At 49.5% G+C, this 214,663-nt stretch overlaps 4 protein-coding genes and 1 non-coding gene across 8 annotated transcripts; 3 read left to right on the top strand and 2 right to left on the bottom strand.

The window, feature by feature from the left end:
• Positions 6,997–64,147, top strand: ADAMTS7 (ADAM metallopeptidase with thrombospondin type 1 motif 7). The gene is made up of 24 exons (XM_018066125.1): positions 6,997–7,350; positions 17,017–17,372; positions 19,449–19,614; positions 20,741–20,925; positions 26,372–26,455; positions 26,796–26,920; positions 28,257–28,406; positions 29,527–29,670; positions 47,438–47,582; positions 48,329–48,421; positions 48,811–48,956; positions 50,297–50,466; positions 50,702–50,835; positions 51,759–51,879; positions 53,231–53,475; positions 53,708–53,849; positions 55,889–56,015; positions 56,429–56,642; positions 56,926–58,323; positions 59,270–59,422; positions 59,878–60,051; positions 60,137–60,283; positions 61,290–61,452; positions 63,757–64,147. Exons 1-24 carry the CDS (start codon positions 7,251–7,253, stop codon positions 63,906–63,908), a joined length of 5,034 nt encoding a protein of 1,677 aa, XP_017921614.1. The 5' UTR covers positions 6,997–7,250; the 3' UTR covers positions 63,909–64,147.
• Positions 65,691–155,335, bottom strand: TBC1D2B (TBC1 domain family member 2B). Its single transcript, XM_005695084.3, has 13 exons — positions 154,979–155,335; positions 134,051–134,204; positions 122,258–122,423; positions 97,470–97,633; positions 93,840–94,072; positions 92,761–93,156; positions 87,821–87,931; positions 86,301–86,494; positions 82,857–83,351; positions 80,232–80,349; positions 74,310–74,495; positions 72,333–72,454; positions 65,691–68,876 (listed from the first exon to the last, which is right to left on the bottom strand). Exons 1-13 carry the CDS (start codon positions 155,333–155,335, stop codon positions 68,681–68,683), a joined length of 2,892 nt encoding a protein of 963 aa, XP_005695141.3. The 3' UTR covers positions 65,691–68,680.
• Positions 72,782–72,853, top strand: TRNAS-CGA. Its single transcript has one exon. It is a non-coding gene; the product is annotated as a tRNA-Ser (tRNA).
• Positions 169,713–180,239, top strand: SH2D7 (SH2 domain containing 7). The gene is made up of 6 exons (XM_005695184.2): positions 169,713–169,899; positions 171,298–171,387; positions 174,663–174,828; positions 175,106–175,291; positions 176,883–177,620; positions 179,045–180,239. The coding sequence occupies exons 1-6, from the start codon at positions 169,724–169,726 to the stop codon at positions 179,093–179,095; spliced, it is 1,407 nt and encodes a 468-aa protein (XP_005695241.2). The 5' UTR covers positions 169,713–169,723; the 3' UTR covers positions 179,096–180,239.
• Positions 180,315–205,689, bottom strand: CIB2 (calcium and integrin binding family member 2). Of its 4 annotated transcripts, none has more exons than XM_018066400.1 (7): positions 205,522–205,589; positions 204,659–204,827; positions 198,753–198,787; positions 187,131–187,242; positions 184,028–184,175; positions 181,327–181,522; positions 180,315–180,922 (listed from the first exon to the last, which is right to left on the bottom strand). In XM_018066400.1, the coding sequence occupies exons 2-7, from the start codon at positions 204,677–204,679 to the stop codon at positions 180,901–180,903; spliced, it is 534 nt and encodes a 177-aa protein (XP_017921889.1). In that variant the 5' UTR covers positions 204,680–204,827; positions 205,522–205,589; the 3' UTR covers positions 180,315–180,900. The 4 variants fall into 4 exon arrangements, with proteins under 4 accessions (XP_017921889.1, XP_017921890.1, XP_005695142.1 ...); XM_018066401.1 differs by lacking the exon at positions 204,659–204,827 and adding an exon at positions 195,164–195,236 and having other exon boundaries at positions 205,522–205,586; XM_005695085.3 differs by lacking the exon at positions 204,659–204,827 and having other exon boundaries at positions 205,522–205,689.

The raw sequence follows: 214,663 nt of genomic DNA on the forward strand, positions 1-214,663 counted from the left end.
AGTTCTATGTTGGAAACTACTTTCCAGAATTTTGAAGGCATTGCTCTGTTGACTTCTGGCTAATAGGGCTGCTGGAGAGAATTCTGGCGCCATTCTGTTACAGAGTCTTTGTGACCATTTTCTTCCCACCTCTGGGAATAATTTTCTCTAGTACCTACAAGTTCTGGTACATCAAGATGTTGTGTCTTGGAAGTGAAAGTGTTAGCTGCTCAGTCGTGTCCAACTCTGTGTCCTCATGGACTGTAGCCTGCCAGGCTCCTCTGTCCATGGGATTCTCCAGGCAAGAGATACTGGAGTGGGTTGTCATTTCCTTCTCTCCACTGAATCTTCCCAACTCAGGGATCAAACCAAGGTCTCTCGCAGTGCAGGCAGATTCTTTACCATCTGAACCACCAAGAAACCTGTGTGACTTGGTAGGGGTCTTTTCTTATGTGTTGTACTGGATGCCAGTAAACTCTTTCAGTCTAGAAATGCATGTGCTTCACTCCTGAGAAAGATTCTTCTATCATTTATTTGATAATTTTCTATTTCTTCTGATCTCTCTAGGTCTCTTCTGATCTCTTAATTTTTGATACTGGATTTAAGGACTTTTAAAATATGGAGAAATGTTTGCTTTATGAAAAGCATTAGATGTAGGCACATCTATTAACTTCTTTCCCTGCCTATTTTGCTATTGACTTCATCTTAAAAATATGCTTCTAACCCCCAAATTATATAACTAACTTCATTTTTAAAATTGGCAATAGCAATTTCAGAATAAGGATCATGCTGTTTTTATTCATTTAAGCTCCACTGCAAGCAGCACAAGTGAGTATCTGTTGGATAAATAAAGTAGTGAAATGATTTTTTGATTAAAAAAGAAAAATAAAAATGACCCATGTCATTTATTTTATCCAGGATCTTATTACCAGCAAAGGTTCTGATTTTTAGATGTTGGAACAAGTATTTTCTTTACAAAAACTAATAAAATACATGAAATAATGTTATAGGATAAATAACAGAAAGAGCTTCCAAAAACTCAATAAATATAATAGAAAAGCATAAAAAGTTTTCAAATTATTTCCAGACACAAGGATTTGGAACACCCCTTGCTGAAACAATAGCAAGAAGAAACAATAGCAAGAAGAAGAAAAAAAAATTATAAAGAAGAAAACAGCCAAGGCTGCAGTGTGGGGCAGTAAGAGATCTAAGGTTTGTGTGAACGTCAGGCTGGGGACACAGCCTCCCACATAACAGTCTTCTGGGATCTGCTAGTCTTCAGTCCAGTTGACAGGGCCCTGGCCGTCTGGGAGTTCATGGGCTAGATGTGACGATAAGATTTGACTGCAGGAAATAATCTGATGGCCATTCCTAAGGGTCCCTTTGGAAATCAGCATGGCTCCTGACCCTTGACAGTTGGGAGGTGTTCCTAAATGCAAGCCTCAGTGACTCTCTAGTGAAGGGGAAGTGGCCTGTTCCACACATCTAGCCATCTGGCAGACTTAGAAACAACTCCCAAAGGTGGAGCCAGGAAGAAGCAGGTCCTTTGATGCATAGAAGCTCAAACTGGCAATCCAAGAGGCAGAGGTACTCAGGGACTTGGGTGCTGGGACGTTCAGCAAACCACCTGACCTCTTCGTGCTTCAGCTTCTCCATCTGTAAAATGAAGATATAATAGTGTCCACTCCCAGAGTTGGGAGGAGGAGGATGTGAGACCTTGCATGTAAAAGCAGAGTGCCAACACGGGATTCAGCACTCATCCACTGCCACAATTCGCCTCTGTCTAGTCATCCTTCTCACTGCCCAGATGGCTGCTGGCGAGAGTGGAAGCTGTTCTTGGACCTTTGTCCCCTGAGCTGACTGACAGTTTTGAAATTTCCATGTGGATAATGTCCATGACTCCTGGGATGCTGTCCCTCATGGCGGTGTGGGGTCAGGCCCCCCTCCTAAGCTGGGTAGTTGGCAGGCAAAGGCCCCAGTGCTTTGAACTATGGGACTATATTCAGAACACCCATGTCTCCAGGGCTTCCAGAACAATGGCTAATCAGTCCCATGGCAGCTACTCAGCATCCCCTTTCCAAGTCAGTCAACTTGTGAGTTTTCAAAGCCAGTTCTTACTCAGCCCAGTTGCTGTCCCATGGAAGGGAGCGCTTTTTTAGGCATCCCTGTTTAGCAATCTGTACCCTAAATTAGCATTTAGAATTGTGCCCTTAATTTGGCAATTCTTATCTATCACAGTTACAAACTCACATGCCCTTGACAGTAGCCCCAGTTCTAGGACTTTGTCCAACAGTTGTACTCACCTATATGCACAGAGGATAGTCACAGCAAGAGATGAGAAATAATCTAAATACCCCCCAGTCGGAGATGGGTGACATATACACATGATGGAATGTCAACCATCCAACATTTATTTGGATAACTGAAAATAGCTACTGAATGTGTGTCGTAGGTCAGCTGCTGTTCTAAGAGCCTATTAGTGAGCAAGACAGAGGTTTCCTGCCCCCATGAAGCTTACATTCTGGTTTACGTGCCACATGCTAAGAAGCTATTAAAATAAGGCTGCTGCAGGTCCATGAGAAAGGATGCTGGCCCATCTCCCATCTCTGATCTGTGTGGGTAAATGAAAAAAGCAAGGTGTAGAGTGACTGGGCCACCAGGTGTGCTCAATGGAACTTTGTGTTTGCCTAAAATTTTTCTAAAAGGGTTCAGGAGAAACTGAAATAATAATGGCCCATGGGAAGGAGCACCGAGGGACTAGGGGTCAGTTTTGGGAGGGAGGAGTTACTCTTCACTGTTTGTAAAAGTGTGAATGTTTATCCTGTGCTTGCCTTACCAAAAAAATGCAAAATAAAACAAAATACAAAAGACCTTTTACTCTTCCGGGTGCCTTCAAATTATTTAATCATCTAGACCAGAGTTTCTCAACCTTGGCACTTTGACATTTGGGCTGGATAATTCTTTGTTGGCGGTGGGGGGCTGACCTGTCCATTGTAAGATGTTAGCAGCATCCCTGGTTTCTACCTGTCACATGCCAGGAGTACCTTCCCCTAGTTGTGACAATAAAAACAAAACAAACAAACAAAAAACACCTCCAGACATTGCAAAATTCCATGGAACCAAAATCACCCCCAGCTGAGAATCACTGCTCAAAAAACTTTGAAATACAGTAGCAATCACTATCTCCGTTAGACAGATAAGTACAGGCCCAAAGAGGTTTTATAGTATTTTTTAAAATCATACGCTTCATTTTAAAATTGATATCTATTCATTTATGATTTTAAATACACGTGCTCTCCTGGCTAATTTTTAAGCAATCTATTAATATATATGTGAATAAATAGAAGTAGAATGAGTCTAGTTTCTTATTTCACTTGATCCGTTTCTAGTAGTGTTTTAGCTCAGTTAAATCTTACTGGAGATGTTGGGCTACATAGATAACAATCATTTAAAAAATAAATTAATTCAATCAAGATTTGGCAGGGGTGGCGGGGGTGGACTCTAATCGGATACCTGACATTTTGAACAATTACATGTTGAAATATCAAATCTCTTGCTTTGTTCAAAATGTAAACTTTACGCCCCAGAGTTGGAGTTGGCTGGCCTTATTTTTCTGGTTGGATTGTTATTTGTGTCATGAGGGCAGGACTAAACTTCACAATCCTTTTGTATCCTGTGGTGTCCAGGATAGTTCCCAAGGAGGCTTAAAATGAAGGCAGCCCAGCAGGCTGCGGACAGAGTAAAGGCCAGGACCTGGGACACAGATGGCAACAGGTGAGGACTGTTGTCAGCTTGTGTTTTTAAACCACAAGCTCCTAGGCTGCCTTTCAGAAAAGCCTCTAATCTGTGTTTGGCCTTGGCAGCTTCCCAGAGGAGTGAGGACAGCAGATTGTGGTACTGGCCAGGGAGGACTGTGTGTCCTGCCCACCCCCAGATCCTTTCCCTCTCTGGGGCTTCCTGTGCTGGAGGCTGAGATCACAAAACAAAGTAGGCACGGCCTGAGCATCTCACAGTGTGGTGGGCTTGGCAGACATAACAGACAAGAGCAATGCAGTGTGATTCGAGCCATGATGGGGGTTGCAAAGATGCTTGGGGACCTTGAGAAGGGAGTGGGGGAAGACTTGCTGAGAGGTGATGTATAAGCTGAGCCCGAAAAGACAGGTCTCACTCAGATGTACCAAGTGTGCGTCCATCTCTTCCCTTTCACCCTCACATGACTGGTGAATATCACCTCCTCGGGAGGCCCTTCTCGACTGACCCCTTGGAAAGTAGACCCTCTAAACTCCTGGTTTTATTTTCTTCATAGCCCCTCTTAGCAGCTGGTCTTGTTTACATGTTTGCCTACTAGCCTGTGGCCCTCCTCCAGAAAGAGTTTCAGAGACTGTGACCCTCTTGTTCCCTGTGAATACCCAATACCTGTGAGAAGGCGGTCTACCAGGTGGATGAGGGTGGAGTTAAGAAGTAGAGGGGAAGGACATCTCTAGAATGCACTGGGCAGGTCAAGATGAGGACTTGAAGGGTCCTGTGGCTCTGGCACCAGGGTGGAAGATGGTGGAGGGGGTGAGCCTGAGATGCAAACGGGAGGAGGCAAAATTTAGATAACTGTCTGGAGAGGTTAGATTGAGAAAGAGCAGAAATGTGGGGTGGGAACTAGAGAGCGACCACTCATTTATGGAGGGGTATAATCCATATCTTTACTTGGAAGGAGACCAGAATTTTTTTAAACTAAGGGTCAGGAGCCAGTGATGGTTGGATGGCATCACTGACTCAATGGACATGAGTTTGAGCAAGCTCTGGGAATTGGTGATGGACAGGGAAGCCTGGCATGCTGCAGTCCATGGGGTCACAAAGAGTCAGATGCAACTGAGTGAATGAACAGAAGCCAGTGGAGACCAAGGAAAGAGGGAAACACCTAGAGCAAGGTCCTTGGAGCGGCCTGGCAGAAGCTTTTGTCTCTGACCACTGGAAGGTGCCTGCTCCATTGTGTCCAGAGGATGGGAAAATGCATGGGTGCCAGTCATAGATGCTTGGTGCACAGCCTGGGGGTGTGGGGGGCAGGATGTGGTGTGAACTGTCCCTGCAGCAAGGTCGATGGCTGTTAGGAGCAGGGGAGAAATGGAAAGTGGCTGGCTAAGGGCCAGAAGTCAAGCAATGATAGCAGCAGCAGTAGCAAGGGCCAGAAGTCAAGCAATGAGTATAGCTAGAGAGGGAAGTGAGTGGAGCTAGGAGGGGATGGTTGTGGTGGGGTGGGGGGGTGGCGGTGGGCATAGGCAGCTGACAAGAGACTGGAGGAAGAAAATTCAGTTCAGTTCAGTTCAGTTCAGTCGCTCAGTTGTGTCCGACTCTCTGTGACCCCATGAATCGCAGCACGCCAGGCCTCCCTGTCCATCAGTATCTCCCGGAGTTCACTCAGACTCACGTCCATCGAGTCAGTGATGCCATCCAGCCATCTCATCCTCGAGTCGTCCCCTTCTCTTCCTGCCCCCAATCCCTCCCAGCATCAGAGTCTTTTCCAATGAGTCAACTCTTCGCATGAGGTGGCCAAAGTACTGCAGCTTCAGCTTTAGCATCTTTCCTTCCAAAGAAATCCCAGGGCTGATCTACTTCAGAATGAACCGGTTGGATCTCCTTGCATTCCAAGGGACTCTCAAGAGTCTTCTCCAACACCACAGTTCAAAAGCATCAATTCTTTGGCGCTCAGTCTTCTTCACAGTCCAACTCTCACTTCCATACATGACCACAGGAAAAACCATAGCCTTGACTAGACGGACCTTAGTCGGCAAAGTAATGTCTCTGCTTTTGAATATACTATCTAGGTTGGTTATAACTTTTCTTCCAAGGAGGAAGAAAAGCACATATTATTACTGTGACTATTTAGGGAGGATGGGAAAGGCATCAGGATGTGCTCTGAGAGTGGGGCATCTGATTGGGAGACTTCAGAGTGGGCTGTCGGGGGTGACAGAACCTAGGCTGTGGCAGTGGAGGGAGGAGGGAGCCCAGGAGTGCTGGTGGCTAAGGTGGAGGGACAGGTCATTAGAGATGAGGAGGTCAAGCAACTGTGTAGCCATGTGCTGCATTTGTCCCTGAGGACAGCAGGGCTTGGGGTGAAGGAGCCAGATGGGAACTTCCAGAATGAGTGCATATGAGATGGAACAGGGAGGAGGTATGTGGGCGGCAGGAGGCTACACAAAGGCTGGTCAGGGGAAGAAAGCAGGCCACCACTGTCCTGAGGAACAAGAGGTGAAGGTCCTCAGGGTAGGGCCAGGTTTAGTGAAGCAGAAGGTGAAGGGTGGGAGTGTTCTTTGACATGGGGAACGGCTTCTGGGAGCATCGAGGGAGGGAGCAGGAAGCTAGAATCAGGGCTGGGGCCACAGGACAGATGGTGGGTGTTTGAGGCTGAGGATGCGAGGCTGGGATTGGCAGGCTTCCAAGCTCCCAGGAGGCCCCTGCTGAGTCTGTGGGCTCCAGCCCATGGGCCAAATGCTGTGCTTCCCTTCAGGCAGACACACTTGCAGGGAGGAATTGAGGGACCCTGCCCCAAGTAGGAAACAGATGCTCCCTTGCGAAGAGTCTGGGCCTCTCTCCCCAGCTAGCTTTGGAGACCCTGGACCCTCCCGGGGCGTCTATGTCCCTCTTCTTTAGAAGGGCAGCCCCGGGAGTGCACCGAAGGGCGCCACCGCGAGCACAGTTTAGGGACAAGGCAGAAATTCCAGAAATTCCAGATTCTCTGAGGGGCGCCGGCGGGCTATGGTCAGGAGGGCCCTTCTTGGCTCCACCGCCAGACGGCGCCCTCGGCCCGGTGGGCGGCCGACCGGCCGCCGGGGGGCGCTGCGCGCGCCCTGCCCAGAGCTCCGCCCCTGAGCGGTGGGCAGTCGGCCCCGGCCCGGAGTGGCCCGAGAGGGTGGGGCGAGGGCGGGGCGAGGCCGCGCCTGGGCGGGAGGGGCGGGCCGGGGGCGGGGGAAGGAGCCCGAGGGGCGGGGCGGGGGCCCGCGGCGTTTCTCCCTCCCTCCCTCCCTCCCTCCCTTTCTTTCTCCTCTTCTCACTCTCCAGTCTTTTCTTTGCCTCCGCAGCCGGCGGAGGGGGCGGGCCCTGCAGCCTTTGTTGCTCGCAGCCGAGCGCAGCCGCCCGCCGGGCGGCAGTCCGGGCCCAGGACTCCGGGAGCTGCACGCGGGTCGGGCATGTCCTGAGCCGGACCCGGGACCGGGCAGCGAACGGACGGGACGGACGAGAGCGTGTGCGAGGGGTCGCTCGGCGGCCGCCTGGCCCCGGCCATGCCCAGCGGCCCGAGTCCCCGAAGCCCCGCGCCGCTGCTGCGCCCCCTGCTCCTGTTCCTCTCGGTCCTGGCGCCGGGCGCCCACGGATCTGCACCAGGTGGGTGGCTGCCCCGCCCCGGCCGGCCGGCCCTGCCACCCCTCCCGGCTTCTCCAGCCTAGGTTCAGCCTCTTCTCACCTCTGCAGATTCCGCTCCCTCCAGGCTCTGCCGGGAGGGGTCGCCCCCCACTCTCCTGGTGTTAGGGACAGGGGTGGGCTTAGGGCAGCGAAACCGCGCCTTCAGGGTGCCTTCCGCAGCCCTCGACTCCGCTACGCACCCTGCCCATAGCCGGAATAAGCCTCTTACACGCTCTTCGAGCTCCCGTTTCCCCACCTCGGGTGCAGCAGATCGCGTCTGTCTCTCCCGGGGAATCTCTTCGTCTGAGCAACTGGACGGAGCGCGGCTTGCTCACGATGTATTCAGTTTCTCGCCCTCCTCAGTGTGCCTCCTCTGGAAAGCAGGCTGGCCAGGGCGCTGCGGGCGGAGTCGCGGGGTCGCAGGTCTACGCGGTTCCCCGCCGAGCCCCGGCCCCGAGCCCCGGTCCCCAGCCTCTAGGCAGCCTGCCCGGCCCTCAGGCTCCCTGGGCCGGGTCTTGCGCTGTCCTTGCACTTCCTGCCTCCCCCTCCCCCAAGTGTGAAGGAGCTGGGAGTGCAGCGCGGAGAAGGAGCTTCTTTCCCCGGCCCTGGGCTTGGCTCTCCCCGCCCAGCCCCGCCCGGCTGGCCTCCGACGAGCCTCTGGCCCGGGTCCAGAATCATGCTCCGTCCCGGTTCGCCGGGCCGCGGAGCTCCTGGAGCGTCCGGCCTGGGAATTTAGGATCGAAGAGTGTAGAGGACCCCCTGGCCTTGCGCTCTGGGAGCTCCCGGTCTCATGGGCGCGGGTAGAATAGTGGGAAGCGCTGTAGAGGCGAGGGAGTCGAGAAGGCTTTGTAGGAGAGGGGCCCGAGCTTGGAGGGACTGAAAGGATGGATGAACTTTAGATGGGCTGGAAGGGGTGTGTGTGTGTGTGTGGTGTGTGTGTGTGTGTGTGTGTGATGGATGAACTTTAGATGGGCTGGAAGGGTGTGTGTGTGTGTGTGTGTGTGTGTGTGTGTGTGATGGATGAACTTTAGATGGGCTGGAAGGGTGTGTGTGTGTGTGTGTGTGTGTGTGTGTGTGTGTGTGATGGATGAACTTTAGATGGGCTGGAAGGGGGTGTGTGTGTGTGTGTGTGTGTGATGGATGAACTTTAGATGGGCTGGAAGGGTGTGTGTGTGTGTGTGTGTGTGTGTGTGATGGATGAACTTTAGATGGGCTGGAAGGGGGTGTGTGTGTGTGTGTGTGATGGATGAACTTTAGATGGGCTGGAAGGGTGTGTGTGTGTGTGTGTGTGTGTGATGGATGAACTTTAGATGGGCTGGAAGGGTGTGTGTGTGTGAGATGAACTTTAGATGGGCTGGAAGGGGGTGTGGGGAAGTGGAGGGACGTGTGGGTGTGGGTGGGTGGGTGCAGCCCAACAGGGCTTGGTGGAGCAGATGGGGATGGGGTGGCTAGGTTAGGCCTTTGAGCTGGGTTTTGGGAAGACCTCCCTCCCCAGCAGAGGGATTGTGGTTGTGAGGCTGGAAAAGCATATAGGCCGGAATGTAGGGAGCATTTAAGCCTGATCTTAGAGGTTCGCGGAACCGTTGAGGGGTGCAGCTGATGAAAGCCTTTGAGGGGAGCAGTGTTTTAGGGAGGAAGCTCCCCGTCTAGCACCAATGTGTAGGGGACAGAGCAAATATTTAATGAGACCTACCATGTGCCAGCATCCCTACTTCTTATTTCTCATCAGCTCCACAACAGCCCTGCAAGGTGTGTGATGGAAAGTTCTTTTATAAATGAGAGGACAGATTCAGAGAGGAGAGTGACCTGCTAGGTTAGACTCCTGGGCTACCTGGGTGAAGCCTGTGTTTTCCCACTGCCCCAAAGCTGGGGATCAATGAGGGTGAACCAGGTGATGGGAGCAGGAAAGTAGTTGCCCGGAGGAAGTGCCCCTGAAGCCTGAACTTGGGTCCAGGCTCCCTGGCAGCTGTGGGAGAAAGGTTATGTGTGTGTCAGGGGGCGGAGGGGAGTGTCCGTGGTCAGGGTCCCCTTCTACTGCAAGCCAGACACATGTATGAGCTTGCCCATGTTGTTAAACTGGGATAATGGTATCTATCTCCAAGGGTTGTTATGAGAATTCAGTGAGATGCTGAATGTGTTTGCTTCGCACAGAGCAGAGAGACTGCCATGCGGTGGCTGTGGTTTTTATGGTTTTAATCTTATTGGAGACCCAATAAGATTAGGGAGTCCTTGATGTGTCCTGAAACTTGGACCTGCTACTTGGGGTGGAGGAAAGGCAAGCGCCCCTCCTATCTAATCTGGGTCACCCTTCAGGTGAGTGTCTGTCTCCAGTGTCCCTATAGATACGTTGCATGAGGTCCTCCCCAGTTTCTCCCACTTGGGATCCCTGACATGGAGGCTGCTGAGTCTTTGTCATTTTCTTTAGATCTGCCTGGGGGACCTAGACCAGGTGCTCTGCCCACTGAATGCGACCCTGTTAGAGGCCAAAGAAAACATCTTGGGCTCACTTTTAGAAAAATGTAACAAACCAAGGGACTTGTTGGGATTGCTGGGACTGGCTCAGGGGCCCACCGAAACACTGTTTCACACATGTGAGCTCCGTGTGCGTGTGCATGCACACGCGTGCATGCAGACAAGTGCAGACGGACTGGGGCGGGAGGGCGTGTGTCACACACCCCCTGGTTATTTTTTCTCTTTGTCATGAGCTATGGGTCATTTGAAGAGCTGGACTGTAACTCAGGTACTCGATAAGGAGGTGAGGGTAAACACCATGTTGGCATTTCTCTGGAAGAAGTTCCAGGGTGACAGTTCTGTCACCTAGCAGTGATATTCAAAGTATTCAACACCCGTTGTGGCAGGAACGCACTCCAATCACAACCGAATAACCTTCCTGGCGGGACAGACTCAGCCATGAACCACTGGCAGTCCCTGCTCCCATCTGCAGTAGCTTTAGCACTGCTGGCTCAGCTCTGAAGGACAGTTACCCTTTGCTGGCACTGGGTGGTGGTACTTTCAGCCACCATGATCTCTACCAGCCATCAGCTATCAGAGACACTGAAAGAGTTGTTTATTTTTTAACTTACTCTGTCCTCATTTTAAAATATTTTAATAGTAAAACAATACAAATTGACTATTGAAAATGAATGCAGAATAAAGCAAGAAAATGAAAATTATTGCAGTAAAAGTGGTAACATCCTGTAAGTAATTTTACATTTCTTATTAAGATATTAAGTCATTAGGCAAAAGAAGTTTTTAAAGAAATAGCTAAGTATACTTGAGAACTTCTCTTGCTAATTTTCAGTCATAACTTGGTCACGTTTGCTTTGTGTTACTGTCTATTGAACTAAGCGCTTATGTATTGACGCACTGAATTCTCACAACCTAAGGTATGAATATTATCATGCCCGTATTACAGATGGAGGAACTGAGACTGTGTGCTTAATTTACCCGTGGCCTCACAGCTTTTGATGGCAAAGTTGTGATGCAGGACCAGGCGCTCTGACTATAGAGCACATTACTTCTAATGCTTTTTGCCTGCAGCATATTTCTACTTACATTTTTGAACTTAAGAGGATGCTTCTTTATAACTCTCTTGAATTTCTGTCTTGCAATAATTTCCCAAGGTCTAGAGCAGGGGTTCTGAACGGGACTGCATACCCCCAAGTTCGTGGATCCCTCCCCAGGGACACTGTTGAGCTCGGGGCCATCTCTCCCCAGGGGATCTGATTCCCCAGCCTTACACATCATGCCGTCTCCCACCCACATACAGTTGAGGACACTGCCGTTGCCTAGAAGTGTGCCATGTAGCTTCCGTTTTTCTGGTACACTGAGCACTTCTGGGCTAATTGGCATCAGCACCCCACACCTTCAGCTTGTCTTTAGCAGCCTTGACGTGATGGTTCATGCCCAGGGAACTGCTTTTAATATTCATTTAAAATAAAACCTTGGAGTGTAACTGTTTTCTTATTCTCCATCTATTTGTTCCATGACCCTCCTTAAATTTTCTGACTTGGATACTCTGAGCAGATGAGGAAACTGAGGCCCAGCAAGATGAAGTGACTGTCCAGGCTACACAACTATTAAGTAGCCAAGTTGGCACCTGAACCCAGGTCTAGCTGTGTTCAATGCTCACACTTTTACATTGTTTTGTAACTCCATTGTCTCTCATTCCACAAAACACGTGCCTGGGTCAAGCTTCTTATTGCTTGTTCCCCTCACCTGACTTTTTCCTATTTCTCTGGTGGTCTATCACATGATGCCCACCGCGAAGCTGTCCTCATCCTCATGCTTAAATATGTACCCATATGTCAAGGGGACATGTCACATGCGCCCCTTTGACAAAGCTCTTCTTCATCCCCATACATCTCTGGGCTGTCCCCTCCCCTCTCTTGGACTTTCCCAGCTCTGTGCCAGGGGTATGGATCATGAGTGCCCTGCACCCATTTCTTCTCAGGGCTAGGATGGTGTCTTATACATTTTCCTGGACATTAGGGCACTTAACTCTCCCTCACAACACCGAATGTCGTGGACCAGGCAGGTAACATAACAAAGCTGATGGGAAGACACTTTTCTTGAATCATAGGGCCTCTTGGCCCAGCCCTTGTTTTCCCATTGTTGTTAGAGATTCAGTTCTTTACTGAATGAAAGACAGCGCAAGTGTGAAGCTGGGGGCAACCTATATTTAGCGACAGTGCTGAGAACACATAGGAAGTGGTGGAGACTGAGGCAGATGGAAAAGCACAGGCCCTCTCTAACGGGCCACCTCTGACAAGTGTGAATTTAGGCCTGACATGGATGGACGATAAGACTTTAAGCTGAAAATTGAGACTTTTGTACAAAATCATGTGATTTTTTCTTTTTTTAAAAAACACTGGCCACTGATTAAATACTGTTCAACATTTTTGCCAGTCCAACAAACCACTACCTGCCCCTAATCAATACACTGACAAACAAACAAAAAAAAAAACAAGTCTGCAAGCTGTGGTTGTGGAGTTGCCCTCCCAAATGCCCTTATGAGGATGAGAGAGCAAGAAGTCTTCAACTCTCCAGCCCAGTGGCTTCCAGATGCCAGCCTTGAAATGGTTCCATCAGAATCCCCAGAACGTTTAGAAAAATACAGATTCTGGGGCCTCAGAGCTCTGGATCTATGGAATCAGAATCTCTGGGCTGGGTCCTGGGCAGCTACAGTTTTTCAGAGCTCTCCAGGTACTGCTGATGTGCAGCCAGGTTTATGTCCAGTAAGGAATTTCTTAACTTCCCTGATGACTACAATCCCTTGAGGCTTTTGGTAAAAACACAGCTTCCCAGTCCCATTTCCTGGAGATGCTGATTCAGTGGGTCTGGGACAGGGCCTGAGAATTTGTTTTTAACAAATTCTCATCCGAGAAGTCTGGAAAAATCCTTGCACTTGTGCCCTCCTGAAACTCAGAGACAAGGACAATTTGCCTAAAGCACTGAACAAGTCACTCCAGCCCACCCTGTGTCCTGCCTCTCAGAGAATGCTCTTAGAGGACTGCCCTGATAGCTGGCCCACTGGGGCAGTTGTGGGCAGTGGGGGGTGTCCTCAGCGGGGGTGCAGGGGGCCACACCACACAGCGCACTCTTCAAGTGGTTTGGCAGGAGACAGATTGGAGAGTGAGCTGAGTTTCTGCAGCCTGGCCTGGAGGGAGCTTCAGGCTGGACTTGGCTTCCTTTCCCACCCCAGCAGCAGCCACACAGAGAGCCCTGTAGGACAGCTGCAGGGCACTCAGGCATTCTTGTGGCCTTGAGGGGTCTTTGTCATGAGCAGCCAGGATCCCACAAGCTGGGCATAAAGCCAGGACAAGCCCCAGAGCTAGGCAGGACCAGAGGCTGGGACAAACCTCAGATGGGCCAGTTTCCTACCTGCACCTTAGGGCCTGGGAACTGTGGAGAAGGAAAAGAGAGAACGAGAGCGTGAGCCCTGGGGTTCCTGCCCACTCCCAGCAGTGCTGCTCTTCTTTGTGTGTGTCCACGTGAGATTTCTTTTGAAGACTAGGTCTAGTGGTCAAAATAGTTGGAAAAGTTTGATCGAGTCCAGCTCATGTTCACTTGGTCATGTCTGACTCTTTGTGACCCCATGGACTGCAGCACGCCAGGCTTCCCTGTCCATCACCAACTCCTGGAGCTTGTTCAAACTCATGTCCATCAAGTCGATGATGCCATCCAACCATCTCATCCTCTGTTGCCCCCTTCTCCTCCTGCCTTCAATCTTTCCCAGCATCAGGGTCTTTTCCAATGGGTCAACTCTTCACATCAGGTGGCCAAAGTATTGGAGCTTCAGCTTCAGCATCAGTCCTTTCAATTAATATTCAGGACTGATTTCCTTTAGGATTGACTTGTTTGATCTCCTTGCAGTCCAAGGGACTCTCAAGTCTTCTCCAACACCACAGTTCAAAAACATCAATTCTTCAGTGCTCAGCTTTCTTTATAGTCCAACTCTGACATCCATACATGACCACTGGAAAAACCATAGCTTTAACTAGATGGACCTTTGCTGGCAAAGTAATGTCTCTGCTTTTTAACATGCTGTCTAGGTTGGTCATAGCTTTGATGTTAGCAGTGGAGAAACTGAGACCCAGCAAGAGACAGACCTCTGAGAATGAAGAAGGATGTTACCGGGAGGTTGAAACCATTTGGGAGACTTTATTACTCTTTCTGTGTGCTTTAGGCTAGTCTCTGCACCTTTCTGAATGTCTCTCTGCTTTCTCCAGGAGCAGTCTGGAGACTCTCCTGCAGGTGTCCTAACTTGGAATCCATAGCCACAGGGACCTGGGTAGAATTCAGAGGATCCATGAACTTGGATGGGACTATATTACATCTTTAATTTTTCTAACCTTGAAGTGAAATTCAGTATTTCCTTCCATTACAAATATTAGCAACAAATCACTAGTATTAGCAGTATCTCTGATTTAGCTACCAATTATTGTTCAGTTGCTAAGTCATGTCCAACTCTTTGTGACCCCATGGACTATAGCATGCCAGTCTTCCCTGTCCTTCACTATCTCCTGGAGTTTGCTCAAATTCATGGTCATTGAGTCGGTGACGATACCTGACTATCTCATTCTCTGCCTCCCCCTTCTGCTTTTGCCCTTAATCTTTCTTAGCATCAGAGTCTTTTCAGTGAGTTGGCACTTCACAGCAAGTGGCCAAAGTATTGGAGCTTCAGCTTCAGCATCAGTCCTTCTAGTGAATATTCAGGGTTGATTTCCTTTAGGATTGATTGGTTTGATCTCTTTGCTGTCCAAGGGACTCTCAAGTCTTCTCCAGCACCACAATTTGGAAGTATCAATTCTTCAACGCTTAGCCTACTTTAGGATCCAACTCTTATATCTGTACAAGACTACTGAAAAACCATAGCTATAACCAAATGGACAAAGTGATGTCTCTGCTTTTTAATACACTATCTAGGTTTGTCATGGCTTTTCTTCCAAGGAGCAAGCATCCTTTAATTTCAGGACTGCTGTCACCATCTACAGTCCACAGTGATTTTGGAGCCCAAGAAGAGAAAATCTGTCACTGTTTCCACTTTTTTGCCATCTATTTGCCATAACGTGATGGGCCCAGATGCCATGATCTTAGTTTTTGAGTGTTGAGTTTCAAGCCAGCTCTTTCACTCTCCTCTTCACCCTCATCAAGAGGCTCTTTAGTTCCACTTTCTGCCATTAGAGTAGTAACATCTGTGTGTCTGAGGTTGTTGTTTCTCCCAACAGTCTTGATTCCAGCTTGTGATTCAGCCAGCCCAGCATTTTGCATGATGTACTCTGCATAGACAAATAAATAGAGTAACAATATACAGTGTTGATATACTCCTTTCTCAAGTTTGAACCACATCTGGTTCTAACTGTTGCTTTTTGACCTGCATACAGGTTTCTCAGGAGACAGGTAAGCTACCAATAGGGACAAGAAAAAAATTTTTTTTCTTTGTTTTTAATCTCAATACAATTGCAGGTATCTTGAAATAAGGCTGATGCTCTTCACTACTTTGAAATCATCATAGTTATTAAACTTGCCTTTGGATCTTGTTTAATGCATTAGGAAAGGAACACATGATTTCACATCTACTTTTTAAATTATTTTGACAGTTTTAAGTCAATATAATGAATTTCCTTGGTATTCCTATACATTTAATCGTACACACTTAAAAACATTTTTTTGAGGAGTCCATGGCAGAAAAAGGTTAAGAATCAAGACTTATTGGGAAATCAAGCAGACAGAATGACTAGGAGAGGATTCTGCAAATTTTTCCAGCCCTGGAATCTTTTCATTTGAACTCTCAAATGTGAAAGAAATAAACTAGAGCTGCTTGGTTGAAGTGGTAGTGATGAGGGACCAGGGAGCCCTACCTGGGTGGTCCTTCTCTGACTCCCCATCTCAGGAGGCCTGGACATGTGTGCAGAAGAACCATCAAGCACTTTAAAAAATCCATCAGGCTAATAATAATCTAATAATCATAACTGCCATCGTATTCAGTCGTATTCATCGTATTCAGTGGGCCAGGCACTGCTATATGTGGAGTAGTTCAGTTCATTTAATCTTCAGCCCCCAAAGTGTAAGTTATGATCCCCTTTCTACAGATTTTACACAAATACTTACTGAGAAACTACTAGTTTCCAGACATTCTTGAACACTTAAAATCTTCAGCAAAGACTCTAAAGATTCTTGCCCTCCTAGAGTTCACACTGGGAGGAGATAGAGAAAGAAAAATAGAAAAAAGAATGCAGATGTTAAGTGATACAGTATGTGAGACGTGCTGTGGGGAAAAATAAAGCAGGGAAGGGGGGATAGGGAGAGGCGGGGAGTTGCAATTTTAAAAAGAAGTGAGTAAGCTTTGGGGAAGGACCTGAAGGAAGTCAGTGCTTTATAGTCCTGTGGGAAACTGAGGGAAGCCTGTTCCTGGTGGAGGGAACAAGAAAGCAAAATCTTGAGCAGGAGCAGCAAGGAGGCCAGTGGCCGAATACAGGGAATTCGGGAGGTGTAGCTGAGATGAGGGAGAAGGCAATGGCACCCCACTCCAGCACTCTTGCCTGGAAAATCCCATGGATGAAGGAGTCTGGTAGGCTGCAGTCCATGGGGTCGCTGGGAGTCGGACACAACTGAGCAACTTCCCTTTCACTTTTCACTTTCATGCATTGGAGAAGGAAATGGCAACCCACTCCAGTGTTCTTGCCTGGAGAATCCCAGGGACGGGGGAGCCTTGTGGGCTGCCATCTATGGGGTCGCATAGAGTCAGACGCGACTGAAGCGACTTAGCAGGAGCAGCTGAGATGAGATCGGAGGTATCCTTGCCTAGGACGTCCCTGGCCATCGCTAGAACAGTTTTCTGCTGTGTGTGAGCTGGGAGCCACTGCAGGGTTTTGAGCAGAGAAAGGTTATGATCTGACAGCTCTGGAACGAGTCCCTGTGACTACTACGTGGAAAGCTAATCAGACTGGAGGAGAGGGACCCGAAGCGGTCACTAACGGAAGCAGGGAGACTTGTGAAGAGGTTATTGCGATCACCTGGGTGGAGCTCGCGAGGCACGGAGCGGTGAAACAGCACAGGTGGTGGATGTTTGAATCCCGGCACTTGGACCTCAGCGCCCCCTTGGGCTTCTCGGCTCCCACTCCGTCTCGGCTCTTCTTCCTGCAGGGCACGCCGCCGAGGGCCGGGCGGCGCTGGACATTGTGCACCCGGTCCGTGTGGATTCGGGGGGCTCCTTCCTGTCCTACGAGCTGTGGCCCCGCGCGCTGCGCAAGAGGGACTTGTCCGCGCGCCCTAGCGCACCCACCTTCTACGAGCTGCAGTACCGCGGCCGCGAGCTGCGTTTCAACTTGACCACCAACCCACACCTGCTGGCCCCCGGCTTCGTGAGCGAGACGCGGCGGCGGGGCGGCCTGGGCCGAGCGCACATCCGGGCCCATGCCCCCGCCTGCCACCTGCTAGGTGAGGTGCAGGACCCCGAGCTCGAGGGCGGCCTGGCGGCCATCAGCGCCTGCGACGGCCTGGTGAGTGCGCGGGGTGAGCTGGAGGGCGTGGGGGCCACCCCCTGCCTGGCCACGGACTTGTCTGCTGGTTTTGGCCCGTTGGAGTTCCCCCTTCCAGCCTCAGTTATTAGCACCTGTAAAATGGGGTGGCATTTTACAGGCATGCTCAGGCATATTTATTCTCTAGGGCAGCGGTTCTCAAACTTTAAAGCGAGACAGTCATCGAGGCCTAGCGGAAAACCTGGTGTCCCATAGGGTAGATGGGGAGAGGGGGTGGGGAACGTGCATTTCTGGCAATTTCTCAGATAATGTTGAAGCTGTCAGTCCAGACTTTGAAAACCGCTTTTTGTTTGTGCTGTGTGTGGACTGAGTAACTCAGAAAGCAATTGAGGCCCTCATCTTCAAGGGGTATCAGTTATGACTTTGACCGCGCAACCCCTGCCCCCACCCCGCTTCCCAGGAGAGCCAGCTTCAGCCTCCAGGTTTTTCTGAGTTGAGGTAATGCTGGCAGCCACGTGCAGCCCTAATCCTCTGCTTGAGAGCAAGGCCTCTCCAGGCAGCATAGGGCCCCTTTTGCTCCCACTCTGGAGGGTGGGCTGTGGGAGGAGTGGGGGTGGGTGGGGGCACCTTCCCAGCCATCCACTACTCCCTGCAGGGAGCCTCAGCTCAGATTGCTCAGGAAAAGCCACAGCTGTGGCAGGGGGCTGGCTCATGACATATAGCCCACCTCACAGGCTCTAGGGCCATTGGTCCCCAATCTTTTTGGCACCAGGGAAGAGTTTCGTGGAAGACAGTTTTTCACAGACTGGGGGTAGGGGGTAGTTTCAGGATGAGTCAAGCACATTACATTTATTGTGCACTTTACTTCTATTATTATTATTACATCAGCTCCACCTCAGATCATCAGGCATAAGATCCTGGAGGGTGGGGACCCCTGCTCTGGGGTATCTGGGCCTTTGAGAGCCCAGCTGCCTGGGAAAGTCTCGTTTACAGGAGCCTGTACTTCTCCCTGTTCATATAGTTAAATTAATCTTGTTGCACCTGAGCAACAGGTACGCATATGGGCATTGTTCCCATTTTATAGATGAGGGAACAGGCTCCGAGAGGAACCTGCCCAAGGTCACTCAGTTATCCAGTGGTGGAGTCAACCCAGGCCTCCAGCCCCTACAGCTAATGATTCACTATCCAGCACTCAGGTTCTCTGCCCTGAGTGACCCAACTGGCTGACTTGGAGCCAATGAGGAGGGGTCTGAGGGAGGGAAAACCTTCTTCCATGTTGGAGTCCTGAGCTTCCCTAGTAGGTGGTGGGTTGCTCAAAGATACTTCCCAAGGCCCCTCCTTCCTCTGGCCTCTCTGAATGCCAGCGAACATCCCCGAGACACCCCTTTCAATTTCCCTTCTCTGGAAGATCCTGGACCAAGGAAGAGGGTGTCCTGGTGGGAGTGGGTATCTCCATGGCCATCTTGTTAGATTTGGAAGGAAACCCATTTCTTCCTTCTTTTTTTTTTTTCCTTTTGGTAATCAAATTTCTTTTTATTGAGATATTATAAAAATATTAGTTTCAGACAATTTGACACCTATTTATTAATATATTGTAAAATGATCACAATAAGTCTAGTTACAAATTTATGTATAGTTTTTTTTCTTGTGATGAGAACTTTTAATCTTTCTTAGCAACTTTCAAGAACACAAAACAGTGTTATTAACTATAGTCACCGTGCTGTACATTACTAACCCAAAGCTTTTTTTCCCCTTGGTGTTAAGCTTTTCAATTGTAATTCTTGCTAATCTTTGGAATGTGGGGATGCAGACCTATTTTGTACTTCTTATGGGCCAAGGGGTGGGGTGGGTGTATGGAGCAGCTTCCTGGGCTGAGGGCTTCTGCGCTCAGTCTAGAAGCCTTTGGCTGGGTAAGGCGGTAAGGTGGGACATTCCAGCCAGAGGGTACAAAGCGAGCAAAGGTCTAAAGGGAGGAAAGCACAGTGTGTCTGGGGGCAGCTGGTGTGGTGGCTCTGCTGGGCAGGACAGGCCTCTGGGGGTGGCGGAGGGCAGCTGAGTGCTGGTCCTCCCTGTGTGACCTTGGTGCTTCTTTCCCAGAAAGGTGTGTTCCAGCTCTCCAACGAGGACTACTTCATTGAGCCCCTGGATGGCGTCCCCGCCCGGCCTGGCCACGCCCAGCCCCACGTGGTATACAAGCGCCAAGCCCCCGAGAAGTGGGCAGAGCCGGGGGACTCCAGGGCTCCAGGCACCTGTGGGGTGAAAGGTGTGTTTCTCTGCTACCAGCTCTGGGGTAGGGGATGAGTCTTGGACCATGGAGGGGCCTTTCTAGAAACCCCTGTTAGCACCCCCATGCCCAGCTCTTCTTGGACTGAAGGGACACAGACAAACCAACAGCCACATCATCATAGCCTGTGCCCTCCATGTGTGATGGGCCTGAGGCCTCTGCCTGTCGGGCCTGCCCCAGCTCATCCCCTGGACTGACCCCACTCACCACCAGCTCATCTACCTCCCCACCTCAGGGCTCAGTCTCTCCGTGTCCCCTCCCTGCTCCCTGCCTGTGACACCTCTAGCTGTGGCAGCCATTCTTCCCTGAGTGTCCAGGCAAGGCTGGGCCATACGCAACCTCTGCAGGACAACTAGGTAGGAACCTCCCTCTCCTCCCCACTCTGGTCTCACCCCAGAAAAACTGACCTCTGTTATTGGGGGCCTAGAGTGTGGGACCCAGCACCTCTTCTGCAGAGTGGCCAGTCCATGCTGGGCCAGTCCAGGTAAGGAGCTGCCTGCTAAAGGCTGCTGGGGTCTATGGAATGCTCCAGCTTCACAAGCTGCCCACGGCTAGGGGCAGATACATCCTGGGACAGATATTCACCGAGGCTTGCTTCTTGCCCTCGGTTTCCCCAGCTTCATAGATGTGCTTCCTCCTCTGATCTGGGGGGCAGCCTGGGGCAGTGGGGCAGGTCTCCAGGGAGGTCAGCTGGCTGGGCTCTTGGCCAGCCTCCCCAGGCTGGGGGTTAGGTTGAGAGGTCTGTGTGTGCTGGGAGGTACTTACCCCCAGCGCGGGTGGATCAGCATAGGGAGACACGGGCCCAGGAGCTCGCCTCACAGGCTCAGTGCTTCACCGTGTTCATAGCCCCATCAAAGTCATCCTCTGAGGCTGCTAGGCTTATCTATTTATTGTCAGGCAGCCCCAGGGTCAGACAAGGGAAGTGACTAGATCAGGGCCACACAGCACAGGTCGGGCAGAGTCACACTGGGAGTGTAGGTCCCTTGTCTCTGATCCCAGCACTGTTCCCACTGACCCAGAGAGAGCTCACTGGGGAGAGGTCCTTGAGACGTGTGTCCTGGGCCAGCCTCCTGGCAGCTAGCCCCCGCCCCTTCTGGGCCCACAGAGTTTCCAGAGCTGGAGCCCCAGCGGGAGCATTGGGAACAGCGGCGGCAGCGGCTGAGGCGTCGATACCAGCGCTCGGTCAGCAAAGAGAAGTGGGTGGAGACCCTGGTGGTAGCCGACACCAAAATGGTGGAGTACCACGGGCAGCCGAATGTCGAGAGCTACGTGCTGACCATCATGAATATGGTGAGGCTGCCGCAGGGGGCGTGTGGTGGGGGAGGGGTGGTGAGGGCTGCCAGGAGGTGGTGTTGGGGAATCCCAAAGGGTACATACCCCAGGCTCCATGCTGGGTACAGGCTTCCAGCTCCTGAGTCACTGGGAGAGAACCTGGGCAGATGTGAGACACCACTGGAGGTCATGGCACCCCACTGGCTCAGCAGCCTCTGCCCACTGCTAGGACCAGAGTGAGGGGAAGAGGGGATGAAGCAACCTCGACCTTGTACCTGCCTGGAGGAGCCTGTAGACTGGTTGGCCCATCCACACCACTCTAAACAAGCACCTCCCTCCCTGTGCTGGGACCTGGGCTGGTCGCTGGGGACATGGAAATGCCCAATCAGATGAGCCCCTGCCTGAGCTGTCAGCAGGCATTAGAGTTAGAAGGACCTGTGACCTTGGGCAAGCCATATTACCTGTCTTAGCTTTCTCAGCTGTGAACTGGGGATGACAGTAGTACTTGGGTGGTATAATAGGGTTGGCATACTTCTCTTGATCCCATAGGACAGTCGAAATAACTGGACCCCGTGAGGGTGACTGACTTTCCCAGGTCACAAGGCTAGGCCAGGACAGAGCCAGACAGGAGCCCCGATCTCCCAAGTCCTACCTGGGGCACTGTGGCAGGCCGAAGCTGGTGATTCCCACTCCTTTAGTACGAGCCAGTCCCTCCCAGCTGCTGCCCCATGTTGTGCAGGTGGGAGGCCTCAGGCAGCCGAGCTGCCTCCTGTGCCCCCGGGAAGAAGAGATCTCTGCCCTTGGCATTCTTAGCAGGCTACCCACTGAACAGCATGGTTTTCCATCTGGGCTGGGTGACTGAGAGCAGGCCCGGTATGTGCGCCCTGCAGCTGGTGTGGCCAGTGTCATGTGTTGTGACCTCCCCCATATCAGCCTTTCACCCCTAAAACACTCAAGGAAGTGCATGCTCTGGGTCATCTAAGGTCTGGCCACTTCTTTTATAGCCATGAAGCCAAGGGTCAGAGAAAGGAAGGAGCTCTGTCTGTGGCCATCATGCCCCCACTGCTCGAGTCTGCATTGGCAAGCTCAGCTCTGGGCCAGTCCCTGCCCGACTTGGCCACCCATGTTGGCTCCCTCCTCCTAATGGAATAAAGGCCATAGCCTTCTGCCTGGCACCTGAGGTCTCTAAAGCCCAGCCAAGCCTCCACTTAGCCTTGTCTGCCCAGGGAGACAAGCCACTAACCGCCAGAGTTCCAGAGGGATTGTTGCTGGACAGCAGGGCCCTGCTCCTTGGCTGGGGTAGGGTGGGGTAGAGGGGCAAGACCAGGTTTGCAGGCCACGAGAATCCTCCCCTCGCAGGCTCAGCCTGAAAGAGACCTAGGAGCTTGGCTGGAGCCACAAAGGCTGGGTTCATCAGCCTCACTTTTACTGAGTGTTCCATGTGGGATGGTATTGAGCCCTCCAGGCTCCCCTGTGACATCCCCTGTGTGCCAGGGGTCAAGGATTTGACCCCAGAGAATCTAGGCCCACAGGACACAGGCATTTACCTTATGAGCCCCACCCTGGAGGAGGGAGGGTCTGGCTTTCACAGTCACATGCTCTGGACAGTGACATAATCTTCGTGAGCTGGCAAGTCCAGCATTGGTCTGGACAGAATGGAGGCACCTATGAGGCTAACAGTGACAGATACCCGACAGGGAGACTCCAGGAAATGATAGGGGCATGGGTGGCTGGCAGCCAGCCTCCAAGGGGGCTGGACTGGGTGTTAGGGCTGAGGCTTCTGAACACCTGCTACTTGGCCAGTGTTCCACACCCAGTGCCTCATCTAAGCCTCAGCCCCATTGTGTAGTTGGAGGAACAATGGATCAGGGAGTCCAAGGAACTTCTCAAGGTCGCAGAACTAGTGAGTGGCAGAGCTGGGACTGGAGCTCAGATTTATCTGCTTCCAAAGCCCCACTTAGTCCTCTCTGCCTCTTAGCCTGCCCCAGAGAGGGACAGCTGGGTAGCTGTGGTGGCCAGGGTGTGCTAGAGGGATGAGGGAACAGGTTGGTGGGAGTGAGGAGAACCTACCCCCTTTATCCCCTGGAGCAGATGTTTGTTCATGTAAGGCTGACATGAGTGCTGAGTGTCAGCTCTGTACCAAGGACATGGTGATGTATGCTTAAGAATAAGATCCCAGGCTTGGGAAGCTCTGCCTTGTAGCATTTCTCAAAGAATATTCTGGGGAGTACTTGTTCCAACAGATGCTAATGTTCTGTGAAGAAAGATAGCGCTTTTGAAAGTTTGGCAACACAGGGTTAACCTGCCTGACTTCAGGCTCTACTACAAAGCCACAGTCATCAAGACAGTATGGTACTGGCACAAAGACAGGAATATAGATCAATGGAACAAAATAGAAAGCCCAGAGATAAATCCACGCACCTATGGACACCTTATCTTTGACAAAGGAGGCAAGAATATACAATGGAGAAAAGACAATCTCTTTAACAAGTGGTGCTGGGAAAACTGGTCAACCACTTATAAAAGAATGAAACTAGAACACTTTCTAACACCATACAAACTCAAAATGGATTAAAGATCTAAACGTAAGACCAGTAACTATAAAAATCCTCGAGGAAAACATAGGCAAAACACTCTCCGACATAAATCACAGCAGGATCCTCTATGACCCACCTCCTAGAATACTGGAAATAAAAGCAAAAATAAACAAATGGGACCTAATTAAAAGTAAAAGCTTTTGCACAACAAAGGAAACTATAAACAAGGTGAAAAGACAGCCTTCAGAATGGGAGAAAATAATAGCAAATGAAGCAACTGACAAACAACTAATCTCAAAAATATACAAGCAACTCCTGCAGCTCAATTCCAGAAAAATAAACAACCCAATCAAAAAATGGGCCAAAGAACTAAAAAGTAACAAACTTTACTGCAGTACTCCTCAGAGCCTCCAAAGCTGTACACGTTTAGAATCCATCCGTCAGAGAGGAGGCAGGCAGCGCTTTCCAAACTTGAGAGCAGAAACTTTGATGTAATCAGATCTGGGTCTCTGATCCCATATTCAGCCTCTCTTGGAGCCTCAGTTGTTCCATCTGTAAGATGGTGATACTTACGCCTGCCTGAGAGGTGTGAAAATTAAGTGAGCTAAGGCACGTGACGCTCCTGGTGTGAGGACCAGGTGTGTTAGGCTTGGTCTGTGTTAGCTGCTGTTGTGGCTACTGAATATCTGCTCTTCAGCCCCACAGTCACCTTCAGGACAGCCTCACCCTCTTTACAAGGGCTTCCTACAGGTTACCAGTTGGTTGGTGTGCCAGACCCAGGTCTGAGTCCAGTAGCTCAGGTAGGTCTATTCCGAGCATAACAAGAGAGGTCCCCCCATTTTCGCACCCCCAATTCTGTTCATGTGCTCTGAGGTCAAGGGCCCTTTTTGAGTGGCTCTTGTCATACTGTTAGCTCATTGGGAGCTTGTAGTCACTGGTAACCCCCAGATCTTACTTTCATGAACACTGCCTACCCCAGCTTGCTCTCTGGGCCTGCACCAGAATAGGGCTTGTCTTTCCTGGGTATAGTTTATCTAGTTGAGATAACCACCCTGACCTCAGGCCGTAAACAGACACTCACTGGTTGATTTAGTCAACAATTGACGACCCTGCCTTCCTCTAGTACCTCCCAGCATGTTTCACCTCTGTACTTCTTGGGGGACAGTGAAAAGTGTTCTAGACAATGAGGGGACTTTTTGGTGGCAGGAAGCTGTCCCAGCCCTGACTCAGGACATAAGGTGGGCTAGTTGCTAGGACAGGTCCTAGCAGACCTTCAGGGGCTTCTCTTCCTTTGGAGCCTCTTTGTTGGGGTCTGCTGCCAAGCTCACTTGCATGTTGTCTAGGAAAACTTTTCTTTTGATTTTCTCCAGGGGACTCTGCATTTTTACTTTTTTTTTTTTTTTTTTGAATGAGATAATGCATTGGAAAAAACAAGCGCTCGAGCTTCATTCGTTCATTCAGCAACTGTTTCTTGAGTCCATAATGTGCTAGGAACCTGGACAGATCAGAGGGAGCCCATGGAGCTTACGGTCTGGAAGGGGAGAGAGATGTGAATGAAACTGATAAATGTGAAAGTGTGATGGAGGGGGTCCTAGAGAAGACAGGTTCATGGTGGCTTGGGAGTGTTGGGTAGAATAAAAGCTCTCAGAAGACATGGTGGAGGGGCGAGAGCTGGAGAAAGGGTAAAAGATAATTTGGGAAGGTGTTCTAGGCTGAGGGCACAGCATCTGCTAAGGCCCTGTGTAGGAAGGATCCTGGGATTTTGAGAGAAAGCCAGACAGAGTGGTTAGAGCCAGGGAGTGAGGGAGTTTGAGGTGAAGAGTGAGGCCATAGCGGTGGACAGGGACTGACCACACAGGCCTGTGTACCAGGCTTAGGACATTTGTCTTTACCTGTGGACAGTGAAGACCCACTGGTTTTAAGCAAAGACATAATGTGATTGGGTTTGCATTCAGAGACAAATGGCTGGGCTGCAGGGCTGCAGATGGGCTAGAGGACAAAATTTTGAAGGCAGAATTGGTTGACATGGGGGAGGCAGGCAGTGCAGAGGGGCCCCCAGGACCCAGCATGTGTGTGGAGGTGAGGGAGGCACATTATTGCATCACCATTCCCGACCTTGAGCTCTGAAAGTATGATTCATCCCCTTATCAGGGGCTTTTGTGCCCTCTTAACAGTACATGTTTTCTCCATTCCTATTTGAATATATTTTTCCTGATGGAATTGCTAGAAGCCAACTCAAAACTGATGTGTCCTGACATCTTTGTCCTGACATCTCTGACCCCCATCTCCACTCATGGGCTGGCTTCTTCCTTGTCCTGAGGGAACTTTAAGAGAAGACAGCTTTACCTGCCATTTCCCTGCACCTTGGCACACTGTTCATCTTTGGGGATGGCCTTCTGCCTTGGGGCTGAGTGGGGTTAGCTCTGGGGGCCTCTGAGGGGGCTGCACACCTGCCCTCTTGGCCCTATGGCTGTCAGCCCCAGGGAAGATGGGCCTTGCCTGCCTCTATCCCTCCCCTAGGCTGTGCCCAGTTCCTGCCTCATGAGAGGGCTCACTCATAGGATGCTGGTCCCAGCCTCCCCAGGGCAAGAGGGGGCAGCAGGGCCATCCCAGCCCAGGACAGAGGAGGGCCCTGAGATGGGCCAACCAGCCAGCATCTGGAGGTGCAAGCTGGGGAATAGGATTCCAAACAGGTGCTCGGGAGCCCAGAGCCTGGGAGGCCCTCTCGTCCCCTCCAGGTTCTGCCGATGCTGGGCTGGGGAAGTATGTGTTCAGGTGTGAGTACTTTCATGTATGGGGTGCGTGTACTGTGTGAGCTCCCCTGTGTATGAACGTGGGTGTGCATCCCTCCAGGTGGGTTGGAGGTGAGCAGAGGCTGCCTGTGTCATATATCTGAGGTGACAGCCTGACCCTTATTTCTTGGGTAGGTGGCCGGTCTGTTTCATGACCCTAGCATCGGGAACCCCATCCACATCACCATCGTGCGCCTGATCCTGCTGGAAGATGAGGAGGTGAGAAGTCATGTGACCTTACACTGCCCCTGGGATGGGCATCGCCTGCCAGAGCCCTTCTGCCACTCACCCGAGCCACCTTGTGTGGAAGGGCACAGCCAGAGCCTTCTTGGCCCAAGCAGTGTCATCTGTCACCCCCACCCCTGGCTGACTCTCTCTTAGGTCCCCTCTGGCAGATGCCTGTGGGAGGGGTGGTCAGACCAGAGACTGGCCTGGGGCCCACAGGTCTGCCCGCTGCCACCCCTGGGCCTCTGTCCCCCGCCTTCCTGTGGAGGAGAATTTGGCCTGACCCTTCAGAGCTCTGGGGGAGGGCTTCAGTGTCTGTGCTCTCTGCCCGCAGGAGGACCTGAAGATCTCTCACCACGCAGACAACACTCTGAGGAGCTTCTGCAAGTGGCAGAAAAGCATCAACATGAAGGGGGATGCCCACCCGCTGCACCACGACACGGCCATTCTGCTCACTAGGTACTGGCAGCTGGGAGGGGAGGGGCCCAGGGTGCAGCTGGGAGAGCCTGCATGGGAGGGAGGTGCCACCTGACCCTCGGGGAGAAGCCCCAGGAGGGGGGCAGACATGGCCCTGCTCTCAGGAGCCTCATCTGGAGGAGGGTTTCCACACCTTTGATCCAAGACAGGATTTCAGTAGCACTTGGGGAGAGCTTTTTACTGTAAATGTTCATTGTGAGCTGTTCATTGTGAATTCTCATGCAGTTGTCAGAAATACTACAGGGAGGTACCGTCTATACTTCATCCAGTTTCCCACAGTGGTAACATCTGGTGTGAACGTGAAAGTGTTAGTCCCTCAGTTGTGTCCAGCTCTTTGTGACTCCATGGACTGTAGCCTGTCAAGCGCCTCTGTCTGTGGAATTCTCTAGGCAAGAATACTGGAATGGATAGCCATTCTCTTCTCCATGGGACCTTCCTGACTCAGGGGTTGAACCTGGCTCTCCCCTGGTGGCTTAGGTGGTAAAGAATCTGCCTGCAGTGTGGGAGACCCAGGTTCGATCCCTGGGTTGGGATGATCCCCTGGAGAAGGAAATGGCAACCCACTCCAGTATTCTTGCCTGGAGAATTCCGTGGACAGAGGAGCCTGGCAGGCTACAGTCCATGGGATCACAAAGAGTTGGACATGACTGAGGGACTAACACTTTCACTCCTGCATTGCAGGCAGATTCTTTACCATCTGAGCCACCAAGAAAGCCCCCAACATCTGGCATAACTGTAGTTATATCCCAAGCAGAAAACTGATGCTGATATGATCCACAGACCATACTCGGGTTTCACTGATTTTACATACACTTATTTGTGTGTATATTTAGTCTTCTGCAATGTTATCACACGTGTAATTTCTGTATCCATTGCCCAGTCTATATATGGAATGGTTCCATTAGAAGGATCTCTTGTGCTGCTCTTTTATAACCAGAAAATCTTACTCCCATACTTCCCCACTCCAACATGACCCCAACTTCTGACAACTCCTAATCAGTTCAAGGCAGTATTTTTGAACTAGAGGTGGAGTTATTAATATCTCCCTTTGCTGAGCTCCAGCAGCTTCTCACTGGGGTAGTAACCCAAACTGTCTTTGCATGGGTCTGCTCCCCAGGCCCAGAGAGGTATCTTGTGTGAATAAGGGTCACTGCTTCCCGAAGGCTCCTGGGCTGGTCTGAGAGCGGTGGGAGAAGCATCCTTCTTGCTCCCACCCTCCCTCAGAGTCAGCAGGGGTCCTTCTCTGGCCCCCTCAGCTTGGGAGGGCCTGGCTCCGGGCCAGGTCAGTCTGAGGGCCCCCTTCTCTCTGCATGTGCAGGAAGGACCTGTGTGCGGCCATGAACCAGCCCTGTGAGACCCTGGGCCTGTCCCACGTGGCGGGCATGTGCCAGCCACACCGCAGCTGCAACATCAACGAGGACACAGGCCTGCCCTTGGCCTTCACCGTGGCCCACGAGCTCGGGCACAGGTACCCTGCCACCCCCACTGCCACACTAAGAACCCGACCTCACCTCCCAACCTGGAGGCACCAGCCAGCCAGGCTGATGGCCCCTGCAATCCCAGGGAAGGGAGTCCTGTCTTGAGGAATGAGCCCAACCTAGCCACATTCTGTCCTTGCACTGTCCCCACCCCACAGCCAGGCTGCTTCCCTGTTACACAGGAGAGGACTAAGTCTTAAGTGGGATTGAGATGGGCCTGAAAGTCACCACAGGTCTTTGTCCCTCCCTGTTGCCCTCAGTGCTTGCATTTTTGACTCTTGGTCCCTGCACCTCCCACCCCATTCCTAATTACTCTGGGACCCTAGGCAAGTTCCCTGCCGTCTCTGGGACTCTGTGTGCTCCTTGTTGGTTGAGGGAGTTGGATTCAGGGATGTGAAAGGCTCCCTCTATTGGACACCTCCGTGTAAGGCTGTCATGCCTAAGCATGGCCCCTGCCCTCAGCCATCTGTGCCTGGACTGTTTAGCTAGAGTATGGCAGCATCTTAGATGGTCTGGGAGCCCACGAGGGCAGGCTCCCAGAGAGTGCTGTTGGTTAGAGGGGTTGGCTCATCACTGAGGACTGAGTGAGATAGTGTTTCTGAAAAGAGCTTAGTCTGATGCCTGGCACATAGGAAGTGCTCAGCACACATGATTGTGTTTGTGTCTTTCCAAGGATGGTCTCCGAGACCTTTCCTGTGGTGTGGGACTCCCTAACTCCACTGCACAGCCTTGGATAGGACCTGGAGTGGGGAGGAACCCTGTCAGACTGTTCTTGGTGCCAGTGAGGCTGCGGGGGCCACCGTGGGCCCCCTGGGTGCCACCTGGCGGGCTGTTGTTGGCCAGCTCAGCTCAGGCGCTGGGCTGCTGTGTGGTCCCTGGTGGGCTGGTCTGTGGTTCGGTTCAGGATCAGCTGCTGGAGGGCCCCGGGGATACTGGTTGTCACACCCACGTTTTACCTTAAGGAAACGGAGGCTCAGAGGTGGAGTGTGACTTTCCCCTGGCCACGTGGTTCGGTGGCAGAACCGGCACCTCGCAGACCCCTGAGGGAGGGAGTGGGCTGGCGGGCTTCCCGCCGGCTCACCCGCCCCTGGGGCCTGTGCTCTCACGCAGTTTTGGCATTCAGCATGACGGAAGCGGCAATGACTGTGAGCCCGTTGGGAAACGGCCTTTCATCATGTCTCCACAGCTCCTGTACGACGCTGCGCCTCTCACCTGGTCCCGCTGCAGCCGCGAGTACATCACCAGGTTCCTCGAGTAAGTCCCTCCCAGCCCCGGGCCTCCTCCGAGCAGCTCGGGTTGAGGTCTGCCAGGGCAGCACCTTGAAGGATGCGCGGGAGTTCACAGAAGTATAGCGGGGAGAGGAGTGGGGATGCGAGGAGCCCTGCAGGATATTAAGTGGGGCTACGGGAGCCAAAGCAGGACAGGAAGGGAAGGTGGAGGAGGTGCAGAGCTGGCCATGTGGCCGGCGGGGGCGTGAAAAGCGGGAAAGAAAGGGCCCTTGAAGGCGCTGAAATACATGGCTTTACCTTTCTTTTGTGTTCTCTTAATTTGCTGTGGTATTTTAAATTTTACTATTTAATGTTTTAAGTAAAGACAAAACATTTAAATGATTAGTGCAAGTTTTTTTTAAATTGAGATATAGTTGATGTGCCATATTATATGTTTCAGATATACAACAGTGAGTCACAGTTTTTAAAGGTTATATTCCATTTATAGTTATAAAATGTTGGCTGTATTTCCTATGCTGTACAATATATCCTGGAGGACATGGCAGCCCACTCCAGTATTCTTGCCTGGAGACTCCCATAGACTGAGGAGCCTGATGGGCTACAGTCCAAAGGGTCACAAAGAGTTGGACACCACTGAAAGCACCTTAGCATGCACACACACAATATATCCTTGTAATTTTATGCATCGTAGCTTGTACTTCTTAATCCCCTGTTCCTAACTTGCCCTTCCTCCCTTCCCTCTTCTCACTGGTAACCACTAGTTTATTCTCTCATCTGATTCTTTTTTGTTGTAGTCATTATTTGTTTTTTCTATTCCATATGTGAGTGATGTCATACAGTATTTGTCTTTCTCAGTCTGACATTTCTCTAAGCATAAAATCCCTGAGTCCGTCCATGTCGTTGCAAATGGCAGAATTTCATGCCTTTTGTGGCTGAGCAGTATTCCCTTATCTACTACGTATTCTTTATCTATTCATCTGTTCATGGACACTTAGTTTGTTTCCATATCTTGGCTGTTAGAAACAGGGCTGCTATGAACACGGATATGCATGCATCTTTTCAAATTAGTGTTTTCATTTTTTTCCCCGTATATACCCAGAGTAGAATTGCTGGGTCACGTGGTAGTTCTGTTTTTCGCTTTTTGAGCCATACTGTTTTCCACAGTGGCTGCCCCAATTTACAGTCCTGCCAACAGTGCACAAGGGTTCTCTTTTCTCCACATCTTTGCCAATATTTGTTATTTGTGTTCTCTCTGATGATAGATATTCTGAGGTGTGAGGTGATGCCTTGTTTCGATTTTAATCTCTCTGATGATTAATGATGTTAAACATCTCTTCATGTGTCTTCTTTGGAAAAATGTCTCTTCGGGTCTTCTGAACATATTTTTAATCTGGTGGTTTTTTTGACATTGAGTTGTGTAAACTGTTCATATATTTTCAGTATTAACTCCTTGTCAGCCATGTCTTACAAATATTTTCTCCCATCTAAAGGTTGTCTTTTCATTTTGTTGATAGTTTCTTTCACTGAGTGAAAGCTTTTAAGTTTAATTAGGTCTCGTTTGTTTATTTTTATTTATTTTGCTTTAGGAGACAGATCAAAAAAAAATATTACTGCGATCTATGTCAAAGGGTGTTCTGCTTATGTTTTCTTATGGGAGTTTTATGGTTTCTGGTACTACAGTTTAGGTCCTTAATCCATGTTGAGTTAATTTTTGTACATGGTTTGAGACAGATGTTCTAATTTCATTCTTTTACATGTAGCTGTCCAGTTTTCCCAGTACCACTTACTGAAGTGACTGTCTTTTCTATTGTATATTCTTGATTCCTTTATTGAAGATTAATTGACCATAAGTGTATGGGTTTATTTCTGGGCTCTCTGTTCTATTGATCTGTATGTCTGTTTTTGTGCCAGTATCATACTGTTTTTTAAAAAATTTTATTTAAGTATAATTGATTTATGTGTTTAATTTCTGATGTATAGCACAGTGATTCAGTTATACATATATATATATGTTCTTTTTCATATTCTCTTCCATTATAGCTTATCAGAGGGTATTGAATATAGTTCCTTGGCCTATGCAGTGGGACCTTGTTGTGCATCCATCCCGTATATATGATGGTTTGTATCTGCCTATCTCAAACTCCCAGTCTTCCCTCCCCATGTCCCCTCCCCTTCAACCATAAATCTGTTATCTAGGTCTGTGGGTCTGTTTCTGTAGATACGTTCATTTGTGTTGTATTTTAGATTCCACATACAAGTGGTATCATATGGTCTTTCTCTGTCTCTTTCTGAATTACTAGTGTAATAATCTGTAGGTATATCTATGTTGCTGCAAATGGCATTATTTTATTCATTTGTTTAATATTTTGTTTCCGTTGCTTTGGAGACTGACATAAGAAGACATTGGTATGGCTTTGCCTGTGTTCTCTTCTAGGAGTTTAATGGTGTCATCTCTTGTATTTCCGTCTTTAAGCTATTTTGAGTTTATTTTTGTGTATGGTGAGAGGGTGTGTTCTCACATCATTGATTTGTGTGTGACTGTCCAACTTTCCCATCAGCACTTGCTGTCGAGACTATCTTTCCTCTGTTGTATATTCTTGCCTCCTTTGTCAGAGATCAATTGGCCATGGGTGTGTGGCTTTATTTCTGGGCTCTCTGTTCTGTTCTGTTGATCCATATGCTATTCTGCCCATACCATGCTGTTTTGATTACTGTAGCTTTGTAGTAGTATTCAAAGCCTGGGAAGGTTATACCTCCAGCTTTGTTCTTTTTACTCAGATTGCTTTTGTAATTGCTTTTGTAATTGAGTCTTTTATGGTTCCATATAAATTTTAGGATTTTTTGTTCTAGTTCTGTGAGGAATGTCATGAGTAATCTATAGATTGCTTTGGGTAGTAGAGCGGCCATTTTAATGGTGTGCTTCCAATGCAAGAGCTTGGGCCATCTTTCCATTTATTTGAATCATCTTCAATTTCCTTTACTAATGTTTTTTAGCTTTCAGCATGTAAGTCTTTCACATTCTTGGTGAGATTTATTCCTAAGTATTGATTTTTAAAAATATGATTTTAAAAGAAATGTTAAAATTCTGATATTTCATTGTTAGTGTAAAGAAGTGCAAACAATTTCCATGTTACTTTTGTATCCTGCTACCTTGCCAAATTTATCAATTCTCATAATTTTTGTGTGGATTTTCTGTATATACTATCATGTCATCTGCAGATGATAACAATTTTACCTCTTCCCTCTGAATTTGAATACCTTTTATTTCTTTGTCTTATCTGATTTCTGCAGCTGGATTTCCAATACTATATTGAATGGAAGTGATAAGATTGGGTATACTTGCCTTGTTTCAGATTTTCATGGGAAGACTTTCAGCTTTTCACTGTTGAATATTATATTGGCTGTGGGTTTGTCATAAATATTAATAGCTTTCATTATGTTGAGATATATTCCCTCTATACCCACTTTTGTAAGGACTTGTGTCATGAGTGGATTTTATAAAGTGCTTTTTTTGCATCTATTGTGGTGATCATGTGGTTTTTGCCCTCTGTTGATGTGTGTGTCATATTGACCTGCATGTGCTGAACTATCCTTGTGACCCTGGGATGAATCCTCCTTGACCATGGTGCATGATGTTTTTTTTATGTGTTGTTGGTTTTGGTTTGCTAATATTTTCTTGAGAATTTTTGCATCTAATATTCACCAAAAGTGTTGACCTGTAATTTTCTTTTTTGGTATTGTCTTTGGTTTTGGTATTGGGTTGATGGTGGCTTCATAGAATGTCTTTGGGAGTTTTCCATCCTCTTCAGTCTTTTGGAAGGGTTTGAGAAGGATTGGTATAAGTTTTTCTTTGTATGTTTGGTAGAATTCACCTGTGAAGCCATCTGGTCCTGGGCTCTTGTTTGTAGGGAGTTGTTGTTTTTATCGATTACGAGTGCTATTTTACTTCTACTGACTAGTCTATCCTGTTTCTTTTTGATTCAGCTTTGGTGGGCTGTATTCTTCTAGAAAGTTGTCTGTTTCTTCTAAGCTGTAGACTTTGTTGGCATATAATTGCTCATATTTCTGCAGTATTGATTGTGATTTCTCCCCTTTCATTTCTTATTTTGTTTTTGTCTTCTGTCTTCTTGGTGAGCATGGCCAGAGGTTTGTTAATTTTGTTTACCCTTTCAAAGAACCAGCTCTTGGTTTCATTTATTTTTTTCCCCCTACTTTTAAAACAATTTTTATTTTCTCTCTGACCTTTATTAATTCCTTCCTTCTGCTGGCTTTAGGTTTTGTTTGCTCTTTTTCTAATTCTTCTAGACAATGGGTTAGGTTGTTTATTTGGGATTTGTCTTGTTTCTTTAAGAAGGCCTTTATCACTATGACCTTCCCTCTAAGAATTGTTTTTTTGCTGCATCTCATATAGATTTATTATGGTGTTTTCATTGTCATTTCCCTCAAGGTTTTAAATTTCCTTTTGATTTCATTGTTGACTTGCTGGTTTTTTAGTAACATATTGTTTATTCACGTAATTGGTTTTTTCTTATTTGTTTTTCTGTGGTTGATTTCTGTGTCACTGTGGGCAGAAAAGATGCTTGAAATGATTTCTATGCTTTTAGTTGAGGTTTATTTTGTGCCCTAGCATGTGGTCAGTCCTAGAGAATGTTCCATATGCACTTGAAAATTATGTATATTTTCCCTTTTTTGGATGTAATATCTTGAAAATATCAAGTGTAACTGTTATGTTTTATCTTTTAGTATCTCTTGCCTTATTGATATTTCTGTCTCAAAGATCTGTTGATGTAACCATTGTTAAAGTCTTTTACTATTCTTGTATTCCCATCAGTTTTTCCTTTTATGTCTGTTAGTGTTTCGTGTATTTGAGTGCTCCTATATTGGGTACATGTATGTTGAAAAGTGTAATATCCTCTCCTTATAGTGATCCTTTTATCATTATGTAGTATATTTCTTTATAACCTTTGTTTTTGTTTTTAATTGATTTATTTTTAATTTATTTTTAATTGATGTATAGTTGATTTACAATGTGTTAGCTTCACGTGTACAGCAAAGTGATTCAGTTTTATATATACATATACACACACACATATATATATGAATATATATATTCTTTTTCAGATTTTTTTTTCCTGTATGTTATTATCAATATTGAATATAGGTTCTTGTGCTATACAGTAGGTCCTTGTTGTTTATCTATTTTATATATAGTAATGTATGTGTGTTACTCCCAAATTCCTAATTTATCCTTCCCTGCCAAACCTTTTCCTTTGGTAACTATATGTTTGTTTTCTATGTCTGTGAGTCTGTATCTGTTATATAAATAAATTCATTTGTATCACTTTTTTATATTCCACACATAATATTGTATGATATTTGTCTTTCTCTGACTTCACTTGGTATGATAATCTCCAGCTCCTTCATGTTGCTGCAAATGGCATTCTTGCGCTCCTTTTTCTGGAGGAATAGTATTTCATTTTGTTTGTGTGTGTATACGACACATACATATATATAAACACACATCTGATCTTAATCCATTCATCTGTCAGTGTTCACTTAGATTGCTTCTATGTCTTATTTGTTTATAACCTTTGTTTTAAAGTCTGTTTTTTCTGATATGAGTGTTGTGACCTGTGTTGCTTGTCATTTCTTTTTGCATGAAATCTCTGTCCATTCCCTCACTTTTGCTCTGTGTTGCCTTTGCCCTAATGTAAATCTCTTGCAGGCAGCATATTGTAGTCCCTTGTTTTCTTGTTTTTTTTATTTTTAAATCAGTCTCCTACTCTGTGTATTTTGATTGGAGCATTTAGCCTGTTGATGTTTGTGGTAATTATTTACAGATATGTTTTACTGCCATTTTAAACCTTGTTTCCCCATTGACTTTATATTTCTTCTTTGACCCTTTCATTCTTCCGTTTTGTTTTTCCTTTTGTTCCTTCCTTTTTGTTTGATAATTTTCTCTAGTATTATGCTGCTTTTTGGTCTTTGCTTTTTGTGACTATGTTTTTGATTTGTGGTCACCCTGTTTTTCAAGTATGTTAACCACTTCCCGTATCTACTTGCTTTAGACTGATAGTCATATAGTCTCAAACAGATTCTAGGAAAAAAAAAAATCTACATTTTCTTACTCTCATCTCCAACGTTTTAGGATTTTGATGTCCTCTTTTACATCTTCATTTCATCCTTTTATTGTTAATTGTGGTTATCATCTCTTTCACAGAAATTTTTTGATTTTTTTTTTTTTTAGATCTATGTACTGGCTTATTTAAGTGATTTACTTTCTAATTGTGATTTTCCTTACAGAGTCTTCTATTTAGAGAAGACCTTTCAATATTTACTTTATTATACATTTAGTATTGCTGTATTCTTTTAGTTTTTACTTGTCTGGGAAATTCTTTCTTTCCTTCTATTCTAAATGATAATTTTGCTGTGTAGAGTATCCTAGGTTGCAGATTTTTCTCTTTCAGGACTTTGAATATATCTTGCCATTCTCATCTGGCCTGCCACATTTCTGTAGACAAATCAGTTCACATCCTCATGGGGGTTCTTTTGTAATTTAACTCTTTTTCTCTTGATGCCTTTAGAATTCTCTCTTGAACTTTTACTGTTTTAATTGAAATATGTCTTGGTTGTAGGTCTGTTTGGATTCATTTTGTTTGGAACCCTCTGTGCTTCCTGAACCTGGATATCTGTCTCCTTCAGGTTTGGAAAGTTTTCAACCATAATTTCTTCAAATACCATTTTCAGTCCTCTTTGCTCTTTCTTCTCCTTCTGGGAGCCCTGTTATGTGTAAATTGGCACACTCTGTGTTATCCCATAGACTCTTATTATATTGCTTTCATTTTTTTGGTTTGGCTTTCTGTCCGCTGTTCTGATTGGGTGATTTACATTATTTTATCTTCCAGATCACATATTTGTTCTGCATTATTCATTCTGCTACTCACTGCCTTTAGCTTAGCTTTCATCTTGGCAAATGAGTTCTCTATTTTTTTCTTGATTCCTTTTTATAATTTCTAATTCATTTTTTACTGTACCTTGCATTTCTATCAATAATCCTTCTTAATTCCTTCAATATTCTCAGTATCTTCTTTTTAAACTCAGTGTCTATTAGACTGAAGAAATCTGTTTCATTGTTTTTCTCGGGAGAATTATCTTAATCTTTTAATTTGGCATGGTCCCTCTGCTTCTTCATTTTACCTGTATTTCTCTTGCTGTATGGGTTTAGGAGAAACCATAATCTGTTGTAGTCTCAGAAGGCTGTTTTTGTGTGGGAGGCTGTGTAGCCTGAGTGGGTTTAATATTTTTGGTGCAAGGACTGTTTTTAGTATGGATGCCTACCACCTCTTTCCTTAGTGTGTGCTGGCCATTATCCCCTTGAATAGGAGGTGTGACTGGTGTTGTCTTCAGAGCCTGCATTGGGTGTTGAGCAGAGCCTCCTCAGCTCTGTGTTTGTCACTGCCCTGTTCAACTGCTCCCTAATTATTGGAGTAGAAGCCCCCATATCCATTTCTGAGTTGTGTTTCTGAGCTTCAGTGCAAGGTAGGTGAATTTGGAGCACTCCCGCTGGCGGAGGAGCCACTGAGTTTTGCTCTGCCAGAACTGTCCACTGGTGAGCATGCTCTATTACGTCACCCATTGTGGGGGATCAAAAGTCCACTGTTGGCACTGCCCTTGGCCCCGCCTCAACCATGGGAATGCCAACAGTCAACCCTGGTGTTTCTCAGGTGTTGTTTTCACAAGGCCTCCAGCACAGATCTGAGAAGTCAGGTCCCATGACTGCAGTAATCATGTACATGGACTTGCTGAGGGAGCTATGGAGGCAGCTCAGATCCCGGCCCAGCCCAGCCCCACAGCATGTGCCCACAAAACCCACAACTCCTAAGGCCAGACCTCCCAGCCACAGGAGCACCCACTGTCTGCTTGAATGTCCTGCAGGTGCTGAATTTGCCAAGCTGGCAGCAGAGGTGTAAATCTTCAGCTCACACAGCCAGGGAGAGATTTCAGCCCTGCTTTATAAGTTATGTGGTCCCTAGGACTTACCTATGATTTCAGCCCCACCTCTGTGCATGGGAACCTCACTGGCACCTGGTGCATGGGAGCCCACTGAGGTGATGGCTAGGGTGTGATAGCCTGCCCAGGTGGTGGCTGGAGCATCGGAGCCAGCCAAGGCAGTGTTTGGGTTATGTGGACTCACCCATGCTGGAGCCCACCCAGGTGGCAGCTGGGGAGTGGAGAAAGAAGCTGCAAGGGCAGCCCTGCCCCTCCCTTCACATGCCACTTAATTGTGGCACATTGCTTCTATGGTGGGCCCAGGCTTTTTCTGCAGACAACCTGGTTGTATCTGTACCACATTCCAGCCACTTCAGGCTACTTCCACACAGCCAACACCAGTCCTTCTTCCAGATCTGTCCTCTAAACCCCAAGTTTCAGCACCAGCCCCTGCCCATACCGTAGGATGCTTGTCTCAGGCTGGAGCATGCAGGCTGGTGGCATTGTCTATGTAGGTCTCTGTTCTGCCTGCCACAAACCAGGTGTTATACTCTCCTCTGAGCCTGCATAGCTCCCTTTCTGTCCCCGTTGATCTTCCTGAAGGTGAGGGGGCTTCCCAGGGTGCAGGACCCTGTCCTCTTTTACTGTTCCCTCCCAGGGGTGCAGGTTGCATTCTGCTTCCTTTTCTCCTCCTCCCCCGATCATCTTACCCAGTTATGTGGAGATCTTTCCTGTCCCTTCAGGTGTTTGAGGTCTTCTGCTAGTGTTCGGTGGGGCTTCCCAGGTGTCACTAGTGGTATAGAACCTGCCTGCCAATGCAGGAGACATAAGAGAGCTGGGTTCAATCGCTGGGTCAGGAAGATACCCTAGAGGAGGGCATGGCAACCCACTCTAGTATTCTTGCCTGGAGATTCCCAAGGACAGAGGAGCCTGGAGGGCTATGGTCCATAGGGTTGCAAAGAGTCGGACATGACTGAAGCAACTTAGCACAGCATAGCTAGTGTTCAGTAGGTATTCTGTGAGAATTATTTCATATGTAGATATATTTTTGATGTATTTGAGGCAGAAGCTGAGTTCCACGTCCTTCTACTCTACCATCTTAATTCCTGTCCCAGTACCATACTGTTTTGATTACTGTAGTTTTGTAGTATAGTCTGCAGTCAATGAGTGTGATATCTCCAGCTCTGTTCTTTCTCAAGATTATTTTGGCTATTTGAGGCCTTTTGTGTTTCCATACAAAGTCTAAAATTATTCTAGTTCTGTGATAAATGCCATTGGTATTTTGACAGAGATTGCACTGGATCTGTAGATTGCCTTTGATAGTATGATCATTTTAACAATACTGATTCTGACCTATGAACATGATGTATCTCTCCATCTGTTTGTGCCATCTTCAATTTCTTTCATTAGTGTCTTATTTTCTGGGTACAAGTTTTTTACCTCCTTAAGTAGGTTTATTCCTAGATATTTTATCCTTTTTGATGTGATGGTAAATTGCTTTCCTTAATTTTTTTGTGATAATTTATTGTTACTGTATAGAAATGCAACAGATTTCTTTATATTAACTTTGTATCTTGCAGCTTTACCAAATTCATTGATGAGCTCTAGTAGTTTTTTTGGTGGCATCTTAAAGATTTTTCTGTGTATAGTGTCTTCCCATCTGCAAACAGTGCCTGTTTTCTTTTTTTCAATTTGAATTCCTTTTATTCCTTTTTCTTGTCTGATTTCTGTGGCTGAGACTTCCAGTACTATGTTGAATAAATGTGGAGAGAGTGGGCATCCTTGTCTTGTTCCTGATCTTAGAGGGAATACATTCAGCTTTTCACCATTGAGTATGATGTTAGCAATGGATTTGTTGTTTATGGTCTTCATTATGTTGAGTTGTACCACCAACTCAATGGACATGACAGCAAGTTCCGGGCATTGGTGATAGAGAAGCCTGGCATGCTGCAGCCAATGGGGTCACAAAGAGTTGGACACGACTGAGCAACTGAACTGATATTCTCTCTATTCCCACTTTTTGGAGGGTTTTTTTCAAAAATCATAAATGTTCGAATTTTGTAAAAAGGTTTTTCTGCATCTATAGAGGTGATCATATGGCTTTTATTCTTCAGTTAATATGGTGTATCACCTTGATTGATTTGCAGACATTGAATCATCCTTTCATTTCTGAGATAAATCTCACTTGATCAGAGTGTGTGATCCTTTTAATGATTGTTAGGCTCTGATTGATAATATTTTGTTGAGAATTTTTGCTTCTGTGTTCATCAGTGGTATTAGTTTGTAATTTTCTTTTCTTTTTGATGTCTTTGTCTGGTTTTGATGTTAGGGTGATGCCTTGTGGAATGAGTTCAGAAGTGTTCTTTCCTCTGAAATTTTTTGGAATAGTTTGAGAAGAAAAGGTGTTAACTCTTCTCTAACTATTTGCGGAATTCTCCTGTGAAGCCATCTTGTCCTGGACTTTTGTTTGTTGGGAGTTTTTTGTTTTTATTTCCTGATTCAATTTCATTACTGGTAATTTGTCTGTTCATGTTTTCTGTTTCTTCCTGGTTCAGTCCTAGGAGGTTATATATTTCTATATAGGAATTTGTCTATTTCTTCTAGATTGTTCATTTTATTGGCATATAGTTGTTTGTAGTAGTTTCTTATGATCCTTTGTATTTCTCTGGTATCACTTGTAATTTCTTTTTCATTTCTGATTTTGGCCCTCTCTCTTTTTTTTCTTAATGAGTCTGGCTAAAGGTTTATCAATTTTGTTTGTCTTTTCAAAGAACCAGATCTTTGTTTTGTTGATCTTTTCTATTGTTTTTCTTTTCTTTCTTTTTTCAGTCTCTATTTTTAAATGATTAGCCTAAGTTTTACCACTCATCTTTACTTTATGCAGTGCCAATTTTTAAATGCAGACATAGGCACATCAAACTCATATGTGGAGTCACCAAAATGACACAATTCATATTTCATACCTCATATTTATTAGAACTCTTGATACAGTGCACAAGACTAATTTGACTGGTTTTATTTCACTTGGTAATATGTGCACATTTTCCCAGCACTCTCTGCCTTGGCTGACTGATGTTTGAGGAAGAACTGAGAGGAAATGGATCCATCTTTACATTTCCTTCTAGCCCATCATTTTCAATGCAGTAATTGGATGATACAAGGAAGCAACTCAAATAGCAAAGATGATGGAGTTCCTTGGTCATTTGTGTTTCCTAAGATATCATACCTTCTTTCTGCATTTGAAGGAAGTTCTGGTTCAAGTGCCAAGTGTGGCCTCTGGGGCTGTCTTAGACATAATACACTTTTCTTGCATTTTCTTAGAGTCTCAATGAATTCTCTGCATTGTGGATCCACTGGGACTCTGCTCATGAGGTGGCAAGGAACAGTGGACACAGATATCACGTATCTCCTCACGCAAATGCCTCTTGTCCCATTAGAACCTCCTTAACAAATCACAAGTTCCAAAACACTGAGTTCAAGATGGCGATAGGAGAGCTTTATATCACCGGCTGCATGCTTCCCCCCCTATGTTCTTCGGGCAGCAGCTTTCAACTTTTCATTCTTTTTCACTTTTCTTACCTTATTTACTTTCATATTTCCGGAAAGTCTTCCTAGAGTGCTGTTTCTTGGTTTTTCAGTTTAGATATCACCTGATGACTTGTACAACGGAAGGTTGGAATTTAGCCCCTTGTGTCACTTCCTGCCCACATTTGCTCCCCGACCCCTGCCACCACATCCCAATATCATGCTAGCATATCTTGATTAAATCCATGTCTACTGTTTTCTTTATTGTTGTTGTATAGATAATGCCAAACCTAGTGTTGTAACAAAATGATTTTCTTTTTAAGAACCACTGTATTTGCCTAGTTCCCTTTGCTTCTCTAAGTCTTCCATATCCTGCAACAATTCTGCAAAATGTCTCTGAATCCAGTTTTGCCAAAGGCAGTCCCTCCCGTGTCCTCTCACAGTTCACTTCTTTCCTGGACATACCCCTCGACATCCCTCTGTCCTCCTGCTCTCTTCTGCTCTCGTCTAACCCAGATGATTTCCACTCCTCAAGATTATCATGCAAGATCTTCCTGTTTCCTGGGTCTCATGCTACCTTCTTTAGAGGGATTTACTTCTTTGTTTTGGTGGAGCATATCCTCAGGTAGCCTTCTGAGAAGAGATGCATAGATTTGCTTGTCTTAAATTGTTTGCTTTTCTTTGTTCTTTCCTCATACCTGATTGATCTTTTGATAGCAACTTCCAAGTTAAATTTCTCCCTCAGAACTTCAAAGGTGTTTTTCCTTTGTCTTCTAGCTTCCAACACTGCTGTTGACAAGTCTCATACCAGTCTGATTCCCAAACCTTTGCATGTGACCTTTTAAAAAAGTCTGGAAACTTTTAGGATTTTCTTTATCTCTCTCTTAATATGCAGAATACTCTGTCTCTCTTTTTTTCTCTTGGTCTGTGTCTCTGTCTTTTCCTCTTGGTGATCTGAACTTTTGCAATTATGTGCCTTGATTTACCGTGGGGTGGTGATGGGGGGGGCACTTGCTAGGCCCTTTTAGTCTAAAAACTCAAGTCCTTCAGTTCTTGGAAATATTCTTATTTATTTGATAATCATCTCTCATTTTCTCCTTCTGGAACCCTTAATATTCAGCTGTTCTCTCCCTTTCTTTTTTTTTTTTTTACACTTTTAAACTTTTTTCTGACTCATTCTGTTTTCTGAAAGACATCCTTATCTTTGCCTTACAAGCTTTCTATTACATTAAAAATTTTTTTCCTATTGTACTTTTAACTTCGTGAAATTTCTTATTTGCTAAATATTCCTTTTTATTATCCTGTTCTAGTTTTGTGGGTACAGCATCTTACCTTGTTGAAGTTATTATTTGTTTTTTCTTTTACTCCCTGAGATATCTTTCTTTTCTTTGCATTATTTTTTAGGCCCTGTCTTTCACGTGAGGGGTTTTCTCGAGATGGCATGGCTGTACTGCCTCCGTGGAAGGAGGCGCTGGGCTGCCCATCGGGAGGGCTGTGGGCTAGGCAGCACTATTTAAGTCCCCGCTGAGGGGCTGGTTGGGATGGAGCTGTTTCTTTGGGGTGTCTTCAAATGTCAGTATCTAGGGTCATTTTTCTGAGTGATTTCGCTCCAGAGAGGCATTCTCTAGTCTTTTCCTGGAAGGTGGAAGTCTGACTGCAGCATTCTGGCACCCGGATGGGGAATGAGCTTGGTGGTTGTCTCCGCTTTCCTTGTGCAGACTCTCACTTGTCCTTTTCTCTATGGGCCCCTCTGCCTCGGGTCTGCCTGGTGTTCCTGGGCCAGATCTCCTGGACCACCCTCTCCAGAGAGTGAGCCCAGTCCTCTGACAGGCAGGGAGGTGGTCATGGCCCTGCTCCAGACAGTTGGGAAGGGGATCTGGGCTCTGATGACGTCTTACAGACTTTGTGCTAGGCTCTTGTCCTCAGTCTTCCTGGCACTCAGGCCTCCAGGGGTCCCTCAGGTTTCCTGAGCATTTCCAGTGTCCCTCTTCTGGGTGGTTTCTCTCTGCATGACTGGCTCTCAGCATTCAGTGCTGCAGTAAGTCAGCTGCTACTTGATCATCTGCTTTCCAGCTTCTAGAATTTTGCTGACATTTTTCATCTGCCATCATCACCTCTCCCTTGCCCCTTGTCTTTGTGGATTTATGCCTTGTTTATTTCTTTCCTGTCATCTTAGTGGGGTTCTGGAAGGGAGTGGAAATAACTCTGTATCTGCTCAATGGGCCATGTTTTTCTAGAAGTCCATTCACAGGGCTTTAAGCAGGGACATGACCAGGTTCATTGTGGACATGAGAGCGAGGATCCTGGCTTCTGATAGAAGAGGGATTATTGGGTGGAGAGGGGGACTAGAAGCAGGGAAGAGTTGACTTTGATGTTTAATACCCTGGACTCTGGCCCAGGCATCTACCCATGTTGGCAGACAAGTTACACTAACCCTTAAGCCTCAAAGACCGGGGATAATGATGGGACCGTGTCCCGGGTTGCTCTGAGAATTAAATGAGGAGGCATGTGACGTGTGTAGCACAGCGCTGGCCACATGGTTTGCGTTCAGTGCCTGGTGACTGTTAGCGCTGCTACAAGCGATGTGATAAGGAGCTGAAGCAGGGAAGTGGCCCGGCAGGGAGAGCCTGGTAGAAAATGATCCCAAGGGTCTGTCACCTCCCGACTTGGGGGCTGAAAATGAGAGAAGGGCTGGGAAATCAGAAGAGCAGCCGCCCCTGCAGCACCCTGAGGGCTTTTTCCAGCTGGCCCCGCCCATGGTGCTGCCCAGCACGCTGCTTCAGGACAGACAGACACATGCATCTCTGTCTTCATTTGGCTGCTGGAATGCATAAGGGACTTGCCTTGGGGCCTGGGGCGAGGGTGGGAGGAGAAGGCCAGAGGCTGAGCCAGCCAGGGCCTCCCAGAACCTTGGCACCAAGAAGAGCTGGACAGAATGCTGGCAGAGAGAGAGACACGTGGCCAATGAAGGGAGCTGGGGAGGGAGGGGAAGTTCCTCTTCCCAAGGGTGGCCGCACTCTCCCCTCTCCATCCCAGAGGGCCAGGCAGGAGCGGGTGCTGGGATGGAGGGTGTCATACCAACCTGTGCCCCAGCCCTTCTGCCCTTAGTCTCCTTGCTGGAGGTGGACGGAAGACAGGACAGGCCCCACCTAGACAGGATGGGGGCCGGAAGGGCAAGATTCACAGAAGGAAGGCACCAAGCAGGGTCTGGCGGTGTTTCCAGGATTTGATGGCATCTCAGAGGCACTCAGACCACTCCCCATTCCCCACTGGACACGACACTCCTTTGCTTCCTGCAAATAGATGCTCATCAGGCCGCACAGACCCAGATGTTAGCGAATCCCACTTGATCTCAAACTGTGCTGAAGGGAAAGTGGTAGGGGAGGCAGTGCCCCTGTCTTCAAGCCCCTCACCCCATGAGGAGGGCAGCCCTGTGGGGTTCTGTGGGAATCTGGAGAGAGGCAAGACATCCTCTCTGAGAAGGAGCCCCAGAGCTGCTCTCTAGGACTAAGGGAACATCATGAGGAAGAAGGATGCTCTAGGTGGGTGCATGGCGTGGTCCAGGGCTGGCAATGGGGAAACGTGGGTGGGATGGAGAATCTTCAGGAGGTGGTAGTCAGATTAGAGGAAAGTTTCGACAAGACTGTTCAGTGCCCAGTACAAGAGGTCAACCTGAAGAACCCGAAGAGCCTTTCTGGGCTGAGCGTCGATTTAAGGGACCCTGCTGTTTCATAAGGGACTTCTCTTTTCATGAGCTACTACTTAGACCTGGGGCCAGGCAGGGAAGGCCCTGCTCGCTCATGTCTTTGCAGCTGGGATTTCCGCAGGGAGAGAGGCAGGCCTGATCAAATATCAGGCCCTTATCCCCAGCATCCGGCAACTCCACCACCAGCCCCCAGCGGTGGGGAGGGGAGGGGGCACACAGGTCTCTCCCAGGTGATGGGTAGCTCCTTGCCGTCCTTGAGGTTGGAGCCATTCACTGTCTGCTCTGACCCCATGTGGGGCTCCCCAGCCCTGCTATAATTAGAGGGGAAGGGCTGTTGTGTATCGGGAGCCTGGCGGTGAGCCAACCAGAGGAAGGAAGGGCCGGCTGTCGGCCACCCGCCCGTGTAACTTTTCCCAAGTAGATGCTGCTATTTATACCTCTGTTGCTTGGGATCACATAAGCTGCCTCAGCCTCTTGTAGATGAGGATGTGAAGGCTCAGAGAGGGTGAGGGATGGCCCAAGGCCACACAGCATCTGAAAGTGGGCAGAGTAGAACTTGGGTTTCTGACTCCCTGGTCAGCATCTGGGCCAGAATGTGGCTCTGATTCTGGTGTGGGTCCTACAAAGACACCCCACCCCCCACGGGAACCCCCCAGCCTCACACACATATAAGATGGTCCTGAGAGACTGTTGCTGCCTGGCTTTCCAGCAGCAGGCTCACAGGAGCTGGATACCCGGCATGTCAGCACTCTGGGTCCTGGCTGGAAAACTGAAGGGCTGGGTGTGCCCCAGGACCTACTAGTGTGCGGCTGAGGCATGTTGGACCCCAGTCAGAGGAGCCCCCTGGCTGGGTCTGAATCAGCGGCGTGGGTAAACCCCCCAGTCACATCTTAAATTGTGTCCTACCAGACGAAAAGGAGCCCCAGGGCCAGGTTGACCCTACACAGACACACACAGACACACACACACACCCCTACCCCTACACCCCTCAGCTGATGTTCAGCCCCAGGTTGCAGGACCAGGGAGCCCAGGATGAGGCTAGCAATCAGAAACCTCCTTGCTCCCTGCCAGACCTCAGCTGCCGTGGTTTAGAACTTCTATTTGAAGTGAAGTGTTTGAGGCAGGCTCATGATCGGATGGGAGGAGCTTTTCACTTAGGGCAGCCCAGCAAGAGGACACGCAGGCTGGCAGCCTGGCTGGCATCACATCCTGACCATCGCTGCCCCCCTACATGACCCAGGGCACATGACGCACTGCCATGGACCCTGGATGTATTAGGAAACAGTGGTAATAGAGTTTTCTGCTTGGGGGTTGTAAGGAGCAGATGAGAGTTCCCGTTCAGCACCCAGAGCCAGCCTGGCCTGCAGTCATCTAGGGCAGAAGACTGGGTCCCACACCTGCTCATATGCCCCATGCCCATCTTAAAGGGTCTGTTTCCAGCTGACACAAAGGGTCCAGGTGATTCTAGGTGGAGAGGGGCGCCCAGGGTCCTCAGCAGGAGTCTAGTGACTGAGGCTCTGGGTGGAGCCCGGGCCCTGCCACAACCCAGCGGCCTTGGGAGACCACACGGACCACCCTCCCTGGCCAGGGAATGCGGCTCCTCTGAAATCTGGATTCCCGGATCCCAGGAACTGACTGCCCCCCCGCCTCTCCCCATTCGGGCCTGCACGTTGGCCTATTTCTCGACCCCTCCACATTCTGCAACCCCTCCGTGGCCCATTGTGTCTCTTCCTTCCCACCTGGCGAGACCCCAGCATCCATCAGCTCTGCCCTTCTTCCCCCTGCCTCCCTTCATCCTAACCTGGACCCTCTGCTCATCCTGGCTCCCTGATCCGGCACCAGCCACCCTCCAGCCTCCCAGCCTGGAAGACCAGGGGGTTTCTGCCTCCCCCAAGCTGTTTAGCCTGGGACCTCAAGTCCCACAGATTCTGCTTTCCTCCTGTTGCTGCCAGGAGGGGCACAGGAGGAAATAAGGGAGCAACAGAAGCTGGCAGGCAGGGCTGGCCCTGGGCTGTCTCCCAGGTGGGCGGCCAGGCAGGGGCCGCCTGCAGGCCTTGGTCCTCACACAGATCCCCTCGGTCCCAGCCTGAGGTGGAGGGCTGTCATATCAGCTGTGATGTGATGCTCTGCAGATCCTGGACTGAGCAGGGGAGGCTACAGGCACTCTGAGCAGGGTCACATGTGGGCTTAGTGGTCCAGAAGGCTTCAGAGGGAAGGACCTCTGAGCTGGATCTTGGGGGGGAGGCCCCACAGTGGAGGAGTGGGGAGACTGTTGGGAGAAGAAGGGATGGTTTGTGGAGAGGCCTAGCCCTGGGGGGTGGGATGAGTTATTTAAACAGCTGGAGTGCCCTGGAAATAGATGGGAAAGACTGGGAGCCTTTCATGCTAGGTTATGTCAAAAAACAGGCTGGGTGAGTAAGGAGGCTGGAGTTTTCCTATTCAGTTTAAAGCTTTAAGCCCCTTCCCACTCCTGGACTGGTGAGGCCTCCTTGATGGGTCTCTCAGGCTGCCCCCTTTAGAGCCCCAGGGGACAGGCAGCCCCTTACCCCACGTTTTTGTCCCATCTCTGCAGCCGTGGGTGGGGCCTGTGCCTGGATGACTCTCCCGCCAAGGATGTCATCGACTTCCCTTCCATACCGCCTGGCGTCCTCTACGATGTGGGCCACCAGTGCCGCCTCCAGTACGGGGCCTACTCTGCCTTCTGCGATGACATGGACGTGAGTGGGGTCGGGGGCAGCCCTCAGCAGCGTGCAGAACCCTCCCAGCCAGGCTCGGTCCACACATATGCCCATGAGACATAGTGGCCTGTGGGCGAGGCCTCGGGTTGGGCGGCCCTAGACCCAGGTCTGCATTCTGGGTGGGCCATTCACCAACGGTGGGACTTCAGGCAAGCCCCTTACCTACTGGGATTTTCTTGTGGCTCAGTTGGTAAAGAATCTGCCTACAATGCAGGAAACCCAGGTTCGACCCCTGGGTGGGGAAGATCCCCTGGAGAAGGGAACGGCAACCCGCTCCAGTATTCTTGCCTGGAGAATTCCAGGGAGAGAGGAGCCTGGTGGGCTATTGTCAACAGGGTCGCAAAGAGTCAGACATGACTGAGCGACTAATACTCACCTACTGGAGCTGGATTGTACGAGGTAAAATAAAACCTCTACTGTCAGGTCCTGGGGAAGATCGCCCAAAGTGGTGGCCACGGGCAAGTCAGAGACCCTGCAGCTTCTAATCAGGGTGTCTCCAGATGGGGGGCTGGAGCTGGAGAGGTGTGGGTGAGCTGGGGACTGCGCTGAGCCACAAATCCGATGGTCTGGGGAAAGATAAAGAGGGACCTCTGGGGCTTCCACCTACAGAATGTGCCAGCCCCGAGGAGGGATTCCCAGGGGACTCGAGGAGGCAGCGAGGGGGTAGGGCAGGTGGAGGCATAGGGGAGGAGGTGAGGGTGTGGCCTTTGCGCTCCTCCTTGCAGAACGTCTGCCACACACTCTGGTGCTCCGTGGGGACCACCTGTCACTCCAAGCTGGATGCAGCTGTGGATGGTACCAGCTGTGGGGAGAGCAAGGTAGGAGAGCCCCAGTCCAGCTGCAGAGCAGGTGAGTCACCTGCTGCCTCCATGCTCTGGGCTCGGCCTTGGTTCACAGACTCACCTGTGCTCTCTGCCGACCCCCAGCCCTCTCTGGCCCGAGTCCCCATCTGCAGAATGGAGGCTTTGGGACAGAGCTTGACTGAGCAGTTCTCCAAGGTGCCTCCACCTCGGAGAGTCAGCATGTGGGCTCTGTTTTATTCTTTGTTCAAGTCCACTGTGGGGCCTGTGTCTTGGTGACTGGAAGGGGGCCTCCCCCAGCCCTTGGGGTCCTCCCCTCTGGGCCCTTCCAGGCCTTCCACCCACCTTGTTCTCACTAGGGTGAGGAGCTTGGAGTGGGCTTGCTCTGCATTTGTCTGTCTTGGTAGTGGTGTCTGAATGGGGAGTGTGTTCCCGTGGGCTTCCAGCCCGAGGCTGTGGACGGTGGCTGGTCTGGCTGGAGCGCCTGGTCCCTCTGCTCGCGGAGCTGTGGCATGGGCGTGCAGAGCGCCGAGCGGCAGTGCACGCAGCCTGCGTGAGTGCGGGGCACCTGGGGCAGGTGGGGTGGGGTGCCCTGAGCAGAGTCAGCGATTCAGTCTGTCCCAGTCTCCCATTCTCAGAAGTATCCCCATGGAGGCCAAGCCCAGAGTGTCCAGAGCCACTTCGGGTCACTTCTGGGAGTGCCCTGGTGGCTAGTTGAGTCACCACTGCTGACCCTATTGCAGTGAGGGGAACACCAAGGCCTGGAGAGTGGAGTGACTCGTTAGAGGCCGCACCACAAAGCAGCAGCTGATGGGAGGGAGGCAGGGAAGGCAGTGGCTCACAGCTTAGACCCTGAACCTTGGATGGATAGAGTTCAAATCCCTTCCCCTCTCCTCATGCAGCAGCTCTCTCCACTCCTTCTCAGGGCCTCAGTTTCCAGAGAACGTATATGATGGGCAACAGCAGTGCCCATCCAGTAGAGTTGTCATCAGGGATGAGTGCGCTAAAGCTCTGCAGCTAATCTGTAGTAATTGCTCAGTAAATAGAGCCACGTCGTGACATTCGAGGTGCACGTGGGTCCAAGATGAGACTGGGGACAGCTGGGAGAATTGGTCAGCCTGGGAGGGGTGCTGTGTGACCTGGGGTGAGTGGCTTCGTCTCTCTGGGCCTCGTTTCCCCGTCTCAGAGGGGTGAGGTGAAGCTATGGGGAGATGCAGAGGTCTGCCCTTCTGTGGACCTTCGCTAGGCTGCCGCGGGAGGGGATCGTGGGATTCAGAGCTAGGGCCTTCTAGGGCTCCATGCTTATACCCCACCCTGCCTCCCTGTCTCTAGATCTGAGCAGGGTAGAAGCAGGTGGGGTGGAGTTGGGGTTCAGGCTCTGGGCTGGGCCAGGGCCGAGGGGGCTTCCTTTTGACCCGGATGGGGTGCTGCCACCAAAATCATGTCTGCTGACATGTGGGCTGTTAAGGACACTGGGTCTCACAGGCTGGAGATTTGGAGTAGCCCCTCCAGCTAGTGCCAGTCAAGTCTGTAGCTTAGCCCAGCCTCTCAGTAACCCTCTGCAGAGGCAACCCCAGTCCCATTTTAGAGATGAGGAAACTGAGGCCTGGAGGGGTCTGGAGACTTCACCAAGGGCACATAGCAGGTTGGGGGTAGAGCCCAGGCCTCGTGCTACCACCTTCCCTGAGATCCTTTCAAACAGGGAGACCAAGTCTGGGCCGAGGTAGGGGTGAGGGGGGCTGGTGGGCAGAGCAGTAGAAGCGGAGGCGGGAGCTGGGAGTCTCCGGGTCTCGGGGTGCGGGAGGAGCTGCTCGCCCCAAGGGCCCGCGTCTGGATTCAGGTGTGCGGTGGGCTCCACTGTCAGTGCTCACTCACCCCCACCCCGCCCCACAGGCCCAAATACAAGGGCAAATACTGCGTGGGTGAGCGGAAGCGCTTCCGCCTGTGCAGCCTGCAGGCCTGCCCCACCGGCCGCCCCTCCTTCCGCCAAGTCCAGTGCAGCCACTTTGACGCCATGCTCTACAAGGGCCAGCTGCACACGTGGGTTCCTGTGGTCAATGACGGTGAGTCCGGCCGTCTGCGGGGACACTGACGTCTGGAGGGCGGAAGTCCGAGGGCCCAAGGTTTGCCCAGTGACACGGGTGCTGTCTGCGGGGCTGCCGCTCACTCCCTCCTGGCTCCTGGGGACAGCCTTGCAGACACTACGAGCCCAGTGGAGCCCCCTGCCCGCCACTGACGCTCTTCCGGGTGTGAGTCCTGCCCTGCCTGTCCCTCATGGCTCCTCTGCTTGGGCCCCAGTGAACCCCTGTGAGCTGCACTGCCGGCCCTCGAACGAGTACTTTGCTGAGAAGCTGCGGGACGCTGTGGTGGATGGCACCCCCTGCTACCAGGGCCAGGGCAGCCGTGACCTCTGCATCAATGGGATCTGCAAGGTGTGCCCAGCGAGGAAGAGGACCCCCTCTGCCTTCCTCCTGCTTCCCTCTGGCCACCCTCCCCAGGCTAGGCCACTGGGCTTCCCAGCTCTACCAGTGAAGCCCTTTGAGGGTCTCCCATTACCTCTCAGCAAAGCGCCCCCCAATCCTCCTGGGACTGGACCCCTCTCACACCATCGGCCTCAGCCTCTGCAACTGCACCCCGGCCTGCCTGCCGTGGCTTCCGAGATCTGGCCTGGGCTGGCCCAGCCCCAGCCCGGAAACCAGAGCTCAGGCGGAGGCTCAACCTCCCGCTGGTTGAATGACCCCAGGCAAACGTTTCCTCTGCGATAAGGGGACTGTCCGTCCAAGAATCCACGTCACAGGGTTAAATGGGGTCACTTATCAGGGATTGCCGTGCAGGGGCCCAGCCTGGCCGAGAAAGCTTCGGTGTTTGCTGACAATACTTAAAGACATTTCCAGCAGCAGCAGCGGCGGCGGCTGCTTCCCCTGCCCGAGTCCTCAGCACTTTCTTTCCCCTGCTCCTGACAAGGGAAGCTCCTGGGCACAGAGGCCAGGGCTCAGGACCAGCAGAGAACATTGATTCATATGTCGGGAAAATTGCTGTCCCTGCTGGTCAGGGTCCCCTGTATGCCTACTGCCCCGCCTGCTGGGGCCGTTTACACAGCTTTTCCTCTCTCTTGGCTTGTTCGATCTCACAGCACATCATGGTGTGGGTGGCTCCCCCTGTTTCACATCTGAGGAAACTGAGGCTCAGAGAGGTCGAGGGATTTACTCGGGACTGGAGGCCACAAAGGTGGTGGGCCCCTACTCCATGCCCTGAGCACTCTCCTCCCCACCCTGGCAGACCCCCAAGGCGGGGGCCAGAGAGGGCTTGCGGCCAGTGGCCCAGCACCAGGGGCCTCCCCTCCTGTGCGTTACAGAACGTGGGCTGTGACTTCGAGATCGACTCGGGTGCCGTCGAGGACCGCTGCGGGGTGTGCCACGGCAACGGCTCCACCTGTCACACCGTGAGCGGGACCTTCGAGGAGGCTGAGGGCCTGGGTATGGAGAGGGACCACTGGCGGGGGGCAGGGGGTGCTCTTGGCCTGGTAGCCCTTCTTTGTCTCCCTTTAGCCCCTGCCTGCGTCCTCCTTGGTCCCCACTGAGGCTAGCGGTGGGAAGCAGGCACATTGCCTTGCTGGGTCCAGGATCCAGGCAGGAGTCAGGGCCCCAGGGCTAGATGCAGAGACCTGCCCTCCCAGGGAGTCCTCTTGCCCCAGGGACTCCAGGCTGGGCTACTGGGCGGCCTTGTGAAGCTTCAGAGAACCCACCCCCACAGCTCTACTCCCACACCCCAGGATCTGTTTTGCCTACACTGTTTAAGTGCTGACTGTATGCTGGGTGAGGCAGACACGGAGGTGAAGAGCTTACAGTCTCATCTTGCAGTGGAGGGGAGACCCCGAGCGGCTGTGAGAGCCCTGAGGAAGAAGGTCCCAACCTGGGGAGGTCAGGGAAGACTTCCTGTGGGGAGTAAAGTCGAGCTGAATCCTGAGTGAGTCAGCAGAGATGAGGAAAAACATTACAACGTGCAGGAAAGAGCTTGTGCCCAGAGGAGCCCGGAGGCAAGGAGGAGTGTGCTGTCTGGGGACCTGACTGCACAGAAGGCAGGGCTGCCGTGGGGCTTTGAATGCGCGGCCAAGAAGCTTAGATTTATCCCCAGAGATGCAGCCCAGCATGGTGGTTAAAGCTCAGACCTCAGAGCTTGATTCACATCCCAGCAGAGCCCTGGGGCAAGTTATGTAAGGTCTCTGTGCCTTGGTGTCCTCGTCTGTAAAATGGGGATAGCAGTAGTGCCTGGGGGTACATAGGGCTGCTACACATGTAGGGTTCTCGGGATAATGCCAGCCACGGGTGCTGTGTGCTGTGCTTAGTCGACCAGTCATGTTTGACTCTGCGACCCTGTGAACTGTAGCCCTCCAGGCTCCTCATCCATGAGGATTCTCCAGGCAAGAACTGGAGTGGATTGCCATTCCCTTCTCCAGACATGATGGGTACTACTTAGCGAAAGAACAAAAACAGGCTTTATAGGCATGAGGAGGATGTTTATCAGGAGAAAGGCCCAGTCAATTGGGTTTTTTAGAAAGGTCATGCTGGCCCCAGGTATAGGGGTTAAGACCCAGCCCATTTTTGATAGACTGACTGAGGTTTCCCAGAGAGGGGCCATCGGGCATGGTGGCAGGATTGCAGGAGCCCTTCTGAGGCTGTGGTGACCTAGGACAGATCTAAGTAGGGAAGTCAGAATCTTAATGATGAACCTTGGCATCGGCAGGCGGGGCAAGTGGAAAGAAAGGTGAGGCCAGAATGAAGCTAACCCTCTTCTTTTCACAACCTGTGCTCAACCCCTGGCCGACAGGGTATGTGGATGTGGGGTTGATCCCGGTGGGCGCCCGCGAGATCCGCATCGTGGAGGTGGCAGAGGCCGCCAACTTCCTGGCCCTGCGCAGTGAGGACCCGGATAAGTACTTCCTCAATGGCGGGTGGACCATACAGTGGAACGGGGACTACGAGGTGGCGGGCACCACCTTCACGTACGCCCGCACAGGCAACTGGGAGAACCTCACATCCCCTGGCCCCACCGAAGAGCCTGTCTGGATCCAGGTGACTGCCTTCTGGGGCCAGGCTGGGACGGGGCAGAGGCGGAGTGCGTGGGACCCAGCCCGGAGGCAGGAGTGAGCCCTGGGGCAGTTGGGGAGCCTGGCTCTGAAACGGCCCCATGGGGTAGCCCCAGGTCCCGGAGGTAGCTGAGGTTGGCTTCTTTAGGATGGGTGTCAGGTCTGGGGTGCGGGAGAGGCCACCTCGTGCTCACAGGGCCCCCGCCTGCCTGCCCCAGCTCCTGTTCCAGGAGAGCAACCCTGGGGTGCGCTACGAGTACATCATCCACAGGGAGGCAGACGGCCACGACCACATTCAGCCGCCCGAGTTCTCCTGGCGCTATGGACCCTGGTCCAAATGCACAGTCACCTGTGGCACAGGTGAGGAGAGGGGTGGGCATGGCCGCTGCCCAGCGGGGCCTTTGTCTCTGGGCAGTGAGGCCCGGCTTCAGCCTCTGGCTCATTGCTTGTTTGCGGGGCCTCTCTGAGCTCGGAATGCTGCTTCTGGGCCTCAGTTTACTCATCTGTATAATGGGGCTAGCAGTGGTCCTGTCTCACGGGTCCACTGGGAGAGTAACCAAGGTGAGGCAGGCCCGGCACATGGCACTTGGCCAGCTCGTATGTTTCCCCCAGAGAGGCACCAGCCGCCCCTCCCTCTTCTCGCTGCTCAGCTCTGACAGGTCCTGTGCCAGCACTTCTCCCCCACACCTGGGACTTGACCACTTCATCCTCCTGGAGCCTTACCTGCATCCCCATCAGGGTTGGCTCCTCCCCTCCTCCAGCTTCCCCAGGGACCCCCTCCTCCATGGGGCGCTCCTGTCTGTCCTGGGAGCCTGGAGCCTAACTTGTCTAGGCTGCTGCCCCTCCCCATGAGGAGGGAGGGGGAGGAGGGAAAGAAAGGAGATGGGAGGGGGAGAATGGAATCAGACAGGAACAGGGAGCCAGGATGCAGCAAGGATCTCCCCACCCCACTCTGAGCCTCTTAGCCCAATGGCCCCATTATTCACCACATTTACTTATTTCTTTAAACTCTTTCTAAAAGGTGTAACAACTCTCCCCGTGGTTCCTTCCATATCCCTGCCCATCCCCCCACCCTCAGTGTACAGGGGTCTCCGTATCAGGAATCTGGGACAGAGAGAGAGGCGTTTGGACATTCTTTGAAATGCCATTATGATTATAAAGTGAACAGTGATGCACTGAAGCTGGACAGAAACCTTCAGAAGCTGTCAGAATCATCCTTTCTCATATAAGTGTTAAATTTACAAATGCGAAAACAAATACCTTTGATGAGTCAGACACGGGGGAACTGGTTTCCAGCAAATTGGTGGCTCCCCACATGAACAGAATGGAATGTGTTGAGCAGCAAGTGGCAGGATCCTGACGAGGGGTGGCTGGAGCAGTAAGGGTTTACTTGTCTCCACAGTAAGAAGCCCAGGGTGCACAGTCTAGGCTGGCGGCATGGCCTGCCGTGTTTTTAGGGACCCCTCTCAGCCCCATCTTCCCCTTGTGTGTATCACAAGATGGCATCCTTGGTCCAGACTTCTTGCCAGCTCTAGATGGAAGGGAGAAGGGGCAAAGGGAAGGACTTTGTCTTTTTCTCTCTGGCACGACTGTCCCAGACCCCCTAGCTGCAAGGGAACCGCAGTGGGGAGTGTTTGGCATGTGACCTTTAACAAACCCAGGGTTCTGTCAGGCAGGAAGGAGAGGGTGGGGTCGGGCAGGGAGACTAGAGGCTCAGGGAAGGAGTGAGTCCCTCTTCTGTGCTATAGGGGGACAGGGTGAAGGCAGACCCTTCTGGAGCTGGTCCTGTCATTGGGTCTCACAGGTGTATTGGCGGGAGGAGCACAGCGGTGCAAAGGCCCAGAGGCAGGCAGTGCAGAGGGAGTGAAGGCCAGGAACCGTGACAAAGCTAACAGGGGGCCGTGGGGCCATAGGGGAGTGCCTGGCCGCGTGAACTGATGGATTTCTTCTTTATTGTTTCTGAGCACTGACCCTGCTGGGGGGTGGGGTGTAGACACTGAGGGTTGCAGTAGGCTGTGGTTGGATTTAGCGCGAGTTGTGTTCTCACCAAGGCGGGTGTTATTGTTACTCCCATTTACAGATGAAGACACTGAGGTTCAGAGAGGCCAAGTGAGCTGCCCAAGGCTTCCCAGTTAGGAAGCTGCAGGGCTAGACCGCCCCCCGCCCCCCGCCACTGACCCTGCACACTCTGCTGCCTCCGCAGGGGTGGGGGGGTGAAGGCCAGGAGGGCAGTGAGCAGGGGGCAATAGGGGCCTGCCTTCATCCTGATGGAGGCAGTGAGGCCCAGTTCTGGAAGGGTTCTGAGCAGAGTGGGTGCAGCTGTGTCTCTGGGTGCAGGGTGGTTCGGGCAGGGGGCACCCTGGGTGCCAGGCCCAGGCTGAGCCCCCGTGGCCTCGCAGGCATGCAGAGGCAGGGCGTGCACTGCACGGAGCGGCAGGCGGGGCCTGTAGACGAGAGGCACTGTGACCCCCTGGACCGGCCGGATGACCGTCAGAGGAAGTGCAGCGAGGAGCCCTGCCCTGCCCGGTGAGCGCGCCGGGCGCCTGACCCCAGGTGCCCCTCACCAGAGGCCCTGGAAGAGCAGAGGGAGCTGGGCTCTGGGCCCCACTTCCCAAGGCTGGACCTAGCCTCTGGCTGCCCCTGACCTCAGCCTGGGCTCCTCCTCAATAACCGACACTAACCAGGGACATCCCTGGTCATTCGTGCTTGGGTCCCTGGATGTGGACACAGGCCTTGGGTCTTGCCCAGGTCTCCCAGGGGTGAAGGCGGCAGGAGCAAAAGGGACTGTGCCCTGTTGCTGGGCTTTGGGCACCAGAGTGCCATCTCAGGCTTGGAGCTCCGGGGACCCCTCCCCTGGGCTTAGGCCTGACCCTCCCTGAGTCCTGAGTGCCTGAGAATGCCTGGCGGCCCCACGCTCATCTGCCCTTGTGCGCCCCCAGGTGGTGGGCAGGTGAGTGGCAGCTGTGCTCCAGCTCCTGTGGGCCTGGAGGGCTCTCCCGCCGAGCTGTGCTCTGCATCCGCAGCGTGGGGCTGGATGAGCAGCGCGCCCTGGAGCCGCCTGCCTGCGAGCACCTGCCCCGGCCCCCTGCCGAAACGCCCTGCAACCGCGATGTGCCCTGTCCAGCCACCTGGGCTGTGGGGAACTGGTCCGAGGTGAGTGTCAGCACAGGTGGGGTTAACTCTGCTATTGGTCTTGGGTTACAGGGAGGCAGAGACGGTGTTCAGAGAACCCCTACTGCTGGGCGCCGTAGTGGGAGGGGGACTGGGACATTCCAGGTCTGGCTCCATCCCCAAAGCCTCAGAGGCTGGGATGTCCTGGCAAGTCACAGTCACGCTCTCCAGCGGGCAGGGCTATACGCTGACACTGAGCAGCTGGCCAGGTACCTTGCAAAGCCCTGGCTCCCGGCCTGAGTCCCTCACCCGGCCTTCCCTTTAGTGCTCAGTGACGTGCGGGCCAGGCACTCAGCGCCGGAGCATCCTCTGTATCAACGACACCGGGGTCCCCTGCGACGAGGCCCAACAGCCAGCACGCGAGGCCCCCTGCCTCCTGCCACCCTGCCCCCAGGGCCTGGACACGCTGGGCCCCGAAGGCTCAGGCAGCGGCTCCTTCAGCCCTGAGCTCTTCAATGAGGTGGACTTCATTCCTGGCCACCTGGCCCCGCGCCCTCCGCCGCCCTCATCACCCGAGCCAGCTGGCATGGGCAATGCCATTGAGGAGGAGGGCCGTGAGCTGGGCCTGCCAGGGCCCGTGTTCGTCGACGACTTCTACTACGACTACAATTTCATTAACTTCCATGAGGACCTGTCCTATGGGCCTGTCGAAGACCCTGACTCAGACCTGGTGGACACAGGGGATTGGAGACCCCCACCCCCGAGCACTGCTGCTGAGCCCCCCACGGGGACCCCCATTCCTCTCACAGAGCCTCCTGGGACTCAGGATGAGGGGGCACTGGGAGATGGGTCCCCTACCCCTTCGCCCAGTCAGGCTGGCCGATCCCCACCCCCACCCTCGGAGCAGACCCCTGGGAACTCCCTGGTCAATTTCCTACCTGAGGAAGATGCCCCCATTGGCACCCCAAACCTTGGGCTCCCCAGCTTGCCTTGGCCCCCCACTTCCGTCAGCATGGAGGCGCCTGCTGCCCCTGGGAGCCAGAACCAGTTCCTGGGAGCGGAGGACAGCCAGAACCTGCCGCCCGCTCCCCGGTGGGAGAGGACCAATGAGGTTTCTGATGATGAGGAAGCCTTAGGCCACGGAGACCCTCACCCACCCCAAAGGCCCAGCCCCACGTCACCCTCTCCGTCCTCTGCTGGCACTACTCACTCCTCCTCTAGTCCCCGCACAGTAGAGCTGTGGACAAGTGGGATGGTGGCCTGGGAGCCAGCTCTTGAGGGTGGCCTGGGGCCTCTGGACAGTGAGCTATGGCCCACCATGAGAGGTGCCCTTCCACTTCCTCCTCCCACTGCCACCCTGCCAGACACTCAGGGTACGGACAGCCCCCTGGAGCTGGGAACTGCCACCCTCTCAACCCCGGGACCGGCTCTGCAGGACCTGCAGACCTTGGCAATGCCAGGAACCTTCCTTCTCATGGCCCCCACTGGCCTGGGGCACATGCCTTGGGTGACTCCCCAGAGACTGGGGCCCTTGGGCCAGCCTGATCCCCCCAGCTCCAAGATGTCCCCGAGCCCTGGGCTGCTGTCCACACCAGCTCAGGACAGTCCAGCCAACAGCAGCAGAGCCCCTGGGCCTCTGGACGCCAGCCCGGTCGAGGAAGGGTTCCCCGTGAACCTGCTGCCTGCCAGGAATGCCAGCTGGGAAGTGGGGAACTGGAGCCAGGCAAGTGCTGCTGCGGTCGGGATGGGCTGGTGTTGGGGGGTGGGGGCGGTGTCCTCACTGACAGTGGGCAGAGCCGTGTCTGTCCTGCCTTCTGGGGAGTGAGGACTCCGGAACTGACAGCTGTGGTGGGTGGAGCCTCTGGGTGGGAGGATCATTGCCCTGGCTCAGTCACACACCCCTGGGGCCAGTCTGCCCCACTGGGCCTCAGTTTCCCTTCTGAGCAATAGAGTGAGCTGAGGGGGCCAGAGGCCCCTAGAGGCTCATTCCTGAGCAGCACAGAGGTTGCTGGGAGGGCAGGGCCAGGCACAAGTAAGGGGCAGCCAGGGGGGGCAGCTCTCTCATACTCTGGCTTGCATGCGTCCAGGGACAAGGAGCTCACCCCGAATGGTGGTCGGTGGGGAAGCTTCCTCCCACACTCCCCAGGCCCAGAGCTGCCCACCACAGCTTGCTGAGGCTCCGCTGGCCCCGCCAGGAGCAGCTCGGTTCCTAGCCACCTGGCTATCCCCTCAGTGGCTGCCCGTGCTTTGTCAGGGGCCTGCGAGGGTCTCGGCTGCATGGGAAGAAGCTGGCCTGTGTGTGCCGCCCCATTCCACCCTCCCCAGATTATCACTGGAGGGGAAGTGGCCTGCTGCTCACATCCCTAGTTTTGGTATGGGAGGGATGGGCTGAGGCAGAGGCTGAAGCGCCCAAACTTCCTTCTCCAAGTGACTTAGGGTAGCAGCGAGCCTTAGCAGGGCAGCTGGGCCACCCCGCATGTGTGAGCAGGAACAGTTGGCTGCCAGGGGATCTGGCTTTTCATCTTCTTGGCCCCCTTGGGAGGTGGGTGGAGGAGCCCGTCTTTCAGATGAGGAAACTGAGGCAGTGTCTGGTCCCTCTCGCCTGGCTGGGGAGCTGGCAGGCATGGGGATCCACCCACCCTCATGGCCACTGGGTCCCCTGCCCCCAGTGCTCCACCACCTGCGGCCTGGGGGCTGTCTGGAGACTCGTGCGCTGCAGCTCTGGCCGGGAGGAGGACTGCGCCCCTGCTGGCCGACCCCAGCCCGCCCGCCGCTGCCACCTGCGGCCCTGTGCTGCCTGGCACATGGGCAACTGGAGTAAGGTACGTGAGGGAGGCGGCTGGCAGCCTCAGGGCACAGGGCGGAGCCCTAGGGCCCATGGCCTGTGTTTGGGATCAGCCGCAGCCATCACCGATCGGCGGGCCAGGGTCCATGCGCACAGCTTTGCACTATAATTTCTAGTCTCCTGGATGCCCCATCTGTGTTGGGGTCAGCCTGCCCCAGGTCCCTTCTCTTACTGCCTGTATCCTTTTCTCTGTACTTTCTATAACCCTCGGGATTTCATTTTCTCCTCTGTTCCTCTCTTTCTCCACCTGTCCCGTCCTGGGGCAGCCCCTGGCCATACCACCCTCTGCCCGAAGCTGGTCAGCCATAGCCTCTCCCTGGGGCTCTTAAGGGACCTGCCCTGGCAGTGGGGGTGGTGTGGGAGGGGAGTCCAATGCTCGCCCCCACCTCCGCTGGGTTGTGTGTGTGCACACACGGGACCCTCGGTCTCCAGTGCTCCCGCAGCTGCGGCGGGGGCTCCTCCACACGGGACGTGCAGTGTGTGGACACACGGGACCTCCAGCCACTGCGGCCCTTCCACTGCCAACCGGGGCCCACCAAGCCACCCGCCCGCCGACCCTGCGGGGCCCAACCCTGCCTCAGCTGGTACACCTCTTCCTGGAGGGAGGTGAGGCCCGGAGATCTGGGGATGGGAGTGAGTGGGGGTGTCCTCGGATGCTGGCAGCCCACAGACCCTTCCCCTGCCCTCCCAGTGCTCCGAGGCCTGCGGCGGTGGTGAGCAGCAGCGTCTTGTGACCTGCCCGGAGCCAGGCCTCTGCGAGGAGGCGCTGAGACCCAACAGCACACGGTCCTGCAACACCCACCCCTGCACGCAGTGGGTGGTGGGGCCCTGGAGCCAGGTGAGCAAGTGTGGGGGTTCGGGGCAGGGAGAGGGCCTGTGGACAGCAGGCCCTGTGTCAGCAGGCGTCCATCACACCTTTTTCACCTAAAGAGTTGTTGAGTGCGTCCTGCATGCCAGGGTCCCTGTGGTCTCTGCAGATGCAGTGGTAGCCTGACAAGGTCCATGCCCCACTGAAACTCACAACCCACCAGGGAGACAGACCAGAACCAAACAGACGTGCATTGTGATGTTAGGCAAGGCCTTCTGAGAAGCGGATCTTAGAGTGAGACCAGCAGGGTCTGTGCCGGCGAGCGGGAGCACACAGCGAGCAGCACACGCCAAGTCCTGGGGCAGGAGTGACGGGCGTGGGGGCTGCTTAGGAGACCAGGCAAAGGCCGGACGGGCGGAGGGGGCATGGGAATGGCCAGTGAGGCCTCAGCTGGGCAGGACCCTTGCTGCCAGGCCTGTTTGGAGCTCGCAGGTTTGGGAATCTCAGTCCTTGTCCCACTGGGGGACCTGTCGAGGGACCCTGGGAAGCTTGCTTCACCTTGCTGGGCCTCTGTCATCTGTAAAAGGGGGTTGTAAGGATTAGATGGAGTCACAAAGCGAGGCACCTAGCACAGGGCCTGGCACAACCTTGGCACAGATTTAATTCTAGGGCCTTTTAAAAGTGTCAGACCCCGACTGACAGGAACAGAGCCTGACCGGGGGTGATGGACCCTCCTGAGAAGCTTTGTCTCCCTCCCTTCCACTGCCCATGCAGTTCCCCCAGCTCCAGGGCATGTACCATCCCATGTGAGGGGCCGACAGCTTCTCCCCCCACCACTCCCCTGCCCCATTCCTGCAAGTGAACACTGGTGGCCTCTGGGGACAGACCAGACCCTCTGAGGAGGCCGGAGTGTTGGGGCTGGGAACCAGGAGCCAGGCTTCCTGGCAAAGGCAGCCACTGCCGTGGGGATGGCCTGGGATGCCCCCCTGCAGGGCTGGCCTAGGGGATGCTCACCCCCCGCCCCTGCTCCCCGCAGTGCTCAGCCCCCTGTGGCGGCGGTGTTCAGCGGCGCCTGGTCAAGTGCGTCAACACCCAGACTGGGCTGCCCGAGGAAGACAGCGATCTGTGCGGCCACGAGGCCTGGCCTGAGAGCTCACGGCCGTGCGGCACCCAGGACTGTGAGCTCACCGAGCCGCCACGTGAGTGCCCCACCTGGCTCTCTGGTGGGGCTGGGGGTGAGGTGGACGGTGGGGACATGGGACTCATGGAATTGTCCCCCCATAGCACAGGCTGATGGAGGGGGTGCCATGCAGAGGCTGGGGCAGTGCTGGGGTCAGAGCAAGGGGCGTCCCGCCCTGCAGGCAGCTCAGGGAGGAGTGGAAGCAGCAGCCTGGCCCCCCGGCGAGCTCCTTTCCTCTCTGGGTCTCAGTTACCCCCTCTTCCTGGAGTGAGGCTAGGGATGTCCCCGAGATTGGGGCCCAGGCCTGGGGGAACCCCTCTCCCCAGTTCTGGCCAGAGGAAGACTGTCCAGAGCAAGCTGTGTGACCCTGGGAAAGGACCTCCCTCCTAGGGTCCTGCTCCCAGCAGCTGGTGGCTTCCTGGCCAGCTGGGTCCTCCTGGAGAAAGAGCCTGAGCCAGAGACACACACATATACACACTTGCGCACACACACACACACTTCCTTCCTGCAGCTCAGCCGCCCCCCTGCAGTGCTGAGCACAGGAAACGGTGGCCCTGTGGTCACACCTGGCCTCCGCTCACCAGCTGTGTAGCCTGGAACTCCCTTCCCTGTCTTATGCACGAAGGGACAGACAACCCCCCTCCTCCAAATGATGTCTTGGGCTGAAGAGCCCAGGCGGTGCCCAGGGAAGGCTGGCTTCTTCTTCTCCCTCGTGGACACTGTCATCCCCACCATGAGGTCTGCAGGAGCGCCTGGGACTGCCTCTGTTGGGAACCCAGCAGCTCCTCTGCCGTCAACTGTCTGGCCCCTGCCCAGGGGACAGAGACCCCTCCCCAGGACAGACATGGCCCTCAGCTGGCTTCCAGGGCCTCCAGGGTACCTGCCCCAAGCTGCCTTCTGTACCAGCAACTGGCTCCTTGGCAGCCCTTGGGCAGGCCCAGCCTAGCCAGTGCCATGCCTTGCTGCCCCTGCCACTGGCAGGGAAGGCCTTGCTGCCCCATTACCTCGAGGCCCAGCAGAAATCCCACCCGCCCCGAGTGCCCTGCCCTGCGCATTCATCCAGCAGGCACCGCCACACGGCCTGCACATTGCCCTAAGGTAGCTGTTGGTGCCCAAGTGAGCCGCTTAAGGGGGGAGGCCAAAGAAGTGACCAGGACGCTGTGCCCCTGGAGTCCCCAGGATGTTTTGATGACTTGTTGGCAGGACGTCTGAAAAGTCTGGAAACTCCAGGGTGTGCAGTCATCACTGTGAGGCAGCTGACATAGCAAGGCCACATCCGTTTGCCTGTGGAGGTGGGGATTACTGGCAGCGGAGGGGACTAGGGCCCCCTGAGAAGTTCAGAAACTTGCCTGAGGTCTCAACAGTGGGAACAGGACGCAGGTTGGCGGATGTGTAGGTTAGAGCCGCTGCCCAGAGCCGGGGTGGGGGATCCGGCCTGCTTCCTCGTGCCCTCAGCTGGGCCCCGGGGATGTCCCAGGACCAGGGCTGCCAGTTGCCTTCTTGCTTCTCCTCCCACGGGATGTCTGCTGAAGTGAGCAGGGCCAGGCGGCAGCTGGAGGCTGTCACCGGCAGCGGGAGCGAGGCCAGGAGGCTGGAAGCAAGCCACTTCCCAAAATAGCTCTGATAAGCATGGGGCAGGAGGGCCGGCCAAACCTCAGCCTCGGACAGGCGGCCTCCGTTTGTCCCTCCTCAGGAGGTCTGGGCTCTGCTGACGGGCTGATGGCCCAGGTCACACCTCCTCTCCTGGGGCCTCAGTGACTGGCCTGGCTGACGGGACTCTGCCGGGGTGCGCGACCTGGAGGCTGAGGCTGGGTACAGCCCAGGGGGCAGGGAGGTCTGGCAGGACAGGTGCCTTTGGCTAGAGGGTAGGGGTAGGGGGCAGAGGCCACTGTAGGCTGGCAGGAGGCCCCTGGGACTTCAGTTGTGTGCCAGGCCCTTGGGGTCACTCAGGGTCCACAGAGACGGAAAGGGTGGCACGCTCCTTGGCTTCTCACAAGCCCCTGAGGAGTCAGGGCTGGGGTCTCAGGGTCTTCCTCTGGACACCCGAGCCCAGCAGGCCCAGTTCCCCAGTCCTAGGGTGTGGGTCCAGGCCAAGGGCAGGAGGGACAGGGAGCAGCTGGAGATCTACTCCTCAGGTCAAGGGGAGACCTTCCAGAAACAGCAGGCTGACGCTTTGGGGGTGGCTGCAGGTCTTCTTAAGGTCTTTGGGGGACAGGGAGATGGCCGAGGTAAAATCTCAGAGAAGCTCCTCCCCCGTGGCGTGGGCAGGGGGGTGTTCGGGGTGCCCAGCCTGTGGGTCCTGACCCGCCCTCTGCTCCCCTAGGCTGCGAGCGCGATCGCCTGTCCTTCGGTTTCTGTGAGACGCTGCGCCTGCTGGGCCGCTGCCAGCTGCCCACCGTCCGCGCCCAGTGCTGCCGCTCCTGTCCCCCGCCCGGTGTCCCCTCCCGCGGCCACCAGAGGGTCGCCCGCCGCTGACCCGCGCCCCGGCCCCCAGCGGCCAGGACGCACAGACAGACTGACGCACGGACCTCAGCGCCCAGCATGGGCTGTGGCGGAGCCCCGCCCCTCACGCCCTAATGGTGCTAACCAGGGATCCCACCAGTGGCAGGCTGGGGATCCCTTCCTCTCAGAAAAGGTATTTTTTTATTCTAACAGTTTGAATAACATTTATTATTATTATTGTCGTAATAAACAGGCATCTACTGTTTCCAAGTGCAGCCTGGCTTCCTCTTGGCGTGGGGGAGCTCCTCCTTGCCATGGTTAGAGAGCATCTTTTCAGTCCGCTCCTCTGGGAGGTCTGCAGGGAGAGAGGGGCCCGTGGGGACAGGAAGGGTGGAGGGAGTCAAAGCAGACGCAGGCTTCTAGAGGAGGTGTGTGCTGGTAACAGGTGGTGGGAAGGTTTTTTGGGCACAGATACAGCCTGGCAGAGGCCCAGGGGGTGCTGGTCCCAACCCTTACTTCATGGCCCCTGCTCAGCCCCCCACCCGGCCCTTTCCAGACCCCTGCATTTCACAGGGATTGAGCCACACCCCCTTGAGAAGCAAGGCCCATCTTGTCACCAGCAGGGTCTACCCCTGGAGTGAACCCCATGGACACATCCCTGGCCCCGGCTTCACCTGTCAAGTCTGTCTGTACCAGGAGGGGGGAGGAGCAGACAGGTCAGACCCACCGTTGTTGGCCCTTTTATCTCTGTGCTCAGGGACAGGGCTGGGCTGGCTCCTTCCTCACTGGCAGTCCCAGGTGCTGGCTCTTGCTCTGTTGACACGTGGTCCTGCCACCCAGCAGCTGCCACACCAGCCCCTCCCTGCCTGCCACACCTTGTTCCACGGAGCCAGACTGTGGTGAATACACAGGGAGCAGATGGGCACGAGGTGTTTTGAAGTGTGTCCTGGGCCCTGGTGAGGGGTGCAGAGGCTGAAGGCCAGGAAGTGACCTGAACAGGCTCTGGCCCTCACCTCTGGCTGTGAACCTTGGGCTTGACCGTTTTATAGTCTGCTCACGAGTGCTGCTTCTGGAAGGGGCTTGTCCCCCTTCTCCACTCACATTCTGTTCTGTGGCCCCGGGGACCCCTGCTCTGAGGAATGGCTTCCCAGGGCCTTCCACTACGGCAAGCCCTTACAAGGAATGGGGAGCAGGGGCTAGCGCTGGTCCCAGTCCCAGTTGGCCCACTGCTGTTGTGCTCTGTGACCCCAGGAGCACCAAGCCTCGCTGAATCCGGGTCTCGGGAAGAGGTAAACTCCCCAGCTCCTCGCCTGCTCTGTCTGGGAATCTCTACTGGAGCTCCCTCACGCCGTCACACTGTGGCAAGATATTTGGTCTTAATCATTCTCGTGTGTTTTTCCGATGATGGGGGGTGAGGGAGTGGCATCCCCAGCGGCAGCTGGGCCTGAGCTGTCAGCCTAGGCAGGAGGCAAACAACCCGTGACTCAGGCAGGGCACGTCACTGCTGGTGGAAGGAGGGGTGCCTGCTGTCCGATGGTTTAGGGGCTGCTCTGGACACAGGGAACTCCGGCTCCTGGCTCCTGACCCCTGACCCACCCTGTGTGCCCAGCCCTCAACTGCAGCTTGGCCATGGCTTCAGGGCCTTCCAGGGCTGAAGGCATTCTGTCCCACCTGCTCAGAGCAAACCAAAGGCAGGGATGCAGAAATACACAGTGGAAGGTCGAGAGCCACCCCCCAACCCCACTTAAGCCCTGTCCCACCTTTCAAGCCTTTGGGGCTGAGTCCCTTCACAAGTGAATGTAACTGCATTTCAAGTCAGAATGTTATACAAATTAGTTTATTTTGCCTTTTAGTAGGACAATTCCAAAATTTAACTGGAAGATAAGCACAGAAGCTGCTGGGACATGGAAGGAAAAGAGTCACTTGGCAATACCCCGAGTCCGCCACTGCTGGCATCCAGCCTCCCAGGACACAGGCAGGAAGGCAACGGCATGCAAAGTGAGGAGTGGGATTTGTGCAGTAATACAAACATTTAGTTAACAACAGCGGACTGGCTATTTGCCTAGAGTGCTTCCTATATTGATATAACAGAAGCCAGAGCCGTTCCCAGCAATCAACAGTCCTGGCTGGTGTGGGACAGCTGTCAGCATGACTGCAAGTAGCCCCAAGGCTACCTGGGGTAAGAAGTGGGCCCACGTGTACACAGGGGAAGTCAGTGATGGTCAAGACTGGAAGTCAGAGAGGGTACAGACATGAACAGTGGTTCTGGAGGCTCAGGTTTACATACACACGAGAGACCATGTTATACAAAATAGATGTACATAATCTAGAAAACCTTGATAAAAATAGCCTATAAAAATATAAACTGTAGTGAAAATATACAAAAATATAAACAAATGTTCAACCCATAAAAAAAGAACTCACCAACATGAAAGCTGGCAGTTCCCACCTGGTGTGATAAGGGCGGCTCCCCTGGCCGTGGTGTGCGCGTCTGGGAAGCTGGCTGAAGGCTGCCCCGCCCCAGGCTGGGATGGAGGCAGCGCCTGTCAGAAGGGGAGGATACGGAGCTACTCTTTCCTCCGCAGCACAAGAAGGGAAGCGCTGGCTCGAAGTAGTGGGGACAGCCCCGACAGCTGTGGAGAAGGAGTTGGCCCCATCCTGTCCCCAGTCTGCAATCGGGTCAGGCAATGCCTCTCCCACCTCTGCACAAGCAAGTGTTCCTGGCCCATTCCCTCCATGACCTCTCTCTGCTGTCCCACACCCACTGCCTGGCCACTGACGGTGACAGCCTGGAAATACTAACACCCCACTGACCGCTCAGGGAACGGCCGACACCAGGGGCTTCAGCCACACACGGCAGGTGCCCGGGCCCAATTCAGGTGCTTGTAAGATAAGTCTTTTCAAGGCAGGGAGGACAAAACAAGCCTATTGCTGAAGTCAGCATGTTAGTCCCCAGGATGTGACAGTTCCAGGGGAAATCACCTTAGGGGAAACTAAAATCTCAAGGAAGCTGGCGCTGTCCAGCCCCATTCCTCCTGCCATCCCCAGAGGCTGCCGGCCCCTAGGCTGGCGGCAGAGGCGGGAGGCGGTCTCCACCAGCCCCAGTGGTCCTGTGGGGGTCTGTGCAGAGCGAGGCTGCAGCCTCGCTTCAGAGTGAACCCACTCACAAGACGACTTCCCGGAGACGTCTGGCCTCAATTCCTGAAGACCAAAATAATAACAACATACATTTTGATACCTACATATGGAGGCCAGCTCCCTGGACACAGTGAAAAATCAAACCAACCAGCTTAACCAAAGACAGAAAAATGGAACTTGGTCTAATCTGCTGAAACGCTGTCCAGGCTACGAGACTGCTAGAACCCTGACAGCCAGAAAGGAAAAACTATGCTCATGAAAAAAAAGCACTTCTTCAAGTTACAGTGCTTCAATAATCTGAGTGTGTTTAATGTCCACCAGGGGTTAGTTCCAATTTTTTCCAGGTAGTGAAAAAAAAAAAATCCACTAAAAACTTTTTCTTTCCTATTTGACTAATATTGTCCAGGAAAACAGCCTCACATCAGTACATCAGGGATGGTCCACAGAATGATTATGCAAAACTAATCTTCCTTGCACAGAGCCTCTTTCCGGGCCTTCAGAAGGGTCCTGCTCTAAGTATCCCAGAACTGCCTGGGCAGCCTGACACACTGGGGATGGTAGTGACCCCACAGGGGAGGACGGCTGCTGAGTACAGGATTTCTCAACGTGGCAGTGGGGACGGGACGCCCCTGGGAGGGCTCACCAAAGTTCTGACCTCAAGTGAAGGTACCTCAGGCCCTGGCAGCTGGCCTCCCACCACCCCAGCCCAGCACACTGGCTGTTCCCAAGGAAGCCATGGCTTCCAGCTGCCTGACAGCAATCACTCTGCAGCTGCACCGCCACCCTGAAAGCACTCCCGGAACAGCTCCCTGCATCCCCTCCACCAAGGCCGGCCCAGGGGTGGGCCTGCTCTGTAGGACCATGATCCGCGGTTTCCTTAGAATCCCATCCACATGTGTAGAATGAGCCCAGGGTCAACTCTAAGATGGAAAGAAAGGTTCTGCACAGATCCATCTGGAGCAGTGTAGGCAGAGGAGCAAGTGTGGGGTGTCTGGAGAGCCCGGCCTTCCACCAGCAGGTTGGGAGTTACTGTCTGAAAGGCTGTGCATTGAAGGGCAGAAGCTATTCCAGAAGTGGGGCAGGGCCAGCTCCTTGAAGCCATCAGCATGAGGTCTGTGGGCTTTCCATAGGCCATTTCTGAACAAGGGATGTGCTTGCTTTCCTAAGAAAATCCCTTCTTTCACACGAGCCTTATGTTACCCAAAGCAGTCAGACCCTGGCCCAGGAGTGTGTGAGGCGTGGTGGGCGTCCTCCATGGCTACCGTTCAAAACAGTGCCTATGAGCACCCACTATGTACAGGAGCGACCACAGGGCAGACGGCCCATGGAAGGTTTCCTAAGGGCAGAGACATCAACACAGCTGACAGATACTGTAAACAGGCTCTAGAAACGAGCTAGCTCTAAGCCCGGTGAGGTACCAATCAGGCGGAAAGCATGATGGGACAGGAGCAGCATCTGCCATGGCATGCAGACGGCTGTAAACAGAGGAGACCCGAGTGGAAACGAGAAAGTGCAGTGTGGCTTTGGACGTCTGCCCAGCAGACTTCCAGAGACCCCGGATGTTACATTCTGGATGTGGAACGAGGGCAGGCGTCTCTGCAGTTCACCCTTTGGCACACTTTGGTTGCAAGGAGAGCAGCGTCCTGGGCGGGGGTGTGGGGCAGCACTCAGGTGTCCTCTTCCTCGTCACTGACCAGCTCGCCTTTGTCCGGGCTGGTGTCCCGTTCGCGCAGGAAGTCCTCCCGGATGGCCTCCAGCTCCGTCAGCTCCAGCCGGACCTTCTCCAAGTGGTAGGCCCGCCGGTTCCGGATCTGCCGCAGGGGGAATGGGTTCAGGTCCCCAAAGGAGATCCCAATCAGCTTCCTAGTGGAACACAGCAGAGACAGAGCATCGGGGGGGTCAGGCGAGAGTTCAGCCTGGCCTGGGTGCCCAGGGGCATGGGGAGACGGACCCCAGACACCGTGCAGAGGGCCTGACGTGGGTGTGTCATTCAGAGGCCAGTGCACACACAGAGGCCGCAGGGCACACCCCAGATGACGGCCTGGAACCAGTTCCACCACACACTCCCTGCATGACACGGAACATGGGAAGCTCCCCCTTTTCAGCCCCCATTCCATCTGTACACTGAGGTGACAGCAGTGCCACCTCCCACATGGGTTTACTCGAGTCGCCGCTGAGGGCCATCAAGACTTGCTCAGCGGTGGTGGGCCTCTGCGGCCTCAGAACCGGCATGAGGCCTGGTGCGGGGCGCCCTCAGGAAAGCGCAGCTGGACCGACTGACGGGGTGAACCGATGCACAGATGCCCCAGCGAACCTGGGGACAACTGTCAGGCCAAGTCAGTGGTGTGACAGGTATTAAGATGAAGCGTACGGAGAAGTGTGCAGTTCATAGGTTTCATACTATGCCCAGGTCTAGGCACCCACCACAGTAAATATTTAAAAATCATGGGTTTTGCCCCTTACCACTGGCCAGCAGTTTAGTAAAAATGGAACTAGAACGTGCCCAAGGCCTGGCTATGGACCTCTGACACTAACCATGCCACGTCTCTGCAGTTGTCACAGAGCCGGTTCCTCCACCCCTCAGCCCCTGCCCCGCTCCTGCAGGCCCCAGCAGCAGGGACCAAAGGCCTGACACTCTTACCCCAGGAGAAGCTGTGATGAAACAGAAATGTCACTGGACTTCCCCCCAGCTTCCTCCCCGTTTACTCCTGCTACTCCTCAGTCACGTGGGCCATTTTACTATAAGGTGTACACAGGTGAGAAGACACACGCCCTTAGCATCCCTCCCTCTGATATTTTTAAACACCCACTTCTTAGACATGCCTCACACCAAGCCAGATGACGCTCCTGCCAGAAGGTAAAGGGTCAGAAAGCCTGGCTCTCAGAGCTGAGCTCCCCAGAGCGTGTTCCAGAGCCAGTGAGCAGGACTGGCCTGAGCACAGCCACAGCTCAGTGCGGCTCTCGGTGAGACAAGACGCTGGCCAGGAACGGGGAACCAGACCTGCAGGGCCAGCCCCTTTCCTCTGACAGCTGTCAGTCATGGGTTCCATACACCTGGCATCGAGGTGTCCAGGCCCTTCCTTGCTACAGAAAAACCAAATTAGGCTGATACTGTCCGCTGCCTCCACCAGGCCGTCACTACTGCCCATTAACGCAGCCTGCGGCAGCGTGGAAACCACACCCCACTCTGCCTGGGGCCTGGAAGGTCTAATCGAGAGGTGAGAAATGCCCTGTGTCAGCTAAGTTCAGAAGACGATACTTTGCACGTGAGAGGTCCCCAAGAGTCCTGACTCAGACTTGTTTTACCCACCTCTCCCGACCACATCTGACTGGGAATTCCTGCCTCCTAGTCTGTGGAACCAGTGTCCTGCACAGTTGCTGTTCCTTGGAACCACTGATCTGGGGAGCTTATTGAGCACTGGGGCCCTGCTACAGAGGTGGGGCCCCACCACCGCAGGCATCTGCAGTCCTGCAACACCCCCGGGAGAGTCCTGCGGCAGCCAGGACTCTGGGTCCAGGGGACCTTGACTTCCTGCAGTCACTCACCAGGTGGCGCTGCAGGAGCACGCACGACCAACCATGGCCCAGTTCTGCCTGTGTCTCTGCCACCCTGCAGGGCATCACCCACAACCCACACCAAACTGTCCCGGGCTGGAGCAGGATGCCCTCCACAGGCATTAGCTCTCGGAGTGAAGTTCACCTCACACCATTCTCGTTGTCTTGACCGGGGATTAACGAATACTCCCAAGGTTCACCCCAGGACAGGCGTTCTCGGATATCCTATTGTTGATACGGCAATAAGCCTGAAAAAATTCTGAAAACCCACTTCCCAGGCGAAAGATCCTAACAGTAGTGGTGACATGTAAGGATGCCAGGTATGGCCCCAGCCAGTATCTTCTCCCAACATCCACCTCCCTGGTCCCCTTGCCTCACTCAAGAGAACCACAGGGGAGAATGGTCCTCAGGCCCCTCTCTCTGGCTACACACAGCCCCTGTCCCAGGACCCCTCAGTGCTGGTGCCCTGCAGCTCCTCCTGGCTGATGCTGCCCAACCACTTCTCATGACACTGGCCAAGAAGAGAAGCCGCCTTCTCTTCTTATGAGCATCAGGAGGGGCAACTGGTGGTTGTCAAGGAGGTGGTCACCCATCAGTGGATCAGAGTCAGTTTAGTGAGTCATGACGAGCATTTTAAATATGTGATACACAGTGTAATTAGAAAATAGCAGAGGGCACAGCACAGGTCTGCATCGAGCACTGGGACTATTTCAACAAATTCTCCTGTTCCAGTAGCAGACTCTTCAGTATATGCGTCCCAGGTTGTGAGATAAAACGTTCTTCTTATGGGTGGCAGTCAACAGAGCTTGAAGAACATTAATACGCTCCAAATGTTGGTCAGTGAAAGGACTCCTGTGGTTCCCATGAGGCCACGAGTCTGCTACAGGGATCCACCCCGATACAGGGATGCAGTGAGCATTAACGGGGACTCAGTGGTTCACAGGACGTGCACCCCACTTGCCTAACCAACAGCAGGTCCACAGAAACCCTCTGGCAAACACGCCTGGGCTGCCAGGGCCAGAGCAGCTGTGAACTGTGGTTCAGGGGACAACGAGGGTGGCCCAGACAGGCCCCCTATGTTTGTGGAGCAATGGGGATGCCTGACCACTCGCTGCCCAGGCCAAAAAGCCAGGGCCCTTCCAAGTTCAAATTCCCTCTCCACTCCTTTCAAGCTGCCCACTCTGCTCTGCCCCTGGGGGCACCTCGCTCCAGGCTACCATTTCTCTCACCTGGAGCCTGGGCCTCCTGCAGCCAGTGCTGCTCCAACCAGATATGCCTTGCTCATGTCCAACCTGCAGGGACTTCCCAACACTCAGGATGAAGCAGCCTCCTGGGAAGAGTCTACAAAAGCCTTAACCACCCCGCTCTGCTCAGGCCTGGCCTCGATCCTGCCGTGCCAGCCCCACCCTGGCCGAGCCTCTGGGGCAGCTCCCTAAACATGCTGTGCCGTCACGCCCTGCACACAGGTCCTGGGTGCCCTCTGCCCAGCGGGCCCAGGCCCTGCCCCAACCAAGCCCAGTTACCCGGGTTCCCTTCACCACAACTATGAGAAAACCCTGCTGGAACAGCCTCACGAGCTCTCCGAGGACAGGACCTGCTCCTCACCCACCACCCTCTGTGCCTAGCAGAGGGCTTGCTACGTGGCAGATACTCAGTAAGTGCTCGTGAGACAAGGAAGGATGTGCTTTGGTTGCTTATTGGATCAAGGATAAAAGCTCAAGGGCCCTGCTCTCCCGGATGTCTGGGGGTCCCCCGAGGACTCACCTAGCATCCAGGATAGTGCGTGTGAAGTAACGGAGGTACTTGAATATGGACATTGAATCCTGAAGTTTCAGGATCTCCTCTTCCTTGTATTTAAAAAGTGCCAGGGCAAAGCGGAAGATAACCTGCGGAAGGACAGGGAATCCGTGAGGAGAGACGCACCAAGCTCCAGGCGCTAGCTCCAGGGTGGGAGGCCTGCCGGGGCCCTGGGAGCATGGCCTGCACGGGGGCCCTGGGGCAGACACGACCTCAGGTGCCTTTCTCAACAGAAAACCGCTTTCAACTCTCTGGTGGCGTGCAGCAACACTTCAGCCCAAACCAAGAATTTCCTTAAGGAGTAGAATGTTTGTGGACTCCTCCATATTCAGCTCACAGTTCTAGTCCATAAGCTATACAGGACTAGAGATACATGTTGAATTAATCAAAACCAGGGTCCTCTGATTCTCAGGGCTTCCCTGGTGGCTCAGAGGTTAAAGCATCTGCCTCGAATGCAGGAAACCCAGGTTCGATCCCTGGGTAGGGAAGATCCCCTGGAGAAGGAAATGGCAACCCACTCTAGTACTGTTGCCTGGAGAATCCCATGGACAGAGGAGCTTGGTAGGCTACAGTCCACGGGGTCACAAAGAGTCGGACATGACTGAGTAACTTCACTTTCACTTTCACTCTGATTCTCAAACTCTTAGAAAGCTCCGCCTCCAGAGGTAGTTTTTATTTTACCTACTAAAATTAGGATCTGAATTACTGACTTCTGACTATGGGGAAAGAAAATTAAAAAAAAATTTTTTTTTTCTGATTTGACTCTGAGTCACTGTGTTGAGGCCAGAGAAATGGACTCTGGGTGCTCCTGCAAGTTCTAGCAGCTCTGGAACAAATTACCTCACCCACATCTAAGGGTGCTGGCTGGTCTGCAACAATGTGAATTTTCTCTGATTCAGAAAACAATACTTACAGAGTTTAAATAGTGATCCTTCTCTTAGCATCCCTACCTGTGGCCCAGTGGGAAACACTGTTTAAGCCCTGGTTGAGAACTCTTAATACTGACTGAATTTAAAAGGTGATGATGTACTATGCTGGACACAGTATGGGATTAATATACACACTCAGACTTTGCTGGTGGGAGCAGAAATTGGCAAGGCCCTTCTGCAGGCAATTTGGCATTCTCGATGAAAACTACAGGGTCTTTTGATTCTGTATTTACCCTGGACCCAGCACATCCCCTTCCAGAACTAACCCTGTGGATGCACTTGTACCTATAGAGAGACGGTTAGACAGAGTCACTGTAGCGCAGTCTGAAACAGCAGGAGACTGGAAACAAGGTGAATGTCCATTATCAAGGGACTATTTGATAAATTTCTGGTTTATCTGGAGAAGGGGATACTATGCAGAGTTAAAAAAAAAGAGCCAGATCTATATACCCTGATATGGAACTATCTCCAATAAATAATAAGTTGAAAAATCATGTTTTAGATATATATCAAATACCTTGAAAAAGAGACACAGCACATTGAGAAGAACATTTAGGAGACTGGGAATCTCCTTTCTGCTGCACAATCTGAGTTATATGAGTTGAGTTTAACATGTATTAGTTATTCACAAACTGATTTTGTTTTTAAAGCATACACAGACTGGGTGGGAGGCCTGTGAGCAGGAGGGCTCTGAAGCTGGCCCCCTGAGTCTGCCCTGATCATCTGCTCACTCTGGGCCTCTACCTCCTCATCCATACAATGGGATAATACTGCCAGCTGTTTGATAGAGGCTGAGGCTCAGATTGCAAACCATCGAAGCCCCTGTGCCTGGCACAGGGTTTGGCACAGACTCGTTTCTGATGAACAAGCAACTGACTGCAGTCTCCTGCAACCCCTCCGGTGGCCCCCAGTGCTGGATCACTCTGCCCCTTGGTAACCGTCGCATGTCCCAGCTAAGCCAACCACTCTGCTGCCTCTGCCACTGCCCATGGAATCATCCAGTGAGCAGACCCACCTTTGGTCCCTCATAAAGGAAAGAGTCCCATATTTTAAAGAGAATGTCGCTGACGACGCTATCCACAAACACCACCAGGAACCAGTTGAATGTGATTAGGGTGTAGTCGACTTTGTACTGTTCAAAGTGGGCATGCAGTCGAGGCAGCTTCTCGCTCATGAGGTCTCTGAACACCCGCTGGTCCACCTGGAGAGGGAGCAAAGGGGAGAAGTGTATGGGGGCTGCCATAGCACAGAGTGGGACATCCAGGGCCCCGGCGGGCTGCAGGCCCATCACAACGCACAGCGGAGTGGCCGTTCCAAATGTGTGGAAGGCTCACCCCAGAGCGGAGGGCTCTGTGCCCCAGAAGCAGCTGACCGCACACGGAGGGCGCTCACCAAGCACCCACTGACTGTCATCCTTTCTCCAGGGCAGGGGGCTGGGTGCAATGGCCTGAAGCCACTCGTACACTCAAAATGCCCCATGAAAACGGCTGCTGCAGAGCCGGTGGAGCAGTCAGCCTTGCTAATCTGTATGCAAGTACAGAGGGTGTGGCTACACAGGGCCACAAACCTGAGTCCCTGGCCCAAGAGGAAGTGTGGCATCACCACATCCATTCACCAAGAATTTACTAGCTGGGTAGGGCAGTGAGGGAGTCAGGACTCCAGAGTCAGCAGCACCTGAGCTTGGCTCTCAGCTCTACTATTGACTCCAGGGTGGCCTTTGGCACACTGTTCTGGAGAGCTCTGTTTCTCATCTGGAAAACAGTAGGTCTCTTTCTCCCAGGGCTTCTGTGAAGACTATAAGAGACTCGGGTAAATACCTATCAACATAGGTGGCTGCTATCTCTCTATGCTCTGTGTCAAGCAGGGGCCAGTGCTGGGCAGAGGCTTGAATCGGGTTCAGCCCTGACCTCTAGGAGCTAAAAGATGAGTGAGGAAGGAGACGTATAGGCTGTTATACCAGCCGTGGCAGGCTTGGTAAAGATGTGTTTGCAGAGCATTACGGAGCCCCTTCAGGTCCCAGCCAAGTCTTGGGAGAGCAGCCCCACAGCGGGGAGCACAGGACTATGGGCAGAGTGGTGTGAGGGAGGCAGCCCGGCCTGGCAGAGGCACCATGCCCCTGAGGGTCAGACTTCATCTACAGGCCAGGGGCTTTTCCAGCCTTTGACTCACAAGAAAACATACGTCAACATCGCCCAGTCTGCATCGAACAGAAACAAATCTTTCACAAGCATTACTTAACTTCACACAGTAGGACACCCCTTGATGCCTCAATTCTAGTCTCTTCAACTTAATGTGATGAAAAATGCTACTGCCGAACCCCTATACTGATTTCTCTACCCATGTTTGAAAACTGCAGCAGGCAATGAAGGAAGAAGCATCAAGAGACTTTGGGCAGGAGAGTGATGGGGCTGGATTTGTGCTTTAGGTCTGTCTCTCCACCTGCAACAGGGGCCGAGCTAAAGGGGAGACCCATGGAGGCCCCCGGCACCCAGAGCAGAGGGGATGAAAATCTGAGCCAAGGAGAGGTGGTAGGAGGAGAGGAGCATCTAGATCGGAACTACATGGAGGTAATGTCTGTAAACCATGCAGACCCTCTGCCATCAGAGGTGAGGAGGAGGGGTGCTCGGAATACACAGGCCTCCAGAGGGGCGTGGAGAGGGCAGAGTGTGGTCCCCTGAGGCCGGATCACAGGAATGAGGGCTGGGAGACTGAGACATACTGGTGCCCGGGGGGCATCTCGAGCAGGACAACTGCAGCTCAACAGAGACCTGGGCCGAGGCTCCAGGGCCTGGGTCCAGTGAGGTCACCACTCCTCCAGCGAGCAGTGAAGCATCAAAGAAGAAAGAGCCCCGCGCAAGAGAGCGAGCCGCCGTGCACAGCGGGCCACAGCCAGGCTGCCCAGGAGCAGCGCAGCCGCGCAGGAAACGTCGGCCTCGTCAGCGTGCCCTGAGCGGCACACTGAGATGGGAGCGGGAACTGGAGCGACTGCCTGGGAGAGCAGTCCAGCAACGCCCAGGAGACAGGAAGACAGCCTGCAGCAAGTCTGCTCCCAGGAACGGATCCCGGAAAGCCTGCCAGGCTTTCACCCACATTATCGGTCAAGCTACGGTAGAAGGTGTGTGAATTCTTGGGATGACTGAGATGCTAAAACAACTAGCAACAATCTAGATAAATGTTGAAATGACATTTTAAAATATCCTTCCTTTTTTAAGGAGAATCTAAAACTTTGAAAAACTCAATTGTTTACCCTTATGGGAAGGGTTTTTTTTTTTTTTCTTTTTAAATATAGAAGTCATTATAGTAAAAAAAAAAAATTTTTTTACAGAATGTTACACAGGTTAAGTATCACTGGTTGAAATGTAAAAATTTAAAAGGCAAAGTAACTTATAAAACATTATCTTCTACAGAAATGATTCTAAAGCATTGTAAAGTCACCTTAGGGTGCACAAAGGATAAAATGCAGGAATCATGGTTGGAAACATACATTTTTGTCCAGTTTGCTTTCTGGCTAGAAGAGACAAAATTTCAAAGACCTAAATTAGCTGAAATAAATTATAAGTAATCTTTCTTAGAAGACTTAAACAAAAACACATAAGAAGTTATAAAACCATCTCACGGTATGCAAAAAGTATCACCCTCTCACCTCCTCACCTCTATCTATTCTCCACTGCTGTAAGATTCTGACAGGTGGACCAGCTACTGAAAGGCAAGTCGTCAAAACATCTTACGGGAGCATGCGCGAGAGCCACGGCAAGCCATACCTGGGCATCCTTCCTCTTGGGTCAGTTTCTGTGGAAGCCCAGACCCTCCCACAGGGAAGGTCAGCATCACTCACTAGTGCTGGTACTATTCCGCCCCTCAGCATATGAACAGCCACCACCCATGTGCACGCACCTCACACTTGGCGCTGGCCCACCACCCATGTGCACGCACCTCACACTTAGCGCTGGCCCACCACCCATGTGCACGCACCTCACACTTGGCGCTGGCCCACCACCCATGTGCACGCACCTCACACTTGGCGCTGGCCAGCGCTGGGGACGAGAAACAACAGGAGCAGGTGCTGCCTCCGCATGCATACTAAGTCGCTCAGCTGTGTCTGACTCTGTGACCCCATGGACTGTAGCCTGCCAGGCTCCTCTGTCCTTGGGATTCTCCAGGCAAGAATACGGAGTGGGCTGCAGTGCCCCCTCCAGGGGAGCTTCCTGACCCAGGGGTCACACCTGCGTCTCTTACATCTCTGGCACTGGCAGGTGGGTTCTTTACCACCAGCGCCATTAGCATGCAAGCACTCTGCCTTTAGAGGCTGTAAACAGCCAAGGAAGACAACAGCTGACTATTGGGCCAAGTGATGGTGATGTGATGCCTCTGCCTAGAAGGACTGGGCTGAAAGTGCCTGAGAGGAAGGGACCAGTCAGCTGGCCTTGAAATGGGAGAAGACCCAGGCACACGCCTTTCCTGCCAGGTAGGTGGCAGATGGTGCCCTGTTCTTGAGGCTGCCTGGGGCTTGGCGGAGGGCTGGTGTGGGGAAGGCTGCCAGGGGACGCCTGCTCAGGCCTCTGTTCAGCTCTCTGAGCTCAAGAGGACGTGGAATGACTATATTCATCTCTGTGTCCCCAGAGTCTAGTGAGGTCCTGGGGTACAATGTACACTCAGCCAAGGGGACAGATGGAGAAGCTGCTGAGTGTCTGGACCGCAGTGCAGTGTGAAGGGGCTCAGCGTTCAGCTCTGGCAGGAGGCAGCTGACGGTGAGCTGCAAGGCACGGCACTGGGGCTGACCACACACACAAGGCTATCCCCATTTGAAGAGTGGCCTTATACAACATCCGTTACAGAAAAATGGTTCAGCACCTCATGTCCAATCAACTGATGGAATATTACCAAATATGACACTGAAAACTAGATAACATTATGAGAAAATGCTCAGGCTATCATGTGAATGTGAACCAGCCAGGATAATCAGCTCTCAATCTGGATACTTCAATGTATTGGGGAAAAGTCAAAAGGAAATACATCAAAATGCTAACTGTGGTTCTCAAGTTGGTAGGGTAACAGGTGACTTTTCATTTCCCTCTTAATATGCATTTCTGTATTACCTAACTTCAGTGAGCACTATTGGGCTTCCCTGATGGCTCAGATGGTAAACAGTCTGAGGAAGGTTGGGAGAGGCCTGGACCCAGTGCAGGGAGGTCGTGGCTGAATCTGTGAGTGAGACGGATGGAAGGATGGGTGGGTAAAGGCAGGAAGGGAGGAGAAGAGCACCTGCAATGATGCAGGAGAGGGGACGGTGACCTAACAGTGGTGAGAGGACAAGGGAACTGATCTGAGCCACCTGGCGGGTGGCAGTGATCAGAAACAGCAACTCCAGGGGCACAGACGGACAGGAAGCGGGAGTGTGGGCTGACCCAATTCCCGGCCTGGGGTCTATGGGTAAGAGGGCAGTGCAGGTGCTAACAGAAGGCAACAAGGGGGATCCCTCCAAAGACAGAAATGCAAATAGAAAGTAAAACACGGGGACCTCCCAGGCCAACAGAAACCTCACGAAACATCTACAACAGGGGTTTTCCCGGGCAGTGGTCACACTGGTGACAGAGAGGCTGAGAAGCCAAACAGTCGATGGTGAGGCAGCCCAGAGGCCAGGGCAGGAAGCCACCCCTAGGGTGAAGCATGGGGGCCCCCGGTGGCACAGACAGGAGCTGGTGCCACGGAGGAGACAGAGTCACCGGCAGGAAGTGCCCGAGACAGAGAGGGGAGAAGGGCCCTCAGCTCCCTGCCCTCCTCCAGGCTCCCACGTGCCTCTGCTGGGCACGCAGGGGCTGGGAGACGGCCCGGGCCTGCAGACCCAGCTGTAGGGAACAGAGAAGTGCAGGGAAGGGCAGGGAGCAGCCGTGAGCAGGCAGACCAACTACCGGCACAAGCCTGGAGGCAAGGATGCGGCAGCCCATGGACACAGGCCTGGCCGTGGTCAGGAGATGCAGAGCTCTCGGGGAGGAGGAATGGACACAGGTCAGACACAGGAGGAGGAGGGCTGCCAGTTGGGGAGCAGGAAAAGTCCATCCAGAAGCCAACAACAGCAGAAGCCCCAGTCCAGCACGGCAAGAGATGCCCTGGGCTGCAAGGGCCACGGGTCTGGTCCTGAAGTGGGATGTCACAAGTGGGACCAGAACCCCTGGCCCTCCCAGTCCACATCATCCTACCGGCCCCTGGCTTCAGACTCCAGGAGCGGTGGGCGGGAACTGTGCTGTTCAGACCTCCTGCTGCGGGCTGTGCATGGCCCCAGCACTGTCCCTCTGGATCCATCACGACATTGTTCACAGGAGCCGTGTCGTCCCTGCTGCTTCCTGCCCGTGAGCGAGCAGGGCAGGGGCACGGCTGCGGGTGGGTCTCGTGTGCACTTTAACAGGTGACCTTGGCTCGAGGACTCCACACTGGCCTGACCAAAACTTTCTGAGAACTGCACAGCAGGCTGGGGCCTTCCCCACCACCCAAACCCCCTCCTTTCGTTGGTCTGGGGGTTCTCCTGCCTTCCCCAGTCCCTCCCCTTGATCCTTCATGGGTTTTCCCCTCAGTAGTCTCTGGCACGTCTGCTTCTGCCTCAGCCTTGGCCTCTTGAAGAGCCAGAGCTAACATACCCAGGCTCCCCAGGCACCCCTGAACTGTGGCTTAGCCAGCCAGGCAGAGTCCAGGGGAGGCAGTGCTGAGCAGTGACCACAGAGCAGGTCTGCTGGCTTCCAGGGCACCAAGCGAGCCCGACGGGGCACTCACTGGCTTGTGAGCAGCCCGGCCCAGGCTGGGGGAGGCGGGGGCGGGCAGAGGGGGCGGCCTCCATGTGTACCTTGCCATGCCCACGGAGCCTCCCCGATCAACGCTTAATTCAGGTCACATTTCAGCTCTAATTCTACAAGTTGCTGACTGAAGCACAATATTTTTAGAGTACCTGGGATCCTAAAAGAGTCTTTGTGTAATAGTCTCGAGGCATGAAGACTTCCACTATGGTGACTAGACACCAGAAGGCGTCTTCTTGTTCCAGGTACAGGAGGGCCACGGCCACCAACCTACAAGCAAGCAGAGAACAAGGTGAGCGCCAGCCCCCGGCCCAGACCCAGGCAGCACAGCCCACCTGCACAGAGGCCTGCATGGCATTGTGCGCTCTCACACACCAAAGCGACTTCTATTCTCCAAGAAGTGGCACTAAGGTAAGTATTTTGTGGCAAGGGAAGCATCTCCTAGTTTGAAAAGCAAAGCTACATCCACCTTCCCTTTCGTTTGGTTTTTGTTTAAAGATGATGAAATTATTTCCCAACGCTGTCGGCCTCATTTTTTAAAATGTTTTTCATGATAAGATTTTGCTAATGCAGCTAATTCTTTGAGTTTTTTGTTTAAGTTCCAACGAATCCTTTTACGCACAAAATATTGAGGGGTGAATATAAAAGAGAAAGAACATACGATGGTTTAAAAACAACTTGCTTGATACCAATCTACTTGAAATGGGGCTTCACGCAAATGAACCATCATGGGGGCTTTCTCAAAACACGGCATCCACGGCACGCACGTGGGGTGGGAAAGGGGGCTGTGTGTGTCAGCTGTTCGGTCACTGACAATGGAAACCTGGGTCCGGCTATGTTTGACACTGTCACCACTGAGAGGTTACTCACCCAGTAACTTCATCAGGTCTGGCTCTGAGCGGGCATTCGGGACAGAAGGAAGGGAAGGAAAAGGCAATGGAAAAGCCCCTCTCTACACACCCCAGAACTTCTGCTTGTGCATCACTTATGGGAAAGACCGAAGTCATTTCTTAGAATTTATTTTTGTTTTCTTCCTTGGATAAAAATTATAATGAAATCTCAAATTGAGAGGTTAAAAAAAACAAACTGGGAAGGGGACGCCTTGAGTCAGCATGAATGGGATGGAGAGTAGAAAGGTTACAACAAGTAGAGATGGCTAAGGAGGGAGAAACAGGATGAGGGCAGCACCCGAGGACGCCACAAGAAGGGGCAGAGAGACTGAGATCCGCAGAGCCTTCGAAGACATCACTTTAAGCTAACTGATGTCCACGATGATAGGCGAGAATCACTGAGAAAAGGCTAGAGGTCTTTTTGCTCAGGTTCTGGGTTCTCAGAATGTGTGTACAAAATAATGTGGATGGAAAAAAAAAGGAAGTAAAATGGTTAAAGTTTAGAGGTCCCAATGGTGATGGTGCAGAGAAAGTCTAAATTAAAGCTGGAAGGTATCCTAATGTGGGGAAGAGCTGATTCTATACCAATGTCAGATAAATGGGGTGCTATTGCACTCCTAACAGGCATGGGCAAGTCCTCACCAAAATCCCTTAAGTTTCACAAAGTTTTAGCTTTCAGGAAGTTTTAGACTGAGTATGCAGTATGAACTGTCCATTTAAGCAAAACAAGGCTGCTTTGTTAGGCAATGTCTTATTTACAGCCTTTTTTTTTTTTTTTTTAAGGGGACCACTGAGGAGCAGTCAAAGTCCCTCTTACTTTCAGGGCACAGAGAGGGGACCCTAGCCTGACCACCATAGAGACAATGACTTCCTGGAAACCACTGGTTTCAGGTTTTAAGCAACTAACATTCCAGCTTAAAAGCTCTTCTTCCTGCAATGCTCTCATTTCAAATGCAAAAGACAGTCTGTATCCAGAGGTCGGTATCCAGCATGGATGTGGATTAAAAAAGGCCCAAGAGCTGCTAGAGTAAATGTCAGCATTCAAAACACAATGCATGCACTTGACTTACAGGAGAACTGCTAGAGATCACACATGGAGCTTCTTCATTCTGTGAACATAATACGAACATAATCCACGATAATCTAGTGGATTATCTACTTTGGGAGGGATATAAATGGACTCTACTACCAGCAGCAAGTAGAAGCAGCAGGAGTGCACCAGCTAGGTAAGAGACAGACAGAGGCAAAAAGCAGCCACTAGCGCTCCAAGTCCAATGACGCAGCTTCTCAGAGAACAGACCTCGGTGCCTCCCGTGGCCTCATGCCAGTGCAGCTCAGTTCGGAATGAGGAGCCTGGATGGTTCAGAGAAGGCGAGAGGCTTTTCAGTGTCCTTTGCCTATGGAAGCAGGGAAGCATGCCAGACCTGCAGAAGATTCTAGGCCAAAATAAAACATGTTTGGGCTCTTTAAGGGCTAGGTTTTGACCAGCTGCAAAATTATTTGGGGCAACCTCATGACTGATGAAGATCCTGTATAAACAGGGAGTGACCTTGTTGTCACATCATGCATTTTATATGAACGAACGCAAACCGCAGATCAAAACCTGAGTGTGAGGACAGCAGCAAGGAAGTCTAAATGAGAAACCCAGCTGTTTCAAACAGTTTACTGTTCTTAAGGCTTCTCGAAAGCATGCTTGTTTCTCTCAGTTATTCTAGAATTGGGGATGGGGCATAATTAAAATTACCTTACTGCAGCTATTAATACTTCTTTCCCTTAAAAGACTGGCTTTTCTTGGCTCCCAGGAAGGGAAGGGGGCTATCAGGCAGTCTGTGGAGCTACAAGTTATCTTAAGAACAAAGAGGAGCCCTCCGTGAGCTGGGGACCCACCTGTTGAGACCCTGGCAATAGCCGATGTCTGGATTCCGCCAGGAGAAGGCAAGCAGGACGTTGCGCAGCTTCTGTATGCCCTCCGAGGTGGGGCACGAGTAATGCTTGTTGTTGGGCAGAGTCCGCAGCAGGTCCAGCTCGATCTGCTTGGAGGCCGGGTTCTGTTTCTCCAGCGCCTTCTGAAGCAAAGTCTGGAAGTAACCGGGCTGAGTGCTGTCCTTGAACTTCTTGATGTGACGGTCCACACACCACTTCCACACCTTGGAACGGTGCTCGTGTGGGATGCCCGCACGGACCAGGTTCTTTAATTCTGGGGAACACGTCATCTCCCTGTTCACTGTGCTTGCAAAGTAGTTTTCCCACTTGACCCCAGTGGAGACCTCCTGGTTTTCTGTGAGGTAGAGGGTCTTCAGGTCCAATGCCCGGACTTTGGCAACCAACTTCTCTTCCTCATCATCCTCTGGGACAGTCTTAAACCCATAAATGTCATATTCACTGTTGAGAAAAAAAAAAAAACGAAAAGTTAAATGATGCAATCTGGCAAAAAGGTCAATGAAACATGAAAAGAACCTAGAAATCTACTCATACGTAAATGGCACTGTGATATATGATCAGGCATTTCAGTTCAGTGAGAAAATAATTAACTTCTCAATAAACAGGGTGAGAATAACTGGCTATCTGTATAGAAAAAACTGCTTTAGATCCCTTCTGGATACTACATGGGAAAAAAAAAAATTCAGTTCTAGATGGCCGAAGCGCTCAATGTAAAAAGCACAGAAAATACAAGCAAGACTGCAAACACAAGGCTGATAAATTTGGCTACATTAATATATTAATACATGAGCATGTATGTTTATATAGCATACATATACACACGCATAACACTTATGCTCAAAAAATACCGTTTTAAAAAGTAAAAAGACAAAGGAGAAAACATTACATTAGTAAGATACTAGGCATGAAAAAGAATTAAGGCTGTGCTAGGCAGAATGCTGCTGCTGCTGCTAAGTCGCTTCAGTCGTATCCAACTGTGCGACCCCATAGACGGCAGCCCATCAGGCTCCCCCGTCCCTGGGATTCTCCAGGCAAGAACACTAGAGTGGTTGCCATTTCCTTCTCCAGTGCTCGGCAGAATAATGACCCCCAAAGACGTCCCTGGAATCTGTGAATATGTCATGTCATGTGGCAAGAGGTACACCGTGTGCGGAATTAGCTATGGCACTTAAGACAGGAAGGTTATCCTGGGCGTCCCAGGTGGGACCACAGAAATCACAGGAGCCCTGCAGGTGGAAGAGGAAGGCAGGAGAGTGGACCAGAGAGGTGCGACAATGGACAGAGGCAGGGGGACGTGATGTGGGAGAGGGCTTGGACCCACGGTTGCTGGCTGTGAAGATGAAAGAAGGCGGCCACAGCCAAGGAAAACAGGTGGCCTCGAGGAGCTGGAAATGGCCACACTTGATGACCAGCAAGGAAACAGAGACCTAGCCCCACAACCAGAAGGAACTGTATCCTCCCAACAGCTTGAGTAAGCAAGGACACAAACTGTCTCCTCGAACCTTTAGGAAGGAATGCGGCTCTGCTGATACCCTGATTCCATCCAGCAAGACCATGCTCGACTGCTGACCTACAGAACCGTTAGACAATAATATGTATCACAAACTTAGCAACGTAAAACAATGATGGTGACGGCAGGCACGGGAAACCAGAAGGAGGCCTCTCACACACTGCTGCTGAGTCTGTGACCCTGTAGGAGCACGCTGAAAATCGGATCCAGCAGAGGGGAAGATAAGCATATCCAACGCTGGAGAAACTCTCACGCCAACACACGGACACACAGATACACAAACCACGATGTCTACGGTATCACAGTTCGTAAAAAGAAAAAATGGAACTACTCTAAGTGTCTACCATGAGACGAAGGAATAAAAAAGTGATATACAATGAAGCTGTGTAAGGCAGATAAAAAAACTGCTCAGGAGCTACATAAATCCATCTGTATAATTTCAGAAAACAATGTTGAAAGAAATAAGTCGCAAAAAGGTATGAATATGGTAGGATTCGCATATTAAAAAGCGTCTTCAATTACAGGCACATATTGAAGTGCTGAAAGTGGAAATGACATGTCTGGTACTTGCTTTAAAATATATCAGAAAAAAAATTTCGGAGGGGATGGATAAGAAGAAACAAGATTGGCAAAATGTTAATAATTGTCAAATTACTGGGTAACAGTTACATATGGGGGTGTCATATGATGCTACTACTTTGAATAACGAAAAGTTAAAAGTAACTCAACATACACAGTTATTGTTCTACTTAAACATAAAGTTTGAAAACATACAACGTAAACAGTAAAGTCTAAAATGCGTGAAGGAAGATGACATGGTGCCCGGGGGCAGACAGCCGGGCTCCACCCCGCTCCCGGAACACAGCAGGAGTGCACACGTGGGGAACCCGGCTGCCAGACTGGGGTCCTGTCCTAGCCACTCCCTGGCCGTGTGACCTGGGCACGTTACATCACCTCCCTGACCCCGGCGTCTGCATTTGCTGAGGATATAACATTCCTCCTTGAGTGTTAAACATGAGCAGTGGCACAGCTCCTGGCACACAGACCTCAGTAGAAGTTTTGTGACGATGGCACTGGTTGCATTTCTATAGCGTATTTTTTACCTGTCATCTGAGTAGCATGGACAAGGCAGGCCAGTGCTGTAGGCACAGAGAAGGGAAAGGGCGGGTCAGGCTGAGGCAGGGCTTCCCCTGGGACCAGGGCGGGGCAGGAGAAGCCAAGCATAGTAGGGCTGGAAACAGGAGGAGACTGGACTGAGCGCATTCACAGACTTCTCCTCCTGCCAATATTTCATGAATCTCATTTTTTAGAAACTAGGATATGAAGGTTCTTAATTCAAGATACTTTACAGGCTGCCAGACTCCATGATTTTCTGAAAAACATATGCAATTTTGTGTGTATGTCCAACCACATTTTGGGGCCAAGTGTGTCCATGGCTTGCATCAGAGCCTCAGTGAGTTCTGAACCACTGGATCAGGTTACCCAAGTATGCTTCCCTTACAGAGATGGCCTAGTTACCCACTTAGGGGCTCCTTTGTTTTCAAAGTCCCCATGAGCGCAGCTGTACCCATGGGTCTCTGGAGAAGATTCTACTCCTCGGAGGACTGGCTCCTCTTACAGCAAGACTGGCTAGCATCCTCGGTAGCATGGTACATGCAAGAAAAGTCTTGAAATCAAAAGACCGGGGCTGAATCCCAGCTCTGTTACTTGATTATGACAGCAAGATTGATGAGATGACATTTCTAATGACTGACAGTCCTTGTCATGAGCATCGAAGCAGACATGGAGAACCGTGTAAAGTTCTTGGTGAGTGGCTACTGTGGTTAAAGGGGGGCTTGAGAAATGGGTCCCCCACTCCCAGCAGTTGCGAGCTCCTTTACCTGACAAGATGAGGTTTAATGAATGCTTGCTCCGGATGCTCTGGACTCTCAACCTGCAGAGCGTCCTCCAGCAGCTGGGCTATGACATCCCGAGCAGGCCCCTGTTCTTCTGAGCAAACTGGGGTCTTCATTTCTTGGAGCAGTATTAAGTATTTGCTTTCTATCTGGCAGAGCTTGGCTTCCAGGCTAGAATACTGCAGAGAATGTGATAGTTACCTCCGTCCGGACACACAAGAGCAATCCTCAAGTACCTCAAGCAATCAACAAATGACAAGCCCAGAACCACTAGGAAGTGAGCCAGAGAGAGACTATATCCCAGGCAAGAGATGAATTTATGCCACAGGCCACCTGTCTTCTCTAAACGGTCCCTCTGCCCTCTGCGGGAAGTACTGGTAATAAAGTAATAAGCACAGAAGTACCGGTAATAAGGCTTCTGTATGTCAACACATGAGTTCTGGACAGCGCTGAGGTGAACAGCAGAAACCAGGCCACACACTCATTACTGAGGTCCAGCTGAGCATGACTTGGCACACAGGCCCCAGGCAGCCACCTTATGGTATTTCAATACTTTCCTAGGATGCTGTGACCCAGCACCAGCTCCCATCTGCTACCTTATCAGACAAATCAACACATCCCTCGCATGCAGGAACAAGGCCTCGGAAGATGCTCTGAGGACTGTTCAAAAGGTATATGAGGCATTTAATAGCTGTTGACACAGTGTCACTGAATTTCATTTGATTATCACTGGAATATCTGTGATGTCTGTACACTTCGCAAAGCCCTCTTTGAAAGTGAAGTGAAAGTGAAAGTCGCTCAGTTGTGTCCGACTCTTTGCGACCCCATGGCCTATACAGTGCACGGAATTCTCCAGGCCAGAATACTGCAGTGGGTAGCCTTTCCCTTCTCCAGGGGATCTTCCCAACCCAGGCATCAAACCCGGGTTTGCATCAAACCCGCATTGCAGGCAGATTCTTTACCAGCTGAGCCACAAGGGAAGCCCAAGAATATTGGAGTGGGTAGCCTATCCCTTCTCCAGCAGATCTTCCTGACCCAGGAATTGAACTGGGGTCTCCTGCATTGCAGGCGGATTCTTTACCAACTGAGTTATCAGCATAGTCACATCTGACTCTTTCACCAACCCTATCAGATTTAGAGAAGGCATCGTGTTCATCACCCCCATTTACAGATACAGAACTGACTCACACAACTCAACAGCATAAACCAAAAAATCCAAACAATCTTAATTTGGGGGACCTTAGAACTGTGTCTAATTTTTTTTTTCTGTAAACTTCATTACACCTGTGAATAAAACCCACATCTCAGGGCGTTTCTATTGTCTTCATCACAAAGTGAAATTAAACAGCGCTATCACTATCTACATTTTAAATAAATTTTGTTATCAGTAACCACATCCCTTCAAGCATGGGGGTTGAACTGATTTGAAAGCATGTCCATTTTTGAATGGTTTCTGAATCACATCACCTCCCACCTGAGGACAGAATGTACCCACCCTGACCCACCTTTGCCATCAGATCCCTCTCTCTTCTTTCTGCATTTCTCCGTAGAGCTGCAAGTTCCAAGATTTCCTTATTTAGAAATTTATTTTGGGTTTTGTACCCTTGTAGATTATCCTGTTGGAAAAAAAAAAAGTTCATCAACTCACATTGGTTGAATGTTGACTATCCTTTATAATTAATATTTTGCTCCCTTACCAATCAAATAGCCCTTTCTGAAAGTAAAAGTTGCTCAGTCGTGTCTGATTCTTTGCAACCCCATGTATTCTCCAGGCCAGAATATTGGAGTGGGTAGCCATTCCCTTCTTCAGGGGATCTTCCCAACCCAGGAATCGAATCAGGGTCTCCTACATTGCAGGTGGATTCTTTACTAGCTGAGCTACCAGGGAAGCCCGAAGGGGACGCAGTGGCTAGCCCTTTCTAAGTTAGAGCAAGTTCTAAGGAACTGAAAATGATTATTAGGCACTTTCTGATTAAGCTTTATGTCCACCCTTGGCAGGGGAAGGAAAATAAGGACCACTGCATAATCAAGGAGATGGGGAAATAAATTTACTTGATGGTGGTGATTTTTCTCAACTGACCTTAGGAGAAGTAAGTAGGACTTATGTCCTAAATCTATGCAAATATTTTATCTACCCACATTCACTGAGGTGGTACAAAAGGTAATGCCTTGTAGTCATCTTGTTTTTTAACTAGAGAACCTGAACAAATTTTCTGTCCATTCTCATTTTTACTTATCCAGTTTATGTAGAAAAGGCTATACATATATACAATGTCCTTAACTAAAGAATTACACTTAATAATGAATACCTATAGCCTACAATGTATAAGGCACTTAAAGAGATTATGTTCCTCAATTTTTTTTTACATTAAAAAATTTCAAACTTATGGAAAAGTTGGAAGAAAAGTACAATAAACACAATATACCCTTCACCTAAATTTGCCAGTGGTTAACTCTTGACACGTTTGCTTTATGTTTTAAGAGAACATCATAAGGACTTTCCTGGTGGTCCAGTGGTTAAGAATCTGCCTGCCAAAACAGGGGACGCGGGTTCAATCCCTGGTCCGGGAAGATTCCACAGGCCACAGAGCACCTAAGCCTGTGGGCCACACCTACTGAGCCTGCGTGCTCCAGGGCCCATGCGCCACAACAGAAGCCGCCACAACGAGAAGCCCGCTCTCCACAACCAGAGAAGGCCCACGTGCAGCAACGAAGACCCAGCACAGTCAAAAACAAAGAAATAAGGAAGAAAAAGGAGCGAACATCACAAGCTAGTCACAAGTTCACCAGGTCCAACTAAAAGTTCAGGTCTGGCAGAAGCAGATGCTGTGTGTTACCTTTAGCCCTTCAAACTCTGAGCAAAGGAAGGGAAAGGTAATCTTTGAGACAATTAGGGCAGTGATTTCTAAATGCGCCCTACCAAATCCAGTCTTTTACAAATGTGTTTGTCCCCTACTCTGTGTGAAGTTCCCGAGGAATCTCTGATTCCTCAACCTCAGGAGGAACTATTCACAGTATCTCCAAGGGTGGTCAACGGAGCACCTTGGTCCAAGGCCAAGGCAGTCAAGAAAGCCCCTGACCTCTTTGCTGTCCCAGGACAGAGACCACAGCCCCTCCCCAGGGATGTGTCCAGAGATGCCTGCATCTCCAAACTGGGAACCACTGTGGCGGCATACAATCTCCCTTGAAAACACAGAAGAACTGAAAATGTTCCCACAGTCCCTGTAATCGCTAACACTTACAGAGCAGCTAAGCCTGGAAGAGACCCTCAATCTCACTTAAACCTCACAACTCTACTCTTTGGCAACTGCTCATCATCTCCGTTTCCTAAATGAAGAGCTGAGTTACAGGGAGGCCGTGCGATGACTAAGTGTGGGTCTGGGAGCCAGGCCTGCTGGGCCTTTGGCCCGGGTGCTTGGCCCCAACTCCCATCTGAGCTCTGATCCGCATCACACATTCTCAGTCTCAGCAAGAACACATATCATGACAAGGACTGGAGACAGCCGCTGTCAGACCCTGAAGGAGGCCCACAGATTTCCTTTTCTAATCTAAAACATGACATTCTCCTTTCTTCTGGTGTCTGGAAGCTCTCGTATTTGCAAACAATGAACAAACATCACCAAAAGGCAGGCTGACTGAAGGAAGGTGAGCTAGAGGGCAACTGAAGAATACACTGGACCGTGCTGGGCAGAGACTGGGCAGTACAAGGTGGGTCGGGGGAGCAGGACACATGTCTTTGAGTTAAACTTCGTGCTTGAGTCTAAGGAAGTCCTGACAGTGCACCTCAAGGACTCCTTCCCTAGAATGACGATCGTAGCCCTAACTTAGACTCTAGCAGGGGACTTCCCTGGTGGTCCAGTGGTTAGGAATCTGCCTTCCAATCCAGAGGATGAGGGTTCCACCCCTGTCAACGAACTAAGATCCCACATGCCGAGGAGCAACTAAGCCCGCACACCACAGCCACTGAGCCCACGCTCTGGAGCCACGAGCTCCAACTACTGAGCACACACACTGCAATGAGAGATCCTGCACGCTGCAATTAAGACCTGATGCAGCCAAAGAAATAATGAGTAAAACAAAACTCTATGGGATACCAGGTGTTCTGTGAAGGCTTTACATGGACTACCTCTTTAAACCCTTATAAGACTCTACAAGGTGAGTGCCATTTCGCAGATGAACACTGAGGCAGAGAGGTGAACCAGCCTGCCTCAGGTCAGAGTTAGTGGTAAGCCTGGGTTGGAAGCTCAGTCTAAACCATCTCACCATACTGGGCCACATCCCCTTCCTCACTGGTGTTTATTACAGTTGTGACTCTGCTTTTTTAATTTTTGTGCTTTCTAAACTAAACTCTGAGCTCCAGGAGGACAGAGACTGTCTACTTTGTGCAGAGTGCAAAGCCCACCACATCACTGGCTAGCTGGCTGGCTGAATGAATGAAAGAGCACTAAGCAGGAAAAGCTGTATGTAGGAAGATATTCATGGAACAGCAAATCACAGGAAAGAAGAGAAAGGGTGATAAATAATGGTGACAGAATCACAAGGCAAACAATCTGGAATCCCCCCCACATGCCCCCACACACCGCGGTTCCACTCCCTGGTGAAACGGGCTCCCCTGCAGAGCACCACTCACTGCAGCCTGGAAAGCAAACACCCTGGTGCTTCTCTCTAAATCCTACAAAAACAGATATGCTTGCAAAGCATAAAATTCAGGTGAGGGACTTCCCTGGTGGTCCAGTGACTAAGACCCTGCCCTCCCAATGCAGAGGGCCTGGGTTCAATCCCTGGTCAGGGAACCAGGTCCCACATGCTGCAATTCAGAGTTCACAGCAGGCGACTAAAACCCCATGTGCTGCAATGAAGGTTGAAGATCCCATGTGCTGCAACTAAGACCTGGTACACCCAAATAAATAATAAAAAAATTCAGTTGACCTTAAATAACAGACTGTAAAAAGGGATGTAAAAAAAAGAATATAAAAAGGGACTCTTAAAAAAAAAAACAGTAAAAAAGAAATGTATATTTAAGGTTGGGTACACTCTAGCTTGCATGTACACACAAAACCAACTTTTACTGGCAACACTACCCAAGACCTTTTTTTTTTTTTTTTTAACACAGCTATTTTTGTAGCAGTTATAATTATAAAGTATAGAGATTGAGGGCTTTGATGCTGCTGTTGCCCTTTTGGTTTTTCTCACCAATAAATCCTTCTGGCCTCACATTTCTACTGGGGGCTGTCCCTAAGAAGTGGTCACCATGGGAGACCACAAACATATTCCAACAAAGTCGTCTATTATTCCAGAGTTTTACTTTCCACCTAAGAATTATCTTTAAGGTCCAGGCATGACTATTAGTCAACCAGTCGACTGACACTGCATGACAGGGACTGCTAGGCATGAAGCAGGCTCAGTAACAATCTCAAAGTAGCAAACCTTTGCCCTTCAAGGATAAACCACATTTGGGGGACAAAATACCCTCAGTGCCACATTAACTGCAGCCAGGTGAGGAAGACTTTGGTGAGACTGATAGTTGCAGACCTGTGTGGGGACAGCTGAGGTCTGGGTTATACCAAATGCCTCTATCCTAGGGGACACTTCTCCACCTGAAACTTCTCCGAATCGAGAGCTGATGGCAGAAAAACTTCTGGGACCCTCTCGGTGGCCTGGCTGAGGTGGCCCAAGGCTTCTCGGCTCTCCCCTGGGGCCAGGTGGGTTTCTCCACAGGACACTTGCCTGCCCCCTGCTTCCCAGCGTCTTCTGTGCTCCTCCTGCCTCATCCGCTGGTCACCGCCCCAGGTGTGACAGGGAGAGTCACCTCTGGTCAAGAACCCGCCTCCCATCCCCAGGGGCAGCCCAGAGAAGCACAATGGGAGGAGACTCTGCCCTCCCTCCTGGGCGTCAGGATGCTCCTGCCTTAGGCGTGGGGGCAACTGACTCTGCGCAGGCCCTTCTCCCAAGTACGCTGGGAGCCAGGGTCCGCTTCTCTACCTGAGCCCACACCAGCTGTCAGGAACAGTGCTCCCTCACCTGGCCTCCACTGTGTGCCAAGGCAGCTGTGCCACTGATGCTCCATGCATGAAAGAAGGCAAGAAACAGCTGCAGGAGGTTACGTGGAATAATGAAGTTCTAAGGGTGTATAAATAGAGAAGTCACAGCTGCAAGGGAGGGGAAAGATCTGAAACTGTTCTGAGCTATGGCGACATCGACGGACGCAGACTTTCATTTTCCAAGGAAGCTTCTTAGGAAACTAGCAGCTCTCTGACTAGAAGTCTTATGACACTTGTGTTTTTTTTTTTGTTTGTTTTTAAAAAGAAGGGCACAGCTGCTCTGCTGTCCCACCGAACTAGCTCACCAAGGCCAGGTGCTCTAGAGTGCCTGCCATCAACGGACAGACTGTTAGCGGATTGTGGGTTTCTTGTTCCCATAACCGGAGCCCAGGCCCTGCTCTTACTTTCAGCCAGTCCAGTTCCAGCTGGTCCCTGCCCGTGGGGGCGGCCGCGGGAGAGCCGGGCACGCAGGTGGGCGAGGACGCGCTGCCCTCGCACTCGCTGAGCTGCCGGGAGAGCTTCATGATCACCTCGTCCTTGGCCTGGATGGTCTCCATCAGCATCCCCAGCCGCTCGCTGAGCTCACCCACTTTGCTCTTTAGCATCCTCACTTCCTGCTGAAGACTGTCTTTCTCCTGGTTGAACCTCTCCAGCTGGTTGGTGAGGCCCAGAATCTGGTCGTCCTTCTGGTGCAGAAGCTCCAGTGTGTCCTGTGGGACCCCATCGCAGAGGCGACTGCTTGTGAAGTACTTGTCATACTGGGAGGACCTCACCGTCTGCTGCAGCAGCCGCACGAGCTCCTGGGAGCCAGGGAAGATGGATCAGGGAGCAGGGATGGGAGGAAAAGCAGGGATCATGACAAGTCTACACGGAGCAACCATTAGCATCTGAGCAAATGCAGAAATTTAATGGAAATACCTTAACACCCAACTTCTTCTTGAAGGATCTCAAAAATTAGAGAAGGAAAAATATTTGTTCCATTAAGGCTGTCTGCAGAGAACAATGATAGGAAGCAGGAAATGGTGGACAGGCAGACTGCAATTAGCAATGGTTCCCAGTGAACATTCATCCATATTAAAACATCTGAGCTCTAAGTTCACTGATCTGCTGGGGAATTAAGTATAATTAGGTGTGATCAGCTCAAAAAAAAGCTGCTGTTTAACAGGATGTGGAAACTCTTACAAACTGTTCACAGGGCTTGGGCTGGAATTATGCTCAAAGAGAGTGGGTGAGGTGCAGACAACACCCTCCCCAGTTCACTCTGAGGGTCTTCACTCTCCTCAGAATTTCAAGTATCTATGAATAAACGATCAAGCAGAGCAGCAGTGCCTACGTCAGTGGCCATGGCAACACGTAACTCTTAGGGGAAAAGCACCTTCTGGGAAATAACAGAGCCAGAGAAACAAGAAAGCCGGGTTTTTCTCCTCCGGTCCCTGGCCTGCTGATGTGAGATAAGATACAAACGCTGAGGAAGGAGAATTACCTTCTGACTGGCTAAGTCTTTTCTTAACCTTTCTAGCTCTTCCTGCTGGTTCTGGACAAGCAGCTGCATCTCAGAGGCCGGCTTGCTGGCGCTGCCACTGCCCGATGGCACCTCGGGTGAAGGGTCACCAAGACTGTGGCGATTTTTGTATGATCCAATCATTTCTTTCAAAGGGCGCCTTCCTTTATAGGGAATACGTCCAAAATCAAAGGGAAATCCTGAGCCAGTTATTCCTACATTAAAAAAAAAAAAAAAAAAGCTTGTTTTAAGTTCAACCCCGATCTTCCTTCCGGAAATTCCAGTAAAATACATTAAAATACATTAATATCATCGTCTAAGGAGTTCTGCGTGCGTCACTGTGCTCCTACCTCGTTCCTGATAACAACCAAACTTAGAACCAAAGACGATCTTTCACATGAACACTTTTAAGGAAAACTCTCTCTATTTGATGGCTCAATTTTTGCACTGAAAGAGAAAGTGTTAGTCACTCAGTTGTGTCTGACTCTTTGTGACCCCATGGACTATAGCCCACCAGGCTCCTCTGTCCACGGAATTCTCCAGGCAAGAATACTGGAGTGCGGGTTGCCATTTCCTTCTCTAGGGGATCTTCCCTACCCAGGGATCGAACCTGCGTTTCCCGCAATGCAGACAGACTCTTTACCAGCTGAGCCAGCAGGGAAGCCAAGAAAGTTTTCCCTGACTAGGAACTGAACCTGGGCCGCGGTGGTGAAAGTGCTGCACTCTAGCCGCTAGACCACAGGGTAAGTTTAATGTTTAATGCTCAATTTTTGCATTAAGACAGGTGAAAAAATGTTAGACTGTACATCAGTACTAATGAGGAATCTATGACAAAACTGTACTATACCTCTCTTAAGATTCTTTTGTAATAGTCAGTTTGTTTCTCAGAAGATCCGTTCTAAGCCTATATGTTCACATCACCATTTTCCAATTTCAGGTGCTTTGAGGACCAAAGAGAGCGGGAACACAGACCAGGAAAAAGCCCGGTTGCTCCAAGTTCCTACAGCATCAGCACCCTGGGCACACAGTATCCCTTCCCCGGGTGCCTCAGTGAGGACAGGGCCAACATCTACAAGGCTAGCAGGCAGGACTTAGAGATACACTACGGATCCTGGCTGCTTGCTTTCTGCTCATCTGTATTTACTAAAAAAGAAAAAAACCCACAAAAACCCCAAGTTTATGTTTTCTTAATTGTAAATCCATTTTATTCTCTTTCTTAAAAATACTGAGATAGTCAAATAAATTTTAGTGTAGATGGATTTGAATATACATTAAAAATGTAAAGAGGAGACACAGGAGTGCATGCTATACAGATTCCATTTATATAAATTTAGAAAGCAGGCAAAACAAAATCTACGATGTTAGGAGTCAGGATGGTGGTGGGGTGGAGGGGGTGGGAGGTGATGCAGTGACTCAAAGTGGTCTGGGGACGGGGGCTAGCCGCTGGCACTGTCCTGTTTCTTCAAGTAAGTGCTGGCTACATGGATATGTTCACTTTGTGAAAATCCATCAAGCCAAACATTTCTGATTAGAGGGCTTTTCTGCATGTACAAAGATTAGCTTGCTGCTGCTACTGTTGTCCAGTCATTAAGTTGTTTCCGACTCTTTGGGAACCACTGACTGTAGCCCGTCAGGCTCCTTTGTCCTTGGGATTTCACAGGCAAGAATACTGGAGTGGGTTGTGATTTCCTTCACCAGGAGATCTTCCTGACCCAGGGATCAAACCCGTATCTCCTGCACTATAGGCAGGCAGATTCTTCACCTCTGAGCCACCGGGGAAGCCCATGGAGATTAGCTTACTTCCCATGAGTAACAGGGACAAGAAGCTGGTGGGCTGACTCCTGACTCACAGGAAATATCCATGAATCAACAAGATAAAAATCAGAGACACCTTTGTCTCCCTGCGTCTTTCACATGGGCTGCCTCCCAAAGGGCCAGGGGCTGAGCAGAGACTAAGAAGGCACTGCCCTCCAGCAGTGCTGGCAGTTCGTGCCTTGATCGAGTCACTAGGCCTCACTGGTTCTTCCCTTCCAGTCTTGCTACTGTGCACCCCTCCAGTTCATCCCTAGAGTCTCTAGGGAAAATCAGAACCAACAGTATTTACCTTCAACAATCCAAATCCCCAGCCCCAATCCCTGTTCCTCCAGAAGGCTTTCCCAGTTCACAAGGAGCCCCTCCACGGGGTGCCCCTCTAGCTGTGCCACGCGCTGGGTCACAAGGCATGCTCAGCTTGGCCATATCTTCACCACGTCACACTGGACCATAGGCTTCCATGTGACCATCCTGCAGATCACAAGGGAACTCCCCACCAAAGCAAGTCCTGGTGGTCCTTTCCCACGGGACAGAAAAATATTGCCTTTAGTGAACATATGCTCTCAGTAAGATTTCCTAAAACTCTGCCTCCTATTCCTGTTAGCCTGTGCCAGAAGCGAGCACAAGGAAGAATTTCAAAATTATTTATTGCTATTTTACATTTAAAACATTGATATTCCCTCAATGGATCCATGGCTGTGGAACCATGAAAGGCTGCTTAACAAAATGCTGATGGAGAAATGTATGAGTCAGGCTGACACCTTAAATCCTGATGGACCTTAGTATCACAGAAAGAGGGAAAACCAGATATTACATCTTCCAGATGTGATTCAAAAGAAATAAACAACATCCCCAGCCCCTACTCCACCCCAAAATATACTCTAGTCATAATTAAAAGTCAACCCTGAATCTGTGCAGGCCTCTGCTCTACCGACCAGTGTATACGGGAAACACCGCGTACAGTGTATACGGGAAACACCGCGTACAGTGTAAACAGCGTATGAGCAAATACAGGAATGGAGGAGCCTGTCACGTGACCTTACAGAAATACAATCAGCAAAACCCAGAATGTGGGCAATTCCTCAGCATGAAGACTCTGGTTCTTCAACAAGCAGAGCGAGGTAAATGAAAGACAAAAAGAAAACAGAGAGCTGTTCAGCCTGAAAGAGACCTAAAAAGACACACAACTAAACACACCTAGGGGCCCTGTTAGCACCTCACTTGCTCAGGCCAACTGCCAGAATTACAGAACAACTGGGGAAGAAGACAAGCAGGACTTACCATAGCTGCATTTAGGTTTAATGGTGAAGCCATGGTTCTTTTAAAGAATCATCTCTTAGATATACATACTAAAATGTTTACACATGCAATGGATTAATATCTAGAATTTAATTTAAAATAACCCAGCTGGTGGTAGATGCCAGGAGGGGCAGGAGCTCAGAGAAGAAAGAAGCCAAAGCTGTGGAATAAGACACCACATTTTCTACTTTTGTGTGCATTAACACATTTCTGTAAATAGAAAGTTTTCCTTTTTTTTTTAATCAGTATTTCCGTTAAGAGCACCATGACTTCTGGATTTCCCATTTCCTGAAAAAGTCTCAGAACCACAGGACAGGACATTTATTTATTTCCTGTGACATCTCATTTTTAAGCTTTTATATTTTGTTTCCCACAGAGAGAACACAGCTCCCACTGGGTCTCATGCTCCTAGTGGTACCTGTGACCAAAGGGCCTCCCACCGCATGGGGGGCTGACAGATGGCAGAGGCGAGAGCGACGACGACAGGGCCCACGTCCATACCTTTGTTTCCTTCAGGCGTCTGCTTCTTCCTCTCCTCCTGCACCATGGACTCCTCCAGTTCCTTAGGGCTTGGGTCTAGAAGCTCCCACTCTTCACTGGTGTAAAACACACTCCTTCGACTATCATTATGCCCTCTCCCAGGACGGAAAGAAGACATTGAGTTTCTATTGGGAAAAACAAAATGTTCACCTTTTTAAAAAATGGCAAGACAAAATGTGATGTCACATACGGACATGAATTTGAACAAACTCCGGGAGATACTGAAGGACAGGGAAGGCTGACATGCTACAGTCCACGGGGTAGCAAAGAGTCGGACGCCACTTAGTGACTGAACAACAGCAGCAACAAATATCACATATATACGACAGGCAAAAACTAAAATATGATCATAGCAAATGTTGGTGAGGATATGGAGAAATGAGAACTCTCATACACTGCTGGCGGCACGTATAAATTGGAACTATTACCAGGGAGAACAATTCAGCAACATACAGATAAATTGAAGAGGTTTTTACCCTAAGGTCCAACAACTCAGCAAGAAACTCTTCAACATGTACGCAAGGAGACACAAGCAAGAACACCCACTGCATCACTGTTCATATTAGCAAAACCCCAAACACCTACACATCTACTGACAAGAGGATAAACTGCAGCATATTCATAGAACCAAATACTATACATCAAGAAGCGAATTTGTTCATTCAACAAATATTAATTAAGGGCCTACTATGTGCCAGGCTCTACGTTTGGGATTTGCTAGTGAACAAACAGTGTCAGACTTTATTTTGGGGGGCTCCAAAATCACTCCAAATGGTGATTGCAGCCATGAAGTTAAAAGACACTTACTACTTGGAAGGAAAGTTATGACCAACCTAGACAGCATATTCAAAAGCAGAGACATTACTTTGCCAACAAAGGTCTATCTAGTAAAGGCTATGGTTTTTCCAGTGGTCATGTATGGAAGTGAGAGTTGGACTGTGAAGAGAGCTGAGCGTCGAAGAATTGATACTTTTGAACTGTGGTGTTGGAGAAGACTCTTGAGAGTCCCTTGGACTGCAAGGAGATCCAATCAGTCCATTCTGAAGGAGACCAGTCCTGGGTGTTCACTGGAAGGACTGATGCTAAAGCTGAAACTCCAATACTTTGGCCACCTCATGCAAAGAGTTGACTCATTGGAAAAGACTCTGATGCTGGGAGGGATTGGGGGCAGGAGGAGCAGGGGACGACAGAGGATGAGATGGCTGGATGGCATCACTGACTCGATGGACATGAGTCTGAGTGAACTCCAGGAATTGGTGATGGACACGGAGGCCTGGCGTGCTGCGATTCATGGGGTGTCGGAAAGAGTTGGACACGACTGAGCCACTGAACTGAACTGAACAGAAATATTCTGGTCCTTGTGGAATGTACATTCTTTTTAAGATTACATGAAGCACACGGACAAATATTCTTTACATGCTGAACGAGAAAAGAAGGAAAACAGAAGCACGACATGATTCATGTTATTCAAGATAATACTAATAGACATCATTATACATACATATATAGCAAAACTTTAAAAGTCCGCATAAGAATGATAATTATCAAATACAGAATACTGCTTACTTCCATGAAAGGCAAGAGAAGAATGAGATTGTGGAGAAAAGAGAGGATTTGAACTGTTTCTGTAAAGTTTTAATTTGTGCTTTTAAAACTGCAGCAGAAATATGACAATGTTACATAGTTTGGTAGTGGTTACCCAGGTAGTCAACTCACTACAATCTACACTTGCCTGTGTGCTAAAATTATTTCATTAAAACTTTTAAAAACTAGGTTGGGATTTCTACTTCCAGTAAAGATGGACTAAGAGGAACTAGATTTACACAGTCATCTGAAACAACTGACAAACTGAACAAAGCAGAGGAAACAATGATTTTCAGACACTGGATATCAGGCTGCACAGGGCAGTGGCCCCTGAGCGGTGGAACACAAACAAGGCAAGCCCTTCCCCTGTCCAAGGATGGCGCCTAGAGACTTCCAGGCCACAGGGCTGACAGGGGGAATGCAGGGGTAGCTCTGCCATGAACTGATAAGACAGAGATGGTACTCCCAAGACAGGTAGAGTTCAGAGGGCATAGTATTGGAGAGAAGGCTGTACAGAGGGCTACAGAAATGTCAGAGGGTTCCTAGGTCTCCAGCTGAGTAGTGTCAGGCTTATGTGTAAAAAAGTTACTTGAGAATGAGGAAAGAACTCCCTACAGGAGCAGAGGGAACTGTCCCTGAGGCTCACACAGAGCCAGGAATACCATGAAGCCCCACCAGCCAGGGTGGAATCTCCTGCAGCATCAGGGAGAGTACTCAGAAGGCTGCTGGTGTTATCCCTGGACTAAAGGCCATTCTTATATTACCTGAAAAGCCTAAACATGACCTTCAGAAGTTTTAAACTGTTTCTGAATAATTAAGCTACATTCCAGAACAAAGCTTAAGAATATACGCAGGACTTCCCTGGTGGTCCAGTGGTTAGGAATCCACCTGCCAAGGCAGGGGACATGGGTGCGATCCCTGGTCTGGGAAGATCCCACACGCCAAGGGGCAACAAAGCCTGTGCGGCACAACTACTGAGCCCGAGAGCCTCGAGCGTGTGCTCTGCAGCAACAGAAGCCACCACGAGGAGCCTGCGCACCCCAGCGAGAGAGGAGCCCCCACTCGCTGCAACCAGAGAAAGCCCACACACAGCAACGAAGACCCAGCACAGCCAAAACTAGATGAATAAACAAAAGATACGGGTATGTACGAACACTACACCGAAAAAATCTAGCACTCGGGTAAAACTCGTAATACTGACATGCAATAAAAAAAAATTATCAGCCCTGCAAAGAAGTAGGAAAACAGAATTCATTTTAAGGACAAAAACCAACAAACAGACTCAGAAATGACAAGTAATGAAATTATTAGAAAAGAATTTCAAAAGTTATTAAAAGTGTTTCCCCATGTTTGAGAAGCTAGAAGAAAAGCTGAATATGTTAAATAGAGATATGAAAGATGTTTAAAAAATTCAAATCAAAACTTCTGGAGATAGAGGAAAACATAAGCAGAATACTGTGACATAAATTGCAGCAATGTTTTTTTAGGTCTAGAGTAATGGTAACAAAAGCAAAAATAAACAAATGGAACATAATTAAGCTTAAAAGGCTTTGCACAGCAAAGGAAACCATACACAAAATGAAAAGACAACTTACAGAATGGGAGAAAATATTTGCAAAGAATGAAACTGACAAGAGATTAATTTCCAAAATACACAAACAGCTTACAGTTCAAACAGCTCAGTATTTTTAAAAACAACAACACAAACAGAAAAATGGGCAGAAGACCTAAATAAGGCATTTCTCCAAAGAAGGCATACAGATGAAAAGATGCTCAACAACTGCTAATTATCAGAGAAATGCAAATCAAAACCACGATGAGGTATCACCTCACACCAGTCAGAATGGCCATCAACAAACAGTCTATAGATAACAAATGCTGGAAAGGGTACAGAGAAAAAGGAACCCTCCTTCACTGGTTGACAGGAACGTAAATTGGTGCAGCCACTATGGGAAACAGTATACAAGTTCCTTCAAACACTGAAACTAGAGTGACCATATGATCCAGCAATCCCATTCCTGGGCATATATCCAGAAAACATGAAAACTCTAATTCAAAAGATACATGACCCCAGTGCTCACTGCAGCACTGTTAACAGTAGCCAAGACATGGAAGCAACCCACTAAATGCCTTTCAATAGATGAATGGATAATGAAGATGTGGTGTGTAAATACACATATACACACACACACACACACACATACACGGGGCTTCCCCACTGGCTCAGTGGGAGAGAATCCACCTGCAATGCAGGAGCCGCAGGAGATGTGGGTTTGATCCCTGGGTCAGGAAGATCCCCTGCAGGAGAGCATGGCAACCCACTCCAGTATTCTCACCTGGAGAATCCCATGGACAGAGGACCTGGTGGGCTACAGTCGATAGGGTTGCAAACAGTCAGACACAACTGAAGCCACTTAGCACACACATACACATACATACACACACACACAATGGAATATTACTCAACCTCCAAAAAAAACACTGTCACTTGCAGCAACATGTTTGGACTTATAGATTATCATACTAAGTGAAGTCAGACAGAGAAAGACAAATATCATATGATATCACTTATATGTGGAATCAAAGAAACTAACACAAATGAATTTATCTATGAAACAGAAACAGACCCTACAGGCACAGAACGCAAATTTACAGTTATCAAAGGGGGAAGGAGGTGGGGAGGGATAAATTAGAAGTTTGGGATTAGCATACACACACTCCTGTATATAGAATAAACAACAAGGACTGACTGTATAGCACAAAGAACTATATTCAATATCTTGTAATAACCTATAATAGAAAAGAAACTCAAAAGAGAATACATAACTGAAACACTTTGCTATACACCCGAAACACAACATCATGAATCAATTACACTTCAATTTTTTAAAAATCTAGAGATTTTCTATGATGTCTATGGTGAAAATTTCCTTGACAGGATTCATAGCAGATGAGACACCACAGAAGAAAAGGTTAGTGACTATGATGACAGTGGAACAGAAACCATCCAAATAAAACAGAGAAGAAAGATAAAAGGGAAGAAAGGAAGAAAATCAACAAGCACGGTACAATGTTAAGCAAGTAATAATGTCAACTGATGTTCAACAAGGATGTGAAGAAATTCAATGGAGTAAAGACAGTCTTTTCAAAAAGTGGTACTACAACTGGTTATTTGTATGGGGAAAAAATGAACTTCAACCCTTACCTCACATAACACATAGAAATTAACTTAAAATACATAAATGAGTAAGAATTAAAACCATTAAAATTCTAGAAGAAAAGAGGCAGGAAAATATTTGTGACACTGGGTTATGCAAAGATTTCCTATACAGAACACAAAAAACACAATCTGTAAAAGATTAAAATGACAAAATGAACTTTATCAAGATTAAAAATATTTCCTTCTTTGAAAAATATTTGCAAAACCTATATCTGACAAGAGACTTGTATTCAGAAAATACAAAGAACTCTTACAACTCAACAATAAAAGAACAAACAACTCAATTAAAAACTGGATGAAGGACCTGAACAGTCATTTCTCCAAAGATACACAGATGGCCAACAAGCCCAGGAAAAGATACTCAACATTATTAATCAACAGGGAAATGCAACTTAAAACTGACGTAAACCACACCCACCACAATGGCTAAAGGTAAAAACACTGGTAATGCCAAGTGTTGGCAGGGAAGTGCAACCACTGCAAAGGTCATGTACTGCTAATGGGAACAGAGAACGGAGCAGCCACTGGAGGACAACAGGACAGTATCTTAGCAAGTTGAATACACACTCAACTAAAGAGCTCAACAATCCCAATCCCCCATATTTACCCAAAAGAAATGAAAATATGCCTACACATGGATGTATAACTGCAGCCACGAAATTAGAAGGTGATTGCTTCTTGGCGGGAGAGCTATAACAAACCTAGACAGTGTGTTAAAAAGCAAAGATACCACTTTGCTCACCAAGGTTCATATAGTCAAGGCTGTGGTCTTTCCAATAGTCATGTACACAAGTGAGAGCTGGACCATTAAGAAGACAGAGTGCCAAACAATTGATGCTTTCAAACTGTGGTGCTGGAGAAGACTCTTGAGAGTCCCTTGGACAGCAAGGAGATCAAACCAGTCAATCTTAGAGGAAATCAACCCTGAATACTCATTGGAAGGACTAATGATGAACCTGAAGCTCCAATACTTTGGCCACCTGATGCAAAGAGCCGACTCACTAGAAAAGACCCTGATGCTGGGAAAGATTGAAGTCAGGAGGAGAAGAGGGCAACAAAGGATGAAATGGTTGGATGACATCACTGATTCAATGGACATGAACTTGGGCAAACTCTGTGAGATGGTGAGGGACAGGGAAGCCTGGCATGTTATAGTTCATGAGGTCACAGAAAGTCAGACATAATTTGGTGGCTGAACAACTACACATAGGACTTGGATGTGAATACTCAGAGCAAGCATTATTTATAATAGCCACAAACTGGATATAAACCAAAAGTCTATGAACTGGTGAATGCAATGAAAAAAGAAAGAGCTATAAAAACACTCAACAATACAGATGAGTCTCAAAAAGATGATGCTCGTGAAAGACAAATACAAAAGACTACACATGGCATGACACCATATACACAAAATCCTTAAAAATTCATATAAAGGGGCATGAGAGAACTTTATAGGGTTGTGGAAATGCTCTATATTTTGATTATAGATGTGTTTACATGACTATGTATAATTCCTAAACTCCATCAGCCTGTACACCTAACATAGGTAAATTATACTTCAATAAGGTTATTAAAATAAAGAAGAGGAAGAAATGTGCATCTTTCAGAGTTTTCTGAGGCAGATTAAAGGTAAGGGGCGGAGGTAGCTTCATCTCTAGTGTGAAACAGATGATGTTCTCATGTAAAACAGTCATTTTTTCAATGTTGTACATTTCTCAAAGCATGATTTTTTTGCCTTGTTTGAATTTCATATCGAAGCACTTTAAGAATTTAGAAGAAATGTAGAGAAATTACTTAATACACTTATGTTTCCCTCACTCTACTGAAATTCACAGACAACTGCATAGAGGAATTCCCCAAGAAATTCCCCACCATAACCCAATATGCAATGTTGTGGTAAAGTCCGATTTTATAAAAATTATATCACTGGGGAGAAAGCTATTTCAAAATAGTTGCTCAGAAGAAAAAGAAACTCTCACAAAAGCTTCATGTAATTTTTCTCATTCCTTTGATACAGCTGCTGGTAGAGGCATCCCTGGACCCTTTACACTGTTAAGTCTCCCTGGCCCTGAGAGCGCCAAGGTCTCACAGCAGCTTTCACTCACATGCCACATGTTACTTCCGTCATCATCTATTTGAAGAGTTAAGTTCTTCTTGCCATTTGCCTGAGCCTTAGAACTATGCTACTCAGCTTGGACTTGAAGAGCAGGAAAGAACTGAACTTGTCTGGGGAGAGAGAAGAGCAATTTACATGACTTAGGACTTCCCCAGCTTGGCCTTGTCATTCCTACCCTGTCTCGGGGCCCACACATGCAAACACCATGCTCTCCTCACCTGCGGCCAAGGGACTGAGCCTTGGTTGGGGGAGGTACCACCTGCCAAGTCTTAGGTGATGAAGAAACAAGATTAGGCTCAAAGCAAAAGCCTCTTTAAGCTGAAACACTAATTGCTGCTTTTTGATCTTACGTGGTGAGAGCCAGTTCTGTGACTGTGCCTCATGGGGGTCAGTAGAGTACACGCTTCTCAGGCCACTCGTCCTGTCCTCTCCAGTCAGCAGGGGCCTCTGCACCAGTCAGCATCCTGCCAGCGCGCTACTTGCGAGTTCACAACCAGTTTAACAGGGTTCTGGTGGCTGATGTTCAAGGCCATTCTCGTTCAATGCTTGTTCTTCAAAGAACCCAAGGTCATTTGACAAACCTTTGAGCAGAACTCCTGCGTCCTTCCAGGCACTGTACTAGGTGCCTGCTGTTTCGTTCAATAAACACTCAGCTACTCTGATCTGAAAGGTAAAGTCAGGGACCATGGGACAGCCAAATGTCACCTTGATGGCTGCAGTGTTCAGGCTGAACTTCTACAAATGAACACCAGCAACAACACTGCAAATCAACTGAACTCCAGTGAAAGTTAAAAAACAAACAAAAAACCCAAACACCAGCAACTATATAATTAATAAGGAAACCTCTGTTTCTAGGTTCACATATTTTAATTCAGTTTTTCTACATACAGTTTAAAAGGTTTATCTAAAACAGTAATAATTTCAATATTCATTTCAACTCTGATAATCAGCTAGAATCTTATAGGCTGACACAATGGCTGGAAAAATACCTCATCAAATCTTTCAAGAGCTCAAAACTCCACAAACACCCTGCACAACCACGCTTGGGGCTCTATCTCCACCTTGTCTACGGCAGGAAGACAGCTGCAAAAGGAGGGCAGGCTACCTCCGGAGTGAATCAGCTCTATCCCTCCTGACTACAAGCCCCATCAAGAGAAACAAAAAGTAGGGGTGGCGGGGCTCTGCCTGGCAGCAGCTATCCAAGGCTGCAGTGTCTCCTCTTGTACACGTCAATTATTCAGAGAGATTCTCACAAGGATATGGAGACGTGTACAAGGACACCAGGACAATGTTATTTGAAATGATTTATTTTTTAAAAAAAGGCATAAATAACCAAAAGGGACTTACAGACGTGACCGGGATCTCGAGATGAGGAGGCTACGCTGGACGATCTGACATAGCCCTGAATGTTATGATCATAAGTGTCCTTATAAGAGGGAGGCTCAGGAAGATACTACTATAAGAGGAGGAGCTGGCTAAGGGACCAGGGAGGAAGAGTAGAGCAATGTGCCCATGGGCCGAGGAATGCTGGCAGCTTCTAGGAGTTGGCAGAGGCCAGGGATGCATTCTCTCCTGGAGCCTCCAGAAGGAACCAGCCCGCTGACACCTTGACTTTAGTCCAGTGAGACTGATTTGGACTTCTGGCCTCCAGAACTCTAAGAGAATGAATTCATGTTGTTAACAACCCATCGAGTTTATGGTAATTGTTAACAGCAGCCAGAGCAAACAAATACAGCTGGTCTCCAACAAGCTGCTACTACTGCCAAGTCACTTCAGTCGTGTCCAGCTCTGTGCAGCCCCATAGACGGCAACCCACCAGGCTCACCCGTCCCTGGGATTCTCCAGGCAAGAACACTCCAGGCAAGGAGTGGGTTGCCATTTCCTTCTCCAATGCAGGAAAGTGAAAAGTGAAAGTGAAGTCGCTCAGTCGTGTCCGACTCTTAGCGACCCCATGGACTGCAGCCTACCATGGACTGCAGGCTCTTCCGCCCATGGGATTTTCCAGGCAAGAGTACTGGAGTGGGGTGCCATTGCCTTCTCTGGCCAACAAGCTACTGCCCTTAGAATCATAGGCTTTGCAAGACTACTTTTTGTTACAGTTCATATTTCAACAGGCATTGATGTTTGGAGCATTATGTCTAAAGTTAAAATATATTTACTGCTGATATAATGACTTGGGAAAGAAGTGTCACCAGAATGGCCCTTTCCAAATCATCCTATACATTTAATGTGGATAATGAGTTCACCAATTCTAAAGTCATCAGAACAAACATCTAATAAAATGTGCACTGGACTATATGATGATCTTTTACTTTGTTCTAGTTTGTTTCACTTTTTCTATTTCATATTCAGTGCTCCCATTTCATTGAGTTTATGTTTTCCAATTTCTCCATCTCTTCCTTTTTTTTCTTGATGTTCTTTCTCAAGCCTTTACCAAGCTCAGTAGAAAAGCTTTTGTATACATATATATATATAATATGCATAATATATACCCTACAAAACTTATGGATTTTTGCCTAACTAAAAAAATTATGACATTTTGATTCCACATTTGACTTAGTGTGAATAGAATGCTAGATTTCTAATAAAAAAATAGATATGCAACAGTTTACTGTATAGCACAGGGAACTATAGTCAATATCTCATAATAACTTAAAACAGAAAATAATTTCAAAAGTAATATATGTGTAATGTGTAACTGAATCACCACGCTATGCACCTGAAACACTGTAAGTCAACTACACCTGAATAAAACACATAAAGAGAAAAAGAAAAATATATAAATTGGGGTTTCCTATGGGAAAGATTGAAGGCAGAAGGAGAAGGGGACGACAGAGGATGAGATGGCTGCATGGCGTCACCGACTTGATGGACATGAGTTTGAGCAAGCTCCGGGAGTTGGTGATGGACAGGGAGGCCTGGCGCGCTGCAGTCCACGGGGCTGCAAAGAGTTGGACACGACTGAGCGACTGAACTGAACTGATGGGGGGAGGAAAATGTGCACTGCCTCCAAAAAAAAGAGAAAGTGAAAGTAATCTCATCGTAGAGTTTCTAGGCAGGTGCAGCTCTACTGGCTCCCTGGCGCCCACAGGACAGACACTCCCCCATCACTTCACCAGGGGCCTCCTGGCCTCTTCAGCAACTCTTCAGTCATCACCTCCACTCAGCACTTTCTGCTCCCAGGGCAGGAGCTGGTGAACTCATGAGACCCTGCTCTGTCTTCCACAGCTTTGCAAAGGTGTCTCTGCACTTGCCCTTTCCTTTGGCAGGTCCCACCTGACACTTCAAGTCCCCAAGTTAAAACTCATCCTCCACGGCACATCCTTGCCCTCCCAAACCTCTCACCCGCCACCCACGCAGTGCACGTAGGGAGGGTGACATGCTAGGTTCAGCCTTCAGTTGCACCCTACAGTGCCTGTGACAGGACTCCTTACCTGCCCGCCTGTCTCCCCGGAGGACTGTAAGTACCTCAAAGGCAGGGAGGGACCACCTCTTATCCAAGGGAGCACGCCTGCCACACAGGAAGGGGATAGAAGACACGAAGATGACTGGAGAGTGGGGGTACCCAGCCAGGGCCAGCCTTCAGAGCAGTGTTTCTCACACTGTGGGCGGCAACCCATTAGCAGGTCAGGAGACTGAATTAAGGAGCCACAAAGTCGATTTTGAGGGTCTGATGAGAACTGTTTTAATACACTGGAAGAAAAAACAGTACTTAGCCTTACTAGACCGAGAAGGCAGTGGCACCCCACTCCAGTACTCTTGCCTGGAAAATCCTATGGACGGAGGAGCCTGGTAGGCTGCAGTCCATGGGGTTGCGAAGAGTTGGACACGACTGAGCAACTTCACTTTCACTTTTCACTTTCATGCATTGGAGAAGGAAATAGCAACCCACTCCAGCGTTCTTGCCTGGAGAATCCTAGGGACTGGGGAACCTGCTGGGCTGCCGTCTATGGGGTCGCACCGAGTCGGACAAAACTGAAGCGACTTAGCAGCAGCAGCAGCAGCAGCAGCCTTACTAGATGTTAATAGTTAAAATTTTATGAAATGTCTGTTTTGTGTACTTACAAACACTATGCAGTTATGTATGAACAGATATTATTTGCTGTGGATTCCCAGTCAAAAAGGTAAACAGTGCTTCCTTAGAGAGAAAGCCTTTCCCAGGAGGCCAAACAGAAAATACAGCACCCAAGGAACTGCAGTCCCCGGCAGGAGGGTATGGACAGTGCCACCCACACATGTATTCAGGGCTGAGGGCAGAAAAACCCTGAGGAGCAGGGACAGAGAATGTTTCTGGGCCAGGAAGGGTACGGAGCCTTTCATTCACCATTCCTTCCTCTAGCGGGCTGCAGACACCCGCCACACACAAGGACCCACGTGCAGAGCTGGGGATACACACGGCCAGGACAGACGGGGTCCCTGCCCCTGGAGCTCCCAGCCCCGACCTGGGAGGTGGGCCACAGACAAGAACGCAGAGAAACAGAATAATTCTAAGCGGAAGTAAGGCTGTGAACAAGCACAGGGGTGAGCAGAGCGAGGCTCCTATGAAGGGTGACCAGGAGTCACCAGGAGAAGGGAGTCCTCCCAGCAAAAAGTCAGCCTGAGGCAGGGCCTGTAGGGAAGACAGCGTGTTTCCAGAACTGAGAGAGGCCAAGCAGGCCTGAGACTGGGGAGGGATGAGGGGTGGGCGGGTAGGAGGCAGAAGGGGGCGATGAGCCCTCTGGCCCTCAAGGCCAAGTTCAGCAGTACGGCCTGCAGCCTAAGGCGAGGAGACTCTTCCTGCAAAGCTTGAACTAGTGGTGAGAACTGACTGAGGTCACTGAGAGTAGGGCTCCTGCCACACGTGGGCCCAGGCCCTGCAGAGGGTAACAGGTGCTGGCAGCTTCCCCTTCCCAGCCCCCAATTTTAAATACCATGGCAGACATGGGCCAATCTTGTCCTCCCTTGGTGGCTCTGAACAAGGCACCTAAGTTCTCTGCTTCCCGTGTCAAGGAGGATGACCACACATCCCAGCCAGGGTTATATGCCACAGCCATCACTCCTATCACAACTGCAGCGATTTTCAGAGTGGTGTCACACAACCATGCCCCTTCTGACGCGTGGGTTCCTGGAGGTGCGTGGCCAGTGGAAGTGGCCAGGACAGCTGGGACAGAGGTGCTGAGCGTGAACCTCACTCCCAGGAGACGTCAGCAAGGACTGGGCGCTGATGTAGCAGGGTGCAGAAAGCCTGGCCAGCTTGTGCAATCACTGAAATTTCACCGGCCAGGAAGTTGGTCACCCTCCTCCACACTTACCTCTCTGGGAGGCCAGGCTTTAAATCATCAGTGTGCAACACCAGTATGGTGACTAAATTCTTTCTTGGTATTAACACAGCTCAGCTTTATAGGGAAAACCACAGATGAATACCACGTTACAGCTACTGGGCACGAATGACTTCCCCAAATTCACCGATCATCCCCCTGCTTTAGGCCAGGCCCTCTGCTACAGACAGGCTGAGCCACCAGCCATGGTCCTAGGCAGCCAAACCAGAACAGTCTCCTGAGAGCACCAGCCATTCACAGGAATAACTGTATCTACCTGACCTGAGGGCTCAAGAGAGGAGCAAACACCAAAGGGTCAGAGCAGGGCTAGCGGCAGGGCCAGCGGAAGACCCATCAGAGGCAAGACTGGAAGGATAAGGACACTTTCTTGGCCAACTCAGTCTCCACACCCATCCTCCAGATAGACACCCTCTCCACTGATGGATAATAAAGACCCACTTCACTTACTGGCTCAGCAGAGGCAGGGTAATGACAGCGGCAGCAGTACCAGCAGCACTGGATCGGGTAAGCACTCTCTACTGAGCACCTACACTGAGTCAGACACTCAGCCAGGCAGTTTTTATTAATAACCTTCACCTTCACACCCAACCAATAGGGAAGGGTATTCACACACACACACACACACACACACACACACACACACACACACACACATGCCAATTCACTAATGGAGAATATAAAGCTCAGGGAAGTTAAGAAACTGGCTCAACATCACACAGCTAATGAGTAGCAGAGCTGTGATTCCAAAACCCAGGCTGATTACAAAGAGCACGAGCCGCAGCAAGACCCCACTCCCGCCGCTCACTCGTGTGTCAGGCACGGCTGAGCGCCTGGACGGACGCAGAGTCCAGACCCACAGAACCACAGGGCCGTGCTCACCGTCATCACATAACCTGTAGCATGGCTGCAGCCCGAGCACCTCCCACGCATACCCACTTTGCTCGAATTCTGCACAGCTCCAGGGCACACAGTCACACTCCCACTGCCGAGCATGCACACTCACACAAGGATCAGCCAGAACTGCACACAAGAGCCAATTCTTTTAAATGAAGTGATCTGGACCGTTAGTAGATTAATGCAAACACTGGTTAAAGCAGGAAACCATTTAACAGTAACTTAGACACACGGACCAGTGAAGGCACACGTAAGCGTGCACTGGTGTGCCAGCCCCCTGAGGCAGGCCAGCCAGGGCTTCCTCCTGAGTCTGGGGCTACTGACCATGGCTCCCTGGCATCTTTCTTGGATAAATCACACCCATGAGACGTTATCTGACTTTTCTAAATGTGTTTCGCTTCTTTTTAAAAAGTAGATTAGGGACTTACAGTTGAGAAACAATCTAAGCATAGAATCTTTACAGGTTTTGAACAATTTTTTTTCTCCTATCTTTCACAACTGTGTCACCCACATCCTGGCAATTTTTTAGTGACTCACCTTTATCAAATTTCCCCCAAGCATTTAACTTGCTTTTTCACAGAAAAAGCAACTGATTTTAATACGTTATGGGTTTACTAAGTATTTCACTCAATTATATAATTACAACAACATGTACAACTAGTTAGCATTAACTAGTTAGGAACAAAGTCAGCCGACTCTTGGTAAGTTTGCAGTTGGCTGGTGGGAGTAGGGGCACAGGGTGCCCAGCAGTAGCCCTTAATCTCCTGCAGTCATTGAGGACCACGGCTCTATAGAGACAATTTAAAATACCAGGTAAACAGGGCAGCTGGTGGAAGCTGGTTAGGAGAGTTTCAACTGTATTGATAAACAGAATAAAAACATAGCAGACAAGCTTTCAATTATCCCTTAAGCCCTGATGACATTCTGAAATACCATTTAAATTTATATAAAATGTATATAATCTTTTATAATACAGAAATTTGTTTTAGTATTTCTATGGTCATTAAGGGCTTCCCTGGTGGCTCAGAGGTTAAAGCGTCTGCCTGCAATGCAGGAGACCTGGGTTTCGATCCCTGAGTCGGAAGATTCCCCTGGAGAAGGAAATGGCAACCCACTCCAGTATTCTTGCCTGGAGAATCCCATGGACAGAGGAGCCTGGTGGGCAACGGTCCACGGGGTCACAAAGAGTCGGACACAACTGAGCAACTTCACTTTCACTTTATGGTCATTAAAACCTCAAAACACACAAAAAAATCTCTGTGCATCTAAAGCATTTTACTGAATATTTAAACCCTTTTAAAGCACGCTGCAAACAAAAAAAGAAAACAAAAACCATAAACATCTAAGATCCATATGCCAATCAACAAACATCAGGGTTTTTACAGAAAGTGGCCCCCTGGACCACCATGGAGAATGGTTTTGCCGTGGGCTGTGTCTCCCCCAACAAAGGCAGCAACTAACCCTCATCTAGTACTTAGTGAGGGTCAGGCGCTGCTCAAAGTAGTTTATACGCATTAAATTATCATCACCATCATGTTGATCTCCCAGAGTATGTGTGATTATTACCCCCATCTTACAAATGAAAGTTAAGTAATCTGCCCAAGTTATGCAGCTTTAAGTCATAGAGCTGGGAACTGAACTTGGCTGGCTGGTTCTTAATCACTGGGCTATGGTGGGAAGGCACAGCTAATAGAAGATAACTCCTAGTGTGACCTTCAACCCTGAATGTGAACTGTCATTGTTAAAGCTAAGGTGACACGTGCTCACTTTCTTAGGGGCAACACACTCCATAATCAGAAAGCCCCCAATGTTACGGGTCTGTCTCCCCCATTCCATTATCTAACTTTGAGAGCAGATGGAACTAGTCAGGCATGAAAATCCGGCAAATCAATCATTTCCTAAATATGTTCTTACAACAAGAGGTGAAAGGAACACTGGGCTCCAGTCAAGGCACCAGGGTGCCTTTCAGATCTTCCACATACTTGCTATGTGTCTTGAGCAAGTCACCTTACTGATAGGGACAAAGAAAAGGGATACAGCAGGTGATTAAATAGTTAATTCCAATAAGGGACAGTAATTAAAGAAAAAAGTATGGGAGATCCCTGTAAGTTAATGATCACTCAAGAAAACAGGTCTGCCTAGCAACAAAACCATGGAACAGAAGCCTAAGACATGCCCCTAAACAATAAGTCAATGGTGGGATGAGATCCACATCCTACCCAGTGATGTCAGTAAGCTAATGACCCTTAGATATGCTCTCTGCACACATAAAACACAATAATTTGGGTAAGGTGACATTTCAAAGTGAAAGACCCTCATTAAACTGAGATTTGAAATCATTTTTCCATAGCACCATGACAGTCCTGGATGGGCCATCCAGGGTCAAAAACTCCCCCACCCAACATGCTGGGAGAGTTAAAGACTCAAAGCATGAGGAAGAAGGTGGTCTTATTCTCCTCCCCTCTTTTTCTTTCATTATACAACTGCAGCCCACTAAGTCCTTGGGGTGGCACCCTCTTGCCTGCCCGCTTGTAAATCTCATGAGCATCCTATTCTAATAAATCACTTCTCTATCACTTTGCCTCTCAATGAATTATTTCTGTCCTGAGACATAAAGAACCGAGCTCCTCAGAGCCCCTGAGACACTTTTCTGAGGATTCATTACCTCTCTTAAGTGTCAACCTTTTAACATGTAAAATAAAGGGGTCATCTCTTGGTGGCTTGCTAACATTTTCAGGAGCACAGAACCCTTTCTTTGGTCCAACAGGTTGAAATCAGTGAACGCAGTGCTGCTCCAGTTGCGAGTGTCCAGGGAGAGAGCCCCACCTTGCCTCCTCCCTCCCACCTTCCCTTCACTGCTGGCAGGCGAGGGACTGAATCAGATGCGATGGGGCATGCCAGGCAGAAGGACACACCCTGAGTGACAGTCCTGGGTGAAGAGCAAAGTACAGAATGGCCAGAAAATAGCAGTTCAAGGAGCGAGAACTTGGCGAAACAGCGACTGAAGGAACAAGCCACTTCTTGGACCCACAAGTGAGGGGAGGACACAGGGCATGCTGCTATCCCCAATACTGGAGAGACAGGCCAATACAGGGAGTCACCGCTTCCTGGAGCAGAGACTCAGCTAGGGAACCAGTGCCAGGGGAGGAAAACTCACTGTAACTGCTGGCTTGCTGGAGGCTCAGTACAGACACCTCTGTGAGTTAAAAACTCCAGGGGACCCAGTCACACGGGAGCTCACAGTATTGTGAGACTTAACCTCCAGGGCTAAACAAGGTTCCCACAGTGAATACCAGAGAAAATTCCCCTCTGGTTTCTGGTAGGGAGAGGGGAAAAGGAATAATTTTTAAATATTCCAGAGCTCTCTGCTCTTAACAAGGCCTGCCTTCCAGGAAAACTATTAACCAGCGCCTAACCTGGGTATTACTGGAGCCCAAATGACCTGTGGGAAGGGAAATACCCAACTCCAGCCCATTCTAGCCATCCTGCCCCACCTAAGGGGGAATAAAAATACTGAGAAACACTTGTGAAGTTCACACTACAGAGGTACAGGGTCACTAAGAGCCTGAACCCTAATCACAGGACTATACAACACTTCCTCACCTCCCACACCTCATCACCATATTACTAAAAGCCTATTTACAGCACTTCCTTCAACCCAGAACACTATGTTCAGCTACAAGGCAAAACTGCAAAGCATATCAAAAGGCAAAAAAAACTCCACAGTTTGAAGAGATAAACAAGCATCAGAACTAGACATAGCTGGGATGTTGAGGAATATCAGACTGGGGATTTACAGCTATAATTAATATGCTCAGGGCTCTGATGGATAAGACAGCATGTAAGAACAGACAGCCAGGGCTTCCCTGGTGGTCCAGCGGTTAAGAATCTGACTTGCAATGCAGGGACACCAGTGTGATCCCTGATCTGGGAAAACTCCCACATGTCATGGGGCAACTAAGCCCATGCCCCACAACTACTGAGCTTGGAAGTCACAAGTACCATGCCCGAGTGTCACCACTACTGAAGCCTGCACACCCTACAGCCTACGCTCTGCAACAAGAGAAGCCACTGAAATGAGAAGCCTGAGGACCACAACAAACAGCACCCACTCACCACAACTAGATAAAGCCCGCACACAGCAACAAAGACCCACCACAGCCAAAACTCAAAACAAATAAAAAAGAACAGATAGCGTAAGTAAAGATGGAAATTCTTAAAAAAGAACAAAAAATAAAGTCTAGAGGTTAAAAACACTGCAAAAAAACGAAGAATGTCTTTGATGGGCTTATGAATAAACCAGACACAGTTAAGGAAAGAAACTGAGTATACAGATATCCCGATAGAATCCCCCCAAACTAAAACGCAAAGAGAACAAAGGCTGGGAAGGAAAAGAAAAAGGAAGAGAGCATCTGAGGACCATGGGACAACCACAAAGGGTATAATATACACATAATGGGCATACCAGAAGTAGAAGAGAGAGAGGAAAACAAGAAATACTTGGCACGATAAACGCCCAAAAGCCCATATCATGGCATACCATTTTCAAATTACAGAAAATCAAAGATAAAAAATTCTGAAAGAAGCCAGAGGAAAGTAACTTCCTCACCTACAGAGGAACAAAGACAACTACATGTGACCTCTCCTCAGAAACTCTGCAAATAAAAACAAACTGAAGTATTTAAAGTGTTGGGAGAAAAAAAATTATCCTACCAATCGAGAACTCTGTAAAGTGTGAAATTATCCTTCAAAAGTGAAGAAGAATTTTTTAAAAAGTAAAGACTTTCTCAGGCAAAAAAGAAAAAATATTTTGAGGGACTCTGTTGCTAGTAGATTTGCCTTACAAGAAATACTAAGTTCTTTAGAAAGAAGAAAAATAATATAGGTGAGAAACTCAGATTCAACATAAAGGAAGAATACTGAAGAAGGAATAAATAAAAACATTTTCCTTATTCTAACTGATCTAACAGATAACAGTCTATTCAAAATAATAATACCAGGAATGTACACTTATGTGTATCTGTTATGCGTATGTTCAGTCCAGTTGCTCAGTCGTGTCTGACTCTTTGAAACCCCATTGACTGCAACATGCCAGGCTTCTGTGTCCATCACCACTTCCCAGAGCTTCCTCAAACTCATGTCCATCGAGTTGGTGATGCCATCCAACCATCTCATCCTCTGTTGTCCTCTTCTCCTCCCACCTTCAATGTTTCCCAGCATCAGGGTCTTTTCAAATGAGTCAGTTCTTCACATCAGGTGGCCAAGTATTGGAGTTTCAGCTTCAGCATCAGTCCTTCCAATGAACATTCAGGACTGACTTCCTTTAGAATGGACTGGTTGGATCTCCTTGCAGTCCAAGGGACTCTCAAGAGTCTTCTCCAACACCACAGTTCAAAAGCATCAATTCTTTGGTGCTCAGATTTCTTTATAGTCCAACTCTCACATCTGTTCATGACTACTAGAAAAACCATAGCTTTGACTACATGGACCTTTGTTGGCAAAGTAATGTCTCTGCTTTTTAATTTGCTGTCTAAGCTGCTCATAGCTTTTCTTCCAAGGAGCAAGCACTTTTAATTTCATGGCTGAAGTCAGCATCTACAGTGATTTTGGAGCCCAAGAAAATAAAGTCTGTCACTGTTTCCATTGTTTCCCCATCTATTTGCCATGTATATGTTATGCTGATATATGTTTTACATATGTATAAACTTATATTATGCATATATTGTGGATGCTTATGTATATATATTTTGTATATATGTGCTATTTATGCTTTATATATAAGTGAAATGAATAATAGCAATGATATAAGGAACTAGAGTAGATAATTAGGATTAGTTTGTTGTTATAACATACTCACACAACCTGTAAAGTGGAATAGTGTTATTTCAACGTGGACTTGGATTCATTGTAAACATATATTGGAAACCCTAGGGCAAACACTAAAAAGGTTAAAAAAAAAAAAAGTAGTATAACTGATGTGCCAAGAAAGGAAAGAAAACGGAACCATTAAAAATGCACAATTAAAATACAAAAGGCAGTAAGGAAGCAGAAGATAAAAATAGCAACAAAGAACAAGGATAACAAATGTTAACAGAAAACACAGTAATGAATGCAGTATACATTAATCCAACTAAATCAACAACCACTTTGAATGTCAATGGTGTAAATGTATCAATTAAAGACTCAAATTGTCAGAACTGATCAAAAATCAGCTCACAACTATATGTTATCTGCAAGAAATCCACTTTAAAATAAAGACACAAAGAGATTAAAGTAAACAGAGAAAAATATCTTGTGCTAACATTAATCAAAAGAAAGCAAGAGAGACGTATTAAATTCAGAGAGAGTGAACTTCAAAGTAAGGGACGTTATCAGGGATAAAGATGGCCAGCACATAATGATAAAGGGGTCAATTATTCAAGAAGACATAACAATTCTTAACGTGTATGCACCTAACAATGGAGCATTTAAAGTACATGAGGCAAAAACTGATGGCCCTGAAAGGAGAAATAGATGAGTCCACCAGCACAGACGGAGTCTTAAGTACCCCTCTATCTGACACAGACAATCCAGCAAGGACTCAGGTGAACTCAACAACACCATTAATCAACTTGATATAAATGACATCTACAAATCACTTCATCTAGCAAGAGCAGAAAATACATTTTCCTCATATGGAACACTCATCAAGACAGATTATATTATGCCCCATAAAATACCCATTAACAAATTTAAAGAACAGAAATCATATAATGTCTGCTTTTAGACCACCGTAGAATTAAACCAGAAATCAGTAACAGAAAGGTATTAACAACAAGAAAATCTTCAAGTATGTGGAGATTAAACAACACATATCCAACTGACATGTGAGTCAAAGAAGACATCTCAAAACAAGTTTTAAAATATTTTTAACTAAATGAACACATCAATTATCAAAGGCTGCGGGACGCAGCAAAGCCAGTGCTCAGAGGGAAATTCATAGCACTGGACGCATATGATAGGAAAGATGGAAGATGTAAACTCAATACTCAAAGTTTCTACTGGATGTATATAATAGAAAAGATGAAAGATCTAAACTCAACCATCTACATTTCTACCTTAGGACACTAGAAAAAGGAGAAAATTAAATCCAAAGTAAGCAGAAGAAAATAAATAATAAGAATTAGAGCAGAAATCAATAAAATTGAAAACAGGAAATCAATACAGAAAAAAATGAAAACAAAGCTGGTTCTTTGAAGAGATCAACTGGTGTGATAAGTCTCTAGCTGGGCTAACTAAGGAAAAAAGAGATGATGCTAATTACTAATATCAGAGATTAAAGAGGGAAAATAACCATGGATTCTTTGGAAATTAAAAGAATACTCAAGAAATACAATAAAAAACTCAATTCCCATAAATTTGATAACTTAGATGAAAGAGACCAATTCCTTGACAGGCACAATCTGCCAAAACTCACACAAGAAGAAATAAATGATCTGAACATGATATACATGCTTTTTAAATGGAATCAATAATCTTCCAAAACAGAAAGCACAGGTGCAGATGGGTTCACTGGTGAATTCTACTAAACATTTAAGAAAGAAATTATATTAATTATCCACAGTCTCTTTCAGAGGATAGAAGCAGAAAGAACACTTCCTAACTTATTCTATGAGGCCAGTATTCCCCTACCAAAGACAATACAAGAAAAGAAACTACAGACCAATGTCACTCATGAACACAGATATAAAAATCCTCAACACAATATTAGCAAATCAAATTCAACAATGTATAAAAAGAACTATACTTCACAACGAACTAAGATTTATCCCAGGTAAGCAAGACTCATTCAACACTCAAAACCAACTAACATAATTCATCATATCACAGACTAGAAAAGGAAAACCACATAATCAATTCATGCAGAAAATCCGTCTGACAAAATCCAACACCCATTCATGATAAAAACTCTCAATAAACTAGGAATAGAGGGAACTTTCTCAACTTGATAAAGACTATCTACAAAAAATCCTGAAACTAATATCCTGTTTAATGGCAAGAAACCTGAAGCATTTTCACTAAGACCAGGCTAAGCCTGAGTGAGTGTGTGCCAAGCTGTGTCCAACTCTTTGTGACACCATGGACTGTAGCCCACCAGGCTCCTCTGTCCATGGGATGCTCCATGCAGGATTACTGGAGTGGGTTGCCATTTCTTCCTCCAGGGGATCTTCCCGACCTGGGTATTGAACCTGGGTCTCCTGTGTTACTTGCACTATAGGCAGATTCTTTACCACTTGAGCCACTGGGGAAGCCCCCACTAAGACCATGAACCAGGCAAAGATGCCTCCTCCCACCACTCCTTTTCAGCTCTGTACTGGAAATCTTGCTAATGCAATAAAGCAAAGAAAAGAAAGTAAAGATATTGGTAAGGAAGACATAAAACTGTTCACAGATGACACAACCATCTACATACAAAACCTGAAGAGATTAACCAAAAAATTATTGGGACTAGTAAGTGATTATAGGAAGGTTGCACAATATGAGATTAACATACGAAATTCAATTGTTTTCCTACATACCAACAATGAACAAGTGGAATCTGAAATTAACAATACAGTATCATTTACATTAGCACCAAGAAAGCAAAATACTTAGGTATATAAATCTAACAAAATGTACATATAAGATCTATATATAAGGAAAACCACAAAACTCTGATGAATGAAATCAAAGAAGAACAAAATAAATGGAGAAATATGCCACACTCATGGTGAGAAAGCCTCAGTATTGTCAGTTCTTCCCAATTTTATCTACAGACTCGATGTGTGCCTGTGTGCTAAGTCACTTCAGTCGTGTCTGACTCTTTGCGACCCTGTGGGTCAGAGCCCACCAGGCTCTTCTGTCCTTGGGACTCTCCAGGCAAGAATACTGCAGTGGGTCACAGGGCCCTCTTACAGGGGATCTTCTCACGCAGGGTATTGAACCCGTGCTTCTTCCATCTCCTGCACTGGCATGTGGGTTCTTTACCTCTAGCACCACCTGGGAAGCAATGCAATCCCAATCAAAATCCTGGCAAGTTATTTTGTGATTATCAACAAAATGATTCTAATGTTTATATGGAGAGGGAAAAGACTTAGACTATCCAACACAATAACTGAAGGAGAATAAAGCTGGAAGACTGACGCTATTCTACTTTGAGACCTACTATAAAGTATGGTAATCAAGACAGTGTGGTACTGGCAAAAGAATAGACAAATACATTAATAGAACATAAGAGGGAGAAATATTAATAACCTCAGATATGCAGATGACACCAGCCTTATGGCAGAAAGCCTCTTGATGAAAGTGAAAGAGGAGAGCGAAAAAGTTGGCTTAAAGCTCAACATTCAGAAAACGAAGATCATGGCATCCGGTCCCATCACTTCATGGGAAATAGATGGGGAAACAGTGGAAACAGTGTCAGACTTTGTTTTTGGGGGCTCCAAAATCACTGCAGATGGTGACTGCAGCCATGGAATTAAAAGACACTTACTCCTTGGAAGAAAAGTTATGACCAACTGAGATAGTATATTCAAAAGCAGAGACATTACTTTGCCGACTAAGGTCCGTCTAGTCAAGGCTATGGTTTTTCCAGTGGTCATGTATGGATGTGAGAGTTGGACTGTAAAGAAGGCTGAGCACCAAAGAATTGATGCTTTTGAACTGTGGTGTTGGAGAAGACTCCTGAGGGTCCCTTGGACTGCAAGGAGATCCAAGCAGTCCATTCTGAAGGAGATCAGCCCTGGGATTTCTTTGGAAGGAATGATGCTAAAGCTGAAGCTCCAATACTCTGGACACCTCATGCAAAGAGTTGACTCATTGGAAAAGACTCTGATGCTGGGAGAGATTGGGGGCAGAAGGAGAAGGGGACGACAGAGGATGAGATGGCTGGATGGCATCACGGACTCGATGGACGTGAGTCTGAGTGAACTCCGAGAGATGGTGATGGACAGGGAGGCCTGGCGTGCTGTGATTCATGGGGTCGGAAAGAGTCGGACACGACTGAGCAACTGAACTGAACTGAATTAAAGAGAGAATCCAGAAATAGAACCACATAAGTACAATCAACTGATCACTGGCAAAGAAGCAAAGACTATCCAATGGAGCAAAGATTACCTCCTCAACAAATGGTGCTGGAGCAGCTAGACTCTCACGTGCAAAATAAGGAACCAGACACAGAGACCATATATGCTTTGAGTCAAAAAACTGACTCAAAATGGATCACAGATGTTAAACTCAAAACTATAGAACTATAAGTTAACATTAACAGAGAAGGAAACCTACACAACCTTGGGTACGGAGAAGCCTTTTTAGATACAATAACAAAGACATGATCTTGAAAGAAATAATTGATAAGCTGGACTTGATTAAAATTTAAAACTTCTGCTCTGTGAAAGACAATACTGAGAGAATTAGATGGCAGTCACAGGCTGGGAAAATATATTTACAAAAGACAAATCTGATAAAGGACTGCAATTCAAAATACACAGAGTCCTTAAAATGCAACAATAAGAAAACAACCCAATCTTAAAAATGGCTAAAGACCTTAACAGACACTCGACCAAAGGAGATAAACAAGTGGCAAATATGCATATTAAAAATGGTCCACCTCATATGTCATCAAGGAAATGAAAATCAAAACAACAAACTACCACTAAACAACTACTGACACAGCTAAAACCTGGAACACTGATGACATGAAACACTGGCAAGGATGTGGAGCGACAGGAAGGCTCATTTATCGTTGGCAGAAATGAAGGCAAAGTGGTACGTTTCAGAAGACCACCTGGCAGTCTCTTACAAAACTCAGCACACTCTTACCATATGATCCATCATGTTCCTTGATATTTACTCAAAGAAGTTGAAAAATCATGTCTTCATACAACCTTCACACAGATGTTTACAGCAACTGTACTCATAGTAGCCCAAAAGCGGAAAGAATCCAAACGCCCATTAACTGAAGGACGAATAAACAAAATGTGGTATACCCACATAGCGGAGTATTATTCCACAGTAAAGAGAAATGAAATATTAATGAAGTCCTGATACATGCTACAACTCGGATGAAAACCTTAAAAACGTTTCGCTCAGTGAAAGAAGCAAGACGAGGTACTGTAGGATGTCACTCCTAGGAAATATGCAGAATCAGCAAATCCACTGAGACAAAAAAGTAGGTAAGGACAGGATAGGAAGAAGGTGTTTGGGGGAAACAGGAGGGGACTGCTAATGGGTCCTGGGGTTTCTTTTTGGGGCAGTGAAAATTATTCTGAAACTGACTGCGGTGATGCTCATTCAACTGCAGCCTGAGAGCCTTGTGACCATAGACAAGGACTCCTCCTGAGCCAATTGTTGTCTCCATAAAATGTCAACCACACGACCATATGTCAATCACCAAGTTTGGTAATACTCAAACAATTAAACCCTGAGTGTGAAAGCATCAGGCACTTAACAGGAGTCCCATACAAGCTAAAGTATGCGAAAGTACCTTATGACCAATACCTTCACAAATGCCAGGTGATTTTATAATTTCACATATAAAACTATACATTATCAGAAATAATCCATTTTCAGTTTCACATAATGCTTTCCAAAGACTCACCTGAGCTCTGTGCCCCACTGTTTAAAAGAGAAGTTAATAGAATTTGGAGGCCCTGGGGCGGGCTGATTTGCAGCTCGCTCTCCTACCAGCTCTCCAGGGGCAGCTTCCACAGCTAGGACATTTCTGGCTTTTTCTGCGGAAGCATTTGAGTGCAGGTTAATTAAATCTGAAAGAAAGGCAAACAAGTGCCAGTTAGTCAACAATTCCACAGGGAACTTGATATCCGACATAATACACTCTCTTGATAAACTATATAAAGTTTTACACAACATGTATTACAGTATTCTTAAGTGTTTGCTTTTGGTTGTGCTGGGTCTTCGTTGCTGCACGCAGGCTTTCTCTAGTTGGGGTGAGCGGAGGCTACTCTTCGCGGCAGTGCAGGGGCTTCTCATTGCGGTGGCTTCTCTTGTTGCAGAGCACAGGCTCTCAGGCGCACGGGCTTCAGGAGTGTGGCGCACGGGCTTAGCTGCTACAAGGCTCGTGGGATCTTCCCAGACCCCGGATTGAACCTGTGCCCCCTGCACTGGCAAGCGGACTCATACACCGTACCACCAGGGAAGCCCAATATTACAGTATATTTTTAATGTGTACTACATAAAAGTACAATCTGTAGATGGCTAGGGTGTTCTGTAAACATTTTCATCTAAATCTGATCCATGTTCCTCAGAGGAAGGTTGTACGTGCTTCAAACCACCAAGTGTTAAGGGCAACAGCACAGGGGAAACAGCTAGAGCTCATCTCTGCTGTCTGATCAGTAAACACAGGATACAGCTGTGATCATGGTCCACTTACCTATACCGATAAGGAACAATTTCCAGGATAAACTGTTCGGTTCAAAAAAAAACTGCAGACCAGATTACACTAGTGCCCTTTTCTGTAAGAGGGGAATAGAATATATACATACTTGCTAATTGCAAATAGTGACACTGAAAAAATAAGTTTGCACACAAAGGCCAGCAGTTCAGTAAATTCACAGGCAAATGCACTGATGCTAAAGCCTCATCAAATCCAAGACTGTATCTTAAAAATGTAAGCATTTTAAATATTTGAGGTTGCAATGATATGCTGCCCAGAATTTGCTTCAAGATAACAATATTTTATTATTTCACAAATAAATGATATCCCAAACAACATGTTATTTGCTTCCAAATAATAAAATTAAGTGGGTAAGTATATCAATGAAACAAAATGGGCCATGAAATACTAATTGTCGCAACTACCTAATAAACATGTGGGTAATATTATATTATTCTCTCTTTGCATATGCTTAAAATTTCCCATAATAAAAACTTACTTTTCTAAAGTTCTGATAAAATGTATCCAATAATAAATATTTTGTATTCTTCCCAACTGTATAATCTCTCTGAGAATATACATGTTTGTAAACAGAATTTAACACTGTTTCATGATCATCAATTTGATCCATCAGTTTAGTTCAGTCGCTCAGTCGTGTCTGACTCTTTGCGACCCCATGAATCGCAGCACGCCAGGCCTCTCTGTCCATCACCAACTCCTGGAGTTCACTCAAACTCACGTCCATCGAGTCGGTGATGCCATCCAGCCATCTCATCCTCTGTCATTCCCTCCTCCTCCTGTCCCCAATCCCTCCCAGAATCAGAGTCTTTTCCAATGTGTCAACTCTTCACATGAGGTGGCCAAAGTATTGGAGTTTCACCTTTAGCATCATTCCTTCCAAAGAAATCCCAGGGCTGATCTCCTTTAGAATGGACTGGTTGGATCACCTTGCAGTCCAAGGGACTCTCAAGAGTCTTGTCCAACACCACAGTTCAATTTGATCCATACTTCCCTGGAATAAAGCACCCCTAGATTGGGAATGTCAATCATCGCTTTCAGTGGAAACAATCAGAATGGAATGCTGGACACTGACATCCAAGGGAAATTTACTTTCTAATCAGATGAGCACACAACCTGAGCTCACTCAGGACAAGTCCCTGTGAAGGCCACTGAGCACAGGAAGACAGACAAGGCAGAGCACGGGGAGCACTGGAGTCAGGCCCTTGCAGCTGGTGCTCCAAATGAGAACGCCCATCAACGGGCTCACACGTCGCTGGCAGCTCGCCCACTCGACCGCAGTCAGTGTGGGAAGGGCTCTGGAAACACACTGGGAAAAGTACGCTGGGTGTGACACGGAGTGACTGCTGTGTGCCCATCAGGGGAACTGGGGCCTGGCCAGGAGAGTCAACACCTGGCTCATAGTAGGGTTCCGAGTAGGAAGAGCAAGAATTTGTGTTGGGAGTCAGAAGAACTACGGGCTTGGCAGTAGATTACCAGGCTCCTCCATCCATGGGATTTTCCAGGCAAGAGTACTGGAGTGGGATGCCATTGCCTTCTCCGAACAGATTACAAGATTAAGTCAAAAAGGCCAGAAATTACAAACCACCTGATCCCTGATTCAAATCACGACTGAGTAGGAAGCATTAGGTGCTCAGGGTACAACAAACGATCAGACAGAGTTCTTGCCCTAAAGGAGAACACATCTAGGAGAAAGACATAAAATAATAAAACGTTAAGCTCCAAGTCACCACTGAAGGCATCCAGTCCCTGGTATCCAGACCTTCCTCTGAGTCTTAGGGTCCAGGAGACGCCTTGGGGATTTTCCATGGGACAGAAGGAAGGGGTTCTGCCCTCAGCTTCAACCACAGTGGTTCCTCTTTTCACTCTTTATATCCTGGAGTTCCCCTTGAAATTTCATTTGGGGAAAGAAAAAAAGAGTTCCAAAAAACAAACAAAAAAAAGCCAAGTTCAAACACCACTAATGGGGTCCAGTCTCCTCCATCTACTTCATCTGTCAGGATGTGGAAGGCCAGAGTCTCTGCAGCAACAACTGCATGGTGGTACAACGACTGTACCGGGTAGAGGCGGGCACCCGACATCTGTGAGCATATGTCAGTCAGTGGGCACACAGGCACACCTCTTCTTTAGACAAAGGTAAAGTCAACACCCAGGCTTTCCAGGAGCTGGTCTTTCACAGACCCCTCGGAGGCGAAGCATCACAGCTCTAAGCCAAGCCAGGAAATAAGCACCACGCACTGCACCTGTTTCCGTCTCGAGCCGAGTCCAGCCCCTTCTTCCTGTGTGGGTCGGCAGCAAGGTGACACACGGCCCCTCTGCGGGTGAGGCTGTCAAGGGCGCTAGCACAGCCCAGCGCCCATGACCAGGACGCCTAGCCCTTGCAACAGCCCTGGGCTCACGCTGGAAATGCTTCCTGAGGAACTCGGGCCCTGGGGGTGGGGTGCAGAAACAGGACTGGAGCCAGGGAGGATGTTGGCAAAACAGACCATTTCTAAAAGTCATTATCTGATGTGAAAAAGAAGTCATTTCCCAGTTTCAGCTATTATTGTTTTGTCTGGTTTGGGGTTTTTAAAAGACCACGTGGAGGTTTCCTTAATTAAAAGCGGAGCTGCTGGCTTCTCCTCAGTACACGTACCAACATTAGCATTCAGGGGACCGCTTCAAGGAGGACACAAACTAGGACAGGACCGTATTTCCTTGCAGCCTCAAGAGGATGGACTGGGTTCACAAACATGTGCTTTACCATGCAGCTGCCGCGAAGGAAGAGTCTGTGCTTGAAGAGTTTGGGTGCTTAGATCTTTGTTATTTTTGAAAATTTTCAAATGGTTAAATGATACTCCTGAGCAAGTTTTGGACTACAAATTTTACATTCCTGGGTTCTGATTCCAGCAGAGCCTCTACGTCCCAGTGTGGCCATTCCCAGATCTCCAGAAGTTTTTCCCATTAGACACAGTCTAACGCCAGGGGCCCCAGGGGCCCCACACAGGGGAGGCTCCTGCTCACATCTGGTCACCTCCGTGAATCTTCCCCTCCATTCCTGCTCCTAGACCCCCCGCCAGCAACCCTGAAGAGGGCAGAACAGAGCCAAGACGCAGCATCATCCAAGAAATGAGCAAAGAGCTCTGGGGAAAAGCCATTCCCGTGTATGCCAAAGTTACTGCAAAAGAGAGTCTGTGGGTCCCCACTGGGAGCTGGAGGAGGTCACTCAGAGTGGGGTTAACCTGAAAAAGCTTTCTTTCCCCTTTATCAAAGTGAGTTTAACCCAGCTTGTGAAGGAGTGGTCGGAAGCACCATAGTTACCTTCCAAGTGAGGGTACAGTGTGCGTCTACCCCAAAAGGAAGTAGAGACAGCAAGCCACCGGGTCTCAGAGGCCCTGGGGTAGACCAGCCCGCGTGTCTAGTTAATGACTTGTCCATCCGCTCTCTCCCAAGCCTCACCAAGGATGTAAACCTTGTGAAAATCGGACCCCTGTCTGACGTGCTGATGGCCACATACCCCACAGCAGACGTGGACTGGGGACTCGATAACAACACTGGTAAACGGCTGAAGGAAGGAATGGAGGACAATGGTTGTGGTGCGGAGGAAGGGCCTGCTGTGGGCTGAGGACAGGAGGCAGTGGACCCTGCCGTTCTCTAAGAATCTGTGCTCACCATCCCTCCTGACTCCCTGACTCCTGCCACCTCACCCCTGAGAGACCCCTGAGTGACGGGGGAGCAGCACACCCCATCCAGGGCTTCTCTCTCTTGCCTTCTCACGCCTCTGTGCACTCCTGCGTCATGCCCAGTGCCCCCATCCACCCTCCACACTCACTGACCCCATCCCACCCAAAGCTGGGCTCAGCCCGTCTCCACGGTCCAGCCCACCATGGACAGTCTCCTGCGGATCTCCTTCAGGAGCCTTCCATGGGCTCCCCCAGAGATACAGCTGGAATCTAACCCTGCTCATCGTCTCCCTCCCAGTCACAGCCTGACGTCAGGAATCACAGAAACTTCAGTCCAGAAGGAACCTCAGGGAGCATCTTGTTCCCAGGCCGGGAAGCGGTGTGTGCCTGAGGTTCCACACTCTTTCTGCACTAGATCAGGCTGCCTCTCAGCTCGAGGTTGATAACCACCATGACTTACGTGTCACAGCACCACATGGCCTTCTGTAGAATTTTACAAACAGGATTACATAAAAGCACAGCTTCTTTGATGACTTTGGGGAACAGGGACAGCAAATGAGTTGGTGGAATTCCTGCAGCTTTGCCAGGGTGGGGTCTGCATCCCACCCTGCGGTTTCCCTCCCCCCAGTCCCAGCACGTGCACAGAGCGCCCAGCACACGCTGGGGGAGGACTGGACCCAGCGGCCACTTCCCTTCCCCTCCCCCGCTCCCACACAAGCCGCCAGCACCACAGCAGTTACTCTCGCAGCTGTTTCGGAGGAGGAAATGTGCGGTCATCCCTCAAACCGTCTTCACCGTATCATTTTCTGCGAGAAATACCCCTGAACTCAAACAGGCACTTGGGCACTGAAGCCTCCTGTGGTCGTAAGGGCTTCTGTATTCCGGAACTCTCAAGAAGTCTTAAAACACAAAGCCCTGCTTTCCCTCGCTTGTTCGCCTATTCGCTTAGACGGGAAATGGAGTACACAGAAAGCGCAGCCCGTACATCTTGTAATTGGGCTCTGGCTACCTCTTTCCCAACAGCTCTCAAGGTCAGCAGATTCTTGATTTTATCTTTGCAAATTATTCCTTTGTGTTGAAACTAGGTCTTTATCTATCCAAACATGGAAGACATACAGGACGCATCTGAGGCGTGGCATACTTTCAGAGGCCGGGCTGCAGATGAAAGGTGGACAGACCCGATAGAACGGTGACAAAGTCATCCCGCTTTCTAATATCTGTCTGACTAATATACGGCTGCAAATTCCAATCACATAGATGAACAGACTCTTCCTCTGGAAACATGAATCCTAGAAAACAAATTTAATGTGGGCAATTATGTGACAGTGCCAACTGCCTATCCAAACTCTGTTCCAGCTCTTCCTCACAGACCCTGGTTTTGACGGCGGCCACATGCTCAGCTAAAACACTTGCCTCCTCAAACTCCATTCCAGCTAGGGCTGGTCCTGTGACAGTTATAGCTAATGAGGCATAAAGCGGTAGAGTTTCTAGGAAAGCTTTCTCCTATTTGATATGGTGTCACTTCCAAAGGAGGACAGAATGGGTCCCTCAGTGGCACTGGTGGTGGGGAGCTTTGCCAGCTGGAACTGGCATCGTGAGACACAAATCTCTACTTGTAAGTCCCTACTAAGTTTTCCATTAATTGCAGCTGAACGGGACCCTAAGGGATTAAAATGATAATGTCATATATATATGTATTGTTGGTGGTAGTTTGTTGCTCAGTTGTGTCTGACTCTTTGTGATCCCATGGACTGTAGCCCACGTGGCTCCTCTGTCCATGGGATTTCCCAGGTAAGAATACTGGAGTGGGTTGCCATTTTTTTCCTCCAGGGATTTCTTCCTGACCCAGGGATCAAACTCACATCTCCCGCACTGCAATCAGATGCTTTGCCGCTGGGCCACCAGGGAAGCCCGTACACATGTATGTGTCCACGTGTGTACGTTGTTGTTCAGTTGCTCAGGCGTGTCCGACTCTTTGTGACCCTATTAACTGCAGCACGCCAGGCTTCCCTGTCCTTCACTATCTCCCGGAGCTTGCTCAAACTCATGTCCATTGAGTCAATGATGCCATCTAAGCATCTCATCCTCTGTCAATCTCTTCTCCTCCTGCCCTCAATCTTTCCTGCATCAGGGTCTTTTCCAATGAGTCAACACTTCACATCCAGTGGCCAAAGTTTTGAAGCTTCAGCTTCAAACTTCAGCATCAGTCCTTCCAATGAATATTCAAGGCTGACTTCCTTTAGGATTAATTAGTTTGATCTCCTTGCTGTCCAAGGAACTCTCAAGAGTCTTCTCCAGCACCACAGTTCAAAAGCATCAGTTCTTTGGTGCTCAGCATCCTTTGACTTCCCTGGTGGTTCAGACGGTAAAGCGTCTGCCTACAACGTGGGAGACCCAGGTTCGATCCCTGGGTCAGGAAGATCCTCTGGAGAAGGAAATGGCGACCCACTCCAGTATTCTTGCCTGGAAAATCCCATGGACAGAGGAGCCTGGTAGACTACAGTCCATGGGGTTGCAAAGAGTCAGACACGACTGAGCGACTAAACTTTCAGCCTCCTTTGTGGTCCAACCTTCACATCCGTACATGACTACTGGAAAAACCATAGCTTTAACTAGAGGGACCTTTTCAGGCAAAGTAATGTCTCTGCTTTAGGTTTGTCATAGCTTTTCTCCAAAGAGCAAGCATCTTCGAATTTTGTGGCTATAGTCACTGTCCACAGTGATTTTGGAGCCCAAGAAAATAAAGTTTCAATTTTTTCCCCATCTATTTGCCATGAAGTGATGGGACTGGATGCCATGATCTGTTTTCTGAATGTTGAGTTTTAAACCAGCTTTTTCACTCTCTTCTCTCACCTTCATCAAGAGGTTCTTTAGTTCCTCTTTGCTTTCTGCCATTGCTGCTGCTGCTAAGTCGCTTCAGTCATGTCCAGCTCTGTCCGACCCCATAGACGGCAGCCCACCAGGCTCCCCCGTCCCTGGGATTCTCCAGGCAAGAACACTGGAGTAGGTTGCCATTTCCTTCTCCAATGCATGAAAGTGAAAAGTGGAAGTGAAGTCGCTCAGTTGTGTCCGACTCTTCGCGATCCCATGGACTGCAGCCCACCAGGCTCCTCCATCCATGGGATTTTCCAGACAAGAGTACTGGAGTGGGGTGCCATTGCCTTAGGGTGGTGTTATCTGCATTTCTGAAGTTATTGATATTTCTCCCAGCAATCTTGATTCTAGCTTGTGATTAATCCAGCCCAGCATTTCGCATGATGTACTCTGCATAAAAGTTAAATAAGTAGGATGACAATATATAGTCTTGATGTACTCCTTTCCCAGTTTTGAACCAGTCCCTTGTTCCATGCCCAGTTCTAACTGTTGCTTCTTGACCTGCATACAGGTTTCTTAGGAGGCAGGTTAGGTGGTCTGATATTCCCATCTCTGTAAGAATTTTCCACAGTTTGTTGTGATCCACACAGTCAAAGGCTTTAGTGTAGTCAATGAAGCAGATGTTTTTTCTGGAATTCTCTTGCTTTTTCTATGATCCACCGGATGTTGGCAATTTGATCGCTGGTTTCTCTGCCTTTTCTAAATCCAGCTTATGTATCTGGAAGTTCATGGTTCACATACTGTTGAAGCCTAGAGCTTGAAGGATTGTGAGCATTACCTTGCTAGCATGTGAAATGAGTGCAACTGTGTGGTAGTATGAAAATTCTTTGGCATTGCCCTTCTTTGAGACTGGAATATAATGTATATCTTAACACTTAACAATTCAGTTTCCCACCTGATCCACATAAGAGAACTATGGGGGGTGGGGACAGGTGGGGGACAAGGCTATCATGAGTATTCCTCCCAATCCCATCCAGCCAACTGCCTGGGCCTGGGGCCTGGACAGCACCCTCTGCCCTCTTGCTCCCAGAAAGCTGATCCCACCTTTAATCCTCCAATTCTCTCACTACACAATCTCCAACTCTGCACACTTTTTTCCATCTTTTCTGTTGCTACCCACTACTGTGATTTCTAGGCTGGACCAGCCTTCCAACTGGTCTCCCTTCCTCTCCTCTTGCCGAGGAATCCATTCTTTCCCTCTTAACCATGGTTAATCACCTCGAATGCACATCCAACCCAATCACTGGCCATGCTGTTGCTTATCTTACAAGCCCCTCCAGGTTTGGTCCCTGATCATCCATCCAGCTTTCTCTTTGTCACTCCTCCCCACCCTCTCTACATGTGCATCAGGCCCTGATCTCCAAGGTCTCCAGGCCTTTCCACTCCCTGCTTCACAAGGCTGGCCCTTACCTGACTTCAGGACTCAGTTCAGTCATCTCCTAGTCCAGGAAGCCTTCGCAGACACCACCAACATCCTACCCTCCAAAACGCAAGTGTAGGTAAGCTTCCTGCGCCCACCTCTGGCCCCTATGCTTACCAGACTGCATTGTGCAGGCCTCTTTACCTGTCTGGGTCCCTCACTAGACCACATACTCTTCAAGAACATGGCCCACAACTTATCTGTCTTTACATCCCAGGCAGTGGCACAATGCCTACAGTTGATGAAACTAAGGCTCAAAGAGAGGGGGACGCTCAAGACATTACAGGAGGGGTCAGAGAAAAACTTCCTCTTAAAGGGCCAGATAGTAGTAGATATTTTAGACTGGTGAGCCAAATGGCCTTGTGACAACTATTCAATTCTATTTGTGGTGTGCAAAAGCAGCCACAGCCAATACAAAATAAATGAGTGGTGCTTTGTTCCAATAAAACTTCATTTCCACAGACTGCAGTCTGCTACTCTTTACTAGAAAGAAAAGGACTCACACTCAAGAGTCTGACAAACAGTAAACATCAGAGATAAGCCTCAAACCCAGGCCCACAGGGATTCCTCCACTAGACAGAGCTGCCTGTCCAGGAAACATGAATTTCGTGTATCTTCCCCCATGTTGACTTTAGGTGCTAGGCAAGTACTGATGGGTGACAATATTAGCAACAAATGAAGACGTTACCAAAAATTGGGTATCATGGAGAAGACAGTAGGAAAAGTTTCATTTTTTTAATGCAAATCAGAGTAATAAAAACATGTCTTCAATCTTAGCTAGAGTTAGCATGATTTAGGCTGAGCAGATGACTACTAGCACGGCTTCCAAAACATCACAGGGCACCATGATATACCTTAACACATTTTATCTTTTAACCAATTTTATCTAAAATGATGATTAAAATGGGGGAACGGGTAAAATCTAGCCTTTTCTTCTCGACTTCCTCTTTTAGCCTTCCTGTCTTCCTGAATAACTACAGTCTTACAAATCACCTGGTCATCCAAAGTTTAACTATTTATTCTCAGAAGTTATCTACAAAATTGGCAGAAGTTCAAAATTAGTCATTTCTACACATAAAATCTTCAGAGGCATCCCACTGCTCTTAGGAGAGTCCAGAAGCCCAAGCCCACAGTCCAGCCCTCCCTACCCTGGCCCTGGATGTGCCCCCCAGCTTGGCTCCCTGCCCACTGCCTTCCTCCTCGAGCCTCACCTCCTTCTAGTCCTGGAGGGCACTGCGCTGCTCTTACCTGATCATCCTCAGGTCTCAGAGAGGGTCCCCACCCACCCTAAAGCTGTGCTTAAGCCATTCATGACCCTTGGTACCCTGTTCCTTCCCTCTCACGTGATCTCACTTTTTCTTCCCTCTGCTGGACTAGAAACTCTGTGAGGGGGATCCAGGCCTGTCATGGGCATTTGCTTCTTGAATGAGTAAACACCAGAGGATGCCAACTCTAAATTCTCACACTACAGTCCCCAAACCAAATGCAGAGAGCCAAGGGGGGCTGCAGGTGTTTTCTCCAGCTCCCCGGCCTCAGCACCTTGGCTTAAAAGAAGGAAGGTTGTATTATGAAGGGATTGCAGGGCTACGTGCCATTCCTGTGGCTCTCCTCTCGGTCTAATGCCTGAGTCTCCCTTAGATGGAAACATTGGTGTCCTCAGAAGAAAGGAACCAAGGCAAAGCCAGGCTCGCCTGTGCCAAACACCACTGCCTTGAATACTGCTGGCTTCCCGGCAGGGTTTCCAAACATTCCCAGTGACTGATCCTGAGCTATGGAGATTCTTTTGATCCAAAGCTCTATAATAGTAGCTTTTTAAAAAACTCAGTCATCAATGAGCAGACGTGTGAGCTTAAACATAGAGGGGCTTTGGCTTGAAAAGGAAGGCATCCCTTCAGCTCCTGCTACTGTTGGTGTTAAGTCATCCATGAAAATGACCTAAGAACTCTCGCTGCATAGCATTTTAACAGGTGTGAAGTGTACAGTAATTTCTCGCTGACCAGAGGGTTAACCTGCTGATTGGTTAAAAATGAGGCAGGCAAGTAAAACAGGAATTTGGAGGAAAAATAATTTTAAAAGTCCAAGAAGCCTTTCATTTCTAAAACTAGTCAGTTGCACACATTGCCAGGTCACCGGTAATTCTCCTGAGGGAATGTCTCGAAGGTGTTAAAAAGTTCACGCCATACCTCTTTACAGGCCTGAGAACCACCCATACCAGCTAAATTCCAAAGTGCACTCCTTAAGAATTGCTGGTGTGATTGCCTGGCCTCCTCACACCTTACTTCAGGGCCCCGGGGCCGGCTATTTCTGGGCCTGCTCTGCTCCCTCTATGAAGAGAGAGCCACAGGTACAGCACCACCTATCTGTACTTCCACAGTCCATGCAGGAGCCAGGTTGGACAGTGGGCTTTGAATAACTATCCTCCTACTCTTCTAATATGGTAATCTCAACCAAACAGTTGTGAGAAGATCATGGGGCTTTAATGCTTTTGATATTCAAATATAAAACCATTTTATCTCCACACTGCAACTGGCCAGGGCTTAGCATGAATTGTGAAAATGCCACAGGTCCAAGATAAAACAGAACCAGAGTTTTATCATCTGGTTTAATGTCTTCCCAAGAAGCGTCAGTGAATCACAGTGAGAGCTCTGAGAACATCTTTCCAGCGGGCATACGCATCTGTGCACAGGACTGTGGGTGTTGGTGCTTCACCTTCAGAGGGAGTAGAGAGGAGGCTGGCCCTGGGGTCAGACTGGACTTCAGCACGACAGCTCACTACCCACTGCCCTCAGCAGTACCATCTCTTTAAGGTGCTAGGCACCATCTTTGCCTGACTCCTGAGGTTGTTGCTGGGCTTGAATATAGTCTGTACATGAAAGCAGAGGCCCTCAGTAACTATGGGATGCTGCCCCTTCCTAAGGGATCATCATCATTATTTTCATTCTCAGTTCTTCTGCTAAGTTGACTTAATATATCAAATGTCAATACAAAAAGCACTGACACGGGAGCCCTCCGTCTCTCACCTACCTGTGTTATCTCTGGCCACGAGACCCTGAGAAAAATCTCCAGGAGTCGGGGAGGTCCTGCTGTCCCACTTTACCATGTCAAGGCTGTTGCAATATTCCCATCTCTTCTGCTGAAGTTCTTGTAACCAGTAAGTCATGAGTTGACGATTAGGGGCCTACAAGAGGGAGTGGGAAAAAGTGATATGGTCACCAAAAGCATAAACAGCGTAAAAAAAAAAATTATGTTTTGTGAGGACAGACTGGACACCTTGACACATGGCAGGGAGAGTTAAGAACAACTCAAAGAGGGGCTTCCCTGGGGGCTCAGTGGTAAAGAATCTGCCTGTCAATGCAGGGGGACACACGTTCATCCCTGGTCTGGGAAGATCCCACAAGACTCGGAGCAACTAAGCCCATGCGCCACACTACTCAAGCTCAAATGCCCTAAGCCCATGCTCCACAACAAGAGAAGCCACTGCAATGAAAAGCCTCCAGCAGCAGCTCAAGAAAACCCCCCGCTTGCTGCAATTAGAGCAAAGCCCACACAGCGACGAAGACCCAGCACAGCCAAAAATAAACAAACATACAAAATTATTTTTAAAAAGAACAACTCAAAGAAATGTCAAGATTAGTAACTTTCGTTCACTACAAATGGTCAAGAAAAAAGCAACTTTTACATAAAGAATTGAATCCTAATAATAAGAAATCTTTTTAAATTCTGAAATTACAGAACGATACAATTTACTGTCTTCCTCAAAAGGTTTTTGGAAGGCTTGATATTCCCAGTGCCCTTTCGTTCTGAGCACCTATGAATTCTATGTGAGGAATCACATCTCACATAGGTATGGATGACATCCCTGCCAAATCAAATCTAATAACGGTATTTAAATCCTGTCAGTATCTAAGAAAGTGAGCAAAGGAAACTGCAGACTAAAAACTAGACGGTGGGCTTCCCAGGTGGTCCGGTGGTTAAGAATCCGCATGCCAATACAGGGAACATAGGTTCCACTCCTGAGCCTGAGCTCTAGACCCTGTGTTCCAGCAAGAGAAACCATCTCAGTGAGAAGCCTGCGCACTGCAATGAGAGAGCAGCCCTCCCTCGCCGCAACTAGAGAAAGCCCACACACAGCAATGAAGACCTAGTGCAGCCAAGAATAAACATAATTAAAAAGAAAAAAAACAGATGGCACATCTATGACAACGGCCATATTTTTAAACAGCAGACAATACCAATGGCTGGAAAGGGCACAGAGCAACTAGAACTCTCCTTCCTTGCTGGTGGGGATGTACAATAGAGCAGCTTTCTGGAGAACGGGGTGGCAGTTCCTTATAAACACACACTTACCAAATGGCCTGGCAACCCCACTCCCAGGTGTTCACCCAAGAGGAATACAAAATACATATTCACACAAACCCTGCATGCAAATGCTCAGGGGCTTTGTTCATGATCGCCAAAGACTGAAAACAAGCCAAATGTCCTTTATCCAGTGAACGGATAAACAAACCGGAACGTTCACACCATGGAATACTATTCAGCAGTAAAAAGGAGCAAAGCACTGATTTATACAACATGGATGAACATTACACGCAAATGTGAAAGAAGCCAGCCCCCAAAGGCCACATACTGAATGATCCCGTCTACCTGACATTCTGCTAAAGGCAAAATTATAGGGACAGACGACAAGCCTGTGGTTGCCAGGGCTTGGGAGAAAGGGCTGGCTGACTGCAAAGGGGCAGCACGAGAGGATCTGAGGGGGCTGACCTGCTCTGCATCATGACTGTGGGCGCAGATACCCGACTCTACGCATCTGCCGTCTCGAAGAACTATATACCACAGTGACCTTCACTATGTACATTAAAAAAAAAAAATCAACCAAGATATAGAGGGACCTCAAAATGATGAACCTAGCTATTAACTAACAAACTAGATGTCAAGTGTGGGTCACAGGTCTTCAGGCTGCCCCCACAAAGGAGTCCCAAGGAGAAGGATGCATGGCACAACTATGGTGGCAACCACTGGCATCCAGTAAGGGGTACAGACATCAGACACCATGGTTTTAGAACCTATAAATTCTACCTCAGGGTCAGAGGCAATCTGGACAACTGCTCTGTAGGCCTAAAGCAAGTGACAAGTTAGAGATCAAACCTCTACTGTCCACAAGCAAAGGACGACCTCCAAGTGCTCTGGCTACAACCTGGATTCTTTTTAGTGACACTTCAGGCGTGGCCCTGATAAGGAAAACCACTCAGTACATGATTGCTGGGTATCCTACAGAAAATCCCTCCAACTATCAGCCACGTCATCATTTCATCCATATATTCAACCAACATTTACTCTTAACATCTATCAGGAACCTGGAATCAGGGCTTGTGAGAAAGATAAGAAAAATAAATCAGTGATTTCAAGAGTGTTTTAAGTGCTATGACAGAGGTCAGAGTGGGTAAGGTGAGGCTGGTGTGACTGGAGATGCTGAGGGAAGATAATTAATCAAGCAGAGGAAATGGGACAAGGGTCAGGTACTGCAAGTTTAAGAAAACTGCTACCTATAGATTCAAAAAGTTCCTATTGTTGCCTTGATGTCTTTCTTGTCCAATAAACTCTGAGATGTCTCCACTTCTCTAGCATCAAGCTCAGTGCCAGGCACATTTTTGTTGAATAAATAAGTGAGGAAATGAATGCACAAACAGTCATGACGCGATGCAGGAGCTTGGTCTTAAAGGGGAAGCAGGTGGTGGCCAGAAGGACAAGACAGACAGAAGCAGCTCCAGACAGAGAGAAGAGTGTGTGCAAAGGCCGAGGAGAGAGCACAGAGGGGAGGCTGGCAGGGGCATGGAGGGAGGGGGAGGCTGGGATAAGCAGAGGGTGGGGCCAGGGTTCAGGTAGGGGAGGAGATTGGCTCAGGTCCTGGAGCCCTAAGGCGCAGCTGGAGTCTGACTGGCAATCTGGTTGCAGGGTGGACAGCAGGGGCTCAGCCTGGCTCTGAAGCAAGACAAAGAGAACGCAGCACTCCCAGAGAAGAGGACAGAGTGACTGGAAGAGTAAGGGGCTGGGACAAAGCCCAGTCAGAGCCCAAAGCCCACCCAGTCCCTGCCCCTCCCTCCTTTCACAGAGTCTGTACTGAGCCCCTAGTCTCCCAACCTCCAGCTTAGGGGCAAGTGTGTGTGTTTTGACAGCGTGTGCATGTATGTGTTCTGGTCCTCACACCAGTTCCCCTGCCTGGCCCCCAATCCTGCCCCAGGGAGAAGTCAGATTAAGCACTGACCTCTCTAGCTGTTTCCTGAAAGGCAGGCACCACGAGAAATATACCTGTTATAAGAAAGCTTTTTCCCAGACTTCCCTGATGGCACAGTGAATAGGAATCCACCTGCCGATGCAATAGCCACAGGTTCGGTCTTGCAGAACACCTAAGCCCATGAGCCACAACTACTGACCCTGTGTGCGCCAACTATGGAAGCCGGCGCTCTGCAACGAGAGAGACCACCGCGATGAAAAGCACGCCCACCGCAACTCCTCCTTTCCGCAACTAGAGAAAGCCTGTGCAAAATCAATGAAGACCCAGTGCAGCCCATCAATCACACAATTAATAAAAGTACAAGTTTTTTTAAAGAAAGAAAAGAAAGCTGTTCCCTCTTTAAATCTCTGAGTATTAAATCTGACTGAGGAACAATTAGTAACCTCTTAATCATCTCTTACTAAATTCCTGGAGCAAAACTTTCAGATCACATGCTTTCAATGTCTGGCATATTATTCATGTTACAGAAATCTGGTCAAAAAGGCAAGCAAAATTATCTCAAGACAAAGATTAACTGGGGTTTGTTTCCTTCAAAAAGAGAAAGAAAAAAACCTAGAAATCAGGAAAAGCATCTTGACTTCAATCCCCAAGCAGCTGTGAAAAGGCTGCTGGGGGCACATGGCTCCCAGGCATATGCCGAGATCAAGGAGGCAGAAAAGCCTCCAAAGGTCCTCCCCTCAGGGAGCTGAAACCCAAAGACAGAAGCACACACAGGTTGTAAGACAGGACAAGATTAAAAGTAAAACAGCAAAATCAGCAGAAATCCACAAAGCCTCTGTGTTTCCCCTTGATATCTTTTAAACAGACTGAACTGAGATTTGGCCTAGTTCAGTCCTAATTAAATGCAGAATCACAAACCAGTCTCTTCATTGCTCCAGTCTCAGTGGGTCATGCCAAGTCAGTCTGGATCTGCCCCGCCAACTCAGTAGCCACTAGTCACATACAGCTCATGAGCATGTGAAATATGGCTAGTGCCACGTGATGAAATATAGACATACTGGGTTAAATAAAACATATTAGTTAAAATAATTCCACCTATTTAATGTGGTTATCCAAAAACTTAAAAGTATGTATCTGGCTCACGTCATATTTGTATTGAATGGGTCTGTTCTAGATAATGATGGCAAATACTATTTGGGAGAGCCAAAGCAGGCAGAATATCTGGTGAGATGGGGAACCCAGCAGGTGGGAACGCCCTCGGGATGGCCATGGGCATGGGGCTCCTAACAGTGGGGCAGCCAACGTTCTTCACCTCCCACAGAACTTTATGACTCAAATAACTTTCTTCTTTAAGTACCCCCCATATCTCCAACCACCTCATGCTGTTAATGTCCATGGAGATGCCAACATTATTTGGAGACCTAAAAGAATGAGTCTGGCTGGTCTAGCTGATGGCTCACAGTTTCAGAATCTTCCCTGCCCCCTCCCAGAGGAAGACAAGTAGGACCCTTGAGGGATCTGTCTTCACTCACACAGGGCACCTCGAGTCCATCACCAGAACTCCCTCCACTGAGCTACACCCACCTGGTGACAGATGAGCCGGTCAGTGCTGAGGCTTATCACTACCACCAGCATGACCCAGAGAGGATCAGTCTCTGCCCCACCCTACCCAAATCATCATTTAAAATGCTTTAGTCCCACCTTCTGGAGAACCAGACAGACATTCAACCATGCTGGAAGGAGCAGAAACGAGTCAAAGCTTCACAGCTCAGAACAGAATAAGAGCAGATGCCAGGCAAGCATCCAACTGGCTGCGTGTCACATCTGTTGTCTGAAGGCTCACCAGGGCCACATCCTGAGTCTCCCATAACACTGGTCTCTCCATCTCCTACTCAGTCTGCAAAACCCAATTCAAAACGCAAATAAGGCTTACTGACCCGAGCCTGAATGTTCTCTGCACACTCAGAATGGGGAACTCAGAACACCACTCAGCCCAGGACAACTTCCCACGGCAGTGGCGCCCTCCCTGTGTGTTCGTCATTATTCTAAGTTCCTTGAAGGCAGAGGCAAAGCCTCCTGGCCTCAATATGGTCCAAGATGCCTAGCACAGTGCCTGGAATACAGTTAAACACTCAAATATCTGACTCATTCTCTCCTGCGTTCAGCTACTGCTACTGCCTCAAAACTGCTAAAATTCTAGTTCAAATATGGCACCAATCCCAACATGAGAAATCAAGCCAACCATCTGGAAAAGCCATTCTGGTTGTCCCTACACAGCTGAAGGAATGTCCTGGGGAGCTGGGAGGGCAGACAAGGGACTACATGGGCACAGTCCTCTGAGATGACAGACATCTGCTGCATTTAGGCACCATGACCTGAGATGCCAGTTCAGAGAATGCAAACCAGGCCATGCCTCGTCCAGCTTGAGGTGGAATTCAGCCCTTGACAGCTGGTGAGGAGAACCATGTGATACCCCAGCTGCTCCCACAAGCCTTTGTGCCCAGACCACCAACAGCCCAAAACCCAGAAGTCAACTCTTGGGGAGATGGGCCCCAGACACCTGTCCCTGCCCTTGGACTCCAGGGACTTCCCTCTCTCCAAGCCTAGCTCTCTCCTTGGTGCTCTGAAAAGTCCCACAATGAAGTTAATTCATCTCAAGATATGTTTATTAAGGGTCCACTCTGGCAGGCAAGCACATTACTGGGCACAGGGGCTAGAGCTGCAATCGTGCACATACACAGGAGTCGGGCCTCATCTCCTAGCTGCATTCTCACTCCACCACAAACTGACCCAAGCCCATCTCGATCTCCAGCCCTTTGGTAAAGAACTTCCATCTGCCAAGACTCAGCACATTTTAGAAGCTGTAATAATGCTCATCTCCTTTGATCCAAAACTCCATTTCTAGGAATCTATCTAAAAGAATCCAAAAGAAGAAAACACAACATACATAGAGATGTTTATTCATTCACTTGGCAAATACTTATTAAGAGCCTGACTTAGGCCAATGCAGCAGTCAACACTAGAGGTAGCATATTGGGTGAGACCTGATCAATTCTTGGCTCTTAGACCCTCCCAGTGAGCAAATGGCTTCCTTTACACCTGCAGGAGATAGTCAGAAACATGTTCACAATACAATCATAATGTAAAACGAGGAACTTCCCTGGTGGCCCAGTGGTTAAGACTCCAAACTTCCAGTGCAGAGGGGCGCGAGTTCAATCCCTGGCCAGGGAACTAAGATCCCACATGCCATACAGTGCAGAAAAAATTTTTAAGAATTAAAAAATTTAAAAAAACAACCAAACATAAAATGCACAGGTATATATTTAAGAAATCCTTATGTATCAATAGAAACTTTAAAAAAAATCCAGCCAAAATTCTAAAAAGTTCTTCAAAGCATGGCAAAGAGATTACAAAATTAATCTGAAGTTTAACCTTTAAGAATTCTGCAAAAATAAACAAGGTGTGAGGCTTTGACCTACCAAATGGGTAAGCATATTATAAAGCCACAATAATTAAACCAGTACTCTACTGCCAGAGAATCAAAATACAGGGCTAAGTATATATAAAAATATTTATGCTGCATTTCAAATCAAATCAGTGGGAAAAGTATTAATTATTCAACAAAGGCATTATGACAATTGGCAAAAATTTTGGAAAGAAATAAAAGTATTAAGAATTATGGTCTAGGTTTGAAACCTAGGCCACAACATAAAAGAAAATAAAGTCAACGTTGATTCAAGATTTAAATGCAAACTAGAAACCATTTAAATTAGTAGATGATGCCTTTGTAATCAAAGTTAAGTTTCTGTCTCTTTCTGTATCTTGTTAACAACAGTTGTGTAGATTTCTGCCGAATTTTAAAGCCACACAGGGATGATCTGACTTTTAATCCAGCCATTAGCATATCAGAAATTGACAAGGAAGATCTGTGCAGAGATCTCCTGAAGAGCTCACGCTGAAGCACAACCAGCAGCCACGACGAATGCCGTGTGCCCTGACGCTGTGGATGAGGAAAACCAATGCTCTCTCAGGACTGAGCCCCAAGTCCTCAAAGGGCAGATCTTCAGACTGTAAGCCACACAGCTGCTTCTTGCACAGGCAACTCAAGGGACCTGACTCCAGGCTGAGCAGGAGCAGGGAGGCATTGATTTCCACAGGCTTGATTACTCACCCCAGCAACATGGAAATAATCCCTGTTGTAACATTTCTGTTCTCTAGGAATGTAAACACCTGTCTAAACTCCAACAGAAAGACAGCAGTGAAAGATGTCTGTGTGTCCAAAACACCATGCAAAATTAAAAGACAAAAGACAAAATGAGAAAAAGACCAAACAACCTCCAAGTTGCTGAGCCTAGTATGGAGTTCCATAGCTTTGCAGGAACACCTCACTCTGTTGGCACTTAAAGAGCTCCTTTATGCCTGGGAGTGCCTCCTTAGCTTTAAAAAGCAAAAACAAAACCCAATAACAAACGGTAGCCTTTTATTTCAAATAATAACAATACCCATGTCTGCTGCGGAAAATCTGAAAAATACAGCAAAACAAAGAAAAAATAAAACGTACATAACCACATCACCAGTAATCACCTCAGTCAGCACTTTGGAGTATATCCTTTCAGATACTTTTCTATCCATAAATACACATGGCAATTTTCTTTACAAAAATGGAACAAAATTATATAGACTATTTCATAACGTTTACATGCATATTACTAACAGTATTAGATATTATTAAGGAAATGATTACCATGTGCCAGACATTGTACTAAACAGTTAATATACGCTATCATTTAAAGCTCATAACAAAAAAATTAAGCTCATAACAATCTCACAAGATGGTATCATCCACTTGCCCAAAGTATTACCTACTGGATTCTGGAGCCTGAGTACAAGTCCCAGCTCGGCCATTTGCTGGCTGTAATAGCCAAGCTACTTAATGTGCCTCAGATTTCTCATTGGTAATATGTGAATAACAGGAATCTACTTCATGTTATGCTGTTATGAGGATTAAATGAGTTAATGTGTGTTAAGCTCAGAACAGTGCTTGGCACACACTAACTACTCATTAGGCATCAACTATCCATATTGTCATGATCACTCACGATCTCACAGCCAGTTGGCACAGTCAAAATTCAAACCCGGGTCTGTGTTCCCTACTATTAAGGGGAAGAAGAGGAAGTGCATGTCCAAGACAAAGTCCATTCTCTCAACATTTCGGCAGAAAGCTAGAAGTTCCTCTATGTTCTTTCTCAGATATTGAAATGTTGATGACCTCAACCAACAGCCAAGTTCAGTTTAAAGTGTGTTGGCAGACTTCCCTGGAGGCCTAGTGGTTAAGAGTCCACCTTGGAGTGCAGGTGACACGGGTTCAGTCCCTGGTCTGGGAAGATCCCACACGCCATGGGCCAGCTAAACCCCTGTGTTACAACTGCTGAGCTTGAGCTCTAGATCCTGGTCTGGGAAGATCCCACACGCCATGGGCCAGCTAAACCCCTGTGTTACAACTGCTGAGCTCGAGCTCTAGATCCTGGTCTGGGAAGATCCCACACGCCATGGGCCAGCTAAACCCCTATGTTAAAACTGCTGAGCTTGCGCTCTAGATCCCTTGAGCCGCAACTCCTGAGCCCACTCATCCCAGAGCCTGAGCTCCACAACATAAATCACTGCAGTGAACAGCCTACGCACAGCTTACTGCAGAGCAGCCTGAACTCACTACAACTAGAGAAAGCCTGCACGCAGCAGCAAGGACCCAGTGCAGCCAAAACTAAATAAGTAAATAAACACAAAGCTTTCCAGGTGGCACCGTGGTAAGGAATCTGCCTACCAATGCAGGAGACGCAGATTCGACGCCGGGTTAGGAAGATCCCCTGGAGTAGGAAATGGCAGGATTCTTTTCCAGGATTCTTGCCTGGAAAATTCCATGTACAGCGGAGCCTAGAGGCCTACAGTCCACGGGGTGGCAAAGAGTCAGACATGACTGAGTGAGCACGCACGCACGCACACTAAATAAAAATAGCATGTTGGTTTCCTGGATAAAGACAATTCCCACATCAGAGGCTGGGCTCTCTGACAGTACAGAAGGTCTTCAGGACATCAAAAGAACGGGTGGGGTCAGCACAGTTTCACTGGGATGGAGAGAGCATGACCATCAATCAGCTATAAAGTTCTCCCACTGGATGCTCTGAGCCACAGTTCTGCTCTAAAGACGTTTCTTCTAAAATAGACTGCAGTGAGCGATAGTAAGACTAAACATAAACAAATATGCAGAAGACAGGAACCGTTCTCCAACATAAAAGGATCACAAAGTCTCTAAGTCTGAACGACCCTTTCGTCTGTCTCTCAGATTCTCGCTCCGTCGTTCATCTGGTTCTTCAACCTCGGGCCTCTGCGAGAGTACCCTAACTGGTCTTGCTGTCCTCACTCTCCCTCCCCAAACCCTCTTACACGTAGCCAACAAAGTCATATGTTTGTCCCATGCTTAGAACTCTCCAGTGGCTCCCAAGTGCTGAGCAATGTGGCATGGTCACCTGATCCATGCTGCCCCACACTCCACAGGACTAGAGCCTTTCTCTCCCCACCCAGCAGGCACACAGAAGCCAGTTGAGCTTCAGTGACCCCTCTCCTACTGCACTAAACCCACATGCAAATGCCTACTCGCTCCTCAAGATCTAGTTCACACATCCTATCTAGGAGGCCATCTGATATCTCTCACAGAACCTATCTTGCATACGTGATAATGACACAGCACTCCAGTTACCCACTTAGGTCATGAACTCGGGCTCCTCCCCAAAGGGTCAGGGCCGACTGCATAACCGACAGTCACCATGGAGTCACAAGGAGAATTCAGATGGACTAAGTTTGCTAAGTCATAGAAAGCAACTGAGATTGCATGCACAGTCTGACTCAGTCATATCTTAAAAGGATATGCAATGCCTGTTCATAATGAAGGAATTTTCATTTCTTAAATCTAAAGAAGGGTATCTGGGGTCTCCCTGGCAATCCAGGGGTTAAGCCTCGGCGCTTTAACTGCCATAGCCTGGGTTCAGTCTCTGGTGGGGAAACTAAGATCTGGCAAGCCCCAAGGTGCAGCAAAAAAAAAAAAAAAAACCTGAAAGAAAGAAGGTTATTTTGGATTTCCAAGGTACTTCTTCCATAAGCAATAAAAAGCACAAGAATATCATAAACAGCTTGATAATGCAAAACACATTTCAGATGAAAAAAAAGACTACAATCCCATATCTGATAAATAATTTTAGGTTCCAAATTTTCTTCTGAACATTTCAAAATCATGAGCTTGCAAACAATCTCAAGGGATCTGGCCCACCACCAGTGGGGGAAGGAAAAAAAAAAGTAGTTTTTTTCAAAAACCCCTGGGAAGGTTTTGAAATCTTGTTTCAGCCCAGTGACAGACACTGAGCAGGGAAATAATACTGAATCTCCTGGCTCCTTGGAAAACGAAGTGCAACTATAGGGACCTCCACTCCTCTAGTAACACCCTAAGTTCTTACTGTTTTGTCTTTTTAAACTGCTGTCCCGAACTCGGCATTTTCATATAACTTATTATGCAAAATAATTACATGAATTCTAATCTACAGAACCTAGACCTCCCACCATCACTTTCCCTGAACGGTCTGAGAGGGAGGGAGCAGCTTCTCCCCACGAAGGTGCCCCTCCTCTCTCCCGCATTCTGGGAGGTGGTAGTCTGAGGAGTTTTGCCATTTCTAACTCTCCAGCATCTTCTTTTAAAAAGTAAACACCGTGAGAGAACAGATACTCCTTAAAACCATCCTTAACAGTTTAACGGAGATTAAACTAAGGGCAGGGCACTAGAAGAGTGCCTACACACACACATGCATGTTACAGGGAAAGAGGTCAATAAAGCTAATTGGGCTTGCGAGGGGCCTGGCCTAGATGACAGATTCCACCAAGACATGGGCAAGGGCAAGGCCACTCTCCGGGCCTGTTCTTCCCTGCAGGAAATGCGGGAGCCTGTCAAAACGCTTTCTGTTTCAGACGGAAGGCGAGCATGTGGCCTCTGAGTGGCCACAGGGCTGCATTCCTACAGCTCCCTATCAGCTCTGCCATTGCACAATAAGAGAGTGCCAGGGTTTTATGAGCTCAGGATAAACAAGAACTCCTGTAGCAACAGCAAGCAAACGGGTGGACAGCCCCACGCCACCTCTGCCTGCGATGATTTCCACACACCATGCAACACTGCAACATTCTGGCTTGATGTTTTTTAACTTAAAAGGAGGACACAGGAATGACTGACTTAATATGCAATTTTATGATCTGGGTTTTGGGAAGGGCAGACTCCTAGGCTCCACCCGTTGGAGATTACGGGGAAATGGGAGCCTGGTACCAAAAATCTGCCAGAACTTTCGGTCCATTTACTGCAGTGTTTGGGAAGCATGTTGATTTCTAACAGTCTTTTTAAGATAGAGCTGGTATCTCAGGAAAGTGCCAGATGGTTCTCCTATATCAAACCCCTCTCTAGGTGAAAAGCCGGAGGCTATACAAGTCTCCTTACCAGCTATTTGGTGGTGGTGATCATTAAAATCCCCCTCTCCCAGAAACACCCTAAGGATGGCCTCCGGGAGCTTCCCTCTGAATGAGCCAGGAGGAACCCCGGCACACGGTGGTGTGCCAGCAACTAAGTGATCAGCATGGGTGGACAGAAACGTCAGGGCCACTGGGAAGAAGGAGTCACAGGCCCCAAACCATTACTCTGGAGCAAAGAAACTCAGAATGCAAAGAAGGTGGGCAGATATAAACCACAGAGTGTCAACCTAAGGATAAAGGGCTCACACTTCACTGGTCTCCACCCACGCAGTTTAGTTATTTCTAGTCCACTTAGAAAACCGTCCTCTCACAGGGCCAGTCTTTACTTCATGGTCAAAGAGAACATTCATTCATGATCTAGAAAAGAGCAGTGTTTCTCAAAGAGAGGACCAGAGGTCTGCAGCAGAAGGGGCAGGACAGTGGATAAGGAAGCAGATTCCTGAGGTCCACCCTGGCCAACCAACTAAACCGGAATCTTTAGGGGGGAACACTCGCCACTTGCAATTAGCAGGATCCCAGGAGGCTCCTTCCCCACACTAAATTTGAGAACCACAGTTCTCCAGGAGATGTCCTTTAAAGGACAGAAAGCAAAGAGAGCCTTATCAGCAGGTTACCTCCGGGACAGTAAATGTAAGAGAGCTGTAAACTGTGAAGCTTAAAAAACTGGTTCACTTCTGAGGCCAGAGGGCATGGCTTACAGAGCAGCAAGAGAAAAAAACACACCAAGGGTTAGTTTTCCTCTGCACAGAGGAAAGGCGCCAAAGAGAAGGCTCCTGAACAGGAATGTGTAAGTCTAGTCCCTGCCAGGGAAACACCACTAATGTCTATTATCAACCCCCACTGGAAGTTTATCATCTGTACTGTCAATTTCCAGTCTCCATGGGACTGAACATCTTACCTCTGCACCACAGTACTTAAGAGGGAAATGTGTAATTTTACAATCTGTGTCCAACAACTAAAAACAGAAGAAGCCCAATTTCCTACTAAGGGAGTAAGATGGAAATATGAAGCAAATAGCATAAAACCACTGGGTTTAAAATAGCTAAATATCACTCAGGTGTGTGTGTGTGGAGGGGGCTGGTTAGTGCCAGGGCTGCGGCTAAGTAGCTATGGGACTCAGTTTCTTACTCTGTCATACAAGGAGCAAGACAGGCTGATCTGAGGGTCTCGTCTGTACTGATTCAGGGATAATGACCCTTGGAACAAAAGCACTGACGACCTCCTTCACCTCACAGAGTGACTTGATGACAATGCTCTAATGACACCCAGGGCTGGACAGAACAAGCTCCCCGAGGCCAGGGGCAACACCTGATTCCCACTGGACGCCCATCAGGGCCTTGCCCAACCAAGGTTGTTAGGTGAATGGTCAGTGGCTGCATCAGCTTTCCAAATGCAGGCCCCTTCTCTGCAAGCACAGTCTCCCCTGGACATCACAGAGCTGGAAAGGGAAATGAAAACTGGGCTCACTGCCTAGAGATAACTCCTATAATCCAGGATCAACACCTCTGATAGCACTGGACTGTCCGCCTCCAGTCTACCTCTAGGCCTGCCATCTGACACCCCGACAAGGTCTCGCCTGAGGGCAGACTGCTCAAGGAACATCTGCTCTTTCCAGGAGGGCTGAACTTGGAAAGGGCCAGTTGTTGTTTAGTCCCTAAATTGTGTCCAATTCTTTCATAACCCCACAGACTGCAGCCTGCCAGGCTTCTCTGCCCATGGGATTTCCCAGGCAAGAATACTGCAGTGGGTTGCCATTCTCTTCTCCAGGGGATCTTCCCAACCCAGGGATCGAACCCGCCATCTCCCACATTGGGAGGCAGATTCTTTACCACTGAGCAGGGAAGGAGGCCATAGGATCTCAGCTCCTGACTGTCCCCTTCTCCTCCAGATTCCAGTTCTCCCACATAATCAATCAAAAAAAAAGTTAAGCAATGGCCTGGCATACAAACTCATGAAAAGATGCTGAGTCCCATTCAACTGGGAACACTTCTCGCTCACCCAAAATGAACCAAATCTTTGAACAGCTATACAATTACACCAAAACCTAGCCAACTACTCAGCCCAATTCTCCAGGGATCATCTCGGTGTTCAGTCATACAGACCTCCCTAATTCGGCAATGCCCACAGAAATTATGGTATGAACCACAGATTTCTGGACCCGGGTGATATTCAAATCTGTACTTTACCTTCAGGCTTCCCTGCCCCCTTCTTCCAGACCTCCCTCAGAATCAAAAAACTTGCAGACACTTGATGTTTACTCCCAGCGATGAATACTACAAACAAATATGGTTTCTCTCCAAAGTTTTTTTTCAAAGCTATCAGGTGCTAATCTATTTTTAAAGTCTCAGCACTGTAGTTTCTTAAATGGAAAATTTTCACTGCTCTGTCTGCAGAAAAAGCACGATGCTTATGACATGGTGGATGCTCAAAAATATTTTCTAAAGGGAGATATGGACATTGCAAACCTCCTTCTGACCATGCAACATGAGCACACCACACCCCCACCCCAAAAGGAAATAAGAGTCTGAAGTGTTCTTTCAATTCAACCAATATACACAGGGCATCTAATCCGTGGCTGACACTCCGCTAAGTATTAAGGCTGATGTGGTGAACCAAGAAGTATAAGTTCCCAGTAAACCTACACTCTAGCAGGACATAGCATCAGATGCTCAAAAACCAAAACAGGAGAAGACCCATTTTAGGGAGGAATGCCATCCTGAATCTGTCCATTCGGGGTTTCCTATGCTGCTTGGTGAGCTATTATTTACTGGGTGATCATGAAACCCACAGCCTCTCCAGAGACTGCCTTAGCCTCCTGAATCTCGAGGCTTCCTTTGCACATACAACTGCCCATCGTGTTCACTTCACCAAATTCTCTAAGTACAATATTTAGCAGAACATTAGTCAGAAGCATCACTACTTCCTAATTCACCATACTGTATTCACTCTAAAGTGAGCAAAATCCTCTGAGGACTGGGCCTGCCAGGATGTAGGTAAACACCCACTCAAAGGTCATCAAGACCCTACTACAGCAACCTCCAATCTTGTGGCACCAGGGACCAGATTCTTTGGTGGAAGACAACTTTTCCCTGGACTGGGGTGGCGGCGGGGGTGTGGATGGTTCAGGCAGTAATGCGAGTGATGGGAAGCGGTGGGAAGCAGCAGATGCAGTTTCACTCACCCGCTGCTCACCTCCTCTGTGCGGCCTGCTTCCTAAGAGGCTGCAGACCAGTACTGGGTCACAGACCGGGGGCTGGGGACACCTGCCCTACTATATAAATCTCTAAAAGAACTGAAAATTCCTAGTCAAAACCCCTTGCGCTCCCACAACTGGAGAGTCATTTCTACAATCATAGGGTTCTTTTCTTTCTTTGCACAGAGGGTTATTATCTATATTTTGTTCTATGGGAAGGCTCATGGGTGGAGGCAGCTGAACAAGGAGACTGTCCACCCCTCAGAAGCCTCAGTGAGATGGGAGCGCTGGTGCTCACCATCTCTCAACCTGAATGCACATGGCCCCTCCCTCCATTTCTCAAGCAACAGTTCCCTCCATAGGGGAAGGAAACTGGCAACATGCATGCCTGTAAGCTGGAGAAGGCGATGGCACCCCACTCCAGTACTCTTGCCTGGAAAATCCCATGGACGGAGGAGCCTGGTGGGCTGCAGTCTATGGGGTCGCAAAGAGTCAGACACGACTGAGCGACTTCACTTTCACTTTTCACTTTCATGCATTGGAGAAGGAAATGGCAACCACCCCAGTGTTCTTGCCTGGAGAATCCCAGGGACAGCAGAGCCTGGTAGGCAGCCGTCTATGGGGTCGCACAGAGTCGGACACGACTGAAGCGACTTGGCAGCAGCAGCATGCCTGTGAGCAGAGCAAGTGGGACAGGAGAGAAGGTAAGGAAGGCGGCCGTGAGGAATGCCGCAGGAAAGGCAGCCCAGCGCAGCCAGGCAGCCCTGAGCCAGCAGCCCCAGCTCATTTCTGAACCTGAATGTTGCTTGAGAGGCAACGACTACCAGATCTTCAACTTTGCATTTATCTTCTTTAAAACCTGTCAGCTGGTGGGTAACATATTAATATTTCACTCTTAATACATAAGACATCTTCCAACATAATTAGATGAAAATACAGGACATGATCCAACCATCAGTTTTGGAGGAAAAAAAAAGAAAAACATAACTATTTGTCAAGCCCTGCTGAAAAGTCTTTGCGTATTCCTACAGTGAGGGCCACAAGGCCCTCCCCTCCACCCAGCTGCCACTGGGCATTCCTTGAATCCCCTACACACTCAGACGCGCCTGAGGGTCTCTGCTCCTGCCATTCCTCTCCCTAGAACACTCCACTGCTCTCTCCACTCCTCCAGTTAACATCAATGTGCCTTTTGTACCTCAGCTCAAAAGTCACTTCCTCAAGAAGTCTTCCCTCCTCCCTTCAAACTAGATCCAGAGCCCCTGTTACACAGGCATCCCGTCTCTTTCCTTTTAAACTTCACAGAACTGGTTGGTGTTGCTTTAATTAAAGCCTGTCTCTGGGCTACCCAGAAAACTCTTCAAGGACAGGAACTATGCACACCTTGTCCAATCTATACCTGCAGCGCCTAAGCATAGAGTGTGAGAGTGAGTGAACAAATGGAGGAGAAGCGCCCGGCCAGGCCTTCCTAACACACCAGTGTCACTGAACTGTGGCTGAGGATCATTTCTAGCCTAATGCCTGTCTTTACACAGCTATAAGCCAAGAACGGTTTTTACATTTTCAAATAATAAAAAAAAAATCAAAAGAACTGCATTTTATGATGTGAAAATTACATGACATGCGTATCTCCTGGTCCGTAAACAAAAACGATGGGAACACATCTACACTCATTCTACAGTTGTTTCTGCACTAGAACATCAGAGCAGAGTAGTCCCAGAGTTGGCACTGATGCAAGACCTCAAATATTTACCACGTAATCACTCACTCACTGCCACAACAATGCCCTCAGAGTCTAAGCTACAGGCATGAAATACGAGAGATGTGAAAATTAAGGACTGATGGTAATCCCCCTTCTGGATCCCTGATGCCCGTCATATTCACTGAGCATTCCCTGAATGGCAGCCACCTCCATGACACGTGGTGAGACTGTCATTTGAGATATTTGAGAATTCCGGCTGATCACTTCTAAAGGGTTGGAGCTCACATCAAAACCAAGGCTTACTGGGTAACCACCTTCTACTCATTCATTCAATAAATGTCTACCTGGGCACCTACTTTGTGCAGGCGCTGTTCTGGGAGGTGAGGATACAAACAGCGGCCCTTGGGGGTCCTCCTAGGCAGGAAATAGTGGGGCAACTACACTACAGTGAGGCAGTGGGAGCCAGAAAGACTGTGATTCCATACCCACGAAACTGTACCTACTTTTAAGGAACATACTCGCTGGGAAGCCACCACAAACCCATAAAAAGTTATGTCTTAATAAAAGATTTAACTAACACTTCAAGACCCCTGAGCAGATGCCCCAGGGACAAACAGCTTAGCAGAACCATTTCGCCAAGAACGCCGGTACACCCCATCTATTTTGTACTGCACACACTATGATTACCGAGCTAACAAATGTTTGTCATTAAACTGAGAGCAGTTTCAACACCAGAGAATGTGCGTCCTTCCCACAAAAGTGGGTTAAGAATAGGCATGCATGATTGCTCGGTTACGTGTGGCTCAAAAACCAACACACATGTCCATTTGCGCACCACATGCCTTCAAGAAACAGAGCAGAGGGAGTGGGGTGAATCTGCTGACAGTCTGATGATGCTCCTCACTCTGGGAACTGCAGAAATCTGGCAGGGCAGGGTCATTCAAGCTTTCCTCCCCGTCAGTCACATGCTCTCCTTCTCTATGGGACAGCTCACTCCAGGACTGACTCCTGTGTCTCAGATCCCAGCAAAGCTCAGTGAGTAGCCTCTAGCACCTCTACACACACACACACAGCACCACAAGAAGCATCAGTTTCTATCTGACTGTTGTAGCAGTTTCCAAATGTCGAGTAACAAGTACCATACATCCTGGTAAAGAATCAGTAGATACAGTGTTGCTGGTGCTTTCATTCTGTATGAAAAGGACAGAAATTTAATGCATTACAAGAAAAACCATGACATCTAATCCCAAGCCATAGAAGTTTAAAAGAAAAAAAAAAGGGAAGACTTGTCAAAACATATAAGAGAATTAGATACCTGGCATTTTGGACACTCACTGTTTCTAGAGTCTACTATCTAAGAAGGTCTCAAGTCTATCTTCATGATCTCAGACAAATCACATTCCCTCTCTGGCCTCCATTCCCTCATCAGTAAAATAAGGCACGGACCACATCTCTGAGTTTAGGAACAGAAAAGTTTACTAAGAAATTCCAATATCAGCTTTCATTAAGACTCAAGCAGTAAAACATTTTGGAAAAGTTCAACAAAACCACAGCTCTTCCAGAGTAGGCAGAAAGTCACTTTAAAATAAGAACCATATGATAATACAATAAGCAAACTGATTTTTTTTTCTTTTTAACCCATCGAAAGAAATGGTATCTATAAAATTATATACAATAGCTAAACCTTGAGTAGAGATTAATCCTCACTAACCTACAACCCCCTTAGAAATCAAGGTCTGCGCTACAGCTGAGCAGCCCTAAACCGAAGCGTTAAAGTTTATGGGAATCAGTTCTTGGACGTGAAAGGTGAAAAGGAAGATAAATTGCTAGTTTCCACTTTTACCACCATAAAATTTTTACTCCCAGCTCAGAAGGAATCACCATACCCTAAAATTCATCTTTCTTAAGACACACTCCTTACTCTGAAACCCTGCATTCTGACTGCTCTCTTCTTTTGAAGAGCCTAGCCTGTGTTTCCATTTCCACTGTTTTTACAAAGCAGACCCTTGGCCTCAGGCATGCTCTCTTATTCTATGACTAATTCAGCTTTACATACCAAAATGTTCCATAGTCAGTAACCCACGTGAAGATCCACTTCATTTAAAAAAAAGAGAGAGAGAGAGAGAGAAATATTCTGAACATAGAAAAAGATAAATAGAATAATAAAACACACACCACCTGGTGCTAGAAATAAAACATTATGAAGACAGTGGATGCCCCCAGGCACCCATTTCCACTCACATTCCCCTCTCTTCCCAAGTGGGAACCACCATCCTGAATGCAGGGCTCATCACCCCAACAGAGCTCTCCCATTCCCACACAGCATATGCATCCACATGATCTCAATTTTTGCGTGAATCATACCTCTGTATGCAATCTGTAACTGTGTTTCCTTTCTCAATTTTATGTTTAGGGGAGTCATCCACGTTGACACTTACCCCTCTCATTCCTCTATGTTCGCTGCTGCGTAATATTCCATTACACAAACATACTACATAACGGCCCAAAATACTACTTCTTGTTTCTTATGGATGCCATGTACTGCCTACTCTGTGCCAGCCATTTTCCAGAATTCTCAAAAGTAACCAGTGAGGACAGTAAGATTCCCAGTAGGCTGAAGAAGAAACTGGGACAGAGAGGTTGTATAATTTGCTCAACGCCTGTGAGCGGCAAATTCAAGCCATAAGTTTAAGTCCACCCAACTCTAAAGCCACACTCTTGATACTGCATTTTGTAGCCCCACTTCTGTGGATATCTCCACCATTCAAAAAACTGTAATGAAAATATCTGATAGAGGGCTCCAAAGTCATCTGAGAAAATCTGAAACAGGATGCTCTATTTTCTGTTTTAACAAACAATTCTACAGGAAATTCAGCTGTACAAAGGGACAGTCCATGATAGTGAGGACGCGTCTTTTTTTGGCAAAAAGTCCCTGTGTACTTGCTAGGGTCACTCCGAAGTTTACACAAATGCTTCTAAGTAAACCCCAGTTGAACTACAACTCTGCTTGGCTTCCTTTGGAGAACCAGGCTGTCTGCACCCACTTCAAGAAGGGATGGAGGAATCTAAAAGGACACAAGAACACAAGTAATCAGACTCTGCTTGCAACAGCAAGAACTGAGTTGACAAAACTCTGAAAAACGACCTCAGGGAGCAGCTCCAATTGCTGCTGGCTTCGGAGATCCCAGGAACAGCCCTGTGCTTACAAGGCCAAGGGCGCTAGGCTCAGCCCACTCTGCTCTCTACTTGGCCAGCTTTGCAGAGAGTTTTCATACAACCCAGCCCAGCCCTGCTGCTCTGGAGAAACCCAGCTTATAATACGGAAGAGAAGAAAGAGAGAGGAGTGAGGGTGAAGGCTCACAGGAACCAGGCAAGGAGGGAGGCTGGGAGAGAGATCAGACTCCAGGCCAAGGCCCAGACACTCAGGTGCTGGAAGCAGGAGGGCCCCTAGGAGATGATGGGAGCCCCTCAAGAACGAGGCGGGAGGACGGGCTTCTGAGCACCAGGGTGACTCCTGATGCAAGTTCCACACTTCAACACAGGAAGCTTCAAATGGGCAAGGCAGGACTGGTTGAAGGAACCCTTTCCCTCCTCTCCCAGCCAAAGCAGGGAGCAAGCAAACAAGCTCTGCTACTGACTGACTGTGTGAACTTAGCAGCAGTGTCCCTGCCCACTCTGGAGGGGACTGCAGTAGATTCTCTCTAAAAGCCCCGCCATCTCTGACTCTTTCTGTCTATAATCTTGGATGCCATCACATTTACCAATGGTTAGCCTATATTTCATGTAAAATCCCAACTCCCCCAAGAAGTAGATACTACTACTATCCCCATTTTACAGATGAGGCAGCTGAAGAGAGTAATAATTTAGTCAAGGGCAGGAAGCCTACAGTCATGGTGCCTAGGAGGGTTACACAGGACATCCACAGGAGAGAGGTGAGGGGAGGGGAGGTGGACAGAAAAGGACCCGAGGGAGGACGCAGAGGGTGATAACGGGTCAAAGGGCTGAGGAGCGCCCAGCCATTCTGGTCTAAACTCAGGTGAAGAGCTTGAGATGGGGACACGAGGACAGAGTCTGAGAAAGAAACGGGGAAAGGCTGGCAGACGGGCTTTAGAAAAGGGAGGGTGGACGGAGAAAGTCAGATGGGCAGAGGAGCTAGGCTAAGCTGGGTGCCAGGGGCAGCCCCAAGGCTAAGCAGGGGGAACCGAAGAAGGGCGTGTGCGCGCGCCCCCAGGAGGCAGGTGCTGGGCGGCAGGGGCGCGGTCCCACCTTGAGCACCGTGACGGCTCCCGCGCTGTGCACCTGGAAGTGCGCGGGCGGCTCCGCGCCGGGCTCGGCCGCCTCGTCGGGGCCCGAGTAGCTGAAGCAGGCGTCTGCGATGTCCAGGTGGCCGAGGGGCAGCGCGTCCTGCGGGCTCTTGAAGTAGTAGAGGTAGCAGCGGCGCGCGTCGAACACGAACCAGCGGTTGCGGTAGCCGCGCAGCGGGCCCTTACCGGACAGCTTCTGCAGGTAGCCGCACAGCCGCGCCGGCTCCCGCCCCGGCCCGGTCCCAGGCTCCGCCGCGGCCCCCGGGGCCGCGCCCTCGCCACCGCTGCCCTCCTCCCCGCGGGCCGCGGGCCCCGGCATTGCCAGCCAGCGCGCCAACCGCCGGCGCCCGGGCCCCCAGCGCCTCGGCGCCACCGCCGCCGCCGCTGCCGCGCCCCCTCCCCTGAGCCCCGCCGCTCCGCACGGCTTGCGGGCGCGCAAAGCAGCCTGGGACTTGTAGTCCCACCCCCGCCCGCCTCCAGGAACGCCCGCTTCGACCCGGGGCTCTCCCGCAGGCACCCCAGAGGCAGGTCAGGTAGCATCACCGCCTGCCCTCTGTGCCTTCGTGTAACCTGGGCTCAAAACCCCACGTTGCCAAGCGGAAACATTGTTCCGTTTCTTTACGGGAGTGTGAACTTGCGGTTCTCAAACATCCATCAGTGTCCCCTTGAAATTGTACATTTCTCTCTATATAAATTATAACCTCAGTGCAAAACTTTGTTTTAAAATTTCTGCCCTGCCAGATTCATAGGCTAGTATTGCACACCCGAGAGAGCTTATTGCTTGGCGCCCGAGTGGGTTCTCAGTAAATGTTTATAGAATTTGTGAATGAAAGCCAAAACTTTTCCCACCTCTCCAGACCTCAGTGGGTTCATGTTCTGAATTCAACAAATATGTACTGAGACCCTTCTATATGCCAAGTGCAGTTCCAGACGCTGGAGGACAAGAGAGTGAACAAGCTGCAAAATCATTCCCCTGCCCTCATGGAGATAATAGTCTAGCAAGGGAGAGAGAGGATACCCACATAAAAAGGCAGATAAAAGTATACTGTGTGATGTAACTTAAAAAGGATTACCACTTAAATAGCCCTTATTGTTACCAGTGTTTTATATATTAGCTCATTTGAACTTTCACAATAACTTCAAGAGGCAAGTGCCTCTGTTTCACAATAATGTAAGAGGAGGGCAGGAGGGTCAGGCTGCGTTTCAGAGGATCAGGGAGGCCCCACTGAGGAGGTGACCTGGAGCAGAGACCTAGATGGCGTGAGGGAATGAGTCATGCAAGTTTGTGGAGGAAATGCAAATACTAAAGCTCACTTTACTTAATGAAAAAAGGAAGGTCATAGAGATATTTGTGAAAGGGCCAGATCAAAACAGTATCTCACCTTCTTCAGTTTGCATATTTTTACACAGGTGGAAAACGAACTTTCTGAGATGGATGGGGCCCTGAATTAGACTGCTTACTTGGAGGCAGGTTGGAAGAGTGAGCTCACACAGCCGGTCAACCATCTGTGGGCCCTGTGTTACCCCACCTGTCCCCAGGCCCGTCAAGGATCTGCCTAGGTGGCCGTGGCAAGGGCGCCTCCATCTTAGCACCCTTTGGATCTTTGAGTGCAATACCGCATCAAGTTAAAGACTGGACTGTGAATCCAGACTGATGGAATCTGTCTCCTAGCTCTGCTACTAACCAGTGGTGTGACTTTGGGGGTGTTATGTTACCCCTCTCTGAGCCTCAGTCTCGTCATCTATAAAATGGGGATAGTGCAAGTAGTTACTTCATACCATCGTTCTTATAAAGAGTTCAAGATCATGTGAAAGTGCTTAACATGGCACCTAGCACAGTAAGCCCTCAGCGTATCAGTTATTACTGTTGTACAGTTAGCACTGATATCCTCTGAAATCAGCAGATTCTGAGAGGGGGACCTCACATCCCCGGTACATAGGAGGCCAGAGAATGCACTGCAGGAGTGGGATGGGCCGCCCTCGAGAATAAAGGAACCATGTTTCATTTGTGCCTTGCTGTGATCAAGAGGGACTGTGATTAGCTGACTTGTGGGCTAGGAAGCCAGAGTAGGGTGTGACCAAGAAGTCCTATGGAAAGGGGAAGAGCTGGGAGAACTGGGTCTGTACAGCTACAGTACACAGCTACAAACAGGAGGTATACAGGAGGCCACAGGGCAGGAGCGGGTGCAGCCTCCCTCCAACCTCTGCTCTGTCAGTGAGTTGGGCAGAAAGTAAGGATGACCGTAGCCTGCTGTCACAGGGGACAGACTAAGCTCGTGGGGTATCTGGTGGAAGCAGATATCTGTTAGGCGCAAGGAAGGCGTCTTTCACAGGTGGCAGGAGTGAGCCCCCTCACCCTGGGGCGAGGGTCTGGCCTGGCTGGCCAGGTCTCTGCAGCCCCTGGCAGAGCTAGAGTCTGTGCTCCTCAGTGGGCAAGCTGGCCTCAAGCCTGACCCTCCTGCACTTGAACTTCCACTCTCCCTGTCATTTTAACATCTCACAGGCCCTCTTTCTCATGGAGGCCATACCCCACATCATATCAAACATATTATAATGTCCCACATTCCATAGTAAGCATAGTCATAATATTTGCTCTAAAAATGTTTGAAGGAGTTTCTAGAATTATGCTCTGGATAGTATCTATGAGGAATTCTTTTTAATATACATTTGGCTACTACATCTTGGCAAATATATCATGTCTATGTGGGAATCCTGGCTGAGTGAGAAAAACCCAACATATAAATTGTTTTCAAAGGGAGGAAGGTTTTTATGACATTTTAATGAAGTAGACATAATGTTACACTTTTCAGACATGTAATGAAATGTTGATTAATTTTGACTTTCCTCTTTTCCTGGGGTTTGCAGCTGGTACCTTTTTTTATAGTCTACAGACATTTCCTAGGTCCCTTGAAAGTTGGCAGATCCAGGTGCTGGTACTGGTACTGGTTTAGTTGCCAAGTCGTGTCTGGCTCTTGCGACTCCATGAACTGTAGTCTGCCAGGCTTCTTTTTCCATGGGATTCTCCAGGCAAGAATACTGGAATGGGTTGTCATTTCCTTCTCCAGGGGATCTTTCCCACCCAGGAGTCGAACCCGAGTCTCCCGCATTGCAAGCAGAATCTTTAGTCACTGGGCCACAAGGGAATCCCTGTAGTGCTGAGCCTACACTATCTAAAAACTCTATAAACTCTCCTGGCCCTTGCCAGACCCAGAATATGGCCCTCTGAGGAGGCGCAGTTGCAAGCCCAGAGACCCTAATGAGACAGGCAAAATTTGGAGGCCTCAAAACTGGGGGCAACATCTCAGCAGGGGCCTCTGGAGGGCCCCACATCTCTGCAGAGCCAAGCAGAAGTGGCCCAAGCATTCCAAGGCTCCAGCACCAACCCCAACACCCTCTGGACTCTCCAGACTTCTCCCAGGCCCCTTGCCCTGCCAGTTCTCTCTGGGTCACCCTGGGATGCTGGTTATTTCATGAACAAACCCTGCATTGTCTCACCCCACCCCTCTCTGTTCCTAAAACTAAAAGCTGAAGGGCCTATATGGTGGACCTTCATCTTATCTCTCTTAGCAGCTCTCTCCAAATTCATTTTGGACAATTTTATACTTTATGTAAAATGCTAAACAAATGCAGCTTCATTTCCCCCCCTTTTCTAGCCAACTCATCCCCTCAGGGTCCTCCCACATGGTCATCCTGGGGCTGCCCCTGGTGGCTCCTAATTGCTTGGTGCTCTTCTTCAGTGGCTTATTGACATTTTGCAGTTTCCAGTCTTGTAGATTAAAGGTCAGTGTCCTGTGGTCGGGGCTTCCCTGGTGGCTCAAGCAGTAAAGAATCCACCTGTGATACGAACCACAGGAGACTCTGTTTTGATCCTTGGGTCAGGAAGATCCCCTGGAGGAGAGCATTGCAACCCACTCCAGTATTCTTGCCTGGAGAATCCCATGGGCAAAGGAGCTTGGCAGGCTACACTCCATGGGTTTGCAAAGAGTTGGATACCACTGAAGCAACTTAGCATGCATACGTGGCCTGTGGCCAGACGCCAGCTTTACACAGCCTGTGTGCCTGCCTGGTGTCCAGTACAGGCAAGCTTGGTGCCAGAAGGTCTGTCCTGCCTGTCCATGTGAGCCCCCGCCCCTCGAGCCTCTCAGGAACCCAGTGACCAGAGGAACTGGGCAACCCAGGAGGAAGTGGCTGCTGTTTACTGAAAAGAGGAAATTTGGGCAATGAACTTGCTCCCACATGGCCAGCCTCTGGGCAAACCCCACAGGAACACAGAGCTAGTGACTCATCCTAGTCCAGTTTTCCTAGCAGGGAACAGGGTTAGAGGCCTCTAAGAAGCACCCAGCCACCCACTGCCTTTTTAATTCCCAGACCCCAGGGTATGGAGTTGGCTAAGACCCCAACCTGCCACAGCAGGAGCCCACAGTCCTGTGGGGAGCCCAGAGAGAACGTAGACCTTACCACCTGATATGCTGTGTGTCCTTTGGCACATCTGTGCCCTCTCTGGGCTACAATTTCCCATCTGTTCCATGAGGGACTGGAGGGCAAAGTGATCTGTAAGGGCCCTGCCCACCTGCTCTGAAATGTATCGGTGGCATAAGGCACAGCTGTGAGGGCCTTTGGTCATTCTCCCTATAGCTCCCCATACCAGCAGAGGCTCTGTTTTGTGTTTTGATCCTTCATGCTCAAAGGCCTCTTGATTCTTCCAGCTATTACAACTGACCTGACCCTTACTTTTAGGACTCCGTCTCATCCTGCAAGCTTGGCTGCCCGCTCTGGTTAGTGCAAGCCTGACGACTTCGCCTTTCCCCTGGCCCTGCTAGAGAAGCTGTCCTGACACAAAGGGCACCCATGGAGGCCTTCTGTGCCTGAGGCAGAGAGGACCAGCAGAGATGGCTCCACTGCTTGGGGCTAGGGGACACTGTGCAACTTTGGTGGGGCTTTGTTCAACACGGAGCACATCTGGAGGAAGTTGGCCTCAAAGGGGAGGAAATTGGAGTTCATGGAGCAAGGCTGGGGTACTGCAGCTGTGAATGGGCTGAGCACCGGAGGGTGGGAGAAGGAACAGGGAGAGGCAGACCATCTTCAGAGCGGGGCTGAATTGCCCACTGGGAGACGCCACCACCACCACCCAGGGAGAGCGCAGTCTGTGCTTTCATACAGCTCAGCGCCACGCCACCTGCCATGATAGAGGGTCAGTGGAGAAATGGATGGGGCCGCTGGAAGCAGTGGTAGTGGGGGAGGGGGGCTCCCAAATAAAGGAGGGGCCGTATGACATTGGGTGGATCTCCCAGCCAGCCTGTGCCTCAGTTTCCTCATCTGTAGAATGGGACATAATGACCGCTTTACCTCCTAGAGCTGTTGCGAGGCTTAAACAAGATAAATGCAAAAGTGTTTGGCACAGTCCCTGACTTGTGGTAAGGCCTCAGAATGGTAACTAATTCATTCAACAAACATCCCCAGCCCCTGCTCTTTGCTTCTGCCTGGTGTGTTGAGTGATGCTGAAACTCCGAAAAGGAGTGTGGGGGAGCTTCACAGAGGAGGGCCCCACCAGGGGACCCTGTCAGCCTGGATTTGCTATCTCCAGCTTCCAGGAAGCCTCGTTTCCCTACCAAATTGGCAGGCAAATCTAACACACCTGTGGTTCTCTTTCCTAGAGGGAAGGTGTCTGGGATGCCTGCCAAGCTCCCAGTCCCAAGGACAAGGGAGCCAGGACTCAGATAGGTAGAGGCCTGGATGCCCTGGAGGGTGGGGTGGGAAGCTTGCAGGGGCTGGGTGCCAGGCAGCGGAGGTCCACATCGGAGTTACGGAGCCACACTGCCCAGGAAGCAGGGGAGAGCTGGATCCCCGGGAAGACAGTGAGGCTATAGCTACAGAGGACCTGTCCTTTCTAGTCACTGTCCTGCTTCTGGGCCTGGCACTGCGCCCAGGACACTGTAAGCCTTTCTGCTTTCCCCACTCCTTTCCCAAGGGCCCTCTTGCCATCGCCTTCCTGGGACCTCCTATCCCTCAGCCAAACTTGAGCTCAGATTCTTCCTCCTTGCTCACACAAGCCCTCACTATGAGGCCCCATCTGGGAGGTAAGGGCATTTTAACTGAAATCTTGAAGAGATGCTGTTCTAATGGTAGAAGTACAGACATCATCTTGGTTGGGCAAAGGGCTCTCCAAAGGAGTTTAAAAGGAGCTTGTGCAGGGGGTCCAGTGGGTAAGACTCTGCACTCCCAACGCCCAGGGCCCAGCCTCATTCTTGGTTGGGGAACTGTGTCCTACCTGCCACAGTGAAGATTCCATGAGCCGCAACTAAGACCCAGCACAGCCAAAATAAATAAATAATTTTTAAAAAGAGGTGCTTGTGCAAGCAAAGCAATAAGGGGACATGACCTTGGAGCAGGGGTCCCCAACACCCCTAGGTGGTGCCTGTTAAGAACCAGAGCTGCACAGCAGGAGGTGAGCGGCTGGCAAGCCAGTGCAGCTTCATCTGCCTCTCCTATCGCTCCATTGCCACCTGAACCACCCCCCTCAACTCCGACCCTGGAAAAACTGTCTTCCACGGAACCGTGCCGTGGTGCCAGAAAGGTTGGGGACCGCTGCCTTGGAGGGAAGGCCACTATCTTGGAAGGAAGGTCCCAGAAGGCAATCAAGATGTGATACTGGGCAGTGAGGAGACCTAGAAGGAGCTGATTTGGAGAGAAGAGGAGAGCGTTTCAGATTGGTTTTGTATTTTGGAGCTTGAATATATTAACAAAATATTCATCAATTTTGATTTAGTGCATTTTTTAGATACTTACAGAGTTTGAGTAGCAAGGGAAAGAGCCCCAGGTAGGGGAGGGGTCAAGAACAAAGGCATAGAAGGTGGATACAGCATATATGAGGAAGTGGGGTAGGACCCCCAGCTTCTGGTCTCGGCCCTGCCACTGACTTACTCTTTGTTTCGAGCAGCCCGTTTTCAGCCCTGAGTCTCTGTTTCCATCTTTACAGTGGGGACAACTGGAGACAGTAATGCTATCTCATCTTCCTGTTATAAAAGGGAAAGGCAATCACATATGTGTATTTGAAATGTTTGGCGCATGATAGAGGCTCAACATCATTACCAAGCTCCTATGGGCCCCCATTTCCAAGCAGTGAGGGGCAGCCCCGGATGTCCAAACTGTCAGGTGTACCAGGACCCATGGCAGCCCCCTGGCCTCCAAGAAACTGTAGAACAAGCTTTCCAACATATGATCCTCGGCCCCTGATCTTCTCAACAGGTTCCTGTATACCTGTCTCTTCCTTAGTTCTCATGAGCAAATGGCATGTAATTCTGTAGCTCTTCATTTTTGCGCAGGACTCAGAACTACTCACCGGTGAGGTCAGATAATCTATAGAGAAACTAATTTACGTCTTCTTCTTGCTGCCGAAACTGAGAGGTACAGCTAATGGGGGAGACCCTCTGATCTGAGGGGTGGGTTTACTTTCCTCTAGGATTGTCAGGAGCCCACAGGCCCAGAGCAAGGATACTCTATGGAGTGGGACCTGCCAGTGTAGGAGACACAAGAGATGCGGGTTTGATCCCTGGGTCAGGAAGATCCCTGGAGTAAGAAATGGCAACTCACTCCAGTATTCTTGTCCGGAGTCCATGGACAGAAGAACCTGGCAGCTACAGTCCATGGGCCTGCAAAGAGTTGGACACGACTGAGTGCACCTGCAAAGGTCCAGGGCACTTTGGAGTCTGCATCTCACTACATAGCACATAAATAAATATATACAAATATGTATATAGATATAATGGCATAGTCACATTTTAAATTATATAAAATATAATATTAACATTTTATATTATATATAATTATAATATTAATATGACATGTATATATGGCATAATATTCTATATGTCTTATGTACAACATATATAATATTTTTTACTTTGAACTTTTTTGGAAATGATTACTTTTATAATTTTGCTTTGGAATGATTTGGCTTTGAGAGTTCATTTAATTGACAGTTGGTAACAATCTGTTGGCAGTTTTCCTGCACACTTGGGGATTCTCGTGAGATTAAGACAATCTGACCTCCAAACCATTTTCAGATGTGGTGAAACTTTTATGAATACTGAATGAAGTTGACGCAACGATACATTGTATAGACATTTGCTTATACATTTGTTGTGATTTTGCAGTTTTCTTCTTTTGGATTTGGGAAAGAATACTGGTTGGAGAAGGCAATGGCGCCCCACTCCAGTACTCTTGCCTGGAAAATCCCATGGATGGAGGAGCCTGGTGGGCTGCAGTCCATGGGGTCACCGAGAGTTGGACACGACTCAGTGACTTCACTTTCTCTTTCCACTTTCATGCATTGGAGAAGGAAATGGCAACCCACTCCAGTGTTCTTGCCTGGAGAATTCCAGGGACGACGGAGCCTGGTGGACTGCTGTCTATGGGGTCTCACAGAGTGGGACACGACTGAAGCGACTTAGCAGCAACTGGTAGGGTTTTTTGTTGTTAATGTTTTTCAGGCCTCAGACATTTTAACCAGCCCTTGTAAAGTTCTCAGTACGTGGCCATTGTCCTGTAAAAATTACTAAAACAGAACTGCCTGTTTGGTGGGATGATTGTACCACCCTCCTACCCCAAGAGCCATGCTCTACACATGAGAAGATGAGCTTTTTCAGGGATGTCAAAGGGGCAAAAAAAGTCAAAGTAACATTGGTGACTTTGCTGGAGCAGCATCGGCCCCCTCCCAGTTTTTCTTGCTAGCTGGGGGCCCCCAAATGACTGCTGCTGCTGCTGCTAAGTCACTTCAGTCATGTCCGACTCTGTGCGACCCCATAGACGGCAGCCCATCAGGCTCCGCCATCCCTGGGATTCTCCAGGCAAGAACACTGGAGTGGGCTGCCATTTCCTTCTCCAGTGCATGAAAGTGAAAAGTGAAAGGGAAGTCGCTCAGTCCTGTCCGACTCTTCACAGCCCCATGGACTGCAGCCCACCAGGCTCCTCCGTCCATGGGATTTTCCAGGCAAGGGTAATGGAGTGGAGTGCTATTGCCTTCTCCACCAAATGACTGAGCTTGGATATATTATCCATTTGTCTAGTCATTCATTCAGAATTTCTTGAGTGTAAATGACTACGACTCCTAAAGAAGACAATTTGGCAACACCTACCAAAATGACAAAAGCAAATGCCCTTTCGACTGAGCCATCTCTCTTCTGACAATGTGCTCCATGGATGTGCTCGCCCTTGGCTTACTCTCTTCCGAGAATGTGCTCCATGGATGTGCTCACCCTTGGGCTTACTCTCTTCTGAGAATGTGCTCCATGGATGTGCTCACCCTTGGCTTACTCTCTTCTGAGAATGTGCTCCATGGATGTGCTTGGGCTTAATCAAATCTGCATAAGGTTATCCACTGCTGCAGTGTGGGAAATATAGAAACACTGGAAGCAACCCGAGTGATCGTCACTAGGGGACTGGGTACAGAAATGATGGTGCAGCCATGTAGCTGTAACAAAGAGAATGGCATCGCTCTATGTATTCTTATGGAAGGAACTCTAAGATCTATTACTAAAGAGTTTTACAAAACAAAGTGCAGGACACTGCATAGGATTCCACCCTTATATAACAAAGGGAGGAAAATAAGAATATACATATTTACTTGAATATGCATAAAGAAACCCCGAAAGAACATTCAAAAAATGAATAAGAGTGGTTTTTTTGTGGGAATGAGATGGCACTGGGTGGATGGGGGTTTAATGCCTGGAGGAAGAAGGTTTTTAGGGATATCTTTTTTATACTTTTTATTATTTATTTGTTTATTTTTGTTTTTGGCTGCACTGGGTCTTTGTTGCTGCGTGTAGGCTTTCTCTGGTTGCAATGGGGGCTACTCTCTAATTGCAGTGTGGGCTTTTTGTTGTGGTGGCTTCTTTTGTTGCAGAGCATGGTCTCTAAAGCACATGGCCTTAGTGGTTGTGATACGTGGGCTTAGTTACCCCTCAGCATGTGGAATCTTCCTAGACCAGCGATGGAACCTGCCTGCATTGGCAGGCGGAGTCCCAGCCAGTGGACCACCAGGTAAGTATTACACTTTTTATTTTTAAAAAACCATGTGGATATATTACACATTTGGATGGTAATTTAAAATACACCTATGGAGCACCTAACTATGCCAAACATGGTTCCAGGCACAGAATACAGTGGAGAATAAGACAGTCTGAGAAGAAAAGAAATAGGGTCGTTCATTCTGCACTCCCTACTATTGTGAAACAAATTCTAACGGAATAACCAACTAAGGGACACCAGAATGCAGTGTTCATAAACTAAAACAAACCTATGACTAAAGTTACTGAGAAGCCCCCTTTGGCATCCTGCATGGAGGCGGGCTGCCAGCAGCACTTGGCCGTGTGCTGGGTTCCCACAGCACAGGCTCAGCGACGCAGGAGTGGAAGCAGCAGTGCTGGGGTGCTGGCCATACTTAGCCTCAGTCCAAAGGACTGGAAAGACGCTGCCTCTGAGCATCTTTCTGGAGAAGTCTGAGAGCTTTCTGCCTGAGAAGGCACAGCGGACTGAGCACCCTCAGGAGAGTAGTTTACTGGATAATCAGTTACCATCTATTTGTTCTACAGCAGAAGCATGGCCTTGATGGAGAACCCAGGATAAGGAAGTTTTGATGAGACAGACAGAGAATTCTGGGGACTTCCCAGTGGGGAGATGACTTGGAGCTGGGGCTGATGATTATTGCATATGCACTGTGCCTCCCAGCCTCTCCTCCACGTCGGATCAGCTCACTGGATCCCCAAACCCTACTAGGTGCGTACTTTTTATGCGTACTTTTTATCCCTTTCATTTTTACTGATGAGAAACTGAGACACACGGAGATTAGGTACCTCCCTCAAAGTCACCAAGCAAGCAAATGGGGGAACCAGGATTGTAAGTTGCTTAGTCTGGCTGCAAGAGCCTGAATCTTCTCAGTTCCCCTTCCTGCACCTCTGAGCACCCAGGGATGGAGAAGCAGGGTGGGCGCTCTGGAGTCTTCTCTCTGTCCCAGGGCCCAGCCCCCAGCAGGTGAGCACAGCCATGAACTGAACAGTGGGTTATGGAGTGCCTTCAGGGACAGCCAACCCCTCAATCTTTCACAGAGCTCACTTGATGTCCCCAAACCTGGCCTCACCCGCTCCTCACCCCCATTTCCTCTGAGTGTAAAAATAGACTCCCCTTTATTTGCCTGCCTTTGGAATCTTCATATCTGGCCCACAGCCATCCTGGGCTCCCCCTTCCCCTATACAAAACCTTTGTCATCTTATGCAAATGGCCAAGTTCTGCTCATAAAAGTACCCCACCTAAGAGGGAGCTGGAGAGATAACACCTCATGGAAAATTACAGAAACATTTCTTTGTATTTGAATACTTCCAGGACTTTGTTGTTGGCAGCAAACCAACTCTGGGTCTAACCCCAGCTTCCTTGGCCTTTTTTGGGCCTTGGACCTCTCTGGTATCTGATGAAGTTCATGAACTTTTTCTCAGAATAATATTTTTAAATGCATGAAATAAATACATAGAATCACAATGGAAATCAATCATATTGAAATAAAGTTATTCAAAAATCTGTGATGTAGTAATACAGTGTGCTTCTTTGTTAGCACGTTAAAGAACAAGATCCGGCATTGGGCTTAGTTATTTTGAGGTAATGGTGAACAAAATCAATATCTGAAGATGTCTGCCACAGCTATAACATGGTATGAGAATATCTGTAATTTCCATTGGTGACAAAGTCACAAGTTCTATGAACACTAACAAGGTTTGTTCTCTGCACTCGTCATGGAAGGAAATGCTGAATTTCAGTTAGAGATTGGGGAAGATAAAGATGTAATCCACCCCTGTTCCTCCCCCACCTCAATTTAGGAAATTCCAGTCCTTGCCAGTTTGGGCCTGTGATTTCCATTGTTACCCCAGTGTATCCTTGGCTTACAGCTGTGACCGGAAGACAGTTTCACAAGCACATGAATCCCTCCAGGATCCCTTGGCTGGAGTTGACTCTTCTCTGTCAAGGCTGGAAATTGTTTATAAAAGTGGTGTTCCCAGTAGCTGACCCTGGGGATCCTTGCTGTGTGCCTGTGGGTCTATCCCATGTGAAGAGCATCCCATAGCTCACTCCATCGACAGGTGAGGCAAGTAGATGCCTTGCAGCCCTGTTCACAGATGTGAGAAATGAGTTTCAGAGACAGGGAATAAGCTGTTCAGGTAGAGGTTGCAGGTGTGTGTCATGCCCTGGCCTTTCCTCTAAGTTGTATGTATTACATACTTGCCATCTATCACTTTATCTTGATTTGAGGTGACAGTGATGAAGTTGTAATAATAATAGTAACAATGAAAATAATTACCAATGGGAGGGCCCACTGTATTTTAGGGTTATTACATCATCATCAGAGCTGATCCTAATAGCTTGTGTTCCAAACTCTGTTCTAAGGACATAACTCATCTTACCTTCCAAACAACAGGTCATGTTCTTGTCCCTGTTTCAAAGATGACGACACTGAAGGCCAGAAAAATTAAGTCATTTCCTCAAGGTTCCATAGCTGGTCAGCTGGGATTGGAACCAAGGAAAAATGACTGCAGCATCCTCATTTTTTAGTAAGTGAGCTGTTTTGTTGAAGTAGAACATATACATTAAAAAAATCCATAGGTCATGAGCCCAGAGCTCAATGAATTTTCACAAAGTGAATACATTTACCTAACACACCACCCAGATCACGAAATAAAACATGATCACCACCCGACAGCCCTTCATCCCTTCCTTATCATATACTCCCCAAGGCAAACACTATCCTAACTTCTATTGTTATCGGCCAGTTCTACCAGTTTCTGAGTTTATACATTCATTTCCTCATTCTTAAGCAAAGTGAAAGTGAAAGAGGAGAGTGAAAAAACTGGCTTAAAACTCAATATTCAGAAAATGAAGATCATGGCATCTGGCCCCATCACTACATAGCAAATGGATGGAGAAACAATGGAAACAGTGAGAGAGTTTGTTTTCTTGGGCTCCAAAATCACTGCAGATGGTGACTGCAGCCATGAAATTAAAAGATGCTTGCTCCTTGGGAGAAAAGCTATGACAAACCTAGACAGCATATTAAAAAGCAGAGACATTACTTTGCCAACAAAGGTCCACCTAGAGAAAGCTATGGTTTTTCCAGTATGTATGGATGTGAGAGTTGGACTATAAAGAAAGCTGAGTGCTGAAGAATTGATGCTTTTGAACTGTGGTGTTGGAGAAGACGCTTGAAAGTCCCTTGGACTGCAAGGAGATCCAACCAGGCAATCCTAAAGGAAATCAGTCCTGAATATTCATTGGAAGGACTGATGCTAAAGCTGAAGCGCCAATACTTTGGCCACTTGATGCAAAGAACTGACTCATTTGAAAAGACCCTGATGCTGGGAAAGATTGAAGGCAGGAGGAGAAGGGGATGACAGAGGATGAAACAGTTGGATGGCATCACCGACACAATGGACATGAGTTTGAGCAAGCTGGTGTGCTACAGTCCATGGGTCACAAAGAGTTGGACACAACTGGGCAACTGAACTTATTCTTAACCATTGTGCTATCTCATTTAGTTGTCATAATGGGCCTAGAGTCTAGAAAGTAGCTTTTAAAAAATCATTCCCATTCTACAGATGAAAAAACTGAGCTATCTGCAGCCACTTAGTAACTGCCTTCAGGCCCTTGCCAGTGTAATGATTCGAACCCAGATCCTTGGGGCTGGTTGTCTGCAACATCCCCTGTCTCCCCATCACCCAAGCCTGGATTTCTGCTATGAAACTCAGAAGCGTGTTAAAAGTTCAGGGATGTTTGCATGAACTAATATCCTGGGCCCTACCTGGTTCACTGCTTCCTCTCGGAGGCCTCATGGCAGCCCTGCTAGGGGATCAGAGAGCAGAGGCCCACTTCAAAGTCTTTGCACTTGCTTTTCTCTCTTCTGGGAGCAGCATCTTTTCCCCGGCCACCAGCCTGGCCTCCTCCTTTGCTGCTCCGGTGGCACCTCTGGACAAGCCTTCCCCCAACCCTGACCCCCCAGCTAAATAACACACCCATTCATCTTCTTGCTCTCTTTCTTGGAGCGCTTGTTATACTTGACGCCATATTCTGCATATGTATTTGTCTATTGCCTGTGTCCTTCCACTAGAATGTATGTGCTGCAAGGCAAAATGCTCTTTGGATTACTGCTTTATTCCCAGGGCCCACAAGTATGTGGCACACAGTCGACAGTAAAGCTTGAGTGGAAGGAGGAATTCACCAGCATGGCACTTCACCAAAATGCAAGTGGCCTCCATGAAGGAAGGACAAGTAGAATTTAAAGTCCCCACTTTGCTAAGAGTGGCAGTGCCTGGCCTTTAGCCAGAGTCTGGTCTTTAGCCGAGACAAAGACCGGAGGTTGGGGGAAGGGGCCAAAACCAGTGCCGTGCCTCATCTGCTAGCCAGGAAATCAGGGATACCCACCCCCAGGCCTCTCTAGCTGCTCATGTGACCCTCCCCCGGTGTCCCCAGCCAGCCAAGGTGCCCCGCCTCAGAGCATCAGAGAGGGGAACCAGTCCACACATTGTCAGAGGTGACAATGGGGCTCCTGTGTGCCGTGGGCGGTTGGAGAGGGCATGGACTCAGGCAAATGAGGCGTCAATCCATCAGGCGCACACAGATATAGAGGCGTGCGGGTGGTCTGGGCTCGGCTTCCACCTCAGTGCTCGCCAGAATGGAGGCCCACCTCAGGCAGCTCAGCCTGGGCAAGGGGCCCAAGGGGGCTGGGGACAGACAGGCCCTGGCTGAGCTGCAGGAGCTGGCCCTGAGCTGGTTCATGGAGACGCAAGCCCCCCTCATTCTGCAGAACGGAGCCCTGCCCCCCTGGTTTCACGGATTCATCACCCGCAAGTAAGGCTGCCCCTGTCCACACACCCAGCGTGGCCGATAGCCCCTCAGGGCCGAAAAAATGGTCTGGGACCAGATTGGTCCCTGCCTTCTCCATGGGGGAGACAGGGACCCCAGGAGGTGGTGGGTGGGGAAGCAGACTTAGGAGCACCAAGTTCTCTGACGGCTGCTTCTGTGGGTAAGGTGGGTGAAGGCATTGGCCCCCCACTATGAGTTTGCTGGGGCTGCCAGGTTGCCAGAAAAACAGAGGCAGGGGGGTGGGGGCAGCAGGCCGGATCAGAATGCATTCAGACCAGCTCTGAATACCTTGATGAATTACTAGGGGTGCTGTTTCATTTAGCATCCAAACCAGAACACTATCAGTAAGTGGAGAATTTACTAGGAGACCTGTTTTAAGTGGGAACTGTCCCAGGCAACCCTGGATATACAGTTACTCTAGGAATAAACGCCAAAATGTGGGGGCTGGCTTTCTGATTGGGGTGGGTCTCCAAGCTGCCAAAGCACTTGCTGAAGGAATGACGGATGCGGCCAGCCTTTGGGTCCTCTCAGCCCAGCACTTAGAACTGAACCAGGGCCAGCTTCACCGGCATCAACTCGTGTTATAACACGGGGCCCTTTGCTCAGAAGGGCCCTATCCTTGGCTGAATACACTGCAGTCCCCATGTTGAAATTCTTTTTTACTGAGAGGCTCCAGGTTTTCATTTAGTACTGAACTCTGCAAAATTTGTAGCTGATCCTGCATAGAGCAGGCACTCAGTATTTGGTGAATAAGTGGGTGAGGAACTATTTGGTCTATGTACTGCCAAATCAGAAGACAGCTGGAATTTTCTACCATGCCTCCAGAATACTTGGCATTATTTAGCAGTATCCATAGCTGCCTGGGGTTGAAGGGGATGTGCAAGGGAGGAAGATGAGAACCTAAGAGTTGCTATCATGGTCAGGCTCCAGATATCATAGCACCTTCTCCCTGCAGAAACTCTTGTGCAGTACACATCCTGCACAATTGTGCAGCAATTGTACACATTGCTGTGCACAGCAGCCCTGAGGCAAGGATCCACACAACTGAAAATCCCCAGCTATATGGAATCCTTCTTGCTATAGGGCCATTCAGGTGGAAAGGGGCAGTGGCTATTGCGCCCACTGGTGAGGCTGTAAGTGGGGCAATGTACGTGACTTCAGGACTCCAACCCAGCGCCAGACTGAGTCTTGAATTTGCTTGACTGAGCCCAGACAGGCCACAGAACCAGCCAAAGTTCTGAGGGATTTCTCTATAAAGGTCTGGAGGTCTCTGCTCTGGGTCTGGGGCATGGCTGGCAGGGACTCTGAGGCGGGTCTGACTTAGGCTACTCCTGCTGCTATTGGGGGGACCCAGCCCTGGCTAATGGCATGTCCTCTGCCCAGGCAGACAGAGCAGCTGCTCAGGGACAAAGCTCTTGGCTCCTTCCTCATCCGCCTCAGTGACCGGGCCACCGGCTACATCTTGTCCTACAGGTAAGAGAGGAAGCCCTCTGCAAAGGGCAGGCAGGCAGGCTCTGGTTCCCATAAGCCAGCCTTGCAAATAAACTCCGAATCTCCACCAGCCCACACTGCTGGGATTTCCCCAGGCCCTCACTCTCTGACTCCCTCACTCATCCAACCATGTCCATCAGGCATTCTGAGCAGTGCCGGCCACTAGGAGCCTCTGCCTTCAAGGGGGTGAGTCAGAGGGGTGGGCGGGGGAGAACCTCCTCCTGATGGAAGACTGGGGAAGGTTCACAGAGGTGAACTTTGAGTCCAGGATAGAAGGAAGAAAGCAACTTGCTGGGCAGGAGAGGAGGTGTGATTGGGATTCTGGAAGGCATTTCCAGTAGATTAAACTGCATGTGCAAAAGAAGGGAGACAAGGCAGACTAAGGTGTTGGGGACCCCACAGTTGCTGGGTGTGGAGGGATGCGTGGTCCCAGTGGAGCAGTGCCTGGGGAGGAGGGCAGGGGGCCGCTCAGGATAGCCTTGGATGCTGGGCTATGTCCGTAGACAATGACCGGTCATCGGGTCAAACTTAGGTTTTGCAAGGAACCTGCAGGCAGCCTATGGAAGGAGGACTCAAGACAGATACTGGAGGTGTGGGGGCAGTGAGGACCACAGAGGGGTGAGGTCTGGGCTCGATGATAAAATCTAGACTAGCGTAAGGCAGTGGTCCTAGAGACGAGGAGACGGGATAGGCAGGATGAAGTCAGAGGTGGTGATGTCAGAGCCTGACCCAAGAGTAGGTTTCGAGGGGGGAGGCAGAAAAAGAAAGAAGTTCCCCCTGCCACCAACCCCCAGTTAGGGAGGGAGGCAGGCTGGGGCTCCAGGGAAACTCTCAAAGGTCTCAGATTCAGATTCAAAATTATCATCTGTTCTGACTGTCCCAGTTCAAATCCTGACCTTGAGCAAATTCCTTGGCCTCTCTGCACCCATGTTTCCTCATCTGTAGAATGGTAATATTGCAGTATTTACTTCATAGAATTGTTGAATGGGTTTGATGAGTTTAGACCTTTAAAAGTGCTGGTACAGTGTCCAGAACATAGTAAATAAATAAATGTTACTTGTTGCTGCTGCTGCTGCCAAATCACTTCAGTCGTGTCCGACTCATGTGACCCCATAGACAGCAGCCCACCAGGCTCCTCCATCCATGGGATTTTCCAGGCGAGAGTACTGGAGTGAGGTGCCATTGCCTTCTCCGTTTGAAATATACAAACTCAGCAGTTTTCAATGTCCTTTCAGCATCAGGCCTTTTTTTTTAATTGTTATTATTCAAACATGATCTTGGGTAGAATGCCAACTCATTAAAGAGATAAAAGTAGGGTTCCTCGCAGATACACAAATAGACCAACAAATCCAGAAACAGCCCCCGACATTTTGTTTACCTGATTTGCAACAAATGTCCACATTTGGTTTACCTGATTTGCAACAAATGTCCACTGTAGTTCAGGGCTGAGGGATGAGGGTAGGCTGGTCTTTTCAATAAGTGGTGTGGGAGCAATTGGATATCCAAAGGAAAAAAAATGACCCCTACCTCACATCATACACAAAATTTAAATAATTCTAGATGGATCATAGACTCAATTGAGAACAGCAAAACAATACGCTTATAAAGGAAAACATGGGAAACATTTTTTGTGGTCTTGTGGTAGGCAAAGATTTCTCAAATAAGACCCCAAAGTACTGACAGAGAAGCTTAACAATTGAGTTTCTTAAAATTGAGAACTCTTTTTAATCAAAAGATACCATTCTGTGAATAAAAGGACAAGCCACAGTGCCGGAGAGGTTTTGTATTGTAATACACACACCTAATAAAGGATTCATATCAAGAATATACGAAAAACTCTTGCAAATCGGTAAGACAAAGACAACACAGGCAAAACAGAGGTACCCAAAAAGGACAGTTCAGCAGCTTTAGTGATCAGGGAAATAGAAACTAAAGCCACAGTCAACTGCTGGTTATAGTAGAAGGAGGCTACGAAACAGTTTGTGAAGACACAGAGCAACTGTAGCTCTCATACTTGGCAATGAGTTTAGAAAGCAATTTGGCATACTCTACCAAAGCTAAGCATAAGGGTATCCCAGACCCACCAACTCTCCGTCCTGGGATAGTCTCAATAGTAGTGAATACATATATTCAGCAAAAAGCCATGTACAAGAATGTTCAGAGTAACTTCATTTATAACAGCCCAGATGTGGAAATAACCTAAATGTCCATCAGCAGAATGGATACATTGTGGATATTTAAATTAAATGGAATACTACCTATCAGTGAGGGAAAAAAAGCTAATTCTACATGGACATGAAAAAAAATATGATTCTATTTATGTGAATTTCCATAATGAGTAAAACTGTTCTGTGACGATGGGAGTCAGGGTGATGGCTACTCTGGAAGGGGCCATTAAGGGAATCTTCTGGGGAGCTGGAAATATTGTCTGTTTTCCTCTAGGTGGTGGTTACATGGGAAATACATTGAGCGGCACAATCAGGATGTGTGCTTTACCCTTATTGTTTAGTTACTAATTCGTGTCTGCCTCTTTGTGAGCCCACAGACATTTTTGGGACCCCATGCAACCCCGCCAGGCTCCTCTGACCATGGGATTTCCCAGGCAAGAATACTGGAGTGGGTTGCTGTTTCCTCCTCTGGGGATCTTCCCCATCCAGGGATTGAACCTGCAGTCTCCTGCATTGGCAGGCAGATTCTTTACCACTGAGCCACCAGGGAAGCCCAATACTCTCCCATAAAAAGGGAAAATGAAGAGGGTGGGACTTTACAGGCTGGGGGAGATGGAAGCTGGAATTCCATCTTTTCCACCTGGCCAGAATTCAGGTGAGAGGAGTGAGGCCGAGCTGTGCAAGTGTGGGGTTGGACCTCATCTTTGAGACAGAGGTTTTACTTATCATGGATATTTTGGTATTAATTTTGACTTTCTAAAATAATTGCATTATTAGTTGTCCTGATTACTGAATTTGTGTCATCCCTTTACATTTTGCATCCAAGCCCCAAGCTGAGTTCTTCATTTCCCCTGCCTTTTCCTGCCTGACTGATGCTGCAGGGGAAGGGGGGTGGGGGGGATGATGGGGAGGTGGGGGGGGTGGGTTGAAACCCCACTCCCTAGCTCCCCATCACCTGCAAGGCTGGGCTTGTTGGATGTCAGGTCCTACTTTCCAGAGGGGCACGTCAAGGCCCCAGAGGGCAGCGTGGCCCCGGGTCAGCTCCGGCCCTGGGCCAAGACAGAGCTGCCGGTTGTCCTTGTGTTGCAGGGGCAGTGACCGCTGCCGGCATTTTGTCATCAATCAGCTCCGAAACCGGCGCTACCTCATCTCAGGGGACACCCAGAGCCACGGCACCCTGGCGGAACTCGTGCACCATTACCAGGAGGTGCAGTTTGAGCCCTTCGGGGAGACCCTGTCTGCTGCCTGCCCCCGGGTAGGTACCCCTCTTCCTTGGGGGTGGGGTGGGGGATGGGGCAGAGTACCCAGGCCAGGGGTGTCCACCACTGGACCACATGCCTTTCTTTGCCTTCTCTATTTCCTCCCACCCACGGGCACTCAGTGCAGGGTCCTGGGAGAAGGAGACAGCGTTCTAGCCGAGGTCTGGGACCTGGTGGGGATGTTTCTGGCTCTGGCCAGCAGTCTCTGGCAGGAGGCTAGAGGCCAACCAGGGGTGTATGACCACACACTTGCTGTGTCTCCACCACCCCCAGATGGAGGACAATGATCTCTATGACGCCATCACCCTGGGCCTCCATCAAACTGATCCTAGCCTGGAATACCCACCAGAGAAGGCCAGCAGCCCCCCTGCCTCTCCAAAGCACCAGGTCTCCTTCCTCCACAAAAGGAGGAGCCTGGATGCAAGTCCCTGGAATCTCTCCGAGGAAGAAAGCATGGAGGTGAGAAGGATTCTGGGCCACTGAGGGTCAGGGTTGCTAGACCAGGAATGTGGCTGCCACGCCCACAGTCAGGCCTGGAGCGGCCACCCCAGCCAGCCCCTCAGGCTGTGGAGGCCGACTCCCAGGCCCTCTGGGAGAGGAGTGGCCCAGTTTGGAATCACCCAGTGGTTCACCCATGCCTGCCTCTGCTACCTGGATTTGGTTCAAACCCTGGCTTGGCCTTTCTGTCTGAGTGACTTTGGTCAAGTCACATAACCTCTCTGAGTCTCAGTTTACCAATCCTGAGGTTCCATTGAGGCTTGAATGAGGGAATGGATATACAATGTCTGAAAAAATCCCTTTGTAAACTATAGAGTGGGGTGCCTGTGAGTCAATACTTTATTGTCCGTAGCGCCTTTGCAGGAGGGACTCACGGAGACTTATTTTTTTTTTAATATATATCAGATCACAGAATGTCAAGGGCTTCTCCTCTGGTTTAAAATAAAATCTGAAAGCTTCACCAGGGTTCACAAGGGCCTCCTCAGGGGCCCTGCTCCCTCTCCTCCTCCTTCACTTTTCTCTAACCTCACTCACCTTTGGATCTTCCTTAAACACGCCAGCCTTGTTCCCACCTCAGGGCCTTTGCACTTGCTGACCCACTGCCTGGAATACTCTTCCCACCAGATGCCCACATGGCTGCTACCCTCGCTGCATGCCATTCTCTGCTTAGATGCCCTCTCCTCAGAAAGGACCGCCTAAACTGTGGAAAATATCCCATCTCCCACCTGCCATTGTCCAGATCCCATTCCTCAGCTTTGTTCTTCTTCATGGTACCGATCATGAGCTGACAGTATATTATCTTGTGATACACTATTATATGGGGGTGCTTCCCAGGTGGCTCAGAGGTAAAGAATCCGCCTGCCAATGCAGGAGACACAAGAGATGCGGGTTCGATCCCTGGGTCGGGAAGATCCTCTGGAGAAGGCTATGGCAGCCCACTCCAGTATTCTTGCTGTGATAGGCAGAGAAGCCTGGTGGACTACAGTCCATAGGGTTGCAGAGAGTCAGACACGACTGAGTGACTGAGCATGCATGCTATTATATCATGTATTACATCAGCCACATTAAACAAAAACAAGAGTAGTATGTTGCCCATCTCCAGGTTAGAATGTAAACTTCCGAGAGGTGGTCTTGCTCATTATGAAGCCCTTGGCACCTGGGACAGTGTCTACACAGTTCTTACTAAATATTTGTTGAATAATTACACAATTGATGGACTTGAGGGTAGCCCATTCTGAAGGTGAAGGGAGCAGTAAGTGGGTGAATGCAGGGGTCTCCCTGGGGGGCAGGGGAGAGAGGAGCAGGACAGGATGATCTCCGGTGGGAGACAGAGCTCATGACCCCTGACCTTGAATGCCAATGTAAGGACCATACTCAGGAGTCCTAGAACATGAAGCTGGCAGGGACCCTGAATGTCCACCAACCCCTGTACATAACAGTCAGGTAAATGAGTCCAAGGCCAAGGTCCTCAGCTTCTCTGAGCGAGCTTCATTTTAGCTGAGGGCAGCCTGGTGGCAGGGTAATCTTTCAGAAGTTCTGTCCCTCTCTCCAGGCCCCTGTCAAGGCGCCCCCGCTCCCGGAGAGGAGAGCTTCCCATCTGAGCAACTCTTTTGGAGGCTCCAACAACATCATCTATGCAGACCTGAGAAAGATGAACCAGGCCCGGCTAGGCCTGGGCACGGATGTATCCGGCTGGCAGGGGCCAGTTCCAGGTGGCAGCCAGGCCTGTTCTCCAGGCAAGGAGGCCCCGAGGAGACTTTCAGATGGAAGCCAGAACAAGCCTGATGGCCCAGGACCTGCCCTGTCTGGGGTGAGCCCAGACCAGGGCCCTAGAGTGTCTCCCACTTCTTGGGGCCGCCTCCTGCCTTCCAGCTCTGAGGCCTCAGGATCCTCAGGGGCTACCTGGAGCCAGGGGTCTTCAAAACTGAGCTGTGGGGCCCAGCCCTGCTCCCAGAGCAGTTGTGCAGACACCTACGAGTCCATCTGGACAGAAGACCTCCCTGAGGATGCCAGGGATGTGCCACGCAGGGAAGGCGGCAGTGCCTATGAGCAGATTGCAGTCTGCTGGGGGGGCCCAGCCAGGACCCCCTACCCTGGGATGAGCCCCACATACAGCAAGCTTTCAGGGTTCATGGACTGTGGTTATGAGAGGATCTCGGGGGTCCCAGAGCTCCCAGAGCCCAGACACACCTATGAACAAATCCCAGGAGCAAGCAGCCAGGAGCAAGGAGGCTGGACGGACACACAAATCCAAGCAGCCAGGAGCAAGGAGGCTGGACAGACACACAAGGTGGGCTCCAGGGTGGGGCGGGGTGGCTGCCAGCCCGCAGGGAGCTTCTGGTGAAGGAGGGAACCTGTGGCCCTCAAACACGGGTGGGTCAGGTCAGCACCACACCCAGAACTTCCCAGCCCTGACTTCTGCTTGGAGAAGGTGGGAGAGGCAGAGGTTAGGATGTAAGATGGGAACTTTCAGGCCCTTCTGAAGTCTTTCTCTGGGGCAGGACTCCTGCCACTGCAGGGGTCTCAGAGCCTCAGAGAGGTGGACAAGGACCCTGGCTCCAGGTTTGACTTGCCTTGTCCCTTTCCATGGCTCAGGCACTCCCTACCCATGTGGCTTTGGGCAAAATAGTTTCCCATGCAACTAAGATCACCAGATTCAGCAAGATAAAATACAACACACCCAGTTAATCTGAATTTCAGATAAACAATGAGTAATGTTTTTTAGCATAGTTACCAGTACTGTATTATTCCTTATTTATCTGAAGTTCAAACTTAGCTGGGCATCCTGTACTCTTATTTAGCATCTACCCAGGATCTAGCTCCATTTCCTCATCTGTAAAATGGGCTGGTCCTGTGCTGTGTCCAGGGGTGGCTGCCCAGGAGATGATGCTAGCCATCCCCGTGTGCTCAGGATACAGCCCAGAGACAGCTGCCAATAGATAACTGTTATTCCTGGGGGTTTCTGACTAAGAAAGGAGAAAGGGGGGGGGGGGGCAAAGACCAGGAGGATGGAGGGAGGCGAGTCAGAGCTCCCAGGGAGGCAGAGGAACCCTCCCAAGGGTTCACACCAGTGTACTTGCCTGTACCTGCAGCCGACGAGCCAGGCGAGCCCCCCTCCAAGGCGGCAGCCTCAGACCTCCAGCATGCGCAGACCTCCTCTCCCAGCCTAAACAGTGAAACCCTGAGATCGCAGATGAAAGGCCTTCACCAGAAGCTCTGCCAGCTCCTCCCTCGGGGCAGGGTTGTACCCACTTACCCCAGGACAGGGAACTCCCCTGGTTCAAGACAGCCTCTGAGGTCCTGACTCCCAGGACCACAGATCCTGCCTGTGGACAGTCCTTCTAAGAACTACATAAGCCACATCCCCCGTCTGCTCCTCCTCCGGCTGCCTAGTCCTTCTGGGTGCTGAAGGCACCACATACACCACCCTCCCATCCTATCTAGGGCGTGGCTGAGGCAGAGAGGGCTGGGGTGGGGACCTCCGGAGACCCAGTGAAGGAAAGGGGGTGAGAGCGAGCGAGTTCTTCATCCCAACCAGAGGGCTGGAGTTTCTGGTGCTGTGAGGGGCTGTGGAGCAATTAGTATCTGCATTCCAACCTGGCCTTTCTCTGGCCTTGGGCCCCAGCTCCTAGTCCCTGTGGAGGGACCCTCTGAGCCTGGCTCTCCCTGCCCTGTCCCGGGACCCAGGCTCCAGCATCCTGTCCTTCCTTGCAGCCTGACAAGCTCCGGAGGCTCTTCTTCACAGATAAGAAGCACAAACCTTGAGGAGACCTGGCTTCCAGCGGCCCACCAGCGGGATTCCTGGGCCCGGGGCCACACCAGAGGTTATTAGGAAGCTCTCAGCTTGTTTGAAGGCACCCCTTGGACCCTCAAACCCAACCAGCCTGCTTTGGAACCAGGCTCCGAGACAGCCTAGATGCCCACCAGCAACAGGGTGGGAGGGGACCTTCCAGTCTCCTGCTGCTCAGGACTGAGTCCCACTCCCCACCCCAGGGCCTCCCACCCATCCAGAGGAAGTCACAGCCTGAGAGGAGGGGGGACCAGCCAAAGGCAGGGGTGAGCGCCCCCCGCTTCCAAGATGAGCAGGCTGGGGGGCTCCTGGACGATTGATGGAGCTGGCCTCCCACCACTGAACACTTACTGAGCATGGGACAGGCCCTGTGGCATGGCTGGCATCTTAGCTGAGTGATGTCATACAGTTGCTCCGGAGACCAAAACCAGTCCCCCTCATTGTGGCCCTATCAGAGAGCCGGGGTGGGAAGTAGCAGCAGAGTGCCATCTCAGAGGGGAGGTTCTGACCCTGGGGCAGCTGAGCTCTGCCCCATCCCCTCTGCCCCTCTCCGCCCCCACCTTTATGCGGGCCACATAATGCAAGGTGGGCAGACCCTGGTCCGACCCTTCTGCTGCAGATGAGTGAGCCGGGTGGCGGGCAGGGAGGGACAGAGAACCAGAGAGGAGCAGCAACCTGCCTGAGGCTGCAGAGTCAGCAGCCTGGGCGCCACTGGGCGGTTTCTGGAGTCAGCCAGTGGGTGCTTGCTGGCCTCCCTATATAACCAGGTCACCCTCATCTGTGCTCTGCCTCCAGCCAGTGGTGGTCTTTAGGGGTGGCTCTCAGACCCCTCCTAACGCAGGCCCAAACCTGGCCAGCTGCCCGGGCTCAGCCTGAGTACTGCTGGGTGGTTCCTGGAGCCAGCCAGTGGGCGCCTGCCGGCCATCCCTATGTGACTGGTCACCATGGACCCGGCCCCGTGACTGATACAGACGTTCGCTGGAATGGCTCTCACTATGAGGGACGTGGAGATGATTTTTCACCCAACATCGGCTCTTCATGGAGCTCCCTAGGATCTGGGGCCCAGATATGTCTCCTCCCAAGGACACAAGCACTGAAATAAAGTTGGTGCCGAAGGTGGGAATGCAGAGCTTAATCTCAAGAGGTGAGGTGCTCATGGGGAGATTTCAAGGAGAAAAGGGGTCAACAAACAGAGAACATGAAAGTGTTTTACTACCAGGAGTTCACAAATCTGGACAGCACACACCACTGAGGATTCCATGTCGTCGGGGAGGGCGGATGGGGTGGTGGACAGGGGCCGAGTCCTTGCACCCACGGTTCCCACAGCTTCACATTGGGAAGGGCTGGGGAGAAGGAACAGACGGGCCCGGGGTGCAGCCCAGCTGTGGGCTCTAGAGAAAGATTGCATAGCTTGTTAAACCTTGTCCTCTTTTTGTTTTTCCATTTGCCCTGGGCAACCCGGGTGCCTGCCCAGCACTTGGACAAGTCAGCACCCCAGCCCAGTTAGGGGTTCCTCCTCCCCCTCCCACTGGGGCCATTTCTGATGGGAGTAGGGAAAGTGGGGGAAGAGAGGGAGGGCCTGGGGAGGGCCCACAGGGGGACTGGGAAGGGCCCTACTCCTGATATCCCCCCTTCCCTGGTTTTTTTTTTTTTTTTGCTGAAAGGGCCAAAGAAGTGTTTGTGGGTGTAAACCGCCGAGGCCACAGCTCCACTCCTGGGGAGCTTGGAGGTCACACTCATGCGGGCACCAGGCCGGATGGTTGGCTTCTGGTCACTGTCCTCAGATCCGGATGTGGAAAGTGCTGGAAAGAAGGAAAGAGCAAGAAGGGGTGAGTGGCTCTGGACCGGGTGCGTAAAGGTCCTCGCAGAAAGCCAACCAGGCCCCGCGTCCAACCCTGGACAGTCCCTCCGGGAGGACACAGAGTTCATGAATAATCCACACGGGGGAACGAAGGCCTGGAGGGCCAGCCGTGCCTGCGCGTCCAACCCCACCTGACCAAAGGGCCCCCAGGTCTTATCCTTCCCCCGAGAGCTCGGCCCTGCTGGGGACAGCGGGCTCACCAGGCACACACTGGGGGCAGCTGGGCCTGGAGCCTGACCTGCCTCCTGGGCCGCACGGGGCCTGCAGCGCCACTGCTGTTAGGGGTCTCCCGGCTGCAGCCCCCATGAGGCCCACCCGACCCAAGCCAGCCCCTTGGAGCCGCACCTGAGGAAGTCCGGGGCCTTGGCGATCATGTCCTCAAAGTCTGCGAAGCCCAGTTTGCCGTCACCGTCGAGGTCGGCCTCTTCGATGACCTTGTCACACACCAGCACCACCTCGTCCTCGTCCAGCTCCGACTTGGTGAGCCGGGCTAGCGTCAGCTGCAGGTCCTCCTTGCAAATGAAGTTGTCTGTGTTGAAGTCTGCAGGGAGGGGGTGGGGACACTCAGGCCACTCTCCTCCAAGCTGGTCACACCAGACACCTCCCCGCGCACCCTCTGGGGACACTGGATCCTGCTCTTCAGCCAACCGGGACCAAGGGGGCTCACCCACAAGGCACCTCTGGACACCACATTCAACAGACCCACATTCACCATCTGCACAAACCCCCAGCACGACGGCAAGCACACACTTAGCCTGAGACACTTGGAATGTCCAAATCTGAGGCTTCCTGGGAACATGAGACCCAGGCCAAATGGCCCTCCTAGCTCTGCCCCACAGTAGACTTCGTGTTCCCTCTAGAGCTAAAGAAACCAAGGCCCAGACAGGCCAAATGACTGAATCAAGGTCAGATGTCTGCTTGGATGGGAAGCTGGGATGCTGACCAGGGCCTGGTTGATGCTAAGACCCACATTTTCTAAACTGCACCACATTGCCTCTGGCCCCTAGCCAGACAAGGAGGCCAGGAGACTCAGAAGGCCCTCAGAAAGGCCCCATGCCTGGCTTCAAAGAGCAGGGAACGATTTGATTCTAATCCTTGGCAAAAGGCACTACCGCTGCCCACAGCCCAGCAACACGTCCAGAGGGCCGAGCCACACAGGCTCATGGAGGGAATGGGAACACCCTTCTGACTGCCTTTCAACCCAACTGTCAACTCTTTCTTCGCCCGTGCTGTTTCTTCTACGTGGACGGCACTTCCCATGTATCTGTGTAGCAGACTCCATCAAGTTTTAGCTCAAACCCCTCCTCCTGGTTGGTTGGGGGCTGGGGGCCGGGGGCGGGGGTGGGGGTGGCACTTCCTAGACATAAGGGCTCTTCTTGCCAACTGGCCAAACCCTAGCATCAGTGGTAGTGAGGAAGAGCACAATGTAAGCACTTCAGGCTCCATCTCATTTAATTTTCACCATAAGCCTTTTCAGTGGGTACAGTTAGAACCCCCACAGTACAGATGAAGAAACAGGCTTGGAAAGGACAAATGACTTGAGGTCACATCCCTGCTCAGTGCGGGACCCCAGAGCCCAAGCTCTTGTCTGGGCACCCTCCATGGCACATCCCCACACTGGCCTATGAAGGGGCCCTGGGGCAGGCACAAGATAGGATACTTCTCTGCCCTCTGGTGGTGCCTCTCTGTAGGGCTGGCAAGATGGGGAACCCTCTGCCCATTCTGTATGAGGAAACTAAGGTCAAGGGAGTGGGTGATCCTTGCTAGAGGTCAGGGCCCAGTTTTCCCCCAGCACCAAACCCCAGGTCCCCAGTTGCCTTTCTCCATTCTACACTCCCATCCAGGGAGGTTGGGCAGCCCTGGTTCTCCCTTCACCTGTCCCCATGCCTGCCTGGCTTCCCCTGTGTGCCCTGCACTTCCCCTCTCTGGCAGACAATAGCCTTTCCCAGGAGCAATGTCCTGGGGTCCAGCATTAAGGGGACGATGGGTGGAATCTGAGAGGTTTTTTCCTTGAACCTTGTGGGTGTACTTTGTGGAGAGTAGACAAGGTGGATACCATGCCTCTGCTGTGCAAATACAATGTGGGTGCAGAGATGTATGTAGACGAAAGTTCCCTGAAATAAACAGGACAACTAGAAAATGAAAAAACAGCCCAGTGGACCCCACTGCCTTGGGATCTCCTGGCTGACCAAAGATGCGGGGGACAGGAGGTTTGTCCGTGGCTCCTCTTTTCCAGGACGGGTTCCAACCCCTCCTTGGGCTTCAGAGTTCCCATCTGAGCACTGTCTGAGGGTTTGACACCAGTCCCAGTCCTCTGGAGCAGAAACCAAGGGCTTCGTGGGTGTTTGGCGCCCTCTGGTGGCCAGTAGGATAATGGGTCCTGGGCTGGGCTGGGGTGAAATGAGGTCACCCTATCTCTGGCAGCAGTTGCTGGAGTCGGGATTGGGGGGACCAAGGAGCCTACCTCTCAGGCCAGCCTCACCACCTGCAGAGGGCTCCTCTCCAGAACTCTGGCCTCTGCCAGTCTAGCTCCTCCAATTCACACCTCCAGGATGCTGAGAGAGCTTTCAAGAACACAGGGCTGCCTGGCCTCACCTGAAGCCCCATAGTAACCCCCAAACTCCTTGGCTGGCTCCTCAAAAGCCCAGCCACAATGACCTCTCCAGACTTACACTGTGCTCATCCCAGCACGGTCGTCTCCCCGTCAGCTCCCCAAGCCCGGTGCCGTGTGCTTCCCTGAGCTCTTCATAGGCTGCTCCCTGTCCCGGGTGTGCCCGCCCGCATTCTCCTGTGAACGAACTCCAGGCCCTGCTGAGAGGTCGCCACGTGTGAACTCACTGCATGCTAACTGCCCACTCTCCCTCCTCTGATCTCAGGACCCTACAGGTGTATCTCATGTACAAATTGTCCCCTCTGGCCACCGCGCTGGACAAGCACTCTTCAAAGTGTTCTTGGTGTCCCCAGGGTGGGAACCAGCAATAACCAGCTGGCCTATGGAATGCCACCGCCACACAGATTCACAGCCCCTGCTCTAGGCCCAGGTTACCGTAGATCTTGAAGGCGTAGCTGGCCTTGAGATCGCGGGGAGCCGACTCACATAGTACAGAAAACATGTCAACAAAGTCATTGAAGGTGAGGTTCCCCTCACCATCCTCAGAGAAAGCCTCCACGATCCTTTCCTTGAAGGGATTCTCCTGAAGAAAACAACCACAGCAGTCACCATGGGTGCAGGCTCACTGGGAGGACCCTGGAGTCCATCTGTTATGCCTCTGGGACCTAACCCCTCTGGGCCTCAGTTTCCCCATCTGTAAAATGGGAATAATAATCACACCTACATAATTGGGTTGCGAGAGCGTTAAATGAGTTAAAAATAAGGTGTTGGTACAAGGCCCGGCACATCATGAGAAATGCCAGGCTGGATGAGTTACAGGCTGGAATCAAGATAGGCATAAGAAACAAAAACAACCTCAGATATGCAGATGACACGCTAATGACAGAAAGCGAAGAGGAACTAAAGAGCCTCTTGATGAGAGTGAAGGAGGAGAGCGAAACGCTAAATATTAAAAAAACTAAGATCATGGCATCTGGCCCCAACACTGCATGGCAAATAGAAGGGGCAAAGGTGGAAGTAGTGACAGATTTCCTCTTCTTGGATTTCAAAATCACTGCAGATGGTGACTGCAGGCATGAAATCAGAAGACAACTGCTTCTTGGCAGGAAAGCGATGACAAAGCTAGACAGTGTGTTGAAAAGCAGAGACATTACTCTGCCAACAAAGGTCTGGATAGTCAAGGCTATGGTCTTCCCAGTTGTACGGTTGTGAGAGCTGGACCATAGTGAAGGCAGAATGCCAAAGAATTGATGCCTTTGAACTGTGGTGCTGGAGAAGACTCCTGACAGTCCCTTGGAAAGCAAGGAGATAAAAGCAGTCAATCAAGGGAGATCAATCCTGAATATTCACTGGAAGGACTGATGCTGAAGCTCCAGTATTTTGGTTGTCTGATGCAAACAGATGACTCTTTAGAAACATCCCTGATGCTGAGAAAGATTGAGGGCAGAAAGAGAAGAGGGTGTCAGAGGATGAGATGGCTGGACAGCATCACCTATGCAATGAACATGAACTTGAGCAAACTCTGGGAGATGCTGAGGGACAGGGAGGCCTGGCGCGCTGCAGTCCATGGCGTCACAATGAGTCAGATGCGACTGGGCAACTGAACAACAGCAACAAGGCCTAGCCCTAGTGAGAGCTCTACGAGTGTCACGTTCTATTGTTCAGATGAGCAGAGTGCCCACTGGAGGCATCGCCTCTCCCAGCAGGAGCAGGGATTAGTCCCATTACCCAGGGAGTACACGGAGGCTCCTGCCTTGACATGCAAGAGAAGACGATGTTCCCGAGTCCAAACTCGTACTGCTCACAGCACAAAAGGCCAGTATATCAACAGACAAGTTGCTGGGGCAAGGGCTAGCAACTTTATTCATAAAAGCACCAAACTGAGAAGATGGCAGACTCATGTCCCAGAGAACCACATTGCCTCAGTTAGAATTCAGGCTCCTTCTAAAGGGGGAGGGAGTAAAGTGAAACATTTCCTGGTTCCCATCAGCCTCTGGAGCGAGTGAAGTGAAGTCGCTCAGTGTCCAATTCTTTGCGACCCTGTGGACTGTAGCCTACCAGGCTCCTCCGACCACGGGATTTTCCAAGCAAGAGTACCGAAGTGGGTTGCCATTTCCTTCCCCAGGATCTTTCCGACCCAGGGATCAAATCCAGGTGTCCCGCATTGTAGGCTGACGCTTTACCGTCTGAGCCACTAGGGAAGTCCGGAGGGGAGGTGTTAATTTCACTCCCCCTGCAGTCATTCATAGTTGGGCCTGGTCAGGATGTTACCTGTGAGCTAAACAAAGATATTTTAGTTTAATGCTCACTACCTGGGAGGCAGGGTTCCCAGAGATGGGCCATTATGTATAATTTAAGCTTAGAGGCAACATCCCTTTAGAGATTAATTTGGAAGAGAATATAAAGGTTGTTCCCTACTACTACAGCTCTCAGCTCAGACCAAGATCATGGGAGGCAGAAGTGGGCTCCAGAGGTTGGATAACTGGGCCAGGATCAGAGAATCACTCAGATCCCAGGCCAGCAGTCACCCAACTCCCGTGAATCTTCCTAGGCCAGCCATAGGGAGGTGAGAAGTTACACCGACAACTCCCTCCTCTGATCCCAGCTCACTCAGGGCCATCTCTCCTGGAGTCCTCTACCGCAGCCGGGCCAGCACTGGGCCACTCCACTCTGTGCCCAGTCCAGCAGAGGGGGCTGAGAGACAACCCCAAGGTTCCTCCCAAGTGCCTCCTACCCTCGAATGATCCTCTGAGCCTGGGCTCAAGCCCCCGCTCTAGGCCAGCCCGGCTGCTTGTCCAGGGCTGAGCCTGTGACTTACTATCCCTCAGGACTGAGGTCACAGCCCGGATACAGGCCCCAAGTGGATACCCTGACCCCAGAGTCACACATTTGAGACCTGGAGAGGGGCTATTTGCAAAGACCCACAGCAACGTGCTCTAAAAACCAAACGCTTTTTTACTATCGAAGTACACTTTCTGTGTATTATAAGTAAGGAACTCGGGACATGAAACTCAGGTCAAGCATATAAACGGTTCGAGGACCAGCAGCATCAGCCTCATCTGGAAGCTTGTTAGAAAAACAGATCCTTGGGCCCCACCCAGACCTACTGAACCTGAACTGGGATTCTGACAAGACCTCGAGGTGATCCCTGGGCACGTTAGCAGTTTGAGAAGGGATGCTATGGATGACTGTGCTGTGAGACTACAGCCACGCAAGGAGGAGGCTGGAAGAAAGTTACCTTCAAAAGCAGACACACACAGGGTCTGCCAAGGACAGCAGCTGGGCCGCCTAACAAAGGGGTGAGCAGGTGAGTGCAGGCTAACCGCCTGCAGACCAGGGGGCAGCACTAGTCACAGCACCCTGACGCAGTCCCACACACGGGACTCATTTACTCAGAGTGCAGATGAGGAAACTGAGGCACAGTGGGGGGTTCAGCTCAGGTCTAGGTGGCTCTGCTGCCCCGCCATCCGGAGGGGCACACCCCCCAGCCCCCAGCCTCCTCCCGAGCTCTGCCTGGCAGCAGCGGCCGCTCGTGTACCCGGAGCTCCGGCATCTGGATGATGAGGCTCATGGGCACGTGGACAATGGGGCTCTTCCTGTAGTCCATCGGGACGAGGTTGGGGGCCAGCTCATAGAACCGTGCGTGGAGCCTGCAGGGGAAGCAGAGAGAAGGGGCTGGAGGGGACACAGGCCCCGGGGCCCTCAGAGGCCCAGTGCTGCCTGCCTGCACCCTACCTCCCATGCTGGAGACCCACGTTGGCCAGGAGCCTGGGGAGACCATCTCCTCTGCCCACAGGGGATGGCATCTGTGAGGAAGGCAAGTTCTGCCCGGACCCGTGCTGATATCTGGATTGGGTCCTGGCGTTCCCACCACCACTGCTGCTGCGGCCACTGGGCACCCCCACCCTCAAGGGCGTGCAGTCCCACCTTATTTTTTCCTCTTTAGACTCTCGTAAGAATCTATGTGCCAGGCATGTCACCTCTTTCATTCTCCTACGACCGTGTGGACAGGTGCACTGTGACCACAGTTTACTGCTCAGCAAACTGAAGCCTGAAGAAGTTAAGGGTGACTGGTCTACCACCACACAACCAGGAAGTCTCAGCGACTACAGCTGGAACCCAGGACTGGAAATCCAGAGCAGAAGCTCTTAACGCCCCCTCCCCACACCATTTCCACTGTTCCCCACTCCTGACCTGCTGAAGACCTGGCCCAGGTTGATATCGCCCCCAAGCTAGGCCCCAAGGGTTGCTGGGTCTCTGCAAGAGCTTCCAGAAACCCTCACATCCTGGGAAGCCCCTGAGCCTGGGCCACCCACAGCCCCTCTCCAGCTGGGAGCTGTTGGGATGGAGCCCACTGCCCTGAGCCTGGCCCTCCTCGCTGATGGGTTGGGTCCCCAGCTCCCTCCCATCCTCCCGCCTGGCTGAGTCGTCCCTGGAACACAAGCCCGCCTCCATGTTGTGTGGACCCTCAGGGTGCTGCCAGATGGGAGGATGAGTGTCAGGAGCATTGTCTGGGGGGCCATGGTAGGTAACCTGCCTAAGGTGAGGCCAGGGTTGCAGGGGCCTGGATTGAAGGGGCCCATACTTCCTGGGGCCCATCTGCCCTGCTACCCTCAAAGCCAGAGCAACCTTGGTCTTCTAAGCAGCCTGACCCAGTGACACACTCCTAGGCCCATCCTTAGCAGGCCCTTCAGCATAGCCACCCAGTTCCCCATCAGGTTCCACTCAACTCTTATTGCCCGGCTGCCCAGCCCTCTCCATCAGAGCAGATAACTGCTTGCCCAGAGCACACATGTGATGTCAGTCACTGTTCAGCAAGTGCTCACTCCGTGCCCAGCTCTGGGCTAATCCTGTATGCACCGTTCTACAGTAAGTCCCCAACACACGAACCTTCAAGTTGCGAACTTTTAGAGACACAAACGTCTGTTCCCATGTCCCATCACCTAAGTTAGTTCACGAGACTGCTGTATATTGTCACACGTGCGCATCCCCTACAAGTGGTTGTGCATTTGTGTACTTTACAGCACTGTGTAGAGTACACAAGTGCAGAATCTGTGTCAGGCTAGGTCTGCAAGAGGACGGACCTCACTAAACTCCTTGCTGTGCGACAACACTCATTCTGATACCAACGAAGGCCTGATAGAAGGCAGGCCCAAAGAAAGGATAGAGACAAAAGGAAGAAACTGAAGAACCAGAGAGATTCATGACACAAGAGCTGGCAAGGGGATTTTCTTTATTTGAGGAGGCACTGCTGGTTGCTGATTCACAGGACCCGATGTAGAACAGCACAGCAAGGTTGCGGCAGCTGTTCAGAACACAATCTGGTGCTACTGAGTCATGATTAAAAAAAAAGCTACTACTCAGACATCACTAGATTGTTTTTCAAGAGGGTAGATAGAACTGAATCAGCTAGGAACAAAGCATCTGAGCCATCAATGTCAGGGATGAGTGAAGCTGCAGTTTGCCCTCCATCTCCTATTGCTGGTGACCCTTCAGCTCTGCCATCTCCCACCTCCTCTCTCTCCTCCAGTCAGTGACTTCTTACCTGTTCGTTTGATGCCAGCCCCCTGTATGCCAGCTATTGTACCATGCTACTGTACTTTTCAAGGTGCTGTAAGATTTAAAATGTCTTATTTTCTGTATGTATTATTTGTGTGAAAAGTATTATAAAGTTATTACCATACAGTACTACATAGCCAATTATTGGCTGGGTATCTTCTTTGCTCTCACTTTTGGCATCGAGGAAAAATCGGCCCTTTTTTATACTGTCCCCAAACATGGAACTAGGGCTCTGTATCACCATTTATGTGTCTAGTTTCATCTGCTTTCGAGAGGACCATCACATTTCCCACCTGACCTAGGCATTTGGGATGTGTTGTTGGGGTGTTTCTGGGGGTTGGCTTACACCTCCACAATTATGTGGGGTGGTTGCAGCAGGAGTGTGAAGTCAGATAAGGCTGGAGCCCTGCCTAATCCTCTCATTAGCTGCATGGCCTTGGGCAAGCAGGTCAACTCCATGGAGAACAGATTTCTGAATGTGCTACCCTCCTCACGCCTGTGAGGATTAAAAAGGATGGCATTAGTAAAACCACCTTGCCTCAACAGATGGCTATTAGCACACTGCCTGCCATGTCAGGGGCTACCTGGAAAGGAGGGATTTGGGAGAAGGTCTCTGGGTACTGGTGGAGTTGAGGAGGTGTCTTCTAGGGTGCGAAGGCCATCTTCTGCCCTGGGACATGGATCTGTTCTGATTCCACGACTAAAGTGATACTGGATTTTTTTTTTTTTTTTAAGAAAATTCAAGGAGAATTTGTAAAGATGAATCCCTGTGGGAGAAACTTCGAAATTGTCACAGAACTACATTCCTATCACCCATCCTCCCAATAAAGGGCACTATTGAATTCAAGATGTATATATCAGTCCCCACCTAAGTCCCAGGAGTAGAAATGATACCTATGCTTGATATCTATGCTACTTGAACTGGTCCAGAGCATGAGGCAAAAAAGCAAAGGCCTCCCAGTTTAAGAAGTCAATAATGCTGTATGACCCTTACACATACAGATGCAATAATCTTATAAAATAACATTAGTAAATCAGGTCCAACAGCATTTGAAAGAATAATACATTGGGACCAAGGAGGATCTATTCCAGGAATGCCAGGAAGGATCAATGTTTCGAAATTTGTGTACAAATTGCATCAGTAGGCAGCAAACAAATATTTCAATCATCTTGATGGCTGCATTTATGATGAGACAACTGTATGGACACAGAAAAATATCTGAAGGGCACATGTTTACACTGATGGTCCCTGTGGGACAGGAGCAAAGTGAGAAGAGGGAGGCCAACTTTCACTTACCACTTCATATACTTGTGAATTGCTTCAATTTTTTAGAGTATTAATAAAAAGTATTTTAAGGTACATATTAATTCTCATCAATAAAGAAATTAAAATCCTTGGGACTTCCGTGCTAGTCCAGTAGGTAGGACTCAGTGCTTTTAGTGCCGAAGACCCAGGTTCAATCCCTGGTCAGGGAACCAAGATCCCACAAGCCACATGGCATAACCAAAAAAAAAAAACTTTAAAAATCCTTCAGTTCAGTTCAGTTGCTCAGTCGTGTCCAACTCTTTGTGACCCCATGACTTGAGCACACCAGGCCTCCCTGTCCATCACCAACTCCCGGAGTTCACTCAGACTCACATCCATCGAGTTGGTGATGCCATCCAGCCATCTCATCCTCTGTTGTCCCCTTCTCCTCCTGCCCCCAATCCCTCCCAGCATCAGAGTCTTTTCCAATGAGTCAACTCTTCACATCAGGTGGCCAAAGTACTGGAGTTTCAGCCTCAGCATCATTCCCTCCAAAGAAATCCCAGGGCTGATCTCTTTCAGAATGGACTGGTTGGATCTCCTCGCAGTCCAAGGGACTCAAGAGCCTTCTCCAACACCACAGTTCAAAAGCATCAATTCTTCGGCCCTCAGCTTTCTTCACAGTCCAACTCTCACATCCATACATGACCACTGGAAAAACTATAGCCTTGATTAGACGGACCTTTGTTGAAAAGTAATGTCTCTGCTTTTGGATATGCTATCTAGGTTGGTCATAACTTTCCTTCCAAGGAGTAAGCGTCTTTTAATTTCATGTCTGCAGTCACCAACTGCAGTGATTTTGGAGCCCCAAAAAATAAGGTCTGACACTGTTCCCACTGTTTCCCCATCTATTTCCCATGAACTGATGGGACCAGATGCCATGACCTTCATTTCCTGAATGCTGAACTTTAAGCCAACTTTTTCACTCTCCTTTTTCACTTTCATCAAGAGGCTTTTTAGTTCCTCTTCACTTTCTGCCATAAGCGTGGTGTCATCTGCATATCTGAGGTTATTGATATTTCTCCTGGCAATCTTGGTTCCAGCTTGCGCTTCTTCCAGCCCAGTGTTTCTCATGATGTACTCTGCACAGAAGTTAAATAAGCAGGGTGACAATATACAGCCTTGACGTACTCCTTTTCCTATTTGGAACCAGTCTGTTGTTCCATGTCCAGTTCTAACTGTTGCTTTCTGACCTGTATATAGGTTTCTCAAGAGGCAGGTCAGGTGCTCTGGTATTCCCATCTCTTGAAGAATTCTCCACAGTTTATTGTGATCCACACAGTCAAAGGCTATGGCCTAGTCAATAAAGCAGAAATAGATGTTTTTCTGGAACTCTCTTGCTTTTTCCATGATCCAGCGGATGCTGGCAATTTGATCTCTGGTTCCTCTGCCTTTTCTTAAAACCAGCTTTAACATCTGGAAGTTCATGGTTCACATATTGCTGAAGCCTGGCTTGGAGAATTTTGAGCATTGCTTTACTAGCGTGTGAGATGACTGCAATTGTGCAGTAGTTTGAGCATTCTTTGGCATTGCCTTTGGGATTGGAATGAAAACTGACCTTTTCCAGTCCTGTGGCCACTGCTGAGTTTTCCAAATTTGCTGCCATATTGAGTGTAGTACTTTCACAGCATCATCTTTCAGGATTTGAAATAGCTCAACTGGAATTCCATCACCTCCACTAGCTTTGTTCGTAGTGATGCTTTCTAAGGCCCACTTGACTTCACATTCCAGGATGTCTGGCTCTAGGTGAGTGATCACACCATCGTGATTATCTGGGTTGTGAAGATCTTTTTTGTACAGTTCTTTTGTGTATTCTTGCCACCTCTTCTTAATACCTTCTGCTTCTGTTAGGTCCATACAATTTCTGTCTTTTATCGAGCACATCTTAGCATGAAATGTTCCCTTGGTATCTCTAATTTTCTTGAAGAGATCTCTAGTCTTTCCCAGTCTGTTGTTTTCCTCTATTTCTTTGCACTGATCACTGAGGAAGGCTTTCTTATCTCTCCTTGCTATTCTTTGGAACTCTGCATTCAGATGCTTATATCTTTCCTTTTCTCCTTTGCTTTTCGCTTCTCTTCTTTTCACAGCTATTTATAAGGCCTCCTCAGACAGCCATTTTGCTTTTTTTCATTTCTTTTCCATGGGGATGGTCTTGATCCCTGTCTCCTGTACAATGCCATGAACCTCATTCCGTAGTTCATCAGGCACTCTATCTATCAGATCTAGGCCCTTAAATCTATTTCTCACTTGCACTGTATAATCATAAGGGATTTGATTTAGGTCATACCTGAATGGTCTAGTGGTTTTCCCTACTTTCTTCAATTTAAGTCTGAATTTGGCAATAAGGAGTTCATGATCTGAGCCACAGTCCGCTCCTGGTCTTGTTTTTGTTGACTGTATAGAGCTTCTTCATCTTTGGCTGCAAAGAATATAATCAATCTGATTTTGGTGTCGACCATCTGGTGACGTCCATGTGTAGAGTCTTCTCCTGTGTTGTTGGAAGAGGGTGTTTGCTATGACCAGTGCGTTCTCTTGGCAAAACTCTGTTAGCCTTTGCCCTGCTTCATTTTGTACTCCAAGGCCAAATATGCCTGTTACTCCAGGTGTTTCTTGACTTCCTACTTTTGCATTCCAGTCCGCTATAATGAAAAGGACATCTTTTTTGGGTGTTAGTTCTAAAAGGTCTTATAAGTCTTCATAGAACCATTCAACTTCAGCTTCTTCAGCATTACTGGTTGGGGCATAGACTTGGATTACTGTGATATTGAATGGTTTGCCTTAGAAACCAACAGAGATCATTCTGTCGTTTTTGAGATTGCATCCAAGTACTGCATTTCGGACTCTTTTGTTGACCATGATGGCTACTCCGTTTCTTCTAAGGGATTCCTGCCCGCAGTAGTAGATATAATGGTCATCTGAGTTAAATTCACCCATTCCAGTCCATTTTAGTTCGCTGATTCCTAGAATGTTGATGTTCGCTCTTGCCATCTCCTGTTTGACCACTTCCAATTTGCCTTGATTCACGGACCTGACATTCCAGGTTCCTATGCAATATTGCTCTTTACAGCATCCTTCATCAAACATAAACAAAAGGATACTCTCTATCTCAAATCAACACCCAACATTAAACTTAAATGACAAAGGAAACATTCCCATATAAGTGGGGTTCCTAACCATCACCACTTGGGCCTCCCTGGTGGCTCAGCAGTGAAGAATCTACCTGCAATGCAGGAGACACAGGTTCAATCCTTGGGTCAGGAAGACCTCCCGGAGAAGGAAACGGCAACCCACTCCAGTACTCTCGCCTGGGAAATCCATCACAGTAGCCTGGCGGGCTACAGTCCATGGGGTCGTGAAAGAGTCAGATGTGACTTAGCAACTAAACAGCAACACCATCACCATCATTATATAACATTTCCCCCCTGCGTGCCAGTCAATGTAATTAGTCAGGAAAATAAAATAGTGTGCTTAAACTTTAGAGAGGAGGCAAATTACTATTTGCTGGAAAACCAAGAATAGCCACTTTGAAAACGATTTGAATGAGAAAGAGCTCAATAGCTCTTCTATGCAATAGGTTTTCTATCAGTATTCACCTATTCAAAAACACTATATAAAAAAGATCTGATTCACAATACAACCCCCCAAAAAACTCAAAATAACTACACATAAAATAATATGAAGTGTGTACAAGGAAAACCATGGAACTTTACCAAAGGATGTAAAATAGTTAAGGAATTAGATAACTTTACTGATTGGAAAGACTTATTACTATAAGGATGGCCATCTTCTCTTCATTTTCTTCTTCATTTTATAAAATCAACATTTGCTTCTTCTTCATTTTATAAAATGAACATTTTCTTCTTCTTCATTTTATAAAATGAACACAGTCTTAATTGAAATCTGCAAGACATTTGAGAACTTGTCAGCCTGATTCAAAAGTCTGTTCAGAAGAATAAACGTAGGAGAGCTGTGGGGAGACCATGAAAAAAGTAATTGGGCAGATGTTTGCCCCACTGGATTTGAAAACTGTTTAAAGCTACAATAAATAAAACCGTATGGAACAGACACTGGTGTAGAAGAGGCAACCCAAATACAGTATAAATGAGATTAGTCCATGACAAACAGCGTTTGAAATTAGTGAGGAGAAGATGAATTCTTCTGGAAGTCACACATAGGTTGGTGGTCCACACTCATGACTAGCTTTCAGGTAAAATAATTGTTTAAAATTTAGTTGATAACACTTACAAATTAAACTTACATGACAAACCTTGATTCCCTGATCACACTGAGGCTTGATTTCCCCAAGGTCACAATCAGTTGGGGCTTAGGAAGAGCTTTTCTGCAGATCCTGGTCCCAAAACATTCCCAGCAGGGTACACAGGTTCATTTCGTTGCAGTGTATGTTGGCCCTGGCAGGCAGCAAAGTTTGAGACCCTTGGAATATTCAATAGATGATTTGGGGACAGAAGACAGGAAAGATGTAACAGCCAGTGTGACTGAGGAAGCAGGGAAATGCAGACTCAGGCGTGGCTGCTGAAGAGCAATTAGAAATAAAAATCAAAAGCCTGAGAAATGTCCACATCTTTGATCCAGAAATCTGTTAGAAATGTACCCTAAGGAAATAATCCCAGCGGTATGGGTTACATGTCAAGGTGTCCCAAGAATGTTCCCTACAGTGCTAATCATAACAGTGAAACTTTGCAAACCTGTATGTCCAACTAAATGAACTGAAGAGGTGGTGAGATCAATTTTTAAATCTTATCTATCTTCACAAGTCGCCTAAAAGGAAAAGAAATTTAAAGCAGATTACAGAACAACCTGATCAAAATTTCCAACAAACACATACAAAGGAGACTACTTGCACAGCATGTACCTAAAGGTCAAATATATCAAAACGTTAATAGCTGTTGTTTCTGGGCGGCAGGACTGCTGATAATCTTTTGTTCTCTCTTGACTGCTTTATTTTCTAATTTTCTACCGTCATCACATAGCACAGGAGAAATTAAAATTAAAAGTAATTAAAATACATTATGCAGAGTTTCTAAATGGTTGAGAAAATAAAACAGAAGATAAAGTAACCCATAGGCAAGCACCCCAAGTGCCAGCTGGGTCTCTGTGCTCAGGAGCACAGGTTAACTGGAGGCTGGGGGAACCACCTACGGCGAAGAATGTGGCTGAAGGTGGGGCTGCCCAGTCTGGCTTAGCATCGGGGTGGAAGAGCTGTGCCCTGGGGAGCAACTGGATCCACCCTGGAGTGGGGGTGGGGTTGTGTTATGTGAGTAGGGAGGAGTGGGGGAGGGGAGAATACCCCAATGGGTATCTGAGACTTGGTATCACTGACCCGAGGCTGCCAGAGAGCTTGGTCCCAAGCTGCAAAGAAGAACCTGCCGCTCATGTTTCCTCCTCGCCATCTGGTCACTACTCAGGGTGCAGCTCACCCAGAAACCCATCCAGGTGGGGGTGGGGATACAGCGCTGGAAGGCCCCTGAAGCCCTGGCATCAGGACCCCTGTGATCTGGTCCCCACTGTGTGGCATCCTCTGTGTCTCAGTTGTCACCTCTGTGGAGTGGGGATGAGAGTGCCCCAGCCCTGTTTTTCCACGGGCCCCAGTGGCCGAGAGGTCAAGGTGACAGCGTTGTTCAACATAACACAGGCTGCTTGGAGGGCCCTGGGCCCGGGGCCTGGCTCTGCCGCTGGCCTGGCTTGGTGTTGCTGGCCAGGGCCTCGCTCTGCGCCCTCTCTGGGCTCGGGCCCTCGGTCATCCCGCCTGGACCTGAGATGTGAACAGTGTGGAGAGGACGTGCCTGGCAGGGGTGGTCAGTCACACCGGCTTTTGCTGGGGCTCAGAGAGAAGGCTGGAGAAAAGCCAGGGGGCTGAAATTGGAATTGAGCCATCGTGGCTACACCTGGACAAGTAATCCCTCACGCTGCCCGGCCTTACCGCCCTTCCTGAGGGTGGACCAATGGGCAACAAAACTCCAAGCAGCCTGTGTTATGCTGAGCAACGCTGTCGCCCTGCCCTCCCAGCCACCGGGGCCCATGGAAAAACAGGGCCGGGGGCACTCTCATCCCCACGTCGCAGAGGTGGCAACTGAGACACAGCAGGTGCCACACAGTGGGGACCAGATCACAGGGGTCCTGATGCCAGGGCTTCACCCCTCCTCCACCCGCCTCGACCAAACTTTGCAGAAAAAGCACCAGGTCTGGTCCCCGACGAGTGCTAACACAGAAGTGAGTCCGGAAGGAACCAGAGACAGAGCAGGCAGTGGGGGACTCAGCGAGGGTGTCCAGCTACCAGAAAGGGTCCTTTCCCCACGTTGTGGATCCCAGGCCTGGGTTGAACTACAGAGGCTGGTACAGAAGGATGTAGAGCTGGGTGGGCCAGGGCTGTAGGGAGCCAGGAGACCCCCTACCCCTGCTCAGACCACCTACCTGCCTGGGATCGATCATCTGCCAAGAGATCAGGGTCCCCCCCCAAAGCCTATCAGGCTGAACCCAATTCCTGGCCTGGCCTGTGAACCACCCTCTTCCCCCGGGCAACGCTGCTACTCTCAGTGAGACCGCCGGGGATGGGGAAGGTAGAAGCAGGTCTGTGCCCTTGCCTCCACTGCTCCTAGCCTGGAATGTTCTCCCCTTGGCCAACCCTACCTATCCTTCATCCACACATTCTTCAAGTGCTTCCTGGTGCTGTGCCCAATGCCAGGCGCGAGGAGCCTGTATCCTGAATGACTTCAAGTCCAGGGGGAAATGGGACCGGAGCCATGAGCCCACACAGCCCCCCAAGAGGCTTGCAAAAGCATTTGGGGGAAGGTAGCTGGGAGCTCACAGAGCAGATGACTCTGGAGTGGGTCTTGAAGGACGTGCAGGAACACAGCGGGGCAGCCTGTGCAAAGGTCTAGGGACAAGCTTTTGTTGCCCAAACAAAAATGGTGGTGGGCCTCACAGGACAAGCAACCTGGGCCTGGCATCTACAGAGGTGGGGGGGTGAGGATGGTGGGAGCTCCCTGCAATAGAGGATTGATGTGGTGAGGCTTAAATGAGGATCTTTGCCAAGAACTGTCATAGGTAAGAGGTGTCACTGGAAGGGCTGGGGTGACCTCTGTGTTGTGACAGTTCTGAGGACCATCTGTCCAGATGGGAACCCTAACCCACACATCCCTCAAGCTACAGACAAAATTCCGTTATCAAAAAACATACTCTGGTATTCCTCCTCTCAGCCATGCTATGAGGAGAGGTATCATTACCCCCATTTTATAAAAGAATCAGAGGTTCAGCAAGGCTGCACGCTGGTCTGAGGCCAGAGCTGGGAAGTGGAGCCCAGGTTTCTGCTGATGCCAAGGGCTGCGGGCTTTGCCCCTGACCCTGTCTCTCCAAGGTGGTAGGAGTGGGTGTCCCCACTTGCCCAGGGGACAAGCTGGAAAAGCAGCCTGGGCAAAGGAAGGAACAAGGGACACCGTCTGGGCAGAATGGTCATGGCAGTGACAGACCACATCTCCCCTGGGTGGTGTAACAGGATCGAGCCCTAGCCTGCCCATCGACCTCGAGGGAAAGCGGTCCTGAGACCATGCTGGCTTTTAGTGCCACCTAACAGTCCAGGCAGGGGGGCTGGTACAGCCTCTGGGACCAGGTTTCCTGGCATTCTATGAGTCCTGCCCTCCATCTGGTCCTGGAGCTCTGAGGCTGCCAACAACCTTCATTTCTCCTGTCCAGGCCCACCCCACCCCAAAAGAAAGGGACTGTCCTGGAAAGAGACTCTCAGTGGACAGCTCAAGGGCAGTGAGGGCATCCTGCCATGCCCCTGACTTCTGGACCTCCCAGGAATGGCAGGACATCAGAGCCTGAGTGTGGGGGCTCTTAGGGATCCCTGTCTAATGACAGGGACCTCCTAGTCGGATAGGTTTCAGGGGGGCAGTGAAATAGCGAGCAGCCTGGAGTCAGAGGCCAGGTCTTCAGTCCCTGGCTGGACGACTTTAGCCAAGCTGCTCAGCCCCATCTGTAAAGTGAGGATAAAAGGATTCTCCTGTTACAAGGGCACAGTGAGGATTAAATGAAAATGTTTCTGAAACTGCCCACCATGGAGCCTGGCACGCACTCGGTAGACGTTCCATTCCTGGCAGAAGGATATGGGCCAGTTCCTGAGTTCATACAGCAGCCCACATTAGGCTGCTGATGGAGGTGGAAAAGCTTATCCCCAGCTTGGGCGGACCCTGCACACCCCTCTCCCCGCAACCCCCTACCCCCAGGGTGGCCGGCCCCACCCTTGCCCCCAGAGGGGTGAACAAGAGCCACACTTACTTGAGGATGTCCTTCTTATTGAAGAAGGTGCAGTCCTGTGGAAGGAAAACACACATACAGTCGGCTGTATGGGCCCCGGGCTCCTTCCTTCCTCGCTCAGAGCCGCACAGGCACAGCCATCAGCCCTGCTGCCCCGGCCCATTGAGGGGAGCAGTCTAGTGGGGCCACAAACCGCCTCCTGAAGCTTCTGACCTGAGCCAGGGAGCTGAGTGTCCAGCGTTGCGGGGCTGGGAGGCACACATGGGGGGAGGGCATTTGAGGGGGGCCGATGGAGGGTTCCAAGGTGGATGCCATTGATTTGAGGGGCTGGGGGATACCCTGCGGGAGAGAGGAGTGGCTGGAAGACACTCAGGAGACAAAACAGGAGTGAGGACCGACAGGCGTCACACTGCCCAGCTGCAGGGGCAACATCCACGCGGCAGCCCCTGAGGATGGTGTCTCGAGGAGCAGTGGGTGGTGTGTGTCCTGAGTGGCCGCAGGCAGCGGACCCCTGCTCAGAGGCTGAGAGTTCCAGGCACACAGACTGGGGAAGCCCCAGCATCTAACTGCATCTGTAGCCACAGGAACAGATGAGGCTAGAGAAGGCAGTGGAGAGGTTGGCGTGTGGGGGAGGAGGATGGTGGGCAGGGAGGAGCTGGCAGCATCTGGATGGAGGCTGGGTTGGAGGCTTCCCCAAGTAGGCATGGGGTCCCCCAGGTAGGCATGACTCAGGGTGGGGGCAGGACTCAGTCCAGAGGTCACCCAGATTTTAAACTCTTCTTGAGGGTCCTGCCTTTGTCTGGATAACCTGACCCTCACAGTCATGCCTCTGTCCACAGCTCAGCCTGCCTGGTGATGACGGCTACTATGCCAGGCCTGGTGGGAGGTATGTAGGGGAAAAGGACCCAGCACTTCGTAAAATACCCAGCCATGAAGGGCTTTTGTGCTTATCCCCTGCCGTCTGGCTCCTCTGCCTTGGCCTGTTGTTGGAACATAAGGGAGCCCAGAGCAGGCGGGGCCTCCTGGGTAAGCTGACTACAGCTGGCTCTGACAAGGGGCTAACGGCCACAGCCCAGGCGTGCAGACAGCTGGGCTTGCACTGGGTGGGACCTGGAGCCCCGGGCCCTGGGGCAACTATACAGCACGTTGAGGAGGACCCGAGGAAGCAGGCCCACAGGAGCACATCTAGGGTTTCCAGTGGGCGCCTGAAGGCGAGCCAAAAAGGGAGGCTTGGTGGTGATTTCCCCCACTAGTCTGTCCTCTACTTGCTGTTCTGCGGGTGTTACACTAAGGACCCTCATGCTGCCTGGCCCTTCTGAGAAACACAGGAGCTTCTGCTGGGGAGGTAAGGCTTTGCTTTCAGCGATGGCTCCTCTGTAGCGTCTAGAAGAGGCCCAGGCTGGGGAAGCAGTGTCCTCTCCGCACCCCACGTGGGCAGAGAATTCCCTGCCCCACAGGCCTAAGACTCAGACAGGATGGAAACCACGTGGGCTGACATTTCAGGAGACCCCAGAAACCTGAAGCAGGCAGCAAAGGCCGCCCAGCTGGTCTTCCAAGTACAGACTTCTCTCAGCCCCACGGCTGCTTCTTTGGCCTGACGCTGCCCAGCGAGAAGGGTCAGGGCGCTTCCAGTCAGCACAGTGGGGATGTCAGGGATGAATGTGGAAGAGGCCGGGTTCTGCTCTCTCTTCCCCTGCCTATCCTCTTCCTCTCCCCTCCCCTCTCTTTTCTCCTCTCTCCAATCTCCTGGGTTGGAAAGGAAGTATCTGGGTCTTGATGTGTGAGTTTTATTGGCAACAGATGGGAAAGCTTCTCACATGACCCTAGTCCCTTATTGCAACTACTTCCCTCTGTCCAAATCAATGGTCCTCAAGATGTGGTTCCTGGACCAGCAACATCACCATCACCTGGGGACTTGGTGGAAATTTAGATTCTTGGGCTTCTCTCCAGACCTACAATCAGCAACTTTGGGAGGGTGGGACCCAGAAATCTGCATTTAGAAAAGTTTCTTCTCATGATGCTGATGCTTGCTAAAGTGTGAGGGCCTCTGCTCTAGAGCAGAATCACTTGGGGACTGCTTAACTCCCTGCATCCTCTCCCATCACCACCAACAGACCCCAGATCAATTATGACAGAATCCCTGAGGGTGGATCCAGGCACCAGCAGTTTGCAAAGTCATCAGGTGACTGCAACATGCACCTGGGAACCATACCACAACCAGTCCGTGATTATCACAGGCTGGTCAGTAGGCACTCTGAATATCCAGTTTTGTTTCGTTCTCATCACTAGCATACATGGGGCGGGGAGTGAGGCATTACCTTCCCATTTTGTAGATGGGAAAACTGAGGTTCAGCAAAGTTGAAGAGCTTGCCCTAAGTCACACACACACACCAAGGGCTGGGCTGGAATTCAGGCATATGTGCTTCTTGACCACTGACTGCTGACAGGAAACAGAACCGCAGGCCACCCAGGCCAGTCCCACACCCACCACTCCATCTCCTGCTTCCGCTGTGTATTCCCATATGATACACGGTGCGTGCGCAATACAGACTGGGGGGATGAATGACCAGACTTTTCCACATAAACCTTCCTTCCACAGCAGTTACATTAGCAATTCACTGGCTGGGGAATATCTCACTGAAGGCATCGGCCCTGCCTCATCTAACCTTTCTCCTCATTCTGAAGAACATTTAGACACAGCCATTTCTAGGTTTTTAACATTACCAATAAAGCTGCCCTGAACCTGCTCACTGAACGATGTTTTGCTCTTTCGTCTGTTGACTTATTTCCCTGGAACACATCCCAGGGAGGCAGCTCACGGAGGAGGAACCCAGCAGGTGCCTTAAAAGCTTCTCAGGGCTCTGAGCAGTCTGGCAGTGGAAAAGGGTTAATAGTCAGATTCAACTTCTCATCTTGCTTTGGATCCTTAGGCAAATCAGTCTCCTTTTGGAACCTCAGTGTCTGCATCTGTAAAACGGGATACTGCCTCTCTGAAAAGGGCAGTGAGAGAAGCAAATAAGCTAAATTGCAGAATACAGGCCACAGTTTATGGGGCTTCCCTCCCCATTTTGGACACTCCATCCAGTGACCCGTGTCCCAAAGGCATCCCTTCAGAGCCCGCAGCTCTGTGTCTGCTCTCATCCTGAAGACAAAACAAAAGCCCTGCCCAGCTCCATCTGCTCAGCTATGCAGGGAGTCAGCGCCACAGGTCTACAGGAACTCTTCCTTATACTCCACTGAGAACAAATGTCACTGCTTGGCCCCTGCCCTTCCACAGGGATAGGTCTTCAGGGAAGAGTTCCAGCTCAGGTTAGGGTCACAAAGCGTAGGAGTGAGGGATGAAGGGGCCTAATTCAGACAAGGTGAGCCCTCAGGACTCGCAGCAGAAGACAGGGCAGGCTGGGCTTTCATAGTAGAAGTGCAAATGGTACAGCAGTTAAGGCTGGAGTTCCTCCTCCAAGCCTCTATTCACGCTGCTCTCCCAATCTGGACTGCCTTCTCCACCTTGCCCAGCTTACCCAAATCCTTTCCATGTTCCAAAGCTCAACTCAGGAGAACTTTGCCTGCTGGTCTACCTGTGCCAGTGGTCCGAAGCCAAGCCACAGCCAGTCCCAGCTGGAGTGGGCTCTCCAAAGGGCTCGGCCAATGCAAGCCTGGGCACCGCCCAGCCGACCACCACACAGCTCAGCTGATCCCCACAAGAACTCTTGACACAAGCACAGCAGATAGTATCATTCCCGTTTGAGAGCTGCAGACACCAAGACCCAGAAGAGGACAGTGGCTTACTAAAGTGTACAGAACTATAGCCCCTCCTGACTTCAAGCCAGGACTTCAGAATCGCTGGAGTTCCTTCCCTTCCTTAGAGCTATGCTTTAACAAGTATTCATCCAAACATCCTCATTCAAAGTTCTCCACTGCCTTTTCTGTACCTGAGCGGGGGACACACAGGAAATGGGATGGAGAGTAAACACTGATAACTGGGTATAAACCATTCTGTGGCCACAAGAAGGACTGGGATGAAGGCATCAGGGAGCCTGTCTCAGAACGGTGAGGCCTGGCATGGACAGAAAGATGGGTCAGACTGGGATGCTGAAGAAGTGAGGGGAGGGCACCAGGAGAACAAGGCCAGAGGTGAAGCCATGCTTGGCTAGAAGCCCTTCAGTGTGCCTGGAACTTGGGGTGCTAGGGGAGGGTGAAGAATGACTCCGGAGGCTGGCTGACCCCAGACTAGGCCGGGGTGAGCTCTGCTCTGCACTCTGCTTAGGCTATTATCCCAAGACACTGCGGAATTCCAGGGGGAAGAGAGGGTCACGCCCATGTTTTAGAAAGATCCAGCACATCCTTGACCCTGCACTTCTGCTCCAGGCATGCACAACCGAGAGATGGACAGCTCCCTAGGGCCTCCCACAGCAGTAGAGGGTTGGATAATATGTGTACAGCGCAACTCTAGGCCCAGGAATTCTTTTTTAAAGGAAAACTTGCTTTACAATGGGGATGCATGCTGTGTCTGCTGAAAGAAAATGAGAAGGAGGGAAGGGAATGGAATGAGAAACTGAGGGATTGTGTTAGCAGCGTGTGGATGGAAATTACATCCTGAAACTGAGAGGCCTGGCCCCTTTCCGGCTGTGGAGATGGAGGAGGGGGTTCCCAGGTGAGCCCCCAAAGAGGCTGAGTCACAGGACTTGTTCTTGACTGAAAACATGGGCCATAGCAGAGCAGTGTCAGACTAGCTGGAGGAGCAGTGGAGGGTCCTGGGGAAGGCAGTGGGCCCTTGGCAGTTTGAGGGGTCAGTGGGAGGGGGTTGGATCTGGAAGGCGGAGAGGTGGTCTAGGGAAACACCTGAACTTTGGGGACGAGGACTGGGGGAGAGGGCAGGAAACGCTGGGGATCCGTTGGGGGAGGGGGTGGCTGTTACTCGGGGTCACCCTCAGCGGCCCTGGCTGGCCCTGGCCGGCTGGAGAGTCTCAGAGAGGGAGACGTGGGGCTCTCCGGTTTCACAGCTCTCACTTTTCCCACCGAGCTCAGCCTCTGGCAAAGGATCAGAACCCAGCACTCGGCCTGACTCTGAAGGGAAACTCAACGCCAGGCTGGACTGAGTGGGAATCCAGGTTCCCCACCTCCATGAGGGGACTCTCTTGAGCGTGGCTACCTGCTTGCTTGGCCCCACCTGCAGGTCTTTACCCAAGCGGTCTTCTCGGTCTGGAAGTCCTCTTCCGGGACCCTGATGACCAAAATGCCACTGATCTTTCAAGGGTCTGTGCAAGTGCTGTCTTATTTCCAGATCTACCATTCAAAGCAAAGCTCCCCTTCCCTCCAGGTCTCCCATTGACCCCTAGAGCCCTCCCCTTGAGCACACTCACCGCCTGCCTCTCTGGAGGTAACAGTCTGTTTCTGCAGTCAGCGAGGGCCTTAAGGACAAAGAGTACACACAGCCCCCAGCCTCAACAAAAGGATTGAGCCTTGAATTCACAAGTCAAATTCTTGTGTGAACTTTCACTGCACAGGGTACTGAATGGCTCCTCAGCCTTTGTTTACTCTCCTGTAAAACAGGGCTAATAATCCTGCTCTCGGTGATGATCAAATGACTTGATGCATAGAGAGCATTCATTATAGCGCTGGGCACACGGAAGGCACTCCACCGACGTGGCGCCCCCCACTCCTTCTCAGGGCCTCACGTGGAACTGAGAAAGTACTGTTATTGACAACCAGCGCTTCCAGGAGCAAAAGGGGTGCCCACATCAGAGGACCCACACTTCAAGCTTGATTCTGAAATGTTCACAAAGGCAAGGGGCAGCCATGGAGACCCTACGGGTGTTCATCTCCCCCAGTCATGCTTCACATAGGCCACAATACTGTCTAGGCCCCTCTGCCTGGCAGAGCCTGGAAAGAAGCATCAGAGTTGGGCCTGGGAGGATAAGCGAGATCACCTGAAGCCTGAGGAGCAGCATCCCAGAGAATGTGCAAAAAGGAGCAGGAAAGAGCCCAGTGTGTCAAGGGAAGGAGGATGGCTCTGCGGTGGCTGCAGTGCGCAGGGCAGGAAAAGAGCCTCAGCAGGCTGGCCAGGGCTCTGGGCAAGTCAGGAGTTTGGGCTCCATCCTGCAACCACAGAAAAGTTTGCACATGGGTGGGAGGGCACTGGGATATGATCTAGACAGCTCCCTAACTCTGGAAGCAGAGGGACCTAGGAGGGGTGGTTGTTGGGGCCTAAGGGAGCTCGGAGAGGTGACCATATAAGGCTGGCACCTGGCTTGACTTCTTGTGCCAGTTACTTTCATGCGGGGGGCAGAGGGAAAGATCCCAATGGGTAACAAGACATCCCCAACCCAGAATCGTATTTGGGGACTGACGCGCTTCACTTCCCACCCAGCTCATTTCTGCTGTACAGACTCACTCTCCTCGGCGGCTTCCCGGGTTTTGAGGGCTGGGACAGTCCTCCCTCCAGCTTAAGTTTAAGGATTCCATCTCAGCGCCAATGTGGGCTCTGGGATGAGTGGTCGGGAAGGGGTTTGGGTCCAGACTGGGGCCAAAAGCAAGAAGTTTGAATGAGAGAGAGGAAAGGGGAGCAGAAAGACACGCCTGCGAGAATCTTCTAACTGGAAAGCTCTCATTCCTCGGGTGGGGAAACTGAGGCTTGGAGAAGTCACCGGCCCAAGGTCACGCGTCGAGCTGAAGGCAGAAGCAAGGTTTGAACCTGGTGAACCGGCTTTCGGGAGGCCTCGGCAAGCGACGGGAAAAAGAAGGGAGGGAGACGAAGGGCGCCGCTTCGGGATCCGGGGGCGGCCAGACTCACCTGGTAGTTGTCCAGCTGCTCTTCCGTGAAGATGGTCTGCTTGTTCCCCATGGTGGCCGCGGCGCCGTCGCTTGCCCGCCCGGGCTCCGCCTCCCATCCGCGGCCGCCGGAGCCCCGCGCCCGCGGCCCTCGCCAGCCCCGCGGCGGGCAGCTTCCGACGGCCGCCGGACCCACCGCCCCGCCCCGCCGCGCCGCGCCGCGCCGCGCCCCGCAGCCCACCGAAGGGGGCGGGGCGGGGGCCTGGGAGGCGGGGAAGCGGACCCGGAGCGCGGCGACTCCGCCCCGCGGCCGGGAGAGGGCGGGCGCCCGGCTCCCGACTGCCGCGCGCCCCGGGCCCGCCAGGGGGCGGCCTGGTCTCGGGAGGCGCTGCCCGGCCTGTCTGGCGCCCGCGCCTGAGTCGGCTGGGCGGACCCGGGAACTTCCGGCCGCCGGGAGTCCACGGGGCGCGGGGCTGAGGGTGCCGGGCCCGGACCGATCCATCTGAGGGGTGCAGTGGGGGCAAGTAGGTGATCTTGGCGCCCCTGCAGCTGGGGCGCAGGGCGTCAGCGCGGAGCAGGGGGAGAGCCGAGGACTGTGAGTGCGTGGATGTAGCCAGGGCCCGGTTCTGCCAGCATCTCACAGCCTGACCTTGGGCCCAGCCTCTCCGCGGAAAAGGAGGGAGTCTCTCGAGATGACCTTTAAGGTCTCTCCTGGCCTGATCTGGCCTTTGACCACGGCCTGGACAGAGTATCTCAGGCCTTCTGGGTCCCTTAGGGAGGAGGACGGGATTTGCTTGTCTTTCTTTGAGCGTTTGGATCCAAACGGGGGACTTGAGGGGGGTTAAAAGACTGTGTGCAGAGGCTTATTGTGACAAAGGCCAGGGCGTCTCCTGGGGCTTCTAAAGAAATGCCATCCACTGCAGCAAATGGAGCCACCGCTGACTAGTTACCTTTTATGGGTCCAGCTCACACACTGGTTATTTCTAATCCCAGGACAGCTGATTCTGCAGGTTTTATCTCCATTTTACAGGTGAGAAAACTGAGGCTGAGAATCGTTCAGTAACTTGCCCAGGGTTCCACGGCTGGGAGGTAGCAGAACCTGAGCTGGACTCCAGCACTGGCTCAGCCCACACCTGGACTTTGATGAGAAGGCCGGGACTTCATGCTTTAAAATCGGTGGTTTGTTTCTTTAACCACCGAGAGCAGTGCATCAGAACCACTTGGGAGGCTCCACCCCCAGAGTGTCTTGATTTAGTTCTCTAGGGGTGAAGAAGGTGGGCGGGCAACCAGTTCCCAGGTGATGCTGCTGCTCCTGGCCCTGGCTTTGAGTTGCTAAGGCTGAAGGTCCGGGTTCCAATAGGAGCAAGGATCTAAGTTTGGCAGACGACCCCTGGTATTTCTACATTTTCCGTTTGTATCTGAGGTTCCTGGTTGGAGTTTTCTGACACGATTTTGCCACCCTCTGGTGAAAGTAGCAGCCATCAGCTTAACAGACAAGCCTCCCTGTTGATAGGGTAAGAGTCATCAGAGGCATAATCAATTGCTATCAGATGGGCAGGAAACAATTCAGAAGCCCAGGGGATGGCTGACCAGCCTTCAGAGACCACCTCACCATCCTTCATTTATATTGGACATTTATAGTGGACAGCTGTGGGAAAGAAGGCCATATCTATGACCAGAGATTCAGAGAATGTGGAACTTTAGAGCAGAGACAGGCCTTTATAAGATTCTTTCCATCTGTAATTCCTCTTTCTCCCACATTAGCGTTGAGGAAACGGAAACCTTTTCTGAACCACACAATCACTATTAACAAGCATCTTAGGTTCTCCCTTGCCCACCAAGAGGCCGGAATTCTGGGTGCTCACATCCTGCTCTGATACATTCTTTTACAGTTGTGAACATGATACTCATTTGCATGCCAAGTATTCCTGGCAGTAAAGCCAGACCTTCTACAAAGAGGACTGTGTTTTCAGTTCTGGGAGTCCCTCCTCTCACAGGTGATAAATAGAAGCAAGCAACCTGAGGAGAATACTCCGTTAAATCCTTTGTGATCACTATTGCCATTGCCCTAAAAGAGGCCCTCTCTTTTGAACTATTACAGCAATGCTGTGAGGAGGGGCATGGCATATAATTCCCTAGTTACAGATGGGAAACCCAAGGCTCAGTGACGCTCAGCTGGGAAGGGGCAAAGCAGGACTCTCACCTCTTTCTCTGATTCCATATGGTGCTTCTGCTGCTTCCAGCTGTTGGGTGTGGTCCCTGAAAAAAACTCTGTTTGAGGGAAGGGTGGAGGGAGGGAGAAAAACTGATTACCTACTCTGCATCTAGGATTGTGTTGGATGCTTCACTGAATAGGATTATTCCATGTACACCTCTTAAGTCTACAGAGTTTGGTGTTGTTATCCCATTTCACAGAAGAAGAAATAACCTCAGAAAAGGTGACTTGCCCAAGGTCATGCAGCTGGTGATGGGTGGATTTAAATCTGGGTCCTGGCTGTCGTGATCACACTGTCTAGGGGCAGGGGAACATGTGCTTACTGAAGTTTAAAGGTGGCCAAGTCCTAGGCAATTGCAGTCTTTGTAAAAGATGTAACATCAGAAGGTAGCAACAAGGAGTAGTTTAGGGGTTCTTGGCACTTTGTAGAATTTAGAAGGAAAACAGGAGGGATAAATGCTACAAAATGCCCAAGGAGTAACTAGACAGGAGTTAAAGGTCTGAGTAAATACAAGAAAACATGGATGTCTTTCCTTCTTTGCAAGGTCCTTCCTCATTGACTACCTATTCTTTGTGCTGAAATGTCCTTGATCTGCAGGTTGTTAATCTATTAATAGGACTTAGAATCTAAGTGTATCTTTATGGCAGAGATGAGGTGCTCTGGGCCCAGGGCCCGGGCAAGAATATCTCCTACAGTAAATCATCCCTCTACAGTAAATCTTCCCATGAGCCCAGTGAGTCACTCTCTTCTACACTCAAGTCTTTTGCTGCTGCTGCTGCTCCTGCTAAGTCGCTTCAGTCGTGTCTGACTCTGTGTGACCCCGTACACGGCAGCCCACCAGGCTTCCCCGTCCCTGGGATTCTCCAGGCAAGAACACTGGAGTGGGTTGCCATTTCCTTCTCCAATGCATGACAGTGAAAAGTGAAAGTGAGGTCACTCAGTCGTGTCCAACTCTATGCGACCCCATGGACTGCAGCCCACCAGGCTCCTCCGTCCGTGGGATTTTCCAGGCAGGAGTACTGGAGTGGGGTGCCATTGCCTTCTCCGAAATCTTTTGCTAACCTACCTCTAAAATTTTTATCAGCTTCAGGCCACCTACTAGTAACCTCTAACTATCTTGGCTCATCTGAGTCCTTTCTATCTTAGGGATAATTTAAACCTCATTCCTCCTGGAATCTTATCTTTGTTTAGAAAGCACTTACCTTGGCCTCTCCCCTGACATCGCTGCTGTTTCTATTCCATGAGCTGTTACTTGGTCGATCTCATCTCATACGCACACAGATGCCTTGCCTGGAAAATCCCATGGACGGAGAAGCCCGGTAGGCTACAGTCCATGGGGTCGCAAAGAGTTGGACACGACTGAGCGACTTCACTTCACATATTCTAGCAGTGAACAGTGTGTCTCGTAACTTCCTGTATCTCCCTCATTTTACGTATAGTAGATTCTTCATGAATATTTGGTGGATGAAGGCACACATAGCTTGGGGCCATCTTTTTTGAAGGAGGGATATGTGCTTGAGAGAAGAGTGAGGAGAGGGAGAAGAAGCGTTGATTCCTTACTCTGTGCCCAGGACTGTGTTGGATCCTTTATGTTTACTGAATAGGATTATTCCATGAGCACTTCACAAGTCTGTAGAGTTTGGTATTATTATCCCATTTCACAGATGAAAAAAATAATCTCAGAAAAGGTGACGTGTCCTCTCAAATACTAAGATTCAGGAGGACTGGCACCACATTTTTCTTTTCTTTTCTTCTCTTTTTGTTCTATCTCCAGGCTCTAGGACAAGGTCCTAGTAAATACTGAATCAACCTTCTTTAAAAGAATACATTTTCTGGACCTGTTTACACATTGAATCAAATAGCTACCCAAATGTACCTGACTTGGAATAGATTTTCCTCCTGGAGGATTAAGTGACCAAGCCCTTTCTTTTTGGGGGTGTAGGGGGCAGGGGGCTGGCTGCACAGCATGTGGGATCTTATTTTCCCAACCAGGGATCGAACCTGTGCCCCCTGCGGTGGAAGCTCAGAGTCCTAACCACTGGGCCTCCAGGGAGTTCCTGCCTAAGCCCTTTCATACAGAGCAAGCTGAGTGAACCCACTTTCTTCCTTCCTGAATCACCTCTTTGGACCTGTTCTAGACCCTTGCCCAGAAGCTACTCTGGATGTTCCTGCATGGCTTAGAATGAGACCCCCAACCTGATGGTGACTGTCTTATTGTTGAGGGAAGAGGGGTCAGTCTCACCAACCAACCTGTTTCTGCCACAGGCTGCCCCACTGATCCCTTTAAGTACCTTTAAAATCCTTGGAGCCATCTTTGATTCCTCTCTTCTCCTCACACCCCACACTTGGTCCATTAGCACAGCCTATTATGTCTAGAAGCCAGTCTGTCTACAGCCAACTCCGTAGCGCTTCGTTACATCATGACATGAGTAAGCCAGTTCATCAAAACCAGGTTCAGTGTTGCAGTGGGTTAATTATTTTTTTAATTACTTGCTACATATTTAAAAACACTTGTAGAAGATCACATGCACATTTTAAAAAACTTTTTATTTTATATTGGAGTATGGCCAATCAATAATGTTGTGACAGTTTCAGATGGACAGAAAAGGGGACTCAGTAGTATACAAATACATGTATCCATTCTCCTCCAAACTTCCCTCCCATCCAGGCTTCCACACAACACTGAGCAGAGTTCCCTGTGCTTAAAAAGAATGAAGAAATGCCATTTGCTTCACTTTTAATTTCTAAATGGTAAATCTTGATAACCTCTATGAACAAAATCTGGGATCCTCAATTTTTAAGATGAAAAATAGTCCTGAGACCAAAATGTTTGGGAATTGTATGGTTCAGCAAATTTTTTCTGTTAAGGACCAGATGGGAAGTGTTTTAGGCTTTGCAGGCCACACAGTCTCTTGTCCCTGTTCCGTCTACTCACCTCTGCTGTGAAAGTAGCGATATACACAAATGGGCCTGAAAGTGTTCTAGTAACACTTTACTTATGGACACTGAGATTTGAAATGTCATATGATTTTCATGTCTCATGAGGTATTATTCTTTTGATTTTTGTCAACCATTTAGAAAAATGTAAAAGTAATTAGTTCACAGGCTGGCCAAAAATAGGTGGTAGGCTGAATTTTACCCCTGCCCCCCAGGTTACAATTTGCCAACCCCTCCCCATTCTGCTTCCTGGGTGGCCCAGTGGTAAAGAATCCACCTGCTGAGGAAGTCCCCACAATAGCGCCTTTGCATTCCCATGCAAAATTTAGAATCATCTCGTCAGGGGGCTTCCCTGGTGGCTCAGCGGTAATGAATCCACTTGCCAATTCAGGAGATTCGGATTCAATCCTTGTGTGGGGAAGATCCCCTGGAGAAGGAAATGGCAACCCACTCCAGTATTCTTGTCTGGGAAATCCCATTGACAGAGGAACCTGGTGGCCTACAGTCCATGGGGTAGCCAAGAGTCAGATACATCTGAGCGACCGTGTATGCACACACTCCCTATTCTAGTGGGTTCAAACCTATAACAGACATATATCAAGTTAGTTCAACTGGAATGTTCAGACAATATAACAACTTTCTCATGGCTTCTGTACATGACCCCTGAAGGCTATGCTCAACACAGCAGCCAGACTGGTCATCACGTCTTGGCCCTTCTCTGCTCTAAAGCCTCGAGTGACTTATCTCATTCAGTAGAGAAGCCAATGGCACCCATTCCGGTGTTCTTGCCTGGAGAATCCCAGGGATGGCAGAGCCTGGTGGGCTGCCATCTATGGGGCTGCACAGAGTCGACCACGACTGAAGAGACTTAGCAGCAGCAGCAGCAGAGGAACCAAAGTCCTTCTCATGGCCTGGAGCACCCTACGTGACCTTCTGCCCCATCCCTCTGACTCAACTCCTGCTGTCCCCCTCATCCTGCTCTAGCCTGTCCCTTAAAAGCTAAGCCTGCTCTTTCCTCAGGGCCTTTGTCCTTTCTGTTTTCTCTGCCTGGAAGGTGCCACACACACACCCCACTCCCCCCTCCCCGCCGCCACCAGCCACTTAGCTCACTCAAATGTCTGCTCAAATATTGCTTCTCAGTGAAGTCTTTATTTTCTTTTTTCATAACAGTTTTATTACTATAATTAATATACCATGCAATTCACCCATTTAAAGTATATAGGTCAGTGGGCTTTAGTATATTTACAGAACTGTGCGACCCTCACGATGGTCAGTTAGAACATTTTTCATCACCCCAAGAAGAAACCTCAGACCCGTTAGCAGTCACTCCTCATTTCTCCCTGGTTTCCTCAACCCTCCCCACCTATCTATTTTCTGTCTCAATGAATTTGCTTATCCTGAACATTTCATGGAATTAGATGGAATGGTTAAATGGAATCAGATACTATATGCTCTTTTGTGACTGACTTCTTTCACTGAGTATAATGTTTTCAAGATTCATGTTTTGGAACTGCGTTCTTTTTTAGGGTGGAATGATATTCTCGTGAATGGACATACCACATCAATTAAAGGACATTTGGGTGTTTCACTTCTTAGCTAATAGGAATAATGTTGCAATGAACATTCATGTACAAGTTTTTGATGGACATGTTTCCATTTCTTTTGGGTAAATACCCAAGAGGGAATTGCCGGGTCATATGGTAACTCTTTAACTTTTTAAGAAAGTGCTGGACTGTTTTCCAAAGTGGCTGCACCATTTTACATTCCCACAAGCAGTGTTATCAGGGTTCCAGTTTCCCACATCTTCTCCAACACTTGTTATTACCTGTCTTTGTGATTGCAACCCTCCTAGAGGGGGATGAAGTTGTCTCTCCTTCCGTTTTCTTGAAGGCTAATATAAATAAAGCCATTCTTGATCATTCTGTTTTTTTTTAAATATTATTATCATTTTTATTATTTTTTTATTTTTGACTACACGGGTCCTTGATTGCTGTGTGTGGGCTTTTCCTTAGTTGTGGTGAGTAGGGCTGCTCTCTAACTGTGATACATGGGCTTCCAACTGCAGCGGCTTTTCTTGTTTGTGGAGTACACACTCTAGGGCCCACAGACTTCCAGCAGTTGCGGTACATGGGCTCAGTAGTTGTGGCCTATGGGCTTAGGAGCCCCATGGCATGTGGAATCTTCACAGAGCAGGGACTGAACCCATGTCCCCTGCATTAGCAGGTGGATTCTTAACCACTGGACCGCAAGGGAAGTCCTGATAAACCTATTTTAAATGTCAACCTCTCCTTCCGCCTCTAACCTGCTTCCTTGCTTTGTTTTTCTAGAGCACTTATTTCACTTGTTTATCTGTTGTCTCTCTCCTCCCCAGGGGTAAACTCCAGGAGGGCATGACTTTTGTCTGTTTTGTGCTCCGCTGTATCCTCAATGCCTGTAGAAGCTCTGTCCGATGGATACAGAGTGCAAGCCACGTATGTAATGTTAAACTTTCTATTAGCCACATTTTATTTATATATTTTTCTTTTTTAATATACATTTATTTAATTGGAAGCTAATAACTTTACAATATTGTAGTGGTTTTGCCATATATTGACATGAATCCACCATGGGTGTACACGTGTTCCCCATCCTGAACCCCCCTCCCACCTCGCTCCCCATCCCATCCCTCTGGGTCATCCCAGTGCACCAGTCCCAAGCATCCTGTATCCTGCATCGAACCTGGACTGGCGATTCGTTTCACATATGATATTATACATGTTTCAATGCCATTCTCCCAAATCATCTCACCCTCGCCCTCTCCCACAGAGTCCAAAGAACTGTTCTATACATCTGGGTCTCTTTTGCTGTCTTGCATACAGAGTTATTGTTACCATCTTTCTAAATTCCATATATATGCATTAGTATACTGTATTAGTGTTTTTCTTTCTGGCTTACTTCACTCTGTATAATAGGCTCCAGTTTCATCCACCTCATTAAAACTGATTCAAATGTATTCTTTTTAATGGCTGAGTAATACTCCATTGTGTATAGGTACCACAGCTTTCTTATCCATTCGTCTGCTGATGGACATCTAGGTTGCTGTCCTGGCTGTTGTAAACAGTGCTGTGATGAACAATGAGGGTACACATGTCTCTTTCAATTCTGGTTTCCTCGGTGTGTATGCCTAGCAGTGGGATTGCTGGGTTGTATGGCAGTTCTATTTCCAGTTTTTTGAGGAATCTCCACACTGCTCTTCATAGTTATTAGCCACATTTTAAAAAGTGAAAAAATAAGAAAGAAACAGGTGAAGTGAATTTCAATAATAGTTTTATTTAACCAGATATATCTAAAACACTGTAATTTTAGTAATTAATATAAAAAATTACTAAGGCAATATTTTACGTTTTTGTTCAACTAATCCTTTGGAATCTGGTGTGCATTTCACGCTTAACACCGGTCTCAGTTTGAACTTGCTACATTTCAAGTATAGCCATACATGGCCAGTGGTTTCAGCACTGAATGTGGATCTAGAACATTCATTTCTTCACTGTATGAACAACTCCCTCGTAGTGACAGTTCAATTAGTCGCTGCCCTGGGGACAAGGAAGACTTTCACAGAGATATTTATGTGTGGTTTTGCATGCAAGTGGTTGACTCAAACGGTAAAGAATGTGCCTGCAATGCAGGAGATGTGGGTTTGATCCCTCAGTCAGGAAAATACCCTGAAGAAGGAAACGGCTACCCACTCCAGCATTCTTGCCTGGAGAGTTCCATGGACAGAGGAGCCTGGCAGGCTACAGTCCATGGGATCACAAAGAATTGAACACAACTGAGTGACTAACACACTTGTGTGTATGTGATAAGCCTAGGCTTGGGTTTCCAATTCCTACTTATTCACTGTGACCTTGGGCAAGCAATTGTCCTTCTCTGAGCATCAACTTCTTCACCTGTGAAATAATCTTTGTGGTCCTTCCCAAACTTTCAGTATCAGAGAGGGAGGTGGGAGTGTCTGTGGGGTAAAACGATGTCCAA

Source organism: Capra hircus, chromosome 21 (assembly GCF_001704415.2).
Source record: "Capra hircus breed San Clemente chromosome 21, ASM170441v1, whole genome shotgun sequence".
Classification (NCBI taxonomy): Eukaryota; Metazoa; Chordata; class Mammalia; order Artiodactyla; family Bovidae; genus Capra; species Capra hircus.

Coding starts and splice junctions, on each gene's coding strand:
- ADAMTS7 (XM_018066125.1), top strand. CDS start 7,251: ATGCCCAGCGGCCCGAGTCCCCGAAGCCCCGCGCCGCTGCTGCGCCCC. Junction 51,880..53,230: donor CGAGGAGGCTGAGGGCCTGG/GTATGGAGAGGG, acceptor CCTGGCCGACAG/GGTATGTGGATGTGGGGTTG. Junction 58,324..59,269: donor AAGTGGGGAACTGGAGCCAG/GCAAGTGCTGCT, acceptor CCCTGCCCCCAG/TGCTCCACCACCTGCGGCCT.
- TBC1D2B (XM_005695084.3), bottom strand. CDS start 155,335: ATGCCGGGGCCCGCGGCCCGCGGGGAGGAGGGCAGCGGTGGCGAGGGC. Junction 87,932..92,760: donor TGGAACTGGACTGGCTGAAA/GTAAGAGCAGGG, acceptor TTTTTCCAACAG/GATAATCTACAAGGGTACAA. Junction 74,496..80,231: donor AGACTCTTTTAGGATCCCAG/GTACTCTAAAAA, acceptor CTCCCTCTCCAG/GTGGACCAGCGGGTGTTCAG.
- SH2D7 (XM_005695184.2), top strand. CDS start 169,724: ATGGAGGCCCACCTCAGGCAGCTCAGCCTGGGCAAGGGGCCCAAGGGG. Junction 171,388..174,662: donor GGCTACATCTTGTCCTACAG/GTAAGAGAGGAA, acceptor CTTGTGTTGCAG/GGGCAGTGACCGCTGCCGGC. Junction 174,829..175,105: donor TGTCTGCTGCCTGCCCCCGG/GTAGGTACCCCT, acceptor CACCACCCCCAG/ATGGAGGACAATGATCTCTA.
- CIB2 (XM_005695085.3), bottom strand. CDS start 205,572: ATGGGGAACAAGCAGACCATCTTCACGGAAGAGCAGCTGGACAACTAC. Junction 198,788..205,521: donor AGCAGCTGGACAACTACCAG/GTGAGTCTGGCC, acceptor TTCCTTCCACAG/GACTGCACCTTCTTCAATAA. Junction 181,523..184,027: donor CTACGCCTTCAAGATCTACG/GTAACCTGGGCC, acceptor CCCTCCCTGCAG/ACTTCAACACAGACAACTTC.